We start from the raw sequence: 288,358 nt of genomic DNA, 5'->3' as shown, positions 1-288,358 counted from the left end.
AAGTCCAGCGTTGATGTATCGGTGAATGAGCATAATAACTTCCCCGCTACAAAATTTTAGCCGCATAGTCGGCGACAGCCAGCACTGAGACCCATCCTTGGCGCTTTAGTTCTGCGGCCTTCCATGACCTATTGCCTACTGGGATATTTATCTGCGAGAAACTCGTCGAGGCTCATTTAATGATCACTGTAATCCTGCTAGCTGCATCCTAGCGTGATTCTGCTGGTCGACATGTTGCATCTACTGCTCACGGGTACGATGCAGCCGCGCAGTCCCACCGGTAGCTGCGGTAGGCACGGGCAAAAAGAACCTGTTTTTTATACCACATACAGTCGCTACTGACATCAGCGCCACCGCATCTTCGTGACGTCGGGGCGTGAAGGTGTGTGGTCTCCTGTTGGAGGAATGTTCTCATCAAAAAGGTCATATTACATCCAAAGATGGCATGAAAAATTCTCTCAGATTTGTAATTAAACCATGCAGCATGCTACTGCTTGGAACTGAAGCCAATATTGTGGAAACTTTCATGCCATCTTGGTACAGTACGTGACCTTTTCGATTAGGACAAACTAATCATTCATCGTTGAGATGAAACCCACTGTATTTTCTTTAACACACGACATTGGGGTGCTTCGAGAACAAAGCAACCGTAGCGTGTTTATGGGTGTCATATATGAACAAAAGTTCAAAGCAAAACAGCATAAAGCTGTGGCAGATAGCGCAAAACATCCCACATTTTCGTTTTTTTTTTTTTATTTTCTCAAAATTCGAATAGGTCGGCATGTTTTTCCGAATGCTCATTTAAGGCCGAAGTGCGCTGAAGAAAATTTATGCTTCGTCAAGCCGCGCTGGAAAGGCAAGGAAAGAACTGGTTTCCAAGCCCAGCGCAGCGTACGCAGAGCCCGCCTCTCGCCCGCCGCACAAAGAAGCGAGAGGAGATGCCCCCTCCCTTGACACGCTCCCGCTTTTCTCCTTGCTCGTGAAAGCGGTTCACCCCGCGACGTCACGGAGATGCGGTGGCGCTGATGTCAGTAGCGACTTTCGCGTGGTAGGCAAAACAGGTTCCGCCTGGCCGTGCCTACCGCAGCTGCTGCAGCTACCGGCGGCTGCATATCGTGGCTGCGCACTGCAGAAACAGCATGTACTGGCCAGCTGCGTCGCTGTTGGATAGAATCATTCTATTTCCATTCGTTACAAATTTACGAAGGGGTGAGTGATGCCAATCAGAAAATGTGGTAGATCACAAAACAAACCTTTAAGTTTTTTTCCCTCGTTTATGGCCTCTTCGCTTTCGCTTTGGTCAAAGAAATGCCGCACAGAAATCAACGAAACCTCTGATCCCTCTTCTGCGTAGTGATACTACCATTGTGGTGCTCCGTCGTCGGAAACACGCAGGATTCGCGACGTGCCAGGACCATCATAAACGCCATTACCTCACAATTTTTGACGACCACAGATCTAAAAACCGTAATTTTATGAATTTCTACTGAATATTTTGCTATAATTTTTAGTAACCAAACAGAAGACCCAGGGCTGGAAGAAATATAATTTCAGGAATCCAAACTTTTCACCAAATCGACCAGTTGAAGAAGGGGAGAAGTCAGCCTGGTGGTGCCTGATCTGACGGCTAAAAAGAGCGGCTACGCGAGACAGATGAGATCGGGACACGATCAGCGCTGTCCCCACTTTTCGCACTGTGCGACACGTGTGTCAACAGACGGTGAGCGCACGTCGGCTCTGCCGAAAAAACGCCAGTGCTTCCCTCAGCACTGTCCCGAGGTAAAATCATTCTTGCTAGTTCAGTGTCAAAAACCTATCATTTTATTGAATGCCTGGGGTAGAAACCAACTGCAGCGCTTTCTAGCCATAATACAATACACACCGTGTCGAAATACGCCGTACATGGCCAACGCGAGCCCGTGTACTTAGAGAAATACTAAGTTGAAAGCATCAACCATTGTTATGATTCTCAGAAAATGAAAACAGGCCTACAAGCCTTGAAAACCGGCGCTGCACCGCCTCAACTCGACGCCACTCCCTGGCCTCTTGCCTGCCACGAGCCCGCTAGCGACTGCAGCGCCACCTCGCTTGTTTGCAAACATGGAGGAGGTCTATAGGAAGACCGAGAAGAAGAGTGAGTGAGAGGTGAAATTTTGTGGGGCCTTGTGCACGCTTAGAAGAAAGAAAAGGTCGCCATACCTCTCCGGAGCCCTCAACATACGGCGCCCTTCATAGCCTTCCCTTTAATACTGTATCCTCACTTGCGGTGATTTTTCTAATCTTGCGATGATGTTTTTAGAGAATCCCCAAGCTAGAGCACATTCCAATCAAACCTGTGATTGCATATTAGCAGCCACCTGAGGCAGACCTACTTCTACAAAGGAAACCTGCGCAGTTTTTACAGAATCGCAGTTGGCGGAAATTTTGTCCTAGTCCGGGTCTGTAGTGTTTTTATCTCGAACGCTATCTTTACTAGACGTTTACTGAGCTACGTGAAACTTCAGTTCGCGCAGGTTTACGCCAACCCGGTACGCTGAAACTCTCCACCCCCCCCCCCCCCCCCCCACACACACACACACTTTTATCTTCAGCTCCGCGAACGGCGGAAGTAATAATGGAAGACAAAATAAGGAACTCATTAACTGCGCTCCTCAATTTAATTATTCTCGCGAGTGGAAGAACAAGACGTTACACGGGATTGAGGCACACGATGTTGCAGCGCCCTCCATCGTCCCCCCCTTGGCTGTTTCTGAACACAAGCTCGGCGATCAATACCTCGCGAGAGCGCTGCTGTTTTCGCAATTTCGGTACGTTGTTAATGAGAGGCCAAAGGCGCTTATCAGCGCACTTGCCGCGTACCGATAGAATAAGAGGCAGCGAGGGTTGGAGAGAGAGATGGCGAACTCTGCAGGCCTTTATCAGGCTCCCAAAGGCTGTTTCACGGCGCGCTCGGACGCGAAAAAGGGGCTACGCTTGCCGCGCGGTACGCAGGCAGCGTGCGAGCTGGATGTGGGGAACACGAGTCGAGCGGTCGGAAGGGGTTTAAACGCCGTTCGGTCTTCGGCGCGCGACCCCCAATTAAAAGGGAATTTACAAAGGCGGGACCGAGGAAGTTTGGGAAACGCGCGCTAATTAGAACTGGTCGTACGCTACAGATTTTCCCCGGTGATATGCTTGCTTTTTTTTTCTTTTCTCGTGGTTATGTGTGTGTCTGAGCTCATGCGGGCGTCCGGGCGCCTTTGTGCGACCTTTTACGCGTGAGTGGCCTGGTAATGAGAGCGAATATCGTGCGGGTCTAGTTCGACGGTTTTTCTCTCAGTCAAAGCCAGGGCTGAAATGAGGGGATTACGTCTGTTTCGAAAGTATCTAACTGAGCCTATTTTGCGCAGCTGTACAATAAGTGTCTCCGTAATTTATGGGCTCTAAAGATAATTTTGAGGAAGAAAAAATTAAGAACACCAAATATTTTTCTTCGGCATATTTTGCCGAACAAATTGCAAAAGTAAAATCATCAGCAGCCACCGATAGCGAGCCTCCAGATCTTTGATGTCGTTGAAGTTACGTAGCCCGGGCGATAGCACGAGAAGTTTGGGCCGCACCAGTGTCAAAGCCAGGCCAAACGCATTCCAGCTTCTGTCATTCCGGTCTTCCGTCGTTACGTTGTATTGCAAGGCATGGCTTCCTCTCCGCAGAACTCCGTTTGCTCTGCTTGCAAAAGCTAAATGGCTCGCAGTTAGTTTTTGTTTGCACGAAATTGTGCTGCAGGGGCTCCTGAGCAAATGCATAAATGTGGTTTCGTCAAGGAGCGTTCCGTGCCAGCAATTTTAGAGCACGGCAGCTTTCTCCGATGGCGCCGGCTACATATCACGACGGAACTTCACATGTATGTCAAAGCTTACTGGGAGCATTTGCTGCACGTCTCACACTGCTATTAGATCAGTGGCAGCAGCCGCATCGCTGCACAGAAGGATACACACCCTTCCGCTTCCGCGCTTCGACTCTGCTACCGACTCTGCTACCGACGACTATGGTCATATTGTTCAGATTTTAATGTTCTGAGCTGCAGTTGTGCAAAGAGGGACCTTTTGGAGGAGGGCATAGAATAAATTTCGACCACCTGGGGACTGGGGTGTGCTGAAATCCTACAGAACACGGACTTTTCTGTATTTCACCTCCATCGAGATAAGACCGTCGCAGATTTGGTCCCGCCAGCTTAGCGTTCAGCAGCCGAACGGCAAAACCACTGCGCTATTGTGGAGGCTATAGAGCGCCATCGATTGCGTCAGCTACACAAAAACTCGAACGGAATCGGAGGAGATGATGGTGTTTCCGAGATGCTTGCAACGGCAGGCTGTGTAGTGAGGCGACTACGATAGCTTTGTGTCGTGTCCGGTCGCTGTGTTGAATGCAGCGAAAGACGCACACGGTACTTTAAGACTTCGTTTATTTAAAGCCGATGAGGGTGCGACCAGCGTCGACCGAGGCAGGAGCCGAACTGGCCGCCCGAAGAAAGGAGGGAGCGGAGAAGCGTCCACGGGAGGGAGTGGCTTCCCAAAACAGGAGGAGGATGCGGGGGCGCACACACACAAAAGCAATAAGGGGACACAACACTTCCTTCCCCCTTAGAAAGTTGCCTGGTATCGTGCAGGGGGTCGGCGCTCACGCGTGGAGGCGCGCTGGCTTTGTGCGCTCGGGGGAGAAACACTTGTAGGCTGGCTGTTGTTCGCTGTGTCTCCTAGGTCTGTCCTGGGCGAAGTCTCTTCTTCCGGGAAGAGGTGCCAGGCTATGTGGGAAGATAGTGCACGTGTTCTCTCCGCTGGCGGACAGCTCTCAGACGGCGTCGTAAATCTACGCAGCTGGTTGAGATGTCGGCGTGCTACTGTGCCATGTATGTTGACGAGCCAAGAGCGCAGGCCTATGCGTCTGACAATTGTAGCTTCCTCCCAGCGTGGCTTTTTCAGAAACTGTCGGGCGAGGACGCGCTGCCCCTCATTAAGCGTGCCGCAGCGCGGAATTGCTTTTTCTTCCCGGAACGTCTCTGCCTTTGGCTCGGGGAGGATGGCTGTGAGCTGGGTTCGCATTTCACGCTCGAACATCATTTTCGAGGGGGTCTCGCCTGTTGTGCTCTGAACCGTCGTGTGCTGCTTGAAGAGAAAGCGCGCAAGGCGGCGCTGCAGCGAGCCTGTCTGATCTCTTTCAAGGGCGCGTTTTAGCTCGGCTACGTAGCGCTCGGCTTGTCCGTTTGTCGCTGGGTGGTAGGGGGCCGATGTAACTGATGAGATCCCGTTGTCGCGATAAAACTTGAGGATCTCCGCAGACACAAACGGTGTTCCGTTGTCCGACACTACCTTGCGCGGCAGGCCGAACGTTGCAAATAGTGATCGGAGGTTGTCAATGACTGCTGCCGAAGTCGTCTGTCCCATTTGCCTTATCTCAAGCCACTTTGTGTAGGCATCTACGACCACAAGGAAAGTGCAGCCCTCAATTGGTCCTGCAAAATCAATGTGCAGTGTGTGCCATGGTGTGTCTGGCTTTTCCCATTCTGGGACAGGAGCTTTCGGCGGGGCGCTCCGGCTGCTCTGGCAAGGCTTGCATTCTCGCACCACTGTTTCGATGTCGTTGTCAATGCCAGGCCACCACATGTAGCTTCTGGCACACTTTTTCATTCCAACGATGCCCCGATGTCCGGCGTGGATGAGAGACATAGCTTGTGCGCGTAGTTCTCTCGGCATCACAACTCGGGACCCAAATATGATGCAGCCGCGATGGGTGCTCAACTCTGTAGCTCGCCTGCGGTAAGCGTCGAAGTTGTCCCCTTTGAGTTTATGCACGTTGCCTTGTTGAACAGCTGTGTAAACTAGCCGGAGAGCTGCGCACTTCTGCGTAGATGCTGCAACTGTGCCTGCTGTAAGCGGAGGTTCTGGCAGTGCTTCGAACATCAGAACGTCTCCTGGTGGAAATGGTTCGTCAACAGTTGCGTCTAGTGGCAGACGGCTTAGCGCATCGGCGTTTTGATGTTTACTCCCATTGCGGTAAACCAGAGCGTAGTCGTACGCTGAGAGTTTGATGCACCAACGTGTCATTCGCGGAGACAAAGTTGGTGGCATAGGCCTTTGTGGTCCCAGAATGCCCAATAGCGGTCGGTGATCGGTTATAAAGGTCACCTTCCGGCCGGCAATGTACTGGTGAAAATGTGTCGCCGCGTAGACGATGGCTAGCCCTTCTTTGTCAAGTTGCGCGTAGTTGCGTTCTGCTTGCGACAACGTACGTGAGGCGAAGGCGATGGGAGCTTCCCTTCCTTGCTCGTCAGTTTGCGATAGAACCGCGCCGACTCCGTACGGTGATGCGTCGCAAGCCAAAAGCAGAGGCTTCCTTTCGTCGTAGTGGCGGAGGACTGTACATCTTCGAATCAGGTCTTTCAGGGCATCGAATGACTGCTGATGGCGTGGCGACCATGTCCATGTCACATCTTTCCGAAGGAGTTGGTATAAGTCGTTGGCCACGGTAGCTCTTTGTTCCAAGAACCGGTCGTAGAACGTCAAGAGTCCTAGAAAAGCCTGTAGCTCCTGCTTGTTTGTTGGAGCTCGTGCTTCTGTGATCGCTCGCACTTTGTCCTCGGTAGGGTGAATGCCTTCCGCATCAATTCGGTGTCCCAGAAATTGCACCTCTGGCACCGCAAAACAGCACTTCACTTTGCTTATGCGCAAATTTGCGTTTGATAGCCTTTCGAGAACGAGCTCTAGGCGCACTGCATGCTCTTCAGTGGAAGTGCCACTGATGATGACATCGTCAAGGTAGACACAAACTCCTGGGATGCCCTGAAGCACTGTCTCCATGAATTTTTGAAATATGGCCGGGGCTGCAGCTACGCCAAAAGGCAGTCGCTTGACTTTGTACAAGCCTTTCAGTGTGTTAATTGCCAATAATTCAGCAGTTGACTCGCTCACCTTCAGCTGCTGATACGCCTGGGTGAGGTCCAATGTGCTGAAGACTCTTGCGCCACGCAGTACACTGAATACTTCTTCAGGTGTCGGTAGCGGGTAAGAGGACGCTTTAGTCGCAAGATTGACGGTGCTCCGGTAGTCTCCGCAGAGGCGTATGGTTCCGTTCTTCTTGCGAACTACGACAAGTGGTGTGGCCCATTCTGAATGCTGCGTCGGCTCGATGACACCTTGCTGCTCCAGTTTGTCCAACTCTTTTTCAACTGAATCTCGGAGAGCAAACGGCACCGGCCTGGCCTTCAGAAATTTGGGTTGCGCGTTGTCCAACAACTCCAGTGTGACCGGGGGCCCTTCGTTTCCTGGAATCTCTTCCGAGAATACTCTTTCGTATTTCTCTTGCAGTTGCTCAACCATGTTCTGGCTCGGCGTCTGGTGTATGCCGCATATCATCACGCCTAGTGGAGAAAACCAGTTTCTCCCTAGAAGGCTTGATCCTGTGCCCTTCACAACAAGCAGAGGTAGCGTATGGGTCTGGCCGTTGTAGTTAACCTGCACGTTGGCAGAGCCCAATAGTGGCAGATTCTGTCCTGACCACGTTCGCAGGTGCGTGTCGTCTTGTTGCAGGGCGGGTGCGTCAGATGGCCATGAAGTTCGGAACGTGTCCTCACTGATCAGAGTACAGGCTGCGCCGGAGTCCACCTCGAACTTAATCAGCTGGTGATGTACGCTTACTTCTGTAAAAATCTTCGGTCGCGTGCCGAGATTCATGGTGTTCAGGTCGTACAACACAGATGGTGTTGCTGATGTTGTTCCATGGAGATCAGATAGCGGCGTATTCTCTGAGGCGTTGACGCTGTGATTAGGCTGGGAAGGTGACTTTATCTTGGCAAGTCTCCGTTTCGTAATGCATGCTCTTTCGATATGCCCTCGCTTGTGGCAAAAATTACACGTGGCTGACTGGAATCGACATCCCTGGGGGTTGTGTTGGTCGTCACACCGCCAGCAGCGTTGTGCCTTTTTGACCGATTTTACAACAACAGAAGGCTTGCGCACCTGGTTGCTTGTCTGGTGTACCGGCTCGGTGTTCCGGCGAATCCCTCTCTGCTGGTGACCGGCGCTCTCCGCTCGAACGGCGATGTCGTAAGCTTTGCTGAATGTGAGGTCCTTCTCAGCGAACAGGCGCTGCTGCAGTGACTCGTCACTCAGTCCGCACACAAATCTGTCGCGTAACATCACGTCCAAGGGAAGCATGGTGGTGTTAGCCGAAGAAGCTGCGTCTCCCTCCTGCCCGGTAGCTGTTGTCGACAGCGTTCCAAAATTGCAGTCGGCAGCGAGCTTCTTGAGCGCGGCTACGTAGGCGCTCACAGTTTCTCCTCCCAGTTGATCTCGTCGTTGGAAGCGAGCCCGGCTGTAGACCTCGGATGGCCTTGGGTCGTAGTGCTTTTGCAGCGCTTTTACGATGTCGTCGTAAGACACTGCCGCTGGTGTGCTTGGCTGAATAAGGGCGCAGACAGTATCGTAGGTCTGCTCCCCGCACAGCGTCAGCAGGTTGGCCCTCTTCAAGGCTGGGTCTGTGATGTTGTTAGCTTCAAAGTAGAACTGAAGGCGTCCAACCCACGATGACCACGATGAGCCGTTGAATTCTGGTATCTGATTGGGAAACCCTCGCGTAGCCATGGCTTGTCAATAGCGTTGCGTAGCGCGGGTCGAATCCACTTTCTCGTCGCCACTGTCGTGTCCGGTCGCTGTGTTGAATGCAGCGAAAGACGCGCACGGTACTTTAAGACTTCGTTTATTTAAAGCCGATGAGGGTGCGACCAGCGTCGACCGAGGCAGGAGCCGAACTGGCCGCCCGAAGAAAGGAGGGAGCGGAGAAGCGTCCACGGGAGGGAGTGGCTTCCCAAAACAGGAGGAGGATGCGGGGGCGCACACACACAAAAGCAATAAGGGGACACAACACTTTGTATAGGGAGGGCATAGAATATACGGACTAAAGATTTTATTGTTTGCTCGTTTTCATACTGGACAGAGGAGCTGCAAATTTTGAAAATATTTGTGTCAACAGCGGCGCTCAAACAGCCCCTATACGCTAGCTATCGCCAGCCTCAGCTATCTCGACATCTGATTTCCAAGAAGTCACACCGCCATTTAATATGCTCACGAAATGATAGCTAGCATTCTGGAGACTACTTTCATAACTGGAAAGCTACGACGCGTACTGGCCGTGAAACGTGGCCCTGCACGTGTTCATATCGTCTTCTTGCGCTTACTTGCCGTTTAACTTGGATTCTTGGTTTTACAACGATAAGGTTACAGAGGACTTTCTCTAGAGTAAACGGCTTCGCAGTCGTATGTCGTTAAAGAAGACCTGCGCTGATGTCTTCGTCCATGAAAATGCTTTCAAGGAAGCAGGCGCACTAAAGAATGTGCCCGGAAGGTTTATGAGATGAAGGTTAGTCTGGCCAATGGAGACATGTAATTCAAGTTGCCCATTTCCCCACCATGTGGCCCGGGGAGTGGCCTACGAGCAGAAAAGGCGATACGTGGACACGTGATCCACGTGGGTGTGGCTCATGTGAATCTTTGCATGTGAATCTTGTGAATCTTGCACCGTTTGCAAGTTTGCACCGTAAGGAAAGGTCTGCTGGTGCATGGGTGCAATCGAGAACTTGTCTTTTGTGGGCACGCGATCTACAAAATCTCTGCTCCACCATAGGCTTCGAAGTCTGGACTACGAGAAGAAGAATTCAGGGGGCACTTTGGCTCTCTAAAGTGCTGCAAGGCGAAAGCGTTCCCTGGTTCACTGTTTGTTTTTCTTTATTTTTTATTTTTAACAACGTACTTTGTTTTTATTTTATTTTTTGTTTCTCTCACTATTTCTATTTTTTTATTTCCGTTTTTTTATTTTAATTTTTTTGTCTTCCTATTTTCAGTTTTTATTTATTTTATTCTATTTATGAGACACATGCATTCACTAGATGAGCCTTTATTCATGCTCAAACCCTGAGCTTTCGTTGCCGCAGGTAACGGGCATTTACAAAGAATTGGACTTTGTACCGGATTGGTTTCCTCTCCTGATGCGCTGTATATGCTTACCAGCCTTTTAGTTAAAATATGTTACTATTATGTTTCTGCCACGTAGCGCCTACCCAGGTGCTCTGTAAATAGTTGTTTGTGTGTGTGTGTATACACACACACACATATATGTATATACATACTTTCTGTACAAAACCATGTAAATAAATACAGTGAAAAAAGAAAAGCCTTCGTTGCGGAGTGGTAGCGTCTCCGCTTCAAATGCCAAAGGTCGTGGTTCGGTTCCCAGCCTCGACGCAGTTTTTTTTAAGTAGTGACGCCGAAACGCGGACAAATCTGCCGACGCGACTTATTTTTGTTTTTCTTGTTTTTATTTCTTATTTTTGCTTTATTTTTTATTTCTTTTAGTCTATTTATGAGACCCATGCATTCACTAGATGATCCTTTATTCATGCTCAAACCCTGAGCCTTCGTGGTGGAGTGGTAGCGTCTCTGCTTCAAATGCCAAAGGTCTTAGTTCGATTCCCAGCGTCGACACAGTTTTCTTTAATTAGTCACGCCGAAACGCGTACAAATTTGCCGACACAGCTGCTAACGACAGTACGAGGCATTAAAGGCTCTCGCCTTAAAACGTCTTACACGGTCACATGGTCTAGGTGGGCCTAGAAACGGGCGCTGTTGTGGAGGAGCTATGAGGACTGCGGCAATTGGGAGCCTTAAGAATGCTCCTAAGGTCAGCATGCCCACATACGGCACTGCATTCTTCAAGATATATGTTTATATCGTTGTTTTGTTTTTGTCATGCCGAAAGAAGCAATTAACATTACGTGCATGTAAGTTTAAAGAAATAGCCTCATTTTTAACAAAGGGAATGTGTTGAATCGTCTTGTTTTACTTTTTTTTCCTCTAGGACTTTGTCTGCAATAAAACATGCTCAGGGTCTAGTCGATGCGTTAGCTTTGTGTAGACGAAGCGCAAAAACCGTAGTCCCTAGACGAGAAAAAAATTTTTCTCGTCTATTTCTCGCCTCGTCATTTTGCAGGAAGCGAAGTTTCGCGTGTCATTTTTTGCAGCTCCCATGCCTCTTCATGCTTCACACTGCGACCAGATGGCTTGGCTATTTGGACGCAACCTTCTTTGGTGAAACCACTGTACATTTGTTTGCGCCCCTCACGCATAGTTGTTGAGCGTTCATAAGGAGTAAAGGAATATGTCGCGCACCAGGGGCCTAGCCGGAGGGGGAGGGGGGTGCTTATGGAGCTTCACCCCCCTCCCCCACCCCCACCCCCACCCCCACCCCCGCCCCGAAATTTTTTTGAACTGTCACGCACCGGTGACCAAAACAACCACCGGCGCCGGAAGTCATTCTGGATTTTGTCATTTTGTCACCTAGAATGTCTTTTTCAGACTAGAAAAGACATTTTGGCGCTAACATTGCTAACTCGGGTTGGATATCGTGGCAACGCCCATGCACTTGGAGTCATGTCACGCAAGGAGCCCCATCCTAACACAAACTTTCAAGGGAGTATCGATGACAAGCGAGCTGGCGCGGCATCTCACGGCGACTGCGGAATCTACGGAGCCACGTATTTTAATTCCGAAACCTAATGGGTATGAAGTTCTCATAAACTTTTGACACGAAAGCTGCACTGAGATTTCAAAAGTCGTGCTTTTGTTTTTGGAATCGACAACCTCAATTAATTTATTATTCTTATAAACTTTTGACGCCAAGGCTGCACTGACTTTTTCAATCTCGTACATCGGACCATACGAGATCGAGCGGCCGTGGCTAAGTGATGCTCGCACCTGGTAGATGCGAGCCTCGATAATCAGGCCAATAGGTTGGTGAAAGCTGGTTTCCCGATTACTGTCATTGCTGCTGTAGCAGAGAAGGTTAGTTTGGTTTGGTTTATGGGGTTTAACGTCCCAAAGCGACTAAGGCTATGAGAGACGCCGTAGTGGAGGGCTCCGGAAATTTCGACCACCTGGGGTTCTTTAACGTGCACTGACATCGCACAGTACACGGGCCTCTAGAATTTCTCCTCCAAAGAAATTCAACCGCCGCGGCCGGGATCGAACCCGCGGCTTTCGGGTCAGCAGCCGAGCACCATAACCACTGAGCCACCGCGGCGGCTGTAGCAGAGAAGCTCCTTCGGAAGCTGAAAGCCAGACCGTGCCTGGAGGGTGGCCGGTCAGAGAAAAGAAGGCCAGCGGTGCTGCCCTACCTTCACAGGAGGAGGAGGAGGAGGAGGAGGAGGTAGAAGAGGAAATGCAGAGAGGTTAACCGGAAGGATAATCGGTTTGGTACCCTACACGGCGGGAATGGGGTGAGGGGATAAAAAAATGAAACATAAAAGAGAGTAGCAGAAAATTGAAGTCACTATGAAAAGTCAGCGTTCGTTGAAGTCACAGCCTATCGTGCAGGCCAGAAGTTCGCAAGAAGCGGAGCAGTGCCTTGGAGGCCTTCACGGCCGACAATCGCCGCGGCCAGTGGCCGAGAATCTTCATTTCCGTCAGTGGGCGTGGATCTAGACGCTCCAGCGCACGGCTTAGAGACTGCCTTTCGCAGTCACAAAGGCAGGGAAGTCACAAATAATGCGGGTTATAGTCTCGTCATACCCGCAGATGGCACATGCAGGGCTATCAGCCATACAGATTAAGAAATAGTAACGGTTGGTCAAAGCTACACCAAGCCAGAGGCGACACAGCAAAGTTTCTTCACGTCGTGGTAGGCCTGATGGAAGCGGGAACTTCAGATCTGGGTCCAAGGATTTTAAACGTGAATTGCAAAATTGCCGGAATTGCACGCGGCAAGCGTGATGTCCAGCGCAAGTACGCGAAGCCTGTCCGCTGCGTCTCATCTCGAAATGGGGATCGACACAAAATCGCCGTCGTGGTGAACAGTTCGCGCGACCTCATCCGCGTGGTGATTGCCTGCTATGCCGCTGTGCCCCGGTAGCCATTGGTAGATAATATCATGTCCTCCACATGTTTCTCACAATGTGAATAATGTGACGAAGCGGTACGATGTGCCGGTGGTGCTCTCCGCACCGTGTAAATTGGCCTTATTATGCCCGCTTGTCTTGTCCGAACGGAAAAGTACGCAAGTATGCGTGAAGCGTCTTGCCAACCCATATGTCAGGTGTCGGACTGACGTTGTATATGAGGTTCCCCTAACGTGTGCCGCCGCGGTGGCTCAGTGGCTATGGTGCTCGGCTGCTGACCCGAAAGACGCGGGTTCGATCCCGGCCGCGGCGGCTGGAATTTCTTTGGAGGAGAAATTCTAGAGGCCCGTGTACTGTGCGATGTCAGTGCACGTTAAAGAACCCCAGGTGGTCTAAATTTCCGGAGCCCTTCACTACGGCGTCTCTCATAGCCTCAGTCGCTTTGGGACATTAAACCCCATAAACCATACCAAACCAAACCCTAACCTGTGGAAGGGCATACATCGGTCAGACGGGTCGATGTTTAAATGACCGCTTAAAGGAACACCAGCTTTCTATGAAGACAAGTACAGGGTCGAATTTAGCCCTGCACTGCGGTGCTTGCCCGCAGGCTACACGCGACAAGCCATGCCTACCTTCGCTAACGAAAACAAAAATTTTAAAGAGAAGCAGAGATCAGGGGCGCTATGCCGGAAGGCCCGAGTTTGGCGCTCGCCCGAGTTTCATCCGAGTTTGCGATGACGGCAGTCAGTGAACGAAGATAGCGCGGAACGTGCGCAGGCAGCGGACAATAAAATGTAGAGATAAAGCCTCGTAGAGACGATACAAGCGCACCCTGCGCGCCTGTTTCACACTTCAAACACCATACACTGCACAATACCAGGCCGCAGCGCTACCTGAAGTTATCAGCGCCATGTCAGCAATCGCGAAAGCGTGATTTCTCTGCTATCTATCTGCACACTCGCCGCTAGCTTTTTGACACGCCTTTTCGGGCGTGTCAAAGGCGTGTCTTCTCTTTCAGGCTCTATCTGTCTCTCCATTTCCGAAGACGAACAGTGCGCACTAGGTGCACTCTTGTATCAACCCTTTCTCTTTTCTCGAATACGTTAAAAGGCAACAGATAATATTATGAACATTTTGTACATTTCCAAATTTATTTTAAAATTAGAATCCAATGAAGCGTTGTTGAAAAGCATAGCTTTAGGAAATTAACAAAGATTTGACACTTTCTGCCGCTAGTGGCGATAGTGAGGTCATTGCTTGCAGCGTGGCTTGCATACGAACTAGAGCGGCAGCCCACCGTGCCGCAAACGAGAGCTCCAGCGCTGACACGCCGCCGGTAGCGCTGCCTTCCACTGGAAAGACTGGGCAACTACTACACGCTAAATCTGTCCAATTTTTCGGCCATTGCGATAATATATTTTATTGTGTCGTATATAAAAATATAACAGTCATGCATCTTCTGGCTTGCATAATAAACAACAGCAAAAAACTGAACTGCACTGCACCCCCCGAGTCTCTGCTGCTCTCTGCAGTGACCTCAGGTGGAGTTCTCCGCTGCTACGGCCGCTGCCGCGCCCCGCTATGGCCAACCATTGCGTTTAGTACGCTCTTGGCGAATCCCAGCGGTAGAAATTGGCCGTGCGAGCGGCTGTGATGCGGTGTGGGGAAAAAATTGCTGTTTGGCTGTATTCAATGATTCATTACGTATGCCTGTTGTGCGTGACGCCTCTTTAGTGCACTGCGGATGCGAAGAGCGTGCTACCCAGCGACACAACTCATCCTATGGAATCAGACGATGACTAAAAGCTGTGAAGGTGGTGGCGCGCGTATCTGCGTAGTATTTGTTTACGGCGCGCACTTCAAGGTTTTGCGGACTGGTTTTGTCACTAACGTCGATCGCCGTTGTATACCGCAGTGACATCGCAATAATATCGTTCGGGCAGATGAGGGACCCTGTTTGCAATAATGGAATCGAACTTATAACAGAGAAAGGTGTTACGGTTGTGAAGTACGCAGTGCTTGCGTGCTGGAAATTACAAACTCTTTCTTGCACTGGGTCTAGAGCAGCGACCGTTTGTCGATCGGATGTGTTCGACACATTGATGCTGAGCTTTATCACCGATGAAAGCACGGCCAAGCCAAACACCTGTGATGCCATGTTGTTAGAGTAGGACGGGCTCCAAGCGCCGTTTCGTCGTCGTGGTCCGTGTTTGACGCCTTGCAAGCAGGTGTGACGCGCCGTCAGCGTTGTGCTGTGTCTTACGTGGTTGCAACAGGCTATAGTGTTGTGCAATCTTGGTATGGGAGCGAAGAAATCGGCGGCTGTCGCCACGTTGCGTGTCCTTCGCACAGGTGCTTAGATTAATCAGCGATGACATCCGTTTTGCCTGTTATAATTCGATGGTCAACATCGTCGATGTCTGTCAGCAATCAGCACAGCCGCGCAGCATACCTGTAGCCGGCAGGGATGTTGGGAGTGGCCCACCCATAGCGCGTACAACTATAATTTATGTACGGCATGCCGGGGGCGTGAACAATGGTTTTGATTGACAGGTGAACTCGGAGCTAAACTCGTGAACGGTGAAGTGCCCCGAATTCATCTCGGGACTGTCATGGCGGCAGCAGCAGCAGCCTGGCTCATCGCTTTCTCTGACGGCAAATGTCAGTACGGCCGGCTGGACCCGTTTACTGCCATGGCCGAGGACGAATTCCAGCGACATTTTCGCCTCTCCAAAACATCGGTACGATGGTTGTGTAAAGAGTTAGGCGACGACCCACGCCTGCGGAGAGTGCGTACCGGGCCTCATTCGCTTTCGGTCGAAGAGCAAGTCCTCTGCGCCCTCCGGTTGTTCTCGACCGGGAGCTTCCAGGGGAGCGTCGGCGCAGACCGCTTTATTGGACGCCACCAAAGCACTGTGAACCGCTGCGTGAGGGACGTCTCCGACGCCCTTATCGACGCGGCTGTGCAGAAGCGGTGCCTCGCTTTCCCCACGACTGCGGCCGAGCGTGCGTATGTTAAGGAGCGTTTCCTTCTGCGCGGCGGCATCACAGACGTCGTGGGATGCGTCGACGGGACCTACATTGGCGTAAAGGCTCCTTTGAAGTCCAGCCCTGACGTGGCGAAGGCCAACAATTTCACGAGGAAGGCACATATTGTATTGAACACAATGGTCGTAAGAATGCAGTGTTTTTGCTTTCATGCATGTCACGGTAATGGAATTTTCTCCCATTTATTAGTGATAGTGGTCCGTGTACTGTGCAGTGTCAGTGGATGTTAAGGAACCCCATATGGTTGAAGTTAATGGCAGCCCTTCACCATGGCATTCCTCATCGCTTGAGTTTCTTTGGGGCATTAAACCTCAAAAACCGCTTCCGTTTATCAGTAACTGAGCAGTTTTACACACAGTGTAGATATTTTTTTTTACCTCATGTTTGCGCACGTAATAGCTGCAGGGACTTTTCCAGCTATATCACGCATTCATTTTAATGGGTTTTTAAACGGTAGCATTTGTGTCATTTGGCAGATTGCATTCTTATGCAATATTCATAACCGCAAGTCGCAATAAATGTTTCACTTTGGCTGAAGTGGAAAAGCTCCTGCCCGAAGCACTGGCGTCAGTAAGCCAGGAAGACTGGCAAAACTGTTGTGTTCATGTGGAGAAAGTTGAGGCTGAAGCATGGCAACGCGATATGATTCTTGACGCTGAAATTGAACCGGTTGTCTTCAGCATTTCTGACTCGTGCAACTCCTCCTCTGATGAGTCGAGCATCGATTCCAGTGATGAAGACTTGAGTGGCATCGAGGAACTTGTCTGATTTCGAATTGATGTGTAATACACATGCTTCCGAGGAAAGAGAGAGGACTCATCGGCTTGCTGTGATCACCTTTGTGCATATGTGGGTGGCAGTGTGAAATATGTGTGCATGTGGGTGTGTGTGTTGATCAATCTACCGAGGAAATTGTTACATTTCCATCAAATCATTGCATCATTGCAATTCGTTGCATCAAATTGTATCGGGCAGTAACTTGTAGTGCAGGTGGTCATGTTAATAGTGTCTGTAAAAAAAGTAGAATTTGTAAGGGAGTGCAAATAGTACTTTTTCCAATTAGAATAGGTATACTGGTACACGTGGTCAATGTGTGCTGTTTTTGGAAGATTAATTGCAGGAAAATACGGTGCAGTTTAATGAAGCGTTGTGTCAATTATTCGGAAAGTATCTGAAAATTTCAGAACAAATTGGATTCATTTAAAATAATTTGGAACATATACTGTTTGATTCGTTCGACTAACTGAACAGAAATTTATTCAGTTATGCTGTCCAAAAAGTTGGAACATTCACAAACCCCTAGGCATTGTCCTCACTTTGTGTGTGAGGGTTGGGAATGGTATGTATGGGTGTCTGATCTTCATGTCCTGAAAAGGGATTCCTGGTTTGGTTTTGTCTTGCATTACTGTCAATCTCTGGTCGGTTTGACATGTTATGCAGTGCCAGCGTTGAGGTAGCCAGTACTGTATGTTTTGTCCTTAATTTTTCGGAGGTGTGAATGATTTCAAGCTGGCTCTTGCTCAGTTGAGTGTGAATTTGTTTCGAGTCACGTCTTTGTTAGTACATTGGTCAAGTTTTCGTTTTGTCAAATAGCGTTGTTCGATGGCTCCACATTTTTTTCTCAGTTTTGGAACACTTGACTGATTCTGTGCTGGTGTACGTCCACTGCACGTGTACTTTAATTTGTATGCACTGTGATCCATGGCACTGGCTGTTTCCAGAATAAACCATTTCTCGCAAACACTGGGGGTGAGTATTTTTTATTGTCGTGTCTCATTTATTGTTTGCTCTTTCGAAATATTTTTTCCTAGCATTGTACAACTTTTTCTGCATTCTTACTTGACGCTCCCACAGCTTGGAACTCTTTGTACCTGGCTGCATGAAAATCCTGCCTGAGCACCTTCTGCTCTTCTAGGAGAGCAGGGAAATCGAGCCGAGCTGACTCTTGAGGCAGTACTATTTGCTGTCACTGTGGAAATCAACACTATGTTCAAAATTTAACAGTTAACACGGGAAAACAGGCCATATCGAGGTGGTGTATGCATGGTGTATGGTGTATGCGGTATGCATTAAATAAACAGATGCATGCTGTTCATTTCAGAGCACGGCATTTCAGAACACGGCTGAACAAAACGAGTTTTCTCATTCAAGTCACGCGAAATTCAACTTGTGATGAAAAAAAAATGCGCGAAAAAAAAGTTCAACCGTGCGGGATTTGAACCCTCGCACTCTCATTGCCTGTCGACTTTCCGGAGCGACGCGTTAGACCACACGGCAACAAAACAGCTCGGAGTGACACCCCTCATTTTCTTTTTTTGCGGACTACTTCCGTAGCCTTCACAGTTGCACACATGGAGGAAGGAAAACTAAGGAGAGGCCCTTCGTATTCCCAATGCATTGGCGAGAATGTGGCGGAAGTGACGTCAAATTTTAGGCTTAAAAAGTCGGGCCACTAGCAACGTTGTCGTTGTTGCTAAGAAAACTCGGGCCACTAGCAACGGCGTACGGCGTCGTTAGCGTCGTTGTTGCTAGGGGCCCGAGTGTTTCTCGGTGGCGGTGGACGGGCTTTCGGCACGGTGTGTTCGGCCTTGCGTGTTAAAGTCTACATGCCTGGCGTCGTGACGTTACGCACGCATCTAGGATTGCTTTTAAATGCGGCAAATGACCGCTCATTTGATATTTTGTTCGTCAAACTTGGTGTCGTTACGTGGAGCGATCGATGCATTGAAATGAATCTCGCGAAAAGGTGGCACTCCGGAACCGCGCTTCGACACGCGAAGAAGCGTTGATTGTTTTGATCAGCGAACTTTCGCACCTCACCAAACAGCACAGAAACATGAAGCTAATGAAGCCGCTCTCGGCGATGCTGAGCTGCGTGTCGAAGGCCACACGGCGGGTGTACGGGTAGCCCGAGGAGGATGGTGAGCTGAGCTATAAGCGGCGCGCAATGTCGTCTTTCTTCGCCTGGCGTCGGAAAAGGTTCACCGCACCTGTGAGCCGGTCTGTGTCTAGGTGCGTGTTTGCGGGGAGGGAGGTGTAGGAATGTAGCGGCGAGCGGCGCGGTTTTTTTTATACCTTTCTTTTACGAAGCGCTTGCGAACCGCGCGCGATACCCGCCCCGTAGCTCGGTGGAGAAGGAAGATAGTGAGGAAAGCCGAGCCAACTTCCGGTTGCGGGGCGGCTTCACAAAAAGTGACGTCAGGGCCTCTCCTTAGTTCTTTCCTTCCTCCATGGTTGCACATGATGTAGCGTTGGTAGCGTTCCCTCGCGGTGCAAAGCAAAATTTAATAATGTATGACTGACTCTTATGCGCTTTAAATCGAAATCTTGTACACTATAAAATGCTTATAAAGGTGTACTAAGTGCATTATAAAATTCAACAAACCTCGTTTGTCTAACTGCACACGCAATGCACTTGGTGGAGCGACACACAAATGAAAAGTGCACCGGCGGTTGGCTCACGTGACCCGTTCTTTGTAGACCGCCCAAGAAGCCCATGAGGTGGCGCCGATGTGATGATAAAGCACGGAATATATCCACATAACCCAATGAAGCTGGAGGAGTGACGAGGGTGGGATTTTGTCTTGCTACCATTAGTTCACTCATCTGAGGGCGTCGCCAGAACTCGGGAAGATTCCGAGTTTCAGCAAACTCGGGCCTTCCAGCATAGCGCCCCAGGTCGCACGTGAACTTGCCGAGACGCTTTTCGTCAATAAGCGTGGGGATGATTATGTAAGTGACCGTTCGAATAATCTTTATCAAAAAGAAGGTTGATATCTGAACTGCGCATGGTTCTAGATATGACGCTTTCATATCAATTCAGTCGCGAGTCTGCACTTGTGTTTACCTTCACGTCCTTGTTTTTGTGTGCGCAGTATACTTTGAAGGCAAATCAACACACTCTCAGACAAGTTCACAAAGCACGCAACGAGGACCGATGAGACGAAGCGTTGTGGTGATTCATTTGTGCCGTCATGCCACATAAGAGAATGTTATCCATTTTATCTTCGCACTTCTAATGTATATTTTTCAGAACTCCTAGTTTATACATGTGCTCGCTGTTGCGACTAAAATTTCGGTGCAATTACTCGCAATGCATGACCGGTGACAGCTGCTGCTGCGTAGTACACTGGAACGAAGAACAGCGTCATTGAGATTTTCCCCTGGACGTTGCATATGTACAAAAATGTAAAGGTTCTTGAACAACATAGATTCATTAAAACATTTGTTCTCTACTTGCTCGTTTCATGGCCTTTAAGTTTATCATATCAGCGGCATGCACTGCTTTGCTGGTTTCGGAACGACGTAGTTCTAGACTTCGTGTGATATTTTCTTTACGTATTAAATACGCAAAACCAGGAAAGCATTGATATCAGTTATTTTTGCCATGACTTTTAAGACATACGAATACATTCTTTTATTTAAAAAAAAATACATATTTCACTTGTCTAAACAGTACGTTGCAGTACCTAATACAAAAGGACATTTTCAATGGCAATGCAGTTATTATTCTTGGGTTTGATCCCTCCACAAATTTTATGAGGAGGCCGCGCTGCAACATGAGCCCCCCCCCCCCCCCTTCACCCCGAACAATATTTCTGGCTGCGCCACTGGCTAATACAGAACAACTCTCATTGTTAAAGCGCGAAAAGGCAAGTTTATATTGAGACACATTAACAGCGAGATAGACAGGGGGCTTAGATGGAAGTGAGGACTAAAGGAAGGGCACTATAAATACGAAGCGCAAAAAAAAAAAGCGCATCCGATAGAGGAGAAAAAAACGACGCGTTTGTCGCGTCGTCTTTCTCTTTTATGGGCAGGTTTTTTTTTTTGTGCTTCTTAGTCCTCACTGGAATCAGAAATATTTAAAAACTGCAAGCTTCTTGGTCCTCTCTGCATTTAACTATTCAATTAATCAGTTTGTCTACTGCTTTACACTAAACAGCGCGATATCTCCAACCAAAACTTTTAAATTAAAAAATCTCGACATTTCGCATCCGCTCGGCTCCTTCTTCACGGGTGACAACGAGACGATGGCTTGCGTCACTTCGAAAACGGCAGCTCAGGAATATATTGGGATGTGTGGAACAATAATATTCATCATCATCATCATAAGCCTGACTACGCCTACTGCAGGGCAAAGGCCTCTCCCATGCCTCTCCAATCAACCCTGTCCTTTACCAGTTGCGGCCATCGTATCCTCGCAAACTTTTTAATTTCATCCGTCCACCTAACTTTCTGCCGCCCCTTGCTACGCTTGCCTTCTCTTGGAATCCACTCCGTTACCCTTAAGGACCAGCGGTTAGCTTGCCTTCGCATTAAATGCCCTGCCCAAGCCCATTTCTTCCTCTTGATTTCGACCAGGATGTCATTAACCTTCATTTGTTCCATCCCCCACTCCACCCGCTCCTGATCTCTTAACGTTGCGCCTATCATTTTTTTTTCCATAGCTAGCTGCGTTGTGCTTAACTTAAGCTGAAGCCTCTTTGTTAGCCTCCACGTTTCTGCCCCATAGGTGAGTACCGGTACGATACAGCTGTTGATTATTTTTATCTTGAGGGATATTGGTAAACTGCCATTCATGATCTGAGAGATCGTGCCATATGCGCTCTACCCCATTCTTATTCTTCTAGTTATTTCGCTCTCATGATCTGGATCAGCGGTCACTACCTGCCCTAAATAGACATATTATCTTACTACTTCCAGCACCTCGCCACCAATTGCGAACTGCTGTTCCCTTGCTAGACTGTTTAACATTACTTTGGTTTTCTGCATCTTAACTTTTAGCCCCACCGTTCTGCTCTGCCTGTCTAACTCATTGATCATGCTTTGCAGTTCATGTCCTAAGTGACTTAACAAGGCAAATGCCGTCAGCGAATCGCAGATTGCTCAGGTATTCTCCATTAACTCTTATCCTCAACTGTTCCTATTTCAGGCCCCGGAATACCTCCTGTGAACAGGCGGTGAATAGCACTGGCGAGATTGTGTCTCCCTGCCTGACACCTTTCTTTATTGAAATTTTACTGCTTAATTTATGGAGAACTATGGTAGCTGTGCAATTGTTATCAATTTCTTACGATATTTTCACGGAACACTCTTCTATACCTTGATTCCGCAATGCCTGCATGACAACTTAGGTTTCCGCTGAGTCAAATGCTTCCTCGTAGTCAATGGATGATATATATAGGGGCTGGTTATATTCTGCGCATTTCACCTGACTGATAGTGTGAATATGGTCTATTGTCGAGACCGTAATGTTGAAACAATGAACGACAATCTCACAGGTATCGTTACGGAGTGCGCCGTAGAAGTAAACGGTAGGATGGTTCGACAGGATACCGGCAAGCTATCTCAGGAGTCTAAAAATCTGATTAAGAAACGTCAAAGCTGAGGACGTCTAACTCCACAGACAGAATAGAACTAGCAGAGCTGTCGAAGTTAATAAATTAGCGCAAGGTAGCCGACATCAGCAAGTTTAACATGGAGAAAATCGAGCATGCTCTAAAGAGCGGAGGTAGCCTAGAAGCAGTGAAGAGAAAACTAGGCATAGATAAAAACCAGATGTATGCGCTAAGAGACAAAGAGGGCAATGTCATTAGCAATATGGATACGATAGTTAAAGTAGCCGAAGCGTTCTACACAAATCTATACAGTAGCGAATGTATTCAGAACGTTACTGAGAGAGGCAGTAGAGCACAGCAATGGGACATCCCGCCAGTAACGAAGGAGGAAGTAATGAAAGCCTTAGGAGCATTGCAAAGGGGGAAAGCAGCTGGTGAGGATTAGGTAACAGCAAATTTGTTGAAGGACGGAGAGAGATTGTGCTAGAAAAACTAGCTACCCAGTATACGCAATGCCTTGCGACCTCGAGCGTACCAAGAGCTTGGAAGACCGCTAAAATTAATTCATAAGAAAGGAGACGTCAAGTACTTGAAGAATTACAGACCGAGCAGCTTACTGTCAGTTGTCTACAAGGTATTTACTAAGGTAATCGCTAATAGAGTCAGGGCAACCATAGACTTCAATCAACCAAATGATCAGGCAGGCTTTCGTAAAGGAACAATAATATTAACCGAAATAAAATTACAATGAAATAGGTAAAGGGGAAATGCACTTACAAATCACTTCAAAACTCGACTTTTGAGAGTTAACAAATGCGTCAACAGCAGAAGAACTCATTGGCACGCCAGCAAAGTATATGAACAGACGGTTACTCTAGGAAACAGATTATTATTTTTAATTGAGGTGATTCTTTGGTTGTCGTATTGTTTTACTGTGGCTAGTACGTACGTGGAGAAAATTTTAATAGATTGTGAAGGTAAATTGATTGGAATATTTTATGCATATGATATTTTAGTGTGAAAATTGCTCTGCGTCTTGACAGCGTTTGAAGGCTGGTCATATTTCTTTAGTAAGATGAGAATATGAACTGCAGTGGTAAGTTCTGAATAAGCTTTATAATACTAATGAGACGTTTCTGATGGCGACTCCACATTAAATCACCGCATTCTAATGTCGGCCGACCACGGCTTCTGTAAGCATTGTAGTTTTGATATCATGGGCAGCTTTTCGTAACCTCCTCCGGTTACGAGAGATGGTGTCGATATGAGGATGCCAGTTCAAGTTATTAATGATTACTACACCCAAATACTTAACGTTAATGCATTTAAGTACTTCAAGTTCGTCTAACTAGCATGGTAATTTTGAAGGATTTTTCTTGATAATAAACGCGCTAATCGTGACTGTTGTTGCATTAAGTTTGATCGCCCGCTTTAAACACCCCGACTGGATAGCTTTTAGTGACTCTTTTGTGTTTATGTTGGTTTAAACAATGCAATAATCTGGGAAACGTCTAGTGCTAACTGGTGGGACAACACAGAAAGATAAACCACCTCAAAGGTCATGTCGTTGTCAACTTAGACACGCACGCACGCACGCACGCACGCACGCACGCACGCACGCACGCACGCACGCATGGACGTGATGTCTCTCGCCGGGCCAAATGCGTACACTCGAGCAATACCTGCACACAAGAGAGCGGGAAAAGAATGGGAGACATGCGTCATGCCTCGCACACAAGTATAGGGTCTGCCAAAGACCCACCGCTTTTGGTTCGGGGTTTTGCGATGTGAATCATACTAAGCTACCAGCGTTCTAAATTGCTCGGAAGTGAGAGGCGCTCTCGCCATCATTCCTCCAGACGTGGGAACTTCCAGGGCTGGCACAAGAGACCCACAAAGTTTCTTGGACGCAATGTCTGTAGCTTGTATGTTAATTAACAATTTTTAACAAAGGCAATACATACTCGGTGCATCTATAGGCGCACACGCACAATCACTTCCACGGAGGAAAGGCAGCACTCTCGCACCCACGTAGGCCAGTATACTTGGGAGCTTCGGTTCTTGACCACACAGTTGGTACTCCAGCGCGGACACACGCGCGAACACGCTTGAGGGCGCTACAAGGATGTGTGCAGTAACGCTGCCGCAGGGAGTCGAGTTGCAGGAAGGCCTGCCGCTATGTTCCAAGATCTGCGGGTAAGTCGCTTCGCAACACCAGAAGGCAGTTTGGAGGCACCCCTTCTCCTCCCGGGGGTGGCTATACAATACCCTCTCAGTCGGATAACAGAACAGTCTGCGCTCAAGACATTAGCGGCTGGCCCCCTCGGGCTCATATATATTGGGTACGAGTCGAAACGAATTGGAACATTTCACGTCAGTGGGATCGCCGCTTCGCGAATAGTGTTGCAAGCGGCGCGTAAAAAACCGTCGCTCAACTCTGATCTCTGCGGGAGCATACAGGGTGTTTCATCTAAGATTTTACTCAATTTTTAAAAGTAGGCTTTTTGAGTTAGAAGAGCGCTCGTTTCTGCATAGCATTGTAAGCAGTGTAGTGCATCCGAATAAAACTAAGACGTGCTAACAAGAAGACTGGTTAACTAATATCGAATAGTTTTTTTAACTATTACTGTTACGCTTCTTAATTACTAAAAGGCGTGGGGCCCACCGTAAGTAATATCGATATCAGTTTTTAGAATTGCGCAAACGCGGCTACCTGTGACGCTGTGGCCCCACAAATTTTGGTTATTACGACGAGTTACGTGCGCAGGAAAGGTTGCTTTGCCCCAAAGCTGCACGAAAGCTCATGTATTTTGGCGCTGTGTAGCCAGAATTTCTTGGGCCACAGCGCCGAAGGTAACCGCGTTTTCGATATTCTAAAAACTGACATGAGTATTACTTACGGTGGGCTACACGCCTCTCAATAATTAAGAAGCCTAACAGTAATAGTTAAAAAGTTAACTATTCAATATTAGTTAACTAACCTGCTAGTTGGCAGGCCTTACCTGTATGATAATGCACAGCACCATTGACAGTGCTATGCGGAAGAAAACGCTCTTCTAAGTGAAAAGTCCTATTTTTAAAAATGGTGTAAAATCTTAAGTGAAACACCCTGTAGATACGAACACTGCTGTGCAGCTGTGTGGAGCATTCTAGGCACTTGGCCACGATCACCCGTTGTCGGGGGCCATCCACCTGGAGTACCTCATTTTTTTAAGGCCCCATACCCCCCGACATACCTTTTCCCCCCCTTCTTGACCATTTGTTTGTGTTTCTATCCAATTCCCAAGGTAGTGGCGATTTTCAGGAATTATACGAGGAGGCGCCACATACGAGCCAAGATGGCAACCGTAGAAATTACACCGTTTATGATGGGCCTGGGCGCGTTAACAAATTTCTTTGATTTCACGATTGCGTCACGCTTTTTCAGTGAATTTGAGCGCCTAGTTTTAGCTAAACACTTTGCATTACTCAGACAGATGCGATGGCAAACTGGAGATCGTGCTGTGTTAAGGTCTTCGTTCCTTGCTTTTATTTCTATGCAGCCTCGCTTCAGCACAAACACCGGCCGTTAAAACCAGCACCTGCTGTAAAATATCGTTTGTTTGCTCAAAGTACCGCTCAAGCGCTCCCATGCAAGCCTGCTCACGTGAGTACGCTGCGTCGTGAACTCGACAGCATCGAGTCGGAGCTCGCCCTCAGAGCGCGACGGCACGGGTAGTAGACGCAGACTCCTGCTACTGCTGTCACTTGGCGGAAATTCGATTTCCACGGCTGAAAGAGATCAAGTGATAATTACTGATGAGGTCTGGCGTGTATACTTACTCTCAGGCGGCTGGTTAACTCGACCTGCCTAGCAGTTTTACTTTCTTTTTTTCTTGTCCGCAGGCTCACACTGTCTCTATTGCGCTCGTTTCTCGCCGCTTCGGTCTCTTCGCTTTGAGGCTTTTTCTTTGCGGACCCTGAAACACAAGTGTTTAGAATAGAAATACCAAAAAGCGCAAATATAAAATGCAGAAAGGAATAAACAAATGCCTGCGCTTTAATTGCAGCATGTGTTGCGACAAGGTAAGCTTTTTGAGCATCACCGTTGCGTCATGGCAGAATTTACAACGACCTTGCATGATTATCAGCCTGGCTGTTCAATTAAAACCAGAGAAATCTAGATTGGCACCGAGTCCTAACCTGAAAGAAAGAAGTCGCCTCACTGAAAATGACGCGAATACACGGCCATCCACGCTGTGACTGGCTTGCCAATCCGCAGTTTCTGCGCCCAAAGCTGCCTTCTCTTCGGAATTCCAGCAGTGGTAAAGTGATGTAATGATAATGCCTGGCCTTTTCATCTCACTCACCTGCAAAAAGCTACGCAGTAGTTCTTCGGAACTTTGTTTTTGCCGCAACGCTCTGGAGGCGACATTCGAAAGTGCTTCCTACGGAGCAACAGCAGCACGCAGTGAAATCTGTCGAGTTCTCATTTGATGGGATCGCAGAGTGACCGACATATCTGCCGTCTACGTCGGGAAACTCGTCAATATTTTTATAGAAAAACTATGAAAACAACGTCTGAACACGCCTACGAAGCTCTCTCGAAGGCGCAAACAGACTCTTCCGTGCGCTGCCGGTCGATCGTAGACTAGTTCTTTGCGCGCCGCAGCGTTGCGTCGAATTCGCCAATACTTGCAGTTGCCATATCCACCCGAGACCCGAGGGACAAATTGCGACAAGGATTTTTTTTTTTTTGAACCCTCATGATGTGGTAAGATAAGTTCCGAAAAGGGATTAAAATATCTTTCGTTGGTTTTCGAGCTTTCGGCGGTGTGGTGAAAAATTTCTCGCATGGGAGAATCCTGACATTCCCGAAACACAGACGAAAAGCAGGATCGCCTCTTCGCTGAAACGCGTGCTTACGTCACATGCCTGAAGAGCTTAAAAGTGCTTCGCCGCCTGTTTAAGCGCATGTTAATCCGCTTGCTTTTCTTCTCTCTCATTTTGACCGCCATCGGAAAACTTGCTCGCACTCGCTTCGATATATTAGGGGGGTCCCGAAGAGGAGGGAGATGATACGACTTTGACCATACGCACCAGATAGGAGCACAGGTTCTGTAAGTGTCTGAAAAAGAGTTCTGAACTCCTTTCCATGGTTGCCTTGTTTGAGATTCCGTTCTCCAGTATTCCGTTCTCCAGACAATATTTGACAGCGCTCAACAGAAAACGCACCTCTCACTTGCCGCCGCGCGTTTTCTAGGGAATTTTGACGACGCATGCTGGCTGTGTTGGCTTGCAGAGCCAGCCTGCTTATCAGGTTCTCGGCAAGATTAAGGGGAGACGTGACAAAGCTATTTTCGTTTATTATGCCTAAAACGTAAGCAAATCTGGCATAGGTGTATAAATTTTAATGTTGGTTTCAGAACTGCATTTAATTTTAAGCTAGCTGGTATAGTCGTTGATTAGTTACAATTAGAGCCGCTGTAAAGTCCTCCCCAGAGAGTTCAATAATAACAGATACAGTGCAGAAGTTTTTATGCCAGCATGTTCGCAAAGGCTTGTTCTGTAAAATAAACTGGTGGTTCTTTTCTTAGATGCCCAGGAGTTTGTGGAAATAAAAGCTAAACTTTGGGACACATATTTACATGAAAGCGTTTCTAACAAAATTATCTTTCAAAAACTATTGCACGTGTGCATAGAGAATCCGAGCGCTTTATTGCATTTCTCAATGTCTCATGCGTCATGTGCAAAAAGGAGCACCAGTTCACATTTATTCCTTTCGAAATGCCAAAGGCGTGAGTGATATCAAAAGCAGAAAAGGTGAAAGCTGGGAAAATCAACCTAAGAGTTTATTCCCTCGTTTATCGCCTCGTATGCTCTTGCTTTTCGACAAATATCACATCTTAACGAACGGAAGCTATGATCATCTGATCTCTCCTCTTCATGATGCTTTACGACGACCACACAGAAAAAAAAGCGTCATTTTGTAAATTTGCACTGCATATTTATTTGTCATTTGTCGACACCACACAGATGAAGACCCGAGGATTACGGGAAAAAAATTGAGAAATCGAAAATTGTGAAAAAACACTGGCCATGTAAAGTTGGGGTGACGTCGCCGACTGTTGGCGAAATTTCGGCTTCGATTTCGGTATTCGAGCTCAGTGGTGATCGATAGTCAGGAGATTGAGTAGTAACGTCGGAGACCCTTTTTAGCGCACTTGTCTTCAGTGCGAAAGCTCTAATGCGGAGGTTCAAAGCCTTGCAGAAAGAGACCACATCAGTATCCGGGACTGGGAGCCGAACTCGCGGCGGCGCGAAGAGCCATGGTATTTATTACAGTGATGCAATGTTCTGTATACATGAACTATGTACAAACCATGAAGAAAACAATCGAAAATCTACGCAATGCGTAACACGCCACACTTAAAAAACGAAGCACGAGAAAAGACGCAACACAAGGCACATAACTGCTACAACAACATAATACAGCACACCTAAGCAACGATTAACTAGAAAAAGGGAAGCCGTAGCCGAACACACCTCGTGTTAAACTCCACCACACTCTCGCGCTGTGTTGTTGCTGTTGTTTATCCCAGTAAACAACAACACAGTGTGCATTTCAGAGCGACGTCTTCATCAACTTCCATCTGCTCCGTTCCGCGGCACTGCCCACAAGTTGTCTTCTACGTAGCACAAATCCGTGCTTCTGCACTGATTCGAATGTAGTAAAAATTCTCTGTGGATTTTTTATTCCTGCGTCGCACCGCCGCCGTTTAAAAGAGGCAGGAAGAAACCACTTAATATGCGGATGGCCACAAGATTCATTCATTCATTCATTCATTCATTCATTCATTCATTCATTCATTCATTCATTCATTCATTCATTCATTCATTCATTCATTCATTCATTCATTCATTCATTCATTCAAATTGTTGGCACAGGGTCAATGCTGGTTGGAAGTGAAATGCAGGATAGCATGGATAATTTCTTTTTGAACCCAAACCCTCCGATAGGCTTTATATTCTTCCCAACCCGTGCAAATAGGCGATGACGGGTCTTTATTTGAGCTTTGTGTGGCCTGTGAATCCTGGCTGTCATTTACGAGCGCTTCGCACTTCTACCAGTGCTGTCGCACGCACTCTTAGCTGACAAGGTGGCGATAAAATTCTATTCTACGAACAAATTGAAATCTTTTTGATGATAGAAGTAGTTCACGAAATTAATATCTTCATATGTTGAGCTGACAAAAATTAACTCATAAAGTTAGTTAATTTTTGTAGATAATTTTGCAACTTCAGTTTAATGGTTGTGGAATCATCACACTGAGTTGTCAAGGCACCGCGATGATTCCTGCCAGCGTTTTGTGCCCATCTTATTGCTCCGGCTTTCGGTATACCCGTTCGCTGTTACTTATCAATATGCCAGCCAAAATTAACACCTTGTACCGCTTTTCAATCTGCACGCAATTAAACTACCGCTGAGTGCGCCTCCTGCCGGATGGGTAGTTCTGATGTTGACATTAGGGACTGTATACAGTATGCGTACATGAACATTGCTCTCAGATGCCCCACTAAGGCTAAAAACGGTACCGGCAAATGGCAGAGGCACAGACAATGGCCGGACGAAGAGCGAGGCTGCAGAAATCATCGGTCCGCATCTCCATTACCAAGGCCGGTGTGATGTTCCTGGAGGTCACGCTCACGCTTTAATTTTTTTTTCTCGCAACCATACTCTTCAGCAGGCTGGTCACAGCATCCAAGAGCAGCGCACGGTTGACTTGGAGTACCGCAGAGCCAGTTCTATGCCTCCTTCTGGGAGCGTCCATTGCAGTGAAGAGTCAGCAAGCAGCAGCGCCGTGGCGACAGATAGGCTCAAACAAACAAAAAAAAAATAAAGAAAAAAACAATTTTTTTCTCTTAAAACGAAAAGAGCTTCGAATAAAGTTGTTTAGTTAAATATCTTTGAATAGTCCATGTAGCATACCGTCTTTCATACTTTTACGAGGACGACCTCGCTATGCAATTTACGGCTAAATATTCGCCTGAATGAAATTATTTCCTAGCTTAGAATTGTATATCTGATCCGATTTACGTCCTTTGTAGTCCGAAAAATTTTTATTGTTCAGGAACCTATTATATAATATAGGAAAACATTTATGATTACAATAAGAACAAATACTTCCCAAAAAATCTAAAAAGGTTATGAATTTTTATTTATCTGCATGCTTTTTACTAATATAGAAATAAACAAAGTTCATACGAGGTTACTACATTTGGAGGCGCAGTATCTTCCCATTACTTGAAAAATCTTCGTAGCGAAACGTAAAAGATTTCATTTTTCACAATTTCTTTTTAGAATATGCTTTATTTCCGGCTGTGATCTGAAGATGGCGGCTAATACGCAGAAACTTTTTTTCAGAAAAAAAAAGCAAGCTACAAGAACGTTTACGCCAGCGACACGATAGATTAGGACTTTCTTTAAAAGAAATCTGAGATCGTCGAGCACAACGTCTGCGCCATTTGTCTTGGGATGACCCCCTACCATTGGCTTTCCAAACTACGCTGACAGGCGCTTCCTACTGACGACCCCAATGCGTTCCAGTTGTGCGCCAGCTGTCGCTTAATTTCGCGTCGTATTGCCGTCACTGTGGCGCCATTTTCTTTTTCGTTGTGCAAAGGAAAACTCCAACATTTGCTGCCGTATAAGGAAGCAGGCGGCAAATTAGAACAAGCTGGCAGCCAGTGAAACTGACAAGTTCCTAGGTACCGTTAAAAAGCAGCAAGCCTTCTAGAAGGGAAAATGCCCACCCTCTCCAGGTCACACCCTCCTTCCCTTCACCGATGCTTCCTCTTCGGAGTGAAACCATGTTTAACCCTTGCCAATAATAAATGCATTGTCCAGACGAAAACAAAGTCCTCTTGTCGAAGCGTTGGCTAGCGAACTGCGGCTCCCCCTCAATATTTTTCACTATGGTCAGCGTTATCAAGATTCCCATCTTCAGGCCCTCTTTCTTCCTCAAGCCCTCCGAATCAAGATGCGAAAAAAGAAAATGCTTTCTTCGTGGAAAGTTTTGCCCAGCGGCTGCTCTCTGCGATCCAAGTTGGGTACAACGCCGAAGTTACCAGAGAGGTCGCAGACGAGTCGATCCGCGGAGTGCCGCCACATCCGAAAAAGGGAGGACCTGCGAGAGTCAAGCGATACTGTGCTGCGCGCTCACACGTCCTGCAGCATGCAGGTTTCGCAGTTCGCCGCTGAAGCCTCGGTATGACAAGATTTATGCAAGAAAACAACGCTTTGTTTATGACTGCGAGCGCGATCAGGTCCTCAAATAAAAGCGTTTGAAAAACGTGTTCGGTCAGAGCTCGTGTCAGTGCTATCGTGCAGGGCGTTGCTATGGTGACTTACTAGATGCACTGTGCGTCTTTGCGTGGACGAGTGCATCACGTACAGTGATTGGCAAAAGTAACCAGACAATAGGGTTTGTTTCTCAGCTGTATAGTGGGGCCTGTATGATATTTCAAGAGACTACGAGGTCTCGAAAGGTGTGGACAACGGTATTCCTTATCTTGCGCAGATTTGCAGCTTGAAGAGCGCCATAAGCATTCCGCTACACGGTTATGAAGAAAATCCCGACGCCTGATTACTTTTGGCAAATAAGGTGCAAAGATGTCAGCAGCGGGAATGACTTTCAGTACTTGCAAAGCGATCTCAAGGGTATTCAACTTTGGTTCGCAAAACGGATATGACCCCGGACCAGGACGAATTTTTCTTTAACTACGAAGTTTCTGAGAAAGCTGTATAGCTTTCCTTTGTAGCCGTATGGCTGCGCTCGGGTGGATGCCAATGAGTAATTACTCCCTTATTACAAAATCTACTCCACCTTGGGGGATTCCCCTAAACATTTGACCAACACTGTTCCCACTTCGAGTTATTGATCAATTCGCTCTAGCCCTACCATAAGCTTGCCGTCCTGGTTAGCTCAATTGGTAGAGCGACTGCTCCGGTGTAGCGGTGGTCCCTGGTTCGAACCCCGGACCAGGACGAATTTTTCTTTAACTGCGAAGTTTCTGAGAAAGCTGTATAGCTTTCCTTTGTAGCCGTATGGCTACGCTCGGGTGGATGCCAATGAGTAATTACTCCCTTATTACAAAATCTACTTCACCTTGGGGGATTCCCCTAAACATTTGACCATGACCATGAATGTTATGAAATCCCAGTGCTGAAGATCGTTTGCGCGCTCGCGCCAGCTCGGTTCCGTCAGATCACTAATTTTGCTTACTATGGCAAAAACAGCACACAAATACTCAGCAGAGTGCTTTTATTATTGTCTTGCTGGTACAAATGAACTTGAGCCCGTCCCGTTAAAAGCCAGCCAAATATTGATTTTTTTTAAAGCGCTACATTAAAGCGGTACTATTAAAAACTAAAAAAAAAATATTTTGCAAATCTAAGGACGATAACTGCAATATGCCTGCGCAATTTGGGATTAGCAGTTTTCAGACGTATGTTCAAAACTTCAGCGTCTTCATAACCGTGCCACCCAATCAGTTCGAATGTCTTTCTTTTTTCTTCGCGTATTTTTGCTGCACTGTGCGAAGTCACTGTAGTCGAGATTTTTTTTTCGTGCCTTTTTGTACCACCCTAGAATAATCAGACACGGTGCTACAGGTAATGCAAACAAATATCCTTTTCTATACTCTCTCTCTCGTATCCTTTTTCTTATTGTATAGCTCTCCCCCGTCTCCATGCTCAGCTTTCCTGGAAATCGCCAACTGGTGCCATCTGTTGGACGCCAGTAGTGGATACAACGCGGCAGAATGAGAACATTTTCATTTGTAATTGAGAGAAAACTAAAACCCCCCGTGAAATGGTGAGTGAAGATGTTGACGCTGATGGCTTACTCTTGCTACGCGCTGCAGAACCTCACTTAATGTTCGCACTGAACACTTTTGAAGGGCACATGAAAGCAATGTGCTGAACCAGACATTCAAATTCCCGCGATAACTTTGATGCTCAGCGCAATGCATCACGTGGCGAAAACCGCACAAACTAGAAGCTCTTGTCCAGTTTTCCTTTGCATGTCGATATGCAGGATGGCAAAAAAGGGTCTCTAACCGAAGCCGGAACTGAAGCCAACTTTCCGCTCAAAGCCAGAACACGAGCGAACTCTCATTTTGAAGCGAAAAGCTTCACTACGCGGGTCAGAGCCAAGCTTCGCGTGAACCGAACTGGTGAGTTATGCGCATGCGCGAAACCGAGTGACGTCACGCGCCGCGCAGGTGGTCGCACCTCGCCGCTGCCGCAGCCGTCGCCGCCGCCGACTCCATCGCCTGACCTTTCGGCGCAGCCGCGCGCTACTGCGCATGTGCGTTGCCTCCTCACTGTCGCTACAACTGCGCGCTTCTCCCCCTCGCCCACCGTTTAACCTTTCGTTGCAGCCGCGCGTTTTGCCCGCGTCGCAGCCGGCAACCCTCCTCCCTGCATTCCTGCGGGCAGTTTTAACCGCGCCGATTTCCGTCTCCTCCTCTGCCTCTGTACAGGCAGTGTGTGGACGGCCGAACGCCTCCACCGTTATCGTGGTGCTCCCAGTGCATCGTGCGCGAACTGCGACAGCCATGACCTCAAACCAATCATAACTGAACTTTTCGCTTGTATATCCAGGCTTAACCAGAGCTAAGCCACTGCCTAATTTATTTTTTCTGCCATGTTAGGACTGAACGAAATCCAGAACGAAATCCAGGCGCTGAGGGGAGGGGGAGCAGCTATAGTTTTCGTTTCGCAAGCAGCAATTAGAAGCTGTGCTAGGCAGTTCAGGAGTGCCAGCTTATCTATGAGTTAACATCAGAATGTATAGTGGGGTCTTGAAAATACTTATCGTTTCAAGAATGCCTACTCGAAAAGATGTTAACACTTTATCATGATAGAATTGAAGCCTTCTGATTTTCTTAGCGTTAGCCTTCTTTATCCGCTAGCAAAAGACTTCGTTAAAATCGTTGGTACTCCGCTGACTTGGCAAGCGCCGAAATATAGCTGTTTCCTGTTCTTCACCCGCGTCTCATCTTCACCACGTGTAACACATTTGTGCAAGAAGCCGATCGGATTGTGCAATGTTTACTTCCGGAGTCTTTAGTTTCTTCGCATAGCGATCAGAACAAAAAAAAAACTGCAGAAATCTCAGCCGTGATATTCAGAACCACTACCTTTGTTGTCGTCGAAGGTGACAGAAAAAGCACTTAAGCTTATGGATTGAGAAGCGCAGGAAAACGCCCCAACATGCCCTCTTCACCGATGAAATATTTTCGCCTCTATAATGAGAATGATCTGTGCGTTCACTACGTAATCAGGATTGGCTTTCTGGCTTGGTTCTTAAAACTGAAAGAGCGTGCACACGAAACATGCATTGCAGAGCAAAGAAGTAGGCGAAACCGCAGTTTAAACACCGTGATGTGCATTTTCACTGAGTTGTTTCCAACCTGGCCTAAAATCCAGATTCAACCTTCTATCCATAGTCCACTGTTCAACGTGTTGCGCTCGCACCGGAACAGCCTGCGGTGCTAGCATAGGCGAATACACCCATCTATATGAGTGTCTTGGCGATGGCGCCAAGAAGACGCCAAGAACCCCCATGCCAGGCAGAAAAGAAAAAGAGAGAAGCGAGTGCTAGATGCGGAAGAGTTGGTTTGCAGCAGAGGCGCCAAATAAGAAATGGTGCAGCAGTGGAGCAAGTAAGAAAGTACGAAAAGTAACAAAACCGGCCGTGCTCTTTCTATAGGTTCACGCATGTTCTCCTGGCGCTCTTTTATTGTCGTTGTCTTGCGGCGACTAACAAAATTGCAAGTTCTGATTGCCAGATTAATGCCGCTCTTAGCTCTCATTAACAAACTACGATCACATTGGTCTGTGATAATTAATTTATTATTAGATAAATCTACAATAAAGTGGTAATTCGACAGCTTGGGTAAGGTGACTGCCAGGTCTTTAAAATTATCGCTATGGGTTGGTTCAACGCCCCGAAGGTACACATGGGACATGAGGAACGCTGTAGTTAAGAGGTCAAGATTAATTTACACCATCCGGGGTTCTTTAACGTGCGCTGAGATCGAACAGCATGCGGTTGCCTCTTGCGTTTCGCCTACATCGAAATGCGGCCAAAGCGGCCGGGATTCGATCCCGCGACCTTGAGATCAGCAGCCGAACGCCAGAGCCACTAATTCACCGCGGCGTGTTGTTTTTGAAATGACTTGAATCTTAACAAGTTCCTGGAACGCCATGTCTTAGCTTCGAACTAGCATTTATCCACTTGGTAGCGCCAACTGCTTACAAAATTACTTTGCTATTAAATTTCCAAAAAAATGCATTTTGAATTCAGGATACTCAGTATGTTCAGCACTACTAGCTGTCCAGCGATGCACAGATTGTTTTAATTGCAGAAGTTTTACCAAAATGATTGCTGGATTTCTGGTGGTATGTTTATGCATTCGTCGTGACACAGTACAAAATCAGTACGAAGTCAGCTATTCATGTCTTTCAGCAATGCAAACACAGCAATAAAATATTTTGAAACGACACACAAGCTTTCCAAATGACATTAGCCATCAATCACTGCGACCTTTTTCAGCGATTGCCGCTCTGGTGCAAAATACCGCAGAAAATGTGACGAGATCTCACACGAACTTTTGCCATGGCATTACCCGGCATCAGCTGTCATGTTTCTGCCATGCATTATCTTGTGGTATCACAGGAAAACACTGGAAGAAGCGCGCTGTTCTTATAGTATTATGCAGGTAAAATTATGTTAGTCTGTAAAGAGAAAGCCTATGCATATCTGACGGCATCTGGGCAATAAAAGATTTTGCGAAAAAAAAAAGTCTTTTATCTGGTCTCATTTCATATTTCAGGAAGAAGTCGAAGCCTTCTATCTTGTTTTTTTTTTTTTTAGTTTGCGTGCAAGTGAAAATGACCCCAATCCTTTTCGGCGGGCAGTCACTTCCGAAAAGGAGTTGACTTGGCAACAAGACACGTTCAGGGGCCAGTTGATGAAGCATTTTAAGAAGAGAAACTGCGCTATAGGACGGTACCGAGGAAAGGAGTAGACATGACCGTGCGTGTCCTGTGTGTCCTTGAAAATAATTGGATAGCTAGGAAAGTGTGGGGCAGCTCTCGAAAATAGGCTTAATTGAGCTCTGAAGGCAGCGCTGTGGACCAGCCCTGCATGTATCGCACTGCTTTGTAGCTCCAACGCATAATTATTGCCTTAAGGTATTAATGAATTCTCACTTGAAGGCTTTATTCTGAAAAGTGCTTTCGGAAACAATTTTTACGCGCCGAAGTATAACGTCGTTTGAGGCAAAAAAAAACTGAAAAATTAGCAGATAATTTTGTTCAATTCTGAAATATATTGAAAACCTACGAGGCGTGTCAAAATTTTGCATTCTTTTTAAATTTCCGCTGCGGTCATGGTTCGCTTGCGCAAACCGTATCATCTAGAGAAAATGCAATTACTGTGTGCTCTTATGAGTTCTTTTTTTAGAAATTAGTTAAATCCAGAAACCGAAACTGTGAGCAAGGTGTTTTGCTGGGCAAGTTGGTTAAGGAACATTCTGAGAAACACAGCGCTGGCAGACAACAGACCAGAAGAAGAGGTAGACGTTATTTTCTCTGTTCCTCTCCATCTTTCTAGACTTAGCAGGCGGGTCAAAGGATCTGGTGAAAAAATTCCAGAATGCTGAACTAAGCATAGTAATACTTTCGTAACATGCTCATCGGGCGCCGTCTGTACCACCGCTTTACCTAGCGGCAGGAAGTACTGCATCGGCCAAGCAGGCCGATGTATAAACAAAAGTTGACTAGAGAAAGCTATGCTGACTACAAAAAGTCCGCGAAATTGGCCATCCATTGCCGAGACCGCAGTCCCTACCGACACGTCTTCTCGAACTTCAAGGAAACAGAAATTCTGGCAAAGAGCAAAAATCAACTCACCCGATAAATCATCGAAGTCGCCACTATTAACAAGCTAAAAGGTGAGTGAGTTAGCACACCGTCAGTTGCCCTTTTAGAGGAAGAGTGTTCATTCCTTTCTGCCTCGATGTGATTCTGTGTGGATCCTTTTACGCGCCCAGTTTTCTGCCAACACATCTTTGTTATCTCATCACAGGTTTTATCCCCATCATGTTTTCATTCTTCACTGCTTCTCTTTAGGCCGTGTTGTCCGTTGAATTCCACATACGAAACCACCTTCGCTTATTGGTATCATTCTCACCTGCTTTTGCATGTGTTTTTTTTTGTCTTAAACGATTTTAGCGCTTCTGATCCCGTCGTCTTTTAGCCGTATCGCTTTTTTACTTACTTCACAGGCTTTTCATGTTCTTTTTTTTTCAGTTTCAATCGCTCTTAGCGCTTCTATCCCAGCCATCTTATTTGCGCGCTGTTGTTTTTATACCTCTTTCATTGTCACTCCTTTAGCCATGTTGTTTAATGGCTTCATCGACATCATTTCAGATTTGTTTGATTACGCTCTCTGTTTTTAGCATTTTCGCAGCATCTCTTCCCCCTCCCCCCTTTTATTTCACTTGTTCGGGCTTCGTTATTGGTTGTGGGTGGCAATAATGAAAAAGGTTGCGAATCTGTTGGTTCTTTACGGGTTCGAACTCTGCTGATCTTTACGCTTGCGTACCATTCCCTCTGGTTTTATATCTGTACAAAAGGTGTGGATCAGCTGCCTTCGAAATAAAGCTGTTTGTCAGCGCAGTTGTGTGTCCCCCTTGTTCTCGTCCGTTGTCTGTCAGCGTTGTATTCCTCCGAAACAATGAGTAAGTCAAATTTCTCAGTAATAAAAAGCTCATCCAACAACTTATTTTTGTAAAAGCTGTGAAAACGAAAAGTGTCCACTGTAGAAAACCTGCGCAACAATTCCTATGCCAAAAAAAAAAAAAGAAGAGCTAAATGATGCTGACGTGCCGATCAAAATGAGCCAAATCCACTCTTGAGAGTCTCCTTTGTCAGCTTGAGCCTCATAGTTCGAGTGTTTGCAGCGTTATTTCATTTATTTTATCCCCAGTCCTACTTTCTGATGGACTGCGAAGTAGATGAATAGATCAGCGGATGATCTGAAATCTGAATACAAAGATGACGATGAGATTATTAGCGCCGTCACCAAGGAAGTAAGGATGCGCCCCTGCTACAGTGAGCATCGAAGCGTTTAGTTTGGGTAGTGACTTGCACAATTCATCATTACAGTTTAAACTCGATCTAACGAAATCCGATTTTACGAAGTTGCCGATCTGACAAAGAAATTTTTATACCCCGGCAAGTACCCATATCGTTCAATGTTCTCATCAACCCGAAATAACGAAACAGATTGAACACCAAACCCGATCTAACGAACATTATCCAGGAAGTCATCAGCAAAAAAAGGGCCGCCGCGGGGGCTCAGTGGTTATGACGCTCGGCTACTGACCCGAAAGACGCGGGTTCGATCCCGGCCGTGGCGGTCGAATTTCGATCTGGGCGAAATTCTAGAGGCCCGTGTGCTGTGCGATGTCAGTGCACGTTAAATAACCCCAGGTGGTCGAAATTTCCGGAGCCCTTCACTACGGCGTCCCTCATAGCCTGAGTTGCTTTGGAACGTTGAACTCTGATAAACCATGAGTAAAAAAGAGGATTTCTGACTTAGCTTGACCGCAACGTCTCGCAGCTTGTTGGAAGCGTGCCAGCAGCAACATCTAGGCGCCCAAATTACGGCCCTAGTTCTGTTTTGATGGGGCTGCACGCTGCGTTGCTGCACAGAACAACGGACTCGGCAGTCGTCGGCGCTTCCCACCTTGGCTTCACCCGAAAGACGCGGGTTCGATCCGGGTTCGATTGTTTCTTGCTGCATTCAGAGCATAATAATTTTTAATCGCTAGAGCTTGAAAGCAACAGTGGAAGAAGTTTTCTGAAATGGGGCAAATCTATAGGTTTACACTCAAAAGAGTGAAATTTAAAGTTTACGTGCTGATACTGACTAAATTATTTGTGTAATTTTCTTTTACATCGGGGCGTAGCATCTCGCGAAATAAAGTGTAATGCATATAATATAGCAGCGTTAATAGCGGCATCGTTTGTGCGGATAGCAAACTTTTCCGTTTTTCTCGGTTTGCGTTTAGATGAATTTGGCTTCTTTCCCCCCAAAAAAATCATATTAACGCTGGCTTTATGCATTAAGGGAAAGAAAACAATTAAACAAGTGGCGTGAAAAACGTTTCTTTGTTGTATCTTTATACAGGTTCGAACCCGTTTCAGCTTGAAGGAGCCGGTTTGAACTGAAACTTCACGCCGTTCCGGAGCCGTTGAATGCGTACAGGACCCGCAACTTTTCCGATTTGACACCCTGTGGCAAACAACCGGACATGACTGCTAGATTTCTTTTATCGCCCCTCTTCCCTTCTCTATTGCCCTTGACGGGCAACCGCTCTTATGAATGCGGGCGGAAAAGACAGGCTGCGGTCGGAGCCGGCCAGCCTTTTCTGCAGCATTCTCCGGCTACTCCGAGTTGAGTTTCTTGAATAGCTCGAATGCTGCATTCCTTAATTTTTGATAGGTTATCTGCAGAGGGCTTGACGTTTTTCACTTTGAAAACTGCCTTTGTTTCTGAACTATGGGAAAGAAGCATTACGAAGCCGTCATGGTTGTCCGCAGGGTATCGAAGAGGAAATGTCTCGAATTCGGTTGAGGTTTGGCTAGTGAGCGGCATTTCGTTCCGTTTCGAACCCGTTCGAAGCAGTTAGTTCAAAAGGGCTTAAACGCGTTCAAGGAAAAAACAAAACAAATCTAAGCAAAACAAACGAAAAGGTTTTATTTCTGGTCGCAAGTTTATGCTTTATTTTGTTTTATGCGTGGTGCCGGCATGAGTACTAACAAATAAGAACTGTATTTTAACCAGATAATTTGAGTTGTCCCACTTCAGTGTGCTATCTGGGGCACAAAAAGAACGCTAAAAGGCCAATTTTCTGGCTGTTCAATTCTCGGTGCGGTCTCCATCTTGACGTAACACCGCAAGGTAGAGGGCGCGCACTCCGTCTTTCTCTACATTTCGATGTAGTATTCAACAAGCGAACAAGTGCGACGACCCCATGGGTCCACACGGGACGGAGAGGCAAAGAGACACCGCTAGACTCAGTTCGAACAAAACAGACACAGGTATATTCAAGAATTACATGTTAACGAGTACATGACGCATAGGCTGGGGTGGTCAAGCTTACATGCCTGCTGCGCAGGCGCCGGAGTCTTCGCCATAGGGAACGAAGGGACTGCCAGAGTTGGCCTTGTTCGTTTGTTCAGGCTCACCTTCTCTCCGATGGCTTGGGCGCTTTGGGCCCCGGAGGACTAACTGCCAGCGGTGTCGTCTCGGGCCTTGCTCATCACCCCACTGTCTAGCTTTTTCTCGTTTCTTTTCCCATACTTTCGGGCGATCCTTCTTTCCAGGCTGGAGCGTCTCCCTCGCCCTCCTCTCAGCGCCGGCGCCTCAGGCATTCACCGTCTTCCCCGGACCTCCCGCCGGCATGGATCTTTTCCCCTCCGGCCGGCGCCGCTGTCACTCTTGCGGGGTGGGCTTGACCAATTGAAGCTGACGGCCAGTCTGTCGGCCTTCGGACCCCTAATGAGCCTTGGCCCCCGATACCCGACGATTCCTGGTGCCGTACAGTCTCCTGCTCAAGCGCCTCCGGGGTCCCACAAAGGGAAATTGTCGCCAGAGGTAGCGGCCCTTCGCAGATGCGCGACGCACTGTCACGCAAGTGTTACTGATATTCCCGTACGCAAGAGTATAACTTTCGGGACGAAAAGAATAAAAGTCGTCCAGGGAGCTTCACTGCTGTCCTTTTCGTATGTAACGATAAATAGGAGTATACGCGTACAGAAAAAGTGCCAATACGCGTGCTAGAATAAAACCGTCGAAAATAGTGGTTATATATTTTTCAAATAAGTCAAAGTTTGGAGGATTCGAACAAGAACCTGCGGACATCCTCATCCTCATCATCATCATCATCAGCCTTACCACTCCCACTGCAGGGCAAAGGCCTCTCCCTGTCTTTCCAATCAACCCTGTCCTGTGCCAGCTGCGGCCACCCTATCCCCGCACTTGTGCAAATGCGATTTCATGGTGGGGAATGTGCATGCTCGCGCGACTGGAGCCTTCTCATTCGATGTTGCCATGACTACCATCGCACAGTAGTGACGTAGGCGCCTGGGGCAGTAGGTTGACAGTTTCAATGGCCATCGAGTCGAGAGCAGTCGAGATTCTCAATCGCTATCGAACTCGAAGGAGTTGTGTCACTGCTACACGGCAAATTTCAGTGGCCATTGAAATTGTTCTCGTGTCTTACGCCAAGCTTGTGTGACGCCACAATCTCTGCTTTAGGTTTTGCGCAAATAACAAAAGTATTTTTATGAATATAATCTGTATGTGGAAATACACTTTTTGGTAGCCATAAGAGGTTTTTAGTTATTATTAAAGGCCAGTTTCGTATTCTGGAAAGGAACTGCCTTTTGTACGATTTGCTGTCGCAGTTTTGTAGCACTCTGGCAACACAGATACCACTCGCGTTTCCATCTTCTGCGATAGAAAGCAGGGAAGTAAAGCTGAGCCGGCAAAGCGGTCCACACCAGTAAGTCGTAATCTTGGACGCCATCTTAAAACACATTATTGTGGCCAGCGCAGTTTTTTTCTCGCTATGTCAAGGATGGGTGCGTTTTAACTTGAATACGGAAAACTGCGGTAGAGAAAATAAATATATTGCTATCTTAAGCGTATTTTCTATGTTTTTGAACACATTTTGTAATGTTAAGTATACTGATTGGGGTCCTTTGTTTTAATATCGGGCGACTATGAACGATGTTCACGAGTAAACGCTCTTGGAGTCTCGGTTTCAAACTTCTGCTTTCGAGCGTGGTTTCGGGTCGCTTAAGGGGATTAAGCTGTGTGATTAGAGCACTTAAAGCAAGGAGCCGCATACGACAAAGAGCCACTCGAGCTCTCATACACCGAGACGCCAGCTTCATGCGTTGTATCCAAAGCAAAAGCTCGAAAAGGATCAGGCATGTCGCATCCCCTGTGAGTAAACGTGCCAAATGTTACATATGCACATTTCATGTCGATTATGTGCTGCAACGCGTGTGAAAGAAAATCTCCCGCACTCAGAACTCTTTTTTAAAGGCGGACGACACCGAGAGAATAAACTTTGTTGCTGTTTATTTTTTCACAGCATTCGGCTTTTTTTATGGCCATTGCCTCAGACTGCTTGACAGAGCACACATTGGAGATGCTTATTAAGGATATAGGTGTTCTCGCTTAAATGCGTTACGTATTACGTTTTGCAGCACTTTTGCAGAACTACATTGCCAGGTTCCAACTCCGTTCTTTGCCCAGATGTAGCAAGCGTCCAAACAGCCGACAACACATAGACCGTTGTATCCTGGTGGCGCTTTAGCGTTGCCCACTGACATGCACGGGCTCAATGCATGGCTTTCCCTCTAGAGACAGTATATTAACTATGTGATGGAAAGCATAAAAATAATGCCTCCAAACTAGATCGATACCATTTTAAAATTATTGTACAGACTTATGTTTTTGCTGCTTCCAATGAAGTTTGAGCGAATAATGTTTGTTCATGCTTTTGTGCCGTGGATGCATGGTGCACGAAAGTGCGCGTTCCAGCCGCTCGAAGCAACGCTAGCAATCTTGGGCAACCCTCCAATGCCCTCGAAATCTCGATAGAATTTCGCGCTGCTCCGTTGGCTCGATGGCCGATGAAACTACCTGTGTAGCAGCGCTCAGTGAACTTTCAATCGATAGTCTATCGGTTCGATGGCCTTCGAAACGCCCGTCTGACAGGGGTATTAGACAGTGTTGCGAAAGCGCAATATGTGGAAAGAAGGGCGACAACTGTGGAAGCCAGCTGAGGGTGGCGTTGGAAAAGACGGGAATGGTGGCTACCCAAAGTGACGTCAATGCTAAGGAATAAACTCGCTGCGTAGCAGGCGACTGCACAGCCGGCGACAACAGATCCTGCTGCTTCTCAGATGCGTGCCTCATGCGCTTCCAGCTAGCACTGAATTTCGCATTAAATCGCCATAACCGCGGAGTAAACATGTTGACCGCAAATCTTCAACTGAAACTAGCTTCACACTACCTCTGGGCAGATTCAGTTGGTCTGAACTTCCGTTTTAGGAGATCATTAACTCGGCACTTCAACATGAGATCTCGTAACTGGTTGCCTGTGTAAGTTGAGGCAACAGTAGTACGAAGCTGAGAGATGGGGTTCCAGGAATTTTATATAACGTCAAGCAAGTTTAAAGGCCTGTCAGTTAGAGCAGCCAAGATCCTAGATTCCAGTTTTGCACTTTGTTGTACATTTAGTTAGTTTTGATTAGACAATTAGACACTAATGGGACCACACTTTGTTGATGCGAGCCGTCGAAGGCGCTAATCTCGTGATGGAAAAGGAAACGGCACAAATACAGGATCTAGCTAAAAAGTAGGACTGGCTGTCATGCTGTTCTATTTTCTTCTTTTTTTTTTACAGCGCAGCTGTTACTGATCCATTTGCCGGTTGAGCGGCGACGACGGTGGGGGCATAGCACCTCACGTGACTACTCCAATCACAGGACTAGCCGACAATTCTCAGTGGCTCAACTACAAGCGCCCCCATTGTAGTTGGCCATGTCGCTGAAAGAAGTCAGAACAGGCGGAAAAGGGTTCGTGGACGCAAGGGTCGACAGGACGACGCAATAGCGGGCCAGAACTTCTGCCGCGGCGAAGCGATGGCAGGATCGCCTTTGAGAGCTGCGGGTTAGAGCCAAGAAGCGACGAGCATCTTATAGAGTGACGTCTCCAGCATGCAGCCCTGCTTATGCTGGGCGCGCCTTTGTACACTCGGCCGCAGTGGAAGCTTGATCGGTGGACGAGGTTCCCCTTGGAGCTGACGCTGATTATTGGTCGCTGTCCTGGACGTCAGCACGAAGACAAGAGCCGTTGGAAGTATACGAAGTTTCACCCCCTAGTTAAAATTGTACGCCTGTAGTCTGCTTCATCAAAGGGATCCATGGGTCATGATCATTATCCTTTTCTGTGCCGCTCTTATCTCATGTTAAAAGGCCCTCTAGGCTTAGTGCAAATAAGTGATGTAACATCGAACCACCGAGGAAGGAGCGTTCGATGGAGTTGACCGTGGCACGTGGTCATTGCCAGTACCACGGCAGTGCACAGAAACTTTTGTTTGGTCGGCCTGGCTGTCTCCAGTAGAATGAACCGCTGTGGCTTCCATGATAAACCTTCTGTGTGAAGTTCCAATTGTTTTGCGATTAAATAAAAGCAAGAAGGAACTTAGGCCTTAACTCGCTCATTTCACAATTAGTATTTGCGGCATAGCATGCAGACACAAAAAAGAAGTCATGAAACGGCGAAGGAACTTCTACCTCAACTTCTACCTCACGCAACCTCATGCTCGTGCATGAGGTAGAGTGAATTCGTTGACATCAATCATTGACATCAATCACGTCCATATCAGCATCCGACTTCACCTGGACCTCACGTCATGTGCATAAATTCTAAATTGAGGTTGGCTTTATGAGGCCGAATGGGAGGGAGGTTGACGCAGCTCATTCTTAGAGCACTGTACGTGAAATTTGAAGGTCGCGGGCTCGTATCACACCGGCGGAATGTGGTTGTTTTTCTTCTGCTCTTTTAAACAGTTACCGTCAGCCGTAAAATAAGTACGTTATTATGTCCCATTGATTTCACACCATAAAATTTAATTACAGATACCCCCTATGCTTTCCCTGGATTCCGTGATTTTTTGTCTTCTTTCATATATTACCCTAAAAGACATGGGAAGCAGATCACTGGCGAAGATATCGAATCAAAACCAACGCGCTTGTTTAAAGAATCGTGCGCCGTGTTCTGTCTAGCTGAGAGAGACAAACGCCACAGGTGGGCTTCTGCGGCTGAAGCAAATCGATATTTTCTCCTGCAGCTGGAAGTGCCTTGTCTGCGTATACCGCCCCATTACACGCCGTGCATATAGCCTTCTTGGGTCTCCTTGTGGTTCTGTTTGCAGGTCCAGCCGCGCTTGAACGGCGTTTCGGGCTCATCGTATGGCAGCGCATCCTGAATAACAATCACAACATAACAAAAGCCTGCTTAAACAATTAACGACGAATTTTCGTTGCAAGCCAGGATACGATGACTGAAGAGTCTATTCGGGCGAACGGTAGGTAATCAAGTACGAGGTGCGAAACATCTGAGACCTCAATCTTTTTCCGCGTATGACTGTCGCGTGGCTATTCCACGAAGAGGGCATGTAACTAAACAAAAATAAAAACGCGGATGTTTAATTCGGGAAACGAAAAGAAAACAGTGGCGGTTCTTCCTTCCCAAACTGCACAGCGCGAACGCTTCGTGCATCTCTCGAGGTAAGTGCCCAATTTCTTCTCCGATCGCAACCAACTCGGACTGGCCCCGCGGGCACAATTTGTTGCGGTATATATATAGCGATCGATCTCTCTCATTCCTCGTACGGCAGTCAGAAAATTAAAGAGGAGACCCGAGTGAGCTTTCCGTAAGTGTTCATATATCTGCGGATCTCTGCTACATTTTTTTTTTCAGTAATTCCACTCCAGGACACAATTATGCGTGTAAAAGCAAGACTGGAGAAATTGGAGCAACTCTTGGTCCAAACATGATTGTTGGGATAGACTTGGCGGCGCATCATTATTTGCCTGAGCACAGGCTTGGAATTGCAGTGTTCATGTCGTCTCAGCTATTGCGCTATTGCATCCGCGCAGAGAACGACGTTAAAAATAGTTGTCGCAGCCACATGAACGAATTTGCTACTATAGTGTGTATTCATTGATACCGCAATCTAACGGAAAAATTTCGCACTATGAGGTTACACAAGAAACGAAAGAAGAACTAACATGAGATATGGAGTAGATTGAAAGGCAAAAAATTGCCCCCCAAAAAAAGGTGCGAAAAAGTTGAAAACGAGAGCGGAGTCGAAGAATAGAGCCAAATGAGAAAATAGGCATTAATGTACGCTATAGTTTGAGGCAAATAAAAAGCATAAATATCGATTTATGGGTAAAAAAGCAAAAACCCAATAAAATTCGCAATAACAAGTTTTAAAAATGATGTAACTCATCTCATGCAGTAGAAAAGTAGCGATTTTCATGTTTACCAAATTAGAGGTGAGGGAACCTGAGTTAAAAAATGGCAAACCGCGGAGCTTTGAGAAAAGCCTGGGGATTCAAAAATGTTTCGGAGCTTAATTTAGGTTGAACCCCGTATCAAGAGACTTATTGCAAAGCACTGCCACAGATGGACGGGTCAGTTGGAACCGGCAACCACAGGCCTGGTTACCTACGTTGTAATGATTTTTCTTAAATCTGTCTGGAAAGCATCATATTTCACAGATGAAGTATGAAAGAAATGGCACAAACCACATTCATGCAACGAGGTTCGAAGCGCTTCTTATGTTTCTAAAAACAAGCGCTGCCTTTTAGCACGCTGAGCAGGTTTACTTCTTTGCGTACCTTCGGGAACTTGTAGCCACTCCCCAGTACCCTTGTGTCCATTAGATTGAGGCCCACCTGGCGAACATTGTCTTTCCCCAGAAAGAGAAAAAGGAATGCATGTTCTTTCTCTTGATCTGCTTTCTTCGAGGTACATGTTTATTTGGCGTAGGACGTCTAGCAGACAGCAAGACGATGGATGGACGGATGATGCGCGGAGGAACAGAGGAACTGGACTTCATAATATCACTTCATTAAAATTACAGGAATAGTCACACTTCATGGAAATAGGAGCTTCCCATGCAGCAAACAGCGCTGACAAAACAACGCTCAGCTACCGAAGCTGACGCACTAAGTTACACTCGAGCTCACTGCTCGCAAGCCCCGGCTTTCCGAAAGCCAGGACCTGCCTACTTCCTTGAACGAAGCCTGACCAAAATCAGCATAATACTCGTACCATGCAACACGCGGCCCCGAAACTTCTAGAAGCAGGCGGTGGCGCTGAGAGAGGGACTGTCTCCCTTCTCTTCTCGATAGGGCTCGAACCATCTCTAACCGTCTGTGCACGCCGCTTCGCCAAGGTCGCGGGGTGAGGAGGACCAAGGCTACGAGCTGAGACGCGCTCGCGACTGCTTTCGAGACCGTTAAGGCCCAACTCCAATCCCACTTCCGAGGCGTCGCGCCGCGCGCCGGCGCGCTGAGCGCCGCGCCGCGTCGGGCGTCGAGAGGTGCACATCTCCATTCTCCGGGAACTGGCTCGCGCCGCTCGCGTCTGGGTTGATGTTGCTAAAAGCAGTTCTACACCCAAGAGTGGTGAGAGGTAGTAATTCGAGTAAATAAATGATTTTAAAACGCGTAGAATGTATTTGGTACACAAATAATTAAGCACGCCTTTTCACTGTGATGCTGTATCGCAAAACCCGCAGCGCCATCGACACTCGCTCACTCTGTGCTCGCGTGCGACGCGTGCGGCGCCGCGCGCCGCGCGCCAAATATCTGGCAGGGACAGATCGGAGCGTCAGCGCACGCGCTGCTCGCGTCTGACGCCGCGCGCATGCGCAGACTGGTTCTGGCTGACGCCTGTGACGCCTGGCGCGCGGTGACGCGCGGCGCGACGCCTCGGAAGTGAGAGTGGAGTTGGTCCTTTAGAGAAATTTGTTTCTCTTCCCCCGGGGGGCACGCCGAAAACGCCCGGCATTATCCATAGTGGCCTTACAGGAACGTTGGAGTTTTAGTAACGGCTTCCTATGGCGCCGATGCCATCTCTGGGGCCAGTTATCCATAGGACGGTTAGCTACCGTAGTCTTGTCATAGTACAGGAACAAAGAAGAGAGCAGTGTACGTGCGCTGAACAGCAAACGGAACATACACTACAATAAAGAGTGGAAAAAAAGAACTACCTTTCCTAATAGTCATTTTTTCTTTCGAACCATAAAAATTCGAAATCAGATCTCATCAGATTATCTACTGCGCACTGAAAACACCGCCGATTTGTGAGTATTTTGTATTTTAAGTGTGAAAGTCTGGTGCAAAATTTTTGCTTGCGTTTGCCTACTTTGTGTTAAAATGCATTCATATGTAGCACTTTGGAGCGACAGCTGTTAAGTGCTCGTTCCTGGATTTCGCGTCGTCGTCGTTGTCGTAGTAGTATTAGTAGTAGTAGTAGTAGTAGTAGTAGTAGTAGTAGTAGTAGTAGTAGTAGTAGTAGTAGTAGTAGTAGTAGTAGTAGTGGTAGTAGTGGTAGTTGTGGTAGCAGTGGTAGTAGTGGTAGTAGTGGTAGTAGTGGTAGTAGTGGTAATAGTAGTAGCAGTAGTAGTAGTAGTAGTAGTAGTAGTAGTAGTAGTAGTAGTAGTAGTAGTAGTAGTAGTGGTAGTAGGGGTAGTAGTGGCAGCAGTAGTCGTCGTCGTCGTCGTCGTCGTCGTCGTAGTAGTAGTAGTAGTAGTAGTATGTCGAATAGTAGTAGTCGGCGTTACCGGTGGGTGCGATGCAACGGGAAGCACTTGGCAGGTTCGCAGGGTTTCAGTGAGTTACCCCAGAAACCATGCGGTGGCTGGTTACCGTGGAAGAAAGAGGGTATGGCGAGAGCGTATGAAGGCGCAACCGGCGGGTGTTTACCATGGGAATCACCCGGAGGGTAGCTGCCTTGAAAGGAAGAGGGTATGGCGAGATCATTGGAAAGCTTAACCGGAGGGTGGTTACCGATGGAAGGATATGGTGAGAGGGTAAGGCGAAGCGAGGGTGGTTGCCAAGGGAACCAGAAAGAGGGTAGATAGTCAGGAAGAAGGAAGGTATGGCGAGAGTGCGGGAATGCGCAACAACGGGAACCATTTGGAGAGTGTTTACCATCAGCTGTTGCAAAATGCGCTTCTCGACGAGAGGTTCATCGGCGGCACCATGCATGCGCCTAGAGCGGTGGACTGCAGTGGGGATCTCGTCGAAAAACGAGTATCTTATCTGCGCTTTTATAGGCTTTTTCAGTTAGAAGAGCGCTTTTTTCAGCATAGCATTGCCAGTGGTGTAGTACATCAGAATACAGGTAAGAAGTGCTAACTAGCAGGCTGGTTGTTAGCACATCTTAGCATATATATATATATATATATATATATATATATATATATATATATATATATATATAGGGTGAAGATCGGATGGATCCGGTAGCACATAAACGTAATTCGGTTGACACACGGTAGAAAAACAACTTTATTCTAACGTTTCGACCAGGGTCTGGCCTTCGTCACAGTGATACTCTGACGAAGGCCAGACCCTGGTCGAAACGTTAGAATAAAGTTGTTGTTTTTCTACCGTGTGTCAACCGAATTACGTATATATATATATATATATATATATATATATATATATATATATATATATATATATATATATATATATATATATATATATATATATATATATATATATATATATATATATATATATATATACACACTCACACACACACACCCCAGGAACAGCAAGCTGAATCGCAACCCAACCCATGTCCCACCGATGGCAGCGCCCTGCCAAAGAAGCGCAGCGACGCATCGCTTGACCGCTGCACCACTGTACCAGGAGAGGTAGGAAGACTCCCAGGGATCTAATGAATGGCCCATTCCGCAGATATGGACATTCACCCATTATCGCTATCCGAAAAACTGTCATCAGTGAACACTGGATCTGAACACCGGAACTGCTAGCGCACCTAATTCGCGTTTTGTTTAACTACGCAAATCGACCATAATTTTTTCGCTGTATCTTTACTTTTTCTAATCTAAATATCTATTCGGCCTTATTTCATATTCTACTGCTCCTCCTGCCTGAGCCTACCAAGTGTGGAAGTATCGAATAAATAACAAAAAGTAAGCTAAAAACGAATACGTTTTCTTAATATTTCTGCAAGTCCGCTCTTTTTTTAAATTGTTAATCTTATTTAGTAAACGCTGTCATGCGGTGAGAATGCACCACTCTTTGAGCGCCGAAGGACTTGCATTTCGCGTTTCCACTCTTCGTAGTGTAAAACCCGCCCACGTATGTGGTAGCAGGTGGACTGGACAGGGCGTTGACAAAGCGATTAATAATGGCGTGGAGCCATGCCATGCCGAGCTAGAGCTAACCGCAGTTTAACTTAACTCACTGGGCATAAGATATACACGGCAAGTCTTGCAGCGCTGATTAAAGCCCAGAGAATGGCCACGCAGCATAACTATATATGCGCTTCCGACTGCATAATGAGGCCCATTCAGGGAGCGCATCGGCAATGGGTAGCAACATGCTGGAGACTCGTCGCCAGAAAATGCCATATAACCACTTCATCTGTTCCCACCAGCATCTCATAAGAGATATTGGCCTCAACGATGGTAATAAAATGTCACGATGTGTACCGTATAACTGCTGGCACATTGGAGGCATTTCAATCTTTACCGAACCTGATATCAGAAGCTGAATGCAAACATTGGCTTCAGATACCCGCTTCGACTTTTAATAAAATAGGCCTGCGTTCTTGGAAATATAATTTGCGTGAGTTTATAAAAAGGCAGCAGATGTTTTCTTAGCTGCTCTGAGTCCACGAGGCAAGAAAAAATCGGGAACGCGCCTTAGAGCTAATTGCAATTTTGCATAAATGACAGAAAAGCCGCTTAATCTTGTTTGCTAGTGTGTCACAGCTTCCACACGTCGAATGAAAAATAAAGCAGAAATGAAAACACTCTTACGGTTTGAAAAAAGTGTATGTCATTGAGGGCCTAACCTTTGCTGTGGCTTTCGTTTTTATTTTGCTGCTTTGACTGCCCAGCATCATCACCGCCTCAGATAAATGCTAAAGCAAATCATTCGCTCTTCAATACAATGCCTACAGAACCTTCCGCTTTCAACCACTCCAGGCCTAGTGCAAATAGACGATGTAACAACACGCCTCCAAGGAACGAGCGTTTGGTGGGGATGTCTATGCAACGTGGTCATTGCCGGTAACACGGCAGCGCACAGAAACTCTTATTCTGTTGGCCTGGCAGTCTCCAGTGGAATGAATCTTCGTGGCTTTCGGGAGAAACCCTCTATGTGAAGTTTCAATTGTTTTGTGCGTTAAATAAAAGCAAGAAGCAACTTGGGCCTCAACTCCCAAATTTAGCAAACGGTAGAAGCGGCAGCGGTATGCTGGCAGAAAAATGATTTCACGAAACAGTGAAGTAGGGTCGACCCGAATACGCAACCTCACGGAAACTCAGGTTCGTACGTGAGGTAAAACGAAGTGAAAATCATTGACCTCAGTCACGCCCCTTCCACCAGTGTTCGACCTCACCTCCACCACCCTCCATGTGCCTGAATTGTAAATTGAGATTCATTTCGTGACGCCGAACGCTCAGGAGGTTGACCAAACTCATTCTTAGAGCACCGTACGCGAAATTCGAAGGTCGCCGGTTCAGATCCCACCGGTGGAATGTGGTTGTTTTCCTTCAGCATTTTAAGCATGAAATGCTTTTAGCTCCCGTTGTCGGCAGTGTGGTGACGTCACGCCGAGACCGAGAGCCATCATCCGGGCTCTGAAACGAGAACATCCGGGCACCGTACGAGACTTAACGAGATTTAACGAGACTCTCTAAGCCCTCCTACGCGACCGGCATGCAAGCGCCGGTTGGTCTCCAAACGAGTCACAAAAAATAACTGCTGCCAGTGCCTTCTCAATGTTTATCAAGATATCAGTCAAGCTGTGCGTTTGATAATGCACGGAATTATAATTTCCGATTTCTAATAACGCGTGCAAAAAAGCACATAAATGCCACGATACACTTCGTTGTCATACGTGATCTCTCAGGGGCTTCGCGCATCGAAGCAAAGCCGCGCAGGCGCACAGGGGCCCGGGGGAGAAGCGCTGCGTTCAAAGGGCAAGGCATCGCGCTGAACGGGTGGTGGCGTTCCTCCCTTCCTTTACGGTGCGGTTCGGGTGTCCACCGAGATGGCAGAGAATTACTGCGCCATTTCCTTTCCTCAAAAAACCTTGCGTTCAAATGGCAAGGCATCGCGCTGAACGGGTGGTGGCGTTCCTCCCTTCGTGTACGGTGCGGTTCGGGTGTCCACCGAGATGACATTAGGCCCGTAAACATTTCATGCTTACTCTACTCTCGGTTACGGGAGAGGCAGAGATTTTTAAAAAATGATCTTTGCACCAAAAATAATTACACTATTACTTTTCCATCTATTTCGGTACACAAATTTAAGAAAAAACAGATACAAAAATTCCCTATCCATTTCTTGGATCCGGTGACTGTTGGCTTCCTTCATATCTCATCCTACAAAAAAGGCATGGGAAACGGTTCTCTGGCGGAGAGATCGAATCAAAGCCTCCGGGAAAGTTTAAAGAATCGTGCGCCGTGTTCTGTTTAGCTAAGAGACGCGTACGCTACACGTGTACTCCGAGGGTTGCACCGAATTGATGTTTTCGCCTGCCACCCGAAGTGCCTTTTCTCCATATCACACCAGATCACACGCCGTGAATAGAGATTTCTGAAGGAGGGGGGGGGGGGGGGGGTGCTTTTGTGATTTTGGCTGCAGGTCCAGTGGCACTCGAACCAGCCCGGCCCGCCGTAGAGCATCGCTTCTTAACTAACAATAACAACATAAAAAATAAAGAACTTATAGAAGTATTAGCCGTGTATTTTCGTTGTAAGCCAAGACATTACAGATTGGAGAGTCTATCCGAGCCAACGGTAAGGAACCAAGTACGTGGTGACAAACCTATGAGACCTCAATCACTTTCCGCGTGTGACTCTCGCGTGGTTATTCTATGAAGAGGTGTAGGTGAATAAAGGAAACATAAAAAGAGGACGTTTGAGGAAATAGTTTCATTTCTTCCTTCTCAAACTGCACAGCGCGAACGCTTCGTGCATCTCTCGAAGTAAGTGCCCAATTTCGTTTCCGATCGCAACCAACTCCAACTAGCCCCGCGGGCACAATTTGTTACGGTATATATATAGCGATCGATCTCTCTCATTCCTCGTAGGGCAGCCAGAAAATTAAAGTGCAGACACGAGTGGGCCTTCAAGAAGCGTTCATAGTTGCGGATCTTTGCTCCACTTTTTTTTTTTCATTAATGCCACTCCCGACCAGAATTATGCGTGGTAAAGAAAGACTGGAGAAATTGGAGCAACTCTTGATCCAAACACGATTGCTCGGTAGAGTTGGCGGCTCATCATTATTTGCCTCAGCAGTAACATAAAATTGCAGTCCGTTATGTTGTCTTAGTTACTACAGTATTGCTTCCGCACAAATAACGACGTTAAAATAGTCGCAGCCACATGAACAAATTATGTTACTTTATTTATTTAGTGATACTGCAATCTCACAAAATAATTTCGCATTTAAGTACTGCTGAAGACAACAAACAAGAACTGACATTAAATCTTCTCTGAAATAAAAGTCGAAAAAACACTGATAAACGCATAAAAGGCATACAGTCCGCAACAGTCGCAAGTGGAAAGCGAGAACGGAGTCAAAGAAAACCGCAAAATAAAGAGATTGTCATCATGGGGCAATGCAGGCCGCAATAACATGTTAGAAAAAAAGATGAAACTTTACAATGTAATACACAAGAAAACTTTTCATTTATACTAAATTAAAGGTGAAGGAACTCGAGATAAAAAACTGCAAACTGCGGTGTTTTCAGAATAGTCTGGGACCCAGAAAACTTTACGAGCAGTTCAACCTCGAGTCCCATATCGAGAGGCTTATTGCAAAGCACTGCTACAGCAGATCGGCGAGTTGTCACTGGGATAATTTTGAAGAAACAGCCGATAAGTTCTGGACACAGACTTCCAAAAGATACACACCGAAAAGCGTCGACTTAAAACAGCATGCCCTTTATTTGTGGAATACGCATAATCTGAAAACACTAGTAGCAGACCCACAGACGCTGTTCGCACGAAGTAGAGAGCAGCTGAAAGAAAATAAGGGGGGAAAGTTAGGATTTAAGGCCCTAGCACGGGGTAGGGACACGCGTGTCTTTCATATTGGCAGCATCCAGGACGTCGATAAGCTTAAGAGTGACCTGGTAAACATTTCTAGAAGGCTGGAGCACAATCACAATTTGGGCAATGCAAGCCCAAGTAACCTGCCGGACTCCTGGGCACCTACGGTGCAATTTTATTTTAAGGCGAAAGGCTTTAACGCCTCATCGTTGTCGACAGAAGGTTGTCAGCAGAGGTGTCACGCTTTTCCTAGTCAGACCAGAAAAAAAAAAAATCTTTGTGCACGATGGAATTCGAACCACCATCCTTCCGTTCCGCAGCTGAGCGTGCTAATGACTACGCTAATTCCTGCCAACGCATATGCCGTTCTCCTTGTCTAGGACGCTGGAGAGTGTTTGCAGAAAGCGTCGAATCAGACGGATGCCTCCCAAACGCCCTCCAGTGTCTCCAGCATTTAAGATTCACAAACAATTGTGTACTTAATTAACATCTTAAGCACACATCAGTGACCCAAGCAGCAACACCGGGCTAAAGGCTTTCTCACCGCACTTTAGGTCAACAAAGTGCCCCCCTGAATTTTTTAATTGGCCTGTAAGGCATCACATTTGATTGTTCAATGCTCTACCACAGCATGAAAAAAAATGACGTAGGCCACATTCATGTGACCAGCTGCGAAGCGCATCTGATGCTTCTTAAAACATGCGCTGCCTCTTGGCACGGTCAGCAGGTTTACTTTGTTGCGTAGCTTCGGGAATTTGAAACCACTACCAGTACTCTTACGTCCCTTATGGTTAAGGCCCACGTGACCATCGCTGTCTTTCTGCAGGGACGGAATGTTGAGCTTTGGTAACAACATATCATGGCCCCGATGCCATCTCTGGCGCTGGTTAGTCCTTAGACGGTTAGCTGCCACAGCTCTATCGTTGGGGAGGAACGAAAAATAGTGAGCAAGACCTGTGAACCGAACAGCCAACAGAACGTGCACTGTGAGCATAGCTGCATAGATGTAAATATTGCGTATCAGATTTTTAAACATGGCTTATAAAAATATATCTTTACGCTGAGATCGGCCACAGAGTCGTAGCTAGATCATCACTGCTGTGCTCAAGAGAATACACTTTGTTGTGCAGTTTTTTTTTAAGGTGAGCCATACACTCTATGAACCTCGCCCATTGTCTCTTTGAATGTCTATCAGCCATACAACCACCACAGTGCTCAACAACCATGCTGCAAAATAACATCGCACTTGTTCCCGCACACAAATTAGGCAAGTGAAGCAGCTAATCAGGAAGGCTTTTCATCTGAGGTCTGGCTAAGGGGCTAGTATGGCGCAGCGCCCGTTAGCCTCGTGATGCAAGTGCCGTGGCTGATCCACCAAAACAAGCAGTCGAACCACGCGGTACCCACCGAGTACTACTTTCGTCGTATGACAGCCCGATGATAATGGTCCAGCTCAGCTTTCAGCCTGGATGGCATATTTAACTGTGATAGACCAAGCTAGATGCCAGGAAGAATTTCCGCTTTAAATACAGCGACTTCACTGCAACTCGTGAAAAGACGTGATCACTGGTGATGACTGGCCTTGCATCCATGTGGCGTTGCGTCCATGTGTAGGCGGCACATTCACGGATTGTGCCCTCAGATGGCAAACTATGACAGCTGACTTCGCAAGTGAAGCGCCTGGCCTAATCAAACTCAAATATTCTGCACTCACAAAAATGAGCGCTGAATTTCTGTCGTCATTTTTCCTAGTGACGCATTAACGAGTCAGTACGAAATCAGTTATTGTCAGCAAAAATTCCTTTGAAATTACAGGCAAGTTTACCTTGTATCATTAGCCATCAGAGAGACTCTAGTGACTTTTCTCAGCGCCTGCCCCATTGCAGTAAAATACCGCAGAAGTTCAGATAAGATTTCACATGAACTTTCAACATGCCATTACTCAACATCAACTATTACGTTCTTCTCATGCATTCCATTGCGGTATTATAGGAAAGCGTTGGAGGAAGCGCGACAAGTGCTGGGAGAGGGCTGTTCAACGACATTCGATGCAGATATCACTGCGTAGGTGTTCGAGAGTTTCAAATGCCTTCGAAGCGTGAACACAGTGCGCGCCAACAGCCATCCGTCTCCATCGCTTCGCATCGCCCACAGCCGCGCCGCGCGACTGCTTAGGCTATGCGGCTCTTGACTTCGATATCTGCCCCTCGCTCTTTTCTACTGCTTGTTTAACAAATAGCTTACGCCTTCTCTAAATGAGGGCTTCAAGGTAATAGTACGGCATTCAGAACTTACCACGTGAGCCCGAAATTTCTTCAGGATTGCGCCGATGACTACGACTGCACTCCAGTACTACTGCTGTTTACATAACTGTGTACGAACAGGTACTGCTTGTTTACATGACACAAAACACAAGCTGCGCTCTACATGTGTTAAATAATCTATTTTCTTTTGCACCGGTTATACCCTTGATTGGTTGTGCAGTGCGATAACTCTGTAGGAAGCGCCGATGAGATCCCCCGCCTGGGACAAAGGTGATAGCTGGTGATATCGCGTAGGAACCCCCCCGTCGTGCGATGTTAAAAATCGTCGATTCCAGGTCAGTGCCGTCAAAACTATATTCGATGGCCATTTTCATTCGGTAATACATGTGAATTTGCTGTCCACAATCACTATGTCACTATGTCTCACTATGTCTGCTCGTTGTGGAAAGAAGCCATCGTGGATTAAAATTGAGTTTGGGAAGCGTACACCGCTGGCGTAGGTTGAAATGTGAAAATATCAAATGTAGCCGCTTGTTTAGCTTATTCCGAAGACGGAAAAGGTAGAGACAAGCGCAGCAACAATTATATGTGGCCGTTGATCGCGCTGGTTGGTTTGGTCTGGTTTCGTTTGGTTTATGGTATTTAACGTCCCAAAGAAAGTCTGGTTATGAGGGACGCCATAGCGCAGGGCTCCGGATAATTTTGACCGCCTGAGGTTATTTAACGTGCGCTGACGTCGCACAGAACACGGGCTTCTAACATTTCAACTCCGTCGAAATGCTGCTGCCGTGGCCAGGACCGAACCCGCGCCTTTCGAGTCAGCAGCCGAGCATCATAACCCAATCGTGTTGGCGTCGTGGCCTTGTTGGTAAAGTGTGACTGATCGGTGCGTCAACGAAGGCTCCCGACAGTCCCCCAGCGTCGTTGTCGAATCGTTTTACACACTAAAAACTATCAATCAGACAAAAGCGAAACTCGACGGGAGCAGCGCCACTGCAGTACAGCGTGGAAATGCTGAAGTTTACGAATGCGTTTGAAAATTGCCGCGAAGCAGCATGCGAGTTCGTCAAGCCCGATTTCATTCTAAGTGTCAAATGCCATTCGATTCAGATGCCATTTGAATGTAATCGTGTAGCACGGTTATGAATAAGTGACTTCGAGGTGAGTGTCTAACGTGTCATGAGGAATAAATAAATATGAAACTAGAAATTCAATGTTCATTTTTGTAAGGGCATCAGCTCCATCATCTTTATGATAATTTCGGATGAGCTGGTAATATTCATGGATGCATCGCAGAATGGATGGGGTTTACCACTAAGATTTCAAGGGACTATTTGTATTCGAAAAATCATTAATTAGCACCACTGCCTTTTGCACTCATCGAAATGCGTTGGTGGAAGGCCTCATTAATATTTAGTAACACCTGATATTTTGCGCCTTTCGCGCCTGAAGCACTGCGGCGTTCGGGAAGAAGCAATGGGCTGCGCCATCTTTGGAGTGCGACATCTGCTTTAACCATCTGGCGAGCGGACCCGAAGTAGCGAAGCCGCTCAGCAGTCACGCATTGCGTTGAGGGAAGGCTGCCATTGGTGGCAGTGGTGGGGAAAGAACGGTACAAAAGTGTCTGCAAAGTCCTCCCCCAACATCCTTCGAGAGCGGTCTGCTGGGATGCACAAAGCCGCACGAGCTTCCGGCACACTTAAGGTGAGTGGGCAATATTCTCACTTGAGCAACACAAGTAGCAACCAAGAGTTATACGAAGTTACTTTTTGTTTTCCTCAAACATTAATGAATTGTTCTTTGTTCTAACGTTTTCGAAACGTTACACATGAACATTCAAATAATCTTGCCTTAACTTTAATTAAACATTTCAGCAACATAAATGCCACTTCGTCTAATTAGGGCAGTAACTTTGCAAGAGCATGCAAGCCTGTCAGTATTGAAGGTGTAAAACTTGACGCTTTGCCAGGACCAACAACAAGGGCGCCGATTCAGTTCTACAATACACCACAACCAATACATGCTACTCACTCAACTCTTAATTAATGGATACCAGGAAGACAAGTTTATGTAGCCCTTTTGAAAGGAGTCCCAAGAGTGATATTGGTGAATGGGTGATAAGCAATACTTTTAAACAGAATAATGTGACTGTGCATAGGATCTACGGCAGGAACATTCTAAGATATTCATTGCAAAGTACTGCTCACTGATGAACATCCTTACTGTAAGAGCAGTTGGAAAAAAACTTTGTTTGAAACAGTGCAGGAAATATATTTGTAATCTTGTTGTATTGTTACGATTTAAACATTGAGGTGACCTATGGAACACAATAGTGAAGTATCTTCAGTTTGAAGGTTAATGTAATGTTTACTGCAAACCGTTCAACATTATTCGTTAAATTTTAACAGTATGTTAATTTTTTAGACATTAGCATTTTGCGAGCAGCATTAGCACAATGTTTACATGGAATGTTAAAACTGATGTAAATAATACAACATATAAGGTAATTTGTTATTTTAAAAATTAAAATAACGTTCCAAAGTAACATGTAACCTTATTGCAACCTACATACCAATTTTATAGTAATTTTAATGTCCGTTGCTACCTAGGAACTAGCAGGCACTTCCGAATCCCTTCCTTTTGAGCGACCTATTGAACTGGGTTTCCCAGCTCTCAGATTGAAACCGCTTTGGATGTCTTAGCGTGGATGCACCAAGTCGATTGCGCGCCGTCCAGTCAATGCGTCTTTTCCTGCACTCTTCCCTCCGTTAGGCCAGTCGATAGGCTATCTTGATATCAGGGGTAAGATCACTCGACTGCCGCCGTTACCGGTAGAGCGTTGAAGCGTTACCGACAGAGCACAGCTACTTGAAAACAAGCTCTCATGCGATATTTCATTTCATTTATTTCGTCCTTAAAGGCCCGAGGGCATTACATAAGGAGGGGGTTACAAATTGTTTTGTGTGAACGCACTCATGATGAAAACATAGACAATAAAAGAAACACTGCAACTGCAAACACTAAAAATAAAGATAAAAAGTATCAAGTGGTTATATAAAAAAAACAAGAGAAGCCAAGAAAGCACAGAAAAATACAAGAAAAACTGAGGGAAAATACAGAAAAAAAGTAAAGGCCAGCAAATGATTCACGTGTTCTGAAAATGACTGGTGAGTTTCGCGCGAAATGATTTGCGATCGTTGCATGATACTATGTCGTTGGGCAAGGCATTCCAATGGTTTATTGCGTCAGGAAAAAAGGAACTGCTCATTGCTAAAGTACGACTCTTGATGCTGGCTATGGGGTGGCTCTAAGTAAGTAAATTCTCTAACTCTAAGTAAATTTTTTTTTTCTCGCTGTACTTACTTTGGCGAAACGAACTTTTAAGGCAGCATTCTGCATACTTTACCTGCTCAGCCCATCTACGTTTTCTTGAAGTAAGACCTGCCGAATTCTAGATGGGATGTTTCTAAGGGTTCCGACAGCGACGTTAATTTTTGCGTGCACTGGAGTGTGCAGGACCATACCCTCCAGCCAGATGTCTCTGGGAGTGAGCGCGACACCCAACCATTCGCAAGAGGCCAATTCTTGGGTGCCGTGGAAAAAAAATCCTGTTGAGTACATAAATGGGCATGCACGAACACCTTGTGACAGTGCCGCTGGGCTATTTTGTAAATACGCCGGGTGACCCGGCGCCCGCTGCATTTCTGGGGTGAAAATTCGCACCCTCTCGCGACCACCACACAGCTGGCACACTGCCGCCATCTCTCACAGCAAGGATGGCCTAACGCTTCTCCAGCTGAATGTGTGAATGTCGTCCTACGCCATATAGGCTTCTCTTCACTGCCCAGAACATTTCTCGTCAGTATCACGATCTGGCTAGAGTCTCGTTGATTATGTAGCAATTTTCCGTAGGAGCCACTTTTTAAGCGCAGTTTGAGGTTCCAGTACCTCTCCCCCACTTTTCACACATTGACGCGCGAAAAAACAAAAAATGAGCGACGATCCGACATCTGATGCGACAATTCTGTGAAAGCAGTTGTATTTACCCTCGATGATCATTTTAATGCTTCGACTCTAATGAATGATTTTACTCAAAGCCGAAGCCTCACACACCTGAAGGAATTTTTCTGTAGGGTGAAGGTCAGGGGGGGGGGGGGGGGGCAGTGGAAGGGCAGCCCGCTAGCTAGAGGACGGCGTGAGTTGCAGAGGCGGCTGGTGGGTGCAAGGGCAGCTGGCTTTCCCACTGCTTATTTGAATTCGATTTCGCTTTCGCTTTTTCACTCTGCTGCTGGGTGGGCTTACAGTTGATGGAGGCCTTGTGGAGGGCGAGGTGGGTGAGTTGGTAGTGGGTGGCGCTTTTAGAGGGTAGAGTTAGGTGCTAGGTGGAGGATGGCGCTTTTGGAGACTGAAGGTGGGTAGCCTTCTAAGGGCTAATGGCAGGGGGAGGGGTCAAGTGGCTGATGGGTGGTGTTTCTGGAGGGTGCAGGCTCCTCCTTTGGGCAGTAGGCTTCACTTCAACAGACTTCAGATACCCGGAGGCGGTGGGGGGGGGGCTACAGTAGCATGGCTTTTGCAGTAAGAAAGAACACCAGGCCGATCCTCTTTTGTTTTCAACCAGAGATTATGGCTTGCCGGGCCGTATGCGTTCGCTAGCCATTTCCCACCACGAAAATGTTCCTATACGGACCTATACGGCTATACGGACCTGCAACACGCTGTTACTGTATCTGAAAGCACCTTATGTGCTTTACGGGTAGGGCATGCTTTTTATTTTTAACATGCTCCAGTAAGAGCTGCGAACGATCGGCCAGTGTAATTGCATACCGGCGTTGTTCGTGCTCCTTTGGCGAATGCGCTCCACGTATGAAGCACTCCGCCCATTCAGATTAGACGTGCAGTTGCGGAAACTGGGCTGAAACTAGCGAGTACACGTCCCGACACAAATGTACTGAGGGAGTGCCAAGAAAGCGCATAGAGCTCTCGAGTTAGTCGCGAAATGAACTTCAAAAGTTCGTCGGCATGCGCACGCCCCCTGTCCGAGTAATCTGTCAAAGTAAATGTTTCGCAGTGCTCGTACATGCGTGCATGCGCCCTCGGCTCTCGAGCTAGCGGGTAAATCGTGGGAACACCCTTAACGAAAGAGGGGCTTCGACGCTGCTGAAACGTACCGCTGAGCGTCGTGTTTACGAAGCAAGCGCGAACTCCCTGGTGCTCAGAGAGCGAAGGTGAACACAGGCGCGTCGCTTCGTGCACTCTCAGCTTGCGTTCAATTTGCGCCTGTATCTCTAAACGCAGTCTACGCCCCGTTGCGTGCCGGAAAGAAGAGATGAGCCTTACTTGCACCCAATGCACGGCCTTGTGCGTGGGCGAGTAAGGCTTAAGCCACTGGCGGACCAAAAACATTGTTGGAGCCGCTACGCAGTTCAAATATAAGCAAATCTGTTTTCCCAGGGGAAACAACTCTTTACTCCACGTACCGCCGCCGAAAGCGTACCCGAGAACCGTTTGAGAAAAATAGGACGGGGACTATATTTTTGGTACGGACGTGCTGAAGGAAACTTGCAATAATGTGCAGTAAGCTTACCAATCCATGCACTGTATACATACTTATGTTTCAGTGTTTCGTAGACTTACATGTGAAAGTTTTGCTTACAGGTATTGTTTGGCTCTAGTTGAATTACAGGGGTCGCAAAATTACGCACCTTTAGTCTATTTCTCACTGAGTACTTTTGGTAATTGTTCTGAGAGGTATCCTGAAGAAATGTTGAAAGAGAGATATTGAAACCCGGTTTGAACTATGCTATTGTAGACTAAGCTAGAAATATGAGGATTATCATTATTATTATTATTATTATTATTATTATTATTATTATTATTATTATTTATGAAACAAGTCCATCAGAACAAGAATCGGGATAAACTGCGTTGGGAGTTATGCTTCTCATTCATGAGTTTATCCAGCGCAGCTGTTGAATGCTTTAGCTATTTATAATTTTCGGGTACTTGATTTTGCGATTTGGGAATTTGTGATTGCTCCTCGTACTCCTTTCGAGGTATGCGTGCGGCTAGAAGGGCTCTCTGCCAGACGGCTCTGTTTCCGTTGACGTCACGGCGTAGATCCACGTCGCATGCGTTGGGCACGCGGGCGGTGCAGTGACATTTAGCGCTTACTCGAGGGACGTCACGGCACTGGTCACGTGGTCACCAGCACCACGAGGCTGGTCAACGCGGGCTAATACGCCAAAGCCGACGGTAGAGCGGAAGTGACGTACCAACAGCCGCGCTGTAAATTGTAAACGTTTTTTAGACACCTTTTTGCTGGAGATTCTTTTTATATTTTATTTTATTATTTTATTTTATTTATTCAAGTAAAATGAGCTACTGCGATGTCAAAAAGCAAAATTTCTGGTGTTTTTTTATTTATTTATATCTGAAGATTGGATGTCGTTCTTACAGATATATCCCAGCAGCCTAGGTGGAACAGTCTGCTGTAAACATTTAATTCTAGGTGGCCTTCGTGTTCTTCACTAAGAACCAAAAACATGAACACAGCCTTTTGACTTCAATATTCTGGCAGAAAAGTTAAGCACTGTGCGTGGGAGGCACATCTGACTTTCATTGCTCACGGGGTGCTATGTTGAGTTCATGCATCCTGGGTTAGATGCTTGCCACCCTTTAATAGCAGTCAAAAATTATGGCTCTACCGTCGTCAGCACCCTCACTACAGGAGAGAATCTCTCGATCGGCAGTATTACAATGGAATGCTCGAGGTCTGCGAGGCCGCCTAGCAGATTTCAGGCAGAGGATTTTCAAGTACCGATTTCCAGTGCTTGTAATATGTGAGCCTAATATCACATCTCCTTTTCGACTGTCTGGTTATGAAAGTTTCCTCTCTGAAGCGGCTGGGCATTTGAGCAAGGTACTACTATGCGTCCGTCGTGACCTCACTTACATTCGGCATCAAATTCCTGGGGGCAGTAGCAACGAGTATGTTGCAATCACTGTGACTCTGAATGGGCGCACAATCTCTATTATAGGTGGCTACATACCACCAAGGGGTCGATTTGATGCCCTACGACTACAATCGCTACTCGACAGCGTTTCGGAGCCCCATATAATAGTAGGAGATTTCAATGCGCATCACCACGGCTGGGGAAGCGCCATTACGAACGTTCGAGGGCGGGATATCGCCACGTTCATGGACAATGCAGGTCTTGTTTTGCTCAATGATGGTGCGCCGACATTTCTACGAGGGACTACCTACAGCAGCTGCCTGGACCTTGCATTTGTATCCAGGCGCCTCTCATCGTTCGCAACGTGGTGTGCTGATATTGAAACTTACGGAAGTGACCACATACCAACGTATGTGCAGCTACGGTGGTTTAACCGTCTTCCAAAAGCCAAAATACGTTGCACCGACTGGAGTGCTTTCCGCATTGCTCTAGAAGAAACCTGTGGTAACCTCGCTGATCCAACAGATGTGGAACAGCGTATTATTTCGGCCATGCAAGATACAACGCGCAACATCTCAGCGCCCAATTCCACAGCTCCAGTGGATGTGATCTACGCGCAGCTTCGGGCGATTCGTCGGCGCGCAGAAAGAAAATACCGGAGGACAAAGGATGTCTCGGATCTCCGGGCCTCTCGACGTGCCCAGAAGCAAATACAGCGCTATTTGGAGAACCTAGGCAAACAACGGTGGCGGTCATTTTGCAGCAGATTGGATCCCCGCAAACCACTCTCCAAAATCTGGCACGTCGTTCGAGCACTGCCGACATTTCCCCAGCAGAAACACCCTTTCCGTGCATTGGCACTTTATGAAAGACGGCAAGAACTAGAGGTGGCAGAGGATTTCTGTTCGAGAATTGCCGGAAGCGCTTCTTCACCTCGGCAGCATCGATGTGCTCCCCCCACGATGGACGATCGACTGGACATCCCCTTCACAATTCAAGAACTGAAAGCGGCTCTTTCTGCTTGTACGCATCCTTCGTCCCCAGGACCTGATGGAATAACATACAATGCGCTTCGTCATCTAGGCCCACAGGTAATGGAAGCCCTCTTAACATTGTTCAACCACTCTTGGGCCTCTGCCACTGTTCCACAGCAGTGGAAAAGAAGCCGCATTGTGGCCTTGCTCAAACCAGGGAAATCGCCACTCGACTTAGCATCCTACAGACCAGTAGCTCTGGCAAGTTGTATTGGCAAGACGATGGAGCGTATGGTGCTAACCCGTCTAGAATGGTTCCTTGAAAAACGTGAACTGTACCCTTCCACAATGACGGGTTTCCGCAAAGGCCGGTCTGCCATCGACAGTGTAATTGATCTCGTGTCAACGGTAGAACATGAAAAACGCCGTCACAGGTTGACTGCTGCTCTTTTCCTCGACATCAAGGGCGCATTCGATAATGTTCAGCATGATGCAGTACTAAATGCACTCGATGAATATGGCATAGGCGGATGTCTACACAATTGGATTGCAAGCTATTTGACAAACCGGACAGTCTACATGGAGACTCTTGAAGGAGACACAGCAGATCATCATGTTGCTTGTGGTGTTCCTCAGGGAGGAGTGCTTAGTCCAACGTTGTTCAATCTCGTGCTCATTGGCCTTTTCAAACAACTGCCGAAGACTGTTTCGATATCCGCCTACGCAGACGATATTTGCATATGGACATCAAGTGTCACGCGTCCCCAAGTGCAAGCAAGATTGCAGCGTTCGGTTTCCATTACGTCTGCGTACTTGCGCCGTCAGGGGCTTGAACTTTCGCCAACTAAAAGCGTAGCATTGGCTTTCACACGCAAGTTAATGGCGTGGTATCCGGTCACAATCGACGGGCAAATTGTCCCATACGTAACACATCACAAATTCTTAGGTGTTACGATAGACCGTGACCTGTCCTGGACGAAGCACATTTCTGTGCTCAAGAAAAAGCTCGACAGCTTTGTAAGCATTGTGCGGTGTATGGCAGGAAAATTTTGGGGTCCCTCTGAGCGATCTTTACTACATGTGTACCAGGCGCTGGTAGTCGGTCTTCTCAGATACAGTGCACCCGTTCTCTCGGGAGTCAGACTATCAGGTCTGCATGTGCTTGAAAGCGCGCAGGCTCGTGCTTTAAGAGTATGCTTGGGTTTGCCATGTAAAACTTCTACATGGGGCACATTTTATGAGGCCCGAGCCTGCCCAGCACGAATTTATTTTCAACAGGAGCCACTTCGTGTGCATTTGCGGCATCTGACCAGGCATCGTCATCACCCCCTGACCAACAGTGCGGCGCGTCCAGATGCAGCCTTTTCCAGAGCCCTTAGGATGCAGCGCAATGCGGTGCCTTCGAACTACGCGCCACACCAGATTGCGGAGGTGCCACTTTGGGCAGTACCAAAACCATCTATACGGACAACAATCCCAGGGATAACAAAGAAGACGCACATTCCAACAGTCCGACTGAAACAGCTGGCGCTGTCATACATTACATCTATGTATACTAACACCCAGCATGTTTTCGTGGACGGATCCGTGACGACCACTTCTTCAGCTGCAGCGGTGATAGTGCCAGGAAATGCCTCATGTCACCGTTTCAGGCTCATGCACAAAACGTCCTCTACGGCAACCGAATTGGCAGCCATACGAGAAGCCGTCCTTTATATTGGTCACCAGCCAGCGCAGCAAAGGACTATATTCTGCGACTCGAGATCGGCATTGCAGGTCGTACAAACTTATCTCAAACCAAGGGCATGCGAGCAGCTGGTTCAACAAATTGTTGTTTTGTTAGCCGAAGCTTTCCACCGCGGCCATATCATAAAGTTTCAATGGATACCGAGCCATTGCGGCATAGCGGGAAACGAGCGTGCTGACGCCGAGGCTCGGATGGCACATAGTGATGGTGCTTTCATTGAGATAGCCTTTTCTAGATCAGACATTGGAGCCTTGTTGGCGCATTTAATGCAAGCGGCAATGCAGTCGCACTGGCATGATTCGAGTCATCAACAGGACCGCGTCTGTAAGCTTGACGCTGGCTCACGATTACATTTGCCATCTATGGTGGTGCGACGTCATGGGACTTTACTCCACCGGCTACGGCTTGGCGTTGCCTACACCAAACACTATCTTCACAAGATCGGCATCGAAAGTAACCCAAATTGCGCACAGTGCCACACTCCAGAGACTATTGGACACCTTCTTTGCGAGTGCCCGAACTATACTGCTGAAAGAACAACATTGGAGGCGACTGTGAGACGACTGGACTCTCGCCCTCTCTCTGAGGAAACTCTTCTGGGCGCCAGGACGAGACGTTCTGATTGGTGCCGTGTGACAAAGGCCCTGCTCACCTTTTTGTGTGAAACAGGCCTGGATACTCGTCTGTGACCGCCTGTGCACAACCTACATGGTTAATGACATGTGTCGGTGTTTGTATTGCTGACACCAGTTTTATGAGTTTTATGTGCGTCTACTCACCGCGATGCGAGTGCCAGCCAGTGTGGTGTGTGTGGTGTGTGTGTGTAGACATCACCCGTGAAACTCATTGTATTATGCCATCATCAGCCTTCATTCGCACTTTCCTTTTCCTCCTCTTCCCTTTCCCCTGTGTGGAGTAGCAGGCCAGGGCCATGTTACCACCGGCCGACCTCTCCACCTTTCCTTCATTAAAATTCCTTTCTCTCTCTCCTGGGTTAGATCTGCACAGTGGATCTCTCATCCCTATAGATTGCGCAGTGTAGTGCCCATCAGCAAGTCAATCTCGCTATCGCGTTCCATGTTCATTTCGTTAAAAATATGCTGCAGCAACTGATGCTATGTCATGTTGCCCTAAAGGCGTCCCTCATAGCCTGAGTCACTTTGGGACGTTAAACCCCATAAACCATATGCGTTTATGCGTAAAATTCTTCGTGGTAATTTCGTCCACGGCTTGTAGCTGCAGAGGCTGTTTTTTCATGCCTACTTTTTGTATATTTCTGAGCGCCTGTTGCTCTTTTACCGTTTTGAGAATACGCAGCAACCCGAATCCTTTAGACATGCGTTTGATGAGTCGCTTGAAATTTTTTTTTCCTAGGCCTTTGGGTGTTGCTGATTGCCTGTTTCTTAGCAATAAACTAAGGGCCGCTTACCTGCACGGTACAACGAGCGATCAGAGCTAGTTGGTTCGCGAAATGATTAACGCAATTATCCAGCCACGCATGAGTATTTGGCGACTGTGTTACTGTTTTGTGGAGATTACAGTGGGTGCTTCGGGGTGTGAGAGATGCACGGACACGAACTTCAGGATCTTGCCGTACAAAGCGCTTGTGGGTAACGTCTCGAGAGCTCGCTCCTCTGACGCGCCGCACTTTTGTGGTTCTGGCCTCCCGCATACGTGCAGCGTTTCGAGCTCAACGTTCCCCCTCGGCAGCATGGCCCTCCGGCAACGCGACTGACGTTCCGCGTTGCTTCTGGCGTCTTCATCATACATTCTGCGGACTTAGCGCAACAAGCACGAAGGACACGCTGACTGACAACTAGTAGCTTATTGAAAAACACGGGATATATGTAGATAAAAAGAGCGCGATATCATGTTAGAACAATAAAAACAAACAAAAAAAACGACGACAGTAATTGCTTAGCGGTAGGCACTTGTCCAGATACGCTACCTCCCTTTCTTGTAAAGCTAGAAAAGGTTTAGCCACGCACGTGTTCACTGCTTTCGGCGATGCAATATGCCTTAAAAATTTCCCTGCAGATCTGGTTGATTTGATTCGCCGCGGTGGCTCAGTGGTTATGGTTCTCGGCTGCTGACCCGAAAGGGGCGGGTTCGATCCCGGCCGCAGTGGTCGAATTTCGATGGCGGCGAAATTCTAGAGGCTCGTGTGCTGTGCGATGTCAGTGCGTGTTAAAGAACCCCAGGTGGTCGAAATTTCCGGAGCCCTTTATTACGGCGTCCCTCTTAACCTGAATCTGTTTGGGACGTTAAACCCCAATAAACCATAAACCATGATTGCTGTGCTTGTATGAGATCGTAGTGTTATCTCACTCGGGCGAGCATGTTCGTGCCACCTGCATGTGCGGGATGCACGTGACCTTCTTACGCGGCTCGCCCGTAAGCTCCCGAATGGTACGGTCAGCCTCTCGCTTCGATTTCACCAAAACTCTCTCTGCCAACCTTACGAGATCCATTTGCGGGAATCCGGCCTCTCGAAGTCTAGTTACCTGCCTCAGAAATCCTTCTTCAACTCGATGAGGGCACGACTCTTTGAGGGCTGTCGACATGCGCGGCATAACTATTCCGTCCTTGACTAGTCTTGAATGTTGGGATCTGATATTTAGAAGGAGATTACCGGCCTTTGGTGCATACAGCCAGCAAACATGATGCTCCATCATCCTCAGCTCCAGGTCAGAAACCGCTTGCTTTTGTTGCGCTAAATCTGCAGATGTGTGTTTACCAACGAGACCAGCACGCCCCACTGCTGCTTTATCATAACTGCGGCGGACGCTGCAGCAGAGGCGCGCAGGATGGAGCGCCATCTAGTCTCTTCAGGAGAGTATGCTTTCTTGAGTGGTGTCTCAAGCCGTTTGGCGGTGTCTTGTTCCGACCGAGCGCGATATCTGATGACGACGAACTTGGCATAAGGCCCGAAGCCCACACTTCTTTTTTTTTGCGAATATTGAAATTATCGAATACGAATCGAATACGAGCACTTAAAAATGGGTAGGAATGACCATACAGTATGAAAACAATGTTTCAGAAAAAGAGAAACACGCAAATGCTGTCGCACTTTTCTTTTTTAAAAATAGTTTATGGTCTTTGGAACTTAAACAAAGAAAACTCGACTGACTCAACTCCAAACAAAAAAATATGATTGTACAGAAATGTGTGCTACTTGATTAGACAGCTTTAAAGTATGCAGCCTGCAACGTGGTCGTGCAAAATGACAACAAAATGAAATACTTGAATCGACACATGACTGCCAACTAAAAATAACACGATGGTTAGTAAAACCGCGTTAATTCAAGTTTCAAGAGCTCGGAAGAAATTCCTGTATTATCCGAAGGTCCATTTATAAAATGCCCTCTGGTCCCGGGAAAAAAAAAAGAGCCTGCCAAAATGCAAAAATTCATTGGGCACGCATGAGGACGCTCCATCGCACAAACACGGAAAAGCCTGTGATGAGCGCGCAGTTTAGGCGTGCTGTATACAACGCGGACATAAGCGAAAGGAACCCACACTGGCGTCGAAAGGGTGAGATTGCTTTAAAAAGGAAAAAGAAATCACCAACGACGCGCCTTTCGGCATCCTACAGCGGAAATTCTTGGGGATATCCGAAGGACACCTCCAAGGGCGGAAAATTGTGTGAGCTACGTTTCAGAGAAAAGCTAACTATCCCCCAAGGACCCTCTTACTCCCGCGAGAAGCGGCAACAGTGTCTGAGAGACTCTGCCCAGACCTCACGAAGCAAATATAAAGATGCTACACTAGGCACACGGGAGAGCTTTTGGACAGTGACCATTTTTTACACGAAACGGTCGTTCTTTGCAATAAGAGCAGGAGGATTTTCGGGGAATCGCCGATCACCGGCTGGAACAAGTGGTGGGAGGACCATATCGTCTCAGGAGAAGAGTCGGAGCTTCTATACCCGGTGGCTTGGACGGCCAGACTCACGGATCTAAAAGACGAACACACCAAGAGGATAAAGAACATACTTAATGTTTCCGCGGTCGATGGACAGCTGTTGCACCTTTGGGAAGCACGCAAATATCTCATCAAATGATGGATAATACAGAAGCTAAATCGCAAACTCAAAGCCAGCATTCAAGAAATTACGATGAAAGCTGAAGCCTGCGCAGAACAACTGGCAAGTTAGTATTGGTTTAATCTATGGGATGGCGTCAGGGGCAAGCTCGGGCTATCTGGAACCCCTTCAGGGCAATCATTGAGCCCAGCTGCACGAAGACGGAACAAGGAGACACATTATCAAGCGCTATCAGAAACTTTCAAGGCACGGACATTGACCTTGTCTCCAAGCTCATAAACAGATACCACTCGGAAGACACCCCTCGCGTTCATAGGATATACACTGGTAAAGAGAATCCTGAGCTAGATGAGTAAACCGTGCTCGAAGAAGTACAGGTTGAAATCTTAGCAATGTAAAGCAGTGCCATCCAGGAGATGGACACAATCACCGGGAAGGTGATCAGGAACCTCGATCATGCTACACTCAAGAACGTTGCTAAAGTTTTTCATTCTTGTTGGGAAACGGGACAATATCTAGGCGCCTTGAAGAAGGATAAAGTTCAGTTTATTCCCAAATCCAACATACCTATAAATATGGACAGTCCTAGGCTACTATTTACGAAACTCTGAGAGAGAGTGATTACCATCAGAGTTTCAAACTACCTAAACAAAGAGGACCTGCTCCCAGACACTATGGATTCAGGGCATACATCTCCACTCAAGACTTTATGATACAACTTCAGGAAGAAGTTCAGAGGCAGAGACAAGAAGCAAGTCAGATCAATCATCGCGCCAGATGTTTAGGTCACATTCAACAATGTGAGCCATGACAGTAATTTAAACGCTCTAGAACACACTGGCTGTGGTAGTCAAACCTTGAGCTGCATTCAGAACTTGCACACAAACAGAACCGCAGTAATAAGGGAGGGTGGCTTAGCCTCGAATAAGTACAACCTCGCAAACAGAGCAACCCCACAAGGGGCGATGCTCTCAACCTTTGTTGTTGAACCTCGCTTTCATTTCATTTCGTTTCGTTTCATTTCATTCCAAACTACCAGAGTAACTGCAAGAAATCAGTTTTCAACACGCCTTGTAAGCTGAAGATATCACTACTTGGTCGAACGAAGAAATTCCGGAGGCAATGACCCGGTGTCTCATTTAGGCAGCATGTAAAGTGCTGAGTTACGCGTGGGGCTGCAACGTATTGTGTGCTCCATACAAATCGCAATTGCTCGTCATTAGACTCAAGACTAGAGCCTTTCCGATACCAATTGTTTATAAAACTCAAATTTTGGCCTGGAAATCCAGGCAGACAAAGGTGACAGCTTCATTATAGAAAAGTTCAACAAAATGGCGGGACAAGTAACCAGGATGATCAGTCGCGTTGCGAACAGAAAGCACGGAATGGAAGAAACCGAAACATTTAGATTAGTCCAAGTCTTCGTTCTATCCAGAATAATGTATGCGACGCCGCACCTCTATCTTAGAAAAGGGGATCTGGAAAAGCTGGATACTATCAGGAAAGGCACTAAACAAGCCTTGGGACTCTCTATACACACTTCAAGCTGTCGACTCCACAACACGGTGAAGGAGTTGTGACCTTCACCGACAGCCTCATGCAAAATTCTGCAAGTGGGCTATCCCACATATCATAGCTAGCCAAAACGAGAAGGCGGAGCTGGCGCTAGGAGAGTTATGAAGGCGACAGTACTCGCGCCATGGGTGTGGGCGTTAAGTATATATGTAACACATTATGGCAGGATGAAAGAAAGAAACTGGGTGCTTTCTCGTTGTGATTGCTCGAAGCAGGTTGTCGACCATTTTGCTGTGAACCGGTGTCGTATGTTGAAAGCCCACTTGCTGAAATTCGCACGAGGTCAAGCCTAGCAGCATCCCAATGTGACCTGTACACACGATAAACGAAGAAGAAAAAATTGAAGATGGCGCCTTCGTGCTGCTTTCCTGGAACTTTAAACTCGATCTTCGGATAATTTGCTGCATTTTGTGGCTTTGCCAAGGTCGACTTTCAGTCGACGCTGTAATCAATCGCTGCCAAAAATTCAGAAATTTTTGAAAATAAGGAAATTCTCGAGATATCGATATATGAATTTCTCGAGTCGAATATGAAGGAAATATGAAACAAATTTGATTCGTAATCAAAATTTTGAAAATTCGCACACACCTAGTTCTAAGTGATGATTCCAGGAATGGTACATAAAGCACTCTCGTGGCACGCAGAGTATCACCAGCATAGGTGGGGTTTTAATAGAATTTCGAATTTTTTCGCAAATGAATTTTGTTATCAGTATAACTTGAGGCAGTATTCCTAATATTGTAAAACTGGTCCAAATTCGTACATTTTTCGGGAAATTCGAAAAAAATCGGCAGGTACGTAATCTGCAGAATTTTCCTTCAATTCCCGTAGCAACGCCTTCGAAAACCATTGGAATGCCGTTGATACTCTTCTAGCTCTATAACTCCGACAACTTTCACCTAATTGGAGGATTCAACCCTCGGTGGGAAGACAATCAGGCTTTCTGCCCTTTCCATTGAGAGACTGTCCTCTCCGCTGCTTCTCCGCACACGCAACTTGTTTTCACCCAAGGGACCCATGCCCTGTAAGCCCCCACGAATTGCTTCCAACACATCATCAATGTGTGCGCGTGTGTTGTGTGTGCTTAGCATTTTTTGTGCGCTAGCACTAAAACCCTCAATCTCAGATTTCGCCGTTGTTTCTCTGCCCGAAGCCTCTTTCCGTGACCTTGAGGTTGCTCAGGGAGAGCAACCTGCGTCTCACAAGCCCCACCGCTGGGAGTACCTGTCATCGCAGGCCATTGGAGCATCGCTTAACCGCTGCACCACTGCGCCAGGAGGGGTATATGAGTACTCCCAGGGATCTATGAATGCAAAGTACAGAATGGCCAATTCTGCATATATCGGCAGTTACCCATTAAAGCTATGGTATAATACCCTTAAGGCGGAGCTTAAGTTTTTATTGCGTGAAATACCTAAAACTCTTACTATATAATGCACATGATACTTCTAAAAGCCGCAGCCTGTAAAAGTGCAGCGACCATTTGTCTGCGCATTAATAAGCAGCGAGACAGAAAGCCCTTCTGTAAAATCGACTACAGTGCAGAAATTAAATTAGCTAAAAATATGTTTCATGTAACGTGTTTAACACGTAGCTCTTTCCAAGGTTCTGAATGCAATATCATAAAAAATCAGCTTGCATTCAAACTTTGCAGAGTGACACTGAAACATTAACGCTACTTGCGCATGTTTAATGCCAATTCAATGTCAGGCATTAAGTTAATACCGATGCTATCGAGCGGTTTTTTTTTCTCTTTTTGATCACCTGAAGCTTGAAGCAAAGGCGTTCAGGTAAACTGTCGCGCTGTCACAGTGGAGAGCCATTCACCGTTTTACCACACTGGAGAAGTAAGGGTGTGTTGGGGGGCTTACGACGGCGCACACAGAAGAGGGCTTGCGTGCTGCGAACGAGTGGCGAAAGCTGGTGTGTTGGCAGATGGTTCATTCACGACTCGGCAATTACGACACGAGAAGCTTCATGGGGTCGGAGCCTGAGATCCCATCAAGACTGGCACTGCTTGAGTGCGCGTCGGTGGTTTCAAGCACTTCAACCCAGAGAACGGCTGCAGAAGCGCGGGGCGATGGTGGCAGCTATGACAACTACGACAACTTCCATCTCAGCACTCAGCTATTCATCGCAAAAAGTGCCGATTTGCATTCCGCACACCGCTGCGCAAGACTCCAATAATCCGGTTGGGCTTCTTTTTCATAGCAGGTGCTTGTGGGGTACCAGTGAATGAATGAGGAGCCAGCGGTGACGAGGACACCGATTTATCACAAACACGCAGCTATGTTGGTGCGGGAAATAGCCACCTTGCAACATCTGGGTGCCGCCCAGATCAGGGATCGGCAGGCTTCGCTTCAGCACGTGCTGGTGACTTGATATTGGCGGCTCATTCCAGTACAGGGGAGGGGTTATCCAGTCTCTTGGGTAGCGACAAGCGCGCGTGAAGAAGTGGACGAGAGGTGAGCTGAAGGCGACGGGTGAGCCGATGCGTCACACAGAGCCATCTTAGCCCAGAAAAGCAAGAACCCTCGTGGGCACTTCAAAACACCTCGGGCAAGTTAAACGACCCACAGGCCATGGTGGAACGACCCACAGGCCATGGCGGCGACTAACACAAAGTTGCTGATAAAGTGCTTGCGCGTGGACGGCGGTGCGAACGAACAAAGTCCAGGCGCTTCGGGAGCTCGGCGGCGGCTTGAGGGATAAAGTTTTATGTAACGTACTGCTGCGCAAGACGGTGATAATCCGGTCTCTTGTGCCGTGGGAACTGAGCGTGAAGCAGCCGAAGCAAGTAGCATGGCAGCAGCGTCGAGGAAGAAGGCGACGACACCCATTGGCGAAGCGAACCGTCGCTAGGCGGTGGCGCAGACACCCGTGGTATTACTGCCGATAAACTTCACTTAGGAACAGGAGCACAATCATGTGCATACTCTGTATATTCCATAATTTGGCAATGGTACTACAGCAGCCGATTTGATCATTTTCTCCTCATACTGCTGATGCAAATACTATCTGATATGGAGTTTAATAAGCGACGTCAACCATTATTATTGCCATTCGGGCCACTGTCTGTTTACAGTTGAGAAAATAGACTGATGGAGGGGATGGACCATAAAATTCTTTGAACCGCTGTCCTTCTCGCCCTCCCTGCGCTGCCCTCCTAGCGTTTCTCGAATCCCGAAGAATGAGACAGGTATCGCACCCCAAGTGCACCAGAACAAAGGAAATGAGCAGGCGAGTGCACGACGCTGACAACAGTGATTTGATTTAGTTTATGGGGGCTTAACGTCCCGAAGCGGTTCAGGCTATGAGGGACGCCGTAGTGAAAGGCTCCGGATAATTTCGACCGCCTGGGGTTCTTTAACGTGCGTCGACAACGCTCTGAACACAGGCCTCTAACATTTCGCCTCCATCCAAATGCGAGCGCCCCAGCCGGGATCAAGCCCGCGTGTTTCGGGTCAGCAGCTGAGCACCATAACCACTGAGCCACCGCGCTGGTTTCATAAACCGATTTCTACCCCCAAATAAAACAAAAATGAAAATATCAGTGTTTTCCCAGACTCAAAGAGTTGTACTACTTTTAGAAACGCAAGCAGACCGACGCCAGAAACCTAGAGGGAAAAAGTGCTCATCCTTTCTTCGGCTGCGTAGCCGTCACTGTCCACGGACGGGACGGGGCCAGCGATGTCGGGTCGTGTGGTGCGTCGTCCTCGACTCGAATTAGCGATTTCGTCCGTCGGCTGGATACAAGTTTAGTCACAAACTACGACTAAATTGACTTTATACAGGGTGTTTCACCTAATTCTTTACTCAGTTTTTGAAAATAGGGTTTATGAGTTAGAAGAGCATTTTTTCGGTATAGCATTGTCTGCGGTGTAGTACATCACCATACTGTTAAGACGTGCTCACTCGCAGGTTGATTAACTAATATTGGATAGCTATCTTCCTAGCTATTACCATTAGCCTCCGTAACAACTGAGAGGCGTGTAGCCCATCGTAAGTAATATCCATGTCAGTTTTTAGAATTTCGAAAACATGGTTACCATCGGCGCTATGGCCCAACAAATTCTGTCGACATTGCGCCAAAATACATGCGCTTTCGGGCAGCTTGAAGGCAAAGCATTCTTTCCTTTGCACGTAACTCGTCGTAATAGCCAAAATTTGTTGGGCCGCAGTGCCCAGGACAACCGTCTTTTCGAAATCCTAAAAACTGATATGGATAATAATTACGGTGGGCTACACGCGTCTGAATAATTAAGGAGGCTAAGAGGAATAGTTAAAAAGTTAACCACTCAATATTAATTAAAAAGCCTGCTAGTTAGCAAGCCTTAGCTGTGTTCTGATGTACTACACCGCTGACAACGCTATGCCAAAAAAGCGCTCCTCTAACTTTGAAAAAGGCTGTTTTTTTAAAGAAAAAACAACAACAACAACTAAAGTCTTATGTGCAACGCCCTGCATACCTCGGCCTGCCTGAAGCATTGAACTTCATTAGTAGTCACTTATTATTTATCAAAAAACAGAGTCTATAGCATAAGTGAAACACTTTGTAAATTTCTTGAACGCTATATTTGTGAACTCAAAAATAATATGTGCCTTTTAGGTGCGCGCTCAGGAACGTAGTATACTGTGCTGTAAAGGGCGCCACAAGAGTCCATGCTGGCTCCTTTGCTGTTCAATATTTTTGTTAATGACCTGTCCAATTTTATCATGATATCCCGATGCTTCAATATGCAAATGATGTTGAATTGCTCTAGCGTGTTTCCGATGTCGGCAATCGTGGCACTCCGCCAAATAATGGTGCACTTCAGATGGCCTCATTTTAAGCCTGCTTAAATCAACATAGATATCGTCCGCATGTTCTTTAGGATTTCTATAGTCGGATACAACTTAAGAAGGCAGCGGCTTTTCCCGGTCAAAGGACCCCCCTCCAGCCAATGGCGTCGGCCGATTCTCATTGTCCTGCTAGCGTGACAAGGCAGGGAGTGGCAGATGAAATGGGATAGTCCTCCCCCTCTATAGTCGGGGATGGACCCCTCTCTGCATTGTGGCACTGCTCCCTGCATTGTCACCCTAGCAGGGTCATGAAGAATCTGCCGACGCCATTGGCTGGAGGGGGATCCTTTGACGGGGAAAAGCCGCTGCCTTCTTAAGTTGTATCCGACTATAGTACCCTCTTAGTGACGATGGATGGCAGAAAGTGAAGGGCACACGAAATATCTATGTTCCTATCAACAGTTACTTGACTTTAGCTAGCATTTCTTCTTTATGCGGTTTCTCTGTTAAGATTAGGCTTGAGTTTCAACACCCGCATTGTTTAGTAGGACTATTTTGACTATTTTGTTCGGTTGCACGTTCTAAGCTGCAGCTTGCGTGAGTTGTGTGGAACGGTATTGAAGTTTGAAGATATAATTCAAAATATTGAACGCCGTTTTTTTGACACATACTGCAAGCGTCGCTGTCATCGTTTGTACAACTATTATGCCGGAATGTTTAAAAAGTGCTACTTTGAAGATTGGTCTAAGAGGAAAACATGAGACATGACTTTTTAATGCAGGTACCTACGTAGCCTAATTGCTCTGATATTTTGAATATCATTACGTACCCACAGAACAACTACAGTATCACAGTCTTTATGTTTAGATTTGTTTGAAAACATTGTCTTGCATTGGTCTTGTGATACGTGTGCGTTTATTTTGGTAATATAACTACGACGGCGGCAATACTGTTGGAATCATTGGGTCGTCGTTCAGTGCATGCAAGCCGTCTTGCATAACCTGAAGCGTGGGCCATAATCAGGGCTGCTGCCATCCATGAACACAGAATACACACGTAAAAAATAAAACCCGCCTGGCCTGCAGGCCAGACAGTCCAGCACTTTTTTCTTGGGCATGCCGAAGAAAAAAGTGCTAGCTTAAGTATCACCTAGCTAACCATCCCGCGTGTCCGCCTTAAAGGAAAGTCGCATCATGGAACCCGGCAGCCCTATATGGCAGCCAAGCATGAAAGCAAAAGCAAACTCAACATGTTGAAAATTGCCTAAGCAAGAATCGGATCCAATAAAACAAAAAGACACATAAAAGACCATTGGAAAACACTGTTGAAGTCATCAACAAGCAACAAAAAATCACGACGTTGTACGCCCGAGAAACAATGGATAACAGCGTAAATAGGCAATAAAGTAAAAAAAAAACTACACAAAATGCGACAAGTTGAATATTTCCAAACCAAAATGCTTCCAGGGCAGAACTGAAAAATTACTAGTAAGAGGCCATAAAGCTGAGATGGAAGACAAAAGCATCTGAGAGCAAAACAAACCATGGAATACTAGAGCCAAGCAAAACCCAATAGAAAGGCAAATTGGTTTGAAAGCAATGTCGGCGCGTTACGGCTATCCATTTTATTTAGTTACTACGTGAAAATATTTGTTTCTTATGCATTTCACACAGCTAACATGTAAAATATGGATTTAACGCGTGCACAGCAGCAGGGCTGACCTTCACTGTGCTGCCTGAAAAAGTTAGTGGAGAATGTCACAGTCAGTCCATGAGTAGCGCCTTAAATACGCACAGTTTCCCTTACTCCCCGCCGTCAGAATCTTTGCAAATAGTGCCATAAAACTGCTAACCAAGTGCTCTTGCTACTGAGCTAGTTGATCCAATTTTAGAAAGCGCAATTGAGCGCGACGACAAGCAGGTACGAATGGATGGGAGGTCGCGTCCGCTCGGTTGTGCTTGTCGCCTGTGCAGCGGTAATTTTTGCTGCTTGAAACTACTTCAGCGAGCTCATATACACAGGTGCAAGCTTGTTGAGAAGCCAGACGACACGCACACGAGATCTGTCTCAAAATGCAAAAATCTTGTACGTGCACTCAGTTTTCTCAGATCGGAGCTTGAGCAAGTACAAGCAGATGTAGCACGCAGTCAAATAGGGAACAACACACCTTGTATTTTTATTCCAAGAGCAACCGTCAGATGTTAAACAACCATTTCTTGAGGAAGGAATTCGACTGTTGCCTGAAATAATATGGCACGAATTCTTAGGACTGGGTTAATTTACGTTATTTTCGAAGTAATAGAAAATTGAGCAAAGACAATGGATCAGTGTTCGGAGACTAGTCATCTGCCGTGAACGCACGCCGTGTATTAATGCGAGAGAAAAAAAGAAAATATTCTTCTGTGTAGAATTTAAGAAAATGGTCTGCATTTCTGGGTAGCAGAAAAAAAAGTCGGCAGCGTGACGATGTAAACGCTCCTTTCTCCATCGAGCTGGCGTCATACGAAACAGGGCAGCAAAACAAAGTCTGTTAGGGGAGAAGAGATTGACGCGCACAGGGTCACGCGATGGCTTCTCCCGAAACAGTGGAGTCCGCCGGAATTTTCAGCGCATTCAGCGGAAGCAAGCCGTGGCCCCGTTGCGGCCGAGCGCACGCGGCGGCCGCCATTGTGCGCGCCTGCATGCCGCCATCGACGAGCAGCCATGACAGTCGTACTCTGTCTCTTCTTTGGCGCTTCTTTCTCCGGCGTATCGCTCTTTTCACTGGTTTGTTGCTGCCGTAGCCTTTCGTTTGATCTTTGCCTCATCCCCGGCGAGCGAGGCCGCTGGCGTTTTGTCGGCGGTGTCCGCCCTTCGCCGTTTTGCCTCCATCCTCCTTGAATTGCTTGACGTTGCCTTCTTTGAACCGCTATTCTTTCTTCCCTTGACGTAACCCCCACTACCGCGGGCACGAGACAACCCCGCCTCCTCCGATGGCGCCAAAATTTTCGCGCGCCAGAGGAGGCCACCGCAAAGCGCGCGCGCCCTGAGAGGAAGAGCGCGCTGCAGAAGGGAAAAGAGCATGAGAAAGGGCGCGGCCGGGCTCCCGACTGGCGGGAACGGGAGCAGGTGAGCGCCGCCGGCGGGCCAATGGCGGCGCGCCTCTCTCTCACCTGCGCCCCGGGCGCTCGCCATTGGCTCTCCCTATTGGGGACGAGTCGTGACGTGCGAGCTTCTCCCGCCATTCTCCTTTCTCCGGCGGCTCCTTTCCCATTTTCCAGGGAGGAAATTCGCGCCGACAGGCCCAGAGGAACGGGAAACGGAGGGATGTAGGCGAGCGGCAAACTTCAGAGCGTGGGGTGGGGAAGGAATGAAAAGGGGAGTTCGTGGCGTCTTGAGAAAACTGAGCACAAAGAGCGAGAAGGCCGAATGCCTTCACCCTCTCCCTTTTCTTCCCGAAATTCTCTCCGCAGGCGCTCGCTCGCAATCGGGCCAGCCGTCCACGAACGCCGCTCGAACGCGCCTCAGAAAGCGGCCGGCGGTTCCAGACGGGAGCTTTCTCGCTGTCCAGGTGAGTAACGTTATTCTCGTGTGCGTATTTGCTTAACTGTTCACGCGATCTCCGGCTTTCTTAAGCGTCTTTGACGCTTTCAGGAAACCGTTCTGTTACTCATTTTTCATGTGCGTCTCTCAATAAAATAGCTCGTAGAACACTTTATTCGGAAGATAAGTAAAGCGACGGCGAAGAATTTAGCCCTCCTGGTACGGCCTTGGGTGACTGCACTGCATTGTACACGTTATTCAGTAAGCGCTCTTAAAGTTTACATCTTGGCGCAAACAAACACTACGACAAATACCCTACAAACAGTGCGCGGCTATAGATTTTCACCTATTACGAGAAATGCGTATGTGAACTGCAGTTTCTCTGAGAGGCTGCGTGTCAGAAAAGAGAATATGGGAACCATAAGCAACTTACCCTAACGCCTCAAAATGCCCTACATAATTTCTGCGCGGTTACCTTCAAAACAACAATTGTTGCTTGTGTCGTTTAAAATGCATCGCCGTCGGAAAATGCTAGCACAAGTAGATTTTAGCCGTTAGTCATCGTTTCATGGTAAGTCAAAAACTACGTATTTATGCGGTGTACTCTCCTCCTTCCTTCTCTTTCATTGCTCAGAAAGTTCTTACTTTCACCTGAGCATTTCCTCTAGAATAAATCTGTAAGAGTGAAAAGAAACAAAATATCGCCGATGAACCCGTATCTGTGCGCGTCCATGCAACGATGGCTTTTGCCGCACTTCCATCGTAGGTTCCGGGCGCCTCGTAAAAAGGAGCGACGGAAGAGTTTAGCGTTCCGCCAACTTCTTTCGTCGGCTCCATGCGGCATACAGAAAGAGACTGCACAGCCTCTTTCTGTATGCAGCTGGTGGAATTATGGCGAATACCTCACTGCCTGAGTAGTTCAATGAGTGGCACACGTGTAACCATGTTTTCGCGCCGTTTAACGAGTCTCCTAAAGTTAGAAGAACGACTGATACTTCACCTGTATCACATGTGTACGATAGGGCTTTCGTTACGGCACAGAAAGCGTTCAAGAAAGTTCCACGTGGCGTGCAGTGCTTATGTGACATGAGCGTTTTGATGTGCTTTCTTTTACAATCGTGCTGTCGGCAAATATACATTTAGACTTGTGACTCCGGCTACCAGCATTGTGCAGATCGATTGCCGCGTAAGCCATGGCATGGTACTGTCAAGATTTTCTCTTGACTTCAGCCGACGGATCTCCGAAACGTTTGGTAAATATCAGCGCTGAACGCTGTTACTCTAAGGGATGAGAGCTGAATTCACAATTAGCTCTTTTCCCAGCGAAACGGCAAATAGTTATAATAAATGGCCCAGGTTTGTCGCATCTCAAATAAAAATTACAGATAACCCGTGCTTAATAAACCAAGGGTAAGAGTTTAAAAGTTTACAGCCCAGTGGGCTTGCATCTAAGCCACGTAGCATCCGTGCAAGCTCTAACATTTGGAGCGGGGAGGGCCAGAGTTCCTCTTACGCCTACAAGAGATATGACTGCTGGGGTGCAGAAAGAGCAACACAGCGTGGCCCAGAAGCAAACCCCGCTTGGCTCCAAGCTTTCGATAAAGGGTCTACCTGGAGTGGCAACGTTAATCAGCCGCTGCTAGCTTCGTCATGTACATCGAGAAACCAGATAATTTTATTTGTGGTTCTAAGGTCTTCTATTAACAAAGACTGCATATGCAGTTGAAGACAAGTCTCTATGTAAGACCACTTGAACAAAAACACATTCAACAGAAGTCCACCTGGTTGGGATTGAAATACAGAAGGTGAGGAATGTTCACTCCAACCAATTTTTATTGTCGTAAATCGCAAAGTTGAGGTGGTTGGTAGGTCATGGTCAGCCCTCGTCTCTTGGTCTTTTAGCGCTGTTTCTACGAAATATTTATTAGCAGTCCAACGTTTCTGGATCAACTCGGTTCTTTCTTTCGGGGCGACCGAGAGATGAACGGGCAGCACCAACTGGCTGGAATGGCAGGCCAGTTGCAGGATGACTTGCAACCGGCTCCTCGAGAAACACCTGTACTAGATATCAAGATTTAAATACGCGGAAAAACAACTACATTCGAGATGTAAAGGCAGCGGCAGACGCTACGTTAAAATAAAGAAGTCCGGCTCCAACAATGGTTGCCAGTATCTCTTCATATCCAATTTAACCCCTTCAGTACCGGTGTCCCTATATGAGTACATACAAACAATATTAATTCGAGAGCATTACTTGGCTCGTTGTGCAAAAAACCCCGCCGTCATCAAAAACCCGTGGCCAAAACGTAACACGCAAATGACGTCATCACCCCTCCTGGAGCGATAGGCCACTGGCGTCCCTGACGCCATGTATCTCAAACCACGACTGAGGTTCCCACTGACCCAGGGAGCGGGTTATAACGGCTTTCTTTTCCTCAAAATCAACAGAGTCTAAACCTACCGCTAGGTTTGAGAAAAGGGTAGGCGCATAACTGCCTCAATTTGCAGGTGGAAACCACCGCCTACTCACAGCGCGACTGAGGTGTCCACTGACCCAGTGAGCCAGTTACACTTGCTCTCACATTTACCCATCATAAGAATTGCTTAGACACCCCTATAATTTATTTTTTAATAATTATACTGATGAAAGTTGCAAAGATCAAAAGTGAAATCGGTACACAAAGGCCCTCTTATTGATATGGGCTGAAGTTTTCACTCCTTCACGCTTTTCGCTCTACTTGAAAACGACGAAGATGGCGCACGACAGAAGTCGAAGAAGCCATAGGACGTGCAGCCTTTGTCAGAAATATACAGCCCCTGGGATTTGCTTCTAAGCCGTGCAGAGGGGCTCTCTAACACATTTGGCAGTCCTAAGCTTGGTAGGATCGAGGACGCGAGTTCCTCCCGTCTTCGAGAGATTATCATCGCTGAGGATGCAAAACGACACGCTGGAGAGCTCAGGAGGAAACCTCTTGCGCTGTATATTTTTCTCAACTGGTTTCTTTACTTTCTTAGGCATGCCGACCATTTAACAATGTTTTTCAACTTTGCTGGAGACGATAACCGAAGAACAATCTTTTGTCTAAATTATAATAAATGTACCACATGATTCTTTACATGTCATAATATGATGACGTCAAGGCTTGATGGTTACCTTGTCGCACAAGTGAAGCTAGCAGAGCCCTTGTCATAAAACTTGTTAACTTTCTTAATTAAAACAGTAAAAAAATGCACCTCCCAACATTTTCTTAATGAGAAAATGCCCTGGCGTGGGTCTGCGGAAGCAGAAATTAAAGAACATTCGGAATCAGTTGACGATGCAGAGATAGAAAAAGAAGCAGGAGTAAAGGTAGACGAAGGTTCACTGGTAGAAGAAGAAGTTGCAAAAAAAGGAAAAGTCAAAACCTAGGCCCGTGTACTGTGCGATGTCAGTGCACGTTAAAGACCCCCAGGTGGTCGAAATTTCCGGAGCCCTCCACTACGGCGTCTCTCATAGCCTTAGTCGCTTTGGGACGTTAAACTCCATAAACCAACCAACCAAAACCTAGGCTTGGTCGCATTCAACGCGAGTTTAGTGGACACACTGACAACAAATTAGCAGTACCTTTCAGCAAAGAAGGATCAGAAAGTAATCATGTTGCCCACTGCACCCACCGAACAGACAAAGCTTTTCTCGGTGGTCAACGGAGGAAGAAGTCTGGTACGAGCAAATCAGCTACTGGCTATCAACGGCCACGCAGCAGAAACATTACAAGCTGGAAGGTTCTACCGGGACTTCAGGATAAGCTGGAATAAAGGATATACAAGTTTTTGCTTGCGCAACTGACGGAAGACTGCCTCAAAATATGGCTGACAACGCAACACAGATTTTACAGCGCCCTCGCGTTGTTAGCACGCCGCTGAGACGCGTGCAGTCAAGACGTTCTTTAGGCTGGTTTGGCTGAAAATATTAGTTCTACGATTCTATTCGGCCCTTATTTCGTTGTTATTCTTTTTACCGTTCGCCATCGGCTCAAGTGGCGCCACTCCACCGCTTTTACCGGATTCTGAAAGCCGATTTAGTGGACGATGCGGCAGGAATAGGCTCGGAGGCAAATAATACTTACATTATCCCGGTCTTCAACTCACCGAGGAGTTTTACTGCGCACAGGCAGCTAACGCGCTCAGGGCTAAGGATAGAGCGCAGCTGGTGGCTAAAGGGGCCTTATTTCACTGTGTTTTTTTTTTGTCACAGTACGCAGGAGTGTGCGTATATTACATTCCCGAAAACGAACCTAATGATAATAGCCTGGCTTTTGAACCAAGTCCAATTAATACAAACAAGCTAGTAAAAAAAAACACAAATCTAAAAGCAATTGACTAGTGAAAAACCGAATCGAATGCAAATCGAATATTTCTGTGATTATTCGTTACTTGTGCGATTATTGGTACAAAAGTAGTGTTCATGTGAAACAGCGAAGGGCTAGCACCAGCACCATAAGTAATCGATTTAAAGCTCTAGCTGTCGAAAGACACAGCCGTGAACCCCCCTAGCAGGCATTCAGCATAAGTCAGTATGTCAGCTCTATCAGTGTCATGTCACACGCAAAGGAAAATTACCTTTCGCTACTGATGACGACAGCGCACAAGCTCCAAATCTCAGTAGAGAGGGACGACAGTTTGGAGTTATGGCCTCCGGTATCGGGCATGAAGGCAGGATTTTCTAAACCTGGCTGAGCCCTGTCGTGTGCCCAATGCTGAAGGCCATATGTGTAGCATTGAACTACGCCACAGAAATGTACCGCTTCGAAATGAGCCCTGTTTTTGGAACAGTCATTGAAGAAAGCAACGGCGTGCCCTATTCGAGCTACTTGCCATTAATTAGAAAACTATTCAAAATCTTGGGGAAAGATTCGATTTGTTGCAAATAATTTGAGTATTCACTATCTAATTCGCACGGCAAATCATTCAGCGAATTCAATTCGCTATTCGAAATTTTCGAATACTCACGCACCGTTTTTCTCCTCCAATGGCAACTCACCTCTGATACCAAAGCCAGTGCGAGCGATTAACATTGCTTGAGCTATTAGCCGTGATGTAAAAAAAAGTTGAAGACACACTTAAGCTCCGCCTTAATGGTATCGCGGGGAGCCCTCATACCACTCCTGGCGCAGTGGTGCAGCGGTTAAGCGATGCTCCACTGCCCTGGCAGGTGGCTGTGTCTCGTGAGACCAAGCAACCTCTCGCGACCAATCATTAATTGAACTGCCACCTGCCATGGTGACCAGTTTGCTCACAATCCGGCGGGCAGGTTGCCACCATCCATATGAGGGCAGGTTGGGATGACGTCATAAGGTCACGTGACCTGGGTGGCCCCTAACGCTATCGCGTTAGAACGGCAGCTACTAAAGCAAAAGAGGGGAGACGTAGCGAATTGGAAAGCGAGTCGTTCTGTAACATTCGAAGCGATTAAACTCCACTCGCTTAACTCTAGCCAGAGCTGAGCTTACGCGCCTCCGGAAATCTTGACAAATAAGATCGATGCCAACAAACTCTTTTAATCACTAATGGAATAAGACGTGGTGTTCCTTTCTTTTAAACTTAGAAAACTAAATCTATCACTTTATTTTTTTCTTTTGAGCCATATATGTATACAATGACAAGTATACATTGCTGGTCTCTTATCTCTGGCAGAAATGGTTCCAGCGGTTTACAAGGGATCCTGCTTTCTAGCCGCCGTTATGCCTAGAAATTTGCGGACCCGGCACCTGCATCGTAGGAAAATAGCGCCCAATAATATTTTGCGCCTTATTAGAATTCTAAGCGTGCCTAATGTATACGATTCATTCGAATTAACTAGGAACACCTCTATAGTCTAGGAAGCTTGACGCATCGGGCAGCCATGTCGTTAAATTCTTAGCAGGCTTTTTCGTGGAGCCCGCTGATGCAAGAAAGCAACGTTGTAGTAGCTATAAGGTAAATATTATCAATTGAACATTGTAAACACAAGGCTCGTTTCTTCATGCATCTTATATTGTTTTTGCATTGTGCTAGTAAAATGTAATATTGTCCAAAAACGTTTTAAAGCCACTGTCTTAGCCAGTGACCATGCCTGTTACGCAACATATCATTAATGTCCACAACGAATTATAATCGTGCTAAAGGTCCCCTAACCCTTTTTTTAACGCAGTAGGGTTTTAAGAGTCCCGTTCAGCGAAGAGTCCAACGTCATAGTTCGCGTGTCGAGAAAATCCGGATTGGTCGAGAGGGTCGTGACGTCACATGGAATTGAAAGTGAATAAAAGATTACATAAATTGTGATTACGTCACGACATGACACAACCCTCATTGTGACATGTAAGTCTGTAGATGAATTATTTTCGCTGATAAAAAAAATCGGGTAATTACATGGAAATCGAACCTGCGACCGTTGGCTCACGAGTCAGACATGCTACCTGAAGGCAATTGAGGCTCCTTTTTTTTTGTTTATTGGGCAATTGAGGCTCGTTCGTTCGACTTGGTTAAAGGGAGGCTTTGTATGTCGTATGGTAAATAAAAAATTAAAAAGAAAGACATGAAATAATATAAAATAAAAGAGTGTCCATGTCTGCGAAGTGATATTCAAAGAGGAATCCAGGCCACTGGAGGGACCCATTAGCGCTATCGCGGCGTCATACCCTTAAGGCGCAGCTTTTAAGTGTCCCCCGACTTTTTGGCGACAGTTGTGGTGCACAACGTTTTTGTGTGTTCCTGTGTGCGTAGGCAGGCATCAGGAAGTAGCCAAGCTACAACCAGTGGCTTCTCGTCGTAGGCTTTGTGATTAAAGGTGCACTGAAGAGGAGTCTGAACTCGTCTTTTTGTCGCGGGAACTCGATCTACACGTTCCAAGCATTCTTAGAAACTACGACTTATTGCCCGGTGTGGCCGATTTCCCTAATTAAATCGAATTAACGTCCGGCTCCCGCCTTTATTTTTTGAATTCTGCCTCGTACGGTGGGCGGAGTCGACCGACGCGGGGAGTGCCTTTCACCCGGTCCAGTGGCGGCTTGCCGCTCTGCCATCGGCGGAGTAATACGTAGTAGTCCGTAGAAGGAAATAGTCCGCGCGTATTTTTATTTCTGCGGGCTTATTTTGCGGTTATATTATCTGCAAATCAAACTATTTATTCACGGAAACCTAAAAAACAAATTGAAGCGAAAGCAAAGCCTCCACGGAGCTGGCTGAAAGCCACTCCCCGTGTCGGTCGACTCCGCCCACCGTACGAGGCAGAATTCAAAAAAAGAAGGCGGGAGCCGGACGTTAATTCGATTTAATTAGGGAAATCGGCCACACAGGGCAATAAATCGATGTTTCTAAGAATGCTCGGAACGAGTAGATTGAGTTCCCGCGGCAAAAAGACGAGTTCAGGTTCCTCTTCAGTGCACCTTTAAGGCCCCGATGCAGACTCTACATATTTCCAGGAATCCAAGTTTTCTTTCTCGCCTAAGTAATGAGAGCTATATTGAATGGCCCAGCTCTACACTCCCGATATCGATACCTTGACATTTTAAAGCCTCTCATTTTTTTGGTTGCTACGGAACGGGGTCACTTTTTTGTTCAATTCCGAGAGGTTTTGTTGGCTCAATCTGGGCGTATAAGGATTAGAAACTAATCCTCCGCGATGTTCTTAACGGTCCCAAACGTCCTGAAGATGAGAGGCAGGTGCCTGTGCTGATGCTCGTGATAGTTGTGTCTTTTGCAGTGATGTGCCTGTCTTATACACTACATGGCGTTGTTCCCTGAAATAAAAAACATGAAAGGAAGGAAAGATGCGAGGTAGCATTTTGCAAAAGTTTTCGTGTGTCCTTCATTTTGCAAGCAGTTACACGCCCATGCATATCTTTCACAAGCGACAGCTGAGGAGACAGACCACAGCTGAGGCCACAGACCAAGTTCATTAGCTGAAAATACTTAATCACATACCCGCAATAACGCCACCGCCTGACTTAGATGTTTATGCTACAGAGATGCAATAAGAGTGCGACGTAAGGCAGGCATAAAAGTTGATTTTCCCCCGTAAAATGAAGGGTACGCGACGTGATGTCATGTTCCACATCATTTCCAGCTTGAAAACACCCTTTATGTATTTTCACGCACCACACAAGGAGTACGTGACATCACGCTGTAGCTGCAAAGCGCTGCTGATCGAGTGAAACTCTCTCCTGCGAAAAAGATAGAAAAGCTGAAAAAATGGCATCCTCACCAGCATCCGATCTCGTGCTATGCTTACCCGCTTCAATAACACTGGGTTAAACATGCCCAGCTACGAGATCTTCAGCCGTTGTTATGCCGCTAGAGTGTTCGGTGGGGCCCTTTTGCTACCATTTTCGATGAAAGGTAGTCGTCTCTATAACGTTGTTTGCAACTGTATATTTCGGCATTATAGCATATTCCCTGGTTCTGGAGTATTGACCGTAAACGTGTATTCACTGCGATCATTTCCTTTCTTCTCACTTGTCCCGTTTTTCCGGTACTTCTGGTCCCTTGATGCGGTAACATGCGAACTGAGGTGGAAGTTACCGATATTATCAGTAACGTAATTGGGCAACTGCTACTCTCTTAGGCGCTTAAGAAGGGTTAGAACTATGTTACTATGTGTGCTGTGCTGTCACGGCGCCACTAGATAAATAGTCATTACATTTTCTTCTCTACTGATATCATGATGTCATCTGAAGGTGTGGACATTTTGCTACTTCTTGTCAGCTGTATGGCTTCTTTTTCCGCGTCCGTTTAGCCACAGTCAATATTGGTAGTTGTTTGGGCAAGCTGATGACACAAAAGGAAGAGGTGCACAGCACAGGAAGAACATGACGCAAGTCTTTCCCCACCCCGTGTCCCCGTTCTTGTGTTTTGTTAGTCTCCAGCTTTGCACCCCTGACTATTTAGGTAGGGGCTGAGGCCGTTGCTCTAGCAGCGGTGTGCTAGGCGATTTTTTTTAGACGTTTATAGGTTTGCATTGTAAACAACTACAAGATATATGTCGCTGCAGTCTGCGCAGGGTGGGTTATACAGGAAGCGGACATCACGTACGTGATAGAGCTTAATTGTTGGACAATGAACTAAAATTAACAAATGAATTTTTCATTTTTTATTTCAAAGGCCAAAGTCATGTTGTGAAATTGAAGGCCGTCAACATCAACGGTGAGTCCTCTTTGTAAATTTTCCTAATCGGCAATGCGCTTCGAAATATCGAACGTCAAAAACACGCATTTCAAAGATCGTTGAGTTGGCTTTATCGCATTGCATATATATAAAATGGCGTCCTTCGCATTTATTATGCATCAAAGACAGACGCAGTTTGTGTATTGGATGATTTGGGAGAAGTTAAGATGATTTTGGCCACAGTATCACGCGCAGCGACGCCATTTTACAAATATGCATTGCAGAAAAGCCCACTCAGTGAGCTTTCAAATACATATTTTTTACCGATATTTCGAACTACATTGCCGATTAGGGAAATTTAAAAACTAGGCTCAGCTTCGATGCTGCCAGTCTTCAATTTCGCCACATAATATTGCCCTTCAAAACCGAAAATAAAGAATGCAATGACGGTTCGCCTCTGCAATGACGATTCGCCAGCTTGATTCACTTCCGTCAGTGTTATAGCGACCGCAAAATGTTTGTCGAAGCTGCTCAGACAGCTCAAGGTCCGCGAGGCCATAGCCAGACATAAGTTTCGGTAAGAGCCGAAAATAAGAACGTAGTTTCGCAGCACTGTATGAAGCGTTAGTCGTCGCCAGCGCTTCTCTTCTGAGCTTGGCGTGCCTAACCGCAGCCTTGCCTCTGAAAATACGTTTTGGCACTCTGTGCGCACACATCTCAGGGCAGGTATGCGCTAAAAATGCAGGCGAGAATGAAAGTAAAAAAAGAAATGAATCAGAGCTCAAAAAGAAAAAAAAAAACAATAACAAAGCGTGGTGAGATGGGAGATAGGGGGGAGGGGTGTGCGTGAGTGGTTATTGCTTCAGTGGCGACCACAAGCGTATTTGCGTAATTAAAGCGTTATATCTCGCTGCAGTACTACTGCTTGCTTAATTATTTGGAGTATTTCAAGACACGATTTCTACCACATTTCCGACTGAAAGGAGAGCGCCCGCAAAGGCCTCACCCCCCTCCCCACCCTCTCCCTTTCCCATAATTTAGAAAATGTAAGCCCAGAAAACAACCCGACCCCCATAAATAGCTAACCGTATACGGCACCAATTCCACATTGCGAACGTACGGCCTCGCTTACACAAATTCGCGGGGCTCAGCCGTGCACTGCCGGGCAGCGAGTGGCGAGAGGGTGCTTCGCTCTGCGCCGCGAGCCCACTCACGAGGAGAGCGCGCGATGCGTCCACGCGGGCGGCAGTCGAATCGCGCGTCTATAAATACACGCACGCCGACAGCGGCGGCGGCTCTCACGCGCTCACGCAAGGCCTGCCGGCCGTGTCGCGCCGAGTGGGGCCGACGGCGGAAGGGGGTGCCGTTCGTTCGATTTCCAATACACCGCGCATGCACGCGCCGGCCGCAGGAGATCTGGGCGAGCGGACATCGGCGCAGCCGCCGCCGTGAGCGTATATAAATGTGTGTCCAGGGACTTCTGCGCGTGCATTGCCGCTGTTGCGCGGCGTTTCAGGCCGTAGTTGCTGTAGACAGCTTGCCAAGCCTGCGCCGATAACGATACTGCGGCTGCATGTCCTCTGGCACGCCACTTGCGCCCTCCTTGCAATGAGGAGACAGCCGCTCGAGCGCTCGGAATGAACCGTTTCCTCAAACCGGCGCGTATACAGTGCGAACTGGGCGATGTCGGTATGCCGAATCAAGACGCGAATGGAATGAGGTGCTTCGGGGTGCCAGTTGCGCCTCCCCAATGTGCGAATTGTTTCAGGAGTGGTTCGCGTGCGGCCACGGAGGAGTGCGAACTGCCTGTCTAAATGCAAAGGCGATGACGGCTCTTGTATGTCGTGTCGATGGGAAACGAAACTGGCAGCGGAGAGAGTGAGAGAGGGGCTGAAAAGAAGAGGAACGGGGCGTAATTGCAGCCTTTGCGTAGGTCTCAGTCCCAGCGCGCGCGATACCTCCAAGGTTGGGACGCGAGGATAATGGCGGGGTACCGGATATCGCTGGCATGGTACTCGCTGCATATACTACAGCTACCCGCTAGTTTTCCATGTTGCATTATACATCGTTATAAGCCCGAACCAATGCCACTACAAAACTTCGATTCGATTGCCTTATAAAAGTACTGCAAGGTTTTAAGATGTAAGTATGAAAGCACTTCACACAAGCAGTTGACGCGCAGCCGACGAAAAAAAAAAATGCCTCTAAGAAACTGAAGTTTGTGGACCGGCCATAACTATCCAGGTTGCATTGGGACATTTATGCTAGGAAGTCCTTGAATGGAATCGCTTATTAGGTATTACGCTCCGTACCGACGTGAAGCTGGGCGTCTCGCCTCTTTACAGTGGATCGCTCTTTATCGGTCAGCATAACGCGGAACGCGCTTCGGCAGCGAAGCCTTGCTGCAAGTCGACAAACGCTTTCCGCCGCCGCTCCGGAGGGTGAAGAGAAAGCGTAAACTCAAAGCCGAGTTTGTGACTCTACTTTGACAGAAATTGTTACGCTGCGTTTACGACTACGCTTTGACAGAAATTTGGCCCATTTATGAATAATTTCCTGAACATTACGCTGTTTATTTCAACGTAGTTTAAAACTGGAGATACCGCCATTTACCGTGGGCATACTCTTCCCGTGGAAGTTCATTTGCTTAACATAACAGCGACATTTTGTTTTTAAAAACGCGATAGTTTAATAACGACATCACGTAATAAAGTAAAACAATACACGGCGCCAGGATGCACTGAAAAGACCCTCATGCTTCAATTAACGTGCTTCTGCTATGATGTCTTCTTAGGAGAACCGTGTTTTTGGAGCGGTGCTCTAGCTTTCTATTGTGCTCAGTTGTTCCATTTTTTAAGAGCCTTGCCACAGAATCAGCTGCAAAGGAACCAGGAAAAGGAGAAATGGGAGTGTATGTGTAGGGCGCGGGAGGGGGGGGGGGGGGGTTGGGGGGAAGGTTCACTGCGTGATTGATGGCTGGCGCCGTTTCGCTGCGGACACCGCTACAATAGCCTGTACGTGAGCAGTGGATGAACCGTTTCTTTACGCGCGGAACTCTTTGCCACGCAGGCTGTGCTAACAGGAGCGCGCAAAACACTACAAAGAGCGTAGAAAACGCGCGAGTGTTGTAACGTGCCCTCTCAGGATCTGGAACTGCTCGCGCTGAATGTGCTGAATTGAGTGCACCCATCCAGCATGTGCCACTGCCAGCAGCAGAAGGCCTTGCCTTACGATTGGGTAATCATTTTACAAAAGAAGAGACATCTGGGCTAGTTGGTACGGTGACATAATGAATAAACAGCGCTAAAGACGAGGACGAAGAGCAAACAGGACGAGCGCTGTATTTTACCCGCAACTAACGTTTATTGGGGAAAACACAGAATATGTCCGAGCCAAGCAGCACCAAAACCACACAATCATCAAAAACCAAAAACCATGTCATGACAGCCCCCTACACATGACCTGTTCAAGAAATCTAACCTCATTATCTGTTAAAGCAATGGAAGAGTCACTGAGACATTCTTCCCCTAATCTCGTGATATCTTTAGCCTCTATGATTTCCCGGCTGATCTTTGCCGAATGGGCATCTAAAATAACTGTCTGTGATAGAAATGGATGGCAGCCATTATCCCCTTACAATGCGTAACCAGATTCGACCTCAACCAATCTCTAGTGATCTTTTAGGAGCGCTCGTCCTTTTTATTCTTCGTCCTTGTCTTTAGCGCTGTTTATTCATTAAATCATTTTACAGCGGTAGGCGTTAGCGCGACGTTCCTCGGTTGCTCATCCACACTAACCGCGGGAGGAGGAAAATGTTTAATGGCAAAAATGTTTAATGGCATCTGAGCTGGGGGTTGGAGTCCTCAGTCCAGGACCCCGGTGGCCTTGGCCGACGAGCGCACCAGTTGGATGAGTGCTCGTGGGCTCTCTAAGGTGAGGCTGGTCAGTTGTACCTTCAACTTTTTGGGAGTTTCAACTCAGCGGCGCACCGCGACTGCGGGAAGGTGAAATTCATGTTACAGTTGGTAACTGCACTGTGAGTTTTCAGCCATGAGTGGGCAACTGCATAGGAATGGAGATTTCATGCGCATTCAGGCATCCAAGCGTCTCAGTTCTCTAAGTTCTTTGGCAGTAACGGAAGCAACGAGCGCAATCCTATCGCAGGTTTTTAACGGCATCAGTACTGGTTTTTGCGATGTTTATACCATCTCGCGTCGTTCGCTGGAAGCTTACTGGAAAGCCGTCGGGTTAAAAAACATTCGCGTGAACAAAAAGACGGTAAAGTGGCCGTTGCCGGTTTCCCGTGGCAGCGTGAGGCGCAAATTTAGAGGCAGCACGCAGCGTCGAACGCCGTCCTCTCTGCCCCTGCCGCTTCCAAGGAGGCCGTCGCGTGCGCTCGCGTGAGCGCCCCGAGCTGCGGGAGGGGAAGTGCAGGGCGCGCTGCCGTCGCTAAATAATTCAAACGACGGAAATAGAGGGGCCGCGGCTCGCGCCGAATCACTCCCGAGGCGGCTTGGCTTGGCACGGGCTGCATCCTTGTCTCCCCTAATGGGGAAATGGGTGGCGGCTCACGCAGCTCGGGCGCACCGCAGCAGCATTCGAGCTCTCTATATGCGGGGGTCGCGGGCACAGAGGTGCCTCGCAGCGCCTCTCCCTCCGAACCCTTCCTGCCTTCGCGCTCTGTGTCCTCACCATTTAAAGCCGCCGGCCGCTGAAGGCTTACAGGCGCCTTATTAAGCAGTCCCCAGGGAACACGCTCGTCTGGCGGCATACCAAGTGCCGGCCACCCCGTCCTTAAAAAGGGCCTGGCTACCTCTTGGGCATGTTGCAAGGCATCACCTCTCTTTAGAGCAAAGTCTTCCTGGCTCAGTGATTTCGTAAGTGCAACACTATGTCCCCGCTGCCGTCTGTGTCGTCATTCGAAACACTCTGGCTGCTTGCCGGGTGGAGCTCAATGACTCGGAGAAGTCTGCTCGTTTGAGAAGTAGTACCCGCTTCACGCGGCGTGGAGTGGCGGCGTGTGTGGGCAATGCAGAAGCGAAATGAGGCAACCGACGGCCAGTGTTGCAAATGCATAGAATACGTCCTGTAACTGCTTTTATCACTTCTGAAAAGAGTTTCGCAGCTCGTCCTTACTTTTCGTTAGCCGCCTTTTAATAGTCTATGCCTTGTAAACGCCTATGGTTCCTTTTGCGTGTTCAAATCTGGAGGTGGCTATAGCCGCTATTTGGCGCGATTTTCTGGCGAAATGCTGTTGCTAAGAGACGCCGCACAGAGCATCATAGCCAGACCTGTGAATTGAAAGAAAATGAAAAACAAAAACGAAAAACGGCAAGACGCCGGCTGTTCTTTTCCTTGAAATGTTCCTTTGGGATTGTTGAACGGCCAACCCTTTGAGTAAGTGCACCCTTTGAGTAAGTGCTCGTCATCAGCAAACAGTCTAAAGCCCGCCTTTTTCAGCGCCACCTAGATCACTTGATCGCAGGTGAAACCTCCTCGGCCAGCATGTTCCTTATTTCTTGCAGCATTTCCTTGCAACAGCAGGCATAGAAACGCGTGACCTTGTTTTTTACGGTACACTACGATGGCGATGCAGCTCATCCCGGAAAAGACTCTCGTGCAGCCATCGCTGCTAAAGGCTTCAGATTACGCCTGCTATAACACATTGTCATTGGAGGCGACAGCCACTTCGTGAGAGCCTTCCCGAGAGGGGCAACAGCGATGGATGCTGCGTGTCTCGTCGTCGCTATTCCATGTGTGTATACACACTCTCGATGCTGTACACTTTCTATCTCTGCCTGCGATCTTGAGCCGCGCAAAAGCCTGCCTATTCCGAGACGAACGAAACCGAGCCGCCGCTGTTCCGTCAATATTTGCGTTGCTGCGGTGAGTCAGATGGGAACAGAAACATCTGTCACTGTCTCCTACCGGTGGGACGGGGGTTCGAGCGCACCGTTCGTGTTTTTTGCGCGATCATCTGGAGTTAACGCGTAGCGCGTTAGATCCACGCTTGCTCGCGCCTAAACGCTGGCGCTCCTGAGTGCTGTGTCAATGCGCGAGACGAAGAGAACGCCGTCGCATCGTCCCTCTCCGATGCGTTGTTCTAAAGCCGGTGTCATTTTACGCTTGCAAGATTTATGAGACGTAGGCAACAAGGTAGTATACTTTGTTCCAAACATTCAAGCTTCTCCTCGGACCCCCAACATTGACGCACACGTAGCACAGACCACCTATGATGATAAGTATTACAACGTGGACAGCTTTCGTGTGTAAATAGTTTCAGTACACTGGCCCGGGATGTCGCTGGCGACAGGAATCGGCCGCCCGCTGTGTGGAGACAGGGGGCCACTCGTTTTACGACGCGAACATTTGTAGCGTTCCCTTTCCTTCAGCGGGAGGCTTACAGCACTCGATGACGGCTATTTTTAACAAAAAGATGTAAATCTGCGACAATATGGCGCATAGCCAAGCTGGCGCACCGACCTAGGCAGTCTCTCCACAGCCCTGCCTAGGTCGGCAGTTTGTTCCATATCTGCCGCTCTCGCAGGCCGCTGAGGTCTGTAGGGCTCAGTTCATTTAGACGCTCCTTTTGTAGCTATTTTCTCCTCGGACGTAGAGCTCGTATCTCATCTTCATGAGAATAATAAAAACTGCAGAAATGAAGGAGCTCTATCTTTGGAGGGAAATTGAATGTATACGCATTTCTGAAATTGAGCACTTGCACGTGTTTCGAGCAATAGCCTGACAGGAAGGAATAAGCAGTAATGAGAAAATAAAACTGGAAAAATACTCCCATTTTTCCCCAAAAAATACCTGAGTATTTGTAAAAGGTTGCCACAGGTGCAGTGAGGTAAATTACCCGCAGTTATTAAGGAGAGCTCTTAACGAGACCAACTTTCCAAAGCAAACTCTAAAGAACCCTATATAGCAGGTATAATCGTCACGACTAATACGTTAAATAGGGTTGAACTCCTGAAAGTGACGTAGGCGTATATTTCATCGTGAACAGCGGGGCAGGCGAGGGGCCATGGATGTGTGTCCACGAAGCGTAGGCTGCACGCAAGCTGTGCGAGCCTGTTTCTGTGAACGATATCAGCCACACGGGAGAGAATTCTGCGAAAATAGGATGTAAAGCAGCAGACTCAATAAATACGAAAAGAACGGACTAATGCCAGCGTTCTTCTAAGATATCTTTCCTAGAAGAATGATCGCGTGGAAACTGCAGACACAGTGGCCAAAAAGTAAACATGAACGCATAAGAAATCAAATACAACATAAGGGGGTATAGTGCACATCTAGCGGCAAGAGTTCTGTAGAGACGACCTTTGCGGAAAAATCGCATATCTTCGAACACACGACTGAAACGAACAGAGAGTATATGCTAGGACGAGCAAAAGAAATTAAGAAAAAAAAACAAAATGTTCTTGCCCGTGCCACTAGGTATAACGGGCTAACTGAAATTGATAGGCCGAACTTCGGTACTCTGAGACGGCAGTACACAGTCCTGTTTTACGCTGCGCCTTTATGGCGCGAGCAATACCAGTTTTTATGGCGGCGTCCGTGGCCTAGATGCATATTTCTCTGTCTGTGTGCTTCGATATCTGTGAGGTTTAACGTACCGGGGATGAATGCGGGGGCTACGTGGGACGCTGCAGTGTAGGGCTCCGGATGAATATCAACCACCTGGGATCTTTAAATGGGCACCTACACTGCGCGTTTCACTTCCATCGAAATGCAGCAGCCGCGGTAGGGATTCGATCCGGCGACCTTGTGCATACCATCCGAATGCTATAGCCAGTGCGCCGTCACGGTGGTTATGTTCCCGAGTGTACGCGGCATTAAACGTCTGCTATCATGCCATTAGTCAGCCGAGTTCTGTAGAAAAAAAAAAGCCCACTTGAACATTTGTGGAACCAGGCAAGCAATTTTAAAGACGCAGAATGCCTCTAGGGTGATGCGGAAAATGCAGCGTGAATATGCGTTCAGTGCATACACTAACCTCGAAGGCGTCTCCTGCGAGCGGTGCAAGGATTATTGGACCATCTTTTACGTTGGATCGGTCCATTGCGTTTGATATTTCTTTTTTACACGGCTGTAGACGGCAGCAGCGACAGACATCGCGGTGACGCAAGCATGGCACTTCTGCCGAGTCTCGAAGCATAGACGGCGCCTCCACCGATTCGAGAAAAGCAGCTTTGCTCCTGACATCGTCGGGCGTGAAATCCAGGATAAGAAGATTGAAAGAGCGCGGTGTCGAGCTCAATGGGAGCCGAAATGGTCGCTCCTCTATTTGTTTTTGTTCTTGTTTCCTCGCAACCATTTCTTGCTGCCATTCGTCTTGGCTCCTTTATTTCAGCAGTGAATTGATGAAGATCACTGAAGACGTCGATCTGCTCCTACACACCAGAATTTCAAGCCCCCATAGCCTGCGTTCATTGCGGTATCCATGCCAGCTTAGTGGTATTTCGTGAGTGGAACAGCGCCTGAACTGAGCTCGTCTACTTGTCCCACGTTTTCGACGCTACTAGCTGCGTCATCCACACAATCATTGCAAAAAAAAAAAAACTTGATGGGAAAGCTTTTGGGCATTTTGGGCATGTTTGGCTTTGTCAAATCGGGGGCCGATGGCTAATTTAACACACTGAATGCTACGTGGCGAAAATGGCACGCGATATATGATTGCGCCATGCAAGTCGCTCAGGTGAATGCCGGTGACATCGCTATGGGGTTTTCTCCTTTTCTGCTTCTTTTTTTAATGAAAAGTAAGCCTTATAGTGGAACACTCTAGGCAGTTTGTGCAGCTCTGTCTAGAGCATGTGACCGTAATCGAATTTCACTTTGTGCCCCTTATAAGGTACCGAAAAATTATAGGGAAACCGATTACACAAAACTATCGACACAGAACCTGCCTTGAACAAAAAAATATCAAGAAAAGCGTTTATATGATCAGGCAACTATAAGGTACAGAATCTTCAAAATGAAGACATAAATTGGCATTTGAAGATTATTCTACCGTGCAAAAATACCCGAATGCCTTCTTCGTAGAGAAAACAACAGCAAAAAAAAACTCTGTCCATTGTGCTGTCTGCCTGCACAGAGAGCTAATTATTTACTTTAAAGGAGCCTAATAAAACCACTCTGCTCGATTATAGTGACCTGCTGTTTGGGATGTACCAAGCGCCCAAGCTAAACGTAACCAAGTTTTTTTTTTTTTTTTTAAACGGAGGGCCCTGGGCTAGTTGAATCCATCACATTGCTGTTTTCGTTCTGCAAGGTAGGCAATTAGTTCAACTAATTAGGCAACATTTTAAATATTGGCTTTTGGAACAAAATGTCAAGTAGAAAGTTGTAGGAGGCCCTGAAAAACAGCCGGCTGATAAGTTTGCAACAAGGTGCTGTTGATGTACCTTCGTTTATCGTCTAAAAGAAAGGATAACAAATTCAAACTCTGCCACTTCACAGCGGTGCCACTTGAGCGTTCCATACGGGATATCCGAGAGAAAAATCTACTTATCTCATATCCTGGGCCCAGTGCAAACGAACGCAAAGCCATGTCGGGGACAGCGTTTCGGAGATATGCGGATTTTTTCATCACACAGGGTGTCTTGGGGAGCTCAAGCAGCGCCACCGTAAAGTGATATATTTTGAATTGCGCTCGCTTTCTTTTGCAGCTATCTAAACAATAGCTTGTTGCAAACATTTCAGAGGGCTGTTTTACAAGTGATCTACAACTTTCCTATGCATACTTTTTTTCAGAAAGCTTAACTAAACTTGCCGAACGCAAAAAAAAAAAAATACTGTGGTAGGCCACACCACTCTCAAGAGCAGTGAGCTAGTTTCACTAGAGGGATTGTCTTTCCCAAAAACTTTGTTACATTTAGCTGGGACGCCCGGCATATCATGTAGCGCTTGATTCCCCTAAGCTGACTAAAAAATTAAGCCAGCGCCGTGGAGGACTCTTTAAACTAAAAAATAGTGCTGCTGGCAGTGGGCATTCGTGTTGCGTGCGAAGAAATAGTTTTGTTTATCAAATAAATTTTTGCGCCATATTCGGAGTGTTTAGATTTTAGCTTCGTTTGGGCACGACAAAAACGCGGTGCCTGTCGAATAAACTGAAAACAAAAAAAAAAGAAAATAGAACTTGAAATCTCTTCATATTTAGCTTTAACATGATTTACACCACCTCGGAGGTTTCGTACCACCACCTTATCGAAATTTCTCTTCTCACAGAGCGATATAAATCGGTAAAACGTGGGAAACAGAAATCACGCGCCTACAAACGAAAGCAGGATAGTGTCGTCCATCAGCGCTCACCTCGTCCCGTACGTGATCATTTTGACAAGGACGGGCGCAAGCGTGGAAGGAAGCAAAGACGAGTCGGCAACAAATATACGTAATGCGGCTATGAAAGAGAGGTAGAACAACCGGGGCTCCTGACAGAAATAAAGTGGGTAAGAAGAAGGAGCGCCACGCCGAAAGAACGCGTGATCTATAGCTCCGTGAGGAACTACGTACACACGCGGGCCGATGGATCCTTCCTTCTCTTCGTTCCTTCTCTTTCCCCTGGCTGCCCCCTGTCTTTACTCATTCCTTCTCTATCTCCCAGCTTGTTTCCTCTTTCTTAGTCACCCTTTACCTCCTGAGCATTTCTCTTCCCCGTCTTGTTCTTCAGTGACTACAGTTATTTCCTCTTCTGTTTCTTAATGTTTAATTTCCACTGCGCTTCATTTTCTTCCCTTCCGCCCCCCCCCCCCCCCCCCCCGGCCTTTTTTTGCCCCCTCTTGGCACTTGCCGCGGAGGGCTGCTCAGAGAAGCAGCGCGGTTCTCCGCCCCTGACGCCCGCAAGCCACAAATTCAATTTAACGGGGCCAGCGGAGCAGTTTCCCAAACGAGGGAACTACGGACGCACACCTAAGCAAACGCAAGAGCAAGGAGGGGAACGGTGTCGAGGAGGAGAAGGGCCGAAAGGGGAGAGCCGAAAAAGCGAAGGCGCGCAGGAGCACTGGCAGCACTGGTGTCATGATAAAGACAAACACGGAGAGAGCGCACGCGAGCACGCAGCGATGGTAAAAGAAAGCGCCAGCAAAAGAAGCCCAGTAGAGAGGGACTGAAAGAAGGGGAAAAAAAAAACGACTGGAGACAGCAGCAAGGACAGCCTCGCGGGAAAAAGAAAAAGTTCGCTGGTGTAGAGAGCGGACCCGTGGAAGAGAGCAAAAGAGACACCGCATTAAGCGCGCCAAGAAGAACAGTCAAGGGAGAGAAGGCTGAGTTCGCGCAGTGCCGAACGGGCTCAGCAAAGGGTAGTCGTAGAGAAGCTGAGGTGATGAGCACTGAGCAAAGGGAACTCGGGGGAAGAGAAGGAGGAGATGAAAGAGAGGAAGAGGTACGTGTGGCGCTGGAAGGGAATCAAGAGCACCGAGACAGGCAGGCACAGAAAAAAAAAGGCAGAAATAAAAGCGTGTCTGAGGGCAAAACAAACTAAACGGCGGCAGTGGAAAGCGAGGTGGCGGAGCAGTGCGGGGAAGAGGACGGGACGACGCCGGCTGAAAGTGCGCTGGTGGCGGTTTGGTAAAGCTGTTCCTGTCTTGCGTACGCGCCCTCGCAATGTGCGGCCGTAGACAAGGCGCTAAATTAGATTAGGGGCTTCGCGGTGTATGTGCGCCCGCGTGCGTGCGTTGGAGAGAGCTGGATGGCGTGGCCCGTACGTGTGCGTGTGTGAGGCACGGGAGCAATAGAGTGCGCGCGGGAAAGCCTCCCCCTCGCACTCGTACCGCGTGACCCGCATCGATGCTGCGCTGGTCCCCTCGGGTCCGACGCGAGCGAGAGGCCCTGCGCCCGCATCGGCTCGGTCTTGTTCGGCCGCTCGCTTCGTTGGTCGGCCCCGGCGTGCTCGAGATGTTTGTGCTTGGAGTCTTGTGTACTCGCTTTGCGGAAGCTCTGCCAGCGCTAGCACAGTTTGCCTCGGTTGTCGTTGTAGTAATAGTCAAGGCCGTAGGCAACTAACGATATTCACATAACGAGGGCTCCTCCTCTAAATACACAACGCGATAATTGGGGCGCCTGCAGGACGGCGAGAAGTGGCATGCCGACAACGTGATGCGGACCAGTATTTCTCTCGGTTTTATTAATTTGTTCTCTTTTTTTTTATTTTGCTACAGTCCTACTGGGAATATATGTGGTCTGTTTGCGATTAATGCTTCTCCCTGAGCGCTCCAGGCTGCAGTAGTCTAGGCTACTCTTACACAAATTTTGTTAGACAGTCAATGGACTGTCCATAGACATTCTACAGACAAATCCTGTAGGCTAATCTGTAGAAAATCTATAGGTTTATCGCCATACTCTTTTACTAGTCTTTTGTCTGTAGACAAAAAGTATACTGAAAGTCATATAGGCACAGATCTATGGACCTTCTACAGACAATCTATAGATTTATGGTCATGTACATTCTGTAGATTTCTTTTTATAGATAGTCTACAGACAATAACCTACTGGTCCAATAAACACAGGCCTGTAGACTGTCTACAGAAATTCCATAGAGTTATGGCCTTGCACTTTTATAGACCTTTGTCTATAGACAGTCTACAGACCTGTGTCTACTAAACCTTCAGTAGACCATTGTCTATAGACAGTTAAAAAGTGTCTCCACACAGCCTTCATAATGTCAGTGAATATACATACAAACTTTGCAAATTTAATTTATTTCAAGGTAATCAGGCTTGGCATATGCAATACAGACACAGTAAAAAAAAAGTAAAAAATGCATCACATTATACAATTAAAAGTTGAAAGTAACGGCCCGGCTAGTTTCCCCAGAAGCATACTTACGGCCTGTGGTTTGCTGTCAGTCATCTGGGCATGTTGATGTGTACAGCGCAAAGAAAATATAATGTAATGGTAACTGAAAAAAAGAAGTTCTACTCAATCTCTACGCGCGTGCTTTACAACGAAAGGCATATATCCTGGCTTTCTTACTCAAGAAAGGTCACATTCATTGCTTCGGTTTGGTGTTATGGTTTTATGAGGGTCTCGAAGCGACTCAGGCTATGAGGGACGTCGTTGTGCAAGGCTGCGGATAATTTTGACCACCTGGCGTTTTCTAACGTACACTGACGTCGCACAGCACACAGGCCTCTAGCATTTCGCCTGCATTGAAATGCGACTGCCGTGGCCAGTGCTGTCGTGCTCATCTTTTCGCTGGCGGCCATATCAGTTTACGCTGGTGACTATGCCAGTGAGACTGCCGGTTGGTTACCTCAGTTGAGGCCCAGATCACCGTTACTTCCAGCTAAACGGTGCAGTTTATTGCGTCCTCTCATGTTCCTAAAGTGTCGATTACCCTGACGTGTATGATGTGTGTCTCCCGTTAAATGCACAAGCTCTTTCCCGATTTTATCGCTTCCGAAATGAAATTGCGGCTGATTCCACTCAACGCTTCCCTACCTGGACGCATGTCGATAGCTACAATCCGAGCCCTTCATCACTTTCATTCACCCAACTGCAATGGAAGCTGAAATAGTGAGGAGTTTTATCGAGAGTCTCGTGCTAAAAAAAAAAAAAGATGCCTTCGAAGATGCTGTTTTACCCTTCGGCTTCGTTCCACATGCTTCCTCCAATGGGATCACGTCGAAATAATTTTGTCAATCTCACTACTTCAGAGAAAGCAAAATTTCACGAAATTCCATATTTAATGCCGTCGTTTATATTTTTCGGTGTGACACTGCGACTCAATGACTCGTTTCAATTTCTTGTCTATTTGGCGCCGGCTTTCTGCTGCGATGGTCATTTTAGGTCTCTTGCCTCGATGTCGATATACTGCATGCTTATGCTGACTTCATAATATTAAAGTTCATACCTGGAACACGCATATCAGTCGAATAAAAGCAGTAGCATTTGTGTCACTGGAGCTTTTGCTCATTGAAGGCAGGGAGGGTGTCTATATTGTTTGCATCAATGGAGTTAATACTTTGCCCGAGGGAGCAGTAAATTCATGTTAGCTTTACCTGCGACGTCGTGAACTCCTTTCGATTGCTTTTAAACAGTGCCTACAGCAGAGTTGATTTAAGGAAAGACGAGGTGCTTGTATTAAAAGAATGGCCCGTTTTTTTTTTGTGCTTGAACTGCATTGTACACAGTGAGGAGGCGTGAGTGTGAACAGCTCGACCGCCGACGCCGCGGAATCCGTCAACAGAAAAACCAACAGGTGTTGTCGTAAAACACGTTTTTAAACAGAGGGAGCTAGGACAGAATTAGGGAAGAAATGTCGAACAGTGGACCGGCTTAGGGAAGAGTGGGAGGCAACACGCCGCGGATTGACAACCACTAGCCGCCACGCCAACAGCAGGGCATGCGCTACGTTAGGCAAACAAATGCGCTACGCCGGAGAAAAAAATGGCGGTGCGCCGCGGGACGCATCACGTCGGAGGAGTAGGGCAGTGCGCCGCCGCCAGGGATGTGGTGGAAGGAAGGGGAGGGAAAGAAAAAGGACGATGAGGAGACGGGGGTTGTTCGGGGTGAGCGCCCTCTCCCTGTGTATGTGTGTACTAGGCGGAGTTTGAGGCACAGACGCGGCAGCGCCTCCAGGCACGTCCGCAGCAGACGTACACTGCGGTGCTGCTCAGAATTGTCCGTGTTCAGACACGGCCAGACGGGAGCGGTAGAAGGGAATGAAACAAGCGCGGCCACAAATGGCGAAGAGCAGCCCTCATGCTTAGTGTATGCCTGTTCTTTTTCGTTCCCTCACAACGTCTCCTTGCTCGGGGCGACGTTGAAAGAAAAACAAAGAAGGAATAAAAAGTGCCGAGGGCAGGAGAAAAAAAAAAGAGGGATGAAAAAGAGAAGGGAGTAGGATTTGAGAAAATGATGAGGATAGCGCGAGCGTGATCACGGGCGAAGTGCGGGAGCGCGCCGAGCGCTCAGCTGCGCTGGCGAGCCAGCGGCGGACTTAGTACTGCCTGCTGCTCTCCGCTTCTCCGGTGTTTTTTTCTAGACGTGTGAGCATTCACTGGCATGGTGCACGGGGAGGCTGGTCGGACATTTGCACATCTCTCTTCTCGCCTTTCTTTTTGACCAGTTGGTTTGATGGGCGAGTGGCCGCGAGGTAAAAAATCGTGTGCACAAGTGATATGACCGCGTTTGCGATCAGGGAGTGACTGTCTAGTGCGCTCGCGCCACAGAGGCAATATGCTGCGAACGAGAAGACGCAGCAGAAGCAAACATGAAAACAAGTTTGCAGGGTCGAGTGTTGACTGCTAGAAAAGTGAGATTACAGGCAACCAGTTTTTGTCCATTGGGAGTTTTGTAATGGTTTGTGCATAGAATATTTTTAAATGCTTTCTGATTATGGTAGCTTCACTTGCGAACTTCTTTCCCCCTTTGTTCTCCTTGACACTTATTGTGTGCGTTGCCAGGAAGCATGACTGTGCAAGAGGCGCACACTAACACAACTCACGTGGATATTATGTTCGCAGCGAAATCGTACTGGGTTCGAGTTCAGCATTTAAAATGAGGTACAGCACATCACTTGATTTGAGCCTGACACCGAATGAGACGACGCGTTTTTATTCAGCAATGAAACTACATTCTGCTTCTTAGGTCTGTTCTGAGCGGCTACCGCGATCCGCTGTTTATCGTTATGCTGTGTCAGTGTCTTCGCGCGAGACGGAGTTGAAAATTCGCCACCATATATATCATAATAAAGAGCACGGATTTCTGAATCGAATACTGCCGTCCACTCGTTGCTCACATGATACATCGAACAATTCAACACACTTTCCATTCCTATAATGTTCCGTGCCCACACATCGCTTGCACTGGCGGCACAGCCGGTCGGGTTACGTATCCTGCATGGCCACGCATACAGTCACCATTTCAGCCTTGTCTCGATGATGCCTGTCGATTCTGCGGTATCCTCGAAGTGCAACTGCTTGAAGCTTAGTGCTGGGTCAAGGTCAGCACAGACGCTGTTACGTACGCTGCTATCTTGTTTTCGTGGCGAAAGTTGCCGCTAACGACAGATTTCGGGGAAAAATAATTCGTACCGACGCACCTGCCCACGCCTAATCGTGCCACTTCCGCTCCAACGTGGATGCGCGCTCTCCCGACAGATGCGCGCACGCTTCTGCAGAGAGCTCGGGGAGCAGGCGGGAGTGGGGAGCTCTTCGCAGGGACCCGCCGCACGGGACTCAAAACTCCCCACACACGCGCTGCCGAACGCACCGCCGGGGGCCAAAACGCGCGGGCGAGAGCTGCTTCCGGCGATATATACTTAACCGAAACGTGACCGCAATGTCCAAACGTGCGCGAGCACAGTGCACACCGGCGCCTCGTTCGAGCCTGGAGGCGGGGAGAGCGCGTCGGATAACAGCCGCGCGGGAGAAAGCCGCCGGGCCTGCGTATACCGTCACGTACGCAACCGGCGGCCGATCGTTCTTAGCTCGCTGCCGGCAGGGGGAGCACGAGCACGAGGGCGTTTTTATAGACGCAGGGTCTCGCCTTTGCTCGCCGCGGCAAGTACAGGGATGATGCCCCGCGAAACAACGGCATCGCCCGTCGTGCGCGTCATCGTCACCGACGCGCCACCTGCGAAATCAGCCCGGCACGCTCGCTTTGTCGAGCAGCTCAGCATTTGAAACCGCTTCATGGAGATGTCCGGAGTGTGTTCCCTGCTTACACCTACTTGTAGTGCGAATATGCGGCTTGGTTTATTATCAACGATTCCAGCTCTTTCGATCGGCGGCCTTTCCGAGGAAATGATACCCATACTCCGAAGGAGAAAAAGATGACTTCAGCTTGCTAGGAAAGCTGCCACATATTGTCCGTGCCAGATGTCCGTGCAAGTTTGTTTGCACGGACGTCAAAGTATGCCGAAGATGTATTCGCTTGGCTGTCAAAATGTTCACACCTGAAATGGAGAAGAATCAAACGAAATGTTGTCAACAACTCTGCCGAGAGAGTATTTTACGGTTGGCTGATGAAATCTGAATCTACCGCTATGGAGAACCCGGGGGCAAAAAAGAGGACCCGGCCTGAAAAATGGTAATAGCCACGGCTTCCACTTTGTGCTGTATTTCTCCACTGGCCGGCCGGCCCCCGGGTCGTTTTCCAAAGATTCCCTCCGATGACTAACCGAAGATGCCCTTCGTTTGGCAGTCGCGTATGACGGCGCAGTGCCAATGAATACTTGCTGGCGTTGTTCTTACGTTCGTCGCAAAACTCGATTAGGGCACAATGCTTGGTGCTGTCTTTCGTTTCAGCTATTGGCACCCAACGAGCTTCAACACGGCGCGATGCGAAATAGGGTTAGAAAGGAAAGGCACGTGACTTGCTACCATTGCTAAAGCATCATGTAACATTTCAATACCGCCTGTCCGTTGTATCGTACTTAGGCTCAGAAATTATATAACGCCCTTCGTAAATGCGCGACATTGCTCTAACGGGCACACAAGCCTACGTCGTATTAGTGATCATGAAAATCGCAGCAAGAAAGAAACAATTTCTGAATTTCACTGAAGCGCCTTAGGCAGTGCGCGAGCAAATTCACCTGCTTCCTTTCTTTGCTTTGTTTTTGTTTAAAAGATGGCTGTATATACAGAGCCGTTGGCCTGGCGTCCATAGGCTTCCCCAACTGTTTGGTTATAGCTTTTGCCGCAGCCGTTCCACGGCCCTCTCAATAAGCGAGAGCAGCACAGCAGTGCTGGTCATTGCTTGGCCGCTCTGAAGCGTGCGTATGGCCACACTAGCAATGTGTTTTCGCCTGCAGGGCCGTGCACGAAGCCACGAAACGTTGCGGCCACGTATACTCATTGCGGCAGGTGGTCGGCACGTCCGGGCACGGAGCTCTTCCGCGCGGGACAAACAGGCGGACCCCGGAGACTGGCGTGCGACGCTCCGAAGCATCGATTTGTTGACGCGCACACGCCAAGCGGTCAATGGCGCTCGGAGACAGTCAGCATTAGGAACCGCAATGCGGCCAGACAGAAACCGGGCTAAACGAGAACGGTGCGCCGACGGGACACGGTTTGTCATTGCGTAATCAGAGAAATTCCCAGAATAAGCTTTTCGGGAAAGGAAGACAGGAGAGAGAAAAGGACACGAGTGCAGCTCTATTCCTCGCTGGGCAGGAGGAAACAAAACAACCTCCTCGCAGAGCTTGCGGAGTCAATACCGCCAAGGTTAAATTTAGGCAAGCTTTTTTTGTCAACGTGCGCCGCGACTTGACAGTAAGCTCAAATGAACTCTCAGTGCCAGCGCGATGCTTCGATAATTAAGCGTGCTGCCATTAACTGTTTTGTCTCCATCTAGATGCAAGCTGCAATTCTGGAAACAAAATTTGTTCCTCGCTTACACCTGTGGCCACTCAGCAACAATCAGGCGTGTGTACAGGGTGTGCCGCGAAACTCGAGCCAGTTATGATTATATTTAAATAATTGCACCTCTTAAACATTTCATTTTGGAGCAAACTTCCAAAAGAAAGTTTCTGAGCGTCGTAGAACACCCTTAATTTGGCAACTTTCATCTTGTGATCTATTGAAGATTAATTTATTCTGTGTTCAAAAGGAGGTCTACGAAATATTTTGACAAAAACGCACTTGAGCACTCTTTCACAGGATATCAGTGCTCTCAGAGGAGCAGCCCACGAATAACATTCCGATTCTTGCCTAGCAGTCCGTTTGCGTCTAAAGAGAATAGTAAGCTGAACCTCGTTATCACGAAGTCGAAAGGGCCCTGCAAGTTCTTCGCTATAACCGTTGCTTCGTTACAGCGGGACGCTGCCTTGGTTGCAACTGTCGCATGCAACGGATCTGCCACTGTGTTTACCGAAGGCCCCATAACCGGCGTTTAGTGTGCCGCCGATGTGTTTAGCGGAATAATACAAATGCGCATCCATCGTCTACTACGGGGACGAATATACCTAGTCATGGACAGAAGTTAATAGAATGCGGTTTTCTGAAAAAAAAAAGAAAAAAAAGAAAGAAATTCTGCGTGGTCAGGCAGAGCGCGTAAGTGAAAATTATATAGGATTATTAGGGGACACGCGCGCTCCATCCGTTCGAACGAATGACGACTGACTTTATATTGAGGCAATGAAGGAAAAAAAATTTTCCACAAATTCGCATCCCGTAAATTCTGTCAGTCAATGCATACCAACCGCATATGTCAGCCTTGGCCAACATGCGTCCATATGTTCTGCAGCCCCCATGGGCTGCAGAGCCTAGAAGACTTTTCTTGGAGGAATAATGTCGTAGAAGACGGGGAGAGACGTATTCAGGATATTTAGCTCCATTTCCTCTCCGCTGAAGCTGATACGGGACGCTGTAAAAGAGGGCGCCTGGCGGCAATTTCTTCGCGGGTGCCCGTTTTGGTTGGCTTAGCCGCACAGCTCACGAGCATGACGACCACAAAACGTCTTTGCGTGATTGGAGTGTCCTATGGAGAATGCATACGCCACACTGCAGGCTTTAATGATGGCTCCCTTCTGGTCAACGGAAATTGTTTTACGCTTTCGTTTTCCGCCGCTTGGTGCCGTTAAACCAGTCGTATACTCGATACCGTCAAGCATACCAAGCGCACTGCGAAACGGCTTTAATCATACTGCGAAAACAAATCAGAACATGGAATCAGAAAAGCGGAGTGCCTTGTAGTCGGTTATGTGCAGTGAGGAGTTCGGGGAACGGGGCAGCTTAATTTTTTTCATGGAATTTGTACGGAAGTGATGAGCGCTGTTACGAATTGACGTACTCAGCGCGAAATGTCCAGCGGTGTTCATTGGCGGCTCGTTATCTGCCGTTATAAAAAAAAAAAATTGAGGTATCAAATACACGGGCTTTTATGGGAGTTTCCAGGGGGAACGGCCATTGCTAAATTATATTAATTATTTTGATGTAACTTGGTTTGAGTGCAGTAAGCAAGGTTTGACGAAACATCGCGTGCATAACGTGGCCTATAAGGGACGCCGTAGTGGAGAGCACCGGATTAATTTCTACCCCCTATTGTTGAAGTGCACTGAAATTGCGCAGCACACAGGCGCTTTTGCATTCAGCCTTCATCATAATGCAGCCGCCAGTTTAACAGCCGAACACTATAGCCGCTGAGCCCACACGGAAGGTAAAGAATGAAGAAAAGAAAAAATCAGCAATGCGTGTTCAGCCGCTCACTTAGGCTCACACAGCTTTACACACTCTTAGAACCCCGCGAATAGGATCACAAGGCAAAGTTACACGCATATCGTAGAGTGTTCTTCGCGCCTTTGAAGTTAAAAAAAAAATTCTATTTTACTCAGCCCCCATTGACAAAGATCTTGTTTTTCTATTTGCGTTTCAGTTGTCTTGTTCGCGTTTCATTTGATGCTGGCTGTACGTCATTCAGTCACCTTGGTGCCGCAAATCTTCGCGGGAAGACCTCCTGGCGCGCAACTTTTTGAGCGAGGGACGGCTGTATGGGCGTGCCGCGAAAATGAAATTAATCATTTTGCGATATTTCTGTGCGTACTTAAGAAAAACGCTTCTTTCTTTTCCTGCTGCGTAAATAACAAGAAGCTGAACCCGTTGCTGAACTAAGCAACGCTCTTTCCCGTTAAGTATGAAACAGGGTCAGAGCTGAATTCTAGTCCTATTACGTAGTGCTTGTGAAGTTCTTCTCCGTTCTACCTCTACACAGTCAAGTTTGCTCGGGGATGGTGGTCCTATCTATGCAATGGATTTGTTTGAATTTCTTCGTCAAAAATAGAGATTTTTTTCATGGCTTTTCAATGAAAAATTTCTTGCCGAGAGATGGGAACCAAAATCCGCCACTGGTGCTCTCACATGGAATTTCTCTTCGCTCGTTGTCACTACATGGCAGGCCAGCGATTGTTCTGTCGTGCAATGACGTCTCTCGTTTTTCGCACCCTAAGCGTCACCTAGAACTATTACGGCGGCTGGCCGCATGTTTAGTGACCGGCTACAAGCACAAATGACTGCCACTGCAGCCATACAGTGACGACGGCTGAGCGACGCCAACGGGGCGGCGCGCAAGGAAACCGAAGAGGAAAGAAAAATTGAATAGGCGGGAGAACAAAGGAGAAGTGGCTGGTCTCTAGGAAAGGGGAGGGGGAGGGTAGGGGGCTATCGAGCTTCTGTTTACCGACCAATCAATGCCACTTCATACGCGATGCATGAAGAGAGTTCGAGGAGGGAGGGGAGAGGCGGAGGAGTGGAGGGGGCGACAGTCGATGCCGCGTCGGCTGAGGACGTTTCCTCGTCTGCTAGGCCAGGCAATGTGGTCACGCCACGGATTGATCCGTCCGCTGCGGTTCTAAATGCATCCTTGCATTTTGAGCCATATCGAGCGCTGAGCGGCATTAAAAAGCCCACAAAATATAGGCATATAATGTAATGAGAATGAAAGGAACCAGTGAAACCACAGCGACAGGCTCGCCGCCGGCAGACAGCAGGTTGTAAATGAACAGAGAGAAAAAGACCAGAAGTTTTGTGTGGATTAGAAGGAATGGAGAGTGGAAAGGCGGTCCTCATAAATGCCACCACTGTGCGGGCAAAAGCGTTACTCCTGTCGTGACCTTTTCCCTAATGCATGACTTCTTGATAGTACAATACTAAGGGAAAAGGTAGCCGTCTATGAGCTATAGAGGTGAGCGATTCCACGAGAAAAATGATCAGAGAGTGATCTTAATATAGGGGTGACGTGCGTCCAATTTTCCATGTACCTTGGAGGCATTTGTGCCCGGCGCTGAGAAGATAAACGCTCTCTGAGAAAGCAAACACTCTTTTGTGGACAAGGGTAGCCGTCCATACCGGCGGCCTAAAGCAGCAGACGTTGCACTATTAGAGCTTCAGATGGAATATGTTTATACAGTACCCATAGGTTGTCTTGCATAACACGCACCATTAAGAATGCGGTAAAGCATACACAGAGACGGATACAAGGAAGTGCGATTAGATAACATGTGCGAAGCCAAGCATTAATTTTTTTTAAAATGAAGACCTACCTAATTATCTACGCCAAATCAATTACAGCCTTTCTAAATACTGCTTTCAGCGCTAACTTGCCATTTCATTTATTTATTTATTTATTTATTTATTTATTTATTTATTTATTTATTTATTTATTTATTTATTTATTTATTTATTTATTTATTTATTTATTTATTTATTTATTTTATGCAAGTATCTGCAGCACCAATAGGGCAGTCAAGTTTAAAGGAACACTGCCGACAAATTAAAGCTGGCCTGTATCGATAGATTACCTCATTCTAACGACAAAGATGCTACTTTCACTGGAAACGTAACTGTTATGAGCTAGAAATGGCCAATAAAGAAATACAGGTGCGGCCATCATCGACCGATTTCGCAGTCAAACTGTGGTGCGTCGACACAGCTAGCTCTTTCGCGTAGATCCCAGTGGCTAGGCTACACACCATTCACTTTAGAACTGTGATCACGGACTCCTTTTGGCTGTAGACTTGGAGAGTGTGAATTTAGTGGCGGAGAAATTTGTAAATGCAGTTTTCCCAGTCATAAATTCGTCTTTTGCTGCCGTACGAACATTAACGAGGCCAGAAAGAGTCCTACAATTGATCTTTAAGAACAAAAATTCTATCAGCGTCTCTACAAAGAGCCGTGAGGAACGTCTAGCTAGGTTTCCTTGGCGCACCTTTTTTTCCTCAGGAAAAGGAAAAAAGATTTGCAAAATATAAGATCACACAATACCGTACCCGGTGAGCTGTCATGAGGCGTGCTTTTTTTTTTTGAAAGATCTGGTGTAATTACAGCCCGCAGTTTGGGTTACACATTGTTGCAAATAGCAGCAGCAGTATACATCCACAAACCTTGAGAATATACTCCCGACGAAAAAAGCGAACTCCTATGTGGGGACAAAGTTGCAGAGAGCTATGGAACTTTGTCACTGACATGAAAGCAAATTGGGCATTATTTTGTATATTACTAATAAAGGTAGCTTATTTATTTTTAGCTCATTAACGGACACATTTTTTTTTTTCGCAAATGGTATCAAAATACCCGCTTAGTACCCGTGTGCTGCCATCTGTGAGAACACCAAAAAATATTTTGGACGAGCCCTACTTGCCTAAAACCGGACAAAGAATGCCAGAAAACAACCGACAAGCTGTGCTCGTCGCAAGCCAGAATGACATTCGTCTTATGACGAGACTGTATCCTCATCTCGTCCAAGTGCGCTAGGGGGTTAAGCACAATCGCTCACGCAAGTTTCTATAGCACACAACGTCGGACAAGCTTCACGGTTCCATGTATCCAAAAGCCTTCATTGTTTTGTTCAAATGTTTGTGCAGTGCCTCCTGGAACACCTAATGTAAGCCGGCTTAAGCAGTTGGCAGTATATAAGAAAAGCCTTCACTGGAAACTACTCTTTAAACATAAACGTAATCTTTCACTTCTGCATATTTCGCAAACATTCGAAGCGTCAGGTCGTGATGGTGACTGGAATCACAGCCTTCCGAAACCTTTCGAATGTTCTATGGCTGCCGAAATTCTTCCAAACAGAGCACCAAGAGACCGTTACACGGCATCCTGTTCACCTTAATTGTACTAACCCAGCTTTGTTAGCACAGCGATGTCACTTTAGCTTCACCTTCGCTCTCAAATGCGACTCTAACACAGCGGAACACGACAGGCATAGCAGGAACAGCGGCCCTGAAAGGCAGGACATATCAAGCTACAACTCTTTCCTGTGGGGTTTTTAAGTTTTTGCTCCCGATATGATACGATCAGCGCACTAAGTATTTTTTTTTTTTCAAAAATAATACTTCCTCCTCTCTTTCCCGCTTCCTTACCGTGAGATTTTCCTAGAAAAGAAGCTCACTGCACAGTCGCTTTTACCGCCGTGTTCATCCCTTGCACTTCCCACTGGCGTCACGCGAGAAGCAACCTCTGAGGTCACGCTTTTCATGTGCGCATCGTTTTGCTTTGATTTTCTCGCGTCTCTTTAATCGATCCTTGCGCCCCTAAGCAGTACTTTCGCCAGTGCATTTCTTCCCCCCGCGTTTCCGCTTTTCTCAAAATACTTCTTCGCCCGATGCCTGTTTGGTTAGAGAGGAGAGATAACTTCACCAGCGAAAGGACGAGACACGAGGGGAAGAAGAACACAGGACAACGCGTTGTCCTGTGTTCTTCTTCCCCTCGTGTCTCGTCCTTTCGCTGGTGAAGTTATGTCTGATGTACACCAACTAGCCCACATGGCTACCTTGTTACAGTTAGAGAGGAGGAAGGGGAAGGGAGGAGTGCCAGGCCTTTACCTTGTCATCCAAGACGACGAAGGCGCAGGTTTGATTCTCCCAGCCTCATATTTCCGGAGACGCCTACGTGTATAAGCGTTACGAGCACGAACGCGAGGCGTCCGCACAAAACTGTGATCCCAGGGGATACAGGATTGCTACATGGGGGTCTAATTTAGCCTATTAAGGAACTACCCTCTCGCGCCCTCTGTCCACCCTGAATGTTTAATGCGGGCGGAGAGGGGAGCCTCCTCCGACGCCGCCGCTCTGGCGAACGAACTCGGGGCGAAAACGCGGGCCCGCAAGCACTTCGCCGGGCTTGAGCGCTGGCGTGGGCGTTGTACTAACGTGCGGCAGGCAGGCGAGCTTCTCCGGAAACCGGCAGTGCGCCTCAATGGGTCTCGCGTGGGCGTGCATACGGGAACCGTGCTATTAATTCGGATTGGCTCTGGCTGAGTTAACACTTTGGCGAGGGTGATGAGGAAGTTTTTCTTCTTAATACTGCATTCCTAGTGGAGTCGATTTTTCGGTTTGTTTTTTCCTGGCGGTCATCCACTCAGTGCGAAGTGATAGATAATACCGAGCACAAACTCATTTTGAATGTCTTTGCGCATCTTGCTGTAATTAGTTCAAAAATTCAGGGGGCACTTTGACTGTCTAAAGTGGGTAGAGGCGGAAGCGTTTTCCGCACCACCTTCGCTGTTTATGTGGCACTGGCGGCGTCACATGTAATTGAGTACTAATTACTAAGTGATGACAAATCACTAATTAATGGTTAATTACTGATTAATGCCTGAATACTAATTAACTGCCAATTAATTACGCTTAAGCTTCGCCTTTAGGAGTGGAACGCGACAGCGCGTTGTAGCGCTGCCAGGGAGTCCACGGAACGCCACCACCCCTTCGGCGCGATGCCTTGCCCTTTGAACGCAACGCTTTTTGAGGAAAGGAAATGGCGCAGTAATTCTCTGTCATATCGGTGGACACCTGAACCGCACCGTAGAGGAAGGGAGGAAGTGGGAGTGAAAGAAGATAGATAAAGAGGAGCCGTAATGAAGAAAATGAAAATTGTATTTGAGGAAAGGAAATTACGCACTAACTGTGTCACAAAATTCAGGGGGGCACTTTTTTGACCTAAAGTGTGGTCACTGATGTGTGGTTAAGATGTTAAGCTTCGCCCCTATGAGTGGAACGCGGCAGCGTCTTGCAACGCTGCCAAGGAGTCCATAGAACGCCATCGCCCATTCGGTTCTACCCCTCGCTCGTCGGTAAATTGGTTTTTGAGGAGAGGAAATGTATCTGTCTCTCATTTGTCGGTGGACACCTAAACCTCGCCGGAAGGGAATGGAGGAGGATGAGAGTGAGTGAAGACACCGTATTCACTAGACGCGCCTTTGTTCATTCCAAACCATCGAGCTGGCATGGCGGAGTGGATAGCATGCTCGTCTCACGCCGAAGACCGGGGTTCGATTCCTGAGCTCGACCAATTTCTTAATCGGTTTTATTTATTTATATGGCCTGACTAGTAAAGCTAATTAGGCTAATTGGGTAATTAAGCAATTAACTAAGCTCAGTCCCACTTACTTGGAGCATCACTATACGATCCCTTCAATTGGTTGCATGGTTACTAGCCAAAGTACAATTGGCCCCGTTTGAAATTCGCGCACTGTGACGTCACGACCGTTTCCACCAATTGAAAAGCGTGACATTTTCTGTCGACAACTGCTGCTTACAACGATGAGACATTAAAGGCTTCCGCCTTAATATTTTCAACTGCTTTGGCTTTTGAATGATTGATAGCCATGTCACAATACTCCTAAGTGCCGGAACAAATTAACATTTTCATGTAACTAAATAACGTTAACCTGTACAGGAGAGCTCGAAGAAATAAAGCAGCCGAGGTGTGCAATACCGTAATATTTTCAAAATATCTGCAGCAAACTGATCAAATAAAACGGATGTGGAGAGTAATAGCTTGTGACACGTTTTTGCGACACGTTTGTGACACGTGTACTCAATGCCGTATATACTAAAGCAAGGTAAAGCCGCTATTGTTCCCTAGCATTGCGCAGATGTTGATTCGGCCATCACAAGTCACCATACATATAGACTCCAATGACTATTTTTATCTCACTCTACCTCCTGGGGCCTACCACGTGACATACACTCATGCATGCATATTTCTATACTCTTGAACGCCTTGTGCTCTTGCAAATATGTACAGATCTTGAACACTTCTACAAATCAGTGCCGTAAAAGTCGTTCAAATAAATCCGCGCAAATAATGCTCTCATGGCAAAAGTGGGCTTCCGGGCTGTCGATCAGGAGCAGGGAGACACCAAGGTCTGAGCCAGAGCAGGCATTGTGTCCAAGCAGACATGCGTCATGTCAACGTGCAAATGAAGGGCTCGCTTTACTGTGAGATTACAGTGCCACGGCGTTGTTCACTGGTCAAACGTGTGTTCGACGTGCGGAGCAAGAAGCGCTTCTGTTCTTGCACCCGCGAAAATCCAGTGCAGTGTGCTCGGGAGCGTTCTTATCACAGTGCACAAGAGAGAAGTGAGGGCGGCTTGGCTGGGCCCCGGCAAGCTGTCCCGATGGCTCCGGCGCAAGAGTTTCTTTCACGCCGAGCAGGCTCGCGACGTTAACGCTAAGTGAGGCCTTGCGAGGAGCAAACGTCTGAGAAGCCTTGGGCTCTCTCTGACGCCTGTGCCAGCCGCCGCGCCACGCCGCCCTCCAGCTCGTGCTGTAGGCGTCCCTCCCGAGCCGAGCTCCTCATGTCTGTCTCTGTCTGTCTCTGTCCCCAAGGGAGGAGGAGCAGCCGAGGCGGAGGGCGGCGGCGGCGGCGGCTGCACGGGCGGCTCCCGCGGCCAGCAGCCATGGCGGTCTTGCCATTCATCAACCAAGACACGTCGCAGCTATGGCGCCGCATCAACGACAAAATCGAGGAGCCCAAGAGCCAGAGGCGACTCATCCTCATCATCGTCTGCGTGGCCCTTCTGCTCGACAACATGCTGTACATGGTCATTGTGCCCATCATTCCGCAGTACCTGCGCAGCATCGACGCATGGTACACGCACACCGAGGGCGGCAACATGTCCTCGTTCGTGGTCAACGCCACCGTCAACGGCGTGGTCACAAACCGCACCGAGTGGCGCCGCACTGGTGGCCACATAGTCTACGAAGGAGAAGAGTCGGCGGTAGGCGTTCTATTCGCCTCCAAGGCTATCGTTCAGCTGTTCGTGAATCCTTTCTCGGGAGCCCTCATTGACAGAATTGGCTACGACATTCCCATGTTGATCGGCCTGAGTATCATGTTCCTGTCGACGGCCATATTCGCCTGCGGCACGAGCTACGGAGTGCTCTTCTTCGCCAGGAGTCTGCAAGGCGTTGGCTCTGCCTTCGCGGACACCTCTGGCCTCGCCATGATCGCCGACCGATTCACCGAGGAGACCGAGCGCACCAAAGCGCTGGGAATCGCTCTGGCCTTCATCTCTTTTGGCTGCCTCGTGGCGCCGCCTTTCGGTGGTCTCCTGTACGAGTTTGCCGGCAAGGAGGTCCCATTCATCATCCTTTCCCTGGTCTCGCTCATCGACGGCTTCCTCCTGCTCTTCGTCATGCAGCCCGTGAAGCAACAGATGCGCGCAATGGGTGTCGAGCGGCCCAAAGGCACCCCAATCTGGCGACTCTTCATCGATCCGTACATCGCAGTGGCCGCTGGTGCGCTCATGATGTCCAATGTGTCACTCGCCTTCCTGGAGCCCACCATCTCCATCTGGATGAAGGACAACATGCACGTGGATGACTGGCAAATCGGCCTCATCTGGCTGCCGGCATTCTTCCCGCACGTGGCGGGCGTCTACCTGACTGTCCGTATGGCGCGCCAGTACCCTCAATATCAGTGGGCAATTGCTTGCTTCGGCTTGGCGCTGGAAGGGCTGAGCAGCTTTATCGTTCCCTTCGCCCGCTCCTACTGGGTCCTCATCGTGCCGCTCTCCGGCATCTGCTTCGGCATCGCCCAGGTCGACACCTCCCTGCTTCCGACGCTGGGATACCTGGTTGACGTGCGCTACGTATCCGTTTATGGCTCCATCTACGCCATCGCCGACATTTCGTACTCGCTGGCGTACGCCATTGGCCCCATTATTGCCGGCGGCATTGTGGAGAGCATCGGCTTCACAGCCCTCAACATCTTCATAGCCATCTCGAACCTCCTGTACTGTCCGCTGCTCATGTCACTGCGTCACATCTACGACTACAAGCCATTCGAGAGTGAGGCAAACATACTCATGCAGGACCCTCCAGCTAAGGAGTATCAGACCTACAGGTTGCAAGACGGCGCGACGGCTCCACTCCCGGTCACCAACCATGTGCAGCAGACCTCGTTTATGGAAAGCGGCACGGTCGCCACAGCGCAGGGGCAAACCCAACAGCAACAACTTCAGCAGTTCCCAGCTACGGGCAAGCCTCAAACACCTCAGCATCAGCAACAACAGCGGCCTCCTCACAAGCGCCCCGCCGCCAAGAAGCACGTGCGGGTCAGAGGGTACAGGTCTTCAGATATGGAGATGATGATCACCAGCTCTGAGGAAGAAGAAGGAGACCTCGAGTGACGCGCCCCTTCTGATGGCTAGACGTCACATGTACTCGTGGTCGCGCTCATCATCGACGTTTCGGACTGCTCCCTGCGGTTGTGGAGCTGATGCTCATCAGCTCCTACATGACGAGAAGAGGATGACTCCGAGTGAAGTGTGGACTGCGTGGTGATTTTTTTTTTCGCTCGGTGTGCATATATATGTACATCTAGAAACTCCAGCCTCTAGGGTATTGAAATGAAAGCGACGTGGTTTCTGATATTACACGTTCTTCGCTCCCGTACAGAGTTTTAGCGTAACATGTTTCCCTCGTCAAATCGCCGCCAGAGAAGCATGCTAGATAACGGTGTTAGCTGAGGCAGGCGGACATAGTAGTAACTGGTAACTAGTCGTTGCAGGCCGCGGCTGCCAGGCGATACGAAATGGTAAAAACATTTAGTCAATGGCAGTGCTCTGGCGCATGGTAAAGGTCCCGATTCGACATGTTGTACTCATCCTTTCGCAAGCAGCTTCTAGTGAGCGCCGGGATCGAACGCGTAGAAGCAGAAGGCTAGCATGGTTGTACCTCGCAATAACTGGTAGTTCTGGCGCGGACTGACTGGTTCGCTTATTGCCATGGAGCCCCCGCCAAGCTTGAGATAAACGCAGAAGTTTGAGACAGCTATACAGCTGTGGACGTTTCAGTGTGTCAGTAAAGCACAGATTGAGTGCTGGGCTGTTGTAAAAAAACATGAAAACTATGAACTGAAAGGAGGATAAAGCAGTGGTGCAACAGTCTCCCTCTTAAGGATTTGCTCCCGTGATGTTAAAAAGCAGTTCGTTTTGTGGAATCACCTATTCTATTAGCCAAGCAGGCTTAATTGTGAAACGTGGGCGCACTTGTAACATTATGAGCTGTGTACTCTAGTCAGCGAAGCCGTGGACTACCGCTTCCTGTTATCTGACATCACGAACCACCTGTATAGGCGTTCAGTACTTCTTGATGATCACATCAATCCGGACTAGACTGAAGCAATACATGCTGACCGCGATCAGTGTACTGCTGTCTTAGGCCTGGCGACTGCTTCTTACACACGGCAATTACAGGATGGACTTCTCGGTACTTTAGGCTGAATCTTGCATGTTGGCTTGTTGCCCCTCGACAGCCTGTCACCATTCAAAAAAGCCATCATCATACAGGGAACAAGTGTGATGAAGAGATTGATTGATACCAGATGTGTCATTCGCTAGTGCATAGTATTAATTCAAATAGGAGAGCATTGCAGTTTGGCAGTGTTTCCTAGCAAACCCTACACAAGAGACAAGCAGCCTCACAAAGCCTATTTTTCTCGTCATACGCGGTCGGTGGGAAACCTTTGCTCATGGGCTGCGTTTGCGGTGCTAAAGACGTTGTTAGAGACTGGAAACCTTGGGGTTAAAGTTGAAAGCACTAGGAGAAAGCGCACAGCGATAAAAAAAAAGCGCCTGTTTGCAGCCGCCTTGAGGTTCTAGCATGAAGGACATTTCAGAACCGCCTCAGTCGAACGTGGACACGATGTGCCGATGACAGCGTCTTCAGGCAGGCATGCTTGAGCTGCATAAATCGATTTCGTCATAGCTCTCTATCCACGTTCAGCGTGCTCCGCAGAGTACATGACTGTTTTTGAACAGGAAAGTCTACAATAATATTTACTTTTAACGAAATCCTCCGCACAGCTTCAAATTGATGAAGTACCAAAGAGAAGCCAATGAGTTCGCTCATTTGGCTCTTTAAAAATGAGTCGGCCCATGCAAGCATTGTAGCTTTCGTAGTTAGCTTAGCAAGTGCCGCTGAACCCAAACAACGCTTTTCTGATAAAAGTGAAAAGCTACATGTGTAGGCGGACTTTAAGGGTACGCAAAAACTTCAAGCTTCTTTCAGTCCACGAATTTTTTTCTGCGCGAAAACAAGAAAAATTGCTCCCTAAAGCATGTTCTTCTTTATTTACCACTTTAACCCATCTTTGCTTAGTCGAGTGAACTTGGCCCTCTACTGAACTGTAACAAAGGGGTAAAATTATTTGTCTGATTGGAGCGCAACAAACTATCAATGAAATTATCATGCTCATCGGGCAAGCAAAGTTATAAAGAATGCCTCTCTTTTGTTCGGTCCTGATGTGTCTCATCGTCAGTTTGTCGCTTTGTTTGAATAGTCGTTTGCTTATGTGTCGATCATTTTTTGTCTTGTGCGGGCACGGCGTTACAAGAAAAAAAAATTCCTCAGCGTCCTAACAGAACTGTTACAGAGGCCTGATGCACATTTTTGAAGACCAGACTACTCTAAATCTGCGATATTTTTTTACCGCTGTTTAGCAGACAAATGCTCTGTATCGTGACGTCTGCTTCGCTGGCTGTGATGTCGAACTGAATGAATATAATATAACAGTAACGCACTTCCTAAAACAATGTGGTACAGCGTCTGTACTAGGCACTCAAAAGTAAAAGGAGGAGCTAATGCAATTCTTTTTTCTTATTGCGTGCTTAATGCATAAAACGAACTCATCCATCTTATTTCCGCATTATTTGCGAGAGCGAAGGGGCTTAATCAACCAATACAAAGCAATACCAGCCGCGAAACAACCCTTACCCTGTATAACTAATAATCCCATTAAGTGCTCCTGCTATTTGAGCTCAGTTCCGCACAACGATTAGCCATCTTTGACGTCTATAATGCATGCAAGTCTCGCAAAATTCTAAAACTAACGAAGCGATGTTAGTCTTGAACAAAACAAATAGAATTATACTCCCAGGTATTGCAAGAATTCGTCGTAGAAAGTAAAATGACAGCTGGGTTTTCAAGACTATGCATGAAAGCCTCCTGATGGCTCGCCTTTGGTTGGCTGGAAAGTAATTGTTTAATATAGAGCTGAAAGTTATGACATCACTGAGTGTATTTGCGTTTTTTTTTTCCTTTCTTGGTCTGCAGATTCATGTAAACCACGTTTTGACTTAAGAATAACACGGATAAAGTGTTTCAACGAAACCATAGCAGGACTTTCAGCGCCTGTGTTTCGTTTACAAACAGACGCTGTCAGCAACAGTTGGCAGTTGCATTGTGTTAATGCTCTCACAAATAAGGCACGCTGTGAGATGATAGAACAACAAAAAAAAAGACAGTGTTCTTCACCCTGCAGTACCGCTTTCTGTCCAGCTTACAGCACTTTCTCCTCCGCTTCCGATACCATGAATGAATATCTGTAGGTTGCGACCCGCTGGCGCCTAAAGTGCATCGTTAGCAAGGGAATCTAAGGACTCATGCCCGGCCACGAAAGTTGCTAATCGCGCTTCATTTAGGTAAACAAACTAGGCCAAAAAGCTTGTTGATAAACGAGTGCCAGCGCCTCCCCACTCCTCTCTGACCTGCTTTGTGCTTATAGCGAGTTGATCGTTGCGAAAATCAGGCGAGAACACTTTAAAAAGCAAAAAAAAAATAAAAAAGAAAAGAAGACCGGACAAGGCAAGGTGATGTCAACGCTTGCGCCTGGTGCAAACTCGGCCGCATGAGCATTTATTTCTGGGCACCTAAATGGCTGCTGCGAGGTCCTTGACGCGCTATATTTCTTAAGCGTTCCCTCTCTCGCTTATAGTTGCGGCTACTGTGTGGCTATGATAAGCATTTAAAAGCGAAGCGTGGAAATGTAACGCCGTCGAAAGTTTACCCCAAGTAGCGCTGTTTTTCTTCGCAGCGCTTTTAACTCTACAGTAGGGCGCATTCTTGAACTCTGCTAGGAAGGTTTCGTAGGCAGGTAAAAATCTGCTTTCATGTGGGGATGTATTTAGAGTATTTAATAGTTGTAGCTCGACATGACCCGTGCACAAGCGTGCTTAAGATGCTGCAGAAAGGAGTGCCATGTTGTTCTGAAAATGAGTTCTTCTCTTAGACGCTGTTATTAATCGCCTGCCTAATGCTATTTGTGATTACCCGCTTTTGGCCGCTTTCGTGTTCTCTGAAATATGTTGCTATGTTGATACAGACAATTGGAATCGCTGGTCGGGGCCGATTAAAATAGAAATCTTGTCTGAAAAATATAATTATTGCATTCGCCCCACGTAAAGAAAAAAAGGCTGAGGTAGCATTACGCGCTTAATTTGCACAAAAATAGAGGAGCCTGAAATTATGGTTTCTATCTGATCCTTTTTAGCAAATGGGTCAAAATTTTCATTGAAGTGTGTTTAGGTCACATGTTCCTAAACATTCGACCGCGTAGTCAGAGAAGTGTCCATAGCTACATAAAAAAAAAAATAAGCCTCATTTCCACCGAATACGAAACAAGGCACGCCTAAATAAACCCTCAGCCTTCCTTTGACACAGTGTGCATGACCTAAAAAACTCTGTGCCATTTTGTGCGTGTGTTTAGAGCAAAATGTGTCGAAAATTAAGGCGAGAACATTATTAGCCCACTACAAGAACGCACACAAAAGCCAGCTGTTGGTGACGTCACGAATTGCGTGGTTATATCTACAGCTGTTAGGAACAGTGTGCAGATAGTTGATTTACGATCTACGACAAATGGCGAACTGCCATTTCTAAATTCAGCATAAAAATTTTCACAAAAATTCCGCCGATAAAAAGCAGCAGCTTTCCAGCACGTGCCGACTCTATCCGCGGCGCTACGATGCGGGCTTGTTGCTGTTCAGTGACTGAGGACTGTTATCGACTGCCTTTTTAGAGTTGGCGTTTTGCACCGAGTGCCAGGCCTCAAACTGGTGCGGTTGTTTCCAGTGTCACTGCTGTGGCTGCCATGAGAGAGTGAGGTCAATTGTTGACTTGTTGTCGTCTGAGCAAATCGCACAGAGTGTCGTTCTCTTTGTTCCTTAAGTCGTGTATGTAACGCAATAGATCCAGCTGTGTCCCCCTTGTACTCTAAGTGTTTCTCTCTCTGTATCTCTCTCTCAACTGATCCAGTTGAAGCTAGGTTAAGCGCAACAAGCCCACTTCCAAAATTTTGAAGGCAACGTGTTTGCTGTCGTTAGCCCCTCGTAAGCAGTATAGTCGTCAAAAGCTCGTAACGTGTATCTGTCCGCACTGCGAACTGTTACCACGTCAGTTGACCAAAGCGAAAATTCCGTAGGATGTTGTGAAACCGATTGCTGGCAGCCTGAACAATAGATGCCGCGAGCTGCTGTCGCACAATAGGGCAGCAATCATAGCGCACCAACAAGAATTAAGTCGCCTGTAGAGTCATTGTGGATAAATGTTGGTAGGTTCGATAGCGATCAAGCTCGCTGATGCAGTTGCGTCGCTAATTAGCAAACATACCTCAGGTTGTACAGAGATGCCGGTGTCGTGTGAATACGGAGCACCCTAAACGTGTGTCACTGTGGTGCGGTGTGAATGATGCGAAGAAGCGCGGCGAGTGATCCACTGCGATGTCCACTGAAACCCGAAGCCTGAGCGTCTTCTCTCCAGCCTCCCCTCTCCTTCGGTACCCCGTAGCTTCGTACGTAACTATGGAGAGTCTGTTTTCATCGCTGTATGTCTTTATTTTGACTTGTACTTTCTCGGCGGACGCGGACGAGGAAGGAAAGGTTTACAATACTGAGAATGCTAAAGCCTTGTTGTGCAGTTAAAGCGCATGACCACGATTCCCCTTTGTTGTTTAATAAACAGCAACAGAACGGGTACAAACGAGCATTTTAAATGCCGCACGAACTCTGGAAGAAAAAAAGAATAAACTGTTTGCCCCTTAGTATTTACTTTCAGAGGCGGCCTGGAGGCTGTTAGCTTTCTAGTAGCACTAGCTGAGCTTTTCAGGGACGTTTAAATCGAGCTTGCGTGTTTTACCAATGTGGCAAAACAAAAACGGGTAAGCTGCATGGCTGTAAGTATTTTGGCCCTTGCCATTTCCTGCTTTTCGATGTGCCCTAAAGATTCCCGTCCCTTAAATTTAAATGCAAGCCAGTGAGTCTGAATATCACGGGTGTTAGTTAGTGATCATTTGTCAGCTCTTTATTTTGGGAGGTGGTACTTGTTTAATGTAAATCCCACATTGACATGTTTAAAGTACGGTGCGCTCACTTGTTGAATGCACAAAAGCGTAGTGCTGATAGGTCATTTGTTGCTACGAAGCAATTAGCAGATTCGTCTACCTGACCTAAAGGCTGACGTCACTGCAAATGACCGCTCCTCGATTGTTTTGACTGCACGGCAGCGACTTCCTACAGCCTGCAAGGAGCTTCAGGGGAGCTCATATGTTTGGGCGAGAAGCGTCCTGGATCGCCTGCTTTCGGATGAGGGTTTCGGCATCTGCAGATACTCGCTTGCTGTCCAGCGCTGATAACGTCATTCAGTGCACGAAAAGGTGTTTAGCACTTCCTTATCATTGGTTAATATTCTGCGTAATTTTCTACACGAAAATATCAGCCTGTGTGCCAGGCAGCAGCCTCGGAGACTTACCTAATTTTGTAAGAGCTTATGGTAGAGAATATGGTTCTTGATAATAACAAAGTGAACAAGGGAAGGGAAAGCCCCCGGGTGCTTGCCAGCGTTTCGGCAAGAGGACTTGTCTTCGTCTCCTGAGGCTTTACCCTTCGTTGTTCACTTTGTGACTATCTGTAAAAGCTTGTGGGTATGGAGACCGTAGCCTTCCGTGCACCATGTCACTGAATCGATTAACGTTGCCGTGTATTCATGGACACGTTGTCGACGAAGCTCGTACAATGCTGAGTATGGAGGAGCTTCACCTCTCAACGAGCCTTAGCTAGCAGGCCAGGTTATTACCGAGAATTCAGGTCAAGCGCTTCTTCTGGCTTTGAACCTTCAAAAATAGCCAATTGACATCATCCGTGACGTAAGAAAGAAAGAGAACGACCGAACGATCTCCTGTTGAAGCGCTATACGCCATTAAACTGAGAGGCAATGGCTAGGCGCTGCCCCGAACTCCTGGTAATGGTAAGGCCTGCGGTTCATCGCTACGGGCCTTATTTGAAGTGAACGGCACTTAAATGTGGCTAACTTTCCTACTCGTAAGAGACACAACCGCCATGTAGCATGAAGAGCCGTGTTTACCAAAATTTGTCAGCGGATTTGAAAAATCCAGATGTTAGTGGCGGGGAATCATGTCATACATTTACGCATGACGTAGTAAAAATAGAGAGAGTACTCCAATATCCTAAGTGTTATTGTTTTACCTGCCTGCGTAAAGACTTTTCTGGGAATTGATATATTTTTCGTGGCAAGAGCGTTCAACGAGGGGTCTTGTTTACTGCGTACGCACGTAGAACTGTGAAATTTAATATCTTGAAAACGTAACCCTCTGTCAGCATTTGTAAATATAAAGTCTGCGTATGTGTAGTACTTGTCGTTATAGGTGTATGCTTCAAAGCTTTGCCTGCGCAGTTACCGAAACCGATGACAACTATGTGTAAATGTAAATGTAATATTTCCCATGCCTTGTATCTATCAGCCAGCAATACTTTGCGAGCTCTATTTAGAATTGTTCCAGCGTAGTTACAGGCGTCTGCTTGTAACTATGACGCCGTATAAACACTGAACTCGCTATGGTATCGAGACCATGGGATTGAGCCAAGAGCCAAGGGTGCAAACTGAAATGCATATCTCAGTTTTATGGAAGTCTACGACGAAGAAACGTATCTCTCTTTGCCATGGACTCGTCCTAGCATCTCAGCGTCTTAGGCTGTCGTAACATTAGGCCAAGGTGTTGCTTAGAGGTTGATGTCAACCATTTTTTTCGGTGACTTGGTGGTTATAATATTCAATATATATATATATATATATATATATATATATATATATATATATATCGTGACGAATGTAAGCCATGGCTGCTGCGTGAATGACACTGAATTATCTTTGTTGATGTTCCAAACTGCTGCCGGGTTTATTTCTTTCATCTCTACGTGTATGTGTGTAAATAAAAATATAAAGAGTTCGATCGTGATTTCTGCTGTGATCTTGTTAGCTAATTCCAATACTCTATGCGTGGACGCCTATAGATAATGTGGCCGGCATAATGAGACAGCAAGCGAAAAAACAAGAGAATAATAAACAATATTTGCTCCCAATTCACTTTGAACTTGTCAACTTCTTTCACTGTGCTGTTTTGTTTTCAGTGAAGCCCGCCCAGAATTTTACTGATGCTCTTCGCGGATGGGATGGTTTGTTGCGTTGGTGAAACTAAACAACCTAGGCAATCATGTTATTGAAGAAATGGCTCTTTCTTCACAGCGAAGAACGGGCCAGTTCTGAAATTAGTATGAAGGGAGCGTGCTTGCCTGTGCAATTCCCGATTTTTTAGGAAACAATTCAACTGCACGCGTCCTTCATTTTCTTGCATCGAGCACATTAAACACATATACCTATATCATGCATCATGCCCAGCAATTCTGGACAAAACCATTTTCCAGCAGGAAAATTTATCAATGCTTCTTGAATAAACAGCGCGAACGAAGACGAGCACAAAAGACAAGAAAACGGACGACACAGCGCTGACTAACAACTGAGGGTTTATTGCTAATCATCATATTGCTGATACTGCTGATCATCAATGCTTTTTTATATATATAGTGTAAGATTTCACTATGATAATCAATATATCCTCAGATCTCCTATCGGCAGGCTTGCGTTTTTTTTTCCTATTGACGTTTTTGCTATCGTCATAAACGTTCTCCATTGGTTTTCTATGGCAGCCTTAACTGCTCGATGCGAGCGATGGAAAAACTTTAAAAGAAGAATTTTGCTACACATCGGAAGAATGGACCATCACCTTCAACATTTCTATATCAGTGCCTTATAATATTCCAATATTCAACATTTATATCCAAGATTGCTGGACATGTAGTGTGCACGAGGAATCATCTGAAAATTTTAAGTCGTAGTGTCGCATAAGCAGGGCTTGAGGGAGCCCGGCCATCATGAATGTGAGCTAAAACCTAATTTATGCATGCTGTCAAAATAAAGTAAATCCATAACCGGGTATGCTGAGATTTTTCACAGCTTACTAAAAAAAAAAACGCTAACGATGGAAATATCCTCATGAAACGTTAAATTTAATCAGAGACGTTTATTTTCGGTGCTCACAACGTGTCATAACACAGTGGGCAGAACTCAGATCCTATTCTTCGAGTTTTTGTACCTGCTTCTCTCAGAACCATCGCGAAATACAGTCCGCAATCTTTCTTTTTTTGTGAAGAGGGAAAGTTATTTGTATGATATCGTAAATTTCCATCAGAAATCAAAAATCTGAGAGCAGCTAATTGAACCAGCCACCAAACCCCTTTGACATTTTACATTAGGATTGTTTATTGCGCACCAGCGCGCTTTTGTTAATTAACGTAGCCTATCTCATCGTCGTGAGTAGATGCAAGCATGAAATGCATTGTAGGAAAGGCGGAGCGCATTGTTCTTCCGCTGGTTCAGCGCACTGGGCGACAATGGTGTTGACCCAAGGGTCATGCAGTACCGTTAGTTCCAACACATACAATGAAGACTCTACGGCCTGAACCGTTTAGCGGTGGTAAGCGCTATTCTATCACAGGCGTACCGCGTCTGTCCATCGTTTAGCCACAGGCTGGGGCGCGCACAAACACAAGCTTGACATTTTAGTCACTTCGACGGCTCTCGGCACCGCATCTTCCGCAGGGCCGGACTAAGAAAAATGGGGGCCCTGGGCTAATGCGCATGGAGGCCCCCCCTCCCTTTCCCTCCACTGACCCCCCTGCCCCATGCTACACTACTAGAATATATCCCATGTTTCATTGTAATTCCACCAAATTAAAAAGAAGGAAGTGCGATCAATAGGATTCATGCAACAGTAACGCAGTAGCATTAGATTTACCGCGCACAAAGCGCAACGCTACTCTTGGAACGCGCGACACGTGTCCGTCTGTGGCCGAGCGCCGAACGCCACGGAAGAGCCTACCGACAACTTGGGGGGCTGCATTGAAGCGCACTGCGCGCGCCGCCTACTCTCCTCTTTCAGTAACACCGTACGCAAGCCGACACACGGGTTTTTGTTCGCAGCACTGTTTTAATGCTGGTGCATTATAGAAACGCAGGCTGACCAAGCTTCCTACAGTTAAGCTGGGTGTTCCGGCTGCCGGCAGCGACTACGATATAGAAACACTCGTTAATTAGTGCCCTGGGAGGGTATTATTAAAAGTTATTAAAATTAATTTGATTACACAATGAAAGTTTACTGCCCTCCCCATGGGGCACATTTGAATAGAAGAATTTAAGTCCTGTATCAGTAGTGAGCGTGCTCGGCGATGAGCTGAGTACCCGGGCTCAGACAGAGCCACACGGCGGCCGCGTTTTGATGGAGGCGAAATGCAAAAAGGCGCCCCTGAGCTCTCCCTTTCAGAGCACGTTAAAGATCCCCAGCTGGTCGAAATTATTCCTGAGCGCTCCAAAATGGCACCCCTTTTTTTTTTTTTTGCTGCTGCGGTGGATCAGTGGTTATGGTGCTCGGCTGCTTACCCGAAAGATGCAGGTTCGATACCGGCCAGAGCGGTCGAATTTCGATGGAGGCGAAATTCTAGAGGCCCGTGTACTGTGCGATGTCAGTGCGCGTTAAAGAACCCAAGTTGGTTGAAATTTCCGAAGCCCTTCACTAGGCGTCCCTCATAGCCTGAGTTGCGTTGGGACGTTAAACCCCCATAAACCAATAAACCAACGGCATCTCTTTCTCTCCTTTCATTCACACCTTCCTCCCTCCCCTCAAGACATGGTTTAGGTGACCACCTAGAAGTGAGGCAGTTACTGCGCCTTTTATTTCATCAAAAATTAAATTTCACTTGGTTCTACAAAGCCAATTCCAAGAAAAAAGAACGAACAAAATAAATTCCCCTGGCCGCGGCGGTCACATTTCACTGGAGGCGAAATGCTAGAGGCCCGTTCACTATGCGATATCAGTGCACTTTAAAGAACTCGAGGTGGTCGAAATTATCCGAGGCCTTCCACTACGGCGTCCCTCATAACCGGACTTGATTTGGCACGTTAAAGCCCATAAACCTAAACATAAACCCATAAACGAGTGTTTCGGTTTCCTAGTGGCCGCCGGAGCACCACGTGAAATTGTGGGACTTCCAAGAAGCTATCACAGCCTGATTAGTTTTTCAATATGGTAAAGCTAAAGAAGAAAACCGGGTGTTGTACAATTCTGACGACCAAATGCCGTATCTGCGCGAAATTAGAACTCGAACAATCCACCCGTGTAGCTGCGAGAAGCATTATACTGCGCGCGTTTATTTTCTCTACAGCCTGTATATGATACTCGCACAAGTAGGCGCCGCTTCAAATTTTGCTGCGCGTTCTAGTTTTCGTTTTCGCCTCCCCTGCTCTAATCATACTTGCGACACTAAAGGGTTGCATTGCCTCATATATGTAAGCCACGCAGAGGGCGCAAAGCAAGTACTCCTTACATCGAATATATGTGTGGTTTTAAAAATTAATTAGTGGATTTTTAGCGGATTATGAAAGCAGTCCCAGCAGAATGCTTGGTGGCGAGGCAGGAGTCCAGCCTGTTATGCCGACGCCAGGATTCTCAAACACACCTTCAACACTACACCTCCAGACGCCACTGGACGGGGGGGATTGACGGAAAACCACGAAAACCTTTCCGCAATCCGTACGTAAACTCATATATCGCTTCGTAAGAAAGGGGGCCCCCTCGGGGTGGCGGGGATTCCTGTTTTTGCAGCTCCACAAGCTCTCCCCAACTGATTAGGCTAAACGAAGTTACATCAGGTGGGGGCCCTTCTCGTCGTTCTGGTTTTCTGGCTTCATACGTGTCGCTCAAAGTTCCATTGCCCGCAGTTCCATATACTAAGCAAGTTAGAATAAATGGGCCCCTTCTCCTCCTGTCCGGGATGAGACCCAGGGCTGCAGCCCCCTTAGACCCCCCTTAATCCAGCGCTGATCTTCCGAACTATATGGATAAGAAAACGTCGTAACACACTCGGGGCTCCTCACGGCCGCCGAGAACCCGATCATCGCCGTCACCCGAGAGCCTTTGAAGGCCCGCACGACACGGTTTCCTTATTTACACACGAGTTCCTTTAGCATGCTTTAAGTTGCATACCATTCGGACGGAAAGTTTATGAAGTTCGCCTCACGTTCAGCCTCAGGTTCAGCGTCACAATTGCCTTTAGGTTCGCCGGGGTTCCCGGAAAATATTCGCCAGAGTTTTCCGGGGACGGGAGCTAAAAACATTTCATGCTTACAATTCTCACGTCAGTGTGCTTGTCCCAGCATGTTGACCACTTACCAACTCATAAGATGCGTACTCAACTCAGTTTTCACTTAGGATGCGCAGTCGATAAAGAACACCGGTGGCTAAGCTTGAGCACGGCGCTGAAAAAACGATATTAGTCATGAAACGTGACCTATTTGCGAGTACGCATGGGTCAACCCCTTGCTTAGTTGTATTCCCAGCCTTCTTTTCTATCAAATGCAAAGAATGCGAACTGTTGTAAAGAAAAGTGGTGATAAAATAAATGAATTTCAGTGATATACCTATATTCTATTCATGACTAAAGACGCGTCGCACCACTTTCCGCGCTTATCCCGCTAAGTTGTCCATCAAGGTAGGGGCCGATTTTGTGCAGATTCTCCCAGAGAATCTATCAAGAGCGCCCGTGGCGTATTCAGGAGTTTTGAGTAAAGAGAAGGCGAGGATCGATATGGGTCTGATTTCAGGGGAATTGCTGAGGCTGGTAGAAAACCTGGCTGTCTTTACCGGAATGACGTTGCGTTAAGTGCTTAAGAATGCTCTCGCTGACCAGACGGAGTGTCCTTTGTCTTTGTGGCGGTGCTTAACAAATTGGTAGCGTTACAGGAAGGAGCCCGAGTGTGAATGCAAAATATACAGATATGTGCAATGACACGATATGGCGACGAGAGGCACGTGCGCACATAACGCCGTTCACGTCGACGTCGCCGTTCTTTGTCGTACGACCTGCGTCATCGTCTCGGCAATGCGGCTTGAAAGTAAACTCCCTTCACGCCAAGCGAGAGCGGCTGGCAGCGCATACACGCAGGTTCTTGCATAAACAAACGCGAAAGGGCAGAGGCTGAACTCACAGACGCGCGGAAGGCCCAGCTGCAGTCACAATCGAGCCGGGGCGGGGGGTCGGCACACACCGCCAACTACAGGGGCAGCCCGCGGTGCGCGCTCAGCGGGAGCGAGCCGTCGGATTCTCAAACTCAAAGCGGGCTCTTCGCCCTTAGGGGACGCAGCCCGGGGATAAAGGAAGGAGAGGAAGGGAAGCCGAGGGAAGCACGTCGAAAACGAGCACCTCATTAGGAGACGACGCACACCGAGAGCCCGCGGATCCCCCGTGGCTGTTGCGAGACCCCCGCCTTCTATGGCAGCCTTCTTGGCTTCGTTTTGATCCCCCCCTCCCTCCCCGGGGTTTACACGCGTGCGTTTCTCCGCGCGTGCTGGATGGTTGCCTCTGCTCGCCGACAGAGTTTGTTGTAGATCGAAACGGAGAAAGACGACGGACGCGTGGGACGAGCGGAGGGGTGCGGGCGACACGCAGATGACAGGCGCTCCAAGGGTCTGGGCGCTTCGCATGGCTCTCTCCCGCCGCGCGGCGGCGGTAAGCCCGCAGTCCTTCGCCGGCGGCTGCGCGGGACAAATCCGACCAGGCAGCGACGTGCGTCAGGCACGGGAGCACTGCGAGGCGGCGCACACTCGCATTTCGCAACCAGCACGAGGCTTCAGAATGACGGCTTCGCGACGAACCTTTTCGAGCGCGCGTCTCACAAAGAGAGCTTCTCTTACACAGAAAACGTGAAAGCGAGGTTTATGTTTGTTTTTTTACTTTTTCTTTTGTATTTTGTCTTCAAGCGAATAGGCGCGTGCGTGAGCATGTGACAACGTCGCCTCTTTTTCAAAGGTTTTTTCCTATTTCACCTGAGTGCTCGTGGAGTCGTTCACTCTGCTGCCTCTCTTGTTTGGAGATACCGGTACGAATCAGTCGCTGCCGTTGTTCACATTACAAAGGTGGCGCCGGCCAGCGATGAACATGGGCCACTCGTGTATACATGATGGAACTGCACTGAGACAGTTCCGGCGCCAGAATTAGAACTCAGGGATCAAGACAACGCAGCGTTTATGGCGGCTCACTTGAACGCGAGTTCAACAATCGTTTGCCGCTGAATGTCCTCGTGTCGAGCGGCTTGTTCTATGGGCGCAATCATCTAGGCCCGCGGCGTCACTTAGTGAAGCCGCTGGGCGCGCGCTGTAATATCAATGTGGCTTTTGAGCAGCACTCGTCCGTGATCAGTGCGCCTCACAGACCGAAAATACCAGTAAGTGCTCTCGGAGCACCATTATGCTTTCTTTAGTGAACACTTTGTCTCCCCACTGAGGAGCGATGAGCTGTGAATAATAAGCAAATTTCATTTATTAGTTATCGCAACGAGATGCCCTATGTCCGGGGTATTTGTCTAGTTGTTTTCAGTCTTGGTGTAGTTTCAATCCTTGCGTTGCACATTTAAGTAAAATTACCCGGTCTGCCTAGTTTGCCGCTAGAGTCTCCTGTATGGGTCCGGAAACAGGAAGATATTGTCTCTTCCCAGTTTAAACAATAAGCTTTTTTTTTCTTTAATTCTACGCAATAGCTCAGAATATGCAAATAGGAGCAAGACCCATTGCGCAAATTGCATGCTGCGGGAGATTTTCTGCTACCGCATTCGCAGCTGTTCCATCTCAATTTTAAAAAGTTTTAACTAAAGTGCGCGCGCCTAAGGGCGGGAGCTTTCCTCTGGAAAGTATCGGTATTTCGGAAACCTAAGTTTGTTTCCATTTGAAACCCTGAAGATGTTTCGGGCAGACGCCATGTGTGAGCGCGACCGCTCTGTTGTGAACCCTGCGGCAGCACAGACTACTGACAAACACCTAAAAACGTGAATATCATCCAGTAACAAGTTAATATAAGAAAGTGGTTGCGCGAACTGGTTAGGTCCAAAACAAAAGAGCGCGTTATTTAAAAGATATCAGGTCCGCACGCCACACTATTCATGCACTGACATCCACTTCTAGTGTCGTTCTTTTTCTTTCCGTTCAGTAAAATGGAGACCTCTGAACTTAGGAGGTACGGTAATCGAATTGTTCAAAGAGAGTTCTTTCGCGGCCTGCTTCAGGAAGCGCTTGCGTTCCGGAGCTGCACGCGTCATTAGCTCAAAAAAAAAAAAAGAGCAAATCAGGGCAGCGACAATACTTACCAAAAAATAAAAACGTATCAAATGAAACAAAACATATCGGGAGAAAATAACAGAGCAAGAATAGGGTGCGGAGCAATTATACGAGACAGCCACGGCGCTTGGGGAGGCGTTCAGGGGCTGGAGAACACTTAACTAGGCGGCTGAGTGGCAAACGCCGAGGGCTGCGTGTGGGACGCACGTGTGTGTACGCGCGGGTACACGCCGCTGCCCCTTCAAACATTTCCGACGAGCCCCGAGAGGGAAGGGACGCGGAGGGCGACGAAGCGGGAAGCGAGAGAGGAGGAAGGTTACAGGGAGCTGCTGCCAGCCCTACGGGTGCCTGCAAGTGAAAACAAAGAGGAGCAGGGGATTTAAATTGCGCGAGATCAAAAAAAGAAAGTATTTATTAGAAAAAAGGGGGGGCTGGTAGTCGGCGAATTACGGCGATCAAGGGGAGCGCATCGCACACTGCGTGGCCGCCCTTCCTCTCTCGCTGTCATTTTCTTTGTTCCTGCGGGGAGGTCCTCAGCGAGAGGGAGGAACTCGCGAAAGGGATATACAGAGGAGGCGCACGCCGACGGTTGGAACGCGAGCTTGCTCACCGCTTTCACGGGCGTGGTTCGGCTACAGCCGTCTTTCTTCCAGCTCGAGTGTGCGCGCAGCGCGTTCTCGTTCGCACCCGGAGACGACCTCTGTGTACCTTGCGAATTACCGGGAGCCCTGCTCGAGCGATCCCCTTTTGGCGGTGGAGGGATCCCCTTTTGGTAGAGGAGAGTGAGGATCAGGGGGGACCCGGATGAAGCGCGATCGACGGGCACTCGGCTGCTGCCACGTGTTGGGGATTTGGGCCGGAAAGAACATGTGAGTTTTAAACGCAACGCAACGTGTATGCGCTTGGAGAGTGTTGGGAAGCTTATTCCTTCGTTAGCGCATCGTGGACTGCGCTGACCACCGAGCGATGGAATAAACAGCGTCGCCGTACTGTCCTGGGCCGGGCGAGATTCGATGTCATTAGTGGGTGTCATTTACGCTGCGGGATTAACGCTGTGGGATGATGCGAACTGGCGCTCAATGACGGGATCTTTCCCCCCATCGCGCTCATTGGCCGTCAAATTTACTGCCTGAGCGCTCTGAGATGCCCAGCAGGAAAAGGAAAGGCCACATCGAGCTGCTACTAGCCACAAATATCCAAAGCATAAGCACCTTTACTTTTAACGCCACACCGTTAAGGCTCCGGCAGAAAATCCGGCGTTTCGTCTTGGTTGTCGGCGGTATGAGCGAAAAATCCCCGGAGAAGCAACCTAGCTGGGCCAACTATGTCACGTGACCTTGTGGCGTTGTCTCACCTGTCGATCGGATTGTGAGCCAACTGACCTGTGGCACGTGAAGGTTAAATTAATGAATGGTAGCGGGAGGTTGAACCCCACCGCAGTGGCTCAGTGGTTACGGCGCTCGGCTGCTGGCCCGAAAGACGCGGGTTCGATCCCGGCCGCGGCGGCAGAATTTCGATGGAGGCGAAATTCTAGAGGCCGGTGTACTGTGCGATGTCAGTGCGCGTTAAAGAACCCCAGGTGGTCGAAATTTCCGGAGCCCTCCACTGCGGCGTCCCTCATAGCCTGAGTTGCTTTGGGACGTTCAACCCCCATAAACGAAACGAAACAAGAGGTTGCTCGGGAAGAGCAACCTGTGTCGATAAAGCCCCACCAGTGGCAACACCGCTGCATCACTGCGCCAGGAATGGAATAGGGACTCCCAGGGGTCTATGAATGTTAAGTCGAGAATGACCAAACCATCGCCGCATCATTAGAGTGGCACACAATAAAACAACACGCTTAAAAAATAAACAAAAAGTCGCAAGAATGCTAGCCACAGCTGAAAATGAACAATAGTTGGTCCACCGAACGGCCTCGCTACAAGTCCTCTTCAACATTGTGCTGAACGGACAGTGTCCTCAGATCAAACGTTACACCTTCTCCACATTGCGACTTCTACGACATTCGGCTACTTTCCTCGAGCTGCCAATTTGCTGAGGTATGCGAATGAGCCTAAATTTGGCTGAAAAACCAAAGGCTGTCACTCCTTATTCTTGTTTACCACCAGTGGCCAAACGCACCGCGGAGTGGTTTTGTGCTTTTGGGCGTTGCAGAAATAGCCGGTCTAGGAAAGGGGGACGATACGCGCTCGAACTTCCTAGTGACCAGGTGCGTGACCTTTTGTGGAGCAGACGGTAAAGGTCTCGTGGGCTGCACGATGAAGTCACCCGATACTAAATCGAGGGCCCTCCTGCATGCCACAAATGTCGAGGGGAGACCTTTTCTCAGGTCACGATAGGTACTAATAAAGGAATATTTCCTCTCCAAAACGCAACACAATACCCACACCACTCGTGTTTAGAAGCAGCGGGCATCGCACCTGTTTCGATATCTTGTTTCGCGAACGCATGAAGGTGTACATGAACGTTGACCTTACAAAGCACAACTGCGCTTTCTCAAGTCAACCTCTATGCACCCTTATGTAAGTGCAAAAATCGACTGGTTACTGCGCTACTGAACGAAACAGCTGTCTTTCCTCGACACCAGGACCCGAGCTCGCCCTCTTTAAGCTTTCCATACTCGTTGTTTCTTTATTTTGCTTTCTTTAATTTTGTCAAGGCTATCAATGGGCTAATCGCGCTACCACACTAGAAGAACAGGCATGTCAGCTCTGTTTACGTCATTGATAAGTGTGTATTTTATATAACAAGACAGTTGGGTCATACAGTCCAAATAAAAAGAAAAAGAGCTTTTCTTCAAACCGCCTTTAAATAACATAAGAAGATCTTTCGTATTAAACTTACAGCATACTTGCTCGCAGAACGCTAAGTATACAATCCCACACGGACGCCCAAACAAACACAAATGTATACATTAATCATTTTTGACGGCGCTGTCCGTTCTAACGTTGCTTTTCTTTCGTTTTGTTGTAAGCGCATATACTTCAAGGCACACCGTGCAAAAGCCAACACGTACAGAAGCGCCAGATCGTATAAACACTCACACGGTCAGGCCGCATCTAAATTGGATACGCAGTAACCGCGGAGGGCGCCACGCGTCGGCCACCCGGGCTCCAATTTCGCTCTGACAGCGCGAAAAGAAGTGACGCAACGGCAAGGCAGCAAGAGCAATAGAGAAAAATTAAACATAGAAGTAAAACAAGATCGGGCCACACACAGAAAAGCGGCTTAGCACTCTGTAAACACAGATATAAGTTAGGCGGGTTCCCCCCTCCCCGCCTCCTTGCTCCGGCCTTAGTACGACCGGGGTCTCAATCCAGTGTCGGCCGCCTTCTGTCTCGAGACGTGATCGGACTTTGGAAAAAGCTGGCCGCCGCTCCCCCGCAGAGAGTCCGGCGGGGTCGTCGGTGCGTCTGTCCTGCGCGGCCGAGCGCCGCTACACGCTGTGCGAAGAAATGCTGTGGGCTGCACGCGAGGCCGCCGAATGAAGGGGGAACTCTGTCGAGTCAAAGAAATTGAGCCAGGACGGGGAATAAAACGAAGGCGCCGAAGAGCACCTAGGAGGTCGTATACGCAGAGAAACCGATGAAAGGGAGCCGGGCGGGGACGAATACACTCGAAAGGCCCCCTGAGAATGGCAGCTACGCTCGACCTAAACTAATCCTCAAAGCGGAGAAAGAAAAATGATCGCGTGGAACCCAACAGGATCAAATATATTAACGTGAAAAGCACTGCAAGAAGGAGCGGACGCAGCAGCAGCAACCGCCGCCAATCCAGCCACTGACGCTGCAGAATTCGTTTTTTTATTTGATTGACACGAACGGCCGTCCGTTACGCTGTCTTCATTTCCGCAGAAAAGAGGGACTCTCTTCATTCATAAATGCGTAAGTAGTTCCATCGACGTAGGCAACGCGGAATCCGAGGTAAGGTAATCACGTTCGCGAAAGGACCACCTGACAGGTATGGTTTCGATAGAAATGAATTTTTACGTCCTACCTTCTGCACTGCAATCTATGGATGCTGCAGGAACATGGCGTGCAGCGTGGAAATTATTTCAAACACCAGAAATTCCTCATCGTAAACGAAGTGTGTAAGAATGCAGACGGGTGATGCTTTGCACTTCGCCTCCTGCCGAATACGACCACATCGTTCTTACAGAAAGCAAGTGACCTCGTGCCCACCACAAATATGCTCTCCCACGGAGTTATCACGGTATCATCCATGCCACATTCTACGGGATCTAAGCAACATTCGCTTTCAACAGTACAATTAGCCCTCTTTCAGTAGAATAAGTCCCCAAGAAACCATCCAGATGCCTCATAGGTGATACTCGTAAAGCGGAAGTGCGTTTATGCTCTTCAGAAGTTGCACACACGAGTACAGATATTTCAGATGCAAGTAAACAGTGCAAAAAAAAAATGTAGGAATATGCTATACGTGATTTGACACGAAAGCTGCATCATTGTAAGCATCGACTTCCGGGAATTTGAATTTTTATATTCGAATAATGGTCAATCGCTCCTCGGGTGACCGGCAAATGGCGCACAATGCATGAGAACTGCTCATCGTCAAGGTTAAACGTTTCTATGAAGCAAAGCAGTTATTCACTGACCGTGCTCCTTCCTTATTTCATTTTAAAAAAAAAACGTCTTAAAGCGCGTATATACAAGTGAAGGCCACGTAAACAAATCAACGTTGATTTGTTCAGAAATTTCAACAGTTCGTTAAAGCTGTGCCTTCAACAATGCATTTCACTGCACAACAATCTACCCACAAAGGCGACAGCAAGAAGCACGTGAAGGGCCCTTTCTATCTCCCACATTTCAGTAATTGCCCCACTTGCTGGATATCACTCTGTGCTCCCATTTATGTGTTTATAGTTTATGGGGGTTTAGTGTCCCAAATCGACTCAGACTATGAGAGACGCCGTAGTGAAGGGCTCCAGAAATTTCGACCATCTGGGGTTCTTTAACGTGCGCTAACATCGCACAGTACACGGGCCTCTAGAATTTCGCCTCCATCGAAATTCGTCCGCCGCGGTTGGGATCGAACCCGCGTCTTTCGTGTCAGCAGCCGAACGCCATAACCAGTGAGCCACGGCGGCGACCCCAATTTATGTGCGTTCATGCGCTCTTTTCTCATAACCTCCTCACTTTTCATCATTTCAACGTCTTACAACAAGCCATACCGCCATCTGCGTTGCCATTTCTAACCACGAGTAAAATCCGACTTTCTCAATTCAAACCATTTGAGCGGCATAAGTTCCATGGGAGGCCAAGGCAGTGTGAAAACTTGTAAGTTCAAAAAAACTTATCGAAGCTGTCTGTCGCATTTTTCTGTTAGTGGAAGTTTAGAATATTGTGCTGTCAGGACAATATCTAAGTTCAAAAAAGAAAACGACGTAAATTGCTGTAGGCATTCAGTTTTCATCCAGAAATGCTGTACCGCGCTATACTAGAAGATGGTGTGACGCTGTTTCTTTTTCCCTGTGCACTTCGTTTTTCCTAATAAACAGGAAAAAAAGAAATAACCTCCTGCAACAATTAGATGAACGTATCTAAAAAGTTGAACAATTTTGTTTTGCATTTTTTACTTTTAAATTGAGATCTATTCGCAACAGTTATGTATTCAGGCGTTCACTAAATGCAAAGCGCTCCAGGTGGCCATGCACTTTAATCAGGGTGCGTCAGTTTATGCTTAATTTCTTAAAACCTGATAAATCAGACTGATCAAAGTACTTTCCGAGTGATATCGAAGTAGCCAAACTAAATTAGCCTCCATGTGCTTTGTACATACGTACTGAAGTTTGAAAGCAGTTCGGGATTCCAGTTTGGCCTGACAGGCATCTCACATCGAGGCATGAAATGAGACAATCAGAGCGGCCCAAATAAAATCGGCTCGTTCGACATAAATACCTCATTGTATGCTTTTAGTCTCGCAATTAGATATTTAGGAGGTCGCGTATCACTGATTAACCTGCACTGACGAAAAAGTGAAATTCGCTCCAATTGACGCTTATTTGAGCGATGTACAATTAGACCTGATGTGAAAACATTTTTCAAAACATATGAAGCCAGCGTACGCATCCTTGACATCACGACTCCACTCTCTGTTTTCCGAGAATAAAGTACATGATTGAAGCGTATTCAATGTGACGTTGTTGTTGTGATCGGTCTCCCCCTTTATCAATACCGCAGGCTCTGGCTAGGATCCTTGACACTTCCCATGCATGTGACTCAATGGGCCTGAAGAATTTTTCGCAATGTCAAAATGAATGTCCACAGAAATGAAGATAGAGAAGATAAAACGGAAAAGTAGATAGTGCTTTAGGAATTCAGAAATGGTTCATATTGGTTACCGTGCGCTGAAGAAAGAGAGAACAGGGACAGACAGGTGGAGGAAAAAGCGGAGGAAGGAGAAGGTAGTGGGCTCGCAAGAGTAATAGCGTGGCTTAACCAAGGACACAAAAACAACAGCGTTAGTGTGGCACGACAGCAACTTATCGCAGGGTGTCACGTTGAAACAGCGCGGGAACACTGATATGGAAAGCATATAGAATGAAACTCTGAATCGATCTATATCAATCTGCAAGTACAGATTTACATAAACTTTATTAAGGAGCAGGCTGTTTAGTCTAGTGCGGACCTGAAACCTTGTGCACGCAGTAAGATGCCATAATACTGCGCATAAATCCAACTGGCCAAGATTTCTGAGTGGCAATCTCTACGCTTTTTCGAGGGAGGTAAATTGATACAGTAGCCAGCGCCTCGCTCCCCAGCAGGAGTTCGCCAGTGCGCCATACTAAACGTCAAAACAGATATATTGCCAGTGTATATTAAAAACTTTATATATATATATATATATATATATATATATATATATATATATATATATATATATATATATTAAAGCTCGAAGTACCAGTTGTAAAAGTTCAAGACGGTTCTTTTCATTACATAATCGAGAAAAAAAACGCCCAGTAAGGCTGAACCGTATTGTGTCGATTCGAACGGGAGCATGGAAAAAAAAATGTGCCGCCAAATGATGGAATACTGATTTTGAAGCCACCGAGTGCCTTTGCAGTAGTTGTTCTCAACCTCAAACCGGTGAAAATGCACACATCGGCACTCATGGCAGAATTTTCTTTTTGGCACACCTCACACCATACTTCCCACGCAGTGGTGACCGTTTTCACAGAGCTAGCGCTGCCCACAGCCCTTCCAAGCAAAAAGGAAGACCCACAAGCAAATCACGCAATTCAGAGTTACCCGTACTCGCCTTAACCTCGGTGAACGCTACGTGTCTGCAAACAAAGCGAAACTACAACTCAGCGCTAGTAGGCAACAAACCTCTTAACATCACTTTTGTGTATTTGTAGCCCTCTTGCAGAACATTGCCGTTTATTCGGCCGACGGAAAACTTATGGCAGCTATTGAAGCGCTGTGCTATTCTGCGTGCAGTGGAAAGTGCACCCCATGAAAGTATACACGTGTGTTCAGTGACACAAACCCACTGCAGTTTCCCACCCTTCCATCCCTGTGCTGGTCCTTCTCCCGGCCGATAGGTGCGTGCTTAGAACGGATGGAGGTGGGTGCGATAGTTTTGTCTTCCCTATAATCGCCTGCTCAGTGTTGCGCAAAGAACCGCTCGCACACGAATTCCGTGTGGAAATACGTCCGCGAAATCTTCGGTCCGGTGAAACCCGAACGAGACTACCCCTGAGATATTCACGGAGAAAGGGCCTTTGTCCAGTTGCGCAACGAAAGCGGTGCGCCTGTTCTTTGTGCTCGCCTTTTTCTGCAGAGCCCTTGTTCTCTTTCGTTACGCGAATCTGCTCCAGGACACAGAAGAATACACGGTGGTGCAAAAGGCACAGGCTTCAAAAAAAAAAAAATGCTCGCAGGTGTTCGCAACGAAATCCAGATAAGACGATAAACCGCTGAGGACAAGAAAGTAAATAGGTGAGCAATGGCGCAAGACATGCAATGGAGCACAAGAAGCTGCGTATCAGCGGTAGTCTTAGTGTCTTCTTGCGCAACTAACCTATACACTGAGAAGACGATGTAACGCAGGAACTATACGCAAGTTGTTGAGAAAAAGATAAGAAGCGCAAACAATAACTCTGTTTGAACGAGGTAAAAAAAAAGTATGCTGACGATCCTTTTTCGCTAGGGCAATTGCAGTTGAAGAGAGGTTTTTTTTTTAATACTTACGTGACTGTTCTTGGTATCTGTTGTGCTTGCTGTCGTCACACTCGCCGGTTCGGTGGCCAGACAACGGCCGTTGCAGCTCCATCTTTTTGAGAACATTTCTCGGCCTCAACGACGGTCGCCGACGGAATTTCGTCTAATGTGTCTAGTAAGGCTTTCGGCTTAAAATTAACCATGGAAAGCGTCTCGTGAGAATCGAAATGTCTGCAAGATGTTCCCGTGAAAGGAAAGAGTCAACCTCGTGTAGACCGCACTGCTTTCTTGCTTCTCTGCTTTCACCCCAAGGAGCGGACGCGTCCGAGGGATCGTTTCATCCCTTCACCTCGCTTACCGCAAAAACGCGAAAAAAAAATGCATTCTTTCACCCAGTGGCAAGCAGTTAAGTATTAGCTAGTACGTCCTAATCGAACGTCTACTTTTTGTTCTTTTACGTCGGGGCTGTTAAGTTGCAGCCGTTTTCTTTTCCTTCATAGTTCACACTGTGAGTACCGCACATTTTACTTAACGCATTTCACTTTCATACCTGAACGCTTTATAATCGATCCCTTTTATCCCGTGTCGGTGGCAGCTGTCGAGAAGTGAGAGAAGAGGGCGTGCGACGATGTACCGAACGATTAGTAGGACATTGAGTGAGGATAAGAAACTTCCATCAAAGCGTCGTGATCGCCGTTTGACTCTCCCACTTTCCTCACGCAACTGTGTATACGGGAGCGGCGTAGGCGCTTCAGGATGGGTGAAGGGCGCTCTGCATGAACGTGCACTAACACATCGGAGGTTCTTAAATGCACACACAAAAAACTGATGCTTCCGGCGAAGGCCATAACGCCTCGCTCGGATCCCCTCGACCCGAGCTCACGCAACTGTGCAAGCCGGAGCTTACGGTACGTACGGCGCGTGGGTTCACCGCCATTTCCGACCGCTTTATAGCAGCGCAGCGCGGCGCGCACGCATCTGGCGCCACTCTGCGAGAGGAGGCCCGTGTTTCTGAGCATCCCTGCCCACCGAATTAGTGAGGCCCGAGAAAAAAAAAGAAAAACAATCGCCAGCATGAAAAAAAGGGCGTTAGGAGCGAAGTGGAAGATAGAAAAAGGAAAGGAGCGTGGGGTTTCGGCCGGGTGAGTAGTGTTCCCCTCATCGATCTACAAATTGGCTCATGAATTGGCAATGAGCTTCTCCACTGGGCTCCCCCTCGGTCAGCCCCTTCCCTCCTGCTTCGCTCTCACGCCCGCCCTTGCAGCCACCTCTTAGTTTATGCCAGTCTGGAAAACCCCAGAAGCAACCGCCGTCTGTTAAACCCCCTCCAGCCTCTCTTCTTTCTTTTTGGGGCATTTCTTCTTGTTTCGTTCAATACTTTTCAACGTTGACGAATGGGAATGAACGCAAAAGGGGAAGAAAATGCGCAACAGATGCGGTTTTGAAATGGGAATTCCGAACGACTCTTTTGAAGTAGAGATATGGACAGGGGTGTGCGTGCTTCTGGCCGATGCGTGCCTAGAGAGTGTGTACTGCTCTCTGCAGCACGCGCCAGTCACGCAGCCCGGCGTACATCTCGCTCGGCGAAACCGAGCGAATGCACGCAGCATCAGTGAACGACTGCAGAGCGGCAAGTAACGTGACCTAACCGGGTTTCTAGCCCTGCAGGGGAAGCGTTTCTAAGCGCCATCGCGGTGCAAAGCCGAATTTCCAAGTGCGAGCGAAAAAAAAAAATTAAGCCTACAAGTTGGTCGGCACCAAGCTCACAGAGCCACAAGCTGAAAACGCTGAAGAAAGCTACCAAACCTAAGATGCCTAAAAGACTAAGGTGGTCTAGCGCAGCCAGAGAATGAGGCGGAGTTGAGAGGTTGAATACTCCTCTGACCAGATAAATAGGCTCACTTTCATCGCGACTTAGTCTGTAAAGGCTGTTTCACTTTGCGTGGTTCGCACGAAAAAATACGGCCCAGACGCATTGTCGTTGGAACGCCAATCGCAGCCGCGGTATTACACGCTAACAATTTCAAAGGGTGCGGCGCGAGCGGTCTTTTTGGAAAGATATTCTTTGGGGAGTATAAATATCCGACATCTTACTATGCGTTTATTTTATAGTTATCAGTAGTTCTATTGAGCGGTCGTGCATTTTTTGGTTCAATAAAACGTTTATGAGTTTTTTGCGCTTGTTACCAGATACTCCTATAGCTTGACTACTGTGTCCTTCGCAGCGATAGCACCAACTGCTAGGCAGTGCGACCAACTTGTCGCAAGTCTGCCGCAGAGGTTATGCAACGAGTCCAGCGGGCATTTCTGTCGCAGAACGTCTGAAAGCGCGCTGTCTTAAGCCTTAAGACGCCATCATTAGCAATGGTGAGCTTGTATTAAGAAAAAAATTGTTACACGAGGTGTAACACTCGCGAAGAGGCTTGTAGTGCCTTTCCAAAAATACTTAGCCAGGCTGCCGAATCTATCTAGCCGTGAACAAAAGGCTACCAGACAATCTTTATTATTTAGAAAAATATAGCGCTACTGAATAAAAAAGCAAGCCTATCCAACATTTGCGATAGACGAGGCTTTCACAGAAAAAAAAAGAAGAAAAACAGAATGGCCAAACTATTTTCGTCGTCTACTGCATAACCTCTTCAAATCACAACGTCGCCTAAACAACTCAGAGCTAACCCAAGCAAGAGAAGTGTTTGCAAGCAGTGATTGGGTAAAATCACGCGTGCTATGATATGCGCAAAAAAAAAAAACTTAAAACAAAGCGGTGGCAACGCTGAATTAGTTTGCGAACAATGGCCGAAAATAAATCAAGGCAAACAAGCGAGGGAGAGAACAAAATGTTAGTAGGCAGTCTAGCTGCCGAGAACGAGGCCATAAAAGAGAGTAAGGGGGGGGGGGGGGGGGGGGGGCGGAGATAAGAAAAATTTTGAACGCTGCAGAAGGGAAGAGAAAAGTGGAGCAGGTGGCCCCCACATAGTCACGAGAATGGGAGGAGAGAAAGAGACATTAAGGGCAACGAAAGTAGCGGTGATCATGATAAACAGGAAAGAGAGAAGGAATGAAACGACTAGTTTAAAGCGAGGGGAAGAGTGGGAGAGGGACACACGAAAGCAGGGCGCACAGAACTAGCGCAGCGAATATGACGCAGAGAAAATCCGCAGAAAGTGGAGGATGGGGGGGAGAGAGTTCGGAAGAGAGAGGAACATAGATCTCCGGGGAGCAGGTGTCGGGATTCCCACGTCGACCCTCTCTCCCTCGCGACAGACCTGCGAGCGATTCAATTCCTCGAGGCTCTCCCCATTCTTCCCCGTTCCCCTCCCCGCGTCCCTGTGTTCCAACTCCTTCCCGTTTGTTCGGGTGCCGCAGCCTGTATGCCGCAGACAGAAACCGAAAAAAAAAACAGAGCACGACACCGCGCATGCGCTCCGAGTGCGCGCACGGGCGCAGACAGTTTCCCCTTTCCCGTTGCGTGATAGAGCCAGGGCTACTTTCGTACAGGCAACGAAGGCCGCGTTGCTACGGAAATTGCGAAAGGAAAAGAAAGGCAATGATGGGAGTTGCTGCGGAAAGGAAGAGTAGAAACGAGAGAAGGAAGCGCTTAGAGAGGGCAGAAGACAAGGGTTGGTTCTGAATAAGGAAGAGATGGCAGTGCGGAGCGAGAGAGAAACGGCACCGGCAATAAATATGCACCCTGGCTGGTTGAAGAATAGGAGGAGCGCACGCGCATGCGAAATGAATGCATCGGCGTCTCTTTCGGAGGTGCCGGCACGGCCTCGCGTGCGCCGCCGTATGTGCAGAAGGAGGAATTCTGGCTCACTCTCGGGCACTCCTCCTGCAGCATGCCACGCTCGAGATTCTAATAAGCGGCGCTTTCTTCGTGTTAGCAGCGTCACCTTGTTATAAAATAGTGAAAAACAGAAGGGAAAAGAATGCACAGTAAGAACCTGGCCGGGCTCTCGTTACTCTAGGGCGGCGGCGAAAATTTGACTTGTTCCCGAGTTTCGAGAGGAACGAAAGCGCCTGCACACTCACATTTCGTGAAAACCCGGAGCCCGAGATCTACTAGAGATAGGCAAGGCACGTGTGCTATCTTTCTTTCTTTGGATCTCGCTTACCACCAGGTCGTTCAAAGTGTATCACTGATCATGTTGTTCTCCGTCTATTTTGTTTCTTTTTCTTTCTTCGTCGTGGAGCGTGCCGGGACGCGGCATCTTCATCCATATGAATCAGCGTGCCCCTTATGGTTGCTAAGGTATTTTTCGCTCAGAAAAGTGGGTCACACGTGCCCTTATGTTTCTAAAGAAAGATCTAAAAATATACGAGAAGATCGGACCACTGCGAATAGCTGAAGAATATAATTTCCTTGAGCGTTCTTAGGCTACCGCTCCTCTCTCAGATGTGAGAAATGTATTTTTCAAGGTCAGTTTCAAATACCGACGGCTGATTCAGGCTCTCGGTTGAAAAATGAAAAGCTGAAATGGCTTATTAGATGCAAATGCTATGCTCCATTTGAACGTCAAGCCGATATCGGCTCGCCTCAGCTGCCTTAGTAGCATTTCCCTGCTGTGGCCTCAAAGCAGGTTTTTCCTGCTGGTTGGTGCTTATGCAAAAAAGCCCCCTTTACAAAACAACTTTTTAGCTGACATTTTTTTATGTTATTTGTTCTCATCTAGGTACTACTCTTCGGGAGCGCGTTTCAAACGCAGATTTGGTAAATGCGGATTTCATTCGTACAAGTAATACTGTATCACGTACGTTTCTCCGCAATTCTTTTCAGGGGAATAAGGTAAGAGTGCGAAATCGTGTACGAGTATTGAGATCCACAGCTTCTGCATCCCAAACAAGACTATTCGCGCAGTCTTTAAACTAACGCAAATGTTTATTTATTGATTTATTTGTTTGTTTGCTAGTTAATTATATAGTTGGTTTCGTATATAGCCGGATGGTACTCGTGCCGGGTGGATCGATAGCTACTTGAGAGACACCTTGCAGGGTTTATGGGTTTAGTACCAGAACGCAGTTCAGAGTGTGGTAAAAAAAAATAAACACTTTACGCCGTCTGTTTCTTTGTTAAGAGTAAGCTTAAGCATGAGATACATTACAGGACTGGAGTAGAACACTCTAGGACGGCTCATAGATGGAGCCAGCTGCGCTCACTGCGTGGGTCTCGGCAAGGTTCATTGACTGCTCGACGTGCCGCCACTTTAACCCCTTTCTGCTCTCCGAGCTGGGCACCGTATCCCTGGCTACTTCCCCGACTTGATAGGCGGCCGCCGTCAACCGCTTGTCTTCTTCTAGCTGGGCAGCGCGCCCAGCGCCCTTCGCTGCTTCTGGTGCTTTACATTTGCCCGCGACGAACCGCTTCTCGTTTTCGTGCTCTCCAGAGAGCTCAGATGGCACCGAATGGAATCCATGCCTCACACCATATGCAAAGTCTTTTGAAAGCTGCACTGAATGTGCAATGTTCTTGTTGGTCACCTAATTTAACAAAGCTCTTTGAACAATTTAGGTGTCACGAACAGCTGCAACCAAGAATGAAAGTAAAAACAGTATTTGCTTTTTGTGTGTCTAGAGATTTTTACACGATGCTCCTACTAGGTAGTCTAGCGGTCTACATTATTGAAAATTACTTCTACAAACTTTGTCATGCCTTAATCATCTAGCCGAACTCAAGACGTTATTGACATTCATTCCTCGGGGCTTGACAACGATGTTCCAACTAATTGAGCAGTTTGGGTTCACGATTTCATTTCCCTGGACAAGGCGCAAAACCTTAACGGCGATATACCGTAGTTCCGCCCCTCAACTACGACTACTGTGACGAAAGCGCTTTGCTGTGAAGTCGATTAGGAATATTTCACACTACTCAAGTTAGCCGAGTACCAAGTCGAGCCCTGTTTTGGTGACGTCGCCCGCATAATCTGAAGATTTTGCTTCCTCCTTAGGCTAGCAATTGAAGAGGGCAACCCATGATATATATATATATATATATATATATATATATATATATATACAGTCTAGCTCGGTTATAACGAAGTCGGCGGGAATCGGAAATCACTTAGCTATATCCGCTATTTTGTAATATGCGGACTACGGAAAAAAATGCAAACGTCGGCATACCGATTTATTGCCGCTGAAAGAAGTCGTCCAGTGTCCCCTGATCACGTTCCGCGAGTGTGGACTTCAGGATTGCGGCTTCCATACCATCCAACGGCGAACCAAAGATCTGGTCGAACTCCGGACTCCCGAGGTACATCCGTAGCGTGTCAACAGCTGCGATGGCCGCTGCGATGGCCGCAATTTTCCCCTGCGCGGCGTGCTCTACCGCTCTACGCCGTGACGCCGTTCAAGGCGCAACACGAGACCGGCGTGCCATGCGATGCAGTGAAGCAACCTTTCGCTCCGCAGGAGAGCAGACGACGCCACGAAAGGACGCCGTCAGCCGAATTTTGCTCTTATTTTCGCAGAAAAAATCGCCTCAAGGACGCAAAAATGTGTTGATTGGCAGATTATTTTTCGGTTGGTATTAAATCTTTTCGTTATATTCACTGACGCGCTCTTATTTACCTCGTTAAAACCGGACCCAAAATGTATTGAAAATGCAAAAATGGGAAATTGAAATCCCTTCATTATAACCGCTATTTCGCTATAAGTGGCTTCGTTATAAACGGGCTAGACTGTATATATATATATATATATATATATATATATATATATATATATATATATATATATATATATATATATATGACTTAAGCGTTTCCTTTATGATCCTGGTCACTTGCCAAGTAAGAGCACTGCTTTCTCCAGGCACCGCCCGTTGCACCCAGTTCTCTTCCGAAGGTTTTCTGAAGACGAGTAAATATAAAAACTTGCACACGGAAAGAAGCGTCACATACGAACGTGCTTGCAGCTGCAGAACGCTCGTTGAGGCCTGGAGGGCAGCGAACAAAAGCGAAGCCCGATCGTGTCTTCGGCGCCGAGGGTTCTCGGTCAGATGGTCTGCACGCCTGCGCTTGGCAGGTACAGTGCGGACAGACACACAAGCATGCCGGACGGTTGGGTTGGCTTTGACTTGTCCCGGTTGATTTGCCGTCTGGCTTTGCTGCCAGTGCACCCGCAGACGCGGCACATCGGACGCGGGCAAACGTGGCGGGAGACGCCAATTAGCCGGCGGGAGGTTCCCCACACTCCCCGCCTGAGGAAGGGGGCTTCCCTGTCCGTCTTTGCCGAACCATCCGCCCGGCGTCTTCTTCCCCTTTCTGCTGCTTTTTGCTGAGCCGCGAAGGTTTTTGCTTCGTGTTTGTCCTCTTGGCCGTGGCGTGGCATGGCGGCCTACATCGAGGGATCCCACCGAGGCTGGTTTATTCTGCGAGTGGCTCGGAGAGCTAATCCGGACTAACAAGGAGAGCATCAGTTTCCCGCTCCCTTCGCGCCTCATCCCCTGGCTGTCGCGAGGCCGGGAATTAGTGGCCGCGGTGGCCGTAGACGGACATGTCCCGCACACAGTGGAAAAGCGGGCTCAATGTGAGGAATGATGACGTGCCTGGGAACAATTAGGCTCCGCTCGTTCCCCGCCTTTGATTTCGCCTGCCTGGGCACCTTCGGTCTCTTCGTGGCACAGAACTGCCGCCCGCGCGACGGAGCCTGGGTACAGGTTGTGGACGTTATATCCTAGCGCGCTTTGAAGTAGGCAGATTATTTCCTTGGCCAGCGTCCAGCATAACAGGCGCTTGTGTTTTCCTTATAAGACTTTATCGGAGGCCCTTAACCAACGCAAGAACAAGATGTAATGTACGAAAGAGTACGAACAAAAGCACTGGCAGACTGACAAACTTGTACGTTGGGCCTTTTTGTCCCCTTTTCTGCATTATCTTAGATCTTACTCAGTGCGACCTACTCAGGGCATTGTGCCTAACGTGACACAAAGAGTGTATGTGTGTGTGTGTGCGGGGGGAGGGGGAGAGTAAATGAGAGGGTAACTTCGTGTATGTGGCCAAAATTTATTTTCACCAGCATTGTTAGCCATCGAATTATGTAGTCGAAGTATATTACGTCCAATACCTAATTACTTCATAATTTTAAAATTGCGCATACTTAGCAGCTTGATATTTACGAAAAGTTTTAACGATGAGTTCACGGCATAAAAAACTTGTACCAGTGAACTTTTTGTGATTACAGCTTTAAATGTGAAAGTGCTTTCCATGCGACTAAAGAAAAGAGCAAAATCCAGAATGTCTGCTGCCAGAGCGCCTGATTTAGGGTAAACATCAGGCGCCCCAAGTTGGTGCAACCACATTGTGTAAGCATTCATTAATGGCCATAATCTGGTTGCTTTCGCAGCTTCTCGCTCTTCCTTCAGAGAGCAAGAAAAATGTTGAAAAAAAAAATGCTGTCTTTAGACAAAGCGTGACATCCTGGCCGTCTTCTGACTCATCACAACTCTTTCATTGAAATGCCGTGCACCCCAGTCAGATTACTAGTTAAACACTTATTATTTTTGATAAATATATCAACTTGAGCGGGAAAATGTCCAATAAACCCCTGCTGCTTCATTTCGAAGGAGTCGAACCAGTGTCCTTTTTTTTTGCGCAGAATTCTTCGCTTTAGTTGAGTGATACACCCTGCATAACAACCAAATCTAACCCGAAGCATGACGCGGAAAGCGCAGTTGTTGGTGCGTTAAATTAAAACGTAACAAAAATAATGTAAACTAATTCAACAAAACGGCTACCTATGATTTCAACCTTCATATGAAACGATGAATCTCAGTGCCAGATAACTAATCTCATTTCTGGCACGCGCAAGCTATATTTACTTCCACGATGTAACACACCTCCTCCGTCCGCCCTATCTGTTCAGTGTTGCTGGCCAGCCAAGTTGCTTACATGGCTGTAAGGCGCTACGAGGCGCTAATGAAAAACAGCTCTAAAGGAAAGACAGTGGTGACACAGATGGGAACGAGAAATAGAAGCGTTTCTGGATTCCGTGCTAGCACTGCATCGGCTCAGTGCAACAAATTTAGCCCCTTTGTGATGCAGACCCTCGCAGCGTGCGCTACATTATCCTGCGACTTAAAGCTTCCGTGGGCTTTCCTGTGCGATTCCGGGGAGGTGCCAGAGAGGAATAATTTTTGTTACTCATTTAGCGATCACGATTAGTAGACAGCGCCGCACTTGCATTTTGCTTTCCGCGCGGCCGCTTGTTCATAAATAAAGGTACTTACTCACGCGTGAACAATTCACGAGTGCTTTAAGAGCACATCATTTTGTTCACATGGAGACCTTTATCGTGCAGTTGCTTATGACATCAGCTAATAAACATAAAGTAAGAATGAAATCCGCCGCTAGCATCTGTAAGGTGTGTCGCCGTCAGTTCTAGATAACAGGCTTCCGCACAAAGAAATTTATTTCTTTTTTTTCGGCCATCGACGAATCACTGAACCACTCATCTCCGAAACAGAAGGGTGAAACAAATACCACAATGGACAAGCCGAGCCTGATCAAGGTGCAGAGCGGGAGTCTGAAGAAGAAAGGAACCTAGTTAAAAGTCAAAAAGAAGCACAGAAATCTGGAGCAGAAACGTCGCGATATACGAGCCAACGTTTCATCGCCGCAATGGAACCAGCGCCGCCGCAGAGTGCAGAGAAAAAACGGAAGCACGCCGCGACCAACCAACTCTCTTCACTAAGCGAGACTGCGCCAACACGCACGTGTACTCGGGCGGTTCGTTTCTCGCCGCGGCAGCTACTACCGTGCCGGGATCTAAAGGGAACGGGCTCACGCGTAGGCCAGGAATAAAAAAAAAGCAATAGGAAAGAAAGGGAAAAAAAAAGAAGAACCAGGGAGAGTAAATGAAGAGAGAGAGGCAAGGAAGGAGAACGCGGAGGAGAAAGAGAGACTAATCTGGACCGCCGGCAATAACACTTGACGCTGGTGCGCCCATAGAAAGGCGCTTTACGAGCGCCGTGTTCCAGCGCCTCGCTCGCTCGCGAAACGACGAGTCTGGAAACGGCGAGCCCGCCGCACGCTCCACCCAGCTTTCGGAGCATCGGTGAGGAGGGTGCGGTGGAGAGCGGGCGCCCGTTTCGTCTGGCGCTCGAAACGGAGGGGACCGGCCGCGGACAAACCCGCAGAGGGAGGAGGATGCGGGAAAGACGTTGGGAGGAAAGAGAAAAAGGAAGATGGGAGACAGAAAAGGAGAAGAAGAAACAAATACAGGGTGGCGGAAAACGTGGACTCAAAGCCGAGGGATACTTACAAACGCGGCGAGAATGAAGGCGCAGTAGTTCGAAAGAGAGACCGAGAGAGAGCTCCGGGAGAGCGAACGAACGAGTGGACACTTGGAAGGGGAAAAAAAAGGGGGAAAAAGCCGCAGACACGCGGGAGGAATGATGGTGAAATAACGAGAGAGGGAGAAAGTTCGCGCGCTCGCGCGGGAAAACAAAAGGCGCGCTCCGAAGGAAGGAAAGGGATGCGGCATTTCGGAGAGCCGTAAAGGCTCTCCTGCAAGCGCCGTTGCTCGCCGCGTTCCTGTGAGGGCGCGCCGCTGGTGTTATGGCGCCCGCAGCCGCAGTTAGTTGTCCCGCTCCCCTCTATCTCCCCAGCGATCGGCCTCAAGCAGTTTAAATGGCCAATGGGTGCTATTCGAAATGGTCCTGCAGGATGGGGCGCTGTTTGTTCTTGCGGACTCTTTCGATGCGGCGCCCTGACCCAATAGTGCTCGCCGAGGGCGTAGTACAAGGGCGCCTCATTCCGGCTGCAAATTGGCGCTGGGCTTTCACGCGTACCCGCTCAGGATAGCTTTCGCTTCGACGCCTGGCCATGCTGAGCGCAATATTATGGGCGTCGAAACACGTTAAGGAAAAAATAGAATTCAATCAATCGCCTTGTTTGCTGTTAAAAGGGCGTACATCACATTTAGTGCACCCAAGTTGCCATTCAGGTTTTCGATTTGAGTCGAATTGATCGGATTATTTGGCGGAGTTAGAAACCGCGCAGCTTTTCCGCAGCCTGAAATTTAGCAGGAGCCCATTGAACGCTCGAAGCGTACAAGTGTGCATCGTATACAGAGACAAATCACGGGCACATGTCGGTTCTGAGCTTTTGGTTGCTTCTCTGGCACTTTAATAGTCGAATAACAGGAACGACGATTGCTGCATAACGTTCATTTAGGCGCTACCGGCGTCCAATGCAACGCAAATGCACAATTCAAACGTGAATATAAATTCGTTCCTCTAAATTCGCCCCTGCGCAAGGCCATGCAAGGCAGAGTCCGTAACGAATGCTCGCATCACATTCGGAGCTACTTTTTCATTCTTTGCTGCTGCGAGCCTGTCGACGAAGTTAGCCCTTATCTTCTGGCGTCATCCAGAGCGCTTCATTACAAGCAGCCAGAGGCTCCTACAATGCTGCTGACTTCCCACAGGGTCCTGCTGTCGCGTTGCAAAGCCACGCTTCGTTGCTGGAGTGAGGCACACGAGTAGCTTGTTGCATAATGGCGCGTTAGCTGCCCGCCCAATACTGGGAACAATTTTTTAAAGTAAATCAGAATTATGCGCGCACTTTAACCAACGGGATAAAACGGTCAGCGTCTGCAGACGGTAGTTCGAGAACTGCACACAAGCTCGTGCCTTACGCAATACAATACGGGAAGCAGAGGCCGCCATAAGAAAGGCGCCTGTAGAGATATCGAAACGCGGTAGCCGCGTTCTCTTAGCTGCGGGGTCAGCCGCTGGAGACTTGCGTCTCAGCAGGCCCGTTCGGTTCAGACGATTCATTTTTGTAGACTACTCCCCAGTGGCGGCAGCGTTCGCAGCGATAACGACGCGCATTCATTGGCACCCTCGGATATCGCTCGAATCCTTCGCGTCGTGGTATATGCGTGTAGGACAGTCGCGTCCGAGCAGTAGATGCGCACCGCGCATTTTGTTCTCTCTATTCCGTTTCCAACGATCGATCGTTTCTCAGAGACGGTGCCTCTGCTTTTCTATACTGGTCTCCGCCACTCGTAACGGCTTTGGACAGGGGAGAAATGTCCAGCGCCCGGGAAGAAAAGACCGGCGTTGAAGGAAGTAGGCAAGGGGACCTGAGGAGACAAAGGGGGGAGAGGTATAGCGGCACAAACCGCACAAGGCGTCCCCCAGCGGAAGCCCGGCGGGGACCCACTAGTGGGCTAGACAGCCTGTGGGAGAGCAAGCCGTCTCGCGCGCGCCGGGGCCAGACCATTAATTTGCCTCGCTCCATTTTCTACGAGGGCTGCACAGTAGAGCTCCGCATCGCCAACAGGCTCGTTTATTCACGCCTCCGGTCTCACCCCCCGCAGGCGCTTAAATGACAATGCGGCAGTTTCTGACCGGACAGCAGCCGCCGCCTCGGGGCGCGCGAATTGTTCGCTCCGTCTAGAATGGCGGCGTAATGGAAGCGCGCCAGTGTGTGCGAAGTGTACTACTAATGGTAAAGTTTGTCTTGCTGCGCCATTAAATTCAGGACGAAAATAATACGAAACAAAGCAGTGCTGGTCGAGTGGAATTCAGTTCAATTTTATACGCTTCCAAGATTCAAAGTTCACGCCACTTGAGTGGCACCTGCAATGATAAGCAGAAGCCTATTAGCGGGACGCAACAGAACGTAACGGGTAATGCCAACTATAATGGGTTTTTGTGTTTTCGTGAAACACGGAGATAACATTTTCTTACGGCTCGTAACATTTACATAAATAACGTGCTATTGCAGTAGACGCCTCAACGATCAGAAAGTGCTTCCCCTCACGATAATCAATCCTTGGTCCTCATCAGGAGGCCCCTCCCCGCAACGCACAGGAGTTAATAATGGGGTTATAATGGGGTTATAATGCAATCACACTATTTATGACAATAATAAAGGCCGAAATGCGAGTGTTTAGCGATTAAGCAACAAGAACAGGAATGTTGTGAATGAAATAATATTTTTTTCATACTTCTAAAGATTTCTTCTCAGAAATAATCAGATTCTACATGCCATTTTTGTAGTGCCAAAGCTCGGCATTTTACAGGAGCGACAATGCTTATGAGTTCTTGGTATTTGCGTATTCACTCTCTGCACCCGTTTCTTCATACTTTCTAGAATTGAACTTGCAAAATAATATAAGAAAACTGTTTTTCTGAAAGCGTAATTTGTCAACGTTTTTCTCCCTTTTATTTCTCTTTTACAGCCAGGGCGGGTCACGCAGTTGGGAGACAATGGCCACCTCCCAAAAGGTAAGCCCCATTGCAGGACTGTAGGCAGTAATATACGGTTTTACTGGCTCACATGAGTGCAGGCGTAGGTGTGCTTCGTGCAACGTTTTTTTTTTTGTTTTTTTTGCGTGACGCTCAGCACCCACTTGCTAGGTCGACCTTACGCATCAGGTTTGGAGACACCACCTGCTGGGGACGCTCTGCTGCTTCAGGGGGAGCATACCTCGAAAAGCAAAACTCAGGACAACCAGTTAACCACTTAAACTGAGTGTTAATTGTTTCTTAGTTACCAGGTAGTGATCCTTTAAAAAAAGCCATGAGGTATAACATCACGTTAATATAGTTTATCACTTTTTTTTTTCACATGTTCCCTCTTTTAGTCCCTTTTTTCTCCCTTCTGGTGCTTTCACTAAAATTTGGTGAGCTTGATTCATTTTACGATTACAAGCACTTTTCTTCCCTTTTGGTCCACTTATTAGCCACACCAAACTATAACCCAAAAAACTGAGAACAAAACTTCGCGACAACCAGCTGATCTGCCAAACGTTAATTAGCTAAGCCATTGTAGCATATTTGCAGATGCCGAAATGGTTTGCAAGTTAATTTCATGATCATGTAGAAAGCAGTTCAGCTAACACCTGCACGTACTATAAAAGGAGCGAAGACATGATAAAGTACATCGCATTGCTTCATGAAATAAATAGCTGTGGAAATAAAGAGGTAGGTCTAAGTAGCTGAGTGAATAGTATCATCGTTGCTTGATGTCCAAGCATGGTTCTTTTTTGTGTGTGTGTGTGTGTGTGGAAAGGTAGGTATTTTAATGCTGTTGACATAGCGCGAATTATGAATCAAGAAAACGCAAACACTGGGACCGTGGTTCCCCGTCTTATTCTTGTCACATCCCTCACGCTTTTCAAGTATGACCGAATACCAACAAGCTCAACTTACCGCACTGTAGCGCTGCCAGAAGGTAATTAAGACTGACACGGAAACAATCTAGGTTTGCTACCAAAAAGTTTGGCCCAGGGTCTCTGTATCTTTTGCCACAAATAGGCTGCAAAACTAACCACCTTATGATCAGCAGATAAACCATCTTTTAAACCAACAGATGCTGCGAATTTCAGCGCCAGCTAGTCGCTTAATCCCGCCTCCTTGTGACGTTACTTGGGAATGAGGCACTTAACGCACGGCTAACGCTGAAATTCGAAGGACATTTGGGCGTCTGTTGCTGACTGAACTCGCAGCGCCAGGCGGGTTGGAGCTGGACAGACGTTCGAATGGCCGAGTGACACTATTGTGGTTCACCTGTCTCAAGCATAAGCCTACGTCGTCTTCGCGGGCACGCACTTGTTCATTACTGGCAAAGATGTATCGTCTTCTCGGCATTGCGAGCTCGTAACCACGGCGTCCCCTCGGCGTTGATGCTTTCGCTTCGCTTCACGCGCGAACGTTCAACTCCAGATCTTCAGAAAAGTGGGAAGCTGGACGAGTTGGTACAAGAATTCATATTTCACTTCTCAACGCGGTCGTCGCTCGCGCTCACGGCGACGCTCGTGAAATTCTTCTGAATACTGCTTCGATTGACGTATTTTGTCTACCGCAGTTACAAGAAACAAGAGACTTCCAGCGTAGCGTCTACTGCCACCGCTAACGCTTAACGCGTGCTGCGAACAGCCAGAGCGCTTGCGCGGATGGCCCCGAGGCACCAGGTGCAGACCTGATGCGGGCGCACATTCCGCTTTGGAACCATCTGCGAATGCACATTGGTGGCTCGCGTTACGGGGTAGCGGTGGCAGTATACGCTATGCTCCGTCAGAGAGTCCTTCAGAAAGTCCTACTACGCTATGCTAGTAGCCTCTATTGAGTGGCGGTGCGCTCACAGACACACGCCGCACGACATGCGCCACGATCGCGCACCACGAGGTTCTGACGTCAAGAAAGCGCGTGACTTTGGTACACGCAAACCACCTCGTAACAACTTTAAAAAGCCAGGAACTGGGAAGAAAATCGAACACTTACCAAAGATACAGCTCAAACCAACAGTCGCTTTTATGGACTCCCTATTTGAATATCCACAGCATGGCTCAGTGACAGAAATATGTTAGTCGCAACCCAAAACGATAATTAAATCCGAAGAAACCATCGCTGCGAGACGACCTACCACTCTGTGGTAGTTCATCTCTGCTGGTCGAACAGCGCATCCCACTCGTACAAATTTTCCATGGAGCCTGCCGCGTTTTTGCCGCGGAACCATTCGGGTTATCCCACTCGTCATCCCTCTCCTCCTCCTCCTCCTCCTCTCTTCGACAAACACCAGCACGCACGCACGACGAACGCAGCGGCGACGCCACGCTCCCGAAAGTGCGTGCCACGCAGAGCAGCATGTGCGCTCGGGAGTTATGATTATACGAGTGCTAGCTCTGGGCAGACGCGCCATCGCTACTTCATCAGCTCCATGTGCGTGAAACCGCATTACACGCCAGCGAGCTTCGTCCAATTAGATTACACCACCGGCGCGTTACCCAGAAACGCTAATTCCTGGGAGCGCGCGCACACTCGGACGCGTAGCGAGGCCATCTGGGGCTCGTTTTCTCAACTAGAAACAGCGCGACGAGCCCGAAGAGAAAGGAGCGAGACGGAGAAGACCAACGAGGGAAGGCAATGGGGAAGGATGTCGAGCGGAAGGGGAGGGCGCGAAAAGGCGGGGAAATATGAGACGGCAGCGGGGAACCGCTGTGCATTGCGAAACAATATCCCCATGCTCAAACCGCGAGCAGCAGGCAGTGCGACTGGGGATGCCAGTATTGCTGCGCAGCGCGCTCACCCCCCGAACTCGGGTTTCGGGCTGGGGCCGCCTGCGCAGTGTCAAAACGTGGCGCACGAATCTCGGTCGGCACATTTACAAGAGTGCACGCGAGCCCAGAGACGGCACGCGTGCCTGCATGCACATGCGCGCACAAATTGAGCGACGAATGCTCCGCCCTGCCGGACGCGGGGTTTCTGTACGCAGGCCGTGGAAACAGCTGCTATAGCGGGACCTTCGTTCCCTGCGTCGTGTGAAGCGTAGTTCGTTGGCATTGTTGTCCCCCGCAGAGTCTACAGATTGACGTTGCGATTGAGCCACTGGACGAGGTCAATCAGTCCTCTCGTGTGAGATGCGTACCACGGGGCTTGGGAGTGCTGTCTCAGGCAGAGACATTACAACTGCATGATGATATTTTCTCTATTGAGCTAGTGCCTAATGCGAAAAGATAAGTGTTTAAACAAAGCGCAGCACGCCATGGACATTAAATGAAATTGCAACGCTGACGCCCCGCAGCACAAGTCAGGATACAAGTGGTAAATCGCCAGCCCACTTTTGTAACAATGGTAGAATTCAATACGAAGCGCGAGGTGTCACTGAAAGAAATACGTTGAGTTCAATGCAACCTCCGTGATGCTTGTAAGTCAAAACTTTTAAGGCACGAAATATAGGTACAGGGGCAGGATTAGAAAATGGCAGCAGCTACACAAACGAACTGCGGCCTGTACTTGCAGTGATTCCGTGAAATTTACTGAGACCGCAGCGGTGGGCTAGAGGTTTGAGCATCCGCCTCAGATGCGGGAGTAATGTTCGATCCACAGTAGTGCCTCCGGGTATCCAACGGGGATACCATAGATGCAAGCTTTCCTTTTGCCTGCTGCTCCGTTTATGAGATGAAATGCGCGGGAAATGGGTCTTGGACCGCACCTTGCATAGACAAAATTAACTTGTGCCATGGCGCTCTTTGGTCAATGCTGCCTTGCACCATAAAAATTCATCATCATCACCGTCTTAATCAAATTCGGGGGAGATTCACTGAGCAGCCACACTGGCTCGCGGCTTTAAATAAATTTTGTGCGGTTGATACTCGACAGGGGTAATTGGAGATAGTGGAAGAGGATTTTCTATCTTGCAGTGGAGGTAAACTGGCTGTTGGTGGCGGCAGTAGGGCTGATGATGATGATGTCGATATTTCTTGCTGCTTGCAAGCTCACTGGCGTTTCATGTGATGTCAGTTCGATTGTTTATACAATTACGGGATGTGTCCTGCACTCCACCTACAAGTGAAGTGAATGCATGTTTTTCCTCTCTTCAATGATTCAGGGTCGCTAGTGTTAGAGATGACAGATAAAAGGAAGGGGGAGCGAGTAAGGACACTCGACGCGCACACAAATTAGTGAGAATAAACAACGGATATATTGCAGTTACAACTCAATTCTTGTTCGCGCACTTCAATAGGGTTCGCACTGTCTTACGCACGTCCGCTCAGACCGCTCGCGCACCACACACACTGCGCTGCGCCTCCTGCCGCCAACGCTGATGAGTCGACGCGCCGCACTCGCGAAAAACAAACATCACAAACGGCGTCCTGACGGCGCCGGGAAGAGATGAAAGAGGATAGGCAGGCAATGCGGTATGCACTGCAGACCGACCAGCGCATCGAGCCAGGTTCACGTGAGCGCCACTCAAGGCAGGCGATGCGGTATGCACTCTGGACCGACCGGCGCACCGAGCCAGATTCACGTGAGCGCCACCTGAGTCAAGGAGACGACTGCCGCTGTCTGGACGGGAGTAGGCGCCGAAGTGGAATTGCGTCGTACGATCGCTTACACTAGTTGTAATGCATGTAGCGTAAAGAAAGCTTATAATCACTCCTCTCACAATCATTCTGATGCGGAGACATTTACGGCGTTCAAACGTGAGTAAATGCCCTCCAGAAATCTACGCTTCCCGGTCTGTTCGTGTTGTTTCGTCTCTCTGCCGGAGTGTTTGGTTTATTTTGGTTTATGGGGGTTTAGCGTCCCAAAACGACTCAGGCTATGAGGAACGCCGTAGTGATGGGCTCCGGATATTTCGACCACCTGGGGTTCTTTAACGTGCGCTGACATTGCAGAGTACACGGGCCTCTGGCATTTCGCCTCCATCGAAATGCGACCTCCGCGACCGGGATCGAACCCGCGTCTTTCGGGTCAGTAGCCGAGCGCCATAACCGCTGAGCCCCCGCGGCGGCTCTCTGCCGGAGTGTGTATGAACAGCACTGAGAACCATGCCAGGTGAATGGCTCATGTGAAATGATGCTTTGTAACGCTAACTGAAGGAAAAGCTTACCACGGATATGCAGACAATCTCCTGTTACCAAAGCCAAGATAGGAAGCGGCCAGTCAAGCGGTAGTTTGGCCCAGCTGTTACTCGAACGTTTATGGTGCGATGCCTGTGCCTCGCCGCGTTTTTTTTTTTTTTACGCTGTTTTGTCTGGTATTTGGTCGTATTCTGCCGCCGCTTCTTTTGCGCCCAGCAGCCGCCACGAGTAATGACAGTGTCGCTGCAAAGGCTACACACTGCTCCTGTCCAGCCTGGTCCGATGACGGTAGGCGCCGGCGGCGTTCGCTCCTTCCTCGCATGGAGGACGGTACGACGAATTCGCGGCAGCGCGTCGCGCTGGATTTTTCGCCGCGATAATTTCGCAGTGAAACTTCGCCCCTTGGAAGTCGGCCTTTTGTCTTCGCTTTCCTCAAGACGGCTTCCCCTTGCCGACACGCGTCTGAAAACTCTGATCTCAGCATCGTTCACGTGTCAGGATGCCTTGCCGAAATTCCTCAAGTCGCAATATCCTCCTTAAGTCAAGCAGCTCTTCTTAGTTACAAGGAGTTCGGTTGCATCCTCTCGGAAAAGCGGAAATTTTTGTTGGAAAAAAGCGCTCATTTTTTCCGGACATTCTTTCAGTGCACCTTTTTCTCTTCGCCAAGCCTTCGCCTTATAGCTCCTTTGGTAACTTTCGCGCTGTAACCCAGGTATCCCTCTTTCTTTCTTTTTTTTTTTGCGCTGCAGACAAGCTAGTTGCATTCTTAACACCCGCTGTGAATATCGCGTTAGTACAGAGCCGCTTCTATGTCCTGAGACAGCGTTCTCCTACCTCTGCTGCCATCTGGGCCCGTATTCTAGGAGTGTCACAAAAGGAGACAAGTCCAAATTGGATGACTTGAATGTTCTTTTGCTGTAAAAAAAAAAAGGGGGGGGGGGCGCAAACGCCGCCGCCACCATTTCGGACCGCATTAGTTTCGCAGAAGCTCCCCCGCGGCGTCTTTCTGCTTTCAAACACTTTCGAAAGCATAAAAGGTCGCAAGAGACAAGGGGAGATAGAATCGTTTGTTTGAACACCCTGCGATAAAGGCTGTTATAAATTCTTACCTATCACTCTCTGATTTGCTGGACGGGCGCTGACAGCAGGATCAGGCTAATTGAAAAATTGCATAGCTCTGTCTGTTTCCTAACTGAACTAATGAAAAGGCCGTGAGGTGCTCGGCTGATTTGTCCTGGCCTCCTTACGATGTGACTTGATTTCTCATTTACTATCTGCTGTCAACTGCCACTCTGCGTTGGTGCTTGCTTGGGCCATACTTTTAATCACGGTCTACTTCAGCTCAAAATGACACGTGCCTTCTAGAGTGGCAGTGATTTCAAGACACCTATACTGGTATCTGTTTAACCCAAGTGCAGCGACCGAAACAGTGTAGCGGCTTGAGCGTGTGCGCTGTGACGAAGCCAAAGAGTTCACTTAACTAGTGCGACAAACAAGCGTGTATGAGCAAGTTACATTATGTAAAATTTTCTGCCCGGCGACCACATCAGAGCTCGTAAGCCGCAACACAGAGCCATGCAGTCTGACACCCTACACCTTCTCCAATTCTTCTGCTGCATGCTCTCAACGTAGAGACTCAAGCGGCGCTTGCGCGTAAGCTTAAATAGATGCACCGCTTTAAACCACTAATTTAACTTCAATAACGACGCGTACGCCTTGCTGACATCAAAGATTTGTTAGCATAGAATGAAGCGCGCACCTTTTCCGACGCTAAACCAACCTCGTGTTCAAGGAAACCGCTATTTTTACTACGGCTACATACTGGCCATACATTGGCTAGAGTCATTTCTCAACTGCGGCAGCGACTGCAGCCGGTTACCTCAGTTAACGCTCGGCTTTGAGCTCATTCGTTTCATACCGCGTGTTCGCCTCCTTCTTGGGACTGAAACAATTAAATGCAGCAAATTCATACAGGCGATGCTCCGGAGCGAATAACTACCCCTGTCTTACCACCAAACTGTTTTCTCTGTAACGCCTCCCCACTCCGCGTAACTCGAGACGTTCAGCAAAAGGCTGCAGCAGATATGGCTAACTCGGCGTATTTGGCTTCCACTGCCACCACCGATAAACCTAAACGAAAACCCTTGATGGCGTCTCATTGACGTGATTAATCGCACAATCAGATGCCACCGCTGATCGGCTAAACCTAATGAAGCTCTTTGCATTTATGTAATTTTAGACAAGGGGGAGCTCCTATCTGTCATGTTGCTGCCTACATGGTCCTTGTATAGACAGCTTAAAATGGCCCAGAAACCTTAGAATGTGTGACCCAGGGAACGATAAAGCTTGATAATAGTGCCACGGAGGCATATTTATTTTTTATGTAAATATTTATTCATTTGTAGTTTCTTTCAGAAAGAAACTAAATAAACAGGAGAAAAATCGCAAAAGCAGTTGATAAATTCCCCTCACCGGACAGTGGTGTTCCCCATGGCACGCAGGGCGCATATATCCCAACTCCGGGAAACACCAGTCACGAGTACTTCTCAACAGTGATAAAAGACGACATTAAGAATATACAAAGCGAACGCGCAAAGCAAACAGAAACACAAAAAGAGCTAGGGACACAACTCCGCAAAGAAAAACAACTGCACAGGAAGAAAATAAGCTCCATGTGAAGAAAAATAAAAAGACAACCTAATTGCATCAGAAACTTCAACGCTGTGAAAGCCACCCTGAAAGACCTAACTAAGCTGAGTTGGTCAGATTCGTTGACAATATTATTACAGCTTTAAAGATTGGATGTGCAATATAATAAGCTTTGAAGATCACTTTTTTTTTCTAGAGTTTAGGTGTTCTCTAGTCTACCTTTTTTTTCTAAATTCAAAATTTATCTTCCTTAAACTTATCCAGCAGTACATAGAGAAATCTCCTAAGGCGGAGTATGCATTAATTGAAGGAGCTTTTACTCGCTAACATCCACATGAAAGCAGTCATACAGTTGCAGAGAACAGGTCGACAGGTTTTTCCAGAAACTTCGCAGCTTTAGAAAAATTCGTCGCCGTCCTACCTGAACATTTACTTATCCTCAAATTTCTGTCGGTCTTCTGTCACTTCTGCTCATATATATAATGTGAGTTTGAAGAGGTTAAAAATTTGTCTACACTAAGTGGCTTGCATTTCTTCTTTCACAGACTTCGTCATTCCCGGTACGCTAAAGATTTAAACGCACGTAAACGCTCTTCGCCAGTATTTTACAACACTACGTTTGTATCAGTAGTAGTAGCCTATTTGAGCATAGTGCATTACACGTCAGTCAACTATAGTGGAATACAAACAAGACCTAAACATGTATGGTTTCTTGTCTTGAAAGTTTATACAAAGCCGCTGCGCCGGCACTGAGATCAATGCAGCTGTGGGCTGAAAGACAGCTTACGAAGAGGATTAGACACGAGTAAAAAAAAGTTGCGCCTCCAATTTCGGAGACAAGTAGAAGCACAGCACCAACAACGAGAGCTGAAAGAAAGTCTTTCGCGCTGAAATGTAGCACCTTATCACTTGGAAAACATCCAAAAGCGTTCTTTTTTTGCTTGGTCTGGAACATCATGGTCACTGTTATAGCGACTCGTCTTATCACGTCACAGATATCATCGCGAAAGAAGAGGGAAGGAGAGATCAACACGATAGTAATCCTGGCTGATATTGCGTTGACGTAAACGAAATCCCTTCACGTCAGGCGCGAGATCCCGGCGTCTCTCGGCCTGCCTGCCGCAGTAGCGGCGCCAATCGGGGGACGCAATCCCCGCGAGAGACAAAGGAAAAGGAGAGAGCGTGTGGGCCACTCATTTTCAGAGGCCTGCTCTGAGATGATCCCGATAATAACATTTTGGGGAAAAGAGGGATCGTTGCAGCCCTATGGGGACATCCCTCGGGGAACACACGCGAGGTAGGTCGAGATACACACGCACACACACACACACAAAAAAGGATTATGAAACAAAGGAGAGAGCAGAGGAAAGTAGAGCCCCGAGACAAAAGAAGAAAAGGTAAATAAAAGACAAGGCGTCGTGATTTCGCGGCCCCTCGCTTCAACCGTTTCGCCTTCCTTCAGCATTGTCCCGACTTGGTTCCTCTCCTCTAGCCCCGCGAGGCAAGAATAGAGCGCGTTGAAAGAAGGCAGCTATGATTGTCATCTTTATGGCTACGAAACGGAGCACGAACTCTCAGCGGTCGGAAAATACATTAGGCTTCTGGTGAGGCAATACACATAGCGCGCCCCATTTTCTACACGTTGCCCATTAAATTACATGTGGGTCTATAAGAAAAATTAAATTTCATGATGAAAGAATGAGCAGTTACTGCGATACAGAGCTAAGCGATCGAGAGTCAGTCGAGATACATTTTCCACGGCGAGGCACTTTTACATGTAAATATTCACGAAGAGATCATAATCTGAACAGGTTTCTCGTCTCCTCCAGTTCTTGAAAATAGTACATGCAACATGGCTTGGCCTGGCTGGCAGCATTTACAGAAGGCTGTTATACGAGTATGGCGCGGCCGTATTTGCTAACTTCACGTTTATGATCACGTGCAGTTTTGATAGGCTGAAGCATGATTTCTCTGCAAAAAGAGAGATTAAACATGCAGAAAAGAGCTCGTAGAGGGGGGAAAAGAATGGGACGACGCACGTCTATACGCGTCATTTTCTGCCATGCTTATTATTCATCATCTATAGCTCAACTCCATACTGTTATCGAGACATCTTGCCACGAGATGTCTCGTTAACAGTTATCTCGCGAAATCTCGAAGCTTGCTCTTGCAAGACTGACTGGTTACTAGTGTCAGTTGTTTATTTTGGCTTTCAGCATAAGGGGCTCACTTCGGAATCCGGAAATATCGTAACTTCAAGTTCATAACATTCGATCGCGTGCTTTTTGCTGTCCGTGGGAAAGGTAAGACGGCATTCGCTATAGGGACAAAGGGGAGTCGATATGCACGAGAACCGGAAGTGTTTAGCAGCGAAGTCTCTCATAGAGATTTACACGTGATGGGCTGTCGCTGCAGTTCTTCCGTTCATTTTTTTTTTTTTTGCATAAATATGCCGAAGTCTTTTTTGACGTGAGTAGGGCAGCCTACGTGTTCAGCGTATGCAAAAACCTCGCCTTCCTCGATTGCACCCCTTGCGACTTGCGCTTTGCCTGACAGGCGCGCGCTGCACAAAAGTGCCCCTGGGGATGGCTGGGAAGGCAGTGGCGGTGGGAATCAAGTTGGCCGACGGTGGCTATAGGGAAAACGGCCGTGCCTTCTCCCTTCCCTCCTTGGGGAATCTGGGATACCGCCGGCAAATAACGTCCTGGCACCCACCTCTGAGAGAAGGGAGAATCACAAAGAGAGAGAGGCAGAGGATGATGAAGGGGAAGGGCAGACACACAGAAGAAAGCCGCGTCTGTTGGAGAGGGCGAAGCTGCTTTGCTCTAGCGCTGGCCGCGTTTCCCTAAAATCTTCGTGCCTCAAGTTTTTCTTCTTCGTTTGCGCTTTCTCTCGCGCCTTGCTTTTTTCTTTTTCTCGTTGCCCTCAATCCCCGTACGCACGAGCCGTCGTAATGGGTTTAATTAAAGCCGTGTTGTTCAGGGCCCCCCAGAGGAGAGGGGTCGAAGACAATCCCTCCTTTTTACTTCTGGGTCTGTGCAGAGCTCAGCCTACCCTGAATCCCCCTCTGGCAAATGCTTTTCTCTCATCTCTCCTACCTTTTCCTTCGCCCCCAGGCGGCCTATCCTTCTTATCGACGGTGAAACTGAAGTAGGTTCGAAGCTCTTTTCTCATTTTCAGTGTAGGTCGCCCACGTTACCGTTTTGCTTCCCCAACTTTTCTTTGTATGCCTATGCTTTGCCCTTGTCTCTCACTAAGCGAAGGGACGCTTATTCTTCTTCCAAGTTTCTCTCACCCTCTCCTCCCAAGGTGTCAAGGGCGGCCTGAGCCGTTTCGGAACTGGTAGCTTGTCTTCCTGCTCTTTTTTTTCTCTCTCCTGTCTCCCCGGGAGTGGCGCCGAGGGAGCGGTTCTTATCTGTCTAGATTCCGACACAGCGCGAGCACCAGCGGCCACGGCGCGTCGCACGTCGTCCTATTTGTCACGCGGTGCAAGCAATTTGTCGCCCTCGTGAAGCGTGGGCGCCTCCGTTCTCCTCCCTGCACTTCCCCCTCCTCCTCCTCCAATCAGGTCGTATCGTATATGTCTTTGGACTTTATCAGGCAGCTTCCCTTCGTTGCGTGGAGATTTATAATTGGCTTCCAGCGTGAAGAAGGTTGCGCCTCCTGTCTGAACTGTTGTTTCTGGACAGCCCGTCTTTCTCTCTGAGAAGGCGCACAGATCGGGGAACTTGCAGGGCGTGTTTTGCTTGCCGCCTCTCTTTTCGTCTTTCTGTCTATGCAGCGCGTCTGGCGTTTTCTTCTCTCTCTCTCTCTCTCTCTGTGCTCTGGATACCTTGGTTTCACGCGAAATTTTTCATCAACATGTTATCCATATTTTTCCTTGCGGATACCACAATTGAACTTGCTACAGGGCAGCAAAGAATCATCTTGTTGCTAATTTCGCTTATTGTTGGCTGCCCGGAGCGTTGTGTAGGCACGCATAAAGTGCCAGTTATGGATGTAAGCGATGCCCTAACAGCGGATGACCACTTTTTTTTTTTTTTGGAAAACCATGCCAGACCGGTCAAGAAAAAACGAATGCAGACACAAAGCAACAAGCCGACAGACGTAAACGCGGCGTGTATCTAGTCGCTGCTTCATGTCTGCCTTCCTTCTCTCGTAACCGTACTGGCGCAGTTTTCCTTAAAAATTAGTAGGAGATGGACTTTTCAAAAAACTACAACAAAAGTATGCCGAATGTTTTTTATTGGTCATAAGTGCAAACGGTCAGCATTTATGGCACGTGTGTCACAACTGTTCAGTACAAGTTACATAAGGTCACAGGAGAAAATTAAGAAAGTGCTATGACCAGGAACGCAGTAAGACAAATGTATCTTTGGAATTTAACAAATTGGATAGCCCAGAGGTTCCGCATCCTAGCTAAGTGCTCTCGGGCAGCGTAGAGTAATCTGCTCAAACTTATCACTTGCTCAAGGCCATCGTTTGGTTAAAAAGATTTTGCACTTCTTTTAAGGACACTCATAACATAACTTTTGGGATCGTAGCAAGCAACCGCAATCGCGAAACCATGCATTCACGGCACAAAGTGTCACGTTCTGCATGGCTTCCAGGATGGTTAAAAATCAATTCCATCGATGTCTCAGCGCATGGACTATATGATGCGCAATCCTCTCGTTCAACGTAATGTGCAACTGGAACATGAGAGCCATGTTTTAAGAACTACACTTCATTTTTTTTTTTGTCTCACGTCTCGCTCATTTGACTTCGACATATTTACTTTTTGTGACAACTGTACTAAAACGACCATTTGCGAGTAAATTAATGCTATATGAGTTGCCCGTTCTAAAAAAAACATGTAAGATAAACTATAGGTCTACCGCACAGTAACACTATATTTAATCAAATGAAACTGAAAATTATTCGCAGAAGAAAACCTAAAGTATCCCTCTAAAATAAACGCTGACAGAAGCCTGCCGAATTTTCAGAAAATAAAAATCGAAACGTCCAACCCCTAAAAATGAGCAATCAACTAGCCCTCGTTCTTACCCCGCTAGCGTACGACCGATTTCCACGAGACGAATAAAAGGCTTTTCAATGCTCTAGAGCAGGGGTTCTCAAACTGTGTTCCGCGGAACACAGGGGTTCCGCGGGCTGTCTTCTTGTGTTCCGCGAGAACCCTCACCGGCTCTGACCCGGCAGCTGATATGAGACTAGCTCTGAGTGCTACTGAGCCACGCTTTGACTTGCTCTTAAAAGGGAAGCAGTACCACCCATCACATTAGTATTTGTATTAATCTGTGCAATAAACATTTAACTTTTGCAACTCTCTCTTTGCAAAAATGCACTCCACAATATTGCTGGTAAGTGAAAGCAGGGGGGGGGGGGGGGGGGGGGGGTTTCCTGGAACCTATTGAAGGCTTTTGGGGATCCTCCAAGCAAAAACGTTTGAGAACCCCAGCTCTAGAGAGTCATCTTGCGACTTACCTGCCTATTGGGTATGCATGTCTGAACCAGGGGTAGATTAAATGATTGAGGGGAAGGGGGCGGACACTGGTGCGAGTGACCCGTTCCTCCCTCAAGCGAAAAATTATATATTGAAAAACCACACTGGGCTCATTTTTTTTTTCGACCAAGCACAAAACTCAAGAGATGCACAGCATAAATAGAAGCACTGCCTCTACTGTAAGAGCGACCCACACCCCTGGGTCTGAGCATCCCTCTTTGACGTCATCGTTGATTACAGCCCTTAAAGCGGCATGGCACAGCAGTAGTCAAGGACTTCAACGCGTAGACAGCTGCGAAAAGCCTACCTTAGCCTGTAATGCAATGACGGTTTTCGTCCACAAAGCTGTTAAAACTTCGGGCCCTGAGTAAGCCTCGATCAACGAGTTCCAAGTGTCATCCTGACTGTTCTCCTACACTTGCTCAGCGACTGTCTAGGCCCGGAAAAGCGTTGAACATCCGGGCACCCACGTGCAGCCTACGATGGCAACTTATAAGACAGCTGAAAATTTCTGTTACAAAACAAGAGCCAAGACTTATCAAGACAAAAGGGGAAAAAAAAAACGCCCACGTAGGAAAACTTGTTCGAAAGAAATTTAGCCTGCCTAATTTCGCGAACTCTTTCAGCTACAGCGATTCATCATCAGACAGGCCGCTTGCGGGCTAAGGGCGTCGTTCGCTGGTCCGCGGCTCGCTCAGCTCGTTCAGGGGATTCCCGCTCGTCCAGACGCGCCGTGCTCGACTGGTGCGCTAATTGCGTTATTTATGTCCACCTCCCCACCAGCCATCTCGATCTTGGTCTCCGAGGAGACGTGATTAGAGCTTCTAATTGGTCCTAATCAGGCTTTCCCGGCCCACGCTTCCTTTTCGCCTTCCCGTACTCCCGCGTGTTCCGCAGGGAAAAGTCGGCGACTGAGCTCTCCCGGCAGTGTCCGTGTTGTCGCTGTTGATTACGTTGTTACCCGCACAAAATGCTCACGTAGTCTCGCCAGACCAACTGGCAACGCTCAGTAATGTAATAGAGCAAGCAGCAAGGACACAAATTTGAAATGTATCTTCGCGCGCACGCGCGCACGAACACGAACATACAAAGGAACAAGACAGGACAAAGCACTCAAAGGCATGAGCGCAACTTTATTTTAGGCTGAAAGACCTAAAAAAATCTTCTTTATTTTTAATTTTGCCTCCATAAACAAAAGAAACCTTCAGTTTGCTGAAGCTTTGTCTTTAGTTAGGCTGTAATCAGAGCGAGACACCTCTATGTCCCTCGAACGAAACTTAAATAGGCGAATTCTGCTTTTTTAAACGGCATGAAGTTTAGCTGTTTCCTTGTTAATTGCTATTTCGGGAAAGCAAGAATTTTAAAGCATGTAGGGTGATAGGTTAAACATTAGCATACTTGCAGCGCCTCCACTGTGCACCGTCGACTGCAGCGTAGTCCCCACAGTGTACAGAAAACGCGGGGAAAAAAGAAAACAAAAGGCACAGTTTCCAGAAGCAATGAAGGAATGTGGCTGAGAAATTAATAGTTGGGTACGCACTTCTCTGTCAGTTTAAACACTGAACTGCTATATTCAACACTGTCATGAAAAAAAAAGTTTTTTCAGGGCTCTTGCATTCAATAAACATTTACAGCCTATACTTAACATATGGAGGGGGTATGCAAGTTGTGCTGTGTCGTTTCGTCGTCTTATAAAGCTAAGGCTGCTGCGCTTGTCATTGATGCGTCGTGAACCGAAGTTGCCTCCTGAACTGTCACCCCATGTCTTTGTGAAAACATGAAGGCTTGGAAACCGGTTAAGATTAATCGTGCAATTAATTTGTATCTATTTATCTCTTTATATTTCTGTCTGTCTGTCTGTCTGTCTGTCTGTCTGTCTGTCTGTCTGTCTGTCTGTCTGTCTGTCTGTCTGTCTGTCTGTCTGTCTGTCTGTCTGTCTGTCCGTCCGTCCGTCCGTCCGTCCGTCCGTCCGTCCGTCCGTCCGTCCGTCCGTCCGTCCGTCCGTCCGTCCGTCCGTCCGTCCGTCTGTCTGTCTGTCTGTCTGTCTGTCTGTCTGTCCGTCCGTCCGTCCGTCCGTCCGTCCGTCTGTCTGTCTGTCTGTCTGTCTGTCTGTCTGTCTGTCTGTCTGTCTGTCTGTCTGTCTGTCTGTCTGTCTGTCCGTCCGTCCGTCCGTCCGTCCGTCTGTCTGTCTGTCTGTCTGTCTGTCTGTCCGTCCGTCCGTCCGTCCGTCCGTCTGTCCGTCCGTCCGTCCGTCCATCTGTCTGTCTGTCTGTCTGTCTGTCTGTCTGTCTGTCTGTCTGTCTGTCTGTCTGTCTGTCTGTCTGTCTGTCTGTCTGTCTGTCTGTCTGTGTCTGTCTGTCGACCATCAAAAATTCAGGGGGCACTTTGGCTCTCTAAAGTGCTGCAAGGCGAAAGCGTTTCCTGGCGCACTGTTTGTTTTTATTTATTTATTATTTTTCATATTTTGTTTTTTTGCTCTTTTTCTTATTTTTATTGTTTTATTTTTATTTTAGTTTCTTATTATTATTAGGTTTTTATTTTTGTTTATTTTCTTATTTTTTATTTTTCCTTTCCTTCACTTTATTCCTTTTATTTTATTTATGAAACCCATGCATTCACTAGATGCGCCTTTATTCATGCTCATACCTTGAGCCTTCGTGGCGGAGTGGCAGTGTCTCCGCTTCAAATGCCAAAGGCTGTGGTTCGATTCCCACCCTCGGCGCAGTTTCTTTTTAAGCAGTGACGCCGAAAGGCAGACAAATCTGCCAAAGCGTCTGTCGACACGGCTGCCGACAGCGTCTGCTAACGACAGTATGAGGCATTAAAGGCTTTCGCCTTAATAAGCATCCTGATAGCGACACATCCGATGGTGTGGCTATCTCAGACGGCACAAGCATGAAAACATTGCCGTAAGAGAAGATTGATTTCAATTACATAATCAATTAACTAATCGCTTTATTGAAAGCTCGGTCAACCAACATTTGTTTTAGTATATATGAAGGTATTCCAAACAAAAACCTACTAAAGTACGGCTTAACCAGGTATGGGCTCCTTGAGGTGCGGAAGTGCCGGGCCTCATTTCACCCAGCCAGCACATTCGGCTTTAAAACAGTCGCTTTAACTCTTCCATTAAGAAGTTCAAGGCGGGTTAGTTGGTAATGAAGCGTCATAAAGTGAACACACACTGTTCGTTCTACTGCGTGTGTCGCAGTTCGCGCTGTTCACTGGTGCTTTAACTCTGTTATTGTCCATTCATTCATTAGAGTGAGAAACCCTGATGAACGTCCTAGATTTTGATCTTTTGTATCTTTCGCTCGCTGTGCGGTATCTCGTCTTATCTTCAGGTCCCTTGGCTCACCGCGCCTGCCTCGTTCCACCTTTCGTAAATAGACAAACTTTCAGCGTACAGAGGAGCAGCTGACATGGGGCACACGCTCCGACCTTCACTATCTCGGCTTCTGGCGTCCAAAGGCTGGTGCTTTCAGGCAGCTAATAGACCTCATCGTTCGTACTGCGCGATCAATAGCTTCCGACAGCAGCCCCGACAGTCCGACCATTGTGACGCGACGATGCACGGAGCCCAAAAGGCAAGGTACACGGCCGAGAGAAGGGGAAAGCCCCCGCCGAATGGGCTAACAGACCAGTCTGCGATGAGATTTGGAAAGCGGGAGACCACGGGGGAATGCGCGCAAAGGGACGGCGGTGGGCGGTACACAACGAAGACAACACGCAAACCCATCGACCGCAGATTGATTGTGTTTCTTTATTTGCGCAGAAGAAAATGTACGACGAGAGTGAAATAAAGAGAACAAAAGGGAGAGATCAATAATGGAGCTTCTCCATGCCAACGTCGCGCGAGTACCAGGCAATATTGATACAGACAAAGCTAGTCACCAGCAACGACAGCAGCATTTCTGCCGGCAAGCGTAGACTTGATATGCATTTCATGTCTTGTTGAATTCACCTGAAGGCTGCGCAACAGAGCGCTCCTTGGACCTAGCGACCATGCTCGTAGCGCCGCAGGTGTAACTGAAAGAAGAGAAACGGCATGGAAAAGTCAAGGAAGATAGCTGAATAAGGGCATTCATATGTGCGGGGCACTGCCGCTCACGCAGTTTGCAACGAATCCATCCCGGCAGTGGAAGTCGAGATGGCGACTCACCCTCAACACTTTATGAACGTGCGAAAAGGAGGAGGACGGAGTTTGCCTGGTACAGCATTGCGTCGCCACCGTAACGCACGAGCGGCTGTTTTTGTCATTTCGCGTGATTAGTTGCGACCTCGGGAAGCACCTTCTACATCAATGCCAGCCCAATGCCTTTGCCAGAGAACGAGGAATGGTTCACACAAAGGTAGCCGTCGTGTGCAGCGGTTGCACTATCACGGAGGATTATACGTTCTATCAGGGCATGTTGCACTCGGAAGCACTGTTGCTTCGGAACCATAGCTGCCATTGGCTGATGAAGGGGGCAGCATCAGAGCGAAAGAAATACACGCTAGAGGGGAGCTGTAAGGAGAAATTTTCGTCGTCGGTGCATTTTGGCAGAATTTGACGAAGCATTTCTCTCTCCTTTGTCCTTATTTGCCCTCCTTGTGACTGTCGTTCTTTATCCTTCTTTTCGCATCCTTCTAGGGTAACTGCGTGTTCATAATTCTAAAAACTGATATGGATATTACTGACGGTGACCTACGTGCCATCCAGTAAGTAAGGAGACTAAAAGTAATATGTAAAAAATTATGTATTCAGTGTTATTAAGCAGCCTACTGTTAGCACGTCTGATCTGTATTCTGATGCGCTACACCGCTGACAATGTTATGCCGAAAAAAGCGCTCATCTAACTCAAAAAGCCTATTTTTAAAAATTGCATAATACCTGGAGGCCGACAGACATTTGTTATTTTCTGCGTCCCTATGGACGTATCGCAAGTGCCGGCCTTTCAATAAGCCGTTATCAGGAATTTGGGATAGCTCCTAGCTATCATCGCTAAACCTTGCAGCTTATGGCGCTTCATTGGGAGAAGTCACATTTTTTGTACAACTCATCGTACACAAAACGGTTTCAGTTTTTCCACGGAATATGGAATATGGCGACTTCTACCACCAGTATGGTAAAAAAAAAAAAACAGGGACAACTAAGTATAGTCCAAAAAAAAAGAATTTCGAGGGGGCACTTAGTTGATCTAAAGTGTGATGAGGCGAAAGCCTTTCCCGAAACGCTCTCCAGCGTCCTTACGCTAGACAAGGAGAACTGCATATGCGTTGGCAGGAAGTCGGCGTAGCATATTGGTTAGTACGCTCGGCTATGGAACGGAACAATCGTGGATCGATTCTCGCCGTGCACAAGAGTTTACGATTTTTTTCTGGACTTTCACTTCCGATGTAACGGACGGACGGACGGACGGACAGAATCATGGCCGAGAGTACGAGCCATTAAAGGTTCTCGCCTTAAAATGTCTCAGCATCACATTGCACATAGCGCGGATATAGCTCGCTCAGCCCCTGCATAGCCAATTCCACTGCGTTTGTTGTGAGTCCATTAACTACCGATCACCAAACAATGAATCGATGAAAGGATGATGGGCTTACGTTAATGTATATTTGAAGCCCAGCCTTAACAGCGCTAATTAGCGCCACCCATAACTACAAATGTAACAAAGAACTCCCTATCAAGCACACATAAAATAATACATAACAAAATATTCAGAGGTATTTCAATCAGAAATAGTTTTCTGGGAAATCATTATATATAAAAATCCACCTCCGATGAAACTTTTACATTATCTCTACCAACCATTTCCCTGTCTTTCCACATGCCGACTAAGAAATTATTCGATAGGCCTCCCCCTAGGCTCTTTCCCGCGTAATTTGCCACGTCGTGTCTCGAGCACCACCAGAGTTAGCACCGATGCTGAAGAAGCCTGTTCACCATACTTGACGACTGCATTTTGGCCAAGGCGCCTGATATTTGGCGTTCTTGCTCAAATAGATCACCTGCACGAAGTCAGTGGGGACCCGGCACAACCCTGTGCCCCGCGCAGTGATCGTTGGCGCCGGTCACGAAGCAGCGGGCCCCCTCGTGGGAGCCCATCTGCGCTCGGTGACCATCGCAGTCGTACCAACAGCCCGCACTTGCAGTCGCCACGGCGGCCGCAAGGCTAACGGTGACAGGGGCTCGCAGAGTGATGTCCAATGAACGGCCGATACCCACGATCAACAGCAACGGCACTGCCAAAGGCAAATCACTGTTCGGCGGGCTGAATGCTGGGAAGCCGAGGCGAACCATTCAACTTCGCTTCTCACGCCGACCGGCCTGTCCATATGAGGGCGCTTCCGAGCAGCGTCCAAAGTGCCAGCGGCAACGGGAATTATTGTGATGTCGACAATTTGTAGATGATTGTCCAGTTGGTAGAGGTGCTAAAGAAATAGCACTATGGCTGCATCAGCATCCTTCTTTTGTCAGGACAAAGAAGCTCTGAAAGGCCAAGATGTGAGTCATGAAAATATCAGGAAGAGTACAGAAAAAAAAACAAATACGCACCACATTGCTGATTGCTTTCACAAAGTTCGGAGTCGTCATTTCGCTGGAATGTACACTGTGATTATTTTTAAAAGACAAATATCACTGACAACGGAAAAAAAGAGTTCGCTATGAGCAGGAGAGGATCATTCCGCTCTGACTGCTATGTGTGACTCACAGCCAGGGGGATATTCGCTGAAGATAAGTTGTTGGGCGAGTTCGTTCCGATATTCCATGACTACAGCGCAACGAACGGGACAAGAAGAAGGATACAGGCAGGGGCACAACACAGCGCTGTGTTGTGTCCATGCCTGTGTCCTTCTTCCAGTCCCGTTCGCTGCGCTGTAGTCATGGGATATTCGCTCGCAACTTTAAGAAGCGATAACAAAGCGTTTAAGGACTCCATTAGAACTTGAGCCCTTTTTTAGATGTCTTCGTGTTGATGGCCACTGTAAGCATCATGTGAGTGTTCGGCAGCCATGTTTTAGTGTGGTTCAGGTGAACTCCTGCACAAAAAAAAAAAAAACGACTGGTGCTTAGGCCAAAAATGCGAATTAGGTGCGCTGGCAGTACGGTTTTTACTTTGGCTTCAGTTCGAGGCTTAGTTTTCATGGTCAAATAGGCTTCAATTAAATATCGGCGAAATTGGACTTAGCCTCACCTCAAGGATAAGACGCAAGATAGTTAATGGATTAATGCCCATATATGAGGAATTCGTCATTCTCTACTCCACAATCAAACATCGCTGATAGTCTTCATAGAACTCCTGGTGCAATGGCGCAGCGGTTAAAATATGCGCCACTACCGTGCGATTATGCTCCTTTCATTTATGCGCCTTTCACTAAGATGAGGAATGTTTCGATAGTCGCGCCCCTTGGATTGGAGCGCACTTTGGAAGAAACGGCAACGTACACTGAATAAGCAAATAATAGTCGATGAGTTCGCTTACAGATAAAAGAGAAGACCGTTGAAAGGCAAAATCAAGCCTAAGACGTGAACGGAGTAAGGAAATTGCAGTGGACACACAGAAACTGGTAGTACCGAAATAAATATGAAGCGGGGAAGGAGGATTTGCAGAATAAAAAAAATGCAGCAAAGAACAAAATGAAAGAAGGGAGTGGGACAGGATACCTTCCTCCTCAATGTTTCTATCTTTTCTTCTTCCCCCCTTCGTCGTACTGCAAGGTACAGCCCTCGTCATCGCATCTGATTGCAGACCTAAACAAGCGGCAAAAGCCAATCAATACGCGTCCTTTCCCACAAAGGGGATCAGGTGTTGTTTCTAGAGCCCCTGCTTCTCGGTCCCTTCCCCGTCCCACTCCCTCTTAACCTCATCTCTGTTTTCTTTTTGTTCTGCCTTCCATTTTTCCTTTATTTCGCGCCGGCCTCCGTTGCACGTTTCGCCATACCCCGAAACCCCCGGCGCGTACAACTCTCGTCCCTCACTGTCTCGCGGGCCCCGCTCGTCCTCCGGCTTTCGCCGTGTCTCGGCAGCGAGACTTGCACGTGCCCCGGCATATCGCATCAGGGCCCCAGAGTTGTTTTATCGGGGCTCCGGGAGCCTCTCGCCCGCACCCAGTTCGATCCCGGTGTACACGCAGCGCGCGGGGCTGCTTTTATTTCGGTCCAGAACCTTTTCCGTGGCCTCGCGTTTCGCATCTAGTTCTTGTACGTTTCTTTCCCATTTCGCCCTCTCTCTCTCTCTCTCTCTCTCTCTCTCTCTCTCTCTCTCTCTCTCTCTCTCTCTCTATGTCTCTTGTTCATTCCGTGGCTTCCCCTTCTCTGGAAGAGAATGGTATTGTACACAGTCAGGCTTGCTGCCTGTGTTTTCTTAGGCCTTGTCCAAAGGCGAAGGCTTTTCCCTCTTCTTTCTTCCCCTGGCTGCATCTTTTCTCTCTTCATCGTTGTTTACGGTGTAAGTCGCGACTTTATCTCCCTTGTTCGTGTCCGTGTAGTTTGCGAGCAAAGAAAGCTAATCCTGGTCGCTTGGCAGGCTTTCAGTTTATCTTCCTTTTTTGCCGATAACCTTGCGTATAAAGTCCCGTGTTAGTATTGATACAGCGCCCTCAACAACTCTCGCTGTTATCAGAAAGAGGAAAGACAAAAAGCGTGGATGTTGGTTTGAAGGATTTTATTGCTAGGTTTCCTAGTTTTTTGGGTTTTTTTAAGGAAAAGGAAGATAATTTAAGAAGCTGTGAGCGGTTCGACGCTTTCAAATAGCCGTTTTACGAAACCATTTTAATGGGAGCACTTAGCATGAAAGGGAAGAAAAGAAGGAACAATGTAACTGTAGGCATTAGTTGATTCATTCCTAAAACGAGAAGAATCAACCGCGGCCTCTCTGCAACAGCTCCCAGACGAATATATATCCAGTTTAGACTCAATTCCAGGTAACGTTAAACGACGGCCTACAGATGATTAGCTTAGGTCCACGATAGCTTCAGCCTAAAACACCCTCTTCGAGCCCTTGAATGTCCTTAGCGAAAATTAAATTCCAAGTGCGCTTAAAGAACTTCACTGCTAAAAAATAAAAAATGGTGAGATAAACAGGCAAAGTTGTGTTATTTTCACGTAAGAGATGTGCTCTGGGGCCAAACTAAAACGCGAACCCGCATATGTCGTGTTTTCTACTGTGCAGTGACATATTGCTCTGCAACCGGTTCATGAGCGTATACCTAGCTGCACAACCAGAAACCTATATCGCACTACTTGCATACTATAGCCGAAGGGAGAAAAGGAAAATATTGCTTTTTGCTGATAGGCGCTGTTCGAGTTTCATTCCGGCCTGATAGTAGCAGCAAGAACACTCCGTAACTTGTTTGTTATCTGCATTCGGATACATTTGAAGAACGAACACAGGGCCGAATACCCTTCAAAGAAGGCCCTCTATCCAATGGAGTCGACCGATTGTCATGACGTCGTGGTTAATCCCTTTGCACTTGCTAGTGTGACGTCGCAGGTGGTTATAAGGTGCAAGGGGACTAACCACAACGCCATCCAGTTGACGCCGGTGGCTGCAGGGCTGCCTTTAAGGGGCGTTTGCCACTGCTCTCTTAAGCTGTATTCGAATAGGCCCTTCCTGGAAGGAAGCAAACGCATGTGCATCTTGAGAACTGTGCCAGTTTGGGCCAATTGGAACATGGTTTCGCGAGCATGAAATAGCTCGAATAAACAAGGAAGTGAAATGAAGGCAAAACACTCTCCCCCCAATGTGCATCCAGGGACAGAAAAAAAAAGTATGATTTCAAGCTCCCATGTCTGCCAAAACCTTGTAAAAGGCTCAATGACATCTCAGGGCACTCACCACAACAAAAACCGGAAAACTAGTGGTTGTCAGCATAGTCGTTTTTCAAGGTTTGAGGAAGCCAGTGCTTTTATGCAAAAGCGCATCAATGCAGCTCTATTACGTGTTGCTTAAAGAACTGATAGCTTCCGTAACGCTCCAAGCATAAACGCTCTCAGTTCATGCCACTGCTCAACGTGCAAAGAAAATAAGAGATAAACAGAAACAGGAGAGAGAATGTGTCCCAAACAAAGGGACATTTTTCGTCACATCCATTTCTTTGTTCATGTCCGCTTTGGAACACGAATATAACGCTCCCGAAGACGTGAGCTACATGCTAAGCAGTCGCCTCTGTTCATGTTATCTTGAGTCTCCCAACTTTTCTTCAGTGCCCGTCTTCTTCTATTCTTTCTTGGCTATTATCCGGTTCAAAGAGTGGGAGAGGGGGGGGGAGGAGTGGAGAGGCGGAGGATTGCGCAAGAAAAGAAAAGGGGGACCACGGAGCGCCTCGCGATCCGCAAACGTAGCGGCTTGTGGTAAACAGACAAATTCGGGAAATAAAAAAATATAGAAGTAGCGGGTGATGGCAAGTAAAATGACAAAACGAGAAGAAACTGGTCTTTGGTGTGCTAACCAAACAGACAGAGACCACACATTTCTGAGTCTGGGATGCCATAGACGTAAAGCCAAGCGAAGAAAAGAAAACAGACAACTTGTACGTAAAAACATCAGAACAAGCGGTGGCCGTAGCGGCATTGATGGCAGCAACAGTAGTGCAACAAGCAACAACAACAGTAGCACCGCTGTCTCCCATTAACACGCCAGTCCCGACACGACCCTGACACAAAGCCCGAGACGGGGAGCAAGAGGAGGGGGTACAAGCGGGTTCCCGGCCATCGGAGCGGCTGCGGCGCACGTACCGCCAACCGCCGGGACGCGTATCGGGGTGCCGCCGGAGTCTGGCGAGTGGTGCGTCTCCTCCCCGCTGCGATGGTCGCTCCCCAGGACACCCACGGTTGCGAAGGGCCGCTGTAAATCCGTCGCCCACCGACATCGACAGCAAAGCCAAAGGGAGGGAAAGGAAGCAGGGAGGGGCTGCCCGTATCCAGCTTCGTCCCGCCGTCTGCGCCCCTGCTTTTCTCTGTCTGTCTGAAAGTTGGCATTAATAGCACAGTTGCGGCCACTCTTCGCTTCGAATAGCATCGAGAGCTTAGCGGCCATAGCGACTCATCTCGTGATTTGGATATTAAACGTTTCAAACACACCCACAACAAAACATTCATGGAACGCAATGTTAGCGACGGGAAATAATTACATCGTCTTCTTTGCAAGTAACCCTGGAATAGATAAAAGAATCCTAATTGAGCAGTGCACAATTACATGTCAATCACTGCGCCCTTGCGTGAAATCAGATTAAGTTTCTTAGTCGAAGTCGCGTTCCATTAACTTCTGACGGCAGGTGAACGGGAAGCTGCATTTATTATGCCAAGCGGAGGATATGGCGCCAGTAAAAGTGCCAACTCATTGCCTTTGGCTCCGCTGCGCTGAATGCTCGCATGCAAACAGACTCAAAGACCAGCGATGACAGCAGTTTCGACTGCGCAAGTACTGGGGCTGCCTGCTGCGAACCTGCGTAGCTGATGGATGGTCCTCGGAATGCAACACATTACAGGCTCACATGTACGCTTCAAGGAAGAACGAAAATAAAACCGCATATTTCTTGACCTGTGGATACCACATAGGTGTTTGTGTGCTTCGTGTTTGGCCGTGCTACACGCACGCACGCACGGACACACACACACACACACACACACACACACACACACACACACACACACACACACACACACACACACACACACACACACACACACACACACACACACACACACACACACACACACACACACACACACACACACACACACACACACGCGCGCGCGCGCGCGCGCGCGCGTACACATGCACTCACGCACGCAACACGTTTCGCTTCCATCTTCCAAAAAAAGGGCTCTGCCACAATAAGCACCATAATGCGGCAGAGCACGCTTACAAGGAGTCAATGGGGGGGGGGGTGGTCTTATGACTGGCGAGGCTTTGCAGTCGTTGCTTTTCCCAACCGACTTCCCAACTATACAGGGCTGCTTCGTCACGCTGAGCTGCCGCAGGATAATGAACCGAGGGAAGGTAAAACGGATGTTACGACAACACCAAGTTTGCTATCTTGCGACGGTACAAGAAAAAAAAGAGAGCGATGGGGAAGATGTTAAAAGACTCGACACGCTCGAGGAGCTACGCCTAAGCAGCAGCTGTGCGGTCAGTTGACTCTACAAAGGGAAGCAACGTCTTCCACGCGCCCGAATATTAAGTTTCCTCTGCCTTCTTTTCTGGTAACTGATAATGGTAGCTGATTTTACAGAACTCGACCACGAGTATAAAATAAATACTCAGTGATCTTGCATATTGTGATACTTGAGCAGTATTCACTGTCGAAAGTCAGTGCCAAATTGGGAATAGCGGAATACTGAGAAGAACACTGAATAGTGAAACAGTGAAAGAACACTTAACAGTAGTGGTTCGCAACTCTATTCCCAGACTTGGGAGGTGAAACTTCTTGTTTTTAAAAAATATTTGTTCCCGTGATCAGTGCTGCCGGGCAAATTCAGGCACTATGCGACTGCATTTAAATTTAAAAAAAGCAGCCCGAAATTGTCTGCAGAAAGCTTTTTGGCACCAGCCAAATAATAAACTGTCTGTCCGAAATCAAATCGTCGCTTATGATTAGATCTCATTTCATCAGCTGCGTGCAAGTCGCAGACTCAGTGATAAATCGAGGTTGATGGCCACAGTACCAGAGCTCTCAGTTCGCGTACAGAGTTAGTATAACATATACTTTCTACATATACACATAACAAAATACTAGTGATGGTCATAAAAGGCTTTGTACTAGCGCCAGAAAATGCAAAGGGTAACTGCGTTTCGCATGGCGCGGACGTGTTCGATCGATCTGTGCGTGTGAGACGAAGGATAAGATTCCCAAGTAATCACTGGCTTGCGTCCTAACAATCGACAAGGAAGGCAGCTTCGCCCTTTAGGCTCAAGACCTGTGTCACAAAACTGCCTTGAATTCAGCACTGTTCCTAGTCGTAATGCTGCGTTTATCTGTCAACTGAGTTGGGCTTTTTCGATTATCGCTTTTTCTTTCTCTCTTTTCTCCTTTCTCAAAAAGGAGATTACGTAAATGGGCAGGCGGGGTTGTAAGCAAGATAGCAACCTCCAGAAGCATCCCCATCTCCGGCGCTTAGTTCCCGCAGCGTTCCAGCATCCCCTCAAATCCAACGCTTGAACCGCGTGCCGTGCACACCCAATGCGGGTGTCGCGAGATGCGGGCCCCATTCCCTTCGGGCGCGCTCGTGAGCTGTAAAGCTCGAGTCGTCCTCGGTCTCTTGTTTATGTCCCTCAATCCCGATGATCCCACGCACTCTCTTTGCCGTTTTCGAGACCATTTTCTTTTTCTATATTCTGTTAGCATTCAAGACTATTTGCTTACTGTTGCTTGTTTTTCGGCGGTGTCCGATATTCTGGTTGAGAGGCGACATAGCGAAAACCTCCTCGCAGACATTCCTGACTCTGCATGCCCCGGATTAAGTTGTCTCTGATGGGAAGAAAACAAAATGTGTGTTCGAAATCTTATTCTGTTCTTCTCGCCTACTCTGGCGAGGCGTGGGCGGGAGCGTCCCAAGTGGGGAAAGCACTCGTTTGCAGCAAGCCCTAAAGCTTTTGAGACGGGGACTCACCGCGCCACACTCCTCTATGCGCCTTTATGTGCACGTGTTAGGCAAAATGTAAGCATCAATAGCCATGATTTCACAGAAATGTGCCTTACAGTCAGAGAACAAAGATACTCAAGACAGAGATTTTTTTTTCCTTCCGTGAAAACTGTGATATTCCCAATGAGCATAAACACACACAGTTACCTTGCTTGAGGTCACCTCAGCTAACTGTGAGCGTTGTTCACGTGCATAATCGGAAAGCGGCTGAGGATATGCGCACCTCGCCTTGTTACGAAAAGAAAACAAGGTGTCCGGTCAGCCTAAATACTCCGACATACTGAAAGTTACATCTTGCAAGGTACGAACACATTACGGATCCAGATCGTAGTGTCCAAGCGACGTACGTTGAAGCAACATTTTAGACGGGAGTATGCATACATTATTAGTGCTTTTTTCTTCATAGTTACACTACGTAGCAAATTCAAACGGCTAATTCATAGATCGCCTTACTGAAAGCACATTTTACCGTCCTGGGAGTCTCCAATGGCACTGTGCCTCATCTCACCAGCCTCATTGCAAGTATCAATTATTGTCCGTCAGTAGAGTGCAGAGGAGAATTCTTAGAAGATGGGGCGCTAACGTACCGCCCTGTCACCGGAGCGCAGCGCAGCAGTACTCTCAAGTGGGTGGGACGGCATATAACCACAAAGGTGTACGCGTGACAACGATGTTCCTCGTGCAGTTGCACGGAATAGTGCGTACGCATACGCTCAGGCAGTCAGCTCTCTCACATTGACCATTATTGAAAGCTTGACAGGAACCTACCTATGCACTGATGATCCTGAGCTGCATACTTCGACCTTGGCCTTTAAACGGCACACGATCGAGCTATTATTTTGAATTCGATTAGCCGTCGCTTGTAGCTGCATCGGTGCATGCACACTGTGCCCACGTCTATTTTTCATTGTACAGCGTGCATTATGGTTCTTCCCAAGTTTATCTCTCTCTTTCTTTTATCTAGGCTGTAGCCAGCACTACCAAACTTTACCATCCTGGGAAGCGCAGCCTTCCTAATAATTTGCGTTTGAATAAAATATAACGAAAAGGACGAATGTGAGCACTTGTTCAGTTATACTCGCGGTTATTATGTACAACATTGCTTCGCGTTTTTCTTTTCTATTCAAGGTATCTATTGCATGCTGTTGAACATTTGTTTATGCATAAAAGTAATGAATGAGGCCTCGAGGAAATTAAAAGCATAACACCACAAGGCACTTTTCCGTGTTCTTTGTTTATTGCTGCAGCCTTAGGACATTGTTCGCGAGACGCTACCAGATCACTCTAGAACGACTCTGATCACGCGCGGCAGTGTCTACGATGTTCGGTGTTGTTCGCTGTGCTTTAGGCGCCTTACATGAAAAGCTACTAGCCATCTTTAAACAGAATGCAGTCTAAAGCGACGCGTGGGTGGTCACTGCAACCCAGTCGTTTTGTTTTCTTTGAAGGCACAAGTACGACCAAATAAACAGTTCACTGCCGGATTCTCTGTGTGTCAGCCTGGTGTTTTTGTCCCCATCATGTGGCGATAGGAAGCTTCCAAATGCAGCAATAAAAATTACAGCTTTATTGCGGTATGCAGTATTTAGATTTTGACGTCCCGAACGGACAGGTGTGCTACGACGGACGCCGTAGTGAAGGGCTTCGGATTAATTTAGACCACCTGGGGTTCTTTAACGTGCGCCGACATCACACCACATATGGGTTATAATATATGTATATTTTGTTTTTCATTTCGCCTCCATCAAAATGCGGCCACCGCGACCGTGATTCGATCCCGAGAGCTTGGGATCAGCAGCCGAACGCCAAAGCTTTTGAGCAACACGACGCGTACGGCTTTATTGTGCGCTGCAGTTCACGTTTTTTTTTCTTCCTACACAAACAACGAACAGCAGTCACTTGTCTTTGTGCCTGGAGGCTTTAGCTAAATATTTTCATTCAGACGACTGGGATAGCGTCGTTTACACCTCTGAATGGTTCGATGATTCGGTGGAACCGCAAAGTACATTACCACAACATGTACTACGTCGGCACCAAATACTCAGTGTTTTAGATGAGTGCCCATAAAATGCTCGCCTTCTAACGCGAAACTTTAAATAATGCCCAGCACATTTAATGCTGAGAAGAAACGGTGGCGGACTATATTACAAATGATTCAGAAAACAACGAGAAGAGCCCTCAGGTGCAGCTTCCTCAGGCAGGTGCTCGAAACGAAGAGGAATTTATATTAACCCTTGGAAATTGATTTGCACATTCTTCTTCAAATTTTTAGTAATATTTTGCATTACGAAAACCTGAACAAGCCGGCAACTCTAGTTTAAGCTATGGAACCACGATTTTCCTGTACAAGCCCACAGTCGCGAAGTCTGCTTCAGGAACGAGGATTTCGCATCAGGTCTAACCCACATTAGCAGACTTTGTTTTGTACTGAGAGCTGTTCTTATTCTCTAAACACACACTCGTTCTCTGAATGTTCGAAGACAGCCGTATAAAGTAAAGAAGGCGAAATGTTCGACAGTTTCTTCAGACACTTTCACTGAAATCTGGGAGCTGCAGAAAATGCGTGAAATCAAAGCAAGATTAAGACTTCCTGTTTAATTTCTCGATGCAGATATTTTTAGTCGCAATGGAAAGTCATCAAACAAATAATATTCGCAGCGTTCCCTCTGCTTCATTTCTCAAAATGAGCCTCAGAAAAAAAAAAGGGGGGGGGGGGAAGGGTATGGAACTGCATTATCATGAATATTCGCAGTAAGTTCGTTTTCTCCGGTAATTCGAGTTTTGCGCCGCACAGTTTCCCAAATTTTGCAAGGGAATCGGAGTGATTCTGAAGTTGCGCTAGACGGCGCCTTGGAAGGGAAGGTCTCGCGCGCAAAGGGAACGCCCGTCAGTCAAAGGGTCTCCGGAAGAGGAAGACTGCCGAATCACAAGCAGCAGAAGAGAAGGAGAGCTCGTCGGAAGTTTACCCCAGTCGAGCGAAGCGAAGCAAACGGAATGAGGCAATCGAAAAGACGGGAAAGAAGGGAGAGATGTGGAAGGGAGGGAGCGACGCCTAGACTGTAACGAGTCGTTCGCCCGATAGAGTCAGACCCTGGAGCCACACAAGGTTCCCGGCGCTCCTGCGCGCACGCCGCCAGCGACCCATTACCGAAGCAGCGCGGTAACGACATTTCCTAAACAAGGGAAATGACCTCCGACGCACGAGCGCGCTCCCGCTCCCTCCGGCAGGGGGTGCTTCCGCTTAACTCCCGCTTCCATCACGCGCTCCTCGATTCTCTATCTGTTAGCGCCGCGCTTTAGCCTGAACTTGGTGCGCTCCCAACCCGACGGCCGCTTGCTTGCACTCCACCCAAGACCGACACCCGCCGCGCACTACCCCCTCGAGCAGGAAGGAGCCAATTGCCAGCCCCTCGCCTCTCCCCCGCCTCCACCTCCGGTGACACGGTTATTTCTTCAGCGGCCCAGTTAAGTCTGCTCTCCGAGTGCGGACATGGCCGCCACGTTAGTCTTAGGTCGTCTTTAAAAGGGACAAAGGATTGGCTCGACCGATGGCGCTGTGCGTCCGTGCTCAAGAGTTTCTCTGGGGACGGCCAATCGCCACCGTGGACTGGCGCTTACTTAGGACGCCAGGGCTGCACACGACGGCTGGTAATCCGACGGCTTTTCTCAAAGGAGAGCTTCTCACTTGACGGAGTTGTCGCGCAACGACGATAAACGCATTCCCTGTTGCTGAAAAGTGAAGTTGGAAATCTTTATTTTTTTACTTTTTGGCCCAAAGATTAGATACTTGAAGCGACAGTAATTGTGTCTAATACGTTGCTATCCCTAACTTCTCACCTTTCGAAAGATCTCTGTTTCTGAATAAAAATTCGTCCTTCTCCGGGGCTTGATTGCCAGACCACTCCTGTTCGGGGCACTTGGTCCACCAGGTTTCCTAATCAATGCGGGCAGGAGAAGACAGGGCAGGATCGAATCTGTCAGAAGCGGAAATAATATAAATCCAATGTGCTTTGGATATTGCCCAAAGTGTAGTATAGGATTCAGTCGAGGGAATAATTACTTATCAGCTTCCACTCCGAGTAAGCAACTACTTTTTGACGGAAATTTAGCTTACATTGCGGAATTCCCGTGAGTATATTCGGCTACCCTCTCTACAGTTTATCTCTTTTTCGACCAGCCATTGTGTTTTCAGTGAACATCCACAATAAATCAAGGAATCAGCCTCGTTATCGCATGATTTACTGAAGAGAAAAATGAAGAACAAGAACAGAATAAATTTCCGTGATTTGTCGGGACGTCTATTACTCGTAGTGGAACACTCAACACTTTCCTAGCCTGTTTCCCTTCCTTTTGTTTGCTACGCAGAGCGGTGCAATAGTTTTGATTTAGCAGTCATAAGGAGTCAGATGTCTATAAATTTCCCTGCTGAATGTTGATATGAAAAATACGAGCACGTCTTTTGACGACACACCTTTTGTCTCACAAAGAGATTTCTTAAGAAATGAAGAAGGAAGTGCCTTAACCAAGAAATTGAGTCCTGCATCAGAGCTTGCTCAATGCCGATCGTTGGGCACACAGAAGTGATAGGGAGTTCCGCGATTTATCGCCGGCACATACGCCAGCGTGTCTTTTTGGGTATTGGAGTCTGCTGTTTCTATTCTCATTCCACGAAGACACATTCGGTTCAACATGGAAGTACATTCGTCCGCAGCGGCTTCCGCGCGCAGCAACTGAAGAGTGACTCCCGGATTTGCATGTAAAGAGATCGCCCTCACTCGTACGCAGTGCCACATGTGCTGCCATGCGAACTCCAGCCGATCGTCACCAGTGGCTGCGAGTCTCGCGCCCGCGTGGAAACAGGGGCGCCCCTCGTTGCTTCTGCTGAGAAACGACCGCGCTGCCCTCCCGTTCCCCGTGGGAATGGGTTTCCGACGTGGTCCTCCCTCGTTCGCTCGCGATCACCGCACGACCAGCGGCTGACTCAGTGAGCCAGTCGTCGGTCGGTCGCGGATATCTGCTCGAACGTAAATTCAATCTGGCCTCCTCGTTGCTGCAGGAAATTGCGCGGCGCTTCCCGTGCTGCAGCCGCCTCGGCGCCCCGGTGCCTGCAGCAGCACCCCGTCGCGCTTCGTTCCACCCGCGCCCCGGGCGCTGCCGCACCTCAGTCGACTTCGCCCGCATTTTCTCTGCCTTGCTGGCGAACTTGCTGCGCACATGTGCTGCGGCTGTCTGTTATGCGTTGCGGTCCTTTAGCTGCAGTGCTGTGGCAGCTGCAGCGGGTTCGTACTGTGCGCTTTTCTAACTGTAGCGTCTTTTTTTTGTTCACTAACTAACCAAACAGCTTCTCTCTGGCTTCTTTGCCTCGTTGTTTTAGCTTCATTTACAAAGCCGTGGAGCTGGTTAGCACTGTACAGCCCAGCTTGGAACTGTGCGGCATGTAATAGAGGATAGGTGCTTTACATTTGCAGCAACAGCCGCTGTTCCAAGAACTTTCTTCGTGGTAAATGGCATAGTAGTATGTCGTAACGAATAACTGCCACGTGGCGAAATGATCTGTGACGTGCTTGTTTTTTTTTTCGTCTTATTCAAGACTTGGAAAAAAACAACTTTGAAAACTTTTCTTTTGCTTCAGAAATTAATCCTTTCGTTTTTTTTTTCATTCTTGCACGGTCTCTTCTTTCCCGATTACTTACCGATAGTTCTGTTAGCGGACAAAAAACATTAAGCTACACGTTCACTCAAAAGGCAGGAAATTCATCCCAACTTAGCGGGGTGTTTTTTCGTTCTTTTTCTTTTCGGTCTTTGATCCGCTGTCTTGACAGTCCTCTTACACCTTGTTCTGTCTTTTCCGTCTTTCGAGTCGTCTCTGAAAGGGAGGAAAAAAATAGCATCAAACGTATTTTTTTTTTTTTTTTTCAAATCTTACGATCCTCTGTGTAGCCCTCCATACTTCTACCCGTAATCTTCAGCATTATGCTCTTTCGCTTTGGCAAAATACTGAATGATTAATGCGTAGCAGGACCCTTCTATATGACTGAGGACAAGAAAAGACGAAAAATAAAGCGTGGGTTCTCCGCAGCCCATGTACTTGGTGTCGGGACACTCCGAAATTCCGATACTTGGTCGTACGAGTATAGATGCGCGATGGTCGGGGTGAAAAATCTGGCCGCGCCTACAGCGAGATTAGAAAGCCTCTCGGGTGGATTTTCATCGAAGCTCCCCGCGGAAGCCGGTCTCTAAAACCGAAGGATATACACTGGTCGCCCCTGCTTCTCTGAATTAATAATCTTGAAAGACGTTGGAAAATGCGACACGCCTTATCCGGCTCCAGAAGGATTTAGTTGTTCGCAAGAGCACCACGGCGCTCCATGTATCAGCAAAGCAGAAGCCTTCCTTGCGATGCAGACGGGCGAAGCCAAAACTGCGCACGAGCGTTCCTTAGTTCGTATATTTCGTCGCAAAAGACGTGAGACGTAATCAGAGCGAAAACAACAGTGAGGTTTGCTCGCGCTGCCACCGCATGATTCGCGGGAAGTTCGTAAATAAAACGGATAATACCAAGGAGTTCAACGCATCTCGTAAATGGGAAGAGTCGGCTGCGCGACTTCTTGAAATAGTGAAGCGTGGCGAACAGCAGTAAAAAAGAAATGTTAAAGCGCTCTAAGGCCGAGAGCGCCAAAACGTTACTCGCTACTCTATACTCGTTTCATACATCAGGTGCAACGCTGTCAAGGCTAGCGCTCTTGTTTGCGCTGTCGACATCCGCGATCAAAAAGTAGTACGTTCCTAGTGGTGAGCGAGAAACAGTAAATGTTGATACATGTGTATGTGTTCATCTCTTCCGTCCTGTCTGTTAGCGCTGTTCAGTCGTTTCCATCCACATGCACCAACCAGCCCAACTAAGCCCTCTTCTTGAAACAGTAAATACTTCCTCTGCAGGCTTTTTACGTGATCCATTTGAGCTGGAATAAATGCTTTTATTGCTGACGACACGCTGTCGCTTTCTTGTGCCACTCGGCCACAAAACAAGCGTGGAGTAACACACCTCCCTTTATTCTTTATGCGGACTACTTCCGTACCTTACACAGCATTGCACCTGGTGTACGAAACGTAGTATAGTTGTTTTGCGTATTTAGCCATAATAACTTACCATAACGTTAATAGACATAATAACGTATCTCATTCATAAAGCATCATAAGCCAAGTAATCCGCTCCTGAAAATGCTAGCCTATTGTTTGAAGCTTCATCACAGCACTACCCTTAATCAAGACGGCGAGAAGTGAGCAGGCGAGATTTCTCGGGTGGCTGGGTGCTTTGTAGGTAGTTTAGGCGTTGAAACTCGGAAGCATTTGTGCAGTTTCGGTCTGCCATTCTTTTCGGCATTCGAGTTTAAAATTCACGCCACTGATGCTTGTCAATGCGAAATTACTGGTTTATAAAAAAAAAAGCCCCATGGCGTATGTCCGCCTTTCTCCCCTTTCAAATCGTTATCCTAGTTCGCCGCTCGAAACCATATACTATATACTCTGCCTGGAAGGCTGTCTAAACCCACAATCTTTATCGGCTACATTGAACTTCACTGTATTTCACATCACGCAAAGCAACACCACCCCAAGCTTGTTAAACCGTAAACAGGTTCTTAACTTGTACCTTCCGCAAGGCAGGCGCGTGCGGCGTTATTCTCGTGACGAGTTAGTTTCTGCAGAAGCTGGTAAAGACCTCTCGCTCGCAGGGAGATGGGCCAGGTTTGCACCGGAGCCACTAGATGTGCTCGGCTGCTAATTATCTTACCAACATTTGTCACGCCGCCGAGCGTAATGGCAAATCACGGGGCGCCACCGCCCACCGGTGGCGGCTTTAATGGAATGGCCGTGTTCCGGAGCGCGCCTCCCTCGCCCGGATCTTCGTAGGCGTGAAAATGTAAGCCCTGCTATCTTCCCCGCCGAGCACCGAAGCATCGTGTCTGAAAGTTTCACGTGTGTTTGTCTGGCAAGCAAGCAGTAAATCAAAACCTCTACGCCACTATCATGCATTAATAATGCAGGATCACTAAGTGTTCCTTTCAAGGCGGTCTCATTGAAGCCATCTACAGAGACACTAATACACACGGTGACCCCGCTAATGTGAGCCAAGGAGGGAGGGGTATAAAAAAAAAAGTTGCACACGTTGCAGTAATTAAATATAAAGATTATTCTTTTTAGTTGCCTAAAGCAAGCAGGGCATCTTTAAATTAATTTTTGCTTGAGTTAATTTGTTGTGCTATGTCAGTAAGCGCTAAAGAGCCAGAAGTGGTCGAAATCAATCCGGAGCCCTGCACTACAACACGATACCAGAACATACCACACCATAACATAACATAGCAAAGCATAATGTTACATACCATATTATAGCTCACAATTATTCGACTTTTGAAGAGCCGGTCATAACCGAAAACGCGTAATCATGAAGTAGTAGACCGTTGAAATGTCACCGCTCATCATTTATATGCGTGTAACAGAGGTGATATATAAGCCTAAAACTTCAACTCTGAATAAAGAAAACAGCCCTTTGAATTTGAAAACAGCCCTTTGAATAAACAAGTTGATTCATAGAATTGGTACATTTTTTATGGGTAGCGGCAATTCAGTCTGCAAATTATATGGGGTAAGGGTGCACATATGTATGCCGTTTTTTCGGCAGTCAACTAGCACTCTAGAAAGCTGTGGGCGTTAAGAAGTGTAAAAAAACGTCGGACGAGTTAGTCTTGTACGGTTGCGGGACGCCGCTTCGCTGTGTTCTACATGCGATCAACCAAACGCTCGTTCCGAGGTGCAACTTTATGATAAAGGGCGCTTCCTCAGGAAACATTAAAAGTGAAAGCGGAAGGCTGCTCATTTTACGACTCCGTATTTTGAACAATGCTAGACACGATATTCATATTATCTGTAGTCTGACATGTATCTAAGCCTCTGTTCAGCGCAGACTATTCAGCCACAACCGTCGTAAGCGGCATTTATTCTTTCGGCATTATTTATTTATTCGCAGCGAAGAAAATTTTTCTGGCAACCACTTTCATTTATTTCATTTCATTTATTTGTCCCTTAAAGGCCCGAAGGCATTACATAAGGGGGGGCGTACATACAGGTTGGAGGGTAGTGGCAGAGAACACACAAAAAAAAAAGAAAGGGGGAAAAATACACGGGGTACAAAAAGAGTACAATAATATACAAACTAAAAGCAAGAAATAAACATACAAAAAGAAAACAAGGAACAGTTGGCACTTTGGTGTCGCAGTATGAATATGTTTATGAGAAGTAATTAGCCAGTTTCTCGCGGAAAAGGCGGCGATCGGAGCATGTTATTATGTTGTCGGGAAGGCCATTCCAGAGCACTATGGCGTCGGGAAAAAATGAACTGCTCATTGCGGAGGTGCGGGTTTTAATGCGTGCGATTGGGTTACTGTGGTTTAGGCGGGATGACGTACGTGGGGGTGGCTGCAGCAACAAATGTCTTGGTGAGCGATAAAAGAAAGAGTGAAAGAGGCATAGACGGGAAATAACACGGCGAGTTGCTAGTGTTTGAAGGCCGAGGGATCGTTTTAGTAATGTTACGCTGGTATTTCTTGAGTACTGCGATGTAATGAAACGGGCGGCGCGATTTTGAATGGCTTCAAGGTCTGAGATGAGATACGATTGTGATGGATGCCAGACAGATGACGCGTACTCCAATTTAGGACGTACGAATGTTATATATGCCAACTTTTTTACTTCAGGTGATGCAGATTTTAGATTGCGCCGGAGAAAACCAAGTGTGCGTGATGCTTTGGAACAGATGGTCTGAATGTGTGTTGTCCATGACAGCGATGATGTGATGTGTACTCCTAGGTATTTATAAGATGATGTTCTGGTGACGGCGACCGATTTTATGTTGTAAGTGCTATCAATAAGTGTGTTTCTGCGGGAGAATGATATGGATTGGCATTTATTTAGATTAAGAGGCATGTGCCATTTGTCACACCACGCTGAGATAGTGGTTAGATCCTGTTGAAGAGCGGCAATGGCGCTAGCGCCGTGGATGGGGCTGTAAATTACGCAGTCATCTGCGAATAAACGTAGCGTGGATTTTATGTTAATCGATAGGTCATTGATGTAGATGAGGAATAAAAGAGGTGATAAGCCTGCACCTTGAGGTACGCCGGATGTTACGTCGGTAAAAGCTGAGCGACAGTTATTAACACAGGTGAACTGCTTACGTCCTTTAAGGAAGTGCTCTAGCCAGGAGAGCAAAGTTTGTGGAATGCCGAGCGATGACAACTTAAAAAGAAGAAGATTATGGGAAACACGATCAAATGCTTTTGAAAAGTCGAGAAAGATAGCGTCAATCTGGACAAGGTTATCTAAGTATTGTAGAACTTTGCTTGAACTTTATCACATACATAATGTTCGCCGTGCTGTACAATCCACTTGCACAGACCGTACGAACGTTTCTTTCTCTGTTCTTAAATATAACCCAGATTAACAAAATGTGCCGTTATAAGGCTGTGGGTCACCGCTCGAGGCGTGCCCTGTGAAGAGGACTGCGTAGAGGATGTTCAATTCACGTGAGCCCGCAGCTGGAATTGCGCCTCATCTTGTGCTAGTCCTCGACCGGCAGCCATATGCGAAAGAAGTGAAAAGCCGCTCCATTGTTTTTGTGCCGCGTCAACGCAGGGGTTTCCCCTTCCATTCCCGCCCCTCCCCCTACCCCTCTACGACAGAGTGGTGCGCGCACAGTGCTGCATCGAGCCGGTGCCCGAAAGAAATCGTTTCGACCAAGGATCAAGCCATTGGAAACGCGAGGTCACTAGCCTCAGACGCCTAAGCACTTCTCCAAGGTCCCAAACAAAGGGGGGAGGCTCAGAACAAGCTGCGTAAAGTGAGACGAAGTGGGCGTGAAGCGCACACAGAAGGTGATGGGGACAGAGGGAGGGGCGAAGCGATGGCGGAAGGAAGCCGGGGAGAAGTACTTCCGGCGTGCACGGGAAGGATGGATCCGGTGGCGGAGACGTGACACGGAAGCGATGCGTCTGCGGTCGGCCGCTCGCGCATCGAGCGCGTGTGCCGCCGCGGGGACTGTGGCCAACGACGCTCTTGAGCCGCGAAAGATAAACGCGGTGTGTGGGACGACGGCACTGCGGCGGTGAGGGTGGTGCCGTAACGACAAGTAAAGGCAGCTCGGAAGCACTCGCAGAATGAGGGGCTTCGGCTTCTTTTATGGCTGGCGTCTTTGTTCAGGGAGCTGTATGCCCTGAAATGCTATTCCATTGACCGTATCGATGTGGGAAACGTCGAGTAGAGTGGTGTGTGCATATCGCGTTTTACAAACGCGTAGAATAGGAGGAAGTGTTTCAGGAAACACTACAGTTTTACTTGCAGCAGCACTGAAGTAGAATCGGGAGGTTCCCTGTTGTATAGGTTTATTGGTACACGAAAAGTGCACTGTGCGCACTCATGGTCCGGTCGCAGATTTCGTCATTTTTTCAGCGTAAAGAAAAAAATATACGCTTGTGCACGGCCTTTTTCAAAACGTTTTCGCGTCGTCATTACTGTGTAGTGAAAGTCTTGCATAACTGAAAATAAGCGTCGAAAGTTTTGCCTTTCTGCATAGTTGAGAGTGCAATCTATATTTGCGTGAAATCTGTGACTAAAAACTTCTTTTCATCTTGCCACTTTTGTGTCTATAGACAAGGCATGCATCAATATTCAGACTGCAACCTGAAATGCGTTTTGTTCTCCGGCTCCTTTGGTTTTTTCAATTATACGAATGCCACAAACACGTTGGCTGCAATGTCACACGGAAGGTAGGCTAATTAATACTGTGAAATGTGCACGGTGTGATCCCCTGCAGGCGCTGGTGGTTTGCTACAAGCAGCAATAGCCGTTTTTCGGGTCGGTGTCGATGGATGAAAACGAGCAATGGTGAAACAAAAAAAAAATACTAAGCTTGTTCGCAAGTTGTGTTTGCATTGAACCAGCTTAATCTGCCACATGCTTTTTAAGAGGCTGTCTAATCATAAATGTGCAAAACAAAACAGTTTGTGCTTTTGTGCGTGGCTTGTTGTACACTGCCTCATTATATTTTCTCTCTTTCTTTCCTTCCCTTCTGCCGTCCTCTGTTCCTTGCTCAACCTCACGCATGCCCGTCCACATTTATGCTGCCTTCCCGCCATCTTCTCCACCAAACGTGATCACACGAATCGCGCCCCATTTTCAACTGTGTCCCATTCACTGTGCATCATTCGCCCTCTCACAACAACCCTATCTCTCTCCTCCTCTTCGCCTTACCTCCTCTATCTCTCCATATACCGGCACACTTCTTTTGTGCAAACCTCTATCTACCAAAAACCTACCGTATGCCACCCACGCATCCGCCACCACCCACCATCCCAACCACACGGATGCAACCGACGCCGTACGTCGCCCCTGCTGCCGGTGCCACTGGTACGACTAGGCGTGCGGCGAGCTCGAACGCGCCTTCGTGCCCGCCCTGGCGGCGACGCTGCAGCGTTACCTCGACTCCCTGGTGGCCGTGGTGAGTAGCCCCGCCCAGATGGAGAACACCCGCCGACTCGTGCACCAGTTCATGCACGGCCAGGGCAACAACACTGCCTCCCAGGACGGCAAAGGAGGCCGCGACCCGCTGGGACCGCTGCTGCAGGAGAAGCTCAAGCTCTTCGCCTCCTCCCGAGACAACTGGGTGAGCAGCTTTCTCTCTCGCCCTACTCGCTGACGTGCACGACCCAGACCTGAAACAAAAACATACGAGGGTAGAAGTCGCAAGCAGCAGTAATAAATTTCCTGTAATTATACCTGCGAGAGCAGAGAAACACAGCACAGCGCGCCAACTGGTTGTGCTCCGTTGCATCTCAATCTAGAAAAGTCGACAGAAGAATCGTACCCGAAAGGCGACGAAATGATTGGTCATCTTGTCGTTGCAAGGTTTTCTGTTGTATTTACAATTCTTTTTTTTTTTTTGTCGTTCTGTTGCTACGACAAGAGATAGCGCAATACTACAGAAAATTCTTTCGTTGCTGCAGAATTTCTGTTCTTTCTAGAAGATCATGTCCCAAAATGCTACACAAAATCCATAGTGACGAAAGAACAGACCTATTTCTTTGCTGAGCCACGACCGTACCGCAGCAAGTGGCCTGTGTAGTACAACCTAACCAGTCCAGTATACTACTATCTGGAAAGTTTTAACTCAGCCAGCTTTTTGTTGTTGTTGTTGTTAAAAAGTATATATTCAGCTGAGTTACAGTACCTGTAATTTGTTCTTGAAAATATATTCCTGTGAGATGACACTTTAAAATCTTCCATATAGAAACTGCAGAAATACTCTCCGTTTCAATGCCAATTCCTGCTGCCAGTTAATATATAGCAGTTAGAATCACTCATTCTTTTAATGCCCATGTACTGTAGGAACAAGTTTTGTCAGAATACGGAAATACAACAGCGCAACGAGTAATGTAGTTTACCTACGAATGTTCATGAATGAGCAGCCCTTAGGATTTCGAATCACATCCCCTGTTTTAATAGCTTCTGTGAACAACTTTCTTTCGGTGCAGCAACTGAAGATGTTCGGGTACAATGTTCTGCATTTACTCCGTTTCCCTTTATAGCTTAGCTGGTGGCAAAATACGACGAACAGTGTTGAGGATGCAGCTACGGTTGCTTCCATTTGCCTCCTGTTCCTACTAAAATTTCTCAAAGCATAACTTATATTCGCGTGCTTTCTGTTAAATGCTCAGAAACTATAGCCGGGTACAACTCGAGAACGAAGCGGCTTTTCCCTATCAAAAGGAGCCCCTTTCCAGCCAGTGACGTCGGCTGATTCTCATGAACCTCCTAGCGGGACAAAGCAGGGAGCAGCGTGGCAACGTAGAAGGGATACCACACGGTGGGAGGGGACTACCCCCTTTCATCGGCCACTCCCTGCATTGTCGCGCCAAGAGGCTCATGAGAATGAGCCGACGCCACTGGCTGGAAAGGGGCTCCTTTGACGGGGACAAGCCGCCTCGTTCCTGAGTTGCACCCGACTATAGCAGATGAGCACCACTTGTTCTGCACTGTCAGGAAAGCTACACTCGCTTGAAGAATAAAAATGCAACCAATTCGGTATTGGTAAACTGTGCCGCATATGAGTGGCTCTAGATAAATGTTGAACACATGCTGCCGATATTAGACGTGTTAATGCATGCGCACCATATTCCAAAACTCGATGTGCATCTGCTGTTTCATGTTCTTCTTTTGATAAACTTAAATAAGGTACGAGGGACTTCGAGCGTAAAACCAATGAGATTACGCTCAATCCCGGTACACATTGTCTCAATGGGCAATAATGCTGCTTGCTCTCAGTGAAAAAGTGTTAACATTGCTCGTTATGTGACCTGAGAGAGAGAGTATTTAAGCGCTGTCGTCAAACAGAAAAATGTGTTTAAAAGCATGATTGTTATAAGGTAGGAAATGAAAAATAATGAACACATTCTGCGCAAACACGAGGTCGCACATCATGTCTTTGCCTGCTGCACGGTCATCGTATCCGCTCGAAGTTGGGTACGTATGTTGATCGCTTTCGATTCTTGATGATGTTTGTCAACTTTTCCCAAGACATAGCAGTGCTCATCCCATGTTCACATTAAATGTGATTCAGTTTCAATCTTCGATTTTCTGCTAACTGTTCAGCCAAATCAATTAATGTGTAACACTGTACGTTGGAAAGGGTTCTTTTTATTTTTGTAGTTATCGCTTCTTTGATCATTTATACAGCAGACTCTATCACTTAGCCAATACGTGGGATAGAAATCGCTGGGAATATACATCCGCAACATGGTAAAAGCGTACAACGAGAAACTGGCTATTATAGTTACAAGCAGTCTAAAAAGTGACCTTCGCCTCTCAGGCTAATAACAACAAATATAAACAACTCGAGAAAGGAAGCAGATATTGAAAGAAGAAAAACTTTATGAAAGCCGTAATAGTAGTAGTAGTAGTAGAAGTAGTTATGATGACTCTGCTTTATTCAAAGGCTCGCTCATTGGCCTAAAGGTTCCTGTTTGGGCATAGAGGTGTAAGAGGGTACGAAGCCAGCACACAAAAAGTGCCCCCGCGCTTTACACCATGCGGAGGATACCCGCTTCCGCGGCGAAAGCGAACAACGCCGTTGCCTTAGGACGCGGTCGGCCTCCTACGCGGGACGAATCCGCTACTCGAACTGGCGACTTCGCACCGGTGCTTGAGCCGCAGGTCAGCGGACTTAGGGCACAGCCAGAGCGAATGCCTAATAGTTGGTGCGGCAGCTGTGTTGCAAGCAAGGCAGTTGGTTCGTATGAGAGGCAAACCAGGCACGCTTTCTTTTTGGTAACAATCGTCGGTCTTTGTGGGCTCGCCAGCACGCCAATCCATACGCTGTGAGTCCCATGCATGTGCGGGCCTGCATGCGGCAGGCTTGCGCGCGGTGGGTCTTCATCGGAGGTGTGGCGCTTCAAGAGTGCTTATCAGAAGTAACGCAGTATAAGTACCTTGGTGCAACAATAACTAATGACTTAAGTTGGAATGCCCACATTTCGAACATTTGTGCATCATCCTTCCGTAAATTGTGTTTTCTTAGATATAAATTAAAACGAACCCCTTCTGCAACCAACCTCCTAGCTTATACATCAACCATTAGACCGAAATTAGAATATGCCAGTACGGTATGGGATTTTTTCACTAAAAATAACATTCATGCATTAGAAATGATTCAGCGGAAAGCAGTTCGTTTTATTTATTCAATTTTCCACACTACCGACTCCCTTACAACTTTAATTAATGTTAATGGCATACAGACATTGGAAACTCGAAGAAAGCTTTTGTGACTAAAATTTCTCTATTTGTTAAAAAATAAGAAGTTATCAATGAGCCCGGACCCTTACATAAAACCACTAGTGACGCGATTAACGAGACATCGTCATGCCCAGTCCTTAACGCCTTATCGTGCCAGAACCAACTTGTATAAATATTCTTATTTTCCTCGAACAAAAACTGAGTGGAACCAGCTTCCTATGACTGGACTGTTGAGTACTGAGAGCTTTGCCAGTTTTTTATAAAGACTTTTCTATGTTGTACTTCCAGTTCTGCCGAGAAATTGTGTTCAATTTGCATATTTTTTGTTTTAATCATACATGTGTTGTCTTTGGTTTGTTTATCTTTTAGTTTGTGTGGTAAATGTTACTTTGCCTTGTATCTCACTGTATTGCCCCTCTTGCCTGGGCCTAACAAGACTGGCAGTATTGAATAATTAAATAAATAACTCGCGCCGTCTCGTAGTTAATACGGACAGCGCTAACCTCCCTTTCGTCCGCCTCCTTGTAAGCGTGCTCTACCGCATTTAGGTGCTTAGTGCGGCGACGCCACACTTTCAGAGAGCGTAAGCAAAGCTTTGGCACGTGCGTGCGTGCTTGAGTGCGCGTTACTAAAATTTCCACCACTAGCTTCGGTTTTGACTATGCCTCTTATAGAGCTTGTTTCACCTAAGACTTTCAAGAACTTTTAAAGATGAGCTTTTTGAGTTAGAAGAGCGCTTTTTTCGGCATAGCACTGTCAGTGGTGTGGTGCATCAGATTACTGCCAGGACGTGCTAACTAGCAGGCTGGTTAACTAATATTGAACAGCTATATTTTTGCCCATTACTGTTAGTCTGCTTAATTATTGAGAGGCGTGTAGCACACCGTAATTAATATCCACATCCATAATATCCGTATAGCAGGATACAGCCGAAGAACGGAGTGGTAAACACCCCTCAAAGGAGTTCTTCCAGCCATTGGCGTCGACCTATTCTCATGACCTCGTGGTTAATCCCCACAGACCTGCTAGCGTGAAACCGCAGTGGGTAGCAGATGAAAGGGGATTAACCGCGGCGTCATGAAAATCGGTCGACACCATTGGCTGGAAGTGCTCCTTCGAGGGGCATCTTCTTAGAGGGCGACAAAGGTCTCTACAGCCCCATGCAGGTGGGTGCATTTTTAGACTGGCAATGACAATGCTCGAGTAGCTTCAAAGAAAAGTGCATCCCCAGCAGACCGCTTTCATTAATGTTATAACGCAAACATTCTCTCCACACTGCAATCCCTCGCCCCCTCCATAATCCTCTACTAAACCCTTCCCTTCTTAAACTTCGGAGGAGCAGCAGTAGCTATCTAATGCTAGCAAGTTTCTCCTCCGTGACAGGAACTTTGCTATTCAGATACTTTCGCTGACGTAAACGAAAGCCTCTTTGCATGGAGCAGTAATTCCGTCAGCACAAACTCCGCCCACCGCACTTACAACGTTGGCATGCACGCCCTGCCAGCCGGAACAGTGCGGACCGCCCACGTTGAAAAGTTGCTTCGCAACGCGTGCAGCGCCTCGCGAGACGCGGAATTAGGCCCCGTCCTGGGGCAAAGTAGTTGCAAAATTCCATAACGATATTCAGACGTATTTTCCTTCCTGCCCTATTCGTTCTACGACGACATACATTTACCTTGATCGTAGTCAGGACGCTTCTTGCCAGCGTCGACCTGTCTTTGAGCTGCGCGTAAGTGCAACGGCCGACATAAAACCGCCGTTTTTGAGAGGCTACTAAAGTGCACCAAGGCAATGATCTCTTATTTCTCGCACAGTACTATGGCTGACATCTGTGTGCGGTCTCCGGCTACTAGCTGCCGAAGTACTCGAAGCACATACTAAAAAAAAAAAGAGGAAAACTTTACTGCACTCCTTCAACAATTTAAAATGGCGTTTTTTTTTCTCCGTTTTTTATTTTTTTTTGTTCGGTGAAAAAAGAAGTGAAGCAAAGCAGCATCATGTCTGGCGTGTCCGAAATGGCGTTGTTTTTCAGTTTCGTTCCCTTCCTTGTCTACTTTTTGCTTCCTGTGCCAGCTTTTTAATATGTCGTTTTGACCATCGGTCCCCCCACACTTCGTCTTCTCTCTGATTACCCGTTCAGAGATTTTTAAAAAATTACCTTTGTTTTCCTTCCATCTGTTTCAGCGAAGACTGTAAGATAAAGCCGGAATCTTGCTGTCCACTCTCAGTTCGCGCACGGAAAGTTATTGCAACCGCCCTTAAATGAAACTGTCCCGCTGTCTTGGCGAGTCTCGAAAAATTTATCGCGAAGAAGGAAAAAATGGAAATCAAAGCTACTCATAAAGCTTGCACAAACCCATGTATCCGTGAAGGGGCGTGCTGACAGCGTCGTTGGCATGTGTCCATGTGAGTCTCAAGAGAATGGCGTCGAAACCGCAGTCACACAACACTGCCAGCCAAGGACGCGAATACCTTTCCTACGTACCCATAAAATTGCGCCTGCGGACCACGTAGGAAGACTCACCGACCAGCAAACCGGGATGACGAGCTCCGCAGGACGACGGCTGCGGGCGGGTAGCCTGATAGGAGGGAAAAATACACGGGACAGAGATGCGGGGAGGACGCGCTGTCGGCGCAGAGGAGCGTCGCATGCAAATGAAGACAGGGCGCTCGTGCGGCGCTGATTCAATTAGGTGCTCATTAATTGGCGGTGCGCGAGTCCCCGGTACGGGAAGGCGCCGGGCGCTGAGACCCCGCGCACGTGCGTCCCGCGCAGTTAATCCGCGGCGCACACGGGGCGCGGTCTGTTGTAGACGCCGCCGCCGCAGGCGCTATTGGGCCTCCGCCTGAGCGTAGTCGAGCGTGTTGCTCCGAACGCACGCGCATGTTTGTTTACGTAGTTACGCGCGCATATGGGGTGCGTATGCACTGGATGTACGTTTGCGCGGTGTTTCTTTTTTTTTCCTGAATTCCCGTGTTTAAACCGGGAAGGAACGCGCGCACGAGCAGCGCGACGACAGTTCGCTTGTAGCGTCGTTTGAGAGACCGCACCGGGCAAGCCTGAGGGTTTCCTCACAGTCTTCATGCAGGCCGTGACCAGCTGCGCAAGGCCTGCTAGAAAGCAAGGCAAGCGGCATCCAAGCGTCCCGTCATGAGCCTGTTCGGAGCCAATGCGTACCGGCAGATGAGAACTCCGGAGCTAAGCGTGCAGGGCACTGGGGACAGGGACGAAAGAGGTGACACCACATGTGCTGCTTCTAACTTTTACGCAGAAAAAGAACGCCTACAAGCACTTATTATATCCTCTCTTCCTAAGAGGCGGTTGGAGTGACTTTTCGGCATGAAAGCTGGTGCTAGCCGTGTGTTGGCGTCTGTCTGATCTTTGTTCCCGTTGCGCTGAAACGCTATAGCATCGCCAACTCGCACGCACATCTGTCTTCACGAGATTTTCAGCCTCGTTTCATACGCACGCGACCGGTTGTAAAAGCAAGGGCTGCGACTCCTAAGTTGTTTCCAAGTAAGCTTGCACCTTGGCTGTCGCACAGAAGCCTGCGTGGCCACATCCGTACATTTGTCAGCTATGCAACTGCACATCGCGAGTTTGCTGGCTGCGTTGAACTTAGTATTCACGTTCCATATACATAGTGCAGTACTTCTCCCTTACGATATTGCGTATTGCGTATTACGTTTATTACGAATATTTGATTCTCATATCCGGACTGCCAATAAATTTGTTTTGCGAATGGTCACAATGCAATGTGCAATACCAAGAGTTTGCGGTCTCAAATGCACTCCGGCAGTCTTGTGCAGAGAACAAAGGCACAGGTGGAGAAAAATTTAGTATTGGAAGGAAGCATAGGCAAGCAGAGAGGCCTTTTATCGAACAACATCGTGTTTACAAACATAGGGGGTGCTAGCACACGTCCGAGGTGGCCGAAAATATCGTCTGCGACGTCGTCTGCTGCGGTGCGCGGTTCGCTTATCGCGCAGTTTGAGAACTGCCTTCCACCTAGAGCTGTTTAGGTTGTCTAACTTGAACGACTGTACTTGCGAGCAAATTTAGTGCACGCGGCAGCATGCTAGACTCCACGAAAAGGTTGCGTGATTCGGAGAAACACCCAGCTGACTGAGTGCCTAAACGTTGCGGGAGGTACGTACGGCATCACAACACCCATTTATCGTGACATTCGAAAGATTTCAGCCATGTAATGGCGTTACACGCTGTTGTGCGCTCTTCTTAAAAGTACTCGCCAGCGGCTAACGAGTTAAGAGGTCGGGCTGCTGTGAAATTAAGAAAAAATTATGGAAAGTTTGGTTACATCTGTTTCTTTGAGCAGCGCTCCCAACCAGTACTGCTGCTCTGGCGTAACTTCGGCGCTCATATATTGTGGTGTTTTAGCAAAACATCGGTTTTGAAATGGCGTTCCATACTTACATATTATGTTCTGGGATATACACCCGGGCGATTCTTTAACAGCGTCACGCGAGCGTAGAGAAAACGGCCTTACGGCGGTTCCTGACGAAAGTGAGGCGAACCAACAGGCAAGAATACGCACATGCGTACAAAGTGTTTGCCGTTTGCAGCCTGTTTAACCTCCCCGCTATGTTACACAGCGCCGTACAGCCGTTTGATCGACGATAGAGTGATAATGTTGGCCGGAAGTACGCGGCTTTTGTCAACGAAGGTACAACACGTGAGTGCACTGTGAAATCAGAAAACTGCTTCATAAACTTTTGTTTACATGCATTCTTATGGGCTGCACGCCCTGCTGTTACCTGTTTGTATCCCTTCACTACGCGCTTTTCATGCAGCAAAATTTTACAGCCCATTTGTAGGACACTGCCCTCTACCGTTCACTATCTTTTACCATTATTAGTTGATGCATCTCAGCCCAATATCAATGGCCACATTTAGTTTTATAATTCTTTTACTTCACTATTATCTGCACCCCACTCCTTTTGTTTTTCTCTCGCCGATTCCCTTTCCCGCGCAGGCTACCTTGTGAGGGATTTTTAAACGCCGGCTACACTGTGCTTTTCAATAAACGGTTTCGCTCTATGTGTTACCCCCAACCAGCGAAAGCAGCGCCACCGCATTCTGCTTACATCACAAACCCATGTTGGGCCTATAAAAGTGCAAACGGCGTTGAGCGGGCAGCGCAAGAAATTTCGCTCTCCTTTTCTTTCGCAGATGTTTTCTTATAGAATTCATTCGATAAAGAAGAAATATACAGTGAAGGGGTGGGAGAGCCGGAGGCAATATACTGAATTACGTACTTTGTTTGCGCTGATACAAAAAACAGCCAAGACATCCTACTTGCATAACAAGCGTTATTGTACGTGTTTCTCTGGTTCCCTTCTAAACAAATCATCCCAGCTTGAATGCGCCGGTGATTTCGGGTCGCCCCTTGCAACGAATGTGCATGTGCCTTCGCTGTGGCGAGGTCATGCTGCTTTAACTGGAAAGAGTAATTGTCGCGACTTCAGAAAGACATGTGACAAGGAGAGGAGAAACATCTTGTCCAAAAACAGCCGCGCGAGAAACGAAACGCCTCTTTAAGCAACTAGAAAGCGCGACAGGCACGGAACACAAAGGAAGATCGAGGAAAATGGTAGGAGAACCGCTTGCACTTTGCTGCCCTGTTTTTCGTTCCTGATGCGCTTTCTAGTTTTTAAGAATGCACGGAGACCAACCGATACCAGCTTGCCCACCCACCGCAGCAGAAACCTCTCATCCCCAAAGGACACAACTTAACCCTTTTACAGTCAATTCCTTGCATGTACGGTGGTGAAAACCCGGTCCACATGTTCACTGCCGTACATATACGGCAGCGATCGTGTGTTCGAAATTTCGTGACCTGTTGAAAGAAGGTATTTACGGGGAGATCGCTTCTTTTCCTGAGACTTATAAAAACCATTTTATTTTTTGTTTCTGTATTGGAGAAGAAAAAAAGTACTTATCTTTGCCTTGTTCAGTGCTTGGCATGGTAAATGATCCGCCGCTCGCCTAGTTTCGGCTTCTTTGCGCGCGTCGTCTCTTGTGGAGGTGCACAAGAGCTGATTTTTAATTTGATTGGCGCTTCGCTAGGATTATTGTCGCACTGAAGTGGTGTTAGCGCTGTTTGCTTTGTTGACTCAATTTACTTCGGGGTGTTCAGCTGCCCGTTGTCGTCTCTTTTTTTTGTGCTGAATTGTTGAATTATGGCAAGCATGATTCAACAACTCATCTGCGACTGCAGCAAAAAGCTGAGTGTACACATGGCCGCATGAGCCGAGGAGCTTTTCCCGGGCTCACTTTCTTTTCACATCCGCACAGCCATACTGAACAACAATTTTTTTTTTCGTTTCTCTTCCCTGCCTGTTACGTAACGAAGAACCCAGTATATCCCGTACCACAAATCATCACGTTGGAACAATGCTACTGCTTTCGTAAATGCTGGGGCATTCGAGGTAACGAAAAGTAAATGTTGGCGGCATCCCATCTAGTTGACTGCGAGAAGATCAAGAAGTGCGTGCAGGGTGCAAAGCAGCATGTTTGTAACAAGCGTTAACAAGCAAGGAAAGAAACACCCAAACTGAAAATTAAAAAACGGCGAACGTTCGAAACTACTGAACGAAGTGAGCAAGAAATGAGAAACGACCATAGCATGCTATAGGCTGGTGCTGGTCAGGACTGCATGAAGTGAAAAAAAAAAACAACGATAATAAATTATCGGGATAAATAGGGGCTGGTGAAGAAATAAAATGCAACGGTTAGAAGAATGAAATGGGCTCCGCGAAAATCAGGAGCAATAAAGACAGTAAACCACTGGCAAGGGGGCACACACGAAAGAAAGCACGCGGGTTTATCTTATTCCTGTTTTCTCGTCGCTGCTTTCACACTTTTTCGCGGCTTTCCTGTTTCTTTTTTTTTATTGGCCCTTCTAGCAGCATTCAACGGGTGCCTGCCGAGTGCAAAAACAGACAGTGAAGTGTATTTTGTATTTTTTGTTTTTTTCATTTCTAGTTCATCATTTTACTCTGGCTGAGCTTGCACCCTCATCCGCCATCGTCGTTCCAGACCATCGTTGTTTTTACTTATTTCAACAGCGCCATTTTAACAACGCTTGCGAAAGCGCACCCTGAGGACATCTAGGCTCGGAACGCGCGGGAGGAAGGCTGCGGGAAAACGAACGAAGCAGAAGACGGCGGGGTACAATTTGATTAGCCACCAGATAAATGAAACACTTTCCGGGGAAGGGAGGGGAGCGCCCGAAGGAAGAAGGCCGGAGGGGGCGGCTCTGCCGGCCGCCACCCGCTCATCCCCATTCTCCCCCTTCTCCTGCTCCCAACCAGCATACCTCCACGTTTTTATTTGTCTATCTGCTTTGAGCAAAGACCCACCGGCCGAAATGAAAACAAAGCACGCCTAAAGAATGCGACCAGGAGCGCTAGTGAAGTAACCACGCACACAATCTAGAGGCATGAACTGCACCGAGCAAATGAAGCCCGAACGAGTCGAGGCTGCGGGGTTGGGCTTATACGAAAGAGGAGAAATTGGAAGGGGAAGGCAGGGGTGTAGCCGTCCGCTTGTCGGTGGGGTCCAAATAGCAAAACGTGGAGCAGTAAGAAGTGGGGGTACGGGGAGTAGGGTCTGGGTGTGTGGGGGTGTTAGACAGCGCCACCGTCGAGCCCTTTTGCCCCTGGAGGGCGGAAACGCTCATTTTTAGGGTTCGTTAGCTTGATCTTTTTTGAACCCCTCCAGAGCTTCTGAGCGCGTGGTGGTCGCATGCTTTTGCTCTGCGGGCTTCGCGGAGTGGTGCGAGTGTTCCCGCCACGCGCCAGGCGTGTTCAAGTGGACGACTGAGGGTCGAGCGCCGCAGCGGAGAAAGAGGGGGTTGCGCAAGTGCCTCGGGTGTGATGGCTTTGGTGCTGCGGTCCAGGTCGCCAATGGCAACACGAGGCTCCTCAAGCGAGCAATGCTGTCAGCTGGGAGAATGTAAAAGGCTCCTAAGTATCTATGGCTCACTTCAATGTCACTGTAGATACGTTAAACAACGTTGTAAAACAAAGTGACCCCTTGTCCATACACAGACAGAGATTCTCGCCGCAGTGGAAAGGAGATTTCCGAAGAACAAACACTATGGGGATTCTTATTTATATTACGCGTGGGGAATCATAAGAATCACCTTATTTTATGGCAGACAGCAAACTCAGGTGTTTTGCAGGTGGAGAGGGGGGGGGGGGGGAGGTGGCACATCACGTGGCCTGATGACCCCATAGCTGTCTTGGCCAATCTGTGAATTTTATGACACTTCACGAAAGCTGCTGGACCAATCAACAAATTTTTAACCACAACACCGGGTTTTTCCGTAATAAGGCTTCTAATGCTCTCACCATAAATGAAAAACGAACTTTCTCCATAGTCCAGCAGTTGCAAGCAAGGCCCTGCTTCCCCCCGATGATATTAGTTCTGCAAACATTCCACAAACAGGCGCAGTAAAGCGAATCTTAGTCATCTTCTCTGTGCAGAGCATGTACTAAAGAAGGATACTCTGCGTTTCGCATATCTTTCATGCACGATAACGTGCGCGGCTCAAAATGCCCCACCGCATTTCTCCATAGCAGAACGTCACAGGTGATTCGAAAAGTGGTAAGCATAGTTCGCCGAGCTAAATTCAGCGAGCTTGCAGAGAGAAAAAAACGCAAATTCTTTCAGTCAGTTACCATTTAGCTAAACGCAAAGTTTAGTTATGTTCCACCGCATTTCTCTATAGCAGAACGTCACAGATGATTCGAAAGGCAGTAAGCATAGTTCGCCGAGCTAAATTAAGCGAGCTTGCAGAGAGAAAAAAACGCAAATTATTTTAGTCAGTTACCATTTAACTAAACGCAAAGTTTAGTTAGTTACTATTTATCATTTAATTGAGCAATGCCTCTATTATTAGCGATGATACCAGCTATTCGGCGTAACCCTGAGATCCAGAGCGACACGAGTAATAGGCCACAGCGATGTGCCCACACATTGCATGCTCTGCAACCCTAGCCGGAGGAACAACCTTTTATTCCCCTCTTAAAATTGTCGACTGCTGGCGCGGAAGTGTCAACAATGTCTGTTAGTGCCGGCATATCAGCTCATGTCACTGATGTCGCTTTTTTGGCATGCAGACTTATGTAACGCCTTCATAGCAGAAAATCAGCGTTCAGAAACGAGAAACACTGTCAAGACACAAACGTAAATGAAGCGTAGTGGTCCCATCGTTTTTGTTTTTTTTTTTTTTTCAGTGCGAGCACGGAAATTCGTGCGCGCGGAAAAAGCGGGAGGAGCGGGGGACAGTCTGTATGGCTGAGCTTTACTAACCAAAAAACTTGTTACCCTATCACACATTCACGCTTTTGCATAAGATGTCAGCAACGTCTGAGGCTCGTTCTCGGCGCCGACCGAATCTGAGAATCGTCTCCTTGAGCTGTTCGACTAAAGCGACCGCGTGGCCTAGTTTTTAACGATGAAAGTTGTTATGAAGCGAGTTTTTCGTCAGCGTTGAGTTATGGTGGTGTTCGTATGAAGCCTCACACAAATCAACAAGGGAACCAGGTTATTCTTCGAGGAAACCGCAAAAGAGCTGTCGAAAATCACTCATTTACTGTTATTTAACTAGCAAAAAATTTAATAAAACGCCTAGACGTGGGTGCCTGCGCTGGTCTTCTCTTTTTACAGTTGGACGGCAGAGTTTTTCAGAGACAAATGCTCTGTCGACGCTACACGCGGAGCACAAATGAATGGTTGAAGAGTTTCTGCCGCGTGTATGCCGCCTCTTCATTTTGTTACCGGCGCTTTTACCATTCAGTAACTCAACGTCGACGCATTTACGTTTTCACCACCCAAAACACATAAACTGGTGAGCAGTTTCCGGAAGGAAACTCGGCGCTTTACCCGCTTTCTAGAAACAGTTTGCTCTGGGCCATTCTTCGAGGCATTTTCGCGTGTGCTAAGGAGTACCTCCAACCGAAACGCACGTTCGCGTGAACCGCTCCGCTGCGACGCATCTCGACAAAAGCCGTCGCTACTTCGAGCAAAATGCTCCAGCCTAAACAGGTCGGGAGAAGGACGACGCGGGCTCCGCGCGCGACAGCGGCGAAAAAAAAATAAAAATGCTGAAAAAAAAAATGATGAGGCGCGCGGGAGTGACAACGCTTTTCCCTGTTCCCCCTCGCGCCCGAAGCACGCGCGGTTCTTCTCCGGTTCAACAAAGTCTAGCCGCCCACTTTATTTACATATATTGTCTCCCCTCGTCCCTCCCGTTTCCTCCCGGAATCCCGCCGGCTCGGCAAGTGGCTGGCGGGATGCGCGCGCACGCGCGCGCCGCTAATTAGCATATTTGATCTTGCGTGCCGCCGTCACGTTCGTGCAGAGGGCGAATAAGCGGACCGGGAAAGGCTCCCGGTGGACGGAGAGGATGAAGAGCTCGCGCAAGAGAGGGGGAAGAGGTTTGAGCCCGGAAAAGTAAATAAGGCGGGCGACAGGGCAGAATCATCGACGAGCTCTCTCATAAGCCGCGCGAGACGTGCCGCTCCGATGGAGCAGGGAAGCACTGCTGCCTTCCCAGCATCCCTTCCCCCCTCCCCCGCTTGCTCCCGCCCCGGCAACAGTATCCCGAGGCGATAACGCGTCTTTGTTCCTCTGAACGCGTCCTGGTTATGTCTTTCTTCTCTTTCCTCCTCATTGCTGGTTCCTTTTCCCTCTATTCTCTGCGTTTTCAGCGTCGATCGGTTGTTTCTTTGGGGGAGGGGGGTGCCGCGGTCGCTATTGCGTATAAACTGAAGTTGTTGCTTAAAATGCAAGGTTTCCGACAAAGAGAAAAGAGGAGCTTCATCAAGGCTTGGCCGTTTTGCCTTGACAGAGTTAAGTGTTTTGATAGGGTTCGTCGAAGTTTTGCGTACGCTATGGAAAACAGTGCTCTTTCTCTCGTGTGCCGGCGAATTCAAGCGCGTATACTCGCAACAGCGCTTCGACGTTTTACGACGAGGCTGGGACGCGTGCGTTTGGAGCACTGTTTTGCGCGCTTCTTAATCGACTCAGAAATCACGCAGGCACGTCCGTGACACGAGAGACTCGTAATTCAGGCGCTATGCATATATGCCGCATTGAATGCTGTAGACTTTCGTTACTTTCAGCATATGAAAATCGAAAACAAAGAAAGCCAAAACGAATTGGATAGACGACGATTTAAAGCACTTGTGAAGTTTGCTATTAGCACAGTATCCGGTGCTGTCTACTATGCTATTCGCCAAGCGTAGGCAGGCACCTCATAAACGTGACGCGCTCGGTCGAGCATATAGTTGGGGATGAAGGGGGGGGGGGGGGACACCGGAGAAATAATTTAGCTTATGCTGCTAGCCTACTTTTGCACCTGCTTTGCCAAGCAGTGTTTTCCATGGAACAACTAACGTCACCACCACGACTTTTCACATGATCTGAACCATCATTAAAAACGTTATAATTCCTACGTCCGATAAGTGCACAGTGTCAACTACGCAAGCATTGCGGTAATATTACCAGTGCGGTAATATTACCAGAGGAAATATTACAAGTGCAATTTTTTATTAAAGAAAATGAAAGAGTAGAACAGGCTAACTGATTCATGTTCACGAAACCCACAAATGGTTGCCTTCATTGAAACAGGCTCCTAACTAACAATTGCATTTTGAAGCTCAAAAACCTAAGCACAACCTGACTTTTGAGCGCCAGGATTAGACTTCGATCGGTGTCCTGTGTGTTGTGGGGCTGCGTACTACTACTCAGCGCCGTTAGTAGGGCTCAAGAGAATGTATACTATGCGTGCCGGTGAGCAATGAAACTGCACGAAAAAGGGGCAGATGAGACACCGCCTGTGTCTTGTGACCGGACACACAGGCCGACTAAATCTGTCGAGGAATACGATTTAATAACGAGTGAAAAACTTCGTAAGCACATTTGATTGCCTCGCATGAAGGGTGCTTCAATGTTCCTTAAATCTGTTGCCTGTTTGCAGACGCTCACTGCTGCGTACTTTCATTGGCCGCCAGGGTTTTCCTGGGCATCAAGGTACAGGCTGCCAACAATCCAAAAAGCGGAAACACGATTTTTCTTTTCGTTCTTCAGTGCACGTTATACCCAGCATGCGCAAACTTCGTGCGGTTAAGTAAACTCGCGCTCAGTAATATAGTTTTAATTGGGAGACATATCAGGACTCCGTTTTGCCCACTCCTCATTTTCCAGGGTCCCCCTTCCCCACGCTTTTACCCGCTCCAGTCTTCAGCGGGCGGAAAGTTTTGATTGCGGACCGCCACGCCGTCCACTTGAGCACGTTTCTGTCTCGTCTGCGTCCCACTCATTCTGCTCAGCGCCGGTGCGGTCACAGCGGCGTTTCACCGTCCGTCCAATCAAGAAAGCAAGCAGCGCGTCCCGCTGTGCCAACGCGGTGTGTGACTCGGGCTCGTTCAAACCCTCCGCGTAGAGTAGACTGGCTTTGTCCCACTCCGGAAAGGGTCGACAGTGAATCCCTCAAGCGTTACCGCGCTAATTGGATGCGTTGCAGTTACGGAACAGCAACACAAACGTCACAATTTGGGCTTACGCGTCACGGTATATCCACATGTCCTGCAGCATGCGTATGAACTGCAAGGCGGCCGCCCCAGGAAGGCTGCCCGGGGGGCCGAGGAATTTGAGTGCACGCCACTGATGGTCTGGTTGGTCTGCTCGTTTGAAACTATATAGCAGGCGAGGCGTAGAAAGTGCAGCCAACCAAACCAAAAAAAAAGGATGGTGTATATCGAATTCAGCAAGAAGGAAAAATAGACAGTATAAACTCATAGTATAAAGGCGTTCTTGGGTACCCTCTGCACCGGGTCGCAAGTCAGTTTATAACCTAAAAACCTCGGTGATTTTTTTGTGTGTGTGTGAAAAGAGTTCACGCCGCCCCAAAATACACACCGACCAACCATAAGGTACTGCCCGTTCCCCTGCAGGGCAGTCGTGGAATCTGGGGAAAAAAAATGGCGTGGGTATAGACGGGGACAAAGCGCGCGCCATTGAGCGCTCCACTCGCGTTTCGAGTGCGCAGCCCGAGTGGTGACCCCGGTCCCTGACTGCGCCATCCTGAATGACAACGAACGGGGCATGACGGCACGTGGTACCTCTTCAGGCTTCATTCTCACCGGTAGAGGGGCATGACTGCGAGTGCCGTTGCAGGCATTGGTTGACCGTGTGCGCAGACGTGCTGGAGTGAAGCCGGTGAATCGAGTACTGAATCCTGTCTTCAACTGTACCCTACCGGCGTCGCAAGCGAGGGTCACCTTCGAAGTAAGGCGGCAAAGAATGGGCAGTTCAGCGCCACTTATATCCGCGCGCAGCCTCGCACGACTGTTCTTGCAAACCCCGGAATCAAATTAATGAAGAAAATTTGGAGGACGCTTAAGCTCCGCCATTAAGAGTGGAACGCGACAGCGTCTTGCAGCGCTGCCAGGGACTCCACAGAACGCCATCGCCCATTCGGCGCGATGTGCCCGTTGGATAAATCGAAAATTTTTTTGAGAAAAAGAAATGACGCAGTAAAAGTTCAACTCTTCTTGGTGGACACCCGAAACACGCACGACACGATTTTTTTTACGCAGCCCCTATTATAGGTCGCCGGTTCCCCCGATTATAGGTCGCAGGTTCGAATCCCTGCCGCGAGCTAGGCTGTAACTTAACTAGGAAGTTTATGCTGCACGAAACGCTGAATCGTATGACACCACTGGAACAGTCTGTGGCAAACGGTTGGCATGATACGGTTTTTTTCCGACGCGTGGCGCTCACAACTACTACAACGCCGACAGCTTTTCGACCGAACTAGCTGCATACGCTATCGCGTAATAAATCCCTGGCGAGCAAGTCTCCGTGAGACATTTACTCTAGCCTTTCTATTCTAGACTTTTAGGCGTGCCCATAACCTTGGGCTCACGCGTTGCATCACATGCACTGGGAAAACCACGGATTTCGGAAGCGTCTTTATGGCGCAGTGCTTGCTTCTTATGCGGGGCTCAAATGTCAGTCCTAGATAAGTGAACGGGAACGTGGCGAGCATTTATAACCGTACTATTCCGCTCATGTGTAATCACATCTGTGCACGAATCAATATGAACAACAGCCATCTCCCTATGCTTCAAGTACCTTTGAAAGCCAAGCTGCTGCAGGTGTACGCATGTACCTCAGTTTTTTGTCTACTCAAGAAGCTCATGCACCACTACTTCCAGGTCCCCTCCGGGGCTCTTTCTCCAGGTCTGGGAGCAGTATGCAGCCATCCGCACGGCGGGCGTAGCACGTGCTTAGCCAAAAAAGAAGAGCGTCTGCTCCTAACGCAGCACACAGAGAGCATTCTGCTTCTTTGCGAGCACCGCCGCCGCTCTCCTCGGTGTCTGGCGTCTCTGGCATCTCTAAAACTAAAGGTGGCCACAGTCGCCCCCGCTGTGGACCTCCCTCCCATCGCCCATACTATCTTCTTTGGCGGTGGTGAAGCAATTCGGTAGGCGCACAGATGGACGGAATATTTATCGAAGGCGACGCGCAAATAAGGGTCCCGAGGTACGCTGCTGGGTGCTCGCCTCTTCACTGTCGTCTGCATTATCGTGAGCATGGGACCACAGCGGGGCGGCTTTGATCTGCGCCCCTGTTTTCTCTCAGTCAACAAAAGTACAGACTGAAATCTGAGCGCAGCGAGTATTATACCCTCTCTATCTACCCGCATTTGATATCCCACGCAATACCCACGTACAAGTAGTGCGCACACACAGATTACTTTTCTTTGCAACAAAAGATTGCGTTGTAAGACAGCGCTTAATGCAAAGTACGGGCTTCATTCTTTCTACACTTCTGTCATCAAGAGAAAAAGAGGCTCTTTAGGGGAGAACATAGACTTTAGCCGGCGTCTGGAAAGCGCTGAAATGCTGCTTTGTGCTGGGGGGGGGGGGGGGGGGGGGGGGGGACCTGAAAGGCAATACGAGAAAGGTGAAGAAAAAGTTGAAGAAAAGAATATTAAAAAATAAGAATATGCAGCATTATTTTGTGGAATATAAGGAGGTTTTAAAGCTAGGATAAAAAATCCGAGGTCCTAAGGTTCAATGTCCTGCAGATGGCCAGACAAAAGGTTCAGCGCAGGATGATTATATAGCAAGGGGTGGGGATGTAAAAAAGATTTAGTTTTGAAGCAGTCAAGCGTCCTAAAGATAGAATAATTTAAGGTATTGTGCACGGCGCTGCTGCGAAGTGCAGGCTGATGGACCTAAAACACAGGTCATCGAAAGTGGCACTTGTGTGACGGTCTCCATGTTGTGCGCGTAGGATACTCGCTCGTCTGCGTAAGCTGAGTATTCTAACAAAATGTGCTGCGCTGTTTCAACTGAGCCACAGTTGTCACAGTGGGGACGCTTGACTTAAACGGCATCGATATCTGTTTGTCAACGCGGCGCTCAGTCGGAGACGATGGTAGACGAATTCCAGATGGCGAGAAAGACTATGGGGAAGTCTATATTTTTGGTGTGGGTCAGTAGAATGAAATATTCTTAATGATCAGATGGCAAATTTCAGGCCGATTCCTTTCTTCATAAGCATGTTTTTTCGCCATTATAGGAGCGCGCCGGATGTCGTAACGAAAACTTCCTAAAGTTTCGGAGCTGAAGACCTTTGCAGGCCGCTTCGTCTGCCTTTCCGTTTCCCAAAATGGCAGTGTGCTGGGATCTATTTGAGCAGTATACACTGACCTGTGACGCTGGCTAAATGATGCAAGTGTCCAATGAGAGAGGAGTCTGGATGGTGATTCGTTTTCCTTGGCATGCTTGAGATGTTTTGTAGAGCTGCGTTTGAGTCTATGAACTTCACCCGTCGTCCCTTGTTCCGCGCAGGGTATATAGGACAGCTTTGACACTGTACAGCTCTGTCGCTGGGAAGGGCGGTGGTCGCTGAAGGCAGTATAAGAGCATTTATCCCATAGAGGGCACATAGAAACAACGGCGGAACATTCCTTAGAGCATGAGTTGAGGCCGACACGCGTTCTGTACCGACTGCACGATAAACGCAATCAACGCTAGCTATATGCTCGTCGAGCGCGTGTCTTACAGAGTCCGCGCCATGCCAGTACGCCGTGACATGCGGGTATAGGTTCGGGATGCTAACACATCAACGAATGAAACAGCGCCTAGAAAGAGCTATACTTCGCAGTAACGACAGCAATGTCGTAAGCGAGCTTCCACGCTTCTCGCGTGTTCTAAGTGGATGATGCGAATTTATGTTTTAATGTTTGATTTTAGCTTTTTCTTTCGCATAATGTGTCCGCCTGTTGTGTGATGCCGCCGCCACCCTCCAGGAAACCTCCGCCCACTTCCCACCCACCTTCAACGTCCAGAAGCCGCCACCCACCACTCACCTCTGCACTCCAGAAGGCCCGACTCCCACCCATACACTCCTTTCCACCCTGCAGGCGCCTACACCCACTACAAGCCCACACAGCACCAGAACGAAAATGTGACGTTGAAATACAATTGAAACACGGAGCAGGAAGGCAATCACTGTACAAGCGAAATACACAACCAATACTGCTAACGCGGATTTGCCGCATCACTTCGCATGATCGTCTGTGTATATTTTTTTTTTCGATGGAGGGGGTCCTGGTGGGAACTTTCTCGCTACATCGTACTCCCGTGCTTGGACGCCTGAATAACTTGACTCATGGCTGATTCGGAGGATCGACAGTACTTTCGCTGCACACGTATACTTCTGGGTGCAGTCAGCGACAGTTGGCGGAGGGGAAGTCCTACGGTATAATATCGTACGTGCGCCGGTCTCTGTATGATGCAAAAACATGGTCCATGGGGAAAATTGGCTCAACATCGTCTTAATCAAATCACAGCGCCACCAGATGGTGACGACGAGAAAGGCACGTGTGGGAAATGCAGGCGCTTGCGAAGTGTCCTGCGTCGGTCTCTCATTCTTTTTGAAAAGTGAACGTTAAGAAAAGCGCCTGCGTGTCCTACACGTGTCTTCCGCCTCAGCTGCTACATAGCGCCCATCAAAAGGGCGATTAAATACGCTCTTACATGAGCTGAGGAATAAACGTTTTCCTCTGTCTCTCTTCATGATTGGTCGATGCCCTGGCCATAGTCTCGACGGCTACCCTGATTGGGCCGTGGACAGGCGTCGACCAACAATGAAGACATACACGCAGCAAAGGCTGTTCCATTTTACTCCAAGAAATCTTTTTTTTTAAACAACGGCTATTTTGATACTAAATTTTTGTGGGTTCCGCTGCTCTGACTAAACAGAGAGAGATTCCTTCCACAGCATTAGAAGGTAGATGGAAGGAGAGTTCCACTTTTTTATTAATGTCTGTGTGTGGATAACGACAGAATAGCACAAGAGGATAAAACATTTTCGATTATTTTTTTCTCCATACGCCGTTCTCTCTACACCTTCAGTTTTCGTGAATAAGGCTGCAATGATGCATCACAGAATGTGGACTCAATTCAATTTAATCTTTCGGTACGTACTGTCAACAGAGGAGCAAATTGGAATCCAGCAGAACGTTTTTATCGACCGTGGGCTGCGGGTAGACAACTGGCGTGACACTTTGTACCCGAGGACAAGCTCCCAATTCGCATCAACATTTAGTATTTATTTTGTTTTTCTTCGCAGTTTCCTCTGTGGTAGGCAGCGTGTGTGATTTTTATGTTTAATCTGAAAACAAAGTGCAAAGCCGCCTCGTCGACAGGATGCCCAGAGGTACAGTATAATGTCACCATGTCGTGCGCACCACTTCCAAGGGGGCGGTTGATGAAACGCAAACAGCCGTGCGTGCAGCAGCGGAACAGTACCGACGTCACCGCATTGGCGTTATCAGTGCCACTGGCGTAGAAATGTAATGAAGTTTTGTCACGCGGCTTTGCCGGACGTTTCTTCAGTGGACTACAAAGACTGCCAGTGCGACCCCTTGAGGCAGCGCAGGGGCTAACAGTATTGTCTTAAATTTAAGAAGAAAAACTGGATTACTACGTCAGCACACTCTAGCATGCTCGCCAAGATTGAACTTGCGAGAACGTTCTAGCAGGCTAGTTGGTGCATAAATTTTGCCGGACTGTTTTGCCGCATTCTGCGCTAACAGTCCGGCAAGAGATCGATCTATTTGTTATATCAGCAATTACTGCCGCGCCTGTACATTGCAAATCGTCTGATACGCGGAATATTTATCTTTTTTTTTCTTGTCTTGCGTGAGTCATCAAAGCTTCTTTTTTCATACACGGCCGCAGTAATTAACAAAGACGGCAAGAAACCCATGATTACAAAATTTTGGCGTTAAGACAAAAAAATGATTTCTTCCTTTCTTGCTCTTCGACACAAAATTTCCAGTCTCCTTGTTTCATCCTGTAAATTAACTAGACAAACTTGCGTATTCCCCGTTCTTTGGAGTCCACCCCTTTGGCACATCCACCACCACCGAATAACCCTCCACCACTACTCGCTGTGTCGGTGGCGCGATGCAACTAAGCAGTTCCTTAAGTCGGTCTTGGCATGCATCCCCGAAGAGCTGAGCACGTGTTCTATATGTATTAGAAGTAGCTTATGTATATATGCATTCATTATGACACTGATTTTTCTCAGTAAATCCGAGAACGCACTTACAAATCTGGAATACTCTTAGCACATGCATGAAACTATCGAGATTTAATAGGCTAGCCTCGCCTTTCAGCGTTCTATGCGAAAGCGCATGGCTATACATCACGTCGCGGGAACGCCCAGCTCAACATTTCAAAACTTAACCGACATTTGGGTATATAAGCTTTTAGTCTCCTTCGTTCAGCAACTCCACTACACCGCCTGCACATTCAGTGAGCATTTTCATGGGTGACTCCAAAGGGATTCATCTATCGTGAAAGAGCCCGGGTGAAACAAGTGAATCCCTCCTCCCAAGTCACCTTAACACTTTATTCTTTTACCCCTGTGGACGGGTCAACTCCCTATTCATAAGGACGTACCTCCCTTAAGTCCGCAGGTTTATTCACCTTCGCCATTTCCACACTGATCAGCGATGCGCACCAGTACAAGCGCCTTTGTATTGCGCGAACAATGCCTGAAAGTACTCACAAGGCGCTATATGCACAGCTGTAGCTGACGGAACAACGGCCTGCACAGGAAAGGAGTCTTCCTGTAACGAGTTATTCAGTAAACTTCTTGGATATGTTGTTTGGAGAGCGTACCTTCAGTCAAACTAGTAAACACCTTTGCATCGCTGCCGGCCTCTCCCGTCGCACTTGCACGGTGCGCGCACCTGCAAGCTAACCCTCGTGCACCGCTCGCTGGGCGGTGCTTGGTGGCGCAGGTGACCGACCTGTGGCTGGATGACATGTACCTGAACAACAGTCAGCCGCTTCCCGTCAACTCGTCGCCCTTCTACCTCTTCCCCAAGCAGTGCTTCGCCACGTCCGCGGACCAGGCCAGGTGGGTCTGCTACTCTGCTGCATTTCGGCAGCCTTGCTTCACTTCATGTTCTCGCTGCTGTTCTTGATGAACGATCTAAACGGCACACACCCATCATGGGGACTGGTCGGTGTTTTCTTCTTCTTGTCAAGTGAACAGACGAATATGAAGCTCAACAGGTTACAAAACTTTAGCGGCTAAAATATTCTTTTTAGCTGAACAAACTAGACAGAAAGGAGAAAAAAGCAAAGAAAAAATATCTACATGGTGGTCGACTGCGCTGAAAGACAGTGTGAGAAGCCACCCCGTGGCTCATGGCCACCTCGCAGCTCACGGCATTGAACAGTCAAAAATAGCGCATAGGCATCATCTGTCACGTAGGAAAGAAAGAGAATGGGTGGCTGCATTACGCAACGTGAGAGGCCGCTAGGCTTAGCGGCGCTGGCTGGACGCTGTTACTCAGCCTAACTTCGAGAACAACGCTCGACGCTCCTTTGCCTGGCGTGTTGACACCACATGGCGAGTACAGTCGACCGATGGCAACGGGCTGGAAATTTGCCCTGACCCCGCCAGCCAGTTGAGTGAGAGCCATTTCTTAAATACAGAAGGTCGCTACTGTTCTTACTATTGGTAGCTACATTGATTGAACGCTACCATTACGTAGAATTATACTATTTTGAAAGAAAAAAATAACGCGATTAAAACACTGAAACAAATTAGTACTTGGCAGAAAAAAAGAGGAGGGGGGTGGAGGCTAATCTCGGATTGTGATCTTTGGAAAAAAGTTAACCTGCCATTTACTTTGTTAAACTAAATTCAATGTAGGTGCGCTACCACAATATATCCATGGACCCTTCGCATAGTTTACTCATGACGGTTTCACAGACAATGTATACGCGGGAGCTGGTGCAACGGGGTTTCTGCCTTTCCACTTGGCTGCAGCTGCCACGAAACAAGTTTGCTTCCTATGCAATAGGCCGCAGCCGGCGCGTTACCCTCCGTTCCTATTTGGCTGCAGCTGGCGTGAGCGGGTTTCGTCCTTTACACGTGGCTGCAGTTTCCGCGAAACCGGTATTCCTCTTTTACCAGGGCACCACCAGGCTTCACCAGGGCCCATAACAACATTTTGGTAGTGTCCCAGCTAGTGCTAGCGTGCAAAAAGGAAAAGGGGAGTTCGCGCTCTCCACTTTGCCCCCCCCCCCCCCCCCGCAACTCGTCGCCTGTCCCTGTTTCTTCGTCTTCCCTCTCTTGCATTTCTCTCTCCTAAGAAAGTGTCGAGAGCAATTTCCCTCTCCTGGAGGGCCGTCTTCGACAATGGTTCCCCAGACCAGGGCGAACCACCCGCGTAATCCCTCGAAGTCGATAAAAGTTTACTCTCTCTCTCCACTTTGGCACCTGCCAACCGAGTCAGGTGGCCCAGTTGGCTAATGGAGGCTACACCCGCAGACAGGACGGCCTTTTCGTTGGCGAGGCATATAGTGCTAGCGACCTAAAAATTAAGAAGTTGACATGAAACAGTGCGAATGCGTCCGTGGTGGAAAGGCGAAAAGACAGCATGTTTTTTTGTTGTTGTTTTTTCAGTGAACATTACTTTTACCTTGAAAGAGTTACAATTACTTCCTTCTGCTCGAACGAACCATCAAAAGAAAAAAAAAAGCAATCCATGCGCACTTGACGAGTAGCGCCAGTGCTAAAGCAACGGCTGCGTATTTGTCATGTGTACACTGTCTTGTGCAGGTTCGCAGCCAGGTTCATTGAATTCGCCGTGTTGTTCAAGAGAAAGATTGACAGGTAAGTCAAACAGCCTAGAAGTGAATTACCCTGGATTTATTATCCTGTTTTCGACCATCATGTTTCTAGGCGCAGTTTCCCCTTTTATAGCATTAGTTTATCTGTGGCTCATATCATTTCGATGAGAACTAGTTCCGCTAAATTAATTACGCCACCTTGTTAACGCTCTGTCAATAGCAGGAAAAGAAATTAATGCATGTGGAACATTCAAGTGCTCCTACAGGGCGCTAAAAAGATGACAAATGGGCGTGGCTCATAGTCCGTCACTGTCATCAGGAGTAGTCCGCCAGGAGCATAGTCGGGCGATGTAGATTAACAAAAGTCTCTTCAAAGAGGCCAGAAGTGTCTCAGCGGCCAACACGTCTCAAAGCGGCCGCATACCCATAAATTCTGAATAAGTGCATTTTTCAAGGGGAAGTTGTTTATGAACGCAATTTTTTTCATATATCGCAAGATTACACTATAAGAATCAATATATCCGCAGATCTTCCCTCGGCAGTCTTGTATTTTGTTGTTGCTATTAACGATTTTGTCGTCGTTAAAAACGGTCCCCATTGGTTTTTTATGCCAGTCTTGACTACTCGATGCGAGCGTTGGAAAAGTTTTAAAAGAATGATTTTGCAACGCATCAGAAGAACGGACCGTTACCTTCAATATTTTCATGACAGCGCCTTACAATATTCCACAGTGGCCTCTAGATTAAAACCGACGTCCAATCATCATGCCCTTGAGCTCAACTTGAGCTAGACTAAAATGCGCGCTCGTTACAAGGTAGTCAACGGGACGAAGAAAATTTTAATGAGCAGCATTTGCAATTCAGAGACACTGACCATGAATCATCCCCGTACATGCATTGCCAGCAACGAAAGGTTACCGGTGCTCGTGCGCCCTCCATATACATATTCCCACGCAGCGGCACCCTGACTCCCGACTTTGGCCGGGGCGGCGCGCGGCAGCCGCAATGCATGCAGACCTACAAACATTTCTTCCCGGCCTACCGGAGACCCGGGCCAACTAAGGATGACCTTCTACTCGACACCGCCTCGCAGCACCAGGACCACGTGATCGTCGTCTGCCGAGACCAGGCGAGCGCAATTTCTGCACTCGCATGCTTCTTGGGAAAAAAAAATATCGATGAAGCACCACCGTTGGCTGAACACTCATAATGGTATTCACCCAACTCTCACGGAGCTCAACTGTCGTGAACAAAAAAGGCCTAGACCACGCTCAGTAGCGTGCCTGGCTGCTCTCGCGACACCTTTCGGCTTTCTCACAAAGCAGGAGCGCCACGGATGGAAATGATCAAACTGACATGTCTTTAGATGAAACCTTTCCGCAACCTTTCCGCCTGTCTCGACTGCAGGCGCTCCGGGAAAGGGGCGCGGCAATTCAGTCTAACCAAAGGTCGTGTGGTATACGTCACTTCTGCTCCCGACAATGAATGTTTTTGTAACACTTCGCCTATGAGAGGCGGACTGAATATTCTGGGGATATTTTACAGATATGAATGGCGTCAAGATGATTTGATTTCTTTTGTTCACCTTTAATTGAATCTGTTTGGATTTCATTCGGGCTTTCTTTTGCTTCAAGTGGATGCCCGTGATACATACAGAATACGAGAACATGAGTGCAATTCATGGTATACTAACAAGCGAACCAACCGCACACTGAAGGAAAGCCAGTGTGCAATGCGGGCGGTGAAATTTTATTCCAGGCCACCACAGACCAAATCTGGAAGTCCTTGCGTTGCGTCACAGCGGCACAAGTAATCGGTCATTAGCCCAGGCCCTGCTCCGTCATTGCTCCGTCATTGCATGAAAGTTCAGCAAATTGTCTGCTATCAAAGCTAGAGGCAACAAGGCCCTTGAAGCGAGCATTTCAGGAGGCGAAATAAAATGCGGGTGACTTCCTGAATGATCTTCGTACGGAATGCATTATGCCTTCTGCGCAGTACATACGTTTTATGGTGCAGCTTTAGGTAGTCGTGAGTTATCCAACAAGGCCACAGGATAGTCCGACCTCTCAGAGGCATACGAATATAGCCCGCTTTTAATTTAGGACTGGCTGTCAAATATAAATGACCAAGTCATCCTTGCAATAGAGTAATTCTCCCTCGACCACTCGACAACGGTCGCCATATGTCAACGAAGAACTACGGTCGCGTGATAATGCAGGACCTGTGACTAAGTGTTCTCAGCAGCGAGGACACTGCTGAGAACATAAAAATGCCTCTCGTTGCAACGAAGTATCTACTGCGAATACGACATGTTTTGTCTTGGGTTAGAAGAGCGGTAGTAGCAGCTTCAAGTTCATTAACGGTGTGCCTATACGCAGTGACAGCGATCGAGTAGAGCTGAATTGCTATTAACGCAGGTTCATTATTATTTTTTATTCGGTTTGGTTATTACGGTAACTTACTGCCGGCCCTTCTCCTATGTAAATGGTATAGGATGCGCAATCAAAGGACGAACCACGAAGAAAGACACAGAGACCCACACAAGCGCTTGTGTGTGTCTCTGTGTCTTTCTTCGTGGTTCGTCCTTTGATTGCGCATCCTATACCTTCACAACATCATGTACCAACTAGGCCCAACCCAAGTTTTATTGAAGTACCTATGTAAATCAATCAGGGAAGCAAACGTCGTTGCGCGTCTATTTCCACCCTTGCACCCTCGGAGGAACAGCGAGCTGGGCTGGAAAGGGTCGGTTGACTATGTTCACTCACAGTTTCCTTTCCTTTTTGTTATGCATGCACTGTTCAATTCATTGTATTTTACCATTAAGGTACACGGAACCAGTAAACACTAAAAAAATATAATAACACAACAAAGAGGATTGTAGATTTGCAGTTGCACCAATGATGATAAACTTGGAGATACAGAAGGTACAATGAACACAATGGCAGTAGATATGCAGATATGATACGGTGGCTCTTCAAAATTTATTGTTGCCTTTTTTATCATGGTCGTGAGAGAAATGCTAAAATTTATGCAAATGGTATGCACACGTAGGAGGAAATATTTGTAACTACATCACGAAAGTTCATTTTCTAGTGTATTTAGACCTGATGTGTACTGCGTGCAATTTTGAATTACTGAAGCGTGTTGCCTGCTCAGAACAGCATCCTAAAACAAACTTAAAGCGCTACTTTAAAGCAGAGGGACATTTTCGCATCCCCTGTCCACATTAAAATGCTGGCGCCTATGTGCTCCGCGGTTCCGCCGTTGCCCGCCGATACAGCTCAGTGTGGTGTGGGATACTCGCGCCATCTGACGCCTGTCGAGAAAAGAGACTGCTCGTAAGAACGGAGCAAGCGCCATCCATCAGCGGCGAGAAGAGGGTTCCGAAACTTCAGCACAACAGAAGTCAGACTGAACTCGGGGAGAAAAATTCGCAGAAATGTTTTTCATTCTCTAAAACGAGAGTGCGCTCCTAAGCAGCGCTAACTAATGCTTTAGCGCTTACAGCTAAGCATACGGTGGTAACTATCGGCCTCGAAACTCTGAGTGGAGCGAATTCTGGCAGCATTCCTGAAGCTGGGCGGAAGGGAAAGTCACGCATATGCTTCGGTACGAGGTCGGGACCCATTACAGGGCTTAGTGTGAAAAGCTTTGTGTCATGGAAACTAATCCCGAGAAGTGTAAGTTGAAAGCAAGGAGACGGAGCGAAATGAAAGGGAACGCTGCAAATGTCAAACTCGCCTTGAGTGTGAGAAACAGGAGTCGATCACAGCACGTCTTGGCAGCAACTTGCGTGGGTGTCCAAATTAAATTGAACTCGACGTTTGGTCAAAGTGGCACTCAGTTGCTAGTTTCGGCGGAATCGCCAGGAGCGCGTGCCGAATTGTATCACGTGACATTTTCTACACGACCATTGTAAAGTGCGCGAACAAGAATCGCAAAACCAAGGTGGTGAATCCTGGAGAAAGGGGGGGGGGGGGGGAGGCAGGGAAGGGAGGTTTTCACTGCTTTCAGCAGGAAAATAGCGGAAGATCAAGGAGGCCGACTTCAGCACATGTCGCCACACGCCATTTCTCACAGATTGCGACATACGTATCGGTGTTCGCGTGGTCTTCTCTCTGACCGTTTTATGACGCTTCCTTCGTGTGTGACATCCTGTATTACCTGTACAGCCCGAAAGGGGGAAAGAATTATTAATTTGCCCCCACTTCGTGCATGTAAGATTCCTGAAAAATTTGCGGCAAGTCTGGTTTCGAAAACTTTCCTCAGCTGCCCCGCGCCGCAGATATTGGTATACCTCGTTTTACGACGCCACGGCAACAAGCTGCTTGGACCTCTCGGCGAGCAAGGATATACAAGCTATCTATCGCCAGTAAATTTTAAAAATTCGTGCTAGTACTTGTTGCAAGTAATAACAATTCGCTGAAACAGCTTCGCCGAAAAATGCAAAAGTTACACCGAGTGCAGTTTATTACATTATTTTAAGTCCATCTTTTATTCAGATTTAAATGTCACCAATGGGCAATCGCGACCATTGCCCAGTCCACCACAGGCCATCCACTTGAGCCTGTACTCTGTGGGCTAGACGCCTACACTGTCTCTGTATTTGTCGCAGTGAAGTGGATAGCTGCAGTTGGGAGTCCAAATCTCAGACCTGCTCGCGCAAAAGACCTGTGCATCTTTGGACAGCACTTTCGCTGTAGAACCCTGGCTATTGTAACTGCAGAAGTGAAGGAAGATATGAAAACGGTATATCGCTAGAAATTCAGGGAAGATACGTTCCGCGTATGACATTAGGCACTCAATAGTAAAAATTCTCGATAAAGGAACCTTAGTGGTGAACATTCTGCATAGCCTCGATCATGCGCTCTACATTTATCGACGCGTCCGTCGTGTTCTACACGTCTCGTCTTTCACATGAGGTAAGCAGCAGCCAGTTATTCCCAGCAAACCTTAAAACGTTACGTATTGATGTGCATGAGATTTTTACGCTGGATATTTAACGCATCGAGCTGACATCTATTTCATTCTCATTTTCCAAGGATCTACGTACCTGCAATATTAAAATTAGTGTCCATTCTGAGGTACAGCGCGCATTGTCGATATTCCAGCTAGATGTATGGGAGACGTTTATGAATTTGCAGCACATGTAGCGGATACACAAGTCTCTCTGGCGTAGGCCCTTATGTTGCGAAATAAATTTGATTGAATCGACGTTATACCAAAAGATGAACTCAGGATTTCATACAGATGGGTATCTATGACATAGAGGGTGCAAAAAGCACTCATACCTGCGCAGAAAGCTTTAAGTACGAATTCTTTAGCAATACTTTAGGCTAATTCAAATTGCTATTGGAGTATAGAATCGTACGTAACACATCATCATGCCATTTCACAGCATAACATCTTTTAAGAGAACTGCAACACTATATAACACAAGTGCTTCACACATCTCTTCCCTCACCTTCACTTATGTTTATACTATGCCCCTGGGACGGGTGTCCTCACGAGGGCTAGTGGTCGACGGTTGCTTAGCAAAGTTATCTAAATAAACTTGTGTTACGACTTTTTGTTAATTCTGAATGCTATAAGGTCGAGTAGGTTCATCTACAGTGCTCTGTTAGTTGAAAACAGCAATTAGTGCCAAAGCGCTAAAATAAGCTCAGGTAGCAGTGTCAATTTGTGTGCATAGCCCTCCCATTCAAACGTCTACCTCAAATTTATACATTTATGCAACGTATTTTAGATAAACAGTACAAAATATGCCTAGTCTGGGCCCAATTGAAGAAATTTCAGCTGTTTCTAATAACCGACTGGAATTCATAAATTTTGTTTTAATGGCTGCTCCCAAACAGCTTTGTTTGTCCGAACGTTTAGCAAGTGCATAAAAAATGTAGGCATACTTAAGCGGGGTCAAACCTATTTAGTTTAAAAGTAATTCCCCAGGATTAGCATATGGGTCCTGAAAATATGATCGAAGAAAAATGACTAGGCATGGGAGGCCACAATTTCCTTCCATGTCACTGAATAATAGCTATGCGTAGTCTAAGACCGACGTAATGCAACGTCACTAGTACGTTTTTGGTTCGTTTTTTTTTCTCTCTCTAGAAAGGTGAAGAAGCTGGAGGCATAAGATATCACGCCTATGGATGTACACGTTAAGATTCAATCGGGACGTCTCTGGGAGGTTAGTGGTTTGCTGAGAAGTGTGCCTTCCCCGTTCTCTTCGCCGATGCTTACCACTGTTTAATCTTCAGCCGCCTTGCTTCTTGCATTAATTTGTCACGACGCTGTCACTTCTACCATGTCTTGCGGTGTACCCCTATAGAAGGGCAGGTGCTTGCACCAGCGCCTTTCGCCCTCCTTGCTCAGTATTTTATGTGACGACTTATGGTAGCTGCAGATAAGTTCCTACGTTCTAGGCATGGGAATTTAACGACGTGCCGGTGAAGCAGCTGACTACTAATGGCTAACAGGGTTCAGCAAGGCGTTCAACTGGGCTAGTTGGTAGAGACTCATGGTGTATGCGCTGCGTCTTTTGCGCTGTGTTGTCACCATGAATAACAGGGTTCAGCGTGGCTCACCGTCCTAAGCTATTTATTTATTTATTTATTTATTTATTTATTTATTTATTTATTTAGGGCTTTCCTGTACTATGCTCTTTGTTTTGTTTTGTTTTCCTCTCACTCTTCTGCTGTGTTCTAGTTCGTCTTCATTTCCATCAAAGGTAGCTCAGAATAATTTCAAGGTGAAACGTTCGCCCAGAGCGACACCGATATACCGATATATCGTATGCAATTCAGCCAGTTATGCTGCCGAGAGCTGACGCAACGCGTCGCTCACGCTCATACACGACGAGAAACGGACACGGTTCTCTTTTTTCCGGATGGTGCGCGCAGTTCTTCAAGCTGCGCCTTCCCCTGGACCAAGGGGGGCCCCTGGACGTGGAGGCGCTGACGCGGCAGCTGCTCAGCATCAAGCAGCAGGCCAAGGACCCCTCGGAGAGGCAGCCACCCGTGGGCGCGTTCACCACAGAGCAGAGGCGAACCTGGGCCGGCATCTACGCCAAGTTGGCGCGCAGTAAGCCTCCACCACTCTACCAGAGCGTCAATCCTCTTGAACGCACCGTGTGAACGCGTCCAGAGAGTGAACTGCGTCACAGCAAACATGGCGCACTAATATCCTATATAGAGGTGAAACTGAGGCCTCTCCTCACGACGTGGTCGCACCCCGAAGCCAGTCGCGCGCGCTAAGTTCGGCTCGAAGTCATCTGGCATCCGTTTGGAGGGACGGCAGCTGTGTAGCTCATTCACAGAACTGAGACCCGACACTTGCGCTGTATATCGCGCATTTCGAAGATATTACCAGTGTCCTGCGCGATTTAGCGAGCCTTTGACCTTGGACGTCCCCACCTTCCTAGGAAAGTACGCAATTCAGATTTCTCTGATTGGGTCGATAATCTCTGGAAGCCAGCGTCATGCCATATGCCAAGAACAGACACGGCGAACAATAACGGGAAGCAGTGGCTTATGAACGATCTAATGTAATCGAGTGCAAATATTCATGCGAATGAAAATGCCCAGAAAAAGTGTCTGCGTAAGGACACGTGATAAGGCGGTTCAAAACAGCACATGTCCGCGAAAACAGGCTACTTACAAAAACGTAGCCACACCCCTCGGAAAGCTTCGCCCATGGAATCATCACAAGATACAGCATGTAAATTGATTCGAGGCGCATTCTGTGGCTGTTTAACAAGGGGGCGTTATCCGCATCAGTGCGTATTTCTTTCCTAGTCTACTATTTATATTGTTTTAATATATTTGCTAACATGCAAGCGTTTGGTTTTTCACATGTGAGCTAGCTGTTTGTGTTCTATATAAGGTCGCTTTCAATAAGGCCGCATTCAGGCCCTCGCTGCGTATATTTTAGCGCTTAATCAGGTTTCCAAATCTGGAAGGTGGGGAGGGGGGGGGGGGGAGTATCCGCTATAGTCTGTTTTTACACGCGATATTTTCATGTGCTCTGTTTCACTCGCGCAAGCCGTCAAACATTTTCTCGCCCACGTTCCAAGGACAGCATTAATCTCATCACGCTACAGCCTTAGCGAAGCTGACGTTGCACTGCTGTGAAACGCTGCTCGATTCGTTTGGATGAAGGGCACTTGTACCCATCTGCTACGGACCAGACACGCACGGACACCCGCGTGCTTAGAAGCTGTCTGTATCGCAACTATAGACCCTCCTCCACTATAGGACACACAGTCGAATCGATGCAGCACGAACACACTTCTGTGCCTGGCAGGTGAAGGAATAGTAGACTGTTTTTACCTCCACACAAGACGCAGGCGTAGCAAAGACGAAACAACGACTGTTCTGAGTAATCTGTTTCTATCTGTGTCACATCGCGTTCATGCAGGCCAGGGTCGTGGACAGATGGGAGCAGGAAGCGAGACAGCTTTCCAAAAGAGACCGCCCTTCTGAAGACCAACACCCATGCCGAAATTGATTTATGACATAAGCAAGATACGATGGCGCTGCTGTAACTGGATGGGGGTAACAGCTGGGGCTGTGGCCCATAGGAAGGCATGTAAACAAAAGATCTAAAAGTATTTTTTTAGGTTGCATTCTGGAGCTGTGAGGTCGTCCCTACGTTAAAAAAAAAAAAATGCCGAGTACAGCCTGGGACAAAACACAAATGTGAGGAACATCATTCCTAGGCAAATTTATTTTTAAAACACCGTAATATGTGCGTGCTGGAGTTATCCCCGGATGGGGATACCGGACGGGGGCGCGGCCCGTGCAGAGGTAACCAAAGGTGTTTATAAATCGATGTCGCGCCACATTTTCAAGGAATAACACTTGTGTGCGCTGTAAAGCGGTCAGGTAGAGCGCGCTGGAACTTCCTAGTCTTGTCCTGAAGTGCAACGTGACGCGTGCAGCGTAGCGAGGTCTCTCTGTGTGGGATTTCCTCGCGATCGACTGACACCTTACGTTTTCGCGGGCGGTGCGCAGGCAACGTGAACCAGAGCTCGCTGCAGTGCCTCGAGACGTGCCTGCTGGTGGTGTGCCTGGACCGGCCGCTGAGCAGCCTGCGGCTGCGCCACTACGCCAGCCTGCGCCGCGAGTCCGTCACACTGGACCTGGGCGCCCAGGCAGCGCACCTGCTCCACGGCGGCTCGGTGGCCGATGGCAACGCCGCCAACCGGTGGTACGACAAGTTCATGCAGGTGAAGCCGCCTCGCTGTTCTTTCAGCGCAGAATCGCGTGAGGGGTTTTTACTGCCTTCACGGGCTGCATAAGAGCCGCAAAAATAAAGGCCTCTGGACCAATTCTGACAGTCTCAAATGAAGTGCGTCAAGGTTCGAAAAACAAGTGAAGAAGACCAGATCGCTATGATAATTTTTCTTACCTGAATAAGGCCGTCTCTTTCAGGCGCTGAGCTCGCATCTTCAGGCATACTCAGGAGAGCCTGTCGTGAACGAGAATACTGTAGAGAACGAAATTTTGCGGTCAACAACTCGTAATCGTGATTGTCGATCGATTATAAAATGTTGAGGTGGTGACCAACATGCCAGAAAATAAAAGCAGTACATATTACTCTTTCTTTGGCAGGTTTCCCTTATCTACCGCACCTCTACATCCTTCCACACATCACTTCATAGAGACATCGTACTTGTCACGCAACCGATTATTTCCCTATGGTTTATTTCAGTCTAAAGAAATAAGCAGGTACTTCTGGGCCTCACTTTCAGAATCCTAGGTTGTTCTGTTGCGTGATGCAGGTTTTCCCGGAGGGAATCCCGTTTCAGTCGGTCCCTAATCCAGGAGTGCTAGAATGTTTCGCGCAGTGAAATATATGGAACAGAAAAACAGTAACACGGCGGTCTTTTCTGTGCGCCCGCTGTTGTCGCTCTGCGCCCGTGGAGACGGGAGTCATTTTCAGCGCTGTTCAACTTCGCTCTCTCTGCCTTTCCCCCCTCGCCCTGCTTGACCTCGTGCCTGCCGGCTGCCAGATAGTCGTCAGCCGAGACGGAATCAACGGCCTCATCTCCGAGCACTCGGCCTCCGAAGGAGTCACCGTCATCAGGTTCTGCGAGGAGTTTCTTCAGCACATGTGAGCGAAAGCATTTTTTTCCGCGCACGTAAGAAAATAAAAAATCTCTCAAGAAGCTTTCAGCAAGGAAGTTTCGGACCGCGAAATCGCAAGAAAAAAAAGGGCTTGCCCCTCTTGGCTGCCTGCTCTGTGTCTGTGCCGCTACCGACATTAGTGAAGGCTCTCGGCACTAATTAACCGGACCAAAGCGCCAGTGTGACAGTCAGCAGGCGTACTTTCAGCCGCACGTGTAATGCATGTCGTTCTAAGGAAAGTTGGGTCCCGTTCAGCGCCTTTGCTGGCTGTGTAACGCATTTGCGAAAGCGAGACGCACCAACGCGAGTCTTGTATTACCGGCAGGCAGCAGTACCAGCAACAGCCCCAGGCACCTCCGCCGGGGTCGCCCTCGATTCGAGCCAGCTCCATCTGCGCCCAGTATCCGGTGTCGCGGCTCAGCTGGGACCTCGGAGACGACATGCTCAAGGCCCTCCAGGACAGCACCAAGGCTATCAACACGTGAGTCCATGATTTCCCGTCTGCCAAAAGAAAACGCGTTCTCTGAGCCGGAAGTTCTGGGGGAAGCGCAGATTTGTCAGTGCGCACAAGAGGATCAATGACATTGTTTGGTCCAAATGCAGTTTTCCTTTCTTTAACAATTAAATGATATAGAAGCAAGGTACCGGCAGGTGTTGTAGCTGCAGGGTGGAAGAACAAATTTCTTCCCCGAAGTTGAGCGGGTACTTCTTAAGGATTTTTTTTTTTTTGAGCGATGCTTTAACGGAGTTTGCTGCAACTCAAATAAGGGCTCGCCGTACCAGCATGAGCAACTGGGAAAGGGCCAGAGCAGAAAACTGCAGATTCAAGTGGATTTACGATGCCACATAGAGGCGCGTGCACTCCTTCAGCTCTGGCTGTGTCCGTCCCTGCCGCTATAAAAAAAAAAAAAGCCAGCTCTATAGTCACAGAAAAAACAACTCTCTGAACCTAATTCCCACCGGGGACATCGTGAGGGCGGCGTCACTCAAAAGGCGCGTCCAGCGCTTCAATCCTAGCATTGCAGTGCCGCATAAAGATCCTGAAAGTCTCGTGAAAGAGCGCGTTTCGTTCAAAGGTGATTAGCAGATTCGTCAACAACGCGACAAAAGAACTCACAGGACAGATACCTCCTGTAACGCGAATTTCAGTGACAGTTCCGCTGTACATACTGCTGAATGGCAGCGCGTGCACCTTTTTGACTCGACGTTGGCGGCACGTGCGTTAAGGGTGCGGCAAAAGTTCCCAGGCCACAGGGTCTGCTTTTCAGCAGTACACTCCGGTACTTATGACGCCTTTCAATCTGCCAGTGCTGTCAGAGGTGAGAATGATACTTCCACCTCCTGCAGAGATCTTGAGGTTCGTAGCTGTCGTAAAGGCCGCACTGCACTGTTCAAAATCATACCCTGTGGCCCGGGAACTTGACGCACCGTGCACTAATGGATCTTGGGGTCTACGGGACCTTGTCGCCAGCACGTTAGCGACCAGTGTTCTGAGCGCGTTCGGCCTCTATTCCAACCGCCACACGTTTGCAGGGCTCTGGCCTCCCGCTTACGTGCAGCGTCCGAGCACGATGCTCCCTCTCGGCTTCGTCCAAGCCCGCCTGTGATATGAGCGCTGGGTAATTTTGGTATTGTTGACTCTTCGCATCTGCGTCGTTTTGCTACAGCTTCGGCTTCTCGTGCGGCTGGATCACGGCGTTCAGCGCCGTCACGCCGCGACATTCGCGACTCGCGCAGCTGGGTCTTCGCACCCACTGCGTAGCAGCTTCGCTTCGGCCCCCGGCGAGCTCTGCCTTAGCGGGCTAGGCGTTCACGTCTGCCATCTCCAGCGCGCCTAAACCTTGCGCAGCTAGTGGGTCCATGTTATCAGAAGTGGAATAACGCAAACAAGAGTACGTATTCCTATCCAGTCTATTCCCAGGTATATTACCGCACACACGCACACCAAAAGCCGTGTTTGCATATATGCGACAGAATGCGACAGTAGCGTATCGCATTTCCCATAGCGCATCACGGGTAATTCGATGCACCAGCGTTTACATGTAGCGCATTATCTCTGGCGCAGCTGTGGTGACACAAGGTATCGCATACTGAAGGCAAAGCATCGGTGTCGGAACGAGGTGTTAACAGTTTTCGCTGTAAAACTCTGTGTGTACATCAACGACAAACACAGAAGGGTGTCTGGGCTATCACATCTAGGTTTTGCTCCATTGCCGATGCTGCCCGAAGGTGTAACGAACTAACTGGATGAAATTTGTTGAAATCGGTTAACATCAGAGTGCGAAGTTCCGGCGTATACCGCTGGTTAACAAGCTACAATGAAAGTCCAGACGGGAAAAACGCCTACCCTCAGCATATCAGAAATTAGAGTGCATCAACACACGGTCTCATCAGTACGAGGCGCACGTACTGGGCACACCTCGGCGCGCATTATTACCACAGTCGTGCGCCGGCATACGACACACCGGAATATGCTATACCCCGGGCGCCAACGCACCTGCATCACGTAGCCGTGTTAAGTTTACTTTTCAAGTGACCTGATTTCTTGAATTTCGCAGCTTGGCAGAGGACGTGGACCTGTACATCCTGCATTTTCCGAACTACGGCAAGAACTTCATCAAAGAGCAACGCATCAGCCCCGATGTGTACATACAGCTGGCGTTACAGCTTACCTACTACAAGTGAGTTTGCCTGTGTTTCCAGAAATGGTAGCGAATAGCTTCTTGCGTGTTTCCCACTTTGAACACGTTGTACCGACGAACTGCTAGGCTAGTTGGTTGTACATGCTCCAAATTCCCTCCATGGCACACAACAGGCACGGACGGAAAGAAACATACCACAAAGCGAAAACCTCAACTGATTTTTTTATTGCAGAGCGTTATGGCTACACTTGTGCACATCCGCTCTTTATGGCGTGTTTCTTCATGGCGTGTTTCTCTTCGTCCGTGTCTGTTGTGCGCGCTGTGGGGAATTTGAATACTGTATACCGACGCGAGCACACTGCCATTTGTAAACGTCAGAAGCACCGCAACTAGATACTTCAAGATATTTTGGCAACAGATGCCGAGGTGAGATCCGCTGATTTCACACGATGCATGCTGCGATGGACTGACGAAATATAAATGGATGCTTCCCCAACCACTAGTTTGCGCGAAACGTGCGCAATGGATCTCCCGGTTTAATTTTGCCCAAAACCCTGAAGCACGTTTATTTTTTTCGCTTAAATCAAGCCATGCTATTACATTATCCCAAAACTGTGAAAGTAGTAGATAACAGTGGAGTTAATGTTATCTCTCAGATTCTGGCGCGCTGCATTGTGGCGAATGTATAATAAAAGATGCCTGAAAGCATGTTTCAGAAATCAATCTTGACAAACGCAAGAATTTTCTTTCTCTTTCTTTTATTTTGCCCATTTGCCCATTTTATTTTTCATTCGAGTAATAGAGACACCAAATATCTGGATGCGTGTTTTTTTTTTAACTTTAAAATGGTGCGAATACATGAGTATGCATGAGTCACGACGTGAAATTCACATAGACCATCTGAATAATTGATGTAATCGAGAGCTATGGTGTCATCCTTGACGTTGTCTTCTAGGCCTTCGTGGCCGGGGCCCAGGTGATGACATATGATCTGGGTAGAGGGAGGCACCCAAAATGCGGAGGGCAAGTTTTGGGACTCGGCCGTTGGTGAAGGCCCGAAACGCAGCCTGCGAGTCGGTGATAGTGTGGAAGCTGGGCTTTTATTTGTTCTGTGCTTTGATGGTGACTGCGATGGCAATAGCCTCCATCGCAGCTAGGCCAGGGCCTGAAAGGATTTTAGCAAGGTAAGGGGAAAAGGAGTTATCGGCCGATGTGAAAGCGTATTTTGAGTCGCCGCACTCGCGATTCTATTTTGCGACATTGAGCTCAGCAGCAAAACGCTATGACCATTGGAGCCACCGCCTCCTGTCACTGTTCTTCTTGCGTCGCCTGACCGCAGCTGCTGTCGTCGTCGCTCACATAAAGGTCCCGGTTAACTCGGCAAAGGCGCCACAGTTTTTTTTTTTTTTGCTTGCGAACCACGTACCGCCTTTGCCAAAAGTTACCAGGCAATGCAGTTTCCTTCTCAGCCGCATGGCGGCGCCCTTACGGTACCCCTAAAGACCAAGAGGTCTTCAAATGTAAGGTCAAGGGTTTTCCTTGCCTTACACAGATTCAGAGCTTACGGGATGCTATAAGTGCTGCCCTGCACCGCTAAGAAACAAACGCCGTTGCCTCGTTAGCATGTTGATATTCCTGTGCAGCAAGGGGAGAAGGTTTTGCGTCAGAACTGCCCTGAATATCGCTTTATAATATTGATTTCCCGCGTTCGCTACTATTTTTGGTACTGGGCGCCGCATTTCTTCAGTGGAACAAGAAAGGAAAATTTAGACCTGAGCCTCCGCATACATACTCAGGCGAGAGATTGACTGGTCAACTGTAACTGCAGCCGAAGACCAACGTTAAGTTGGCGAAGGTCAAGGCAATGGTTGGACGAAGCTGGAGTCTCAGGAAGGCTTTCGACGATCGTCGCCACCAGAGACAGAGGCGCCGGCGACGATGTTCCCGGACACGGAAGGCACGTGGACAAACAAACAACAACTCCCGGGAGGCTGACGAGGCAGTCCAAGTCGTGGCGGTAGCCGCATCTTTTGCCGCAGGCACAACTCGGTACGGCACCACAGCGTCACCGGGCTCTTCTACTCGTGGCATCGACAGATGGGGCACCGCAAAGTACGAGCCGAAGACGCCGGCCAACCGCGACCAACACGCGACTCGTCGCCCCAAGGAACAGCGCCGCGAAACCACTTACTGGGCCTTTGAAAACCACTTTATTTCTGAATAACCTAAATATTTCCGACAGTGATGTCGAGGTAATGTTTGATCAGAGATAAATGGCCTTTCTGGTGATGCGGCTCAAGCCAAGCGCCCTACGTGAGTGGTGTTGGATGTTCCCCTCTCACGTCAAAAGTCTGAACATTCCTGCGGCTCTCGCGCGTAATGAACGTGAGACTTTTGAGGCGAGATTTTGTGGCAACAGCTAGAGTGCTTAGACCACGGCCTTAAAGTGAGAGTTTGCAGCCACGGCATCTTTGCAAGCTGTACTGCTCTGCTCTCGGGAGTGCGCGAAGCCACCGGTAAATTTTAGTCATCGGTCCTTCATTTCCGGTTAGCTTGTCTATGGCTGTACCTTGCTCGAATAAGGACTATGTTTCCCGTTTCACCATCTATACAATAGGCTGCAAATGCATTGGCGCTGCCAGGCCCAGAATATTCCAACAATCGCATGTTTCCTGTAGATAATGCGGCCGTTCTCCATTAGCTAGTAGCATTGGCTGCACCTACGTTAGCCGACTAGTATTCTAATTAAATATTAGGAACGCTGCGCTGTGGTGTTGCAACATCCGGGCCCTCACGGAGGCATTTCGAGTGGATCACACCTCGGGCTACCAAATGTTAATATCTTTGTGCCATCGTTGGCTCTAATGCTGTCCTGCTAGAGTCACGCGACGAATGGCTTCAACAAGCCAGTAGAAGTAGGGGTGGGGGCGAAAATCTGCTGCCTCTGCGTTGTCTGTGAGTTTGCAACTAGTTTCTTTTGGATCGTGAACTATGGATGCCGTGCATATGCCCGCTTTCACTCTTGCGAACGCCGCTCTCCGGCTGTAGGCTAAAACTCGAGCCTGGCTGGAACGCAGTCAAGGCGAAGAGGGCAGAGTGGCTCTAGGCTGCCATGGAGGGGTGGCCATCGAGCACATGCAGGGCGACCTCGGCTGGTTCTCATTCGAAACATTCGAGTAAGGAGGCAAGCTCACCTTTTGAGGCCACCTACGGATTGTGGACGGAGATAGGTGCGCCCGCGGAGTCTGTCGGCACATGTACTCTCAAGGATATTGGGACAATGTCGTGCTCATGTCTACCCGCGCTGAGCCCAGGTTCGGCTTTTTCGCACGCCGAGTGCAATGTGCGCCAGGTCTTCCCTTCTGAACCGCGCCCACAAATCAGCCCAAGCCACAGAGAAGCTCTACATATACTGCAGCGGGAGTGCGCTGCTTTTTGTGGTGGTTCCTTACTATACCGACAGCGCTTTGACCCGTTCGCTCAGACAGGAATGTGCCTGTGTGAAGAGGAGTGGGAGAGAGAGAGAGACTTTAATGAATGCAGGAGAGGTCTGCCTGGTTATTAGCCTAGCATGCTACTCCGAGGAGTGGGAGAGCATCCAACGTATTGTTACAGTCACCATTCATTGCCCGAAATCGCCACCACAACATCCAGAGGGCGCCACTCTGCTTCAGGCACTAGAGGGGTTCTACAAGGCACTGTTTTGCGCCCGCAACGCGGCGGTGCCAGCATCACCTGTAACGACGAGGAAGGCTAAGCTAACGCAGTGATTGCGAGTAACGCGTGCATGGCAGAGAACTCAAGCTGCGGCCGGGAGCGATTTGCACGCGCAGTCCTAATGACGGCTTGGGTGCCGCGCGACATCGAAGCACTTCAGCCAAGGCGCTGTCCTCCTGCACCATTTCCCCGCCTCCGCTTTTCTACTTCCAGTCATCTATTCTTTTTTTTTTCTTTTTTTGGGGGGTAGGGGGAAGGGGGGGGGGGGCAGTTTCTCCAAACTTGTTTCAACTTTTTGTTTTTTTACCAACTACGGCTGAATGTGTGTGGCCGACTGAATCGAAGCGGAACGCCACATCAACATCAACACCATCGCCCTTGTGTCATCGCATTATAGTGTACTAGAAGATGGGGTAGTGTGTTCAGGCGCCGCCGCTCACCATGCATTGGCGTGTCGCGGCGCGCGTCGAAAGTGCGGCGGCGCTGCTGTAGCATGGGCTGTCGGGAAAAGGCGCGCTTTTCGTTGTCGTCTGCTAGTCAGTGACGCGTACGCGTGCATTGACGCGGTTGCGTGGTACGCGGCTCACAGAAAGTTTTTCATGTGATCCCTTTCTCGTGCTATAATTGCCGCTGGCCGTCCGACAGTGAAGAAATGCCGAATCGTCGGCGGCAACGGCACTGCTTTACACCTGGGTGCACAACAGGCTACCATTGGACTAAGGGTGAGCAGCCGTCGCTTTTCGCTGTTCCAAAAGATGAAGAGCGCAGGAAGATCTGGGAGCGGAATTTGCACCGGAAAGACAAGACCCTGGATGAAACGTACTCGGTATGAAAACTGCACTTCGAGCCATCGTGCATTCTCAGAGATTACGTTCACGTTATAAACGGAGGAGTCCGCATACCACGCGGGAAACCAGAGTTGACGCCGGACGCCGTGCCGACGTTGCTTCCCAATAACCCGAGCTACTTGTCATTTTTTGTCAAGGGCATCAAACAGTCGCGAGAGGCAGGGCGAAAAGGAAAAACTGCACGCGAAAATCAGACGATGTTCATAAGTATGCCACCGCGGCCGTCTGATCATGAATTGGTCACGATTTCGAGGTCGCGTTTCCTGCTCGCTGCAGTATGCACAATAGTTTGTTCATTACCCTTGTGTTCAAACTTTCCTCGGCAGCAGTACCCGCTGTAAGTTCTCTGCGCCTGTACACAATGCAGCTATTGGAAAAGAATTTGGAGCTTCTTTTCCGCAATTTTGGCTGTTTTGCGGCCGTCTGCTAGTCACTGCTCTTTTTTTTCTTCCCTGTGCGACTTGTCCTATCGCATTTAATTTTATTTGTCGTGCATGTACAATGACAAACATTTACAGGACACGTTATTGAAGTGTTGGCTTTTGAAAGGACCAAAAATACTCTGTGCGATGTACAGAACGCACCGCCGCGTATCGGGAGGAGTGCATGCAGTGACAGCCATGCTCTGGTGGCGCCATCTCGTGGCTTTCGACATCAACAGCGACAGCCGCGAGTCCTCCCTGAACCCACTACCCCATATTCTAGTACACTATAATCGCATGTGTCGTCGTCCTTCTCTGTCGCTTTTGTTAGAGTGTACTAGAATTTTTGAGTGGCGCGACCGAAGCCGGCACGCCTTGCATACCAGCGTCCCCTTTCTTGAAGAAAGTAGCGGTGGCGCTGGCTCGTACACTCTTGAAGCAATTAAGCAAACAAGGGAAGTGAAATGAGGGGCTCGTTATAAATATGACAGAAGCCAACAGCCACAGAAACCAAGGGGCACAGGGGATTTTTTTTTTACTTCTTTTATTTTATTTTGTGGTGTTGATCAATTTAGAATATTACTGAATATGTTATCGCTTAAGCTAATTGATTAGAAAAGCAGAAGAAAAAACAACCACATGCCGCCGGTGGGATCCGAACCCACGACCTCCGAATTACGCGTCCGGTGCTCTACCTCTGAGCTACGGCGACGGCTGTCAATTCTTCTGCTTTCGGGGGTATTTATGTTTCACAAGTAACCTAACCTTGAGAGTGTTCATCAGCGCCACCCACGTTCATAAGCGGCGGACGTAGAACGTCCTCAGTTACCGCAGGTGTGACGTAGAACGTCATCGAACGGAGAGGGTGGAAGCTGCGTGAGAACCCTCTTATGCTTCCTATGGCGTCAAGGCTGCCAGAACCGAGGCCCTCGATAAGCAATTAAGCAAACAAGGGAAGTGAAATGAGGGGCTCGTTATAAATATGACAGAAGCCAACAGCCACAGAAACCAAGGGGCACAGGGGATTTTTTTTACTTCTTTTATTTTATTTTGTGGTGTTGATCAATTTAGAATATTACTGAATATGTTATCGCTTAAGCTAATTGATTAGAAAAGCAGAAGAAAAAACAACCACATGCCGCCGGTGGGATCCGAACCCACGACCTCCGAATTACGCGTCCGGTGCTCTACCTCTGAGCTACGGCGACGGCTGTCAATTCTTCTGCTTTCGGGGGTATTTATGTTTCACAAGTAACCTAACCTTGAGAGTGTTCATCAGCGCCACCCACGTTCATAAGCGGCGGACGTAGAACGTCCTCAGTTACCGCAGGTGTGACGTAGAACGTCATCGAACGGAGAGGGTGGAAGCTGCGTGAGAACCCTCTTATGCTTCCTATGGCGTCAAGGCTGCCAGAACCGAGGCCCTCGATAAGCAATTAAGCAAACAAGGGAAGTGAAATGAGGGGCTCGTTATAAATATGACAGAAGCCAACAGCCACAGAAACCAAGGGGCACAGGGGATTTTTTTTTACTTCTTTTATTTTATTTTGTGGTGTTGATCAATTTAGAATATTACTGAATATGTTATCGCTTAAGCTAATTGATTAGAAAAGCAGAAGAAAAAACAACCACATGCCGCCGGTGGGATCCGAACCCACGACCTCCGAATTACGCGTCCGGTGCTCTACCTCTGAGCTACCTCTGAGCGCTGATGAACACTCTCAAGGTTAGGTTACTTGTGAAACATAAATACCCCCGAAAGCAGAAGAATTGACAGCCGTCGCCGTAGCTCAGAGGTAGAGCACCGGACGCGTAATTCGGAGGTCGTGGGTTCGGATCCCACCGGCGGCATGTGGTTGTTTTTTCTTCTGCTTTTCTAATCAATTAGCTTAAGCGATAACATATTCAGTAATATTCTAAATTGATCAACACCACAAAATAAAATAAAAGAAGTAAAAAAAAATCCCCTGTGCCCCTTGGTTTCTGTGGCTGTTGGCTTCTGTCATATTTATAACGAGCCCCTCATTTCACTTCCCTTGTTTGCTTAATTGCTTATCGAGGGCCTCGGTTCTGGCAGCCTTGACGCCATAGGAAGCATAAGAGGGTTCTCACGCAGCTTCCACCCTCTCCGTTCGATGACGTTCTACGTCACACCTGCGGTAACTGAGGACGTTCTACGTCCGCCGCTTATGAACGTGGGTGGCGCTGGTGAACACTCTCAAGGTTAGGTTACTTGTGAAACATAAATACACCCGAAAGCAGAAGAATTGACAGCCGTCGCCGTAGCTCAGAGGTAGAGCACCGGACGCGTAATTCGGAGGTCGTGGGTTCGGATCCCACCGGCGGCATGTGGTTGTTTTTTCTTCTGCTTTTCTAATCAATTAGCTTAAGCGATAACATATTCAGTAATATTCTAAATTGATCAACACCACAAAATAAAATAAAAGAAGTAAAAAAAAAATCCCCTGTGCCCCTTGGTTTCTGTGGCTGTTGGCTTCTGTCATATTTATAACGAGCCCCTCATTTCACTTCCCTTGTTTGCTTAATTGCTTATCGAGGGCCTCGGTTCTGGCAGCCTTGACGCCATAGGAAGCATAAGAGGGTTCTCACGCAGCTTCCACCCTCTCCGTTCGATGACGTTCTACGTCACACCTGCGGTAACTGAGGACGTTCTACGTCCGCCGCTTATGAACGTGGGTGGCGCTGATGAACACTCTCAAGGTTAGGTTACTTGTGAAACATAAATACCCCCGAAAGCAGAAGAATTGACAGCCGTCGCCGTAGCTCAGAGGTAGAGCACCGGACGCGTAATTCGGAGGTCGTGGGTTCGGATCCCACCGGCGGCATGTGGTTGTTTTTTCTTCTGCTTTTCTAATCAATTAGCTTAAGCGATAACATATTCAGTAATATTCTAAATTGATCAACACCACAAAATAAAATAAAAGAAGTAAAAAAAAATCCCCTGTGCCCCTTGGTTTCTGTGGCTGTTGGCTTCTGTCATATTTATAACGAGCCCCTCATTTCACTTCCCTTGTTTGCTTAATTGCTTATCGAGGGCCTCGGTTCTGGCAGCCTTGACGCCATAGGAAGCATAAGAGGGTTCTCACGCAGCTTCCACCCTCTCCGTTCGATGACGTTCTACGTCACACCTGCGGTAACTGAGGACGTTCTACGTCCGCCGCTTATGAACGTGGGTGGCGCTGATGAACACTCTCAAGGTTAGGTTACTTGTGAAACATAAATACCCCCGAAAGCAGAAGAATTGACAGCCGTCGCCGTAGCTCAGAGGTAGAGCACCGGACGCGTAATTCGGAGGTCGTGGGTTCGGATCCCACCGGCGGCATGTGGTTGTTTTTTCTTCTGCTTTTCTAATCAATTAGCTTAAGCGATAACATATTCAGTAATATTCTAAATTGATCAACACCACAAAATAAAATAAAAGAAGTAAAAAAAAAAAATCCCCTGTGCCCCTTGGTTTCTGTGGCTGTTGGCTTCTGTCACACTCTTGAAGCAAGTTGGCGTGTTCCGACCTGTATGCGTGTGTGTGCGTGTGTGCGTGCGCGCATGCGAGCTCTATCGCAGATTTGTGACTCAAATGGAAAGAAAACAGCGTTTAAATCACTGTTATGCGCCCGGGTGCAAGACTGGGCACGCTCGCACGGTCCAAGGCCGCAAGTGTTGTGTTTCTACCCCCCCCCCCCCCCTAACTCTCTTTGTGTGTTCCCGTCACACCTGTCTCCACTTAGGCCATGCCCAGATACAGTGCGTCGTTCTGCGAAAGTGGTCTTCAGGCACGCGCTCTCGTGCAACCTCATAACAGGTGGAAACGAACACGAGGGAGGTATTCAACTCCTGGATTCCTGGTACCACCACTTCTGCCTAACTGCCACGACGTGTCTTCCGGAGTTCCCCTTAAACGTCACCCAAGGCACCCGAGTATTGACCTTGCGACATTGTGTGCATCTGTCAAGGTGACAAGTCTCAACGCCAGCTGCTACCTGCGGAGACGAGCGTCTGCCAAGCGCCTGCCATTCAACCGGCCCACGTCCCTTCCTCCTACGGCACTGCGGCGGTGCTCCTGGATCCGATGCCTGGTGGGACACGCTACTAGTACGGCAAAACATATCACAAGGTATCGCTTTTTAAAGCCCCAAGAGATGAAGAGCGACGACTTGTCTGGGAGAGAAATCTGTGTAGGCTTGATAAGCCCCTCGACGCCGATTGCGCTGTGTGCGAGCTTCACTTTGAGCCTCATTTAATCGTGAGAGATTATGTGCACATAATTAACGGAACAGAAGTTCGAGTGCCAAGAGGCAAACCAACTCTTCGGCCTGACGCTGTGCCGACGATTTTGCCGAATGTGCCTTCATACCTAACGAAGAAAACACCGGCACCGCGGCCATTGACAAAACGGCGTCAGTTCGCGTCTGATAACGACGGCGAAAAAAAACGACGTCCCATTGACCGAGGTAAAGTGGCGTCATCAGACGAACGTGCAACAGCCGCTACTGAGAATAACGAAGCCGAAGAAGCGGATCACGCAGTCGTCGACTTTGCTTCTGAGCCAGCTGCCTCCCTTGACGACCTTCGCAAGCTCGCCGTGCCATCGAGATCGTGGGCACTACATGAATTCCCCGACTTCAATGGTGTGTCATACGTTGAGTGCAAGTTGAACTTTCGCACAGGCGTACTCGCCATTGAGAGATCAGTGTTTTTCAAGTAGACAGGGGAAGGCAGCGTGGATTGTGAAGTGTTCGTGCGGACATGAAGACATGAAGCACATAAGTGCTCTATTGAGGCAACTGCTGGACTAATTAGAATGAAATTTGTTTCATTAAAGAGAGTATGTTGAATTAAAGCAAATGTATGCTGCAGAATTTCAATTTCAGGCCCTGTACTCTCTACAGAAACCCACGAAATTGAGCCCGTTAAAGAAAAAATGGAACAAAGCTTATAAACCTGTAAATCTGCTTGTAAACTGCGTCTGCTGGAGCCTCTCAAGTGGACAAATGAGAAATATAAGTGTACAGCTTGGAACAAATATTTACGATGTTCACGAATATTTTGCAAAATTCTATCTCTGAAATTACGGGTATATTTGGGAGCAGTGTATCATACATCAATTTGGTGCACTGTGGATGTCCCAGTCGATTATTGCAGTATAAGAATTTGTGACATTTTTGTCTATAGTACTGAGTAAAATTTGATGCTTGCCTTTTTTAGTTTCTCGATATTTGTACGAAGAAGGCTGACGACGTTAATAGAAACTCTACTTCGTACAGTTTGATAATTTGAAAGTTTTTTTCCAAAATGCAACAAACCCCATCAAGAACGGTGCACTGGATGCTGAGCAAATTGGTCGTTCTTTTCGCCTGCATTTAGGTCTGCATCTTACAGTTCGAATAAAGATTGTGATAAAATACCCTATTTACATGTAGCGCATTAACTATCGCGCATTAACCAGCGCCACATGCATGAGTCGACTCGCTCCCGTAACTCAACGCTCATCTGGCGCATTAATGCGATGCGCCTTCCTAGCGCATTAACGCTGTTTACATGAATGCGATGCGATAGAAATTCTATGCACCCCTGTAGGATCCATATAAACGCAGCAACTGACAATATCCACCAATTGCCTTCGGCAGAATTGCATCTGCAAAAATTATTATGCAGTCACCGCCATACTGCTCACACGCTCCACTAAGCTCATTAGAATGCGTTTTGTACAGAAAACTTGATCATAAACAGGCAATAAAATGAATGAAGGGCACTGATCGCTCAAATAGTGACGTTTGATCCTGCTTACAAGCAGCAGGTTAATAATATGGTTTTCTGGAATAACCTTTTGTCGTGCTTCACCACAGCCAGTCATGTTACAACCATTTTGCGCATCATAACAAAATCTCTCCGAGCCTACCAGGTGCTCGCCCAGTGCAGGTTAGTTGTAGCCGAGACGGTAATGTAGTTCAGTTGTGATGAAACATCCATTTATTACGTTCTTTTTGTGAAAACTCGCTGTTTCTGCAAACGCACCGGCGAGCAGCCGCCTGCCAGGCCGGAGTGGCCGGGCGACGCTTTCAAGAGTGGGCGACTACAGCGCCGCCGCTACTTTTCTGCACGAAAAGGCCCACTCCACGGCAGCCGGTCGCGCCACTCAAAAATTCTAGTACACTCTACTTTTGTTGTTCTCTGGTGAACCAACATCAGCATCATCAGTCACGTCTCGTGATCGAACAAGCGATGCCAGCGCCCTAAGCTGGCGCGCGGCGCGCGTGCATTGAGGAGGCGCTTTGCTGAGCGGGCGAAGAACCGGAAAACGTGAGAAGCGTGAACCTCATCTTGAAGTCAAAAAAAGCAGGTGGCGGGCTGGTAATAACCAGGTAAGGCTAACATCAATTTCGCGAATATCAAGACGATGTCTGGACGTCGCTGGAGCCTCATGAGAGCCTCTCAACGATCTTCCCAGGCGGTGACGGAGACGACGACGACGACGGACGGAGAGAGCACGTGCGGATCAGAACAAACCGTTAGCGACGCTGCCGAAGACATGGTGGTGGCGGCCGTATCTCCTCCTGCGGGGACCATTCGGTACGGCGTTACAGCTGCGCGCTGCACTCGCCGGCGTCGAAACCCAAGGCAGCGCCAAGGGCGAATGGAAGTTCCAGCAGCCCGACGCCTTCAGCCACCAGGACCCGGAGGCGACCGACTCGGATTTCGTGAAGAGCGCCACAACATCGCTCCGCGGGCCAATGCGGTCAGCGACCAGGATGGAGGCGCCTTCCGCCAATCGCAGGACGACGGTCGCGGTAGCGGACTGGACGAATGAGCCGAGGATTGGCACGAGGCGCCAGAACGCGCTGTCGGTCTCGCGGCCAGCGGCGTGTTCTCAGCGGTGGCCTTGCAAGAGACATGGAATGCGGAGCAGCTGAGGCTTGTGCCAGCGATGGATCAGCCGGAGCAGCTGATTAGGGTGCTGCGAAGGCCGTCCCGCTGCGAGTTCGTATGTCACGCTGTACGTTTCGGGTGAGGGTGTGTGCACGCGGAACGGAGCCCCTGGACTTTAATTTCCTTTTCGCAGCTCTACTGCGCTTTCCTAAAGGTTCGAAGCATGAACTGCGTCTAGTGCACCTGGCGGAGTCCAGAACACTGTGTGAGCTTTTCTTTTTTTTCTCCCCGAGCCTGGACATTGCTGAGGGAGGCACCTCATGCAACCATACCTATGGGACGAGTCTGACTGTGATGTCATAGCTTACCTTCTGCATTCCTGTGGGCTCTTTTTTTTTTGCACTTTTTGCCTTATTTTCACTTGTACTGTCGTCGCGCGATGGGCGAAGCAGCAGCTCCTGCCTGCTTTTTTTGTTTGTTTGGTACTGTTACTCGTTTTCTCTTTTTTTTTCAGTGAAGAAAATATTGTTGTGTTTGGTCATGCTTTTGTTCCGTGTGCTGTGTGAATAAAAATAAACAAATGACCTTTTGTCATTTATTCTGCTTGTGCTTCATGATGTCCCCACAAAAGGCGACCGCAGAAGTGCGATCGAAACAAGCGACTGGACTCGAAGAATTTCAGGATGTCTTGTTGAGACGCGCCCCACCGCGGTGGCTGAGTGGTTACGGCGCTCGACTGCTGGCCCGAAAGACGCGGGTTCGATCCCGGCCGCGGCAGCCGAATTTCGATGGAGGCGAAATTCTAGAGGCCCGTGTACTGTGCGATGTCAGTAACCCCAGGTGGTCGAAATTTCCGGAGACCTTCACTACGGCGTCCCTCATAGCCTAAGTTGCTTTGGGGCGTTAAACCCCAATAAACCAAGCCAATCTTCTTGAGACGCGTTTCGAGGGCGGCGTCTTCTAACGACTGCGTGCCCCGCCTGATGACGCCACCGCAAGGCGCGAGCTGCGCGCGTGCACCGCACGTAGCTCCCGCCTCGCGCACACAGCTCACGTGTTTCAGGTCGCCCCAGGTGTTTTTCCGCCGCCCTTCTTTTCACGGTAAGCTCTTGCGATTTCGTTTTCCCGCCTTAAGGCCGTTGTACGATCGTTTTTTGGGCGGATCCGCCAGCGAGCGGACCGCTCGCTTTCAGCCTCCGCTCGGGCGTGGGCCGGAATGGTGTTATACGATCACTTTGCTGCTGGCGGACGAGACAGATGGTTCGAACGTTCCGATTGGTGCTCCCGTCAGTGCCGCCCGTTCAATCGCGTGTTTGTAGCGAAACACGCAGATATCTTGCGGTAGAAATTACCCATATTAATTGCGGCGTATTCAAGACAATATCCGTTACGTCAACGTTTCTTTTGCTGCGGGATTTTCGTCGAAGGTAGACTCGTGGTCGGCTGTGATTCGGGCTGGGACGGCACGAATCTTGGTTCAGACGACCCTGACGGCCGCGAAACAATTCGCGACAAAACTTTGCAAGATCGAAGGCGAGTCTGCTCATCTGAAGCGATGCCGTCGGAAACGATACGTGTTTGGATCATTTCTACCCAAGAGACTGAAAAACGCGTCACATCGCGTCCCCGTTCGACGATACGTTCTCACAACGAACCGTGATTTCCGGCCCCAAAATAACAGAATGCTGCCTGCTCTGAAAGTTACGCTGCCCTGACGATTTCGCTGCGACGACGCGATTCTTACTGCGAATTCTCGATCGGGCCACACTGCAGTACAGGCTGCTAACAACCGTCCGTAATTACTATCGGCATAATCCCATTTTTTAAAATAGTTACGATTGCATACTTAAAATTTTTAGTCAGTTATTCAAAATAGCACACTTCAGTGTTTTTGCATTGCTGACAGAGAAAAAAAACAATTGCACTTGCAGCCTTTCCCAAGCAATTTGCACAGTCACTGTAATATGTAAACGGCCTTCTCCTTGGCTCCCTATACTGTTACTGGAAAAGACATGCTTACCTATTCAATATATAAGGTGTGTGCGTGCGTGTGGGGGTGTGTGTTAATTGTGCATGTGTTTAACATTCACAATTTAGCACAACACTGCTGTCAAACACAAATGCTAATGGACATGAAAAGTTATGTTTCCAGCTAATTGGAATAGGTAAAATCAGTTGTAATTAAAGCAGTTATGCATTTCACAGAACAGTGAAAATGCAACAATAATGATTTATTTTTGTCATGTTTTTCCCGCCATTATTAAACCCAACATAGAAATAGCACTATGTGGCTGCAAAGGGGCTAAGACGTGCATCACTGGGCTAAAAGGGCATGGCTTTGTTCTGCACAGTGACAGCGGGCCATCAAGTTGTGGTTTAGCATTCTTTCCTGAGCTCATATTGCAGTTGCACAAGCCAGAATGCAGTGTTGAAAACAACTATGGGAAGTCCTGCTGAAGGCCATGTCATTGTTGCCATGTACAAAACAAGCTGGCATATACTCTGTGCAACTCCAAAGCATTCTCAAATGTCGCTGTGAATGCAAAGCAAAGTTGGTGCCTTCGTATTGCATAGAAGTCCGTGCATGCCATTCTCATTAATATAAATATAATGAGATGTCGGAGCCAGTAAACTGAATTACAGGTTCAGTAAATGCAAGAACCAATTTGGAGGGTTTACATGGCCACGGCTCCCGGCTTAGGCTGAGAAAGAATACTTGTATAGTCAGGGGAACAAGGTACGATGGCCATATTATCTGGTTATCTCGAGCAAACACTAACATCTCAAGCAGAATTTGTAAAATTGAATTTCCAGTAAGGGAGCTATGATGTCGTGCTATAAAATGAAATTACAAATAAGCCGTTTAAGTATGTGACAGGTATATATGCATATTTTCTCTGATACAGCCTTAAAGCAGTGTCTAAAGTTATTTTCACTGATCAGTAAAATGTACAACGGCTGAATGTAACGATGACCACTTCCCAAGGTAGCAAGGAAAAGTGAACATTGCTAACTGTTAAGTGATGTTCATACCACTTAACATATGCTGAATTTTAGAGTGCTGTTAGTTGCTGACTATCAACATGTTCAGCAAAATATACCTATATCACTGCCAGTCTGCTTTCAAAAAAAGAAATTAACTGAGGCATTGACAGGCAACAGAAATTTGGAAAATAGCAATATGAAGTTAGGCCGAAGAATGCCGAAGAAAAACAGAAAAGCAGTGATGGCTTTTGTCGTTTCTTGCATCTCTATAATGCAACTTGAAGTTGACGGCTTTTGTGTTTAAGATGAACCAGCAGTCCTGTAAACACTATCCTGAATATATAAAAGTCACATGCATATGTATGCATTTGCAGCATTCTCACTGAGCCATGTTATGAAGTCGATGTCTTGCTTACCTGAAGATACGATAAGAGAGAAGCGCCAAGAAAAGACTGACACAGATAGGCACAGTAATGCATGCTTAGCTTTTCAGTGCACGAGTTCAGCTGGCTAGACCTAGCTTGTGCAGTGTGCAAGTTAGCCTAAATGCAACTGTATACCATCCGACAAAACTGTTGTATAAATCTGCCCCAATATTACTTGAAATAGATTGTGAGGATAGTTCTTACGCATAAGATAGCATTGTATTGGTTTCCTGAGCTGAGCAAGTGGCTAAGCACTTTATTACAATTACTTATTTTAACATTTATTATACCTAAACAGTACTAAATGACAATACTTGAGTGGTGAGCTAACATGATACACCAAGTAAGAACTTAATGAGTTTGTAATTTATACTAACAAGAAGTAATTAACCATTAGCATCCAAGTACAGCCATACCGCTACAAAGGAAAAGTTTGTAGGTTTTCTTTGTAGCCTTATGGCTCCACTTGAGTGGATGCTAATGAGCAATTACTCCCTTATCACAAATCTTCACCTTGGAGGATTTACCTAATTCAGTGGATGCACATCATCATTTACTGCATAGATTTCTGCAGTGACTAGCTCAAAGGACAAGAGGTTAGTAAGCCCTGTGAGTTGGAAGGCCATTCCAGCCTTTTGTGGCAAAAACAAAAATGAATCTTGAAATGTAGTGGCATGAGCTAACTGAGGCACAACACTGCTTGTGCGACTAGTGCAGAAGGAACCATGACTCAGAACAGATTAGTTGGTTATGTGACAGTAAACAGTTTAAAAAAATCTGCAGTTTCTGCATGACATGCAGAAATTTGAAGATTCACTTTTAGTGATGTTACACTGGAGCTTCAAAAATAGTCTGAGAGAATAAAACAAGTGCCTCAGGTCTGAACTCATTCCAGGATTCTAGTTAAGTTAGATTTTGTGGCATGTGCCATTCGAATACACAAGCTGATGCCACACAGGGGATTTGAACGCAAGCAACTTGGAAGACGGTGATACTAAGGACACGTCAAGTGTAAATATTATGGGTTGTGGGTGGGTGTATGAGGATTATTAGGTATTTGAACCAGTATACAGTGAATATACCTTTATCGGAAGGCCTTATAAGTTGGCAAAATGTAATGCTGACAATAAAAAAACAATATTAGTGCATTCTTAGTAACATTAGCAAACAGGCCAATCCAGGGCATGCTAAATGTTCTTTTGGAGAACTGAAATGCTGGTATTGATTGCAATATGGCAGACCCCATATAGCTGTCAGTGAAGGCATGTGACAAAACACTGAAGGGACGGTAATAATGCAAGTAATAAAAAGCTGAGGCCCAAAGGAGTGCCTCGGGGGACGTTCGAGATTGCAGGAAAAGGCAGGATGCACAAGAATTGGCAAGGGAAATCTGCCGAAGGCTGGCTGTTTAAGCTTGGATCCAGTTTAGAGCTATTGGATGCAAGTTAAAGCACGAGAAAACCAGCCTTACATAAATAAGGGAATCGCATGCTTTTTCAAAGCAAAGAACAAAAGCATCATAGGGGGATGTTGCAGTCAAGGTGCATGTCGTGTAGAACAAGAAAAAGTTGGCTATTGCAGAAATGTTTTCTAAAAGCTGGCCAATTTGGATGAAAAAACTTAATGGGCCAAAGCAATCTAGCAGGGTCAAGAGTATGAAATGTGTTTGGTGATTTCTAGCACATGCCAATAACACAAATAGGGCCATAGGTGCTGGGTGATGAAGGGTTAAAAACAGAGGGGCCAGGCTATAATAAGGCAGGAAGCTATCTGTACAGCATGCACTAGATATGCCTATACAACCTGCTTCTTTTCCCGTTGTTGCTTTCTGTAAATTTCACAGAACTTGATCATAGCGTACTGTGGGGTGCACCGGTGGCAAGTTGGCATGTTGAAACTGTGCTAAGGGACGACGACAGAGCAAGAATTGCTACCCTGTGCAGTGATGTTGTTACCATCGTCTTTGTTCCTAGCGTAGCTTTACCAGCTCCACAGGGCTTATTTTGCAGTCTGAAAGTAGTCATGTCTGTAGCAAGCAGTCACAGGCAAATGAAGGTGGTAGCAGACAGACATATATGCAAGTGCATCGACGAGATCTTCTCAAAGCTTCGAGAATGTCTTGTTAAACAAACTGCTGCGGCTGACCCAGGAAGCGCCACTGAACAACCGCTTAACACCAATATAGCCGATTTCGCGAGCAGCTCTGCAACAATAGCATTGCGAACACATCCAGTTTCGTACCACTGATCTCCGGATCGAAAAGAACCATGAGCAAAATCAACAACAGACACTGTCATTGCCTATGAGGTGCTTCGAGACCACTGTATTTTTCTGATTGCAGTGGAAACCAACATCCCACTTAAACTAAATACTGCCAAGCATTTGTCAATATTGACTTAACACTGCTAAGCAAAAAGAGAAAAAAAGCAATGGAAAAGGTTTTCTCAATATTTTTTCTTCTTTTCCATCAAGACTCGTTATGCTCAACTTGCTCTGTGGACAGTTTTGATTGCATAAGCTGCTGCCACACTTTTTTTTTCTGCGCTACATCAATTGAAATGCTCATGAAAAACAGACTTATGATTTGGCACATATTAGAAATTTGTACACTGTCAATCAGTCGTGATTTAAAAGCGGCAATGATTCTTGTTTGTAATCGCGTAATACCATGTTGTTACAACCTAAACCGAAATGGCTAGAGGAAGTGTTCAGTCACCCATTCATCATGTCGATATGTTTATTGCAGGCAAATGTGCGCACAGCCGGCAGGAAATAAAAAGAAATGATGCTCCCGAAGATACATTTGCACTGCACCGATGTTTTCACACAGGTTACACAGTTTCTCCGGCGAGTCGTAACCCGAGCACCCATCATCACAAAACGTACTGAATGGAGCACCAAAGCGCAGAAGGATGGCGACATCGCTGTTGTCGCCGCAAAACAGTCCTACGGCCGTGCAGCCAAGCTCGCGTCGCGTCATGTCGCACACACGGCAATTCTCAAGCACAGTGCCAACACGAATCGCGAACAAAATGGTAACGAATGCGCAGCCAGCAACAACGTCATGCGCACGCTTCGGTCGCGATCACTTCAACCATCGCAACGAATGCGACTAGCTGCACAACGCCATGTTCATTTCAGCATTAGGAAAGCACGGCGTGCGTAGTGAGCTCTCGAAGGTGCACATTTCACTGCCTTGACGTAAAATCACTCGCTTCGATCGCAATCACTTTGACTACGCGGACACTAGTCACTGTGCTAGGCAGCTCATACACGCACAGAAGTTCACCGTGAGCAGAAGTTCACCGTGAGCAGCGTGATGATCCTCGCAGGAATTAGGAACGCTTGCAGCAACCACAAACAGCTCCGTATAAACACTTCGTGGCACCGCCAACGCGTAAATCTTGCGTCGGTTTGAAGAGGCTCTCTATGAACTACATCAGCGTCGATTTCAACTCTGTAAACTGTCGCTGCTCGCCGCTGCTGCACGCGGAGAAGTTCGCAGTCGCTCTGAACACTCGTAATATCAACATGTGGCCAAAAAATTACGAGGAACTTTAGCGGCTAAAGTGCTGAAAGGCGAAAGCCTGAGTGCTGCATTCTGCTACACGATTGTTCACTTCACATTTTGTTGGTGCATTAATTAACTGCAAATTAATGACGCTTAAGCTTCGCCTTTAGGAGTGGAACGCGACAGCGTGTTGTAGCGCTGCCACGGAGTCCATTGAACGCCACCACCCGTTCAGCGTGATGCCTTGCCCTTTGAACGCAACGCTTTTTAAGGAAAGTAAATGGCGCAGTAATTCTCTGTCGTCTCAGTGGACACCTGAGCCGCACTGTACAGGAAGGGAGGAAGTGGAGTGAAAGAAGAAAGAGGGGCCGTAATGAAGAAAATGAAAATTGTATTTGAGGAAAGGAAATTACGCATTAACTGTCTCGCATATATCAGTAACACTAGTCGAAAATTGTATTTGACGAAAGAAAGTTGCGCAGTAACTGTCTCACATATTTCGGTGGACACCCGTCAAAATTCGCGCGTGGTGACATCACGACAATTTGGACCAATCTGAAACGCGGACAAATACGCCTTGCTCGTCTGTAAATTGTTTTTTGAGGAAAGGAAATGCATCTGTCTCGCATATCTCGGTGCACACCTAGAACCTCGCCATAACGGGAAGGGAGGAAGATGGGAGTGAACGAAGACACCGTATTCACTAGACGCACCTTTGTTCATTCCAAACCATCGAGCTGGCATAGCGGAGTGGTAGTGTGCTCGACTCGCCCTACGGAGACCGGGGTTCGATTCCCAAGCTCGGCCAATTTCTTACTCGGTTTTATTTATTTATCTGGCCTGACTAGAAAGGTTAATTGGACTAATTGGTTAAGTAAGCAATTAACTAAACTCAAACTTACTTGGAGCATCACTATACGATCCCTTTCATTGGTTGCATGGTTAGTAGCCAAAGTACAATTGGCCCCGTTTGAAATTCGCGCACTGTGACGTTACGACCGTTTCGACCAACTGAAAAGCGTGACATTTCTTGTCGACAGCTCCTGCTTACAACGATGAGGCATTAAAGGCTTCCGCCTTAATATAGTATGCCTTGCGGCATAGCTGCCACCAACGTTACTAAACAAACTCAGTTTCACAGCTCTGCCCGGAGAGCTGTCCCAAGTGGCGGTCGCGCGAACTAGTGGCGCTGCGATCGAGTCTTGCTCCCTCATCGCCGCTCGGTGCGGCTCGCTGGCCCTGTTGCGCCCTTTTTAAAGAGAGTGCTCGCGACAACCGTTTTGTGTCGTCTGCTTCTCGGTTAATTTTAAGGCGAAAGCCTTTAATGCCTCATACTGTCGTTAGCAGCCGTGTCGGCAGATGTCCTTGTTTCGGCGTCACTACTTAAAAAAAACTGTCGAGGCTGAGAATCGAACCAGGGCCTTTGGCATTTGACTTACTCATTTGGCATTTCAACTACCCATTAACTCATGACTAGTTAGTCATGATTGGTTAATGACTAACTATCCAGTCATGACTGGTCAGTCATTAATCACTCATGACCTGTTTGTTAGTCATGATTGACTAGTTATTCATTAACCAGTCATTACTAGTCATGACTGGTTAGCCATGACTAATGATGCATTGGTCATGACTGGTTAGTCATTAAGCAGTCGACTAGTTATGACTGGTTATAACTAGTCATGATTGATTATGAACTAGTCATGTCTGGTTAATGACTGGCTAGTCATGACAAACCAGTCATGACTAACCAGTCAACTACTAATGGCTGGTTAATGACTAACTTGTCATGACTGCTTAATAACTAACCAGTCATGACAATTAGTAATTAGTCATGGTTAGTCATGATTAATCTGTCATGACTAACCATGACTAATGGCTAACCAGCCATGACAGGTTAATTACTAACTAGTCATGACTAAACATTAATGACTATTTGGGTCATGACTTGAGCCATGACTTACTAGTCGTAATGGTTATTGACTAACTAGTCATGATTGCTTATTGACTTACTAGTCATGTCTGGTTAATGACTAGCTAGTCATGACTAACCAGCGATGACAAACCAGTCATGACTGTTTTGTCATGACCAACGTTACTAGAACAGTAGTAATGTTGGTCATGACTAGCTAGTCATTAGCCAGACATGACTAGTTCGTCATTAACCAATCATGACTAGTTGGTCATGACTAGCTAGTCATGACTAGTTAGTCAATAACCAATCATGACTAGTAAGTCATGGGTCAAGTCATGAGTCAATTAGTCATTAATGGTTAGTAATTAACCAGTCATGGCTAGTCATGACTGGTGAGCCATTAGTCATGGTTAGTCATGACGGGTTAATCATGACTAACCATGACCAATTACTAATTCTCATGACTGGTTAGTTATTAAGCAGTCATGACAAGTTAGTCATTAACCAGCCATTAGTAGTTGACTGGTTAGTCATGACTAGTCATGAATGGTTTGTCATGACTAGCCAGTCGTTAACCGGACATAACTAGTTCGTAATTAATCAATCATGACTAGTTATTCATGGGTCATGACTAATTAGTCTCGACCCAATTTGTCATGGCTAGCCAAACCAAGTCGCCCCATAGCCGCCTCGTGTGTGCCAAAGGCCGTGCGGCCAAAGTTGCATGGAAAGGGTTTCGCCTCGCTCACTTTAGATCGTCAAAGGGGCCCCTGAATTTTGTTTTAGTATTTTGTGACATCGGGCCTCTTCATGCTGACCTGCTTTGCACCGGGATGCAATAGCGGGTATCCCAACGATGACTCCACGGACAGTCATTTCAGCGTTTTTGCAATTTTTTCACAATATTAACAGCCTAATTTCGCATCACACAAACGTTTTCTGCAAGATAACCCGTAGCTTCGAAGCAAAACCTGCCGTAATGCAAATATTATTTTACTGCAGCCATGTAGAGCGCGAATGCAGCTCGCCAAAACCTCATATGTGCCGGCCGTTCCACGCTTCCGCGCTGCGTGTAGCAGACGACGCGCCCGGCAGGGAGCAAGACTCGACTGCTGCGCCGTTAGTTCTCGTGACCGCCGCTTGGGACACTCTCCTCCGCTGGGCGGTATGGGGAGCTGCGAAACTGAGTAGGTTCTAGTAACGTTGGCTGCCACCACTACAGCCACGACCTATGCCTCGCTCCCCAGTTGTTCAGTCGACGGACGGCCATCTTGCCCCGGCAGGAGCGGATGCCTACGTTACGTAAAAAGTAGCCAATCGCTGCAATTCGGTCGCCAGGCGGTTCGCTCGTCCGCCCGAAAGTTAAAGTTCACCAACTTTCCTCCCGCCCGCCGGACGGGGCGGTTGTCTATTGTCTGGTCGTTCGGTCCGCCAGTCCGCCTGCCTGGCGGATCCGCTCAAAAGCGATCGTACAACGGCCTTTAAAGGGACAGTGAGGAGAGCTCTATCAATATTTTTTTTACAGCAAAATCCGATTGTTCGGCATTTCATGGCTTTGTTGCCACTTGGCTGGCAGCGAAAGATGCATTTATTTCTAAGAAATTTGGATTCGAAGTTGAAAAAGTTTTTCCCGCCGCTCTGATTCAAATTCGGGATTCTCTTATGACGACACAGGACTAAGTGACGTGAAACATGACGTACACATTACGTAACGCAGACTCCGTGATTTCTGGCGGCCAGCAGTACGGCCTGGCAGCAGCCGAAAAGAAAGTTACCGCCGGCCGCACGATGAAGGCATCTATCGGCTGTTGCGGCCGTCGCTACCGTCGCTTCGTTTACGTTTGCACCGGCGTTTTGCCAGAGTTACGATGGATCCCGTTCTCGAAGTCGTCAACGAAGTTCTAGCAAAGACACCTTTAGTATACCGTGTACCTTGTTACCGTTAGCGGTATAGCGGCAGCCCGCCTACCCCCGGTGAGCAGGCGCTGATTGGTCCGATGCTTCAGGCGCGCGCGTAGCCGCCGAGTACGTGGCGCCATCTGGCGACGCCAAGAAGATTTGCGCATGCTTTGGCGTGGCCGCCGCGATCTGCTCCGGCGGCGCGGCCGCCTTCGATCGCGGAGGCCACGGCTTTGGCTGCGCCTCAGTGATTTGTGGTGCCTTGTGTTCTAGTGCCGCTAGAACCATTGGTTCTAGCAACACTGTTTTGTCCTATGACGTAATCACGCTTGTACTTGTGAGTTTGGCCTGTGGCGGCGATTTGTTGTCAGTATGAGTGGCGTTTTTGTAATCAAGAGCTGGTATTCTGTCGATACAAGCCAACTTCAATTTCTCCTCAGTGTCCCTTTAAGCGTCGCTTCTTGCTATCAGTTGCATGGCTCGCCGCATTACCAGAAATTCGGTAGAGCGCCCAGTCAGTGCCGCTAAGCCTAGCTGCCTATACAGTGCTTCAATGGGAGGCAATCGATTCATTCTCTGTCTTGCTTGCGTCACGGGCAGTGCTGACGCGCTATTTTCGAATGTTCAAAGCCATGGACCACGTGGCTGCAACCAAGGGATCTAAAAGCGCTTGTCGGGTAATGTGTTCGCTCGCTGAACCACTAATGCCGCAAACACCGCAACGTGTCCCTTGTACAGCTACTTCTAAAAAGACGCGTCTGCTCCCGCTCCGGCTATGGGCGCGTTGGTTGGCGCGGCTATGGGCGCTTTTGATAACGGCGAGCAAATACAGCGGAGAACTTGTGTTCGATTGGTTTTGTTATCAGGAAATGAAAGGCGAGATAACTGTCTCACATCGCGGTGGACACCTCAACCGCGCCGTGAAGGAAGGGAAGGAGGTGGGAGTTAAAGAGGAAAGAAAGAAAGAGGTGCCGTAGTGGAGAGCTACGAAATAATTTCGACCACCTGGGGATCTTTAAGGCGCACTGACATTGCACAGCACACGGGCGCCTTTTGCAGAGAACTTATGTTCGCGTGACTACAACTGTGACTTGAGAAGGGAGGAGGGGGAGAAAAACATGTACTGAGAACGTGAGAGAAGCCAACAGCCACAGAAACCAAGGTGCACAGGGGATTTTTTTTATTTTATTTATTTATTTCGTGCTGTTGTTCGATTCAGATTATTACTGAACATATTATCGCTTAAACCTAATTGATTAGAAAAGCAGAAGAAAAAACCACATGCCGCCGGTGGGATCCGAACCCACGACCTCCGAATTACGCGTCCGGTGCTCTACCGCTGAGCTACGGCGACGGCTGTCTCATCTTCTGCTTTCGGGGGTATTTATGTTTACAAATAACGTAACCTTGAGAGTGTTCATCAGCGCCACCCACGTTCTTAAGCGGCGGACGTAGCACGTCCTGAGTTACCGCTGGTGACATAGAACGTCATCGAACGGCGAGGGTGCAAGCTGTGTGAGAACCCTCTTATGCTTCCTATGGCGTCAAGGCTGCCAGAACCGAGACCCTCGCTAAGCAGTTAAGCAAATAAGGCAAGGGGAATTATTTGTAGGTGGAGCCCTCAGTCTAGGACCCGTTAGACTACTAACAATCCGGTGCTGGTTTTCGGGTCAGGTGTCCACTGACCCAGAGAGCCAGTTACACTTGCTACTCAGAGGCTTCACACAGACAGGTGGACACCGCTGAAACCCGAGGAGTGCGGCTATAAGTGGCACTAATATATATATATATATATATATATATATATATATATATATATATATTTCACTCTCGAGTGTGAGATCGTTTGCTGGACAATACATGCGGCGCCGAGGTAGCTAGCGGGGCCAGACACCTTCTTTTTTCTTGCGCTGCAGGGTGCACCGTAAGCTGGTGTCGACGTACGAGAGCGCGTCCCTGCGCAAGTTCCACCTGGGCCGTGTGGACAACATCCGTGCTGCCACCGCAGAGGCGCTCGCCTTCGTGCAGGCCATGTGCGACGCCGTCCCAGCCACGGTACGTAAAGCCTCTTAACGGCACGGGTTGCCTTGCGCCTCCGCGTGTTCGTCACTGTCGAGTGGGACTCCTTGTGATGCCTCCACATGGAGCATCGCTCAAAAGACTACAGGCCACAGGGTTAGCTATCAAGCCATGCAGTGGGACACTTCCCCATTAGTCGCGCACACACAGAGTATACATTTATTTCACCTCCTGCGTTCTGCAGAGAGGATGCTATGAGGCTGCACAAGAGGAAAGCAACGCGAGGTTATTACCTAATGCTAGTTCAAAGTTGTCAAGGAGTGCAACTGCCCGCCCAAGCGTGGGTATTGGTGCACAACTAACTGTTTCGTCCTGTTCCATGCAGGAAGAAGACAAGATCCAGCTGTTCCTGGAAGCAGTGGCCAAAGGAACTGAAATACTTACTTACGTGAGTTGACCTCAGCCTCTCCGCGTGTTTCCCTGCAACCCGTAAATGATTTTCCCATTCTTCTCCCAACGCATTTTTAAAGAGCTTGACCTGATGTACTCGCTGTTATCTTATTGCTACCTGTCCCGCTGCGCCGCGGGAACGTGAGGCGAAAAAGTAAGGACTGCAGAAATAAACATGATCAGAGAACTGGTTTAAAAAATAACCATTCTTTCGCGTGACGGCGACATTTCTGATATGATTCTGGTATATCAAAGAACGCATCGGGCACCTATATTAACTTACAGGCAGCTTTTTCGTTATGCTTATGATGTAGTTAGCTCGTGGGCGCAGTAATGCGCACGTGAGCATCGGCTATCTCTGATGCATCGGCAGTGTAAGCCGTCATTGCTTCACCTTCCGTCTGTACTGTTAGACGTCAAGCACATATATTACTAACGCGAGGGTTGAGCACTTAACCTGGACGCCTTCGACATCAGAGGTCATGCTAGGCTTTCAAACAATTATCCGTTCATGAACTCCCACACACAAAATAGAAATCATTAACGCCAAGAGCTTTTCCGTCAGTCTAAGTCATTTATTCATAAGACAGCTATGAAGTGAAAGGAAAATAAAGGGCTAATTATAATGAGCAGCTAAATTAGGCATTTTTGCTAAAATCATTCGCTAAGAATTTTGGAAGATTCACGGGCAGCAGCCAAGCTAGAAGAATAGGATAGTAGTGAACAGCGGTGCAACGCCTATAACAAGACTTCGTTACTGAAGAAAAATCATCCTGGTCTTGACCTCGGACCACGACTAACTTTTCTTCAGCTTGCGAGTTTTCAAACGCGATAGAGCTGCGTAAGTCTCTTCAGTCATCGTGTGCGGCCTACAACCGGAAGAATGCCATAAGAAACCATATCTCGTGTTGCACCAATTCACGTATGGAATGAGCAATTTATTTTTTTACGCTCAGCTGCCAAATCCCGTCCTCTAACTTGTGCCCGAAGCGGCCTTGGCAGTACATCGTGTACCGAAACCACACTACCACCTAAAACTGGGCAAAGAAAGAAAGAGGTATCTACGTGCGTAGGTTACAAACGAGCTTCTCTCTCAGCTGTACCGAACCACATAAGAACGCGGTATTTACCGGACATGCAAGACGGTGCATAGAGCGTACTAGCAAGAGTTGACACGTACCGAATGCGCCAACCATAAAAACGATCACATATTCACCACCCTCTATCACTGTTGGCGGCATTAAACGTCCAGAGCAACAGCCACGTGTGTGCAGGTGCGCTGCGTGCACTGCGGTTCGCGTCAGAATCTTTTATAAGAATTTGCAGGCAGACGCGTAAAACACTGCCGAAGTGATTCAGGAATTATCTCCCTCTCTCTCTGTTGCCCATAAAGGTCCACGTACTGTAACGAGGCTGTCTTTTTCGTCTGCTACCTCTTTTTCTTCTTCCTCTTCTCCCAAGCTGGCTCGGATAACGTGACATAGACCCCTACCTAATTTATTCAGGAGACGTTGATAACCAGAAGGCATTTCTGCATTACAGGAGGCTATGATAAAGTAGTAAGATAAGATAAGATAAAAAAAATGTCGGACGCGTATCGGTGCAGACGGTGAACGGCGATGGTCCGGACAACCACCTGCTCGGACTGCGGGAGATGGCGAGGCTGCACGAGATGCCGGCGGCCATCTTCAGCGACAAGTCCTACGCCGACTTTCTCCACTTCAGGCTGTCGACGAGCCAGGTACGACACGCGCGACTAAGCCCAGCGGGCAGTTAGGGCGCGGGCATTCCTTGTGGGGCACACTTCTGTGTAAGGCACCATTCTCACAGCTTGCTGGCCCGAGCACTGCACATGTGCCCGCATTTAGTGAATCAGACGAGCAGGACGCTGCCGATGGGTCGCACGACGGTGCCGCGGTTCTTAAATAAAATATAATATAACGAGAATTGAGGGCCTATCTGGTCGGTAGCGGGTCATGCTGACAAGAGAGTGGCCAAAAGGCACACTCTTTTAAAATTAGGTAAAAGCGAGTGACTCGGACGAGAACGTGCACGGAGTGAAAAAAAAAATTATAAAAAAAGATAGATTGCTCGGACAGCAAACAAAAAACGTGCATTGTGTATGTGGGTGAATTTGCCCTTGGTCTGCAGTTGACATTGCTTATATCAACCAGTAAAGGTAAACAATGCAGCAAAAATACGGCCAAATGTCGGCGTCTGCTACTTGCAGTAACGAAAAAAATCAGAGTCTATAAACGCGATCAATTGTCAGTCTGAGCTCTTAATTCGCACCTTTATTGGGGGTGAAACACGTCAGGAATTCTCACTATCAGCTGCTCGTGAAAGTGTCAGGCATACGGGATGACTTCAGGTGCGAATATGCGGATAGTGTGAAGAATTTCTGCATGCCCTGAGCCGCACGATTTAATGCCGTCCTGCTCGCTTATACGTACAAAGGGGTCTGCTACACCTTAAAACTCGGCCTCTAAAAACGCAGTCTCTCTAAATCATGTAAACCTATTAAAAGGTCCTTTTGCTGGCCGACCTACAGCACCTCAGGGCTTTGTTTTGGCAAAACATATTCCTCTCGAATTGCGTGCAATGCCATGTAGGTATGCTGATAATCCACCTTAGGGGATTCCCCTAAACATTCGACCAACGCCACCTCTGTAGAAAGCCCCGAAGGCAGTTTAAGGGAGACTGAGGACTATCGAAGTTGACCTACATCGGTTGATTCTCATGTTATCTAGTGTCAAAGAAGCTACTTTCACTGCAAAATGAGCTTTTTATAAACTAGGAAATGTCCCTGCCGTCTTCCTAAGAAAAGAAGCAGAAGTATCTCCTCCGCGGGCCGTTTTCACAATCAAACTGTGATGACGTCAAGTACTTTCTTGCGGATATCTGAGGCTAGACCACACTGCTGTCAGCTTCCAAGCCAGTAATCATGACGTTCATAATTCTGTCGACGTCATTCCCAATGCCACGAGTTTGAAGCGAGTGGAAGGAAAAAATATATTTCAGTTTCAAAACTAAATTTAGCAATAAATACGTCTTTGGCTGCCAACGAGAGTAAAAAAAAAACTGGCTAAAAGTCAAACAATCGACTTTCACCAAAAACTAAAAATAGATGGAGCTGTCCTGAGTCTCATTTTAATCCGCAGAGTGGGTAAGGAGCATAACAGGAACCACGCAAATGGGAGCATGACAGGAGAGGCATAACATCATTTTGACACGTTGATATCTGAGCTGCCGTTATCCAATGAGTCTTCTGTCGACTGCTCGCGAGACTTACACCGAATGTCGCCAAACGTCGCTCACTGCTGCGTTGTTTCCTGCTCTAACCCTTGCGTACCTCCTCTCCTCTGCCGTTGGTGCTGAAGCTGTCCACGGACAAAGGCATCCTGGGGGGCTACGGAGCCGTGGTGCCGGACGGCTACGGCTGCGCCTACAACATCGGTGCCGACCAGGTGTCCTTCTGCGTCTCCTCTTTCTTCAGCTCGCCGGAGACGTCGTCCGACTTCTTCGCCCTCAGCCTCGAGGGCAGCCTGCTGCAGATGCGGGAGCTCTGCCTCAAGCGGGCCACCATGCTCAACACGGCGCCGCCGCCCGCACGCAGTTAGTGCGCCACGCCATGGCTCACCGCCCGTCCCGCCGCCCCGTTAACGCACTGCATGACACTCCTGGGGCGCGCTATCTGCTGAGGTGTTGCTTCTTTAACAAAGGCCTAGACGCCACTCACTGGCAGTTGCACCCGTCGCAAAAAGCTTCGCCACGCGTGCCCTGCGCGAACGACAACGGGGAGCCTTCTTCGGCTGTACGTAGCTTTCGTGTGACAGAGGGTGGCACGGGTCATTCACCCTCACGCAGCAAGAATACATTGCACCTGTTGAGGACGCATCTCGACTCAGATATTCAGAGTGGAAGTTATTGTGGTGTGTGCTAGTTGCCGCGCAGCTAAGGACCGAAAGCCCATGGGTTGGTTATTTCGTGGTTTGTTTTTTTTATTTACTGGGTTTTCGACTGTGTGAATTCGATTGAAAACCAAAACTTGTGTGGCCGTAAGTGTATGTACGCACGACCGCTAGCCTTCAAGCTATGTTTGAAGCCTAGCATAGTTGAATTAACCTGTTACAGCGTATTTTAGCCATGTTTACATCTGACAAGGAGCTTTGGAGGACAAAAATGTTATGGAGCAACGGTAATTGTTTCGTATTAATTTTAACTGGAGACCCATGGTCCTGTCCTTGAACGCGTAGGCTTATTAACCGTTACAAAGCACTCTGCCCTGCGCACTTTAGGAAAATGCGAAGCGAGGTCATTTCGGCTTATCTAACCGAGTGTTACAGCAACGTTGCTTTAACAGGCTTATGCAAGGAAAGCCTCGGCCTGGTTCCACTGAAAGACGCAAATGGGTTCTCGGCTCCTCGCACGTACTGAAAGTATTGAGGCTACGATGCGTCAGTTGCGACTGTTTCGGATAGTCACCGCAGTTTAACCCGTCGGCTACTATAGGTGTCTACCTTAAAAATGGAACGATAACGACTGAATACTGCAGAAACATGTAGCCTACCACCCTCTGAACGAAAACGGAAATTTATGTAATCTGCCCGAGGTAATGCGGGACTGTAAGAGGGCTCCGAGCATGCATCACATTTTGGCTGAACGCTTCACATGTCACATAAATGCTGCTTCACGTCTGTGGCACTGTGTAGGCAAAAAAAAAAGCACAAGAACATAGTAGCAAGATAATGATCACAATTAGCCTAGGCGTTCCATTTTTCTTAGGCGCAATAGCTGTTGTCGCCGCACTGGAATCAAAATCCAAACACACCACAGGTTAACCTTGGTAACTTCATCGGCGACAAGAGCTCTAGTGGGGACGGAAAATACTGTGTCGCCATCTTATTTGTCGATATTTTTTCTTTTTTTTTCTGTGTATCGTTTTCTGAGACGGCTTGCGTCGAGGTCGTCAGCTGTTTCTGTGATCGATAGCGAGCTTGTGAGACTAGTGTTGGCGGCGTTATCCCTCGCCGGTGTGCCCAGCAGGTTAGCGTCGTTTGTGTGGGGTGGCGTCACAAGTTGGTCCGAACTAACGTAGTTTATCGTTTCGCTTCTTCCATAATAACCTATCCGTTTCAGCGTTAGGCTCCTCGTTACAGCTTGCGAGGATTCTCACAATTTAGAAGTGCCCGGAAGCTCTCACTCGTTCGGCGTTCGTACTAATGCAGTGCCCTTTGGCAGTCGGCCCCTCAAGGGCACTGCTCATTGTTAAAACCCTGGATACCAGAATATTTGTACATAGACATTTTTTTTCTCGTGTTTGTAAAATGCGAAGCTGTGACGCTTAGTTCAGCCGTCCCAAAAAACACAGTTTTCACAATAATACATTCAACAGTAAATGATGCGTATTCACAGAAAGGCCGTTTCCTGCTAATAACCCGAACCTCACGGTTCAGTCAAGCTGGACCACCGATAGCGACGCTTTAGTGCACACTTCTTTGGGGCATAGTACGCAGTTTCAACGTGCGAGCACGAGGATAAATGGTGCACAGAATCATTAAATAACTGTAATTTCACCTACGCAACAGCGAAACGCCTTAGATAAAAACTTTGCGGCTCAGAAATTAATGAGGTCTTTTAAGTGACAAGTTTTTTTTTTTTTTTGAAATCAGTAGAAATTTGGACGACTGTGTTTGTATCGTGTGGTCTGTCCACCTTCCGGGAACGGTATTTAAGGGCTCCAAAAGACGCAACTCTTAAACGCGACATAATCCTTGAAAGAGCGTAAATTGCCACCACAATCAGAAAATGGCTTTCTCTCACATGTTCATAGTTTCGTAAGTGACCATGGCTAGTCATCTTGAACAATTTAGAGATTAACGAACACGGAAACATGAGTGCCATAATGACATCTTCTTCTTGTATCGGTCTACATGGATAGCGCGAAAAGCGCATAGAGATTATGATAAGAGTGCAGATCATGGCATCTGGCGAGCGGCCGGAATCGCAGCCGCAAGCTGGTTCAGCGCGTTAATCCAGCTGAACGCATTTTGTCACGAGTGATTCCGAACTGACTGTATATTATCTTGCGCGCGCCGTTCAGAGCCTGCCTATACCAGAGCATGCATGTAAAGCTTTCACAGATCAATTAGGCACATGTGGCCGCATTTGTCTGATGCAAGTGTTTCGAGTATACAGCTGGTCGTATTAGGAAGAGAAACCACTCAAGTGAGCTGCCACACACAAGATCCGCAGCACGAGAAGTAAAATTCACAAGGGTAGGCGTGCGAGCTATAGTTGGCAGCCCATAGCAACTAGAAAGCGCAAACGACGAGAACAGCCACTCAAATAGACGAACGCGCCGCTGACTCGCGGAAGGAGAAGTGAAATTCACACGAATAAACTTCCTTTATCTCTCTCTCTCTCTTTTATATTTTTCGTCCCGTTCGTCCTGTGCACGTCCCCGTCGTTAGCAGCTGTTTTGTTGCTGCAGCAGCACGCATTTTGATGATGACAAAATAAGCTATGTAATAACGAACATTTACACGGAATGATGGCCAATAAATCGGACCATTATCCGTCGCGGTGGCGCAGTAGCTACGGCGTCCTTCTGTTGAGCACTAGGTCGCAAGTTCGACTCCCGGTCATGGCGGCCGCATTTCGATGAAAGCTTAAACGAAGAAATGCTAGTGTGCTGTGCGATGTCAGTGCACGTTAAATAACCCCAAGTGGTCGAAATCAGCTGCTCCACTTCAGCATGTCCGCAATATTTATTCGCCACATGTCACCAAACAGAAAAGCCACAAACCAGTCAATAAACTCCGCTGTGGGAAGAATGACAACGCAGGGCCCGGAAAGGAAGGGAACGACGAAAAAGACAGAATTGTGAGCGGCAGAGGAATAGAAGGTTATTAGAAGCAGAACTGACGTGAATACTTCATCACTTATTTGTCAGAATCGGCGGATTGATGGACGTAGCATCAGCTTCCGATTCTGAAGTCTTGAAATCAGCGCCAAGTAGTAATCACACCAGATGGGAATTTTTTACACTCAAGATCAATTTTTTACATACATGGGATGAAATGCATACATACATTCCGGATCCGCATGACAGCGTTTCCTGGCGCCGACCATCTTTTACGCGCCGAGAGCATGGGCTGATAAATCAGCTCGCTCCTTAAACATATCAATGCTCCTCGTCGAAACTCAGCTAGCTGGATGTGTGCCGCTGCCTTGTCGAACTAAGGTGAAAAAAAGAACGATATACAGTGGAGCAGATAAAGAGAAATTTTACCGGAGCTGCTCTAATAATTGCATGGTTCTCGCGTGTTTGTCGCTCGTATGTCTATGTAGTGCTTCGCTCAAGCGGAAGCCATCTCTGTGAAACACAGTACGAAGTTTAAAATTTCGCTCTCAAATTTGTCCCGCGAAGCTCCACTTAGGCACTCTAGTCGAACCTGCTGACGTCTCTGCGCTCAGAAAGCATAAATTATCCTCAAGAATGCTGCAGTGTTGAAAGATCTAAACTCTAATTTGCACTGCCAACGGAGGCCCGGCAGGCGAGGGCCTCAGAAAAACTTAGCAGACGCACAACGTTCTTGGGTACTTCGAGTGCACTTTGAGTACTTCGTTAAGACCGCGAAGTTCTTAGAAACCTTGAGCGCTGTCGCCGACCTTAGCCAAATGTAAAAACAAGGCACCTGGACAGCAGGCTGGCTAGTTCCAGGCGAGGAGTAAGCTTCTGGTCGTTTTTTTTTTTCGCTGGCACGTGGTAGTACATGTGTCTTTTTTATGCCGGCTCATTGTGTGTTCAACCGTGAGCATCAAGATATCCATATCAACAGGAAAAGCAAAATGCGTGTCATCGCAAGTCTGCAACATGCGGCTTGCTCACGCATTGCTTCCAACTCAACTCGTTAAAGTGAGTGAAAGAGAGAGAGAGAGAGAATACGGCTACCAGAATAAAAAATATTCAAAAGAATGGAGACACCGAAGCAAATCACCACCACACAGTCAGGACCAGGGCTCTTCACCGGGCAACACTAATTAATCGGAAGTACTGGCACAAAGCAGCACCTTATTTTGTTGCTTAATTTGGGCTGCCCTTTACCCCCCAAAAAACTAAATTATTTTGCCCTAGGAAAGGCACATCACGCTCATAGTGGCACCTGCGTCGACCATTGCGTCCGTCGCCTCCCTCTCTTATTTACCGGAAAGGAGTGCAAACGCTTTCTTTTGTATGGGTAGTAATTAGGCATTCTTCTTCTTTTTCTTTTTTTCAGGAATCCCTGGCCCAAGGGATCGTTTTTTTGCATGAGGAAATCTAGTTTATTATTATAACTCACAAACTGAAGAAGCCTGTATTAAGATTCGCTGTTTTTATTTTTCTCCGCCAAAATAAAGCTATGGAACTTCTTTGTTTTGATGCTTTTTTCTGGTTGTTTATTGTTTTGCGTTCTGTTTGTTTTTATTCCGGAATGCTTTTTGCACTCAGTGATGTGCACATACGTTTTAAACTAGTGTTTATAAGGCTCATAGGACGCTTTTGTTCCTTCTGCAAGGCAGACAACAAAGTGTAAATAACAAAAATGCTCGCTCTCGAGAGGAAATATGATAGATGGAAAGGTCGCGCCTCCTTCTGGAGCTTTGAATGCACTGGTTTCTACTCAAATTACACACCGTTCAGGGTGTGGCCTCTGTGGAACTGTCTTTACCCCTAGCTTCCCCTTTCAAGGAAGGATGTTTAATTCTATATTCTAGTAAATTAGTGGTGTAACCGCCTTCAAACATGTACGCCTGAATTCAGGCTATAACGGATGACCAAGATTAACTGCGCCAGACCTTATAAGACAGTTAATGATCCAACGTCGCATCAACCCCCTCCCCAAGATGGTTTTCAAATTGCGCGTGTCCACAACATTACACGCAAGAAATCAACCTGCACTTTACGAAATCGAATGCTTGTCGTGCTGGCTATTGAACAGCCGCTACTTCCTTGAGAAACTTGTATTTGATTAATAACGGCTACAGGAGGCGGCTTAATAAGAACATAATGCCGCAGCGTCCTTCGTGGCGGGGAAGCCATGTAAGACGTGGTGCGTCTCTGCAGCGCTCTCATCCAGAGACGCGCCGCTGTATTGCGACGTTTACCGTCAAGTGCCATCGTTGGCTGCTGAAGCACGGTGCTAAGGAGAAGACAGGCAGGCGCGAGATGCGTCGCTTCAAAGAGCTTTGGTCAGAAAAAAGCCTTAGGCGAAAATAAACTTCAGAGAGCCACCCGTGCTGTGCTATCCGAGCCCGTTTGTACAACCTCGTGTAAATCTGTTGGCTTCGTTCAGAGCGTTAGTTAGTTAGTTGATGTGCAAACATTGTAACTGTCGTGGACTACTTTACTGCCCGTTTGCTTAGCAAGCCTGCTTTCCAGATACGCACATGTGCACCAAAAAAAGGAAAAAAAGAAAGAAAGCCAAGATGCGGCATGGTTGTTTTATTCAGCTGTTAATAACAACAACGTGTTGCGGTTTTCTCTAGTCGCTAAGCTTGAAAACATAGCGCAACGTTAGTTTTAAGTGTCCCACGTGCTGCTGGCGTTGCACGATAGAAAGAGCTACTGACAGCAGCCGTATTAGTACCTGTCCCCAACTCAGGAAGCAGACATTAACCGCTATTATCTCTATTATTTTTTTTTTTGCAGTATGTGAATTATTTTTAACATCGGTTAGTCAACTGTGAAAGCAGGGAATAGCATTGCACTCAGTGCTTACCGACGCAGCTCGACAACCTCGCGGTTTCGGTAGCACTGAATGAGGACGCTAAGCTGCTCGCTCAAGAAACGCGGCATTGCCTAGTTTTGAAATGTGCGATGACAATCATGCAAATGTGTCATATCCTACCACGGTGACGCGCTTTGTAGCTTAAGCCAATGGCAAACATAGCGAAGGAATGGGGCCTTTGTCTTCGTCGTGTTACGTTGGAACATTGGACTGGTTTATAGCAAATGACGGGTTCTCCCCCTGCCCCTTAGAGCAGTTTACGTTGTCTTCTTCGCCAAAATCATTTCAGTTTAAGCGTTCAGTTGTGTAGTGGAAATATTATCCCCTTTGGGCTGGGTTCGTCGTTAAAGTGCTTTTAGTGTTCCGAGTGTAGTGATTTAGAGTTGCGCTCATTTCCAGTTCACGGCGCAACTCTTTTGAACTCAGGAGAAGTCGTGTTGCTAGTGAAGCATATACTCGTTCACCGTAGCTTGTACGTGTGGAGTCATTTTCCATCCTTTCGTGCTGCCGTTTTGGGAGATACTTAAGCGAGACGAGTTCCATGTTGTGTAGCACGTAGAAAATGCCTATTTATTTATCAATTTCTTTTTTTCTCTCTCTCTGAAGCGTCATTTGTTCGGTGTTATAGCGTAGAGTTGCTTCACTGACGAACTCGAAACGTCATGAGGTACGCTCCCGTTTCTCCGTCCGGGGGCCCCGCTGGTGAGAGGCTCCGGACACGGCGTCCATTCCAAGATATAAGCAAACGGGCAAGCGCCTCAACGTTCAATGCTCTTGATTGCTTGCCCAAAAGGAGAACAAAAATTGGAAAGACGATCTGCACGACCCCGTCGTAGGCTATATTCCACGTACGCTTACCTTCTATCTCACTTCTCTGCAACGATGCACCACTGCTTGTGATAACGCAAGAGAGAGAGAAAAAGTTTTTGCAGCTTGAACTAATCTTGAAGCAGGTACCTCTCAGTTACCTCAAGGGTGCAAGGACAGTGCGCATTTACCCCGCGTGTCCAAGTTTACTTTGTTCGGTGCTGCATACCGCATTAGACCGTTCCGAGGCAATGTCAGGCCGCCTAGCCTGCAGCAGACGTCACGAAGAAGATGTAATAGCGCAAACGGTATGCTGGTTTTTCAAGATTATCTCAGTCTTCAAAGAACACTTTTAGACACTCTGCAATGCTGTTGTAACAACTGTTGTTTCCGTTGTGCTGTTCGAATTTTATTTAAGCTTTTAGAGGGTGTTCACATTTTCTAAACGTAATGTTATATACGTGAGAAACGACTAAGACCTTCTGTAAAGTGTGGTGCGCGTGTGTTCAATGCCAACGTTTTTGTTACTTATCAGGTCTATAACGTCTACAACTGCACTATTAACTGAAGCGGAAGTTAACTGTTGGTCGCAGTGATCTTTTGCGCGCTTCCTTCTTCGTAGTGACACCACTGTGGCGCGTTTTCTTTTTTCTATCTTTCCTTCTGTCTCGAAACACTTTGCAGCGCTTTGGTACTGTCCGCTAATGCCGACACAAACCCCTGTGCTTGTGCGTATGATATAGAAAAAAAAAACAATACCGATAGAAGTGCTCAGTCAACAATACATCTGTGTGGCTCTTTTTGGAACATGTGTCAGTGTTTATCATGATTCTTTTTTCTTTGCCGATCTAGCAGCCTCGTGACTCCTTGGCCCTACAGTGTGTATGCAGTTTGGAACCTACTTCGAATGACTGCTGTTGCGATTTGTTGTGGAGAGGGTGCCTCTCGTAGTTGCGAAAAAGCTGCCGTCTTAGCATCCACTAGTCGCAGCCTAGACGTTGGGGGTAGTTCTTTGCTGTCGCAACCCAAGACGACGAGTATTTATTTTCATTTAATTTCTTCGTCCTCAATCTGTCTCACACTTGACCCCACCCACGAGTACGGTTTTTTCACATGTTCGAAGGACTTCCCTAATCGAACACAGTGTCATGTGCACCAGCGTATAAGAGCTGTCATAACATGTTGACTAACTTTATGGCATTTCCCATATGTGTGAGTGTTGGTCTTCTGGTGTGTTCGTTGAGAAAAAAATGTCACCATTCGTTAGAAGAGGTGCAAGGAGTTGTGATTCAATAACTTTGTAAAGTAGCAACCAGTTTGTTCTTCGTGTTATGAAGTTGACCACAGTGGCACCGAGGACATACTACATCGTTAGGCCGTTACTTTTTGTGAACTTAGAGAACAAAAAAAAAAGAATATATGTGTTGTCATTGTTGAAAATTTTTCTCCGTGTTGGCTGTTAGACAGCGGTGTGTTTTACAAGTGTGGTTTTGCGCTCTCTCATCCTATCTGTCGTGTGCCGTGTTAACAGGTCTTCATTCACTGTGTGCGTAGTGAGTTCATTGTACTAGTACAAAACGTTCTGCTGAGTGAGCAACGCCCGCGTTGGGTCGTTCGTGTAGTTCGGCCTTTTATTTTACCTTATTTTTTTTCTAACCCAGATCACTGCGCCTGTGTGATGGTGCGCTCCTATTTAAAGTAACCAGCGCACCAGCGCTGCCCTAATATCTCCCCTGCCTTCTGCCACGTTCTCCGAGAAGGGTGTTCGTACGTGTCTCCGGGTTCTGAGAGGAAAATCTTTGAGCCCGAAGTATATTTTTTCCCCTTTTGTTTACCCCGACAGCGCGAAAGGTAAAAAAGCAACCAACGCAATCCAAACGTGGCAGCTCGTTACCAACAGCACAGAGCCACTGATGAAATATCGTAAAAAAAAAATAACATAATACAACCAAGGTCAAATAATTTTTATTACATCTCCTCCATCATTTTTTTATTGTTGTTGTTTCTCCCTATGATGCGCGTGGCAATAGCGTCATCCTACGGATGGGAGCCTATAGCAAAAAGAAGAACAGTGCAGAGGATTCGTATTGTCCTTCATGATGCGCTGCCATTGTACACATAATAGTCACCAGCTATAGGTATGCACGCTCTGCCCTAGTGAGCTCACGGCCCATGTGCCTCGCTCTTGGGCTCGAACCGAAGGACGTCTGCTGTTACACGCCGGAGTTGCCCTATTGCTAGGTTCTCATCCCCTAACACTCCTCGTTCTCACTGTTACGTTAGCATTTTCTTCATACTGCTGCACAAGCCGTGCTGTGGGTGTAAATGCAATATATAACGCAGCGTCTAAGATGTAAACTAGGATTGGCTATTAAGTGTCGCCAGCGTTTGTTCCCAAGCATTCATTCCCGAGGAAACTGCGCGGAAGAATTACATGCTAACAGCGTGTTACGAATGAAACCTGTTGCGACTCGCAAGTAGGACGTAATTCCAAGTCAAATTGAGCTCTATGTTATCTTCAAATATTTATATTTTACGACTAAAACTACTTTGAGCACGACTGCATATCTGATTTAGATTGTATTCCGGGCAAACAATTTTACTGCCGTAATTTCACAGCCCTGTTCCGGATTAAACAGGTTCGCGAAATAGTTTTCTTTTTTTTTTGCATATTCCCACGGGAATCTGAAGCTCCTTCTGCGTTTCTTTTGAAACTTAAAAACAAAAATGTCATAGCTAAATTTTACGCGTCTGACAGCCCAGACCGATTTCGATGAGCACATGCTTGTTTCCTCTGTATATCCTCATACATCTTCTCAGACTAAATAAATAAGAAAACACACTGCGACTGCTCAGAATGGGGAACTTTGCGTTATCCGGTATCTGCTATGCTTCTTCAGCTAGAACGTTAGAACTCGGTGTTCGACCTTGTCGTTGGCTTTTATTGTTTGGCTCCATACGCAGCCATTTGGTGCGACTGATGCTAAATTAGCGTCAATTAAAACATTAAGAACAGAAGACAGGTATAAATTTAAAACTTACCCTGCTTTTTACTAGCGTCTTGCTTGCGCTTTAATGCCTCGCGAATGAGATTTAGCGTAGCGTGTACCGCTACAGCTTACCGCTTACCGCGTGCCTCCAGTGCGCATGCGCAGATGGCCCCGCGGTGCAAGATTCAGGCCAGCTGCGGCCGCACCTAGCGCCTTGGAGCCATCCGCGTATTCGCACAGGCGGCTCGAGGTACGCGGTAAGCTGTAGCGCTAGCGGTACACTCTATGCTAGATCTCTCTATTATTATAGCACTTCCTCCCATCTTTCGCTTTTCCGCCTCTGCTATCGGTTTAGCTTACAATTCGGTTGCATCACCTCTCCCTTGTAGCGAGAAATCAGCTTGAATCAGTGTCATGGCCATCTTCATGGCCATGATTGATTTAAAAGAAAGACGATCGATAGTTGGCGCTCAAAACGATCGACATGCAACGCAGCAGCAGCCGGAGTATCTTGCTTCGGTTAATTCGAGGTGTCTCTTCGTACAGAGCCAACTCACATCACTGCTCGTGCGTTGCAGGTCGTACTGATCGCGACAGTATGTCACAAGTGAAAGGTAAGGGACGCGTTAGGAACATGTTCTGTGGCACTTGTCTGTTCTCCATTACGTTCCATTTCCTATCAGCCATTGCCAATGACGTTTAGGAGCTTGAAATATTATGGTTTTGCCTTATAAGCCGGGCAACACAGTGATATGATCCGCACGTCTATACATGATCTCACTTCGCGGATGGGAAACACAAAACTGGATGAACGGAGTGTGCGGCATATAGTGTCCGCCAAATGAGGCACTATGTGGCTATTCCAATTACCAGAGGGTGTCCGCGGGTAAACACTGATTTCTATATTGTAATCGCGCTTGTTACAGGGGCCACGATTTTTTTAAGAGATGTACAGGCAGGATATGCCGCGCGTGGTGCTGCTCACGCTCCGAGAAAACAAGACAGTTCGTCTCGCAATGACAAAAGCGCACTAGCTTTCGTTATTAGGTTTATTAAACTATCGCATTTTTTTAGGGTTCAGGCTATCTAATAATTACCGATTTAAAAGCCATTGCGGATGAGAACACCTCGATTCGAGACTTAAGAAAGCGTTGGGTCATTTCAAACCGGAAGTGCACCACGAAGAGGAAGTCGATGCAGTCGGGATCGGTTATCAATTAAGGCAACGATAAGTTCACGACTGACGTGTGCGTCATCGTTCGTCCTGGCCTCCACTAATCGTGTAATTTTCTTGCGGCCGAAAAATCTTACTGAGCTCACCACAGTATCACCAGCAAACAAGTAGCACTAAATGACCGCTTTGCTCAATGCACTACCAAGATTATAATCTCCCAGGAATAATCTCCGTGACGACAGATATCCCCCAGTTTAGCCCCAGCCAACCACGGACACCGGCGCACTGACTATATCCAAAGCGTTTGCAAGGGCACCGCTAAAGTGGACCGAGCTGTGTTTAACTAGTCCCCCTCCCCCGGCCCCGCGTCTGCTGGGTGCAATCAGCACTCCTAAGGCCATATTCTGTAAGAATACTCTTTTTGTTCATTCCTTGGCTTGTAGTTTAGTGGTCTGCTAGCAGCGCCTTCGGTGGCACCAGAGCCGACGACAAACGGCTACTAACGACACAGTGGTAAAGAAGCGGATCGGCGAAAAGGAATTGTTGCCAAACACCGCACCTGCTCTCCCGGCCAGGCGCCGTTTAAAGCCGCCTTGGACTGTACGCACATCTCTATCCCGTATTGTGAGCACGTAGAACGTTCTGCACGCTAGCACGATCCCACTCTAAGCGCGATGTGATAAAGATACCGCCTCAGACGCACGTCCACTGAACCGCTGCGCGCACTCCGCGACTCCACTGCGTTCGGCTGTATACGCGCCGAAGTGTACAGAAGTTGAAGTTGGAGGCACTTTCAACGCGCTAGCCGAGCAACGCCCTTTCGGATGCGAGGCTGGCTCCGATTCCAGGAAGACGCATTTCACATAGGCGTGTGGAGGCCGCCCGAGGGCCGGCGCCGCGGGCGCCTCTTTGTTTGTGTCTTGTTCTGTCTACGTCTGTTAGAGGTGCACGTGTCCGAGGGTGAAGAAGGCAAAGGCTGCAGCCTAGGCAGCAGTGTGACCGCATCCGAAATGCGCAGTTCTGGTCCCGCCCGCTGCTCTCGACCGAAAGCGGCCACGCGATTATTTTATTGGCAAAGCGTAGTACAGGTGTTCGTGCAAGCCTCCGCTTTTAAAATCGTTGATAAAAATGGCTGAGACTCCAAAAAAGGAAATGAAACGATTAATATAATAAGAGCGAGCCCTCTTTAAAATTTCGGCATATCCTGCGGCAACGGGTGTTGTTGATTCATAGACTTTATATTAGAGCGACTATAATACAGAATAAATAAATAAATAAAATTGCGTGCTCGACGCAAGGTTTTTTTTTTTTTTCACTTCCCAACGCTTCGACTGTTTTCTGAACACCAAAGAGGAACAATCGCAACATCTGCGAGGCGTCCCGCCATTTAGAGCAGCGTCAGCCAAAAAGGGCCAAACAGCGGGAAAATCGCCGCTCAACAAACCGAGCAAATTCGCTTCGACGTATCGTACGCTTTGCTTCATCTTATTTTTCCTCGCATTTATATCATTGGCGCTAACAAGCGGTCGGCGAGACAGGCTCGTGCGCGGCACGCTGAAACGCAAGAAAAAACACGCCGCTCGTCTTCGCCCTCGTGCCGTGCCTGCAATTATAATGTACTGTACGTCCCTGTGCCGGCACCGGCAAGTTATTCTTGTTCGTTAGTGCATCACGTTGATGCACGTGCGTTTCCGTGGAGGCAGTCCGTGTGTTCTCATCGCATGAATACTTGTACGCACTGCTCATTCCCTAGAGTATCGATTGCACCGTAGACGAATAGGCGACTACATATAGCTTGATGCAAAGGGCCCGAAGGCGAGCCATAAAGAAAACTGAAATATTAGCTCCAACCCCGTTACATGTGTACTGCGCAGAGGGTGTTTAGTCGTACACGGCGCGGGCCCCAAGCGCAGTATGTCGGTGTGTGGCCTATTTACAATTAGCACCCGCTCCCGTTCGCTGGAATTGTATTCGTAGAATCGCTAAACGCCTTATTTTGTTGTTTCTTTCGCGTCTCTCTTTTGACGACTGAGGCGTGCCGGGCGCATCATTTTTTCTTTCATTTCACACGCTCTGTCCGGCTCACCAGCTGCTGGTGAGTCCCATTGGCTGCGTAGCTGAATTTAATTTCGCGCCAGCGCACCTTTTGCTGCCGCGCGAACGAGGCGAAAGCGCATTTTTCACTCTTTCGACACTGCGGCTCGCCGTCTGTGCAGAATGGAGGCGGCTTCGCCTCATGGCGACAGACCGGTTAGAAGGCGAAGTTCAAATACTGCGCAACTCGCGCTGTCGCTTCCCCAGCGGTGAAAATTTACCGCCGAAATGCGTTGCCCGTACAGCCGAGACGGGGCGAAGAAATAAGAGCTCTCCGTTCCTTTTGTTCAGTGTCTTGCTTTAACTGCCCGCGTCGATGTTGCGTATCAGTTTTGTTTTATCGTAGACATCACGACGAAGTGTTTTCTTTTTGCCTGTGGGCATGGTTCTACGCGTGCCAAAAGCTGCTCGTGGCGCTGCTTTCTATGCGTAGCGTAAACCGCGACGTTGGAGAAATGCGGAATTTCCTTCTGCGGTTCTGTGCACACAATTAACTTGAGCACGACTCAACGGGAGCCACCTACACACGACCTTCAACGAGTAAAATTTTAAAATCACGTATTTTTGTGGACAGCGAGTGCCAGATCCGAGCTTAACAACTATAAAGCGAATAAAAGCACGCCTCTACACATTCCCAGCGGTTTGTAGTAGTAGGCGCTACAATCGATTGCGCCCATCCTGCCTCTCTAGGCGGTCAGAGCTAGACGGTCAGGCTTAGGTATCTAGCTAAAGTAGGACAGAACTTAAAAAAAGCGGCAGTTGGTAACAATGACCACGGTTCGCGGCGTCCCGTATTACTCTACTGGCCTATTACAACAGCGAACAAAATCAGCTTGTTAATGTTTGGCTCTACCAAACAAGCCAGAGTAATCAAAATTCTTGAACTCATAATTTTGTCTCGTGATTAGCTTCCTGTTTAGATAACAAGGATAGGTTTGAGAACAGTCTGTTTCCTGGCACGGAGGAGTTCTATTCAGCGGTCCTGAATGTGGGAGCAGCTTCATTGCAGATTTGAGTGGCATCCAACTATAGTGATCCTCTATTTTAAACGTGCTCTACCCTGTACGTAACTTAAAGCCGTTACCATAGAATCGATCAGTAAACGTATATCAAGCCACGCCTCCGAAGCATTTGCGGTGAATGTCGTGTTTAGTGTAGAAAAAAAATGTATGTATGCAAAGAGTACTTGTCCAAACTGTTCAGCGAAGCACACCACCTATACTATTCCCCAAGCTGCAATCACTTCGAATAGGCTAGACGCTTTTAGATCCTAACTTGTTTGACATAGCCAGACACAGTTCGTGTACAGACAAATATAGGAGTGAAAGATCAAAATAAAAGCTGCGTCCTATGCAGCTGGAGCGATGTGAGATATTGTACCAGCCTCTCGCTTGCTCCCAACCATGTTTCTCTAGATAAGTATTCATTATTTCATTGGTCGCCAAGCTGCACTTGCTTCCTTGTTACTACATTGCTAACCTCCAAAGTAATTGGGGGATAGAAAGAAGCGAATACAGACATTTTTCGAGACTCCTATAAAGTGTCGCTACGAAAGTGCCGCCATAGAGTGGGTGCAGGTGCAGCATAAACAAACCAACCCGTCCAACGCGCATTCTCGTCCCGAATTTTTTTTCCCATTTATTGCAATCTATGCTGAGTAGGGCTGTACACCATCCCACCCAGATCGTCCTATAGCGGACTGCCGGATTTCGCACCCGGCCTCGAACGTATATGTATTGTAGAATAGCGACTGCATGACGTGTCGTTGTAGCCATGTACTTCTCAGCGTCTGTTTTGTGTGCGTGTGTGTGTGTGTGCGTGAGAACACGCGTCCCAGGTGTTCGTTGTTCGGTGTAACTCTTAAAACCAGTGCTGATCTAAACACACTGTATTGCAAGCGACAATCAACGATCGTGACCCTCGTTTACCCCCGACCCCGTCGTGGAGGCAGACGACTCCGTGTCACGCACGCATTAAGCGCACACTCGTATTTTACCGTGCACACCGGTGACACTTCACCCCGCCCCCACACTCTTCTCCACCCCTGCTTCGGCAGCACTTTAATGTGTACGCTCGCACTTACTCGCTCGCAGTATAGGAGAGCTCACGGGCGCATCGACGTATATCGTGCGTTTTACAGTAGCCGCCTCCTCCGAGAGGCGCAGTCGTTAGACGCTTTCTTCTTCTGTCCGCAGTGTGTGGTTGCACGTCCTCTTTTTTTCCCGTGTGTGTTTGTGCAAGTGTATCCGTTCTCTGCAGTGGAAGTAAGATAGGAACTGGTTTGCGATGTATGTTAAATAACCTCTTGTAGCTATGCTCCATATGACTTATACTCCGTCGTTACGCATGACCTATACACCCTGATCCATGGGTTCTCCGCACCACCCGGTACGTGTATGTCGATCCCGCATCCCGAAGCAACGTGCCCGGTGCGTTGGTGTTGTCCGTGTCCTGGGCAATCAATTTCTGCCCAGCATCAAGCCACTGTGTCGATTCCTTGCTTCGACTACAGCGTTTACCTGAAAGACAGAGATACGAGAAGGCCGGTTAAGTGCGGGTAGTAGCAGTAGAGTGTACTGAGATTGCAGGGCAGGCGATACAGGGAGGCGCAATATACGCTAGCTAAGCCACAGCCATCCCTCATACGGAGCCAGAAAGCCCTCCTCGTAAGGCACCGCGTCTCTCTGGGCACAGACAAAGAAAGAAACCGTACTGCTGAGGAAGAAATGTGCGAGCTCCTGTGCATACTGCTATTTTTTCTATCTGAAACGTTTTCTTGGACATGTCCGAGATAACAGCAGCCTAAATCTGCATGCCTTCATGGGTTCGAGGTACTATGGAGATAGTTCATCTATCGACTGCATCGCTTCAACGGTGGATGCGTTTTTACCCCGAAGTGCGTGTGAAATATTTGAGCACAAATCGCTCGTCTGCCCGACGTTTTATTTTTGTTGTCTGAACTGGCGACCACGTGCATGGGAGGCGACATCTTCCTCTTTATTACGCTTCAAAAACGCACTGCAAGTACTGCGGAAAGGTTTCTCTTCAGTGATATATGACCACTGTGGCCCCGCGGGAATATGAGCTAATCTGACATGAAGTCGCGCTTCTGTTGGTTTAAAAGGGGCGAGCCCGCGAGGTACTATGCACAAATAGTAAAAACACGCACTTGGTTAAACAAGGTGCTTGATGTACTTGAGGAAAATGCGACTTTGCCCACCATATAATCCCAATCTAAATAAAAGCTAAGACCTGCTGTCAGTTACCTCAGCACTTTGTATCATTTGGGGGGCGGTAATTAGCTTGCCCGGTGTGCCCGGAGCGAAAAAGCATCGTCTTTTGCTCCATACATCGATTTCCGAGCATCTTGAGCAATCTTGAACGCCCCTGAAATGGCGTGAAAACGGCAAATGTTATAAAAAACATTCGCACAGAGAGCTCGACTGGCAGAGACCCTATCCAAACAGTAAATTAAATGGGCTTATTTTGTTCTTCGAACTGGTTTTGTAATTTTTTTGCTTCAGCTTTGTTGCATTAATTGAAACTAAGTCAGGAGTGGCGCGCATATACTGAGCAAGGAATCAAGCTTCCATTCATTTGACTTTTTCGTTCCCTGCCATTGCACGTGCGCAAATAGTACGCGCGTTCCTCAGCGCAATAAAAAAAAATTAACTACGTGCGTTTTGTTATCACATATATTTATAAAGGGTTTGTTTGTATGTCAAGTGTTTATGCGAGCTGTGAAACAGCCGTGATGATATCTGAATATAACTGAGCGTCAAATACTTATGACATTTTTTTTTTTTATCTCAGAAATTTTTACACTTCTCTAAGTTTATTTTTTTTTTCCGGCAGTGTGCACGTAGGGCGGAAAGTGGGATTCTTCCCGCTTCACTGATCTTGTTCTGAATGTACGGAAACCGTCCAGTTCCCATTCTGAGCAGTCACTTTTCACAAGCAATACAAAATGACGGGCATATTCAAGAGCAACGCAGCGCAGACAACGTCGCGTATTCCGCGAAAGACATGAAAAACGCTGGCGTGTGCCGTTTCGATACTGTTTTCGCTGCTGTGGGTTTCAGAATGCCGTCATAGCTTCAAGGTGCGTATAAGGCATGGAGCGCCAGCTCTCAACAAACGCTGTCGTGTATCCTGTAAGGGCCGATCACAGCGCGAAGGGAAACGATGCCCTCGATTTGCCGCACGGGTCGCGATGAAGAGTATGCCGCCGCACATTGCGCGAAATGTTATCCTTTTGTTGCTGTTGTTGGCGGCGCAATTAAACACCGTGTAAACAGCATGGATGTTAAAATCACTCTGCAGTTGCGTTACTGGCGGAGGCGTTCGCTATGGAAAACGAGTGATTAATCGAGTATTCAGAGTCAATGTTTGCTTAAACCACCTGGTTAAGTTGCCGCAATTGCAAGGCTGATGTTGCGGTTATGAAACGCCTGACTCAGGTTGCTTTCATTCCAGGGGCAAAACAGACGCAGAAGCGCTTCGGAAGAAAAAAGTCTTATCACATAATGAGCCCTCCGATTCCACTCCACGTCATATGCTTATTGCTTCATGAGAGGGCGTGCCGTCGCAAGCTTTTTTTTTCACACCATGTGCTTTTCGTCGTACATATAGCACGCGATGGGCGCGTCCCCTTGAGACTGGTTCCAGCCTCGCTCTTAGGTCGACAGGCAGCTGAGCTGATGATTCCGGAAGCTGATTATTCAGAACAAGGTAATTATGCAATTTACTGTATATTTAATCGACTAATTACCAGGTTATGGTTTCCTTCCTTGGTTGACGCCGCCTCTCCAGCGACGCAACTGCAAGGATGCGTAGGCAGCTTTACTAGGGACACTCAAGCCCGTTTTGGTTCGGAGCAACAAAAGGAAAGAATGACACCGTGTGCACACAGACCACATGCCGGGAAGTCGACATTTTGCCTCATGGCTACATGCCCCATTTTTAAAACCACTTTCGTATTGCGAAAACTAAAGAAAAAATCCACAAATGACGCTGGCCAACCACATACACCACGAGCAAAATTGAATGCATTGTTGAGGCTTTGTTCGTGGCTTAAATGCCAGAGCAATTTTCATCACACAAATATATTTACAGCACCGTGTTACGCGACCTGAACAAAAGGTTATCAGGTCCGCTTGACTCGTCGTTCTCAGGCAATGGTTAGGGCAAATTACCGCCCACGACTAGTGCCCAATAAAGTGGAATCGGGGCGAGACGCCGGCTTCCTGGAAATGTCTGCGACTAAAACATTGGCGGAAGCGCAAGGGGGAAAAATTTCAGAAGCGAACTTTCTTGCGTTGCGCCTTTGCCTTCTAGATTGTATGTTTCTCTCTGTACTTCGTGTAGTAGCAATAAAGGACTTGATTTGTTGAACCTGCTTGCTTCTGCTTCGTCCGTCGCTGCCCCCCGCAGGTCATCATCATCCTCATCACATCGTCATCAACCTGACTACGCCCACTACAGGGCAAAGGCCTCTCCCATGTCTCTACAATTAACCCTGTCCTTTGCCAGCTGCGGCCACCGTATCCCCGCAAAACTTTTTAATCTCATCCGCCCACCTGACTTTCTGCCGCCCCTACGCTTGCCTTCTCTTGGAATCCACACCATTAACCCATCCAGCCTTCGCATTATAAGCTCTGCCGAAGTCCATTGTTTCCTCTTGATTCCGACTAGGACGTTTGTTCCCTCACCCACTCTGCCCACTTCCGGTCTCTTAACGTTACACCTATCTTTTTTTTTTTCGATAGCTCGCAGCGTTGTCCTTAACTTAAGCTGAACCCTTTTCGTTAGCCTCCACGTTTCTGCCCCATAGGTGAGTACCGGTAAGATACAGCTGTTGTATGCTTTTTGCTTGAGGGGTGCTGGCAAATTGCCCCCGCAAGCCAGCGAAGTTCATCGGCGCGCCGCATTTTCGCCATAAACAAGGAGCATGCACGATGAGGTCACAGTTTGACGCACGCCGTACATTTAGCTCTCTGACTCACTTCGAACGACGGCTGACGTGCAGGCATCTCCGCGAGTTCAATGGTAAGTACCTTGCACGTCCTAGCATTTGTATACGTCCCTTCTAATGACCGAATTTCTTTTAAATTGGTGCATCCACCACCAGGAGATAAACAGTTATACGAGCTTGGTTGCGCGCAACACAATCACAACAGCATACTATATGCTCGTGTGCATTCATTTCTTTAGTGTGCAAAGCTCAACTGAAGTCAGGCGCGGCCATAAGTAAACGGAGCACGCTATTGCGTTCGAAGTGCAATCACGCTTTCTCCACTGGTAATGAAGAAGCGTTGTTTGTCTACAATAAAGCCCACCAACCTCCGCTGCCAGCATGTGCGCACCACTGCTGGAAATTTCAATTAGGTGACGCGTGAAAAATATTCGAAGACAGTTGCGGAGGTTTATTTTTGTCCGTTTATTTTTGTCCGCGCCTGTACATGCATCGGTTTGCGACACACTACAAGTAAAGCATTCGGATGATCGAGTAGCGGAGGATAACGAGGATTTCTGATATACAACTGTACTGCATAATATGTATGAAATAGAAGCGTTTTATACTTACGCAGACTGACTATAAATAAACCCTGCCGTCAAGAGACCATTAACTTATTGTGCTTTAGCAAAACAAGATCAGCTTTCTCGGACAAAAATTTTGAATATTGAAATATTGTAAGGTACTATTATAGAAACATTGAAGGTAATGGTCCATTCTTCTGATGCTTACTAAAACATTTTAAAGTTTATATATCGAACGTTTTTAACGATAGCAAAAAAGTTAATAACAAGAAAATGTGTCGCCGAGGGGATATATACGGATATATCGATTGTTATAGTGATGTCTTACAATATATGAAAAAATTGCGTTCATAAACTTTTTCCCGTTGAAAAATGCTTTTGTCCAGAATTGCTGGGCATGAGGAAATGGCTGGATGCCACTGTTTAGGTGCATCTTTCCATAGCTACAGATCGAGAATACTCCCGCCTCGGTGGCTCAGTGGTTATGGTGCTCGGCTGCTGACCCGAAAGACGCGGGTTCGATCCCGGTCTCGGCTGTCGCATTTCAATGGAGGCGAAAATCTAGAGGCCCGTGTACTGTGCGATGGCAGTGCACGTTAAAGAACCCCAGGTGGTCGAAACTTCCGGAGCCCTTCACTACGGCGTCCCTCATAGTCTGAGTCGCTTTGGGACGTCAAACCCCCATAAACCAAGCCATAAACCAGATCGAGAATACTGAGCGCTAACTTAGGCTTGTAATACTCCCGCATCCACGAAATAGAGGAATAACAGCGAAGAGTAACTAATAAACCTGATTTTGCACAGCTCGTTCTTCTCACGAGGATTGACGGCGCATAGAGTTATCGTGTGGCTTCAAGTGCAAACCTACCTTGTGGCTTGAAGTGGAAACCCACTTTATGAGTGACATGAAAACAAGTACTGAGCTCAGAAGTGTGTGAACTTCATGCTCGAGCAACGTACCGTTATGTTTCCTTGCACTTTCTCCGTCGACCGGCTTAACCTCGGCCTCCCTGAAAAATTATCTTCATTCCCTACAAACTATAGCTATTATATCACATTGACCAGCGATACCAGAGCCAAGACATCAGCCAACCATCTACAGTTGTTATAAGTGACTTTGAGAATTGGGCTCCTGATCAGCTAACGCCTGCTCTAATGTCCACGACGACGATGTTCACATAGGTGAGAAAGGGTATGCCAGTGTTAGGTCCTGGCGTGGTTAGATCAAGGCGCTGTGGGTGGTGGTGCTGGCGGTGGTGCTGGTGTGAATGCACAGGCGGGATTAGCCTTACAGTAGCCTGTCGGCAATTGCTCTGTCTGAGCCAGCGATTTGAATGATCCTGTCTGTTCGAGAGCCCTCAAGGTACACCATGCGGTAGACGTCGTCCAATGGACAGCTCAATCCCCTCAGGTTGCCCGGGAGTGTCTCATGCTCGGCACCACAAAAAAAAAACGCGGGCACGCTGAAGGAAATGGTCCACATCACCCCCAACGTCACAGTTTACGCACATAGTTGTGGTAGTGCGGTGAATCTTGTGCATCCACAGCGGCGCATAGGCGGAGCTTGTGCGCAGGCGATACACGAGCTCTGTCGCGCGACAAGCCTCGTGTAGCACAAGGAAGGTTCAGAGGCGGCTAAAGTGCAGAAAAAGGATGCACCGCTACCTTGCGAAGTTCTCGTCCTTTGGGACAACCATTATAAAACGATTTTAGCGCCAAGCCTACACAGAAAGAAGACAACACGGGCACCGTGTTACCAGCAACAGCCAGTGAAGATGGATGATTAGGTTAGGTTAGGTTTATGGGGTTTAACGTCCCAAAGCAACTCAGGCTATGAGAGACGCCGTAGTGAAGGGCTCCGGAAATTTCGACCACCTGGAGTTCTTTAACGTGCACTGACATCGCACAGTACACGGGCCTTTAGAATTTCGCCTCCATCGAAATTCAGCCTCCGCGGCCGGGATCGAACCCGCGTCTTTCGGGTCAGCAGCCGAGCGCCGTAACCACTGAGCCACCGCGGCGGGCTGAAGATGGATGAGACCGCGCTTCTTGGGCAAGAAGGTCTATTGCCGTGTTGCCAGCAACTCCGATGTTCGTATTTTCTTCGTATTCGTATTTCCTTATGTGTAATTTTTGTGTACTATTCTGATAAGTACTTTGATTAATTATCATTGCTTTACTTTGTGTATCTTTGAATTTTGGAATGCCCTCCCTGTTACGATCCCTGACGGGACTGACAGTATCAAATAAATAAATAAAATAAACAACGTGGTGATCACTGATGCGTTCACATTTCACGTCACGTGTTCAATATGGGTCATCAGGAATACGTCTAACACAGTCTTATTACGGGTGGCGTAGTAGCTATTTGTAATAATTCAAAGTAATTAGCCATTTTAATTATTTTTATACGCTAAATACGACGAGAACATTCGCTTGGAACAGTAAAAAATTCACCAGTAGGGATAACAGGCCTATTAGGAAACCTTGACTTCACATCATCGACTTCTTCAGGTAGGCGGCCATTAAAATCTGCCCTAGCGTCAGGCGGTCTGCAACATACGCCGACCAGAACTTTCTGGAGACCTATAGCGATATTTGCCCACAACATTTCAAGTGTGGAATCGACAGGTAAGAGGGAGTGCTGTTTTGAACGGTAATCAATCGAAAACACACCTGAAAAAAATAGCTCGTAGTCCGAGATGCTTGACTTCAGCCATGTTTCTGTCCCCAGAAGATCGTCTGCATCACACGTATCAATGATGGAAAGCAAGTCTCCCAGCTTAGGCAGCAAACTAGGACAGTTAGCAGCAAGGAATAGTATTGTTCCAAGGGTTTCAAACGTCTTGGTTCTGAAAAGACTGCTGACTGTTATCTCGCCGATTCGTGACGTGATAAGGCGCGCGATATTATTAAACATGTTGAGAAGCTGTACACGTCAACATAAAAGATAATGAGCGGGGCGACGACAGGTAGAGATTCCGAACGATGACAGATAAAACAATTTAGTAAGTAGGGGTCAAAGACTAACCGCAAGTGGCTAACTCAAGGCAGAACAAAACGCGAAACAATCCTCGGCGAAACAAAGCTCACCGCAGCAGATTAAGCCAAAACTTTTAAAATCTCTAAAATCACAAAAAGTTTTTAGTGCTGCCGACGTTTATGTAGTGCTGACGACTTTTTGTTGTCCTCCGTCTCAAGTTTTAGAAAACATGTTTGATTCTTACTAAAGATCATTTTGAAATTTTTGAAACGACAGAGAAGAAATGTTCCGACCGCCACTGACAAGAAGCATAGAAAATGTTTGTGTACTTCGGATTCATGCAATCTCTACACTCTAGCGCGGAGGCTGTCAGATCCCTTGTCAATACCTGACTTCAAGCGTTGGAGCCATAGGCGTGCGCAGGGTTTAATGGGGAGCAAAGTTTAACCGCAGCGCACCCCCCCCCCCCCCCCCTCGCATCTCCCTCCCGCTAAGCCCCTACTGTCAAAACGCAGCGCGAAGATGAGGAATGGTTATGAAACATTTATTTCAATCTGATGGAATTGCAAAATATTCAAAATATTACTGAACAACTGTTTTTGCTTTCGTGTGTAACATCGGCTGAGGAAGACAGTCCTTGTGCCGCTGAGGCATCAACGTAAAAACGCGCTTCCGAAGGAATTTCCATTCTCTTTACAACGCAGAAAATCTAAGACACAACTGTGTTTTGTTAACTGCAAAAAAAAAACCTGAAAAGATTGCCTCAAAGTGACCAGGCAAGAAACAATTGTTGGAACGCAATATCAATCAATCAATCAATCAATTAATCAAATTCAATCAACATAATTCTGTTTACATCATGCAGATGTCAGGGGCGCAGACAAAAAGCTCGCCCTGGAGCTTGATTGCGCGCCTGCGGCCCCGTACAAGATTACAAATAATTAGGGGTGTGCGAATATTCGAAATTTTCGAATATATTTCGAATATTATATTTTTAGTATTCGTATTCGATTCGAAATCCAAGTATTCGTGTTCTTTCGAATATTCGACCCGACGCGAATATTCGTATCTAGCCGAATATTCATTGTGAGCACCGGCGTTCATTTCGGTCCGCAAGCCCTGTCGACAGAGACATAACAACATGGCGGCGCCCAGAGCAATGCGCATGGATGAAGGAAAATTTTTCCTTCGAATTTTTCTAAGGGCCATGCTGTAGCTAACTGCGCTGGTGAGCTTTTTTGTGGCTATACCTGCGAAGTTGCAATAGTCAGAGCTGTGCACGAAGTACCTCGCAATACGTGCCAGGTCAGTGCCAAGTCAGAGGGCATTTTCTGTGGCGGGAGGAGTCGTTTCAGCTAGAAGGGAACTACTTCTGCCTGACCATATGGAGCAGCTGGTTTTCCTTCACGACAACCTTTTATGTTCATCCCAGCAACGCGCTTTTGTGCTGATGGCAAGCTAGCATTAATCAATGCTGTCATCCTCTCTGATATTTCCACCCTTCTAAGAATAATGTTCGAGACTTTGATACTGTTTGTGCAGCCACACACACCTTTTGTGTTCATTTAATCATCGATAGTTGAACTGTGATGTTCTTGGGTGCTGAAATAAATGTTTTGTAGTGGTTAAATGCATCTATCCTTGATTATTCGATATTCGATTCGATATTCGGAATCAAGTATTCGTATTCGATTCGTATTCGAAAAATTTGATATTCGCACACCCCTACAAATAATGTTAAATATCATGTATTGGCAACAACAGAACAAACAAATTGCATTTGAGGAAAGATGAGCGACAGACAGTGTACAAGAGAAAAAAAAGACATGAAATCAATAAAAATTCAAAAATAAATAAATAGTTCATGAGACTAATTCAAGGAATTCAGTAATTATAGCAAGTAATGACTGAGCATTCGACATCCGTAATTGGTTCGTACCGGCGGAATGAAACACTCGTCGGGATTTCGTGTGGCATGAGTGTGTTCTCTGCGTTTTAGGTGAGACAAAGCTTCAGCAAATTTTGATGGTCATTACTTCCCTTATACCGCTTTATTAGGCTTATTCTACACAGTTCAGGTATTGGCGTTATGTTGAAAGAAATAAAAAGAGGCTTAGTGGTGACGTCTTGGGAAATATTATTATATGAAGCTTGTTTACGTTGGAGAGTGTTGTAGTTCCCCAGACAGTAAAACCGTACTTTAAAACAGAAGCGAACATCTAACTATAGAGAATCAGTTTTATGTGTTGTGGCAGCTTACTCAGGATGCCGACTATTCTTGATAACTTTTCAGCTGTCTTATAGATATGTATTGACCACGATAAATGCTGCTAGATAAAGACTCCTAAGAATTTTACAACAGGGACAACTTGCACTGGCACTGACCCACTGGTAAGTGAAACGTCAGTATCGGACACCGATTTATTTCTTGAGCTAAAAAGCACGGCTTTCGTTTTGTTTATGTTAATATCTAGTGAATTTATGATTTACCGGTTATTTAAAGGCGTAGGTTCCTGTTTGCTTCTTCAGTAAGAACCTTAGTGCTGCTATAGGTGAAGAATAGGCTCGTGTCATCAGCATATACATGTATTATGAAAGTTGGGCGTGGGTCAATGGAAACGATGTCGGTTATGCAAATGATGAAAAGCAATGGCCCCAATATGCTTCCCTGCGGAAGTCCTGCTGACACTAATTTTACGTCGAATAATTTATCGTTTATTATAACTTGCTGCTCAAATGTTTAGGGGAATCCCCCAAGGTGGAGTAGATTTGTAATAAGGGAGTAATTACTCATTGGCATCCACCCGAGCGCAGCCATACGGCTACAAAGAAAAGCTATACAGCTTTCTCAGAAACTTCGTAGTTAAAAAAAAATTGGTCCGAAAATTCGTCCGGACGAATTTTTCTTTAACTACGAAGTTTCTGAGAAAGCTGTATAGCTTTCCTTTGTAGCCGTATGGCTGCGCTCGGGTGGATGCCAATGAGTAATTACTCCCTTACTACAAATCTACTCCACCTTGGGGGATTCCCCTAAACATCTGACCAGCCGCCGCGGTGGCTCAGTGGTTATGGTGCTCGGCTGCTGACCCGAAAGACGCGGGTTCGATCCCGGCCGCGGCGGTTGAATTTCTTTGGAGGAGAAATTCTAGAGGCCCGTGTACTGTGCGATGTCAGTGCATGTTAAAGAACCCCAGGTGGTCGAAATTTCCGGAGCCCTCCACTACGGCGTCTCTCATAGCCTTAGTCGCTTTGGGACGTTAAACCCCATAAACCAAACCAAACCAAACATTTGACCAACACAGTTCCCACTTCGAGTTATTGATCAATTCGCTCTCGTCCTACCATAAGCTTGCCGTCCTGGTTAGCTGAATTGGTAGAGCGACTGATCCGGTGAAGCGGTGGTCCTGGGTTCGAACCCCTGACCTGGACGAATTTTTCTTTAACTACGAAGTTTCTGAGAAAGCTGTATAGCTTTCCTTTGTAGCCGTATGGCTGCGCTCGGGTGGATGCCAATAAGTAATTACTCCCTTATTATTATAACTTGCTGTTTGCGGGATGATCAATAGGACTTCAGTATGTCAAGAAAAACGCCACGGAAGCCATAGAACTTGAGTTTAGCAAGCAATGTCGAATGATTAATAAAATCAAACGCCTCTGAGTAATCTATAAATGTAGCAAGAGTTCATTGATGTTGTTCAAAAGATTTTAAGATTAGTTCTTTTTTAGTTAAAAGCGCAGTATCTGTCGGAAGGCCTGTTCTAAGCCCGTGCTGATGGGGCGTCAACCAGCTATGCTTATCGCAAAAATTCTCCATCCTTTCGCACAGTACTTCCTCTAGGCATTTTGAAAAAAGCGATAAAAATTGATATAGGGTGATAGTTTGACAAATTATTTTTCTAACCTCCTTTAAAAATGACCGTAACCCTAGCAACTTGCATGGCTTCAGGGAAAACCCCCTGCAGAAAAGCAAAGATTAAACTTGTGCTCTAAGGGGGCAAATGAGGTCGATAGAATTTTTGATGGGTTGAGATTTGAAATCATTTACATCCCGTGTGGTGCTGTTTCGGAGAACATGAAAACAGCTTTAAATTTCAGTGCGGCCCGTTGGAGACGAGGAAGCATTAGATTCGCGATTTGAGATGACTCAGGGATTCGGGATTATGTACACTCTTAACTAAGCGCACGAAGCAATTATTGAAAGCGTCCCTGTACGCCTCTATACAGTTAGGACGTAAAATACAGATAAACCGTTCGGAATACCCCTTGCACGTTTTGCAGCGGCAGCTGCCAAGCGCCCGTTCCTGGGTTTCGCGTAGTAGTAGTAGTAGTAGTAGTAGTAGTAGTAGTAGTAGTAGTAGTAGTAGTATGCTTGTCTTATAGTGTGTCGCAGTCGTCAGCGTAACCGGTAGATACGTTGCCATGGGAACCACTAAGAGTATGGTCACCGTGGATGGATGAAGGTATGACGTAAGAGGATAAATGCGCAAGACCCGTTTCACGTGCGTACGATTTTCGCCTGCGACGCTGCGAATTCTGACGGTCTGCGACAGGGGAGGGCCGTCGGTCTAGCCGCAGACAGCTTGCGATCAAATTCCGTCCGGTTGGTATTCAGTCGCCGCGTCAGCGCGTTCGCTCTGCAATTTACCGATGGGGAGCGCCGAGACGACGTGCGACATGGTGTCACGTGGGAGCTGTTGCCTCGGCGGAAGAAAAACTGTTTATTGTAATAAGTGCGTAATTACTCATTGGAAACCACCCAAGCGCAGCAATACGGCTACGGAGGAAAGCTACTCAGCTTTCTCAGAAGCTTCGTAAAGAAAAATTCGTCCTGGTCCCGGGTTCGAGCCCGGAACCGCCGCTTCAAGGGAGCAGTACTCCACCTACTATTCCACCTTGGGGTATTCCCCTGAACATATGACCAAACTGTTTATTCTAATCAAAACATAGAAATATCACCTTGCATCTAACGTACGCTCGTCATAACATCATCAACACACTCCGTGCAGCGTTTCTGTCGCGTTTAATCGTGGGTTGCCTGTGCGAACATCGAGCAACCTTGCGTGTCCCTCCGATCGAATTCGCTGGGTACGCATTGCATGTGAAAGCACTGACCGAAAATCACACTGCGGCGTCACCGACTGGGCCGAATATTTTCGTTCTAGTCGCAGCATGTGAAAGGGGTCTAACGGGTGGGTGGTTGCCACAGCAACCGTCCGGAAGGTGGTTACCGTGGTAGGAAGAGGGTCTGGCGAGAGCTGAGAAATCCCCAACCGGAGGATGATTACCTTGGAAGGAGGAAGGATGTGGTGAGAGCAGAGGAATGTAGCATGGTCCATCTGCGGCAGCTGCTGCGAAACGCGCCGCCATAGGAGAAGGCCATCGGCAGCGCTGCGCTTCTAGAACAGCGAAGGACTGGAAAGGAGACCTAGGCCAAAAGCGACTGCGAGAAAAACTAAAAGGAGCTTCCTACAACTCTACAGATTTTAGGTCGCTCTCACATTTTATATCGCA

General features: G+C 47.6%; 2 protein-coding genes and 1 long non-coding RNA gene across 4 annotated transcripts; all 3 read left to right on the top strand.

Annotated features, from left to right (window-relative positions):
* Positions 1 to 80,101: 80,101 nt before the first annotated feature.
* LOC149352665 (choline O-acetyltransferase-like) lies at positions 80,102 to 278,718 on the top strand. Of its 2 annotated transcripts, none has more exons than XM_089581880.1 (16): positions 80,102 to 80,193; positions 154,681 to 154,726; positions 194,059 to 194,304; positions 216,794 to 216,912; positions 218,629 to 218,682; positions 219,596 to 219,767; positions 225,541 to 225,721; positions 227,653 to 227,867; positions 228,654 to 228,754; positions 229,094 to 229,249; positions 231,327 to 231,449; positions 255,934 to 256,072; positions 256,422 to 256,484; positions 258,093 to 258,227; positions 259,867 to 260,101; positions 264,769 to 278,718. In XM_089581880.1, the coding sequence occupies exons 2-16, from the start codon at positions 154,709 to 154,711 to the stop codon at positions 264,801 to 264,803; spliced, it is 1,992 nt and encodes a 663-aa protein (XP_089438006.1). In that variant the 5' UTR covers positions 80,102 to 80,193; positions 154,681 to 154,708; the 3' UTR covers positions 264,804 to 278,718. The 2 variants fall into 2 exon arrangements, with proteins under 2 accessions (XP_089438006.1, XP_089438005.1); XM_089581879.1 differs by having other exon boundaries at positions 80,125 to 80,193; positions 267,919 to 278,718.
* Positions 80,133 to 126,167, top strand: VAChT (Vesicular acetylcholine transporter). Its single transcript, XM_089581881.1, has 2 exons — positions 80,133 to 80,193; positions 116,338 to 126,167. The coding sequence occupies exon 2, from the start codon at positions 116,409 to 116,411 to the stop codon at positions 118,140 to 118,142; it is 1,734 nt and encodes a 577-aa protein (XP_089438007.1). The 5' UTR covers positions 80,133 to 80,193; positions 116,338 to 116,408; the 3' UTR covers positions 118,143 to 126,167.
* On the top strand, positions 242,543 to 243,876 carry LOC149352666 (uncharacterized). Its single transcript, XR_016289545.1, has 2 exons — positions 242,543 to 242,777; positions 242,864 to 243,876. It is a non-coding gene; the product is annotated as an uncharacterized LOC149352666 (long non-coding RNA).
* Positions 278,719 to 288,358: the final 9,640 nt, after the last annotated feature.

This window comes from Amblyomma mixtum, chromosome 3 (genome assembly GCF_055824585.1).
Source record: "Amblyomma mixtum isolate Tamu chromosome 3, ASM5582458v1, whole genome shotgun sequence".
In the NCBI taxonomy this organism is placed as follows: domain Eukaryota; kingdom Metazoa; phylum Arthropoda; class Arachnida; order Ixodida; family Ixodidae; genus Amblyomma; species Amblyomma mixtum.
The sequence above is the reverse complement of the archived record's forward strand: the minus strand, read 5'-3'. Positions and strand labels throughout refer to the sequence as shown.

What these genes read in the sequence shown, in the direction of transcription:
- VAChT (XM_089581881.1), top strand. Translation starts at nt 116,409, where the DNA reads ATGGCGGTCTTGCCATTCATCAACCAAGACACGTCGCAGCTATGGCGC.
- LOC149352665 (XM_089581880.1), top strand. An exon ending in CCTCCTCCCGAGACAACTGG is followed by an intron (nt 194,305 to 216,793) that starts GTGAGCAGCTTT and finishes TTGGTGGCGCAG; the next exon opens with GTGACCGACCTGTGGCTGGA. An exon ending in CTACGCCAAGTTGGCGCGCA is followed by an intron (nt 225,722 to 227,652) that starts GTAAGCCTCCAC and finishes GGCGGTGCGCAG; the next exon opens with GCAACGTGAACCAGAGCTCG.